The 288,358-nt window shown below is 43.3% G+C and overlaps 2 protein-coding genes across 3 annotated transcripts in view; both read right to left on the bottom strand.

The window, feature by feature from the left end:
* Nucleotides 1–12,086, bottom strand: part of taf9 (TAF9 RNA polymerase II, TATA box binding protein (TBP)-associated factor) — a 14,860-nt gene extending 2,774 nt beyond the window's left edge. The window contains exons 1-6 of the mRNA XM_063060587.1: nt 11,825–12,086; nt 7,619–7,700; nt 6,843–6,979; nt 6,620–6,754; nt 6,450–6,534; nt 3,610–3,723 (exon numbers count right to left, since the gene is read on the bottom strand). Of these exons, the coding sequence (XP_062916657.1) occupies nt 3,610–3,723; nt 6,450–6,534; nt 6,620–6,754; nt 6,843–6,979; nt 7,619–7,700; nt 11,825–11,860 (589 nt within the window). The 5' untranslated portion in view covers nt 11,861–12,086. The remainder of the gene's footprint in view (nt 1–3,609; nt 3,724–6,449; nt 6,535–6,619; nt 6,755–6,842; nt 6,980–7,618; nt 7,701–11,824) is intronic.
* Nucleotides 12,087–92,230: 80,144 nt separating this feature from the next.
* Nucleotides 92,231–254,619, bottom strand: LOC134352937 (fibronectin type-III domain-containing protein 3A-like). 2 transcript variants are annotated; one of them, XM_063060584.1, is made up of 27 exons: nt 254,410–254,619; nt 199,000–199,131; nt 192,749–192,824; nt 182,348–182,424; nt 177,413–177,644; nt 176,049–176,342; nt 163,525–163,583; nt 152,773–152,930; nt 149,575–149,634; nt 147,042–147,180; nt 139,865–139,918; nt 139,622–139,743; nt 138,465–138,639; nt 135,919–136,005; nt 135,156–135,294; nt 117,925–117,990; nt 117,483–117,551; nt 117,259–117,377; nt 114,377–114,482; nt 112,947–113,122; nt 112,311–112,424; nt 108,726–108,875; nt 108,296–108,579; nt 107,976–108,188; nt 105,039–105,205; nt 104,640–104,761; nt 92,231–95,244 (listed from the first exon to the last, which is right to left on the bottom strand). In XM_063060584.1, exons 2-27 carry the CDS (start codon nt 199,102–199,104, stop codon nt 94,930–94,932), a joined length of 3,678 nt encoding a protein of 1,225 aa, XP_062916654.1. In that variant the 5' UTR covers nt 199,105–199,131; nt 254,410–254,619; the 3' UTR covers nt 92,231–94,929. The 2 variants fall into 2 exon arrangements, with proteins under 2 accessions (XP_062916654.1, XP_062916655.1); XM_063060585.1 differs by lacking the exon at nt 117,483–117,551.
* Nucleotides 254,620–288,358: the final 33,739 nt, after the last annotated feature.

Genomic DNA, 288,358 nt, shown 5'->3' with positions numbered 1-288,358 from the left:
TGGTTGCTAACAAAGAATAGATAATTGCTCAAAAAAAAAACTAAATCCAGTTAGACTTGAAGAACAAGATTGCCTATCAACTCCATCCTGACTCTCCTCTGACCTACCTTCACTAGAGATAATCTACAGTAACCAATTACTCTAACAGAAACCAAAGTAGGCGGGGGAAGACGAAATGGTCACAAGGAGAATGTAGAATCTCTATATAAGGATCATCTGATGCCAAGATCAAACACAGATCACTGGAGCTATCTGGCAGTAATTTCTGCATCAGGAAAGACACAGAAAGTCTCCCAGAATTGGAGGAAGAATATGGATCTGGAGTGAACAAGAATTCAAAGATATTAACATGAGTTTTTTTTTTGTTGTAAAAATGACCTCAGTAAGTATATTTTAGACAAGGTTGGATACGTTTTTGCATAGTAGGGGAATTAAGGGTTATGGGGAAAAGGCAGGTAGGTGGAGATGAGTCCATGGCCAGATCAGCCATGATCTTATTGAATAGTGGAGCAGGGTCGACGGGCCACATGGCCGACTCCTGCTCCTATTTCTTATGTTCTTATGATCCAAGCTTTCAAAAGTTTTCAATTGATATCGTGGATGGACTGACTACCGATTTTCAAAATTCCGTAGATTCTATAATGGTTCCGATGTATTCAAAAGTAGCAAATGTAACCATACTATTTTTGAAAGAAGACAGTAAACAAGGAACAAAAGCCTAGTTGCCTGACATGAGTAGGAGTGAAATACAAGTATATGATAGTGATGCATTTATAAAACAATAGGATTAGAAATTCAACATAGATTTATAAAAGGGAAATCCCATTCAACATATTGGTTACAGTTTCTCTAAGGTGGAGTAGATGAATAGGTTCATATGAATGGTTTTGGGGACAGTAACAGGAGTTAGGAGTCAGATTAGGGTTTTGGGAGAGGGATGTGGGTGAATTAAGTCAGGTTGGAATCTAGTCCTCTGTTCCATACTCAAAGACCAGTAATGATGAGGGTTGGTGCATCCCTCATCCTCCAGGTTGATGAGTTATCTTTTAGGTAAATTCTCCAAGCTTTCAAGTTTGACCTTCCCCCTGAATACCAGGAAAATAGCCTTATCAACCACATCATCTGCCTATATTTGCAATCTGGATGCCACAACAATTAACTATATTGTTCAAAGCAAACTGAAATGTTAACAGAATATATGTACAATGGAGAAATACAAATTCTTTTAATGATATGGTGGGCAGAAGTAGGAAAATGTCAGTTATGTTTGGACCAGCCTCTAAATAAGGATTGCCTAAAGGTTAACTTGCATCTGAGTCATGATAAGGAAGGGAAATTCAATGTTAGTGTACACTGAGAAAACTCATATATAAAATCAAGGATGTAATATGGAGCCATTATAAGGCATAGGTCAGACCACACAGAGTGTTGTGAACAGTTTTTGGACCACCATCTGAGAAAAGATGTATGGGCATTGGAAAAGGTCCAGAGGAGGTTCACAAGAATGATCCTGAGAATGATAGGGTTAATGTATGAGGAGCGTTTGATGCCTCTGGGCCTATAACTCATTGGAGTTTATTAGAATGGTGGGGGGGGGGGGAATCTCATTGAAACCTATTGAATACTGAAGGGTCTGGAAGATAACATGGATGTGGAGAGGTTATTTCCTATAGTGGAATGAGTTTGGGGCCAAAAGGCACAGCCTCAGAATACAAGGACATCTCTTTAGAACAGGGATGAGGCGGAATTTCTTTGGCCGTAGGGTGGTGGATCTGTGAAATTCACTATGGAGGACTAAGTCATTGGGTATATTTAAAGTAGATGTTGATAGATTGCTTGATCAGTAAAGACAGAAAGGTTATGGGGAGAAGACAGGAGAATGGGTTTGTGAGAGATAATAAATCAGCTTTGATGGAATGGCACAGCAGACTTGATGGGACAATTCTGCTTAAGACCATAAGACATAGGTGCAGAATTAGGCCATTTGGCCCATCTAGTTTGCTCCACCATTCAAACATGGCTGATCTTTTATTCCCCTCCTCAGCCCCACTCCCCAGCCTTCTCCTTGTAACCTTTGATGCCATGTCCAATCAAGAACATATCAAGCTCTGCCTTAAATACACCCAACAACCTGGCCTCCACAGCTGCCTGTGGTAAGAAATTCCACCAATTCCCCATCCTCTGGCTAAAGAAATTTCTCCACATCTCTGTTGTAAAAGAATGCAACTCTATCCTGAGGCTGTACCCTCTTGACATAGACTTCCCCACCATGGGAAACGTCCTTTCCACATCTACCCTGTCTAGGTCATTCAACATTTGAAAGGTTTCAATAAGATTCCCCCTTATCCTTCTAAATTCCAGCGTGTACAGATCCAGAGCCATCAAACAGTCCTCTTATGATAACCCATTCATTCCTGGAATCATCCTTGTGAACCTCCTTTGAACCCTCTCCAATTCCAGCACATCTTTTCTTAGATGCGGAGCCCAAAACTGTTCATAATACTCATGGTGAGGCCTCACCTATATCTTATAAAGCTTCAGCATCACATCATTGCTCTTGTATTCTAGACCTCTTAAAATGAATGCTAACATTGCATTTACCTTCCTCGCCACTGACTCTACCTGCAAGTTAACCTTAAGGGTGTTCTGCACAAGAACTCCCAAGTCCCTTTGCATCTCAGATTTTTGATTTTTTTCCCCGTTTAGAAAATAGTCTGCATATTTATTTCTACTACCAAAGTGCATGACCATGCATTTTCCAATATTGTGTTTCATTTTCCACTTTCTTGCCTATACTCCTAATCTGTTTAAGGCCTTCTGCTCCTATGTTGTATGGTCTAAATACAAGCAAATAATTCTCCTTACTTGAAACATAGAAAATACAATGCTATGCCGAACATGTACTTAATTTGGAAATTACCTAGGGTTACCCATAGGCCTCTATTCTTCTAAGCTCCATGTACCTATCCAGGAGTCTCTTAAAAGACCCTATCATATCCTCCTCCATCACCGTCGTCAGCAGCCCATTCCACACATTCACCACTCTCTGCATAAAAAAACCTACCCCTGACATCTTCTCTGTACCTGCTTCCAAGCAACTTAAAATTGTGCCCTCTCATGTTAGCCATTTCAGACTTGGGGGGGAAAAGCCTCTGACTATGCACACGATCAATGCCCCTCATTATCCTACATACCTCTATCAGGTCACCTCTCATCTTATTTGATTATACAATGGGAGACCATTCAGCCCATCGAGTCTAAACTGGCCACGTAGTTTCCATCAATCCCGCCCCCCCAACTTATTTGCTTGTAACATTCTCTCAGAGGCCCATCAACTCCAATAATTCTCCTCATAGGTGCCGATTAACCTACCACCATGCTTTCGATATACAAGAGGAAACAAGAGCAAATGGAGGAAATTCAAGTAGGCATAGGGAGAATATGCAAACTCCTTGCAGACAGCAATTGAGATCAGTAATAGGTCACTGGTGCTGTGTAATAGCAGCATGAATGTACCAGATTGATCCATTGTATCTGGTGCTACCGAATCGCACCGCCTGTTATGGATTGCCAATTCCATTCTTCTAATTCACAAGATTTCAACTTTACCTGGTTTAACTGTAGCTTGTGAAGAAGGGATCTGTACTGTAAATCTCTGCCCAGCTAATGACGCAGGAGTTCCAACTTTTGCAGTTACTGCCACTGTTTGTGATGAAGGAGTACCTACAAAATCATATTTAATTAATCCCAAATATGTAGTACATTCAACTTCTCTAAAAGCTGTATGAAAACATTCACATCTTATATCAAGCAGTAGTAAAACAAGGCAATTGGACCTGCTGTGTTGTCTAGAAGCTGTTTCGCCACTCATCCGAGAGGCTTCTTCAGTTCTAATCCAAGGTGGGCAGTTTTGCAGTTTATAAACTCTGAGTAGTTTAAAGGTATAGCTATCACATGAGGGTCGTTAGAGAGTCGTACAGGTAATGTGCAGGTCATTAGTCTTTTCATTGCATGAATACAGATGTGAACTGTCGTGGTGACGCCAGGATAGAGATGTTAGGACTGCACTGTAAGTAGCTGATAAGGCAGTGCCGTACCTTTATGACATTTAACGACCCTCGTGTGATCGCTATACTTTAAGCACACACAGAGTTTATAAGCCAGAAAACTACCCACCATGGATTCAAACTGAAGAAGAAGTAGGTGGTGAAACTTCTTTTAGACAACACATCAAGTACAGTTGCCTTGATTTACTACTGCTTGATATAGTGCCCTAGACATATTCACATCTTATATTCACTGAAACATTCTATTAAGCCAACAATATAATCAAAACGGAATGTAATAATGTAGGTCACATCTGGAATTTTTCTGGGTAGCGGACAACTTTCCCCTACACCGTTCTGATGTAGTTGGAATTCGCATACGAGGCAAGTTACAGCAGTGGTTTGTCATTGCCTTCTGCCGGGTGAGTTTTTTTTTTAAAGAGATCACCAGCTCTTAACCCCGCACGGATGGAAAGCGTGCCAGGGGCAGCCGGCTGGGTTTGAACTTCGGAACCTCCACTCCGCAGTCCAGCGCAGATGCCACTATGCCACCAGCATAGAACCAAAAAAGAAGCCAAAAACTGTTGAAAGGTGAATCTGTGAGACGCCTCTACTTATATTTGAGGTAAACAATTTGTCATCTTGTTTATTTTCCCTCCCATATTTTATGCTGCTGGTTGGTCACTACCTGTTCATCTTACCAAATGAAATATGTAAAAGAGATAAAGCAACATTTAGATAGCATTTAACACATGTTCCAAATTGCATAATAAATTACTTTCTTTGCTACCAATAATCAAGGATACAGTTGATGCTACGTAGATTAATTTCAGGATTTTGACCCGGTGATAATATGTTTCCAAGCAGTTCAGAGAAACTTCAGCAAGGATAAACAAGGTATCTTAAGGAATGATTGGCCGGCTTGACTTGTATTGGTGAATACCTGTCATTCATGCACATCATGTTAAACTTATTAAAATAAATTCTTTTGGAACACTATAATTATACAATTCTGTACACCTCTACACTTGCAATTTTAAGGGATACTAAGATTAATAACTATAGCTGAGAGCTGAAAGGGTGCACCAGTCTCATGAGAAATTAATGGTTAATTATATAACTCAGAAAATAAAGCAAGTATCTACAATATGGGAACTAATACCTGTACTTTCACATTACCAACACCAGAAGAGTTTTGCACCTAAAATGTTAACTATTTCTCTTTCCACAGAAGTTGTTTGACCTGCTGAATTTTTTTCAGTATTTTATGTTTTATTTCTAATTTCTAGTGTCTGTAGTTTTTTCCCCATTATAAATACTAATATTGTTTAAGAACATGTACTAATCAAGTCATTCAACTCCTAAACAAGTGTAGGATTAGAGTATATAATTATTTTCCTGTAGTTTACTTTTTTCTAATGCTTGCTTGTATTTTTATAGAATCACCTATGTGTAATTTTTCCAGTAATCTTAGTAAAGCTGATTCTGTTTTCTGGAAACTTCTCACTTTTTGCAATAGATGTCACACTTGAACCCTGGCTATTTTATAGGTTAATTGTCAATGGAATGTGCTTTATCTCTACTCTCAGTATGAGATGACCATAATTTCTTTCTTTGTCTCTTTTCTTTGTTCTTGTAACACTTAATTAAAAAGCCATAATCACCGTTTTGCCTCATCCTTGCCTCTGAAGATCTTCCGAATCATTATCACCAAATCCAACGCAGGCCATTCAGCCAACTGAGTTCATACCATCCACTGAAAATATTTTTCCCCTCTCATATCCCCATCAATTCCTCCACCCCAATTTCCCTATTCAGAAACACAGGGCGCAATTTGGAGTAGCCATTTAACCAACCAACCAGCATGTATTTGGCACATGGGAGGAAATCAGAATGCCAAAGGGAAATCTGCACGGTCACATGGACTATGTGCATAATGCAGTATAGTCATACAAAATGTTGGAGGAACTCAGCAGGCCAAGCAGCATCTATAGAAAAAGGTACATTCGATGTTTTGGGCCAAAACCCATTTTTCACACAGTTTTTCAGTCCTGCTGAGTTCCTCCAGCATTTTGAGCGTGCTGCTCGGATTTCCAGCATCAGCAGATTTTCCCATTTGCAACATAGTCATGGACTGTTTATACGTATATATTTTTTTCCTTAAAGTAAGGCCAAATGGATTGCACCATTCATGAAATAACCAATTTCAAAAACAGATTAATTTGTGTAGAAGGAACGCCAGAATTAGAACTTGACGCTGACAATCCACAATGCTACTGTGGTACAGGGAATTCCATCTGTCTTGTGCTATATTTTAAATATGGCAATGATTTGTATTTAAGTTCAGATAACAGACAGATACATTTAATAATAAATTGCTTATGTTGCAAGAATGCAACTTACCTAGTGTTGGTGTACTGGGTCGACTGGTGACACAAGCTCCAACACTCAATCTAGGTACAGTTATTCTTCCAGCAGATGATGTTACCTTCAATGTTGGGGAATATAAAATCAGTTCAGATATGCAAAGCTATATCAGTATCAACTCCAAGAGGTACCATACCCATTCATACCTTTTTGTGCAATGACTTAAGTTTGTAGTTTGGAGCTGTTAGACAGTATCTGTCTGGAGGTAGCCTAGGCCCAGCATATGGTTTTATCAATGGTAGTGGGTTTTGATTCTTCTGTCGAGCAATCTCTAGCAGAAACTAAAGAGGCAATGAAAATTTAAAATGTTACTTAAATTTTGTTCTACTTATCACAATACACTAAATCCTTTGACTGATCAATACTTACATCTCGAGGAGGGGGGGATGTAAACGAATGGTCCATTCGACACTGAATAGCCAGCCTTACATCATCTGCATCAACACTTGCCTTTTTCGCATGACTAGAATAAATTTTAGCATCTTCCAATATTGTAGTAACATATCCTGAAAGGTACAAAAATATCAAATGACTTCTTCCCATCTTATGTCATAGCCATCTCACTGCCTCTCTCTACAAATTCCTGGGGTGAGGAGATGTAATTAGAGGAGAAGGTGAGAGGGCAGAGGGATTAAAATAAGGGGAGACAGGGGACTTATGGTTTTAATAAAGATGGTTTGGTAAATTGGTGATCCTTACAAAACCTGGGCGGAACTAAAAATCTTCTAAGACACTTCTGTTTTAACTTAAGATTAAAAGAAAGGTTATAATAAATACAGTTTGAAAGGCTAGATTCCTGCGAAAAGAGCCTCTGCTGTGGAACTAGAAAGCTTACTGTTCCCATATCATTGAAGCATCCTCCAGATGTCTGAATCCTGTAAGCTCTCCAAGTACCATTTAACACCCTGCCACATTCAATTTATTGCGCATGATGTCATTGATCCAGTTAGTCCCTCATGTCAAGTGATATTAAATTACCCGCAACTGTCGCAACCCTATATACCCAATGCAACCTGTTGCCAGGAAGCCTGCTGAAACATTTCAATTCAGTAAGACCTCTAAAAATCCATTCACACTTCTTACGCAAGTTTCCCACCCTTGTGCTTCTTCAGATTCTGAGTTATAAGCCTTGCATATTTACTTACGGTAAGTAAATTCCAGCATTTGATTAATAACTCTTGGTTCATATTCAGTGATACCCATATCCTTTAGAATCTGAGCCATAACCTACAGAAAATGTGAAACAGAAATATCAGAGCTTCCCGTAGATTATAAAAGTAAACTTTGTATGTAATACTTTTTGGTACCCTGAAGTACACCAAATGGAATTGTTAAAGCCTAAATTATTAATAAGCCCAGTGAACACAACACATTGGATTAATAAAACTAATATCCTCAAAAACAATTCTGCTTGGTTTGCTAGCACAAACACCAAAAAATGGATTTGTTATGCAGAAAAACAGTGCCAACATAAGCAATAAATTCTTTCTGGGTGGTTGATATCAGTGCAGACTCAGTGGGCAGCGGGACTCGTTTCCATGCTGAAATTGTTTGATTCCGGATGGTCGCAGCTCTGGCAACCTGGCCTCAATCCTGGCTCCAACATCTTCTGTGTGGAGTTTGCCTGTTCTCGTCATGACAGCACGAGATTCCTTTGAATATTCTGGTTTCATACACATCCCAAAAAATACGCCGGTTTTAGGTTAAACGACAACCCTAAATTGCCCACAGCGTGTAGGTGAGTAGCGGAATCCGAAGAAAATTTATGAGAATATAGACAGAATTACCGGGAAAACAAGTAGGGAATGAGATTGCTCTGCAAATGAATGTCGTTGGGTAAAGTTCCAGGATTTAGACCCAGCAAGTATGAAGGATTGATGCGAAAGATACAAGTTGAGTAGTCTTCAACGAGGAGAGAAATCTAATACTCCCAAACACCAGGACTTCTTGTCCTTCTTGGTGGTGCTGCTATGAGAATAGCACAACTATGTCAGTTGCTTTTAATTAGTTTGGGCAACAACCTTGTCTAGTCAGACACCCCCAGATACTTTGGCAAGGTCAGTTGGGATGGACTGGACTGGGATTTTATGGTTCCAGAATTCAGTATCCATAGGATTTGTCTGCTTTCTGTTGCAATAGAATGGTCATGAAATAGTTATGGTACAACTAAGACTATAAGACCTAGATGCAGAATTATGCCACTCAGCCCATCCATTCAATCATGGCTGATTTTTTTTCCATCTCAACTTCATTCTCCCGTCTTCTCTCCATAACCTTTGACATCTTTACGAATCAAGAAACTATCTACCTCTCCTTTAAATATGCTCAATGACTTGGCCGCCACATCCGCCTGCAGCAATGAATTCCACCAATACACCACCATCAGGCTAAAGATATTCCCCCTCATCTCTGTTCTAAAGGGATGTGCTTCTATTTTGAGGCTGTGCCCTCTGGTCCTAGACTCTTCTGCTACTGCAGGCATTCTCTCCATGTTCAGTCAATCTACACTTATCCATACTTGGAATGTTTCAGTGTGATTTCCACCTACCCCCTATCCTTCTAAACTGCAGTGAGTATGGGCCCAGAGCCATCAAACGCTGCTGATATGTTAACCCTTTCATTCCCCGGAATCATTCTCATAAACCTACTCTGGACCCTCTCTAATGCCAGCACATCATTTCTTAGATATGGGGCCCTAAACTGCTCACAACACTCCAAATGCAGTCTGACCAGTGCCTTATAAAGCCTCAGTGTAACATCCTTGCTGTTATATTCTAGTCCTCTCAAAATGAATGCTAACATTGCATTTGCCTTCCTTACCACCGATTCAACCTGCAATTTAACCTATAGGAATCCTGCACTTGGATGCCCAAGCCCCTTAGCGTCTCTGATTTTTGAATTCGCTCCTCTTTAAAAAATAGTCTATGCCTTTATTCCCGCCACATAAGTGCATGAACATACTCTTCCCTATAGTGTATTCCATCTACCACCTCTTTGACCATTCTCCGAATCTCTCCCAGTCCAACTGCAGACTCCCTGGTTCCACAACACTACCTGCCCTGCCATCTATCTGAGTGACCTGCTAGACTAGTGCAGAAGGCAGTTAAGAGATCAGTATTTTACCTAGATTGAGAGGGAGGAAGAGGAAGGGAGTGGAGAGGGGAACTGGATTCGTAGAAAATTCCCATATTATTATTTTCCCTAATGTCAAGCCACATCACCTGGGTACACGTCAAGAATCATGAGTCAGAAAATAATTTTATGTATATTGAATATTTACATTAATTTTTCAAAAACAATTTTTATCCCATATATCAGATTTTTGGGTAGTAATTTGTGAATTTTGTTAGGGCAATTTTTCCACAACAACAATGGCCATGATTCAGATGTTGCCTATATTGGCTGGATCAAGTGAGGATCACAGATTTTGTCCCTTTGTATACTGGTGGATTTTCTACAGCAATACAATAGTTTCATGGTCTATTATTAATTAGGACTCTTTGCTTAGCAGATGAACAGCACCTCACATTCCAGCTGGTTAGTCTATAACACAACAGCATGAGCAATGAATTATCCAACTTCTGGTAAATATCACTCCCTCTCTTCTTTCCTGATTACCCAAATAATTCTACACTCACCCCAGCCTCCATCATCATCATCCTGTTTCTTTCCCCCCTCCACCCATTCCAGCTGCCCTCCTCACCTTCCTCAATTTGACTCCAAGCCCCGCGTTCCTCTCCATAGATTCTAGCATCTTCGGCCCTTTATTACTTCCACTTATCACCTGCCAGCTTCTGTCACTACTTCAATTCTCTCTTTCTTCATCAACCTATCACCACTCATCACCTGGATCCACCTATAGCTTGGTTCAAACTTTTCCTCACTTTTTGAAAATATTGGTTATCTTCCCTCTATCTTTTAGTCCAGGTGCAAGGTCCTGACCCACAATATTGACTGGCCATTTCCCTCTGCAGATGCAACCTAACCCACTGAGTTCCTCCAGCATCATGTTTTTTTTTAATGCTTCAAATTCTAGCATCTTCAGTCCCGTGGCTTTAAGGCCAGCAACCTCTTGAAGGTAAACCAATGGACACTAATCCAAGACCTGGTTATTTGTTTTTAATTTGATTCATCATCTAATCAATCAAATATGTGGAGGGCTCTCAGAGGTTACAGCGGGACATTTATAGGATGCAAAAATTGGCTGAGAGGTGGCAGATGGAGTTCAACCCAGATAAGTGTGAGTTGGTTCATTTTGGTAGGTCAAATATGATGACAGAATATAGTATTAATGGCAAGACTCTTGGGAGTGTGGAGGATCAGAGAAACCTTGGGGTCCGTGTCCATAGGGCACTCAAAGCTACTGCGCAAGTTGACTCTGTGGTTAAGAAAGCATACGATGCATTGGCCTTCAATTCTGGGATGGAGTTTAGGAGCCAAGAGGTAATGTTGCAGCTATATAGGACCCTGGTCAGACCCCACTTGGAGTAGTCTGCTCATTTCTGGTCGCCTCACTATAGGAAGGATGTGGAAACCATAGAAAGGGTGAAGAGGAGATTTACAAGGATGTTGCCTGGATTGGGGAATATGCCTTATGAGTATAGGTTGAGTAAACTCAGCCTTTTTTCCTTGGAGCGACAGAGGATGAGAGATGACCTGATAGAGGTGTATAAGATGATGAGAGGCATTGACTGTGTGGCTAGTCAGAGCCTTTTCCCCAGGGCTGAAATGGCTAGCACGAGAGGGCAGATTTTTAAGGTGCTTGTAAGTAGGTACAGAGAAGATATCAGGGGTTAAGTGGACAACCATTCCTACTGGCGTGACGAGGGCTCATATTAGTTAAAAAGGGATGCAGCATACTTTGACTCTACCAGGAAGGTCCGCCTTAATTTTATCATCAGTCTATTCAAAGTGAAAAGATAAAGTCTAGTTTATCGCACATAAGTACTCTTATACATAGGGCACTTGTTTGCAGCGGTATCACAGGCACGTAGCATCAGATAAGGCGACATTCACAAGTATAAATCAAACATAAATTGTCTCTCAAGTCTGCAACTTCGGTGGTCTCAGGCCTCAGGTCAAAGTGCTGCCACGATCTGGCAGTAACCAAGCGACTACCGCACTATCAGAGCGTGTGCACCGGGCTTGCAACCACAGAACAGGAGCCCGGCCAGGAACAACGCCGCTACTGGAATCCGTGTTTTGCGCGCGTTTTCGACAAGCACCGATCCTCCCCGCTGCCGAGCAAGGAATACACCTCACCGAGCGGCCCACAGCCTGTTCCGAACCGACAACTCACCGCGGTGAAGGCCTGCGGTGTCGCGACCACTCCGGGGAAATCAAACCCTTACCTGCGCATCCCGCGGAACGCTCTTGGGCGCCGCCATCGTCGTCCGGCAAGCAGCTCACTTCCGCCAGCGCTGCGTGGTGACGTAGTCACGTAGCGGTCAAAGGTCGCCGAGGGGCGGGATCTGTACCTCGACCTACCGACTGTCTTGTGCAAAATACGCACCAAATGCTGGAAATTCAAGCAACACACATCAAAGTTGCTGGTGAACGCAGCAGGCCAGGCAGCATCTCTAGGAAGAGGTACAGTCGACGTTTCAGGCCCAGACCCTTCGTCAGGACTAACTGAAGGAAGAGTGAGTAAGGGATTTGAAAGTTGGAGGGGGAGGGGGAGATCCAAAATGATAGGAGAAGACAGGAGGGGGAGTGATAGAGCCGAGAGCTGGACAGGTGATTGGCAAAGGGGGTATGAGAGGATCATGGGACAGGAGGCCCAGGGAGAAAGACGGGGGGGGGGGGAACCCAGAGGATGGGCAAGGGGTATAGTCAGAGGGACAGAGGGAGAAAAAGGAGAGTGAGAGAAAGAATATGTATATAAAAATAAATAATGGATGGGGTACGAGGGGGAGGTGAGGCCTTAGCGGAAGTTTGAGAAATCAACGTTCATACCATCAGGTTGGAGGCTACCCAGACGGAATATAAGGTGTTGTTCCTCCAACCTGAGTGTGGCTTCATCTTTACAGTAGAGGAGGCCATGGATGCCCTTACACTTCTTCTCTTACCACTATTTAGGGCCCCAGACAGTCCTTCCAGGTGAGTTGACACTTCACCTGTGAGTCGACTGGGGTGATATACTGCGTCCGGTGCTCCCAATGTGGCCTTCAATATATTGGCGAGACCCGACACAGACTGGGAGACCGTTTTGCTGAACACCTACGCTCTGTCCGCCAGAGAAAGCAGGATCTCCCAGTGGCCACACATTTTAATTCCACATCCCACTCCCATTCTGACATGTCTATCCACGGCCTCCTCTACTGTAAAGATGAAGCCACACTCAGGTTGGCTCACACTCTCCTTCTCCCTCTGTCCCCTTGCCCACCCTCTGGGTTCCCCCCCCCCCTGCTTTTCCTTCTCCCTGGGCCTCCTGTCCCATGATCCTCTCATATCCCCTTTGCTAATCACCTGTCCAGCTCTTGGCTCCATCCCTCCCTCTCCTGTCTTCTCCTATCATTTTGGATCTTCCCCCTCCCACTTTCAAATCTCTTACTAACTGTTCCTTCAGTTAGTCCTGACGAAGGGTCTCAGCCTGAAACGTCGACTGTACCTCTTCCTAGAGATGCTGCCTGGCCTGCTGCGTTCACCAGCAACTTTGATGTGTGTTGCTTGAATTTCCAGCATCTGCAGAATTCCTCTTGTTTGCACTGGAGGGAATTCAGCAAGCCAGGGGCGTCTATGGAGAAGAATAAACAGTCAATGATTCAGGCCGAGGCCCTTCTCCAAGAGGGCAGAAGCCAGAATAAGGAGGAGGAGGGAGGGAAAAGGAGTACAAATCTGCAGATGGGGGGGAGGGGATCAAGTGATCAAGTAAGAAGCTGGGAGGTGAGATGAAGGGTTAAAAAAAAGAAATCTGATAGGAGGGGACAGTGGACCAATGGACAGAGATAAACAGCTGAGGAAAAGAGAGGTAACCAGTGTAGGGAATGGGGAAAAAGTGAGGAGGATGGAGAGGGAAGAAGTTATCAGAAGTTTGAGAAATCACTGTTCATACCAACAGGGAATATGAAGTGTTGCTTCTCTACCCTAGTTTGGCCTCATCTTGACAGTAGCAAGGTCTGTGGGGACTTCTAGTTTAAGATGGCCTACCGAAGACAGCAACAGCTTACTTGTGATTCGAAAGCAAAGTAATTTGATTAAAATCATTTTTGAAGTGAATTGTGGTAAACTATCATCACAAACAACAAGGAGATGAGGACAAAGGGAACTCGAGAGATGTGCCCTGCAGCTGAGCTGCAAAATCAAGGCACTTGCAATTGGAGCCATGCTGTTTGGAGGGGAGAAGACAGGACGGGGGAGTTCCAATGCCCATCTAACTTACCTGGGTGCAAAGGTAGATCGCTCTAAGCACTGAGCCGATTTGGTGAGGTCAAGAACAGCTTCTCTGGCAGTGAGATCTAGGGCTGGGGCAATTTGCCACAGCGGGGCCTGGTTCCTAGTGCAAGATTCTGACTATTTAGCAGCCAACCCAGATTATATAGAGGCTCCTCTCTCCGCATTGCTAAGGCTGTGAGACTGCCCTTAGCTGCTGTACTTCATGTCTGCGAACTATGCGGATATTTGTCCCGCTAATATGATGAACTGAATACTGAGACTTTGGGTTGGGGGATTTAGATCTGGGGACTCAATATGGTTCGGAATGCTGTTGTTGCTTACTTCTCTTGTTTGCTGTACCTCTGCGCTATACAGTAGCCTCGATATCAATGTGATCCTTGAGTTTGATAGTTTTTAGCAAGAGTTGAAATATCTGGTTCATGTTGTGACAGCAAAAGCCTTAAGTCCCCACATTTAACAATGTCCAAGCGGTTTCTGTTTTTTGTAAGATTGTGGTTCATTGCACTGAAGCCTGTTTCAACAAGATAGGAGGATGGAATACAATGAAGAAACAGTTTGGCTCTTCTCCAAAGACCAGGAAACTTCATATGACAGCATAGCCATGTACTACAAAAGCCAACATTTTTGAAAAACTTTTTGTTTCTTCATCATTCTGAGTTTCAATAATTTCTTTTTGCAAGCTCTCTTCTTGTTCTTCCACCTTGCAAAGAAATGGATTAATTATCCACTCCAGAATTTCCAGATCATTCAAATCCTTGAATCGATTCTGAAAATCCTTCTTTAGTGACTGCAGGTGTAAGCGGTACTCTTGCAAATCACCATCTGTGAAAGAGAGTGCTGTACTTCCATGCAGGAAAACAGTGAGAACATTCTTCTCCCAATGTTCTGCTTATATATTTCCATTTTTCCAATAAAAGTGGACACTGCACTTTTTGCCTGGATTAAATTGAAATTCTCACCCTGCAGTTTCACATTTAGAATGTTTATTTTGTCATACAGATCAGCTAGGTATGCCTCGTCTCCACGTAGAGGTTCAATCTTGTTTCCCAAGTTATTATCGATTTTGAGCAAAAATTCAACCACAGTGTCAAAAAGATCAAATAAACGTTTTAAGCAACAGCCTTTCAATAGCCAATGCACTTAAGTGTGAATAAGCAAGCATTCAAACTCTTCATCATTATCTTGGCATAACTGGCAAAATATTCTGCTATTTAAGGGATGAGCTTTAATTTTATAGATAGCAGATGTTACAAGAGTCATGCTTGAAAAATGGCACTGGCTGAGGTTTTGGGCTGTGAGATGTTGATGATGAATTACACAATGGATTACAAACAGAGTTGGAACCTCTTTTTTTCATAAATACCACTAAACCAACGTGACGACCTGTCATATATGGTGCGCCATCTGTTGCACAAGAAATCACGTTCCTAATTGGAATTCTCTTACCCTCAATATACATTTTGAACTCATCGTAGATTAATTCTCTGTTGATATTTGTTTTTAACTTTTTCCAAAAGAGAATCTCTTCATAAACTTTTCCATTTTTGATAAACCGTGCATATGCCATTAGCAATGCCTCGTTGTCTCGCACAGTTGACTCATCCAGTTGTATCCTAAATTCTGTTTTTTGTAGCTCTGCATAGTTGGTACTCAATGTCTTCACTCAGTTCTTCAATACAATGAGCTACAGTTATTACTGGGAGGAATTAATTTTAAAATACTGGTTCATCCAGAGGTGTGTTGACACACTCATGGATATGTCGTGACACCAGGGCAATGGTAGAGTAATCCTCCAAATCTTGGTTGGCTGGTTTAAGGCGATCGACCAAAATACATTCTGGTTTACCTCTTATCTACAAACGTATGATAAAAGTCGTATCTCCCCTTTCCAAAACACCGAATGGGCCATCATAAGGGGGCGTAAGGGGATGTTGGTGTGCATCATGGCGGATGAAAACAAACGGGCAGAATGTAGGTCAATAGAAATCCAAGAGTGCATTATGCATGATGGGAGGTAGGTTAGCTGAAAAGGAATTGAATTTACTGAGTATGTTGGAATGCTGTTGGGAGGCCGACCAGGTGGTCATGGCATCAGGAATGAAATCACCCGGCACTCGTAAGGCTGTCTGTATTCCTACTCAACCACAAATGACTGCAGGTCCTCTTTTGGAACTGTTCTGAGCCCCAGCAGGGCCCATGGGAAATGATCATGCCAACACTCAGCGGTCAGGGAAGCCCTGAGAGCAGCCTTTAAGGTGAAAACACTTGTATAGATGCATAAGCCATTGGACTGCGGGTGATACGCCATGGTTCTAGGCCATTGCAGCCCAGAGATCTGATATGAATTGGGGACAATGCTCAGTGGAAATATAAGATTGGGTGCCAAACTGAGCAACCCAGGTGCTGGTGAACACCCGAGCCACATCTGCAGCTGTCATGGATGCTGGGGGGGGGGGGCGTGGGGGGTGACCTCTGGGAAATGCGTGAAATTGTGTGAAGGAGGAAGAGGACCAACAAGTCCACATTGACATGAGCAACCTGTCGCGCAGGGACCTCGGAAGGAGCCATTGGCACTCCACACAGGCTGTGCTCCAATCATGCCTGTCCCTTCTATGGCCAAGCCACACAAACCTTAGTGCAATCAGTTCCTGTGAGTCCTTCTAGCCTGGATGCATGAGGCCGTGTGTGGAGTCAGCTCCAGTTTGCGGGCACCATTGGGCAAGTGCAACCAGTTGAGACATCACACAGGAGAGAAACCCCAGCTTCCCCAAACCTAATGTCAGCCAATCACAGGCCCGTGCCTGCTGTTTGGTAATCCTGGACCTCTGGGTTGGCTGCCATGCTGGCATAGTCAACCTTTATGTGTATGGACTCAATGGCAGGTCATGTGAGCCAATCAGCCAGGACATTATTTTTCCCCTTGATATGTTGTATATCAGTTATGAACGCAGATATGTCAGCCAGGTGGTGTTGCTGCCGTGCAGACCAAGTGTCAGATATTTTTGGCCATGGCATGCACGAGGGGTTTGTGGTCAACAAATGGTGACCCTCTAGAAGAGAACAAAATTGGTGGACAACCAGGTAGAGACTGAGAAGCTCACAGTCAAGTATGCTGTACTTCCTTTCGGGGGGACAGAGCTGCCAGTTGAAGAAGGAGAGTGGCTGCCACATGCCTCCGACCAACTGTTTGTGCACAGCACCCACAGCATAGTGTGAGGCATCAGTAGTAATGGCTGTAGGTCCACTGGGGAGTGGGTGAACCACTAGGGTCATGTTGGAAAGAGCTCGTTTTGTTAAAATCATTAAATGCCCTGGTCATGTCTGCTGACCGGTCAGGCACTTGATGAGGCTATTGCCTTTTGCCTTTAAGCGCACTATACAGGGGCAACATCAGGTCAGCAGCTTGTGAAATGAAGCAGTGATAGAGATTAACCATTCCTAAAAACTCCTGTGGTTCCTTAGTGGTGCAGGGTGGTGGAAAATTCATAATGGCAGCTCCATCTGATGGAGATGGGTTAAGTATCAGATTTGCATGTACTGGCAACAAGTACATCAGCCAGGTAAACAAAAAGAAAATCTAAATCCTTTGATACAGAGTCCATCAGGCTTTGGAAAGTCTGTGCTGCGTTTTTCAGCCCAAACAGCATACGCAGAAACTCAAAGAGGCCAAATAGGGTTATCACAGCCATTTTGGAAATGTCCTCTGAGCACACAGTTACCCAATGGTTGTCCCTAACTAATTCAACTTTGGAAAAAAAAATTAATTTTCTGGCTAAATGCGCGAAAAATTCTTGGATGTGTGGGACCGAGTAATGATCGGGGTTGGTGACCTCGTTACAGTTTTTGTAATCGCCACATGGATGGCAACCACCATCGGACTTAGGGCAAAACCCAGGGGCTATTGAGTCAGCATACAATGCCAGCTTTTTCCATGTTGGCAAACTCAGCCTTCCAGGTTGCCAGCTTTTCTGAGTTCAGTCTATGCATGTGGGCAAGGACTAGAGGGCTAGCTGTGGAAATGTGGTGCTCGAACCCATGTTTTCTGACTGTAGTGGAGAATGTGGGCTTGGTGAGGTTTAGGAATTCGCCCAGCAGTTGGGTAAACTGGTGCATGTGCTTGACAGAGTTGTTGTGGGGAACTTACTGGGGGAACAGGGTAAAGACCCGAAGTCCTTGACCTCCACAAGCCGACAGTTCTTGAGATCGACTAACAGTTCTTGGGCACACAGGAAATCTGCACTGAGCAGAGGTATAGCATCAAGGTCACTAATGTAGGTTTTCACAAGTTAAATGACATGAGGTTGTTATGTTTAATAAAAACCATAACACACCAAAACCTGAACACAAAGCACGCTGAAAATCCTTTATGTAATTACGTCATCACATCAGACCAGCCTCTTAAGGTGAAACCCCAGCTCAATGTCAGTAGTTGTGAATTATGTATTCACAAAGGACCCAAGTCCCTTTGCACCTCAGTTTTTTGTATTTTCTTTTCATTTAGAAAATAGTCAACCCTTTCATTTCTTTTACCAATGTGCATGATCATACACTTCCCAACTCTGTATTCCATCTGCCATTTCTTTGCCCATTCTCCTAATTTGTCTAAGTCCTTCTGTAGCCTCTCTACTTTCTCAAAACTACCTGTCCCTCCACCTATCTTCATATCATCTGTAAACTTTGCAACGTCATCCCAATCATTGCCACATAACATAAAAATAAACGGTCCCAACACAGACCCCTGTGGGATACCACTAGTCACTGGCAGCCAGTCAGAAAAGGCTCCCTTTATTCCCACTCTTCACCTCCTGCCAATCAGCATTTACTGTATACATCCCTCTAATCTTTCTTGTAATACCACGGGCTCATAGCTTGTTAGCAGCCTCATGTGTGGCACCTTGTCAAAGGCGTTCTGAAAATTCAAGTACACAACATCAACCAATTCCCCGTTGTCTATCCTGCTTGTAACTTCTTCAAAGAATTCCAACAGATTTGTCAGGCAAAGCATTCCCTTGAGGAAACCATGCTAACTACGGCCTATTTTATCATGTGCCTCGAAATATCCTGAGACCTCATCCTTAATAATTGACTCCAACAATATGGTCCTGGTAACTTATCTACCTTTAGTTTCCCAAGAACCTTCTCTCTAGTTGTGGCATCTTCACACACTTCATGACCCCTGACACCTGGAACTTCCACAATATTCAGTTTGTTCGCTATTTCATTGTCCCCCATCACTACCTCTCCAGCATTGTTTTTCAGGGGACTGATATCCACTCTCGCCTTTCTGTTACACTTTATGTATCTTTTGGTATCCTCTTTAATATTATTGGCTAGCTTGTCTATCCCAGCATGTGAAGACAGACTCTGGCGGATTGAGCGGACAAGACCAATGTAAGGTCCAACGGTCAAGGTGGTCTCTGCAAGCGTCGTGGAACGTGTAGAGCACAACAAGACACAGAAGACGTCCTGATCATCCACTGCGCCTAGTCCTATCTCCAGCCGTCTTGACTCTGTCTTGAGACTGGATCCAGATGGGAATTGGGAAGAGAGAGTGAGTCTGACACTGCGCAACTCTCCCTCACTTAAATCCAAATCACGCACTAGTCTCGACACCATCAATGGTGTTGAGGTCTTCATTAACGACGACGATGGACGAACATGGAATGGCTAGCTTTCTTTCCTCCTCCTTTCTGCAACTTAAAACGTGCTTCAATTGTACTCTCACTTTTCCAGTTCTTTGACCAGATTTATTGATCTCTTTTTCTCTTCGCATTAATTTTAAATTCATCTGTTGTCTTGTTGCAGGTTGATACAGATGTACAGCATATAGCTAGCATTATTGGTCCTACCTCGAATGAAGAGAAAAACACAGGAGTAGACCACCCAGCTGTGTAGATTGTGCTGATTTTCTTCCTCAGCAGCACTTTCCCATACTATCTCCACCTACTTTCTTTTCCTTGATATCCAGAAATTTATTAATTCCGAAGGAATACAATGACTGAGCCTCTACAACTCTCAGCAGTAGAGAATTCCCCAGATTCACCACCCGCTGACTGGTGGATTAAACAGCCCAACCTTTTTGCTGGGACAGTGACTCCTGTTTATATCCGCCAGCATGGGAAAATCCTTACTGCCTCACTGCTCCAGCATCCCAGCTCCAATCCTGAACTGCAGCTGTTGTCTAGGTGGAGTTTGTACATGCTCTCTGACTTCAGAGATTTCCTTCTGGAGTTCTGATTTCTCACCCATTTCTCTAAGACTCGCAGGCTGTAGGTTAATTGGCTGCTAAAAGTTGCCTTTAGTGCAGGCATGAAATCTCAACATTTACACAAATTCCTCTCTCTGGTAAGCAGGCTGTCCTGGATTATGATCTTCTCTTGACAAGCCAGGTTGTTCCTCTTGATTACATTCATGAAAACCTGACTTGAATTGCTGCTGCCAAAGCTCCTCCCAGTGCAAGACTGAAGTCCCATTAATTGTTAGCATTGTTTCTTTTACCACCATGGTCTCCTTTCATGTGGTCCATTAACAGTTCAACCCAGCATTGTTCTAATTGCATAAGGTTCATCATTAACACTGTGAGCCACTTGCAATGGCTCCAATCCCTTAGGCACATTCCCCCTTATCAGCCGCTCAATTTCTGAACCAATTTCCAGCAAATTAATATGCTTCAGGTGAGTCCATTGCTGAAGATCTCTCTGATGAGGAATGTTCCCCATGTGAACAGGCATACATTTGTGCATATAGATGTAAGGCAGCTCACAATAGTTTTCACTATCTAACTCAGCCACTTCCAATCCTGAAATGACGTAGCTACTCACAATCTTCTCTTGACCTATGGTGTGTAAGAGAATGCATGTCCTTTTCCTGTCAGGTTGAGCTTGTTCATGAGGCCCATGGTGCAGAACACTGCTGTCCTTCCTTGATCTCAGAAAGCATGAGTAACCGCTGTCTTGTTACTCTTCTTAGACTTCACCTCAACTGGAATTACAGGAAGTTTACAGTCATGGTCTCCAGCCCTTGTAAAGTCATTAGATCCCAGAGCGTTACTCGCTGCTGTGTTTGATTCATTCATGGCTTGTTTCGAATCTGTACCCTTCTTATCAGAGTGAATATGCATGAAAGGCACTTACTGCAGTCCTTGCAGGAGAGTCCCATACACAGACAACCAAATTAGATACCATTTTCATTTAGGATGACAATCTTCTTGTTATGAACCTTTTTTACTAACTTAGAGCCAAGACTCCACAGTATGTTTCCCATTGCAGAACAGGCAAACCTTTTCATTAGCTCCAGGTTGAGTTTTAGATTCACCTTTCTCCATAGCCAAAGGAGTGGCAAAACTTCTTCCTTTACACTTCAAATGAACTTGTGATCCAGTTTTGTTCCTTCCTTTACTTGGTATAGCATTGTATACATTTCCAAACACTGGGTGTATAGCAATCTTTACTCGCCTTTCAATAAAATCAACAATGCCTGTGAAAGTAACCTTACAGTTGTGCCTTTCTTGAAGCTTATAGACCACTGATCTCCATTTTTCCTAAAGTTTGTTGGGCAAGTTACTTATGACACTCCTCATATTAGCAGGCACGTCCATCTCACGCATATCTTGCATGTCTTTAATATTGCAACAATCTCTAACAAAAAGTCTTTGAAGAGCTTTCACGTTTTCTGATTTGATACGTGGCCAAGAAAGAGCCTTTTCCACGTAGGCTGCAGCTATTTTGTGCTCATCACCAAAATGTTCATGCAGTAAAGCTTGGGTCTTTAGAGATCCTTGCTTCAGGATGATGCTGACAAGTTTTGATAAGCTCTCTAGGGTAACCTCCAGCGAACTGTTCAAGAAAATAAAGACAGTCACCTTAATAACCAGTCTTGCCTTCAATGCTGTTCCTGAAAGTTCTTTTAAATGAATGAGTCTGCAGTGGATCGCCATCGAAGATTTGAATCTCTCTTTTAGGCAGAGATGCACTGCTTTGCTGTTGCATCACTAAACTTGTTATTTATTTTTGCATCCTTATAGCCTCCAGTGCAGTACTTAGACCTTTATTATCTGAAACACGAGTGTCACTATACCGTAAATCAATGTCCTGAGAACCACTTTGTGCTATTGCATATGCCAGAGGTTCAGATTGCCTCCTCGGTTTAGGCTGAGAGTGAACATCCTGAACTATCCTTGGGGTTCAATCTCCTTGCTCATAGACATTTGAAGAACAAATATGTCCATATTGACATCAAGTATGTTGGACTTTCTCTGTGCCACATTAATATTGGAACTCTCACTATAGAACTATCCTGTTGAATCACATTTAGCACCTACAGCACTTAGCACTTTAACTCTGCCACATTGGCTGCAATTTCTTCTTGCAAATTAAGCTGCTCCATCTTGAGGAGCAGTGCATGTTTATCCCTAAATATTTGTTTTCTTGTGCATAGCTCAGTTAAATCAGCCTGTGCTTTAATGCATGCCAAGGAGGTATCGGACGCATGGGATGATCTGCTTGCAATAGAAGCTACTGCACACACATTTCAGGGTGTACATCATCTTGAAAGTCATCAGTTTTATATGTAGTCACAGCATGTTCTGTGGCTTTATAAATATTTTAATTTTCTCCAGCATCTTGACTTTCAACCACACGTTTGTTTCAACCATTTTTCAGCCTTTGCTGTGACTGTATTGATAATGTATCATTGTTCACAATGTTTTTGGGCTGTTTATCTTGCTGAGAGATAGACATTAAAGACAATAACAAGCTATGTTGCTTAGCAACATTTTCACGAAGAATTATTAAAACATCCAAATGAGATTGCTCTTGTCAAATATTTTGTTGCTTGTAAAAAAAAAGCTTAATTAATGATACTAAATCTTTATTCCTTTTAAAATTTTATTATAGTCCTTTTGAAAGTTGTTGATTCTAGCCACCAAAGCTTTCCCAGTAAGTTTAATTTTTCTCTTGGTTTTGACTTCAAGATCACTGCTTCCAGATGACTCAAGTTGTTTTCTAAGTTAGCAAAGCAGACAGAACAACCACGATTCATTTTAGCAGTTAACAGTCGAAGTAGTTAACATTTCAACAGAACCAAGCACAATTATACAGCTTACAGTCCCCAATTGGACAGGCAGTGCTGATCATACAAAATTGTGTTTCAATCCCAAACACAGCATGAATTAACCAAAGGTCATCACTTGCCACAAGCTGATCCACACTACAGTGTCTCTAATTTCATGGATCCATCCAAATGCTGATGTTTATTTTGTATAACTGTGAAAAACTTTTGCTGACAGAATGTAGTGGCTAATTCTAACCAAAACAATTGCCACTGCTGGCGACCACACCATTTGCCCTCATGGCATGACGTGCTCTCAGTTCCAATAATGATTGTTCAAAAGTCAAAGATATACAATCCTTTTTTAGCAATTAGCAACATAGAATCTCAAAGTGATGAAACTAAGCAAAATTGAACATAATTGGGCAGTCAGCAAAAAAATACGATGTCCGTCAGTCCCCAGCCCTAAACTGCCACGAGAAAAGCATAAATACGTGACTTATTCCCTTCACTTTTACCACGCTCCCCAGTATTGTGAATAGTTACCACAATAAATGCGCAACACAGAATACAATGCAGAGAGAGAACAGATGTGTTGCTCCTACAAAACCCATAATATAAATTACGTATGATTATGAAAGAAACCAATTATATTGAAATACAATTATCAAGATATAAAAAAGCAAAAGTGATTCTTTATTAACACATTAAATAACAAGACTATGCATTTAAAATATAAGAAAGTTAAAATCATATATTATTTTTTAAAGACATCAGTGTGAAGACTGTTGTTCCTTAGCTTGAATAAGGACATTACACTATGGAATGGTCTTTGACAAAGCAACACACATATCATGTTGGACATCCAATTGATTTCGACTTGTAATTTTAATGGTTACAAGTGTTGAAAATCCTGATTTGCAGAGATATGTTGTTGTTCTGTCAGAGGTACTGAGTAAATGATCCAGCTCGGTCTCCTCCAGAAGTCCCCAGCATCCCAGATGTCAGTATGCTGCCAATCCAATCCACTCCACATGATATCAAGAAATGACTGAAAGCACTGGATACAGCAAAGGTTATGGGCCCAGACAAAATCCTAGAAATAATTCTGAAGACTTGTGCTCAAGAACTTGCTGTGCCACTAGCCAAGCTGTTCCAGTACAGCTGCAACACTGACATCTACCCAACAATGTGCAAAATCAGCTAAATGATGGAAGGGGTCATTAACAGTGCTATCATGCAGCACCTACTCAGCAATAACTTGCTTACGGATGCCCAGTTTGGGTTCCTTCAAGGCCACACAGCTCTTGACCTCATCACTCCTTGGTCCAAACATGGACCAAAGAGCTAAATACCAGAGGTGATGTAAGAGTGATAGCCCTCGACATCAAGGCAGCATTTGAATGAGTATGGCATCAAGGTGCCCTAGTTATAGTGGAGTCAATAGCAATTGGGTGGAAAACCTTCTGCTGGTTGGTATCAAACCTGACACAAAATAAGATGGTTGGTGGTTGGAGGTCAATCATCTCATCGTCATGACATCACCGCAGGAGTTCCTCAGGGAAGTGTCCTCGGACCAACCATCTTCAGCTGCTTCATCAATGACTTTTCTTCCGTCATAAGGTCAGAAGTGGGGATGTTCATAGATGACTGCACAAGTTTCTGCACCATTCGTGACTCCTCAGATAGTGAAGCAGGTCATACCCAAATGCAGCAGGACCTGGAGAATATCCAGGTTTGGTCTGACAAGTGGCAAGTAACATTCGAGCAACGCAAGTCCCAGGCAATGACCATGAGAGAGGAGAGAGTGACCATGAGAGAGAAGAGTGACCATGAGAGAGAGAGAGACAGAGTGACTATGAGAGAGAGAGAGACCATAAGAGAGAGAGAGAGAGTGAGTGTGAGAGAGAGAGAGACCATGAGAGAGAGAGAGAGAGCCCATGAGAGAGAGAGTGACAATGAGAGAGTGAAAGAGAGAGAGTGAGTGACCATGAGTGAGACAGAGAGTGACCATGAGAGAAAGAAAGAGTGACCATGAGAGAGAGAAAGAGAGAGTGACCATGAGAGAGAGAGAGAGTGACCATGAGAGAGAGAGTAACCATGAGAGAGAGAGAGTGACCATGAGAGAGAGTGGGTGACCATGAGAGAGAGAGTAAGAGATCATGAGAGAGAGTGACCATGAGAGAGAGTGAGAGGAAGTGACCATGAGAGAGAGAGAGTGACCATAAGAAGGAGAGAGAGAGAGAGGGAGAGAGAGTGACCATGATAGGGAGAGAGAGAGAGTGACCATGAGAGAGAGAGTGAGAGAGATAGAGAGTGACCATGAGAGAGAGAGAGTGACCATAAGGAGAGAGAGAGAGAGGGAGAGAGAGTGACCATGATAGGGAGAGAGAGAGTGACCATGACAGAGAGAGTGACCATGAGAGAATGAGAGATGTGACCATGAGAGAGAGTAAACATGAGAGAGAGAGAGTGACCATGAGAGTGAGTGAGAGAGAGAGAGTGACCATGAGAGGGAGAGAGAGAGAGAAAGTAACCATGAGAGAGAGAGAGAGTGACCATGAGAGAGAGAGAGGAAGAGTGACCACGAGAGAGAGAGACCGTGAGAGAGAGAGAGAGTGACCATGAGAGACAGAGTGACAGAGAGACAGAGAAAGAGAGTGAGAGAGAGAGAGTAACCATGAGAAAGAGATAGAGAGTGACCATGAGAGAGAGAGAGAATGACCATGAGGGAGATAGAGAGAGAGAGAGAGACCGACCATGAGAGAGACAGAGAGAGAGAGAGGGACAAAGAGAGTGAGAGAGAGAGAGAGAGTGACCATGAGAGAGAGCGTGACTGTGAGACGGAGAGAGAGAGTGACCATGAGAGAGAGAGCCCATGAGAGAGTGAGAGAGAGAGAGAGAGACCATGAGAGAGAGAGAGTGACCATGAGAGTGAGAGAGAGAGAGGAAGAGTGACCATGAGAGAGAGAGAGATGTGACCATGAGAGAGAGAGAGATGTGACCATGAGATAGTGAGAGAGAGTGAGCATGAGAGAGAGAGAGTGACCATGAGAGAGAGAGAGTGACCATGAAAGAGAGACAGAGTGACCATGAGAGAGAGAAAGAGAGTGAGAGAGAGAGAGTGACCGTGAGAGAGAGAGAGAGAGTAACCATGAGAAAGAGAGAAAGAGTGACCATGAGAGAGAGAGTAACCATGAGAGAGAGAGAGTGACCATGAGAGACAGAGTGAGAGAGATAGAGAGTGACCATGAGAGAGAGAGAGAGTGATCATGAGAGAGAGAGAGAATGACCATGAGGGAGATAGAGAGAGTGACCATGAGAGAGTGAGAGAGAGTGACCATGAGAGAGAGAGAGAGGGAGAAAGAGAGTGAGAGAGAGAGAGAGAATGACCATGAGGGAGATAGAGAGAGAGAGTGACCATGAGAGAGCGAGAGAGAGAGAGAGGAAGAGTGACCATGAGAGAGAGAGAGATGTGACCATGAGAGAGTGAGAGAGAGTGAGTATGTGAGAGAGAGTGACCGTGAGAGAGAGAGAGTGACCATGAGAGAGAGAGAGTGACCATGAGAGAGAGACAGAGTGACCATGAGAAAGAGTGACCATGACAGAGAGACAGAGAAAGAGAGTGAGAGAGAGAGAGTGACCATGAGAGAGAGAGAGTAACCATGAGAAAGAGAGAAAGAGTGACCATGAGAGAGAGAGAGTGACCATGAGAGAGAGAGAGAATGACCATGAGGGAGATAGAGAGAGAGAGTGACCATGAGAGAGAGAGAGTGACCATGAGAGAGACAGAGAGAGAGGGAGAAAGAGAGTGAGAGAGAGAGAGAGTGAACATGAGAGAAAGCGTGACTGAGACGGAGAGAGAGAGTGACCATGAGTGAGAGAGAGAGACCATGAGTGAGAGAGAGAGCCCATGAGAGAGTGAGAGAGAGAGAGTGACCATGAGAGGGAGAGAGAGAGAGATGTGACCATGAGAGAGTGAGCATGAGAGAGAGTGACCGTGAGAGAGAGAGTGAGAGAGAGTGACCATGAGAGAGAGTAGAGAGAGTGACCATGAGAGAGAGACAGAGTGACCATGAGAGAGAAAGAGTGACCATGAGAGAGAGACAGAATGACAGAGAGAGAGAGAAAGAGAGTGAGAGAGAGAGAGTGACCGAGAGAGAGAGAGTGTGTGTGAGAGAGAGAGTAACAATGAGAAAGAGTGACCATGAGAGAGTGACAGAGTGACCATGAGAAAGAGTGACCATGAGAGAGAGACAGAGAAAGAGAGTGAGAGAGAGAGTGACCATGAGAGAGTGAGAGAGAGAGAGAGAGTAACCATGAGAAAGAGAGAAAGAGTGACCATGAGAGAGAGAGTGACCATGAGAGACAGAGTGAGAGAGATAGAGAGTGACCATGAGAGAGAGAGAGTGACCATGAGAGAGAGCGTGACTATGAGACGGAGAGAGAGAGTGACCATGAGAGAGAGAGTGTGTGTGAGAGAGAGTGAGAGAGAGAGAGACCATGAGAGAGAGAGAGAGTGACCATGAGAGAGAATCCATGAGAGAAAGAGAGAGAGTGACCATGAGAGAGAGAGAGAGAGTGACCATGAGAGAGAGAGAGAGATGTGACCATGAGAGAGTGAGCGAGAGTGAGCATGAGAGAGAGTGACCATGAGAGAGAGAGAGAGTGACCATGAGAGAGAGACAGAGTGACCATGAGAAAGAGAGAAAGAGTGACCATGAGAGAGAGACAGAGTGACAGAGAGTGAGAGAGAGAGAGTGACCGAGAGAGAGAGTGTGTGAGAGAGAGAGTAACCATGAGAAAGAGAGAAAGAGTGACCATGAGAGAGAGAGTAACCATGAGAGAGAGAGAGTGACCATGAGAGAGAGAGAGATGTGACCATGAGAGAGTGAGCATGAGAGAGAGAGAGCCCATGAGAGAGTGAGAGAGAAAGAGACCATGAGAGAGAGAGAGAGTGAGACCATGAGAGAGAGAGAGAGTGACCATGAGAGAGAGACAGAGTGACCATGAGAAAGAGAGAAAGACTGACCATGAGAGAGAGACAGAGTGACAGAGAGAGAGAGAAAGAGAGAGAGAGAGAGTGACCATGAGAGAGAGAGAGAGAGAGTGTGAGAGAGAGAGAGAGTAACCATGAGAAAGAGAGAAAGAGTGACCATGAGAGAGAGAGTAACCATGAGAGAGAGAGAGAGTGACCATGAGAGAGAGAGAGAGTGATCATGAGAGAGACTGACCATGAGAGAGAGAGAGAATGACCATGAGGGAGATAGAAAGAGAGAGTGACCATGAGAGAGAGAGAGTGAGAGAGAGTGACCATGAGAGAGAGACAGAATGAGAGAGAGAGAGGGAGAAAGAGAGAGAGAGAGAATGACCATGAGAGAGAGTGTGACTAAGAGACGGAGAGAGAGAGAGTGACCATGAGAGAGAGAGAGAATGACCATGAGGGAGATAGAGAGAGAGAGTGCCCATGAGAGAGCGAGAGAGAGAGAGGAAGAGTGACCATGAGAGAGAGAGAGATGTGACCATGAGAGAGTGAGAGAGAGTGAGCATGTGAGAGAGAGAGAGAGAGAGAGTGACCATGAGAGAGAGACAGAGTGACCATGAGAAAGAGTGACCATGAGAGAGAGACAGAGAAAGAGAGTGAGAGAGAGAGAGTGACCATGAGAGAGTGAGAGAGAGAGAGAGTAACCATGAGAAAGAGAGAAAGAGTGACCATGAGAGAGAGAGTGACCATGAGAGACAGAGTGAGAGAGATACAGAGTGACCATGAGAGAGAGAGAGTGACCATGAGAGAGACAGAGAGAGAGAGAGAGAGAGAAAGAAAGTGAGAGAGAGAGAGAGTGAACATGAGGGAAAGCGTGACTATGAGACGGAGAGAGAGAGTGACCATGAGAGAGAGACAGTGACCATGAGAGAGAGAGTGAGTGTGAGAGAGAGAGAGAGACCATGGGTGAGAGAGAGAGAGTGAAAGAGAGAGAGAGAGTGACCATGAGAGAGAAACCATGAGAGAAAGAGAGAGAGTGACCATGAGAGTGAGAGAGAGAGAGAGAGTGACCATGAGAGGGAGAGAGAGAGAAAGTGACCATGAGAGAGAGTAGAGAGAGTGACCATGAGAGAGAGACAGAGTGACCATGAGCAAGAGAGAGTGACCATGAGAGAGACAGAGAGAGAGGGAGAAAGAGAGTGAGAGAGAGAGAGAGTGAACATGAGAGAAAGCGTGACTGAGACGGAGAGAGAGAGTGACCATGAGTGAGAGAGAGAGACCATGAGTGAGAGAGAGAGCCCATGAGAGAGTGAGAGAGAGAGAGTGACCATGAGAGGGAGAGAGAGAGAGATGTGACCATGAGAGAGTGAGCATGAGAGAGAGTGACCGTGAGAGAGAGAGTGAGAGAGAGTGACCATGAGAGAGAGTAGAGAGAGTGACCATGAGAGAGAGACAGAGTGACCATGAGAAAGAGAGAAAGAGTGACCATGAGAGAGAGACAGAATGACAGAGAGAGAGAGAAAGAGAGTGAGAGAGAGAGAGTGACCGAGAGAGAGAGAGTGTGTGTGAGAGAGAGAGTAACAATGAGAAAGAGTGACCATGAGAGAGTGACAGAGTGACCATGAGAAAGAGTGACCATGAGAGAGAGACAGAGAAAGAGAGTGAGAGAGAGTGACCATGAGAGAGTGAGAGAGAGAGAGAGAGTAACCATGAGAAAGAGAGAAAGAGTGACCATGAGAGAGAGAGTGACCATGAGAGACAGAGTGAGAGAGATAGAGAGTGACCATGAGAGAGAGAGAGTGACCATGAGAGAGAGTAGAGAGAGTGACCATGAGAGAGAGACAGAGTGACCATGAGAAAGAGAGAAAGAGTGACCATGAGAGAGAGACAGAATGACAGAGAGAGAGAGAAAGAGAGTGAGAGAGAGAGAGTGACCGAGAGAGAGAGAGTGTGTGTGAGAGAGAGAGTAACAATGAGAAAGAGTGACCATGAGAGAGTGACAGAGTGACCATGAGAAAGAGTGACCATGAGAGAGAGACAGAGAAAGAGAGTGAGAGAGAGAGTGACCATGAGAGAGTGAGAGAGAGAGAGAGAGTAACCATGAGAAAGAGAGAAAGAGTGACCATGAGAGAGAGAGTGACCATGAGAGACAGAGTGAGAGAGATAGAGAGTGACCATGAGAGAGAGAGAGTGACCATGAGAGAGAGCGTGACTATGAGACGGAGAGAGAGAGTGACCATGAGAGAGAGAGTGAGTGTGAGAGAGAGTGAGAGAGAGAGACCATGAGAGAGAGAGAGAGTGACCATGAGAGAGAAACCATGAGAGAAAGAGAGAGAGTGACCATGAGAGAGAGAGAGAGAGAGTGACCATGAGAGAGAGAGAGATGTGACCATGAGAGAGTGAGCGAGAGTGAGCATGAGAGAGAGTGACCATGAGAGAGAGAGAGAGTGACCATGAGAGAGAGACAGAGTGACCATGAGAAAGAGAGAAAGAGTGACCATGAGAGAGAGACAGAGTGACAGAGAGTGAGAGAGAGAGAGTGACCGAGAGAGAGAGTGTGTGAGAGAGAGAGTAACCATGAGAAAGAGAGAAAGAGTGACCATGAGAGAGAGAGTAACCATGAGAGAGAGAGAGTGACCATGAGAGAGAGAGAGATGTGACCATGAGAGAGTGAGCATGAGAGAGAGAGAGCCCATGAGAGAGTGAGAGAGAAAGAGACCATGAGAGAGAGAGAGAGTGAGACCATGAGAGAGAGAGAGTGACCATGAGAGAGAGACAGAGTGACCATGAGAAAGAGAGAAAGACTGACCATGAGAGACAGAGTGACAGAGAGAGAGAGAAAGAGAGAGAGAGAGAGTGACCATGAGAGAGAGAGAGAGAGAGTGTGAGAGAGAGAGAGTAACCATGAGAAAGAGAGAAAGAGTGACCATGAGAGAGAGAGTAACCATGAGAGAGAGAGAGAGTGACCATGAGAGAGAGAGAGAGTGATCATGAGAGAGACTGACCATGAGAGAGAGAGAGAATGACCATGAGTGAGATAGAAAGAGAGAGTGACCATGAGAGACAGAGAGAGAGTGAGAGAGAGTGACCATGAGAGAGAGACAGAATGAGAGAGAGAGAGGGAGAAAGAGAGAGAGAGAGAATGACCATGAGAGAGAGTGTGACTAAGAGACGGAGAGAGAGAGAGTGACCATGAGAGAGAGAGAGAATGACCATGAGGGAGATAGAGAGAGAGAGTGCCCATGAGAGAGCGAGAGAGAGAGAGGAAGAGTGACCATGAGAGAGAGAGAGATGTGACCATGAGAGAGTGAGAGAGAGTGAGCATGTGAGAGAGAGAGAGAGAGAGAGTGACCATGAGAGAGAGACAGAGTGACCATGAGAAAGAGTGACCATGAGAGAGAGACAGAGAAAGAGAGTGAGAGAGAGAGAGTGACCATGAGAGAGTGAGAGAGAGAGAGAGTAACCATGAGAAAGAGAGAAAGAGTGACCATGAGAGAGAGAGTGACCATGAGAGACAGAGTGAGAGAGATACAGAGTGACCATGAGAGAGAGAGAGTGACCATGAGAGAGACAGAGAGAGAGAGAGAGAGAGAAAGAAAGTGAGAGAGAGAGAGAGTGAACATGAGGGAAAGCGTGACTATGAGACGGAGAGAGAGAGTGACCATGAGAGAGAGACAGTGACCATGAGAGAGAGAGTGAGTGTGAGAGAGAGAGAGAGACCATGGGTGAGAGAGAGAGAGTGAAAGAGAGAGAGAGAGTGACCATGAGAGAGAAACCATGAGAGAAAGAGAGAGAGTGACCATGAGAGTGAGAGAGAGAGAGAGAGTGACCATGAGAGGGAGAGAGAGAGAAAGTGACCATGAGAGAGAGTAGAGAGAGTGACCATGAGAGAGAGACAGAGTGACCATGAGCAAGAGAGAGTGACCATGAGAGAGACAGAGAGAGAGGGAGAAAGAGAGTGAGAGAGAGAGAGAGTGAACATGAGAGAAAGCGTGACTGAGACGGAGAGAGAGAGTGACCATGAGTGAGAGAGAGAGACCATGAGTGAGAGAGAGAGCCCATGAGAGAGTGAGAGAGAGAGAGTGACCATGAGAGGGAGAGAGAGAGAGATGTGACCATGAGAGAGTGAGCATGAGAGAGAGTGACCGTGAGAGAGAGAGTGAGAGAGAGTGACCATGAGAGAGAGTAGAGAGAGTGACCATGAGAGAGAGACAGAGTGACCATGAGAAAGAGAGAAAGAGTGACCATGAGAGAGAGACAGAATGACAGAGAGAGAGAGAAAGAGAGTGAGAGAGAGAGAGTGACCGAGAGAGAGAGAGTGTGTGTGAGAGAGAGAGTAACAATGAGAAAGAGTGACCATGAGAGAGTGACAGAGTGACCATGAGAAAGAGTGACCATGAGAGAGAGACAGAGAAAGAGAGTGAGAGAGAGTGACCATGAGAGAGTGAGAGAGAGAGAGAGAGTAACCATGAGAAAGAGAGAAAGAGTGACCATGAGAGAGAGAGTGACCATGAGAGACAGAGTGAGAGAGATAGAGAGTGACCATGAGAGAGAGAGAGTGACCATGAGAGAGAGTAGAGAGAGTGACCATGAGAGAGAGACAGAGTGACCATGAGAAAGAGAGAAAGAGTGACCATGAGAGAGAGACAGAATGACAGAGAGAGAGAGAAAGAGAGTGAGAGAGAGAGAGTGACCGAGAGAGAGAGAGTGTGTGTGAGAGAGAGAGTAACAATGAGAAAGAGTGACCATGAGAGAGTGACAGAGTGACCATGAGAAAGAGTGACCATGAGAGAGAGACAGAGAAAGAGAGTGAGAGAGAGAGTGACCATGAGAGAGTGAGAGAGAGAGAGAGAGTAACCATGAGAAAGAGAGAAAGAGTGACCATGAGAGAGAGAGTGACCATGAGAGACAGAGTGAGAGAGATAGAGAGTGACCATGAGAGAGAGAGAGTGACCATGAGAGAGAGCGTGACTATGAGACGGAGAGAGAGAGTGACCATGAGAGAGAGAGTGAGTGTGAGAGAGAGTGAGAGAGAGAGACCATGAGAGAGAGAGAGAGTGACCATGAGAGAGAAACCATGAGAGAAAGAGAGAGAGTGACCATGAGAGAGAGAGAGAGAGAGTGACCATGAGAGAGAGAGAGATGTGACCATGAGAGAGTGAGCGAGAGTGAGCATGAGAGAGAGTGACCATGAGAGAGAGAGAGAGTGACCATGAGAGAGAGACAGAGTGACCATGAGAAAGAGAGAAAGAGTGACCATGAGAGAGAGACAGAGTGACAGAGAGTGAGAGAGAGAGAGTGACCGAGAGAGAGAGTGTGTGAGAGAGAGAGTAACCATGAGAAAGAGAGAAAGAGTGACCATGAGAGAGAGAGTAACCATGAGAGAGAGAGAGTGACCATGAGAGAGAGAGAGATGTGACCATGAGAGAGTGAGCATGAGAGAGAGAGAGCCCATGAGAGAGTGAGAGAGAAAGAGACCATGAGAGAGAGAGAGAGTGAGACCATGAGAGAGAGAGAGAGAGTGACCATGAGAGAGAGACAGAGTGACCATGAGAAAGAGAGAAAGACTGACCATGAGAGACAGAGTGACAGAGAGAGAGAGAAAGAGAGAGAGAGAGAGTGACCATGAGAGAGAGAGAGAGAGAGTGTGAGAGAGAGAGAGTAACCATGAGAAAGAGAGAAAGAGTGACCATGAGAGAGAGAGTAACCATGAGAGAGAGAGAGAGTGACCATGAGAGAGAGAGAGAGTGATCATGAGAGAGACTGACCATGAGAGAGAGAGAGAATGACCATGAGGGAGATAGAAAGAGAGAGTGACCATGAGAGACAGAGAGAGAGTGAGAGAGAGTGACCATGAGAGAGAGACAGAATGAGAGAGAGAGAGGGAGAAAGAGAGAGAGAGAGAATGACCATGAGAGAGAGTGTGACTAAGAGACGGAGAGAGAGAGAGTGACCATGAGAGAGAGAGAGAATGACCATGAGGGAGATAGAGAGAGAGAGTGCCCATGAGAGAGCGAGAGAGAGAGAGGAAGAGTGACCATGAGAGAGAGAGAGATGTGACCATGAGAGAGTGAGAGAGAGTGAGCATGTGAGAGAGAGAGAGAGAGAGAGTGACCATGAGAGAGAGACAGAGTGACCATGAGAAAGAGTGACCATGAGAGAGAGACAGAGAAAGAGAGTGAGAGAGAGAGAGTGACCATGAGAGAGTGAGAGAGAGAGAGAGTAACCATGAGAAAGAGAGAAAGAGTGACCATGAGAGAGAGAGTGACCATGAGAGACAGAGTGAGAGAGATACAGAGTGACCATGAGAGAGAGAGAGTGACCATGAGAGAGACAGAGAGAGAGAGAGAGAGAGAAAGAAATTGAGAGAGAGAGAGAGTGAACATGAGGGAAAGCGTGACTATGAGACGGAGAGAGAGAGTGACCATGAGAGAGAGACAGTGACCATGAGAGAGAGAGTGAGTGTGAGAGAGAGAGAGAGACCATGGGTGAGAGAGAGAGAGTGAAAGAGAGAGAGAGAGTGACCATGAGAGAGAAACCATGAGAGAAAGAGAGAGAGTGACCATGAGAGTGAGAGAGAGAGAGAGAGTGACCATGAGAGGGAGAGAGAGAGAAAGTGACCATGAGAGAGAGAGAGAGAGAGAGATGTGACCATGAGAGAGTGAGAGAGAGTGAGCATGAGAGAGAGTGACCGTGAGAGAGAGAGAGTGACCATGAGAGAGAGAGAGAGAGTGACCATGAGAGAGAGAGACAGAGTGACCATGAGAAAGAGTGACCATGAGAGAGAGACAGAGTGACAGAGAGAGAGAGAAAGAGAGTGAGAGAGAGTGACCGAGAGAGAGAGTGTCTGAGAGAGCGAGTAACCATGAGAAAGAGAGAAAGAGTGACCATGAGAGAGAGAGTAACCATGAGAGAGAGAGAGTGACCATGAGAGAGAGAGAGAGTGACCATGAGAGACAGAGTGAGAGAGATAGAGAGCGACCATGAGAGAGAGAGAGTGACCATGAGGGAGATAGAGAGAGAGAGTGACCATGAGAGAGAGAGAGTGAGAGAGAGTGACCATCAGAGAGAGACAGAGTGAGAGAGAGAGAGAGGGAGAAATAGAGTGTGAGAGAGAGAGAGTGACCATGAGAGAGAGAGATGTGACCATGAGAGAGTGAGCATGAAAGAGAGAGAGAGGGTGACCATGAGAAAGAGTGACCATGAGAGAGAGAAAGAGAGACAGAGAAAGAGAGTGAGAGAGAGAGAGTGACCATGAGAGAGTGAGAGAAAGAGAGAGTAACCATGAGAAAGAGAGAAAGAGTGACCATGAGAGAGAGAGTAACCATGAGAGAGAGAGTGACCATGAGAGAGAGTGACCATGAGAGACAGAGTGAGAGAGATAGAGAGTGACCATGAGAGAGAGAGAGTGACCATGAGAGAGAGAGAGAATGACCATGAGGGAGATAGAGAGAGAGAGAGTGACCATGAGAGAGAGAGAGTGAGAGAGAGAGTGACCATGAGAGAGACAGAGAGAGAGAGAGGGAGAAAGAGAGTGAGAGAGAGGGAGAGAGTGACCATGAGAGAGAGCGTGACTATGAGACGGAGAGAGAGAGTGACTATGAGAGAGAGAGTGACCATGAGAGAGAGAGTGAGTGTGAGAGAGAGAGAGAGACCATGAGAGAGAGAGAGAGAGACCATGAGAGAGAGAGAGTGAAAGAGAGAGAGAGAGAGAGAGTGACCATGAGAGAGAGAGTGACCATGAGAGTGAGAGAGAGAGAGAATGACCATGAGAGGGAGAGAGAGAGAGAAAGTGACCATGAGAGAGAGAGAGAGAGGAAGAGTGACCATGAGAGAGAGAGATGTGACCATGAGAGAGTGAGAGAGAGTGAGCATGAGAGAGAGTGACCGTGAGAGAGAGAGAGTGAGAGAGAGTGACTGTGAGAGAGAGTAACCATGAGAAAGAGAGAAAGAGTGACCATGAGAGAGAGAGTAACCATGAGAGAGAGAGAGTGACCATGAGAGAGAGAGAGAGAGTGACCATGAGAGAGACTGACCATGAGAGAGAGAGAGAATGACCATGAGGGAGATAGAGAGAGAGAGTGACCATCAGAGAGAGAGAGTGAGAGAGAGTGACCATGAGAGAGAGCGTGACTATGAGACGGAGAGAGAGAGTGATCATGAGAGAGAGAGTGACCATGAGAGAGAGAGAGTGACCATGAGAAAGAGAGTGACCATGAGAGAGAGAGAGTGACCATGAGAGAGAGAGAGAGAATGACCATGAGGGAGATAGAGAGAGAGAGTGACCATGAGAGAGAGAGAGAGGAAGAGTGACCATGAGAGAGAGAGAGATGTGACCATGAGAGAGTGAGAGAGAGTGAGCATGTGAGAGAGACAGAGTGACCATGAGAAAGAGTGACCATGAGAGAGAGAGAGTGACCATGAGAGAGAGAGAGAATGACCATGAGGGAGATAGAGAGAGAGAGTGACCATGAGAGAGCGAGAGAGAGAGAGGAAGAGTGACCATGAGAGAGAGAGAGATGTGACCATGAGAGAGTGAGAGAGAGTGAGCATGTGAGAGAGAGAGTGACCGTGAGAGAGAGAGAGTGACCGTGAGAGAGAGAGAGAGAGAGAGAGTGACCATGAGAGAGAGACAGAGTGACCATGAGAAAGAGTGACCATGAGAGAGAGACAGAGTGACAGAGAGACAGAGAAAGAGAGTGAGAGAGAGAGAGTGACCATGAGAGAGTGAGAGAGAGAGAGAGTAACCATGAGAAAGAGAGAAAGAGTGACCATGAGAGAGAGAGTGACCATGAGAGACAGAGTGAGAGAGATACAGAGTGACCATGAGAGAGAGAGAGTGACCATGAGAGAGAGAGAGAATGTCCATGAGGGAGATAGAGAGAGTGACCATGAGAGAGACAGAGAGAAAGAGAGAGAGAGAGAAAGAAAGTGAGAGAGAGAGAGAGTGAACATGAGGGAAAGCGTGACTATGAGACGGAGAGAGAGAGTGACCATGAGAGAGAGACAGTGACCATGAGAGAGAGAGTGAGTGTTAGAGAGAGAGAGAGACCATGAGTGAGAGAGAGAGCCCATGAGAGAGTGAGAGAGAGAGAGTGAAAGAGAGAGAGAGAGTGACCATGAGTGAGAGAGAGAGTGACCATGAGAGAGAAACCATGAGAGAAAGAGAGAGAGTGACCATGAGAGTGAGAGAGAGAGAGAGAGAGTGACCATGAGAGGGAGAGAGAGAGAAAGTGACCATGAGAGAGAGAGAGAGAGAGATGTGACCATGAGAGAGTGAGAGAGAGTGAGCATGAGAGAGAGTGACCGTGAGAGAGAGAGAGTGAGAGAGAGTGACCGTGAGAGAGAGAGAGAGTGACCATGAGAGAGAGACAGAGTGACCATGAGAAAGAGAGAAAGAGTGACCATGAGAGAGAGACAGAGTGACAGAGAGAGAGAGAAAGAGAGTGAGAGAGAGAGAGTGACCGAGAGAGAGAGTGTGTGAGAGAGAGAGTAACCATGAGAAAGAGAGAAAGAGTGACCATGAGAGACAGAGTAACCATGAGAGAGAGAGAGTGAGCATGAGAGAGAGAGAGAGTGACCATGAGAGAGAGAGAGAGAGTGACCATGAGAGACAGAGTGAGAGAGATAGAGAGCGACCATGAGAGAGAGAGAGAGTGACCATGAGGGAGATAGAGAGAGAGAGTGACCATGAGAGAGAGAGAGTGAGAGAGAGTGACCATCAGAGAGAGACAGAGAGAGAGAGAGGGAGAAATAGAGTGAGAGAGAGAGAGAGTGACCATGAGAGAGAGAGTGACCATGAGAGAGAGCGTGACTATGAGACGGAGAGAGAGAGTGACCATGAGAGAGAGACAGAGTGACAGAGAGAGAGAGAAAGAGAGTGAGAGAGATAGTGACCATGAGAGAGAGAGAGAGTAACCATGAGAAAGAGTGACCATGAGAGAGAGTGACCATGAGAGAGAGAGTAAGAGATCATGAGAGAGAGTGACCATGAGAGAGAGTGAGAGGAAGTGACCATGAGAGAGAGAGAGTGACCATAAGAAGGAGAGAGAGAGAGAGGGAGAGAGAGAGTGACCATGACAGAGAGAGTGACCATGAGAGAATGAGAGATGTGACCATGAGAGAGAGTAAACATGAGAGAGAGAGAGTGACCATGAGAGTGAGTGAGAGAGACAGAGTGACCATGAGAGGGAGCGTGAGAGAGAAAGTGACCATGAGAGAGAGAGTGACCATGAGAGAGAGAGAGAGGAAGAGTGACCATGAGAGAGAGAGATGTGACCATGAGAGAGTGAGCATTAGAGAGAGAGAGAGGGTGACCATGAGAAAGAGTGACCATGAGAGAGAGAAAGAGAGACAGAGAAAGAGAGTGAGAGAGAGAGAGTGACCATGAGAGAGTGAGAGAAAGAGAGAGTAACCATGAGAAAGAGAGAAAGAGTGACCATGAGAGAGAGAGTAACCATGAGAGAGAGAGTGACCATGAGAGAGAGTGACCATGAGAGACAGAGTGAGAGAGATAGAGAGTGACCATGAGAGAGAGAGAGAATGACCATGAGGGAGATAGAGAGAGAGAGAGTGACCATGAGAGAGAGAGAGTGAGAGAGAGTGACCATGAGAGAGAGAGAGAGAGTGAGAGAGAGAGTGACCATGAGAGAGACAGAGAGAGAGAGAGAGAGGGAGAAAGAGAGTGAGAGAGAGAGAGAGTGACCATGAGAGAGAGCGTGACTATGAGACGGAGAGAGAGAGTGACTATGAGAGAGAGAGAGTGACCATGAGAGAGAGAGTGAGTGTGAGAGAGAGAGAGAGAGACCATGAGAGAGAGAGAGCCCATGAGAGAGTGAGAGAGAGAGAGAGTGAAAGAGAGAGAGAGAGAGAGAGAGAGTGACCATGAGAGTGAGAGAGAGAGAGAATGACCATGAGAGGGAGAGAGAGAGAGAAAGTGACCATGAGAGAGAGAGAGAGAGGAAGAGTGACCATGAGAGAGAGAGAGAGATGTGACCATCAGAGAGTGAGAGAGAGTGAGCATGAGAGAGAGAGAGTGACCGTGAGAGAGAGTGAGAGAGAGTGACTGTGAGAGAGAGAGAGAGTAACCATGAGAAAGAGAGAAAGAGTGACCATGAGAGAGAGAGTAACCATGAGAGAGAGAGAGTGACCATGAGAGAGAGAGAGTGACCATGAGAGAGACTGACCATGAGAGAGAGAGAGAATGACCATGAGGGAGATAGAGAGAGAGAGTGACCATGAGAGAGAGAGAGTGAGAGAGAGTGACCATGAGAGAGAGCGTGACTATGAGACGGAGAGAGAGAGTGACCATGAGAGAGTGACCATGAGAGAGAGAGAGTGACCATGAGAGAGAGAGTAAGAGATCATGAGAGAGAGTGACCATGAGAGAGAGTGAGAGGAAGTGACCATGAGAGAGAGAGAGTGACCATAAGAAGGAGAGAGAGAGAGAGGGAGAGAGAGAGTGACCATGACAGAGAGAGTGACCATGAGAGAATGAGAGATGTGACCATGAGAGAGAGTAAACATGAGAGAGAGAGAGTGACCATGAGAGTGAGTGAGAGAGACAGAGTGACCATGAGAGGGAGCGTGAGAGAGAAAGTGACCATGAGAGAGAGAGAGTGACCATGAGAGAGAGAGAGAGGAAGAGTGACCATGAGAGAGAGAGATGTGACCATGAGAGAGTGAGCATGAGAGAGAGAGAGAGGGTGACCATGAGAAAGAGTGACCATGAGAGAGAGAAAGAGAGACAGAGAAAGAGAGTGAGAGAGAGAGAGTGACCATGAGAGAGTGAGAGAAAGAGAGAGTAACCATGAGAAAGAGAGAAAGAGTGACCATGAGAGAGAGAGTAACCATGAGAGAGAGAGTGACCATGAGAGAGAGTGACCATGAGAGACAGAGTGAGAGAGATAGAGAGTGACCATGAGAGAGAGAGAGAATGACCATGAGGGAGATAGAGAGAGAGAGAGTGACCATGAGAGAGAGAGAGTGAGAGAGAGTGACCATGAGAGAGAGAGAGAGAGTGAGAGAGAGAGTGACCATGAGAGAGACAGAGAGAGAGAGAGAGAGGGAGAAAGAGAGAGAGAGAGAGAGAGAGTGACCATGAGAGAGAGCGTGACTATGAGACGGAGAGAGAGAGTGACTATGAGAGAGAGAGAGTGACCATGAGAGAGAGAGTGAGTGTGAGAGAGAGAGAGAGAGACCATGAGAGAGAGCCCATGAGAGAGTGAGAGAGAGAGAGAGAGAGAGACCATGAGAGAGAGAGAGTGAAAGAGAGAGAGAGAGAGAGAGAGAGTGACCATGAGAGTGAGAGAGAGAGAGAATGACCATGAGAGGGAGAGAGAGAGAGAAAGTGACCATGAGAGAGAGAGAGAGAGGAAGAGTGACCATGAGAGAGAGAGAGAGATGTGACCATCAGAGAGTGAGAGAGAGTGAGCATGAGAGAGAGAGAGTGACCGTGAGAGAGAGTGAGAGAGAGTGACTGTGAGAGAGAGAGAGAGTAACCATGAGAAAGAGAGAAAGAGTGACCACGAGAGAGAGAGTAACCATGAGAGAGAGAGAGTGACCATGAGAGAGAGAGAGTGACCATGAGAGAGACTGACCATGAGAGAGAGAGAGAATGACCATGAGGGAGATAGAGAGAGAGAGTGACCATGAGAGAGAGAGAGTGAGAGAGAGTGACCATGAGAGAGAGCGTGACTATGAGACGGAGAGAGAGAGTGACCATGAGAGAGAGAGAGTGACCATGAGAGAGAGAGTGACCATGAGAGAGAGAGAGTGACCATGAGAGAGAGAGAGAATGACCATGAGGGAGATAGAGAGAGAGAGTGACCATGAGAGAGAGAGAGAGGAAGAGTGACCATGAGAGAGAGAGAGATGTGTCCATGAGAGAGTGAGAGAGAGTGAGCATGTGAAAGAGAGAGAGAGTGACCATGAGAGAGAGACAGAGTGACCATGAGAAAGAGTGACCATGAGAGAGAGACAGAGTGACAGAGAGACAAAGAAAGAGAGTGAGAGAGACAGAGTGACCATGAGAGAGTGAGAGAGAGAGAGAGAGAGAAACCATGAGAAAGAGAGAAAGAGTGACCATGAGAGAGAGAGTGACCATGAGAGACAGAGAGTGACCATGAGAGAGAGAGAGAGTGAGAGAGAGTGACCATGAGAGAGACAGAGAGAGAGAGAGAGAGGGAGAAAGAGAGTGAGAGAGAGAGAGAGTGACCATGAGAGAGAGTGTGACTATGAGACGGAGAGAGAGAGTGACCATGAGAGAGAGAGAGTGACCATGAGAGAGAGAGTGAGTGAGAGAGAGAGAGTGAGAGAGAGAGAGAGAACATGAGAGAGAGAGAGAGCCCATGAGAGAGTGAGAGAGAGAGAGAGATAGACCATGAGAGAGAGAGAATGAGAGAGAGAGAGTGACCATGAGTGAGAGAGAGAGTGACCATCAGTGAGAGAGTGACCATGAGAGTGAGAGAGAGAGAGAGTGACCATGAGAGGGAGAGAGAGAGAAAGTGACCATGAGAGAGAGAGAGAGAGGAAGAGTGACCATGAGAGAGAGAGAGATGTGACCATGAGAGAGTGAGCATGAGAGAGAGTGACCGTGAGAGAGAGAGAGTGAGAGTGACCGTGAGAGAGAGAGAGAGTGACCATGAGAGAGAGACAGAGTGACCATGAGAAAGAGAGAAAGAGTGACCATGAGAGAGAGACAGAGTGACAGAGAGAGAGAGAAAGAGAGTGAGAGAGAGAGAGTGACCATGAGAGAGAGAGAGAGTGTGAGAGAGAGAGAGTAACCATGAGAAAGAGAGAAAGAGTGACCATGAGAGAGAGAGTGACCATGAGAGACAGAGAGAGATAGAGAGCGACCATGAGAGAGAGAGAGAGTGACCATGAGGGAGATAGAGAGAGAGAGTGACCATGAGAGAGAGAGAGTGACCATGAGGGAGATAGAGAGAGAGAGTGACCATGAGAGAGAGAGAGTGACCATGAGAGAGAGCGTGACTATGAGACGGAGAGAGAGAGTGACCATGAGAGAGAGAGAGAGAGTGACCATGAGAGAGAGAGTGACCATGAGAGAGAGAGTGAGTGTGAGAGAGAGTGAGAGAGAGAGACCACGAGAGAGAGAGAGCCCTTGAGAGAGTGAGAGAGAGACCATGAGAGAGAGAGTGAGAGAGAGTGACCGTGAGAGAGAGACAGAGTGACCATGAGAAAGAGAGAAAGAGTGACCATGAGAGAGAGAGAGAGAGTAACCATGAGAAAGAGTGACCACGAGAGAGAGTGACCATGAGAGAGAGAGCAACCATGAGAGATAGAGAGTGACCATGAGAGAGAGAGAGAGTGACCATGAGAGAGAGTGACCATGAGAGAGAGAGAGAATGACCATGAGGGAGATAGAGAGAGAGTGACCATGAGAGAGAGAGAGAGTGAGAGAGAGTGACCATGAGAGAGAGCGTGAATATGAGACGGAAAGAGAGAGTGACCATGAGAGAGAGAGTGACCATGAGAGAGAGAGTGACCATGAGAGAGAGAGTGACCATGAGAGAGAGTGACCATGAGAGAGAGAGTGAGTGTGAGAGAGAGTGAGAGAGAGAGTGCCCATGAGAGAGAGAGAGTGACCATGAGATGGAGAGAGAGAGAGTGACCATGAGAGAGAGAGAGAGTGACCAAGAGAGAGAGAGAGTGACCATGAGAGAGTGACCAGGAGAGCGAGAGAGAGAGAGAGAGAGAGTGAGTGAGAGAGAGAGAGAGAGAGAGTGACCATGAGAGAGAGAGATAGAGAGAGTGACACTGAGAGAGAGAGAGAGAGTGACCATGAGAGAGAGAGAGAGAGAGTGACCATGAGAGAGAGAAAGTGAACATAAAAGAGAGAGAGAGAGATGTGACCCTGAGAGAGAGTGACCATGAGAGAGAGAGAGAGTGAAGAGAGTGATGATGAGAGAGAGAGAGTGACCATGAGAGAGGGAGAGAGTGACCATGAAAGATTGAGAGTGTGAGAGAGAGAGTGACTATGTGAGAGAGAGAGAGTGACCATGAGAGAGAGAGGGAGTGACCATGAGAGGGAGAGAGACAGAGACCATGAGAGAGAGAGAGAGTAACCATAAAAAAAGAGACCATGAGAGAGTGACCATGAGAGAGAGAGAGAGTGAGAGAGAAGAGACCATGAGAGAGAGAGTGACTGTGAGAGAGTGAGAGTGACCATGAGAGAGAAAGAGTGACCTTGAGAAGGAGAGAGAGACAGAGTGACCATAAGAGAGAGAGAGTGACCTTGTGAGAGAGAGAGACCATGAGAGAGAGACTGAGAGAATGACCATGAGAGAGAGAGAGTGACCATGAGAGAGAGAGTGAGTGTGAGAGAGTGAGAGAGAGACAGTGACCATGAGAGAGAGAGAGAGACCATGAGAGAGTGAGAGAGAGAGAGAGAGACCATGAGAGAGAGAGTGGCAATGAGAGAGAGAGAGAGAGAGTGAGAGAGAGTGAAAGAGAGAGAGAGTGACCATGAGAGAGAAACCATGAGAGAGTGACCATGAGTGAGTGACCATGAGAGAGAGAGAGAGAGAGTGACTATGAGAGAGAGAGTGACCATGAGAGAGAGAGAGAGAGAGAGAGAGTGACCATGAGAGAGAGAGTAAGAGATACAGAGAGAGAGAGATCATGAGAGAGAGTGAGAGGAAGTGACAATGAGAGAGAGAGAGTGACCATGAGAGAGAGAGGGAGAGAGAGTGACCATGAGAGAGAGAGAGAGAGTGCCTATGAGACGGACAGAGAGAGTGACCATGAGAGAGACAGATAGAGTGACCATGAGAGAGAGAAAGTGACCATGAGATAGCGAGAGAGTGACTATGAGAGAGAAAGAGAGAGCGAGTCACCATGAGAGAGAGTGACCATCAGAGGGAGAGAGAGAGAGTGACCATGAGAGAGGGAGAGTGACTATAAGATGGAGAGAGAGAGAGACCACGACAGAGAGAGAGTGAACATGAGAGAGAGAGAGTGACCATGAGAGAGTGAGAGTGTGAGAGAGAGAGTGACCATGTGAGAGAGAGAGTGACCATGAGAGAGTGAGAGTGTGAGAGAGAGAGTGACCATGAGAGAGAGAGTGACCATGAGAGAGAGTGAGAGTGTAACCATGAGAGAGAGAGAGAGACCATGAGAGAGAGAGAGAGACCATGAGAGAGAGAGAGTGACAGAGAGAGACCATGACAGAGAGAGAGTGAACATGAGAGAGAGAGAGAGAGAGATGTGACCCTGAGAGAGAGTGACCATGAGAGAGAGAGTGAAGAGAGTGACCATGAGAGAGAGAGAGAGTGACCATGAGAGAGTGAGAGTGTGAGAGAGAGAGTGACCATGAGAGAGAGAGTGACCATGAGAGAGAGAGAGAGAGTGACCATGTGAGAGAGAGAGAGAGTGACCATGTGAGAGAGAGAGTGACCATGAAAGAGAGAGTGACCATGAGAGTGAGAGAGTAACCATGAGAGAGAGAGAGAGACCATGAGAGAGAGAGAGAGTAACCATGAGAGAGAGAGAGAGACCATGAGAGAGTGACCATGAGAGAGAGAAAGAGCGAGAGAGAGTGAGAGAGAGTGACCATGAGAGAGAGAGAGAGTGAGAGAAGTGACCATGAGAGAGAGAGAGTGACTGTGAGAGAGAGAGAGTGTCCATGAGAGAGAGAGTGACCATGAAAGAGAAAGAGAGAGAGAGTCACCATGAGAGAGAGTGACCATCAGAGGGAGAGAGAGAGAGTGACCATGAGAGAGAGAGAGAGTGACTATAAGATGGAGAGAGAGTGACCATGAGAGAGAGAGAGAGAGTGAGAGAGAGAGTGACCATAAGAGAGAGAGAGAGTGACCATGAGAGAGTGAGAGTGTGAGAGAGAGAGTGAGCATGTGAGAGAGAGAGTGACCATGAGAGAGAGTGACCATGAGAGGGAGAGAGAGAGAGACCATGAGAGAGAGAGAGAGTAACCATGAGATAGAGAGAGAGACCATGAGAGAGTGACCATGAGAGAGAGAAAGAGTGAGAGAGAGTGACCATGAGAGAGAGAGTGAGAGAGAAGTGACCATGAGAGAGAGAGTGACTGTGAGAGAGAGTGACCATGAGAGAGAGAGTGACCATGAGAGAGAAAGAGAGAGAGAGTCACCATGAGAGAGAGTGACCATCAGAGGGAGAGAGAGAGAGTGACCATGAGAGAGGGAGAGTGACTATAAGATGGAGAGAGAGAGAGACCATGAGAGTGAGACTGAGAGAATGACCATGAGAGAGAGACAGAGTGACCATGAGAAAGAGAGAGAGACAGAGTGACCATGAGAGAAAGAGTGAGAGAGAGAGAGAGAGAGAGTGACAATGAGAGAGACTATGAGAGTGACCATGAGAGAGAGAGAGAAAGTGACCATGAGAGAGAGAGAGTGAGAGAGAGCGAGTGTGATAGAGAGAGAGAGTGTGAGAGAGAGAGAGAGTGACCATGAGAAACAGAGAGAGAGTGACCATGAGAAAGAGAGAGAGACAGACTGACCATGAGAGAGAGAGTGAGTGTGAGAGAGCGTGAGAGAGAGAGAGAGAGTGACCATGAGAGAGAGACAGAGTGACCATGAGAGAGAGAGTGAGTGACCTTGAGAGAGAGAGAGAGACCATGAGAGTGAGACTGAGAGAATGACCATGAGAGAGAGAGAGAGTGACCATGAGAGAGAGACAGAGTGACCATGAGAAAGAGAGAGAGACAGAGTGACCATGAGAGAAAGAGTGAGAGAGAGAGAGAGAGTGACAATGAGAGAGACTGAGAGTGACCATGAGAGAGAGAGTGACCATGAGAGAGAGAGAGTGAGAGAGAGCGAGTGTGATAGAGAGAGAGAGTGAGAGAGAGAGAGTGACCATGAGAAAGAGAGAGTGACCATGAGAGAGAGAGTGACCATGAGAGAGATAGTGAGAGAGAGAGAGAGAGAGAGAGAGAGAGCCTGACCATGAGAGAGAGAGAGAGTGAGAGAGATGTGACCATGAGAGAGAGTGACCACGAGAGAGAGAGTGACCATGAGAGAGAGAGAGTGACCATGAGAGAGTGAGAGAGAGAGACCATGAGAGATAGAGTGACCATGAGAGAGATAGTGAGAGAGAGAGAGAGAGTGACCATGAGAGAGAGAGTAAGAGATACAGAGAGAGAGAGATCATGAGAGAGAGTGAGAGGAAGTGACAATGAGAGAGAGAGAGTGACCATGAGAGAGAGAGGGAGAGAGAGTGACCATGAGAGAGAGAGAGAGAGTGACTATGAGACGGACAGAGAGAGTGACCATGAGAGAGACAGAGAGAGTGACCATGAGAGAGAGAAAGTGACCATGAGATAGCGAGAGAGTGACCATGAGAGAGAGAGAGTGACCATGAGAGAGAAAGAGAGAGAGAGTCACCAAGAGAGAGAGTGACCATCAGAGGGAGAGAGAGAGAGAGAGAAAGTGACCTTGAGAGAGAGAGAGTGTGTGAGAGATGTGACCATGAGAGCAAGAGAGTGACCATGAGAAGGAGAGATGTTATCATGAGAGAGAGAGAGAGTGACCATGAGAGAGAGAATGACAGAGAGAGACCATGACAGAGAGAGAGTGAACATGAGAGAGAGAGAGATGTGACCCTGAGAGAGAGTGACCATGAGAGAGAGAGAGTGAAGAGAGTGACCATGAGAGAGAGAGAGAGTGACCATGAGAGAGTGAGAGTGTGAGAGAGAGAGTGAGAGTGTGAGAGAGAGAGGGACCATGAGAGAGAGAGTGACCATGAGAGAGAGTGAGAGTGACCATGAGAGAGAGAGAGAGAGTAACCATGAGAGAGAGACCATGAGAGAGAGAGAGAGAGAGAGAGTAACCATGAGAGAGAGAGAGAGACCATGAGAGAGTGACCATGAGAGAGAGAAAGAGCGAGAGAGAGTGAGAGAGAGTGACCATGAGAGAGAGAGTGAGAGTGAGAGAGAAGTGACCATGAGAGAGAGAGAGAGTGACTGTGAGAGAGAGAGAGTGACCATGAGAGAGAGAGTGACCATGAGTGAGAAAGAGAGAGAGAGTCACCATGAGAGAGAGTGACCATAAGAGAGAGAGAGAGAGAGAGTGACCATGAGAGAGAGAGAGAGTGACCATGAGAGAGAGAGAGTGACCATGAGAGAGAGAGTGACCATGAGAGAGAGACAGAGTGAGAGAGAGAGAGAGAGAGTGACAATGAGAGAGACTATGAGAGTGACCATGAGAGAGAGAGAGAGTGACCATGAGAGAGAGAAAGAGAGTGAGAGAGAGCGAGTGTGATAGAGAGAGAGAGTGAGAGAGAGAGAGAGTGACCATGAGTAAGCGAGAGAGAGTGACCATGAGAGAGAGAGAGAGTGACCATGAGAGAGAGAGTGACCATGAGAGAGAGAGTGAGTGTGAGAGAGAGTGAGAGAGAGAGAGAGAGAGAGAGAGAGAGTGACCATGAGAGAGAGACAGAGTGACCATGAGAAAGAGAGGGAGACAGAGTGACCATAAGAGAGAGAGAGTGACCTTGTGAGAGAGAGAGAGACCATGAGAGAGAGAGAGAGTGACCATGAGAGAGAAACCATGAGAGAAAGAGAGAGAGTGACCATGAGAGAGAGAGAGAGAGAGTGACCATGAGAGAGAGAGAGAGATGTGACCATGAGAGAGTGAGCGAGAGTGAGCATGAGAGAGAGTGACCATGAGAGACAGAGAGAGTGACCATGAGAGAGAGACAGAGTGACCATGAGAAAGAGAGAAAGAGTGACCATGAGAGAGAGACAGAGTGACAGAGAGTGAGAGAGAGAGAGTGACCGAGAGAGAGAGTGTGTGAGAGAGAGAGTAACCATGAGAAAGAGAGAAAGAGTGACCATGAGAGAGAGAGTAACCATGAGAGAGAGAGAGTGACCATGAGAGAGAGAGAGATGTGACCATGAGAGAGTGAGCATGAGAGAGAGAGAGCCCATGAGAGAGTGAGAGAGAAAGAGACCATGAGAGAGAGAGAGAGTGAGACCATGAGAGAGAGAGAGAGAGTGACCATGAGAGAGAGACAGAGTGACAGAGAGAGAGAGAAAGAGAGAGAGAGAGAGTGACCATGAGAGAGAGAGAGAGAGAGTGTGAGAGAGAGAGAGTAACCATGAGAAAGAGAGAAAGAGTGACCATGAGAGAGAGAGTAACCATGAGAGAGAGAGAGAGTGACCATGAGAGAGTGACAGAGTGACCATGAGAAAGAGTGACCATGAGAGAGAGACAGAGAAAGAGAGTGAGAGAGAGAGTGACCATGAGAGAGTGAGAGAGAGAGAGAGAGTAACCATGAGAAAGAGAGAAAGAGTGACCATGAGAGAGAGAGTGACCATGAGAGACAGAGTGAGAGAGATAGAGAGTGACCATGAGAGAGAGAGAGTGACCATGAGAGAGAGCGTGACTATGAGACGGAGAGAGAGAGTGACCATGAGAGAGAGAGTGAGTGTGAGAGAGAGTGAGAGAGAGAGAGACCATGAGAGAGAGAGAGAGTGACCATGAGAGAGAAACCATGAGAGAAAGAGAGAGAGTGACCATGAGAGAGAGAGAGAGAGAGTGACCATGAGAGAGAGAGAGATGTGACCATGAGAGAGTGAGCGAGAGTGAGCATGAGAGAGAGTGACCATGAGAGAGAGAGAGAGTGACCATGAGAGAGAGACAGAGTGACCATGAGAAAGAGAGAAAGAGTGACCATGAGAGAGAGACAGAGTGACAGAGAGTGAGAGAGAGAGAGTGACCGAGAGAGAGAGTGTGTGAGAGAGAGAGTAACCATGAGAAAGAGAGAAAGAGTGACCATGAGAGAGAGAGTAACCATGAGAGAGAGAGAGTGACCATGAGAGAGAGAGAGATGTGACCATGAGAGAGTGAGCATGAGAGAGAGAGAGCCCATGAGAGAGTGAGAGAGAAAGAGACCATGAGAGAGAGAGAGAGTGAGACCATGAGAGAGAGAGAGAGAGTGACCATGAGAGAGAGACAGAGTGACCATGAGAAAGAGAGAAAGACTGACCATGAGAGACAGAGTGACAGAGAGAGAGAGAAAGAGAGAGAGAGAGAGTGACCATGAGAGAGAGAGAGAGAGAGTGTGAGAGAGAGAGAGTAACCATGAGAAAGAGAGAAAGAGTGACCATGAGAGAGAGAGTAACCATGAGAGAGAGAGAGAGTGACCATGAGAGAGAGAGAGAGTGATCATGAGAGAGACTGACCATGAGAGAGAGAGAGAATGACCATGAGGGAGATAGAAAGAGAGAGTGACCATGAGAGAGAGAGAGAGTGAGAGAGAGTGACCATGAGAGAGAGACAGAATGAGAGAGAGAGAGGGAGAAAGAGAGAGAGAGAGAATGACCATGAGAGAGAGTGTGACTAAGAGACGGAGAGAGAGAGAGTGACCATGAGAGAGAGAGAGAATGACCATGAGGGAGATAGAGAGAGAGAGTGCCCATGAGAGAGCGAGAGAGAGAGAGGAAGAGTGACCATGAGAGAGAGAGAGATGTGACCATGAGAGAGTGAGAGAGAGTGAGCATGTGAGAGAGAGAGAGAGAGAGTGACCATGAGAGAGAGACAGAGTGACCATGAGAAAGAGTGACCATGAGAGAGAGTGACCATGAGAGAGTGAGAGAGAGAGAGTGACCATGAGAGAGTGAGAGAGAGAGAGAGTAACCATGAGAAAGAGAGAAAGAGTGACCATGAGAGAGAGAGTGACCATGAGAGACAGAGTGAGAGAGATACAGAGTGACCATGAGAGAGAGAGAGTGACCATGAGAGAGACAGAGAGAGAGAGAGAGAGAGAGAAAGAAAGTGAGAGAGAGAGAGAGTGAACATGAGGGAAAGCGTGACTATGAGACGGAGAGAGAGAGTGACCATGAGAGAGAGACAGTGACCATGAGAGAGAGAGTGAGTGTGAGAGAGAGAGAGAGACCATGGGTGAGAGAGAGAGAGTGAAAGAGAGAGAGAGAGTGACCATGAGAGAGAAACCATGAGAAAGAGAGAGAGTGACCATGAGAGTGAGAGAGAGAGAGAGAGTGACCATGAGAGGGAGAGAGAGAGAAAGTGACCATGAGAGAGAGAGAGAGAGAGAGATGTGACCATGAGAGAGTGAGAGAGAGTGAGCATGAGAGAGAGTGACCGTGAGAGAGAGAGAGTGACCATGAGAGAGAGAGAGAGAGTGACCATGAGAGAGAGAGACAGAGTGACCATGAGAAAGAGTGACCATGAGAGAGAGACAGAGTGACAGAGAGAGAGAGAAAGAGAGTGAGAGAGAGAGAGTGACCGAGAGAGAGAGTGTCTGAGAGAGCGAGTAACCATGAGAAAGAGAGAAAGAGTGACCATGAGAGAGAGAGTAACCATGAGAGAGAGAGAGTGACCATGAGAGAGAGAGAGAGTGACCATGAGAGACAGAGTGAGTGAGATAGAGAGCGACCATGAGAGAGAGAGAGTGACCATGAGGGAGATAGAGAGAGAGAGTGACCATGAGAGAGAGAGAGTGAGAGAGAGTGACCATCAGAGAGAGACAGAGTGAGAGAGAGAGAGAGGGAGAAATAGAGTGTGAGAGAGAGAGAGTGACCATGAGAGAGAGAGATGTGACCATGAGAGAGTGAGCATGAAAGAGAGAGAGAGGGTGACCATGAGAAAGAGTGACCATGAGAGAGAGAAAGAGAGACAGAGAAAGAGAGTGAGAGAGAGAGAGTGACCATGAGAGAGTGAGAGAAAGAGAGAGTAACCATGAGAAAGAGAGAAAGAGTGACCATGAGAGAGAGAGTAACCATGAGAGAGAGAGTGACCATGAGAGAGAGTGACCATGAGAGACAGAGTGAGAGAGATAGAGAGTGACCATGAGAGAGAGAGAGTGACCATGAGAGAGAGAGAGAATGACCATGAGGGAGATAGAGAGAGAGAGAGTGACCATGAGAGAGAGAGAGTGAGAGAGAGAGTGACCATGAGAGAGACAGAGAGAGAGAGAGGGAGAAAGAGAGTGAGAGAGAGGGAGAGAGTGACCATGAGAGAGAGCGTGACTATGAGACGGAGAGAGAGAGTGACTATGAGAGAGAGAGAGTGACCATGAGAGAGAGAGTGAGTGTGAGAGAGAGAGAGAGACCATGAGAGAGAGAGAGAGAGACCATGAGAGAGAGAGAGTGAAAGAGAGAGAGAGAGAGAGAGTGACCATGAGAGAGAGAGTGACCATGAGAGTGAGAGAGAGAGAGAATGACCATGAGAGGGAGAGAGAGAGAGAAAGTGACCATGAGAGAGAGAGAGAGAGGAAGAGTGACCATGAGAGAGAGAGATGTGACCATGAGAGAGTGAGAGAGAGTGAGCATGAGAGAGAGTGACCGTGAGAGAGAGAGAGTGAGAGAGAGTGACTGTGAGAGAGAGAGAGTAACCATGAGAAAGAGAGAAAGAGTGACCATGAGAGAGAGAGTAACCATGAGAGAGAGAGAGTGACCATGAGAGAGAGAGAGAGAGTGACCATGAGAGAGACTGACCATGAGAGAGAGAGAGAATGACCATGAGGGAGATAGAGAGAGAGAGTGACCATCAGAGAGAGAGAGTGAGAGAGAGTGACCATGAGAGAGAGCGTGACTATGAGACGGAGAGAGAGAGTGACCATGAGAGAGAGAGTGACCATGAGAGAGAGAGAGTGACCATGAGAGAGAGAGAGTGACCATGAGAGAGAGAGAGAATGACCATGAGGGAGATAGAGAGAGAGAGTGACCATGAGAGAGCGAGAGAGAGAGAGGAAGAGTGACCATGAGAGAGAGAGAGATGTGACCATGAGAGAGTGAGAGAGAGTGAGCATGTGAGAGAGAGAGTGACCGTGAGAGAGAGAGAGTGACCGTGAGAGAGAGAGAGAGAGAGAGAGTGACCATGAGAGAGAGACAGAGTGACCATGAGAAAGAGTGACCATGAGAGAGAGACAGAGTGACAGAGAGACAGAGAAAGAGAGTGAGAGAGAGAGAGTGACCATGAGAGAGTGAGAGAGAGAGAGAGTAACCATGAGAAAGAGAGAAAGAGTGACCATGAGAGAGAGAGTGACCATGAGAGACAGAGTGAGAGAGATACAGAGTGACCATGAGAGAGAGAGAGTGACCATGAGAGAGAGAGAGAATGTCCATGAGGGAGATAGAGAGAGTGACCATGAGAGAGACAGAGAGAAAGAGAGAGAGAGAGAAAGAAAGTGAGAGAGAGAGAGAGTGAACATGAGGGAAAGCGTGACTATGAGACGGAGAGAGAGAGTGACCATGAGAGAGAGACAGTGACCATGAGAGAGAGAGTGAGTGTTAGAGAGAGAGAGAGACCATGAGTGAGAGAGAGAGCCCATGAGAGAGTGAGAGAGAGAGAGTGACCATGAGTGAGAGAGAGAGTGACCATGAGAGAGAAACCATGAGAGAAAGAGAGAGAGTGACCATGAGAGTGAGAGAGAGAGAGAGAGAGTGACCATGAGAGGGAGAGAGAGAGAAAGTGACCATGAGAGAGAGAGAGAGAGAGATGTGACCATGAGAGAGTGAGAGAGAGTGAGCATGAGAGAGAGTGACCGTGAGAGAGAGAGAGTGAGAGAGAGTGACCATGAGAGAGAGAGTAACCATGAGAGAGAGAGAGTGACCATGAGTGAGAGAGAGAGTGACCATGAGAGAGAAACCATGAGAGAAAGAGAGAGAGTGACCATGAGAGTGAGAGAGAGAGAGAGAGAGTGACCATGAGAGGGAGAGAGAGAGAAAGTGACCATGAGAGAGAGAGAGAGAGAGATGTGACCATGAGAGAGTGAGAGAGAGTGAGCATGAGAGAGAGTGACCGTGAGAGAGAGAGAGTGAGAGAGAGTGACCGTGAGAGAGAGAGAGAGTGACCATGAGAGAGAGACAGAGTGACCATGAGAAAGAGAGAAAGAGTGACCATGAGAGAGAGACAGAGTGACAGAGAGAGAGAGAAAGAGAGTGAGAGAGAGAGAGTGACCGAGAGAGAGAGTGTGTGAGAGAGAGAGTAACCATGAGAAAGAGAGAAAGAGTGACCATGAGAGAGAGAGTAACCATGAGAGAGAGAGAGTGAGCATGAGAGAGAGAGAGAGTGACCATGAGAGAGAGAGAGAGAGTGACCATGAGAGACAGAGTGAGAGAGATAGAGAGCGACCATGAGAGAGAGAGAGAGTGACCATGAGGGAGATAGAGAGAGAGAGTGACCATGAGAGAGAGAGAGTGAGAGAGAGTGACCATCAGAGAGAGACAGAGAGAGAGAGAGGGAGAAATAGAGTGAGAGAGAGAGAGAGTGACCATGAGAGAGAGCGTGACTATGAGACGGAGAGAGAGAGTGACCATGAGAGAGAGACAGAGTGACAGAGAGAGAGAGAAAGAGAGTGAGAGAGATAGTGACCATGAGAGAGAGAGAGAGTAACCATGAGAAAGAGTGACCATGAGAGAGAGTGACCATGAGAGAGAGAGTAAGAGATCATGAGAGAGAGTGACCATGAGAGAGAGTGAGAGGAAGTGACCATGAGAGAGAGAGAGTGACCATAAGAAGGAGAGAGAGAGAGAGGGAGAGAGAGTGACCATGACAGAGAGAGTGACCATGAGAGAATGAGAGATGTGACCATGAGAGAGAGTAAACATGAGAGAGAGAGAGTGACCATGAGAGTGAGTGAGAGAGACAGAGTGACCATGAGAGGGAGCGTGAGAGAGAAAGTGACCATGAGAGAGAGAGTGACCATGAGAGAGAGAGAGAGGAAGAGTGACCATGAGAGAGAGAGATGTGACCATGAGAGAGTGAGCATGAGAGAGAGAGAGAGGGTGACCATGAGAAAGAGTGACCATGAGAGAGAGAAAGAGAGACAGAGAAAGAGAGTGAGAGAGAGAGAGTGACCATGAGAGAGTGAGAGAAAGAGAGAGTAACCATGAGAAAGAGAGAAAGAGTGACCATGAGAGAGAGAGTAACCATGAGAGAGAGAGTGACCATGAGAGAGAGTGACCATGAGAGACAGAGTGAGAGAGATAGAGAGTGACCATGAGAGAGAGAGAGAATGACCATGAGGGAGATAGAGAGAGAGAGAGTGACCATGAGAGAGAGAGAGTGAGAGAGAGTGACCATGAGAGAGAGAGAGAGAGTGAGAGAGAGAGTGACCATGAGAGAGACAGAGAGAGAGAGAGAGAGGGAGAAAGAGAGTGAGAGAGAGAGAGAGTGACCATGAGAGAGAGCGTGACTATGAGACGGAGAGAGAGAGTGACTATGAGAGAGAGAGAGTGACCATGAGAGAGAGAGTGAGTGTGAGAGAGAGAGAGAGAGACCATGAGAGAGAGAGAGCCCATGAGAGAGTGAGAGAGAGAGAGAGAGAGAGACCATGAGAGAGAGAGAGTGAAAAAGAGAGAGAGAGAGAGAGTGACCATGAGAGTGAGAGAGAGAGAGAATGACCATGAGAGGGAGAGAGAGAGAGAAAGTGACCATGAGAGAGAGAGAGAGAGGAAGAGTGACCATGAGAGAGAGAGAGAGATGTGACCATCAGAGAGTGAGAGAGAGTGAGCATGAGAGAGAGAGAGTGACCGTGAGAGAGAGTGAGAGAGAGTGACTGTGAGAGAGAGAGAGAGTAACCATGAGAAAGAGAGAAAGAGTGACCATGAGAGAGAGAGTAACCATGAGAGAGAGAGAGTGACCATGAGAGAGAGAGAGAGAGTGACCATGAGAGAGACTGACCATGAGAGAGAGAGAGAATGACCATGAGGGAGATAGAGAGAGAGAGTGACCATGAGAGAGAGAGAGTGAGAGAGAGTGACCATGAGAGAGAGCGTGACTATGAGACGGAGAGAGAGAGTGACCATGAGAGAGAGAGAGTGACCATGAGAGAGAGAGTGACCATGAGAGAGAGAGAGTGACCATGAGAGAGAGAGAGAATGACCATGAGGGAGATAGAGAGAGAGAGTGACCATGAGAGAGAGAGAGAGGAAGAGTGACCATGAGAGAGAGAGAGATGTGACCATGAGAGAGTGAGAGAGAGTGAGCATGTGAAAGAGAGAGAGAGTGACCATGAGAGAGAGACAGAGTGACCATGAGAAAGAGTGACCATGAGAGAGAGACAGAGTGACAGAGAGACAAAGAAAGAGAGTGAGAGAGACAGAGTGACCATGAGAGAGTGAGAGAGAGAAAGAGAGAGAAACCATGAGAAAGAGAGAAAGAGTGACCATGAGAGAGAGAGTGACCATGAGAGACAGAGAGTGACCATGAGAGAGAGAGAGAGTGAGAGAGAGTGACCATGAGAGAGACAGAGAGAGAGAGAGAGAGGGAGAAAGAGAGTGAGAGAGAGAGAGAGTGACCATGAGAGAGAGTGTGACTATGAGACGGAGAGAGAGAGTGACCATGAGAGAGAGAGTGAGTGAGAGAGAGAGAGTGAGAGAGAGAGAGAACATGAGAGAGAGAGAGAGCCCATGAGAGAGTGAGAGAGAGAGAGAGATAGACCATGAGAGAGAGAGAATGAGAGAGAGAGAGTGACCATGAGTGAGAGAGAGAGTGACCATCAGTGAGAGAGTGACCATGAGAGAGAAACCATGAGAAAAAGAGAGAGAGTGACCATGAGAGTGAGAGAGAGAGAGAGTGACCATGAGAGGGAGAGAGAGAGAAAGTGACCATGAGAGAGAGAGAGAGAGAGGAAGAGTGACCATGAGAGAGAGAGAGATGTGACCATGAGAGAGTGAGCATGAGAGAGAGTGACCGTGAGAGAGAGAGAGTGAGAGAGAGTGACCGTGAGAGAGAGAGAGAGTGACCATGAGAGAGAGACAGAGTGACCATGAGAAAGAGAGAAAGAGTGACCATGAGAGAGAGACAGAGTGACAGAGAGAGAGAGAAAGAGAGTGAGAGAGAGAGAGTGACCATGAGAGAGAGAGAGAGTGTGAGAGAGAGAGAGTAACCATGAGAAAGAGAGAAAGAGTGACCATGAGAGAGAGAGTGACCATGAGAGACAGAGAGAGATAGAGAGCGACCATGAGAGAGAGAGAGAGTGACCATGAGGGAGATAGAGAGAGAGAGTGACCATGAGAGAGAGAGAGTGACCATGAGGGAGATAGAGAGAGAGAGTGACCATGAGAGAGAGAGAGTGACCATGAGAGAGAGCGTGACTATGAGACGGAGAGAGAGAGTGACCATGAGAGAGAGAGAGAGAGTGACCATGAGAGAGAGAGTGACCATGAGAGAGAGAGTGAGTGTGAGAGAGAGTGAGAGAGAGAGACCACGAGAGAGAGAGAGCCCTTGAGAGAGTGAGAGAGAGACCATGAGAGAGAGAGTGAGAGAGAGTGACCGTGAGAGAGAGAGAGTGACCATGAGAGAGAGACAGAGTGACCATGAGAAAGAGAGAAAGAGTGACCATGAGAGAGAGAGAGAGAGTAACCATGAGAAAGAGTGACCACGAGAGAGAGTGACCATGAGAGAGAGAGCAACCATGAGAGATAGAGAGTGACCATGAGAGAGAGAGAGAGTGACCATGAGAGAGAGTGACCATGAGAGAGAGAGAGAATGACCATGAGGGAGATAGAGAGAGAGTGACCATGAGAGAGAGAGAGAGTGAGAGAGAGTGACCATGAGAGAGAGCGTGAATATGAGACGGAAAGAGAGAGTGACCATGAGAGAGAGAGAGACCATGAGAGAGAGAGAGAGTGACCATGAGAGAGAGAGTGACCATGAGAGAGAGTGACCATGAGAGAGAGAGTGAGTGTGAGAGAGAGTGAGAGAGAGAGTGCCCATGAGAGAGAGAGAGTGACCATGAGATGGAGAGAGAGAGAGTGACCATGAGAGAGAGAGAGAGAGTGACCAAGAGAGAGAGAGAGTGACCATGAGAGAGTGACCAGGAGAGCGAGAGAGAGAGAGATAGAGAGAGTGACCCTGAGAGAGAGAGAGAGAGTGACCATGAGAGAGAGAGAGAGAGTGACCATGAGAGAGAGAAAGTGACCATAAAAGAGAGAGAGAGAGATGTGACCCTGAGAGAGAGTGACCATGAGAGAGAGAGAGAGTGAAGAGAGTGATGATGAGAGAGAGAGAGTGACCATGAGAGAGGGAGAGAGTGACCATGAAAGATTGAGAGTGTGAGAGAGAGAGTGACTATGTGAGAGAGAGAGAGTGACCATGAGAGAGAGAGAGGGAGTGACCATGAGAGGGAGAGAGACAGAGACCATGAGAGAGAGAGAGAGTAACCATAAAAAAGAGACCATGAGAGAGTGACCATGAGAGAGAGAGAGAGTGAGAGAGAAGAGACCATGAGAGAGAGAGTGACTGTGAGAGAGTGAGAGTGACCATGAGAGAGAAAGAGTGACCTTGAGAAGGAGAGAGAGACAGAGTGACCATAAGAGAGAGAGAGTGACCTTGTGAGAGAGAGAGACCATGAGAGAGAGACTGAGAGAATGACCATGAGAGAGAGAGAGTGACCATGAGAGAGAGAGTGAGTGTGAGAGAGTGAGAGAGAGAAAGTGACCATGAGAGAGAGAGAGAGCCCATGAGAGAGTGAGAGAGAGAGAGAGAGACCATGAGAGAGAGAGTGGCAATGAGAGAGAGAGAGAGAGAGTGAGAGAGAGTGAAAGAGAGAGAGAGTGACCATGAGAGAGAAACCATGAGAGAGTGACCATGAGTGAGTGACCATGAGAGAGAGAGAGAGAGTGACTATGAGAGAGAGAGTGACCATGAGAGAGAGAGAGAGAGAGAGAGAGTGACCATGAGAGAGAGAGTAAGAGATACAGAGAGAGAGAGATCATGAGAGAGAGTGAGAGGAAGTGACAATGAGAGAGAGAGAGTGACCATGAGAGAGAGAGGGAGAGAGAGTGACCATGAGAGAGAGAGAGAGAGAGTGCCTATGAGACGGACAGAGAGAGTGACCATGAGAGAGACTGATAGAGTGACCATGAGAGAGAGAAAGTGACCATGAGATAGCGAGAGAGTGACTATGAGAGAGAAAGAGAGAGCGAGTCACCATGAGAGAGAGTGACCATCAGAGGGAGAGAGAGAGACTGACCAAGAGAGAGAGAGAGAGAAAGTGACCTTGAGAGAGAGAGAGTGTGTGAGAGATGTGACCATGAGAGCAAGAGACTGACCATGAGAAGGAGAGATGTTATCATGAGAGAGAGAGAGAGTGACCATGAGAGACAGAGAGAGAGAGACCACGACAGAGAGAGAGTGAACATGAGAGAGAGAGAGTGACCATGAGAGAGTGAGAGTGTGAGAGAGAGAGTGACCATGTGAGAGAGAGAGTGACCATGAGAGAGTGAGAGTGTGAGAGAGAGAGTGACCATGTGAGAGAGAGAGTGACCATGAGAGAGAGAGTGACCATGAGAGAGAGTGAGAGTGTAACCATGAGAGAGAGAGAGAGACCATGAGAGAGAGAGAGAGACCATGAGAGAGAGAGAGTGACAGAGAGAGACCATGACAGAGAGAGAGTGAACATGAGAGAGAGAGAGAGAGAGATGTGACCCTGAGAGAGAGTGACCATGAGAGAGAGAGTGAAGAGAGTGACCATGAGAGAGAGAGAGAGTGACCATGAGAGAGTGAGAGTGTGAGAGAGAGAGTGACCATGAGAGAGAGAGTGACCATGAGAGAGAGAGAGAGAGTGACCATGTGAGAGAGAGAGAGAGTGACCATGTGAGAGAGAGAGTGACCATGAGAGAGAGAGTGACCATGAGAGTGAGAGAGTAACCATGAGAGAGAGAGAGAGACCATGAGAGAGAGAGAGAGTAACCATGAGAGAGAGAGAGAGACCATGAGAGAGTGACCATGAGAGAGAGAAAGAGCGAGAGAGAGTGAGAGAGAGTGACCATGAGAGAGAGAGAGAGTGAGAGAGAAGTGACCATGAGAGAGAGAGAGTGACTGTGAGAGAGAGAGAGTGTCCATGAGAGAGAGAGTGACCATGAAAGAGAAAGAGAGAGAGAGTCACCATGAGAGAGAGTGACCATCAGAGGGAGAGAGAGAGAGTGACCATGAGAGAGAGAGAGAGTGACTATAAGATGGAGAGAGAGTGACCATGAGAGAGAGAGAGAGAGTGAGAGAGAGAGTGACCATAAGAGAGAGAGAGTGACCATGAGAGAGTGAGAGTGTGAGAGAGAGAGTGAGCATGTGAGAGAGAGAGTGACCATGAGAGAGAGTGACCATGAGAGGGAGAGAGAGAGAGACCATGAGAGAGAGAGAGAGTAACCATGAGATAGAGAGAGAGACCATGAGAGAGTGACCATGAGAGAGAGAAAGAGTGAGAGAGAGTGACCATGAGAGAGAGAGTGAGAGAGAAGTGACCATGAGAGAGAGAGAGTGACTGTGAGAGAGAGTGACCATGAGAGAGAGAGTGACCATGAGAGAGAAAGAGAGAGAGAGTCACCATGAGAGAGAGTGACCATCAGAGGGAGAGAGAGAGAGTGACCATGAGAGAGGGAGAGTGACTATAAGATGGAGAGAGAGAGAGACCATGAGAGTGAGACTGAGAGAATGACCATGAGAGAGAGACAGAGTGACCATGAGAAAGAGAGAGAGACAGAGTGACCATGAGAGAAAGAGTGAGAGAGAGAGAGAGAGAGAGTGACAATGAGAGAGACTATGAGAGTGACCATGAGAGAGAGAGAGAAAGTGACCATGAGAGAGAGAGAGTGAGAGAGAGCGAGTGTGATAGAGAGAGAGAGTGTGAGAGAGAGAGAGAGAGTGACCATGAGAAACAGAGAGAGAGTGACCATGAGAAAGAGAGAGAGACAGACTGACCATGAGAGAGAGAGTGAGTGTGAGAGAGCGTGAGAGAGAGAGAGAGAGTGACCATGAGAGAGAGACAGAGTGACCATGAGAGAGAGAGTGAGTGACCTTGAGAGAGAGAGAGAGACCATGAGAGTGAGACTGAGAGAATGACCATGAGAGAGAGAGAGAGTGACCATGAGAGAGAGACAGAGTGACCATGAGAAAGAGAGAGAGACAGAGTGACCATGAGAGAAAGAGTGAGAGAGAGAGAGAGAGTGACAATGAGAGAGACTGAGAGTGACCATGAGAGAGAGAGTGACCATGAGAGAGAGAGAGTGAGAGAGAGCGAGTGTGATAGAGAGAGAGAGTGAGAGAGAGAGAGTGACCATGAGAAAGAGAGAGTGACCATGAGAGAGAGAGTGACCATGAGAGAGATAGTGAGAGAGAGAGAGAGAGAGAGAGAGAGCCTGACCATGAGAGAGAGAGAGAGTGAGAGAGATGTGACCATGAGAGAGAGTGACCACGAGAGAGAGAGTGACCATGAGAGAGAGAGAGTGACCATGAGAGAGTGAGAGAGAGAGACCATGAGAGAAAGAGTGACCATGAGAGAGATAGTGAGAGAGAGAGAGAGAGTGACCATGAGAGAGAGAGTAAGAGATACAGAGAGAGAGAGATCATGAGAGAGAGTGAGAGGAAGTGACAATGAGAGAGAGAGAGTGACCATGAGAGAGAGAGGGAGAGAGAGTGACCATGAGAGAGAGAGAGAGAGAGTGACTATGAGACGGACAGAGAGAGTGACCATGAGAGAGACAGAGAGAGTGACCATGAGAGAGAGAAAGTGACCATGAGATAGCGAGAGAGTGACCATGAGAGAGAGAGAGTGACCATGAGAGAGAAAGAGAGAGAGAGTCACCAAGAGAGAGAGTGACCATCAGAGGGAGAGAGAGAGAGAGAGAAAGTGACCTTGAGAGAGAGAGAGTGTGTGAGAGATGTGACCATGAGAGCAAGAGAGTGACCATGAGAAGGAGAGATGTTATCATGAGAGAGAGAGAGAGTGACCATGAGAGAGAGAATGACAGAGAGAGACCATGACAGAGAGAGAGTGAACATGAGAGAGAGAGAGATGTGACCCTGAGAGAGAGTGACCATGAGAGAGAGAGAGTGAAGAGAGTGACCATGAGAGAGAGAGAGAGTGACCATGAGAGAGTGAGAGTGTGAGAGAGAGAGTGACCATGTGAGAGAGAGAGGGACCATGAGAGAGAGAGTGACCATGAGAGAGAGTGAGAGTGACCATGAGAGAGAGAGAGAGAGTAACCATGAGAGAGAGACCATGAGAGAGAGAGAGAGTAACCATGAGAGAGAGAGAGAGACCATGAGAGAGTGACCATGAGAGAGAGAAAGAGCGAGAGAGAGTGAGAGAGAGTGACCATGAGAGAGAGAGTGAGAGTGAGAGAGAAGTGACCATGAGAGAGAGAGAGAGTGACTGTGAGAGAGAGAGAGTGACCATGAGAGAGAGAGTGACCATGAGTGAGAAAGAGAGAGAGAGTCACCATGAGAGAGAGTGACCATAAGAGAGAGAGAGAGAGTGACCATGAGAGAGAGAGAGAGTGACCATGAGAGAGAGAGAGTGACCATGAGAGAGAGAGTGACCATGAGAGAGAGACAGAGTGAGAGAGAGAGAGAGAGAGTGACAATGAGAGAGACTATGAGAGTGACCATGAGAGAGAGAGAGAGTGACCATGAGAGAGAGAAAGAGAGTGAGAGAGAGCGAGTGTGATAGAGAGAGAGAGTGAGAGAGAGAGAGAGTGACCATGAGTAAGCGAGAGAGAGTGACCATGAGAGAGAGAGAGAGTGACCATGAGAGAGAGAGTGACCATGAGAGAGAGAGTGAGTGTGAGAGAGAGTGAGAGAGAGAGAGAGAGAGAGAGAGTGACCATGAGAGAGAGACAGAGTGACCATGAGAAAGAGAGGGAGACAGAGTGACCATAAGAGAGAGAGAGTGACCTTGTGAGAGAGAGAGAGACCATGAGAGTGAGACTGAGAGAATGACCATGAGAGAGAGAGAGAGTGACCATGAGAGAGAGACAGAGTGACCATGAGAAAGAGAGAGAGACAGAGTGACCATAAGAGAGAGAGAGAGTGACCTTGTGAGAGAGAGAGAGAGACCATGAGAGTGAGACTGAGAGAATGACCATGAGAGAGAGAGAGTGACCATGAGAGAGAGACAGAGTGACCATGAGAAAGAGAGAGAGACAGAGTGACCATGAGAGAAAGAGTGAGAGAGAGAGAGACCATGAGAGAGAGACTGAGAGAATGACCATGAGAGAGACAGAGTGACCATGAGAGAGAGAGTGAGTGTGAGAGAGTGAGAGAGAGAAAGTGACCATGAGAGAGAGAGAGCCCATGAGAGAGTGAGAGAGAGAGAGACCATGAGAGAGAGAGTGACAATGAGAGAGAGAGAGAGAGAGAGCGACCATGAGAGAGAGAGTAAGAGATACAGAGAGAGAGAGATCATGAGAGAGAGTGAGAGGAAGTGACAATGAGAGAGAGAGAGTGACCATGAGAGAGAGAGGGAGAGAGAGTGACCATGAGAGAGAGAGAGAGAGAGAGTGACTATGAGACGGACAGAGAGAGTGACCATGAGAGAGACAGAGAGAGTGACCATGAGAGAGAGAAAGTGACCATGAGATAGCGAGAGAGTGACCATGAGAGAGAGAGAGTGACCATGAGAGAGAAAGAGAGAGAGAGTCACCAAGAGAGAGAGTGACCATCAGAGGGAGAGAAAGAGACTGACCACGAGAGAGAGAGAGAAAGTGACCTTGAGAGAGAGAGTGTGTGAGAGATGTGACAATGAGAGCAAAAGAGTGACCATGAGAAGGAGAGATGTTATCATGAGAGAGAGAGAGAGTGACCATGAGAGAGAGAGAGTGACAGAGAGAGACCATGACAGAGAGAGAGTGACCATGAGAGAGAGAGAGAGAGTGAAGAGAGTGACCGTGAGAGAGAGAGAGAGAGTGAAGAGAGTGACCGTGAGAGAGAGAGAGAGTGACCATGAGAGAGAGAGAGAGACCATGAGCGAGAAAGAGAGAGAGAGTCACCATGAGAGAGAGTGACCATCAGAGGGAGAGAGAGAGAGTGACCATGAGAGAGAGAGAGTGACTATAAGATGGAGAGAAAGAGTGACCATGAGAGAGAGAGAGAGAGAGTGAGAGAGAGAGTGACCATAAGAGAGAGAGAGAGAGTGACCATGAGAGAGAGAGATGTGACCATGAGAGAGTGAGCATGAGAGAGAGAGAGTGACCATGAGAGAGAGAGGGTGACCATGAGAAAGAGTGACCATGAGAGAGAGAAAGAGAGACAGAGAAAGAGAGTGAGAGAGAGAGAGTGACCATGAGAGAGTGAGAGAAAGAGAGAGTAACCATGAGAAAGAGAGAAAGAGTGACCATGAGAGAGAGTGACCATGAGAGACAGAGTGAGAGAGATAGAGAGTGACCATGAGAGAGAGAGAGTGACCATGAGAGAGAGAGAGAATGACCATGAGGGAGATAGAGAGAGAGAGAGTGACCATGAGAGAGAGAGAGTGAGAGAGAGTGACCATGAGAGAGAGTGAGAGAGAGAGTGACCATGAGAGAGACAGAGAGAGAGAGAGAGAGAGAGTGACCATGAGAGAGAGCGTGACTATGAGACGGAGAGAGAGAGTGACTATGAGAGAGAGAGAGTGACCATGAGAGAGAGAGTGAGTGTGAGAGAGAGAGAGAGAGACCATGAGAGAGAGAGAGCCCATGAGAGAGTGAGAGAGAGAGAGAGAGAGAGACCATGAGAGAGAGAGAGTGAAAGAGAGAGAGAGAGAGAGAGTGACCATGAGAGTGAGAGAGAGAGAGAATGACCATGAGAGGGAGAGAGAGAGAGAAAGTGACCATGAGAGAGAGAGAGAGAGGAAGAGTGACCATGAGAGAGAGAGAGATATGTGACCATGAGAGAGTGAGAGAGAGTGAGCATGAGAGAGAGAGAGTGACCGTGAGAGAGAGTGACTGTGAGAGAGAGAGAGAGAGAGTGACCATGAGAGAGAGAGAGAGAGTGACCATGAGAGAGACTGACCATGAGAGAGAGAGAGAATGACCATGAGGGAGATAGAGAGAGAGAGTGACCATGAGAGAGAGAGAGTGAGAGAGAGTGACCATGAGAGAGAGCGTGACTATGAGACGGAGAGAGAGAGTGACCATGAGAGAGAGAGTGACCATGAGAGAGAGAGAGTGACCATGAGAGAGAGAGAGAATGACCATGAGGGAGATAGAGAGAGAGAGTGACCATGAGAGAGAGAGAGAGAGAGATGTGACCATGAGAGAGTGAGAGAGAGTGAGCATGTGAGAGAGAGAGAGAGTGACCATGAGAGAGAGACAGAGTGACCATGAGAAAGAGTGACCATGAGAGAGAGACAGAGTGACAGAGAGACAAAGAAAGAGAGTGAGAGAGACAGAGTGACCATGAGAGAGTGAGAGAGAGAGAGAGAGAGAAACCATGAGAAAGAGAGAAAGAGTGACCATGAGAGAGAGAGTGACCATGAGAGACAGAGAGTGACCATGAGAGAGAGAGAGAGTGAGAGAGAGTGACCATGAGAGAGACAGAGAAAGAGAGAGAGGGAGAAAGAGAGTGAGAGAGAGAGAGAGTGACCATGAGAGAGAGCGTGACTATGAGACGGAGAGAGAGAGTGACCATGAGAGAGAGAGAGTGACCATGAGAGAGAGAGTGAGTGAGAGAGAGAGAGAGAACATGAGAGAGAGAGAGAGCCCATGAGAGAGTGAGAGAGAGAGAGAGATAGAGAGACCATGAGAGAGAGAGAATGAGAGAGAGAGTGACCATGAGTGAGAGAGAGAGTGACCATGAGTGAGAGAGTGACCATGAGAGAGAAACCATGAGAAAAAGAGAGAGAGTGACCATGAGAGTGAGAGAGAGAGAGAGTGACCATGAGAGGGAGAGAGAGAGAAAGTGACCATGAGAGAGAGAGAGAGAGAGGAAGAGTGACCATGAGAGAGAGAGATGTGACCATGAGAGAGTGAGAGAGAGTGAGCATGAGAGAGAGTGACCGTGAGAGAGAGAGAGTGACCATGAGAGAGAGAGAGAGTGACCATGAGAGAGAGAGACAGAGTGACCATGAGAAAGAGTGACCATGAGAGAGAGACAGAGTGACAGAGAGAGAGAGAAAGAGAGTGAGAGAGAGTGACCGAGAGAGAGAGAGAGTGTCTGAGAGAGCGAGTAACCATGAGAAAGAGAGAAAGAGTGACCATGAGAGAGAGTAACCATGAGAGAGAGTGACCATGAGAGAGAGTGACCATGAGAGACAGAGTGAGAGAGATAGAGAGTGACCATGAGAGAGAGAGAGTGACCATGAGAGAGAGAGAGAATGACCATGAGGGAGATAGAGAGAGAGAGAGTGACCATGAGAGAGAGAGAGTGAGAGAGAGTGACCATGAGAGAGAGAGAGAGTGAGAGAGAGAGTGACCATGAGAGAGACAGAGAGAGAGAGAGAGAGAGGGAGAAAGAGAGTGAGAGAGAGAGAGAGTGACCATGAGAGAGAGCGTGACTATGAGACGGAGAGAGAGAGTGACTATGAGAGAGAGAGTGACCATGAGAGAGAGAGTGAGTGTGAGAGAGAGAGAGAGAGACCATGAGAGAGAGAGAGCCCATGAGAGAGTGAGAGAGAGAGAGAGAGAGAGAGACCATGAGAGAGAGAGAGTGAAAGAGAGAGAGAGAGAGTGACCATGAGAGTGAGAGAGAGAGAGAATGACCATGAGAGGGAGAGAGAGAGAGAAAGTGACCATGAGAGAGAGAGAGAGAGAGGAAGAGTGACCATGAGAGAGAGAGAGAGATGTGACCATGAGAGAGTGAGAGAGAGTGAGCATGAGTGAGAGAGAGTGACCGTGAGAGAGAGTGAGAGAGAGTGACTGTGAGAGAGAGAGAGAGAGAGTAACCATGAGAAAGAGAGAAAGAGTGACCATGAGAGAGAGAGTAACCATGAGAGAGAGAGAGTGACCATGAGAGAGAGAGAGAGAGTGACCATGAGAGAGACTGACCATGAGAGAGAGAGAGAATGACCATGAGGGAGATAGAGAGAGAGAGTGACCATGAGAGAGAGAGAGTGAGAGAGAGTGACCATGAGAGAGAGCGTGACTATGAGACGGAGAGAGAGAGTGACCATGAGAGAGAGAGTGACCATGAGAGAGAGAGAGTGACCATGAGAGAGAGAGAGAATGACCATGAGGGAGATAGAGAGAGAGAGTGACCATGAGAGAGAGAGAGAGAGAGAGATGTGACCATGAGAGAGTGAGAGAGAGTGAGCATGTGAAAGAGAGAGAGAGTGACCATGAGAGAGAGACAGAGTGACCATGAGAAAGAGTGACCATGAGAGAGAGACAGAGTGACAGAGAGACAAAGAAAGAGAGTGAGAGAGACAGAGTGACCATGAGAGAGTGAGAGAGAGAGAGAGAGAGAAACCATGAGAAAGAGAGAAAGAGTGACCATGAGAGAGAGAGTGACCATGAGAGACAGAGAGTGACCATGAGAGAGAGAGAGAGTGAGAGAGAGTGACCATGAGAGAGACAGAGAGAGAGAGAGAGGGAGAAAGAGAGTGAGAGAGAGAGAGAGTGACCATGAGAGAGAGCGTGACTATGAGACGGAGAGAGAGAGTGACCATGAGAGAGAGAGAGTGACCATGAGAGAGAGAGTGAGTGAGAGAGAGAGAGAGAACATGAGAGAGAGAGAGAGCCCATGAGAGAGTGAGAGAGAGAGAGAGATAGAGAGACCATGAGAGAGAGAGAATGAGAGAGAGAGTGACCATGAGTGAGAGAGAGAGTGACCATGAGTGAGAGAGTGACCATGAGAGAGAAACCATGAGAAAAAGAGAGAGAGTGACCATGAGAGTGAGAGAGAGAGAGAGTGACCATGAGAGGGAGAGAGAGAGAAAGTGACCATGAGAGAGAGAGAGAGAGAGGAAGAGTGACCATGAGAGAGAGAGAGATGTGACCATGAGAGAGTGAGCATGAGAGAGAGTGACCGTGAGAGAGAGAGAGTGAGAGAGAGTGACCGTGAGAGAGAGAGAGAGTGACCATGAGAGAGAGACAGAGTGACCATGAGAAAGAGAGAAAGAGTGACCATGAGAGAGAGACAGAGTGACAGAGAGAGAGAGAAAGAGAGTGAGAGAGAGAGAGTGACCATGAGAGAGAGAGAGAGTGTGAGAGAGAGAGAGTAACCATGAGAAAGAGAGAAAGAGTGACCATGAGAGAGAGAGTAACCATGAGAGAGAGAGTGACCATGAGAGACAGAGAGAGAAAAGAGAGCGACCATGAGAGAGAGAGAGAGTGACCATGAGGGAGATAGAGAGAGAGAGTGACCATGAGAGAGAGAGAGTGACCATGAGGGAGATAGAGAGAGAGAGTGACCATGAGAGAGAGAGAGTGACCATGAGAGAGAGCGTGACTATGAGACGGAGAGAGAGAGTGACCATGAGAGAGAGAGTGACCATGAGAGAGAGAGTGACCATGAGAGAGAGAGTGAGTGTGAGAGAGAGTGAGAGAGAGAGACCACGAGAGAGAGAGAGCCCTTGAGAGAGAGAGAGAGAGAGAGAGACCATGAGAGAGAGAGTAACCATGAGAGAGAGAGAGTGACCATGAGAGAGAGAGAGAGAGTGACCATGAGAGAGACTGACCATGAGAGAGAGAGAGAATGACCATGAGGGAGATAGAGAGAGAGAGTGACCATGAGAGAGAGAGAGTGAGAGAGAGTGACCATGAGAGAGAGCGTGACTATGAGACGGAGAGAGAGAGTGACCATGAGAGAGAGAGTGACCATGAGAGAGAGAGAGTGACCATGAGAGAGAGAGAGAATGACCATGAGGGAGATAGAGAGAGAGAGTGACCATGAGAGAGAGAGAGAGAGAGAGATGTGACCATGAGAGAGTGAGAGAGAGTGAGCATGTGAAAGAGAGAGAGAGTGACCATGAGAGAGAGACAGAGTGACCATGAGAAAGAGTGACCATGAGAGAGAGACAGAGTGACAGAGAGACAAAGAAAGAGAGTGAGAGAGACAGAGTGACCATGAGAGAGTGAGAGAGAGAGAGAGAGAGAAACCATGAGAAAGAGAGAAAGAGTGACCATGAGAGAGAGAGTGACCATGAGAGACAGAGAGTGACCATGAGAGAGAGAGAGAGTGAGAGAGAGTGACCATGAGAGAGACAGAGAGAGAGAGAGAGGGAGAAAGAGAGTGAGAGAGAGAGAGAGTGACCATGAGAGAGAGCGTGACTATGAGACGGAGAGAGAGAGTGACCATGAGAGAGAGAGAGTGACCATGAGAGAGAGAGTGAGTGAGAGAGAGAGAGAGAACATGAGAGAGAGAGAGAGCCCATGAGAGAGTGAGAGAGAGAGAGAGATAGAGAGACCATGAGAGAGAGAGAATGAGAGAGAGAGTGACCATGAGTGAGAGAGAGAGTGACCATGAGTGAGAGAGTGACCATGAGAGAGAAACCATGAGAAAAAGAGAGAGAGTGACCATGAGAGTGAGAGAGAGAGAGAGTGACCATGAGAGAGAGAGAGAGAGAGAGATGTGACCATGAGAGAGTGAGAGAGAGTGAGCATGTGAAAGAGAGAGAGAGTGACCATGAGAGAGAGACAGAGTGACCATGAGAAAGAGTGACCATGAGAGAGAGACAGAGTGACAGAGAGACAAAGAAAGAGAGTGAGAGAGACAGAGTGACCATGAGAGAGTGAGAGAGAGAGAGAGAGAGAAACCATGAGAAAGAGAGAAAGAGTGACCATGAGAGAGAGAGTGACCATGAGAGACAGAGAGTGACCATGAGAGAGAGAGAGAGTGAGAGAGAGTGACCATGAGAGAGACAGAGAGAGAGAGAGAGGGAGAAAGAGAGTGAGAGAGAGAGAGAGTGACCATGAGAGAGAGCGTGACTATGAGACGGAGAGAGAGAGTGACCATGAGAGAGAGAGATTGACCATGAGAGAGAGAGTGAGTGAGAGAGAGAGAGAGAGAGAACATGAGAGAGAGAGAGAGCCCATGAGAGAGTGAGAGAGAGAGAGAGATAGATAGACCATGAGAGAGAGAGAATGAGAGAGAGAGTGACCATGAGTGAGAGAGAGAGAGTGACCATGAGTGAGAGAGTGACCATGAGAGAGAAACCATGAGAAAAAGAGAGAGAGTGACCATGAGAGTGAGAGAGAGAGAGAGTGACCATGAGAGGGAGAGAGAGAGAAAGTGACCATGAGAGAGAGAGAGAGAGAGGAAGAGTGACCATGAGAGAGAGAGAGATGTGACCATGAGAGAGTGAGCATGAGAGAGAGTGACCGTGAGAGAGAGAGAGTGAGAGAGAGTGACCGTGAGAGAGAGAGAGAGTGACCATGAGAGAGAGACAGAGTGACCATGAGAAAGAGAGAAAGAGTGACCATGAGAGAGAGACAGAGTGACAGAGAGAGAGAGAAAGAGAGTGAGAGAGAGAGAGTGACCATGAGAGAGAGAGAGAGTGTGAGAGAGAGAGAGTAACCATGAGAAAGAGAGAAAGAGTGACCATGAGAGAGAGAGTAACCATGAGAGAGAGAGTGACCATGAGAGACAGAGAGAGAAAAGAGAGCGACCATGAGAGAGAGAGAGAGTGACCATGAGGGAGATAGAGAGAGAGAGTGACCATGAGAGAGAGAGAGTGACCATGAGGGAGATAGAGAGAGAGAGTGACCATGAGAGAGAGAGAGTGACCATGAGAGAGAGCGTGACTATGAGACGGAGAGAGAGAGTGACCATGAGAGAGAGAGTGACCATGAGAGAGAGAGTGACCATGAGAGAGAGAGTGAGTGTGAGAGAGAGTGAGAGAGAGAGACCACGAGAGAGAGAGAGCCCTTGAGAGAGTGAGAGAGAGAGAGAGACCATGAGAGAGAGAGTAACCATGAGAGAGAGAGAGTGACCATGAGAGAGAGAGAGAGAGTGACCATGAGAGAGACTGACCATGAGAGAGAGAGAGAATGACCATGAGGGAGATAGAGAGAGAGAGTGACCATGAGAGAGAGAGAGTGAGAGAGAGTGACCATGAGAGAGAGCGTGACTATGAGACGGAGAGAGAGAGTGACCATGAGAGAGAGAGTGACCATGAGAGAGAGAGAGTGACCATGAGAGAGAGAGAGAATGACCATGAGGGAGATAGAGAGAGAGAGTGACCATGAGAGAGAGAGAGAGAGAGAGATGTGACCATGAGAGAGTGAGAGAGAGTGAGCATGTGAAAGAGAGAGAGAGTGACCATGAGAGAGAGACAGAGTGACCATGAGAAAGAGTGACCATGAGAGAGAGACAGAGTGACAGAGAGACAAAGAAAGAGAGTGAGAGAGACAGAGTGACCATGAGAGAGTGAGAGAGAGAGAGAGAGAGAAACCATGAGAAAGAGAGAAAGAGTGACCATGAGAGAGAGAGTGACCATGAGAGACAGAGAGTGACCATGAGAGAGAGAGAGAGTGAGAGAGAGTGACCATGAGAGAGACAGAGAGAGAGAGAGAGAGGGAGAAAGAGAGTGAGAGAGAGAGAGAGTGACCATGAGAGAGAGCGTGACTATGAGACGGAGAGAGAGAGTGACCATGAGAGAGAGAGAGTGACCATGAGAGAGAGAGTGAGTGAGAGAGAGAGAGAGAACATGAGAGAGAGAGAGAGCCCATGAGAGAGTGAGAGAGAGAGAGAGATAGAGAGACCATGAGAGAGAGAGAATGAGAGAGAGAGTGACCATGAGTGAGAGAGAGAGTGACCATGAGTGAGAGAGTGACCATGAGAGAGAAACCATGAGAAAAAGAGAGAGAGTGACCATGAGAGTGAGAGAGAGAGAGAGTGACCATGAGAGGGAGAGAGAGAGAAAGTGACCATGAGAGAGAGAGAGAGAGAGGAAGAGTGACCATGAGAGAGAGAGAGATGTGACCATGAGAGAGTGAGCATGAGAGAGAGTGACCGTGAGAGAGAGAGAGTGAGAGAGAGTGACCGTGAGAGAGAGAGAGAGTGACCATGAGAGAGAGACAGAGTGACCATGAGAAAGAGAGAAAGAGTGACCATGAGAGAGAGACAGAGTGACAGAGAGAGAGAGAAAGAGAGTGAGAGAGAGAGAGTGACCATGAGAGAGAGAGAGAGTGACCATGAGAGAGTGAGAGTGTGAGAGAGAGAGTGACCATGAGAGAGAGAGTGACCATGAGAGAGAGAGAGAGAGTGACCATGTGAGAGAGAGAGAGAGTGACCATGTGAGAGAGAGAGTGACCATGAGAGAGAGAGTGACCATGAGAGTGAGAGAGTAACCATGAGAGAGAGAGAGACCATGAGAGAGAGAGAGAGTAACCATGAGAGAGAGAGAGAGACCATGAGAGAGTGACCATGAGAGAGAGAAAGAGCGAGAGAGAGTGAGAGAGAGTGACCATGAGAGAGAGAGAGAGTGAGAGAGAAGTGACCATGAGAGAGAGAGTGACTGTGAGAGAGAGAGAGTGTCCATGAGAGAGAGAGTGACCATGAAAGAGAAAGAGAGAGAGAGTCACCATGAGAGAGAGTGACCATCAGAGGGAGAGAGAGAGAGTGACCATGAGAGAGAGAGAGTGACTATAAGATGGAGAGAGAGTGACCATGAGAGAGAGAGAGAGTGAGAGAGAGAGTGACCATAAGAGAGAGAGAGAGTGACCATGAGAGAGTGAGAGTGTGAGAGAGAGAGTGAGCATGTGAGAGAGAGAGTGACCATGAGAGAGAGTGACCATGAGAGGGAGAGAGAGAGAGACCATGAGAGAGAGAGAGAGTAACCATGAGAGAGAGAGAGAGACCATGAGAGAGTGACCATGAGAGAGAGAAAGAGTGAGAGAGAGTGACCATGAGAGAGAGAGAGAGTGAGAGAGAAGTGACCATGAGAGAGAGAGAGTGACTGTGAGAGAGAGTGACCATGAGAGAGAGAGTGACCATGAGAGAGAAAGAGAGAGAGAGTCACCATGAGAGAGAGTGACCATCAGAGGGAGAGAGAGAGAGTGACCATGAGAGAGGGAGAGTGACTATAAGATGGAGAGAGAGAGAGACCATGAGAGTGAGACTGAGAGAATGACCATGAGAGAGAGACAGAGTGACCATGAGAAAGAGAGAGAGAGACAGAGTGACCATGAGAGAAATAGTGAGAGAGAGAGAGAGAGAGAGAGTGACAATGAGAGAGACTATGAGAGTGACCATGAGAGAGAGAGAGAAAGTGACCATGAGAGAGAGAGAGTGAGAGAGAGCGAGTGTGATAGAGAGAGAGAGTGAGAGAGAGAGAGAGAGAGTGACCATGAGAAACAGAGAGAGAGTGACCATGAGAAAGAGAGAGAGACAGACTGACCATGAGAGAGAGAGTGAGTGTGAGAGAGCGTGAGAGAGAGAGAGAGAGTGACCATGAGAGAGAGACAGAGTGACCATGAGAAAGAGAGAGAGACAGACTGACCATGAGAGAGAGAGAGAGTGACCTTGAGAGAGAGAGAGAGAGACCATGAGAGTGAGACTGAGAGAATGACCATGAGTGAGAGAGAGAGTGACCATGAGAGAGAGACAGGGTGACCATGAGAAAGAGAGAGTGACAGAGTGACCATGAGAGAAAGAGTGAGAGAGAGAGAGAGAGTGACAATGAGAGAGACTGAGAGTGACCATGAGAGAGAGAGTGACCATGAGAGAGAGAGAGTGAGAGAGAGCGAGTGTGATAGAGAGAGAGAGTGAGAGAGAGAGAGAGTGACCATGAGAAAGAGAGAGAGAGTGACCATGAGAGAGAGAGTGACCATGAGAGAGATAGTGAGAGAGAGAGAGAGAGAGAGCCTGACCATGAGAGAGAGAGAGAGTGAGAGAGATGTGACCATGAGAGAGAGTGACCACGAGAGAGAGAGTGACCATGAGAGAGAGAGAGTGACCATGAGAGAGTGAGAGAGAGAGACCATGAGAGAAAGAGTGACCATGAGAGAGATAGTGAGAGAGAGAGAGAGAGTGACCATGAGAGAGAGAGTAAGAGATACAGAGAGAGAGAGATCATGAGAGAGAGTGAGAGGAAGTGACAATGAGAGAGAGAGAGTGACCATGAGAGAGAGAGGGAGAGAGAGTGACCATGAGAGAGAGAGAGAGAGTGACTATGAGACGGACAGAGAGAGTGACCATGAGAGAGACAGAGAGAGTGACCATGAGAGAGAGAAAGTGACCATGAGATAGCGAGAGAGTGACCATGAGAGAGAGAGAGTGACCATGAGAGAGAAAGAGAGAGAGAGTCACCAAGAGAGAGAGTGACCATCAGAGGGAGAGAGAGAGAGAGAGAAAGTGACCTTGAGAGAGAGAGAGTGTGTGAGAGATGTGACCATGAGAGCAAGAGAGTGACCATGAGAAGGAGAGATGTTATCATGAGAGAGAGAGAGAGTGACCATGAGAGAGAGAATGACAGAGAGAGACCATGACAGAGAGAGAGTGAACATGAGAGAGAGAGAGAGATGTGACCCTGAGAGAGAGTGACCATGAGAGAGAGAGAGTGAAGAGAGTGACCATGAGAGAGAGAGAGAGTGACCATGAGAGAGTGAGAGTGTGAGAGAGAGAGTGACCATGTGAGAGAGAGAGGGACCATGAGAGAGAGAGTGACCATGAGAGAGAGTGAGAGTGACCATGAGAGAGAGAGAGAGTAACCATGAGAGAGAGACCATGAGAGAGAGAGAGAGAGAGAGAGAGTAACCATGAGAGAGAGAGAGAGAGACCATGAGAGAGTGACCATGAGAGAGAGAAAGAGCGAGAGAGAGTGAGAGAGAGTGACCATGAGAGAGAGAGTGAGAGTGAGAGAGAAGTGACCATGAGAGAGAGAGAGAGTGACTGTGAGAGAGAGAGAGTGACCATGAGAGAGAGAGTGACCACGAGAGAGAGAGTGACCATGAGAGAGAGAGAGTGACCATGTGAGAGTGAGAGAGAGAGACCATGAGAGAAAGAGTGACCATGAGAGAGATAGTGAGAGAGAGAGAGAGAGTGACCATGAGAGAGAGAGTAAGAGATACAGAGAGAGAGAGATCATGAGAGAGAGTGAGAGGAAGTGACAATGAGAGAGAGAGAGTGACCATGAGAGAGAGAGGGAGAGAGAGTGACCATGAGAGAGAGAGAGAGAGTGACTATGAGACGGACAGAGAGAGTGACCATGAGAGAGACAGAGAGAGTGACCATGAGAGAGAGAAAGTGACCATGAGATAGCGAGAGAGTGACCATGAGAGAGAGAGAGTGACCATGAGAGAGAAAGAGAGAGAGAGTCACCAAGAGAGAGAGTGACCATCAGAGGGAGAGAGAGAGAGAGAGAGAAAGTGACCTTGAGAGAGAGAGAGTGTGTGAGAGATGTGACCATGAGAGCAAGAGAGTGACCATGAGAAGGAGAGATGTTATCATGAGAGAGAGAGAGAGTGACCATGAGAGAGAGAATGACAGAGAGAGACCATGACAGAGAGAGAGTGAACATGAGAGAGAGAGAGAGATGTGACCCTGAGAGAGAGTGACCATGAGAGAGAGAGAGTGAAGAGAGTGACCATGAGAGAGAGAGAGAGTGACCATGAGAGAGTGAGAGTGTGAGAGAGAGAGTGACCATGTGAGAGAGAGAGGGACCATGAGAGAGAGAGTGACCATGAGAGAGAGTGAGAGTGACCATGAGAGAGAGAGAGAGTAACCATGAGAGAGAGACCATGAGAGAGAGAGAGAGAGAGAGAGTAACCATGAGAGAGAGAGAGAGAGACCATGAGAGAGTGACCATGAGAGAGAGAAAGAGCGAGAGAGAGTGAGAGAGAGTGACCATGAGAGAGAGAGTGAGAGTGAGAGAGAAGTGACCATGAGAGAGAGAGAGAGTGACTGTGAGAGAGAGAGAGTGACCATGAGAGAGAGAGTGACCATGAGTGAGAAAGAGAGAGAGAGTCACCATGAGAGAGAGTGACCATAAGAGAGAGAGAGAGAGTGACCATGAGAGAGAGAGAGAGTGACCATGAGAGAGAGAGTGACCATGAGAGAGAGACAGAGTGAGAGAGAGAGAGAGAGAGTGACAATGAGAGAGACTATGAGAGTGACCATGAGAGAGAGAGAGAGTGACCATGAGAGAGAGAAAGAGAGTGAGAGAGAGCGAGTGTGATAGAGAGAGAGAGTGAGAGAGAGAGAGAGAGAGAGAGTGACCATGAGTAAGAGAGAGAGAGTGACCATGAGAGAGAGAGAGAGTGACCATGAGAGAGAGAGTGACCATGAGAGAGAGACAGAGTGACCATGAGAAAGAGAGGGAGACAGAGTGACCATAAGAGAGAGAGAGTGACCTTGTGAGAGAGAGAGAGACCATGAGAGTGAGACTGAGAGAATGACCATGAGAGAGAGAGAGAGTGACCATGAGAGAGAGACAGAGTGACCATGAGAAAGAGAGAGAGACAGAGTGACCATAAGAGAGAGAGAGAGTGACCTTGTGAGAGAGAGAGAGAGACCATGAGAGTGAGACTGAGAGAATGACCATGAGAGAGAGAGAGTGACCATGAGAGAGAGACAGAGTGACCATGAGAAAGAGAGAGAGACAGAGTGACCATGAGAGAAAGAGTGAGAGAGAGAGAGACCATGAGAGAGAGACTGAGAGAATGACCATGAGAGAGACAGAGTGACCATGAGAGAGAGAGTGTGAGAGAGTGAGAGAGAGAAAGTGACCATGAGAGAGAGAGAGCCCATGAGAGAGTGAGAGAGAGAGAGACCATGAGAGAGAGAGTGACAATGAGAGAGAGAGAGAGAGAGAGAGAGCGACCATGAGAGAGAGAGTAAGAGATACAGAGAGAGAGAGATCATGAGAGAGAGTGAGAGGAAGTGACAATGAGAGAGAGAGAGTGACCATGAGAGAGAGAGGGAGAGAGAGTGACCATGAGAGAGAGAGAGAGAGAGTGACTATGAGACGGACAGAGAGAGTGACCATGAGAGAGAGAAAGTGACCATGAGATAGCGAGAGAGTGACCATGAGAGAGAGAGAGTGACCATGAGAGAGAAAGAGAGAGAGAGTCACCAAGAGAGAGAGTGACCATCAGAGGGAGAGAGAGAGACTGACCACGAGAGAGAGAGAGAAAGTGACCTTGAGAGAGAGAGTGTGTGAGAGATGTGACCATGAGAGCAAAAGAGTGACCATGAGAAGGAGAGATGTTATCATGAGAGAGAGAGAGAGTGACCATGAGAGAGAGAGAGTGACAGAGAGAGACCATGACAGAGAGAGAGTGACCATGAGAGAGAGAGAGAGAGTGAAGAGAGTGACCGTGAGAGAGAGAGAGAGAGTGAAGAGAGTGACCGTGAGAGAGAGAGAGAGTGACCATGAGAGAGAGAGAGAGAGAGTAACCATGAGAGAGAGAGAGAGACCATGAGCGAGAAAGAGAGAGAGAGTCACCATGAGAGAGAGTGACCATCAGAGGGAGAGAGAGAGAGTGACCATGAGAGAGAGAGAGTGACTATAAGATGGAGAGAAAGAGTGACCATGAGAGAGAGAGAGAGAGTGAGAGAGAGAGTGACCATGAGAGAGAGAGAGAGTGACCATGAGAGAGAGAGAGTGACCATGAGAGAGAGACAGAGTGAGAGAGAGAGAGAGAGTGACCATGAGAGAGAGAAAGAGAGTGAGAGAGAGCGAGTGTGATAGAGAGAGAGAGTGAGAGAGAGAGAGTGACCATGAGAAAGAGAGTGACCATCAGAGAGAGTGACCATGAGAGAGAGACAGAGTGACCATGAGAAAGAGAGAGAGACAGAGTGACCATGAGAGAGAGAGAGAGTGACCTTGAGAGAGAGGGAGAGACCATGAGAGTGAGACTGAGATAATGACCATGAGAGAGAGAGAGAGTGACCATGAGAGAGAGACAGAGTGACCATGAGAAAGAGAGAGAGACAGAGTGACCATGAGAGAAAGAGTGAGAGAGAGAGAGTGACCTTGAGAGAGAGAGAGACCATGAGAGAGAGACTGAGAGAATGACCATGAGAGAGAGAGAGAGTGACCATGAGAGAGAGACAGACTGAGAGAGAGAGAGAGAGAGAGCGAGGGAGAGAGAGAGTGAGAGAGAGAGAGAGAGAGAGTGACCATGAGGGAGAGAGAGTGACCATGCGAGAGAGAGAGAGAGAGAGAGTGACTATGAGATGGAGAGAGAGAGAGAGAATGACCGTGAGAGAGTGTGTGAGAGAGAGAGAGAGAGCGTGTGAGAGAGATGTGACCATGAGAGAGAGAGAGTGACCATGAGAGAGACAAAGAGAGTCAGAGAGAGTGACCATGAGAGAGAGACAGAGTGACCATGAGAAACAGAGAGAGACAGAGTGACCATGAGAGAGAGAGAGAGTGACCTTTAGAGAGAGAGAGAGAGAGAGACCATGAGAGTGAGACTGAGAGAATGACCATGAGACAGAGAGAGTGACCATGAGAGAGAGAGAGACCATGATAGAGAGACTGAGAGAATGACCATGAGAGAGAGAGAGAGTGACCATGAGAGAGAGACAGACTGAGAGAGAGAGAGAGAGCGAGGGAGAAAGAGAGTGAGAGAGAGAGAGAGAGAGTGACCATGAGGGAGAGAGAGTGACCATGAGAGAGAGAGAGAGAGAGAGAGTGACTATGAGACGGAGAGAGAGAGAGAGAATGACCGTGAGAGAGTGAGAGAGAGAGAGAGAGCGTGTGAGAGAGATGTGACCATGAGAGAGAGAGAGTGACCATGAGAGAGACAAAGAGAGTCAGAGAGAGTGACCATGAGAGAGAGACAGAGTGACCATGAGAAACAGAGAGAGAGTGACCTTGAGAGAGAGAGAGAGAGACCATGAGAGTGAGACTGAGAGAATGACCATGAGAGAGAGACAGAGTGAGAGAGAGAGGGAGAAAGAGAGAGAGAGAGAGAGAGAGAGAGTGACCATGAGAGAGAGAGAGAGAGAGTGACAATGAGAGAGACAGAGAGAGTGACCATGAGAGAGAGACTGACCATGAGAGAGAGAGTGACATGAGAGAGAGAGTGACCATGAGAGAGTGAGAGAGAGAGACCATGAGAGAGAGAGTGAGAGAGAGAGAGAGAGAGAGAGAGCATGACCATGAGAGAGAGAGAGAGTGAGAGAGATGTGACCATGAGAGAGAGAGTGACCATGAGAGAGAGAGTGACCATGAGAGAGAGAGAGAGAGTGACCATGAGAGACAGAGTGAGAGAGATAGAGAGTGACCATGAGAGAGAGAGAGAGTGACCATGAGAGACAGAGAGAGAGTGACCATGAGAGAGTGACCAGGAGAGAGAGAGAGAGAGAGTGAGAGTGACCATGAGAGAGAGTGTGAGAGAGAGAGACCATGAGAGAGAGAGAGTGACCATGAGAGAGAGAGAGTGAGAGAGATGTGACCATGAGAGAGAGAGAGTGACCACGAGAGAAAGAGTGACCATGAGAGAGAGAGTGACCATGAGAGACAGAGTGAGAGAGATAGAGAGTGACCATGAGAGAGACCATGAGAGAGAGAGTGACCATGAGAGAGATAGAGAGAGTGTGAGAGAGAGAGAGAGAGAGTGACCATGAGAGAGAGAGAGAGAGTGACCATGAGAGACTGACCAAGAGAGAGAGAGAGAGAGAGTGAGAGTGACCATGAGAGAGTGACCATGAGAGAGAGAGACCATGAGAGAGAGAGGGTGACCATGAGAGAGAGAGAGTGAGAGAGATGTGACCATGAGAGAGAGAGAGTGACCACGAGAGAGTGACCATGAGAGAGAGAGTGACCATGAGAGACAGAGTGAGAGAGATAGAGAGTGACCATGAGAGAGACCATGAGAGAGAGAGTGACCATGAGAGAGATAGAGAGAGTGAGAGAGAGAGAGAAAGAGTGTGACCATGAGAGAGAGAGAGAGTGACCATGAGAGAGAGAGAGTGACCATGAGAGACTGACCAGGAGAGAGAGAGAGAGAGAGAGAGTGAGAGTGACCATGAGAGAGTGACCAGGAGAGAGCGAGGGAGAGTGAGAGAGAGAGAGAGAGAGAGAGAAATTGATCATGAGAGAGAGAGAGACCGTGAGAGAGTGACCAGGAGAGAGAGAGAGAGAGAAAGAGTGAGAGTGACCATGAGAGAGTGACCATGAGAGAGAGAGAGAGAGAGAGTGAGAGAGAGAGTGACCATGAGAGAGAGAGTAAGATAGAGAGAGAGAGAGACCATGAGAGAGAGAGATAGAGAGAGTGACCCTGAGAGAGAGAGAAAGTGATCATGAGAGAGAGAGAGTGACCATGAGAGAGAGCGAAAGTGACCATGAGAGAGAGAGAGAGTGACCATGAGAGAGAGACAGGGAGAGAGTGACCATGAGAGAGAGAGAGAGAGTGACCACGAGAGAGTGACCATGAGAGAGAGAGTGACCATGAGAGACAGAGTGAGAGAGATAGAGAGTGACCATGAGAGAGACCATGAGAGAGAGAGTGACCATGAGAGAGATAGAGAGAGTGAGAGAGAGAGAAAGAGTGTGACCATGAGAGAGAGAGAGAGTGACCATGAGAGAGAGAGAGTGACCATGAGAGACTGACCAGGAGAGAGAGAGAGAGAGAGAGAGTGAGAGTGACCATGAGAGAGTGACCAGGAGAGAGCGAGGGAGAGTGAGAGAGAGAGAGAGAGAGAGAGAGAGAAATGATCATGAGAGAGAGAGAGACCGTGAGAGAGTGACCAGGAGAGAGAGAGAGAGAGAAAGAGTGAGAGTGACCATGAGAGAGTGACCATGAGAGAGAGAGAGAGAGAGAGTGAGAGAGAGAGTGACCATGAGAGAGAGAGTAAGATAGAGAGAGAGAGAGACCATGAGAGAGAGAGATAGAGAGAGTGACCCTGAGAGAGAGAGAAAGTGATCATGAGAGAGAGAGAGAGTGACCATGAGAGAGAGCGAAAGTGACCATGAGAGAGAGAGAGAGAGTGACCATGAGAGAGAGACAGGGAGAGAGTGACCATGAGAGAGAGAGAGAGAGTGACCATGAGAGAGAGAGAGAGAGAGAGAGAGAGAGAGAGAGAGAGTGACCATGAGAGAGGGAGTTCCAAAAAAAGTCAGAGTTGCAGAGTGCTCCAAAAAAATAAAATATGAAACCTATGTCACCCCAAACTACACTAAATTGTACCGCTGCCTAATAGGAGTCAAAAATAATGACAGTGTTGCTCGCTGCGCTTTTTGCAACAGTGACTTTTCTATTGCCCATGGTGGGTTAAGACTTTAAAAGACAAGTTGAGGTGAGTTTAACAGGTGTCATTCGTTCACTAGCATAGTTAAAGTTATTTAAACTAGCTGGCTAGCTGCTAAGGAGCTACTCTGTTGCAGACATCCCACCTCTCCTGGAACTTCCGGGAGTCTCCAGCAAATTCATGGTGCTACCTCCCTGAAATGCGTTATTGCAGGGTGGGATGTCTGCCATTCCTTCATTGTTGCTGGGTCAAAATCATAGAATTCCCTCCCTAAAAGCACTGTCGGTGTACCTACACCTCAGGGACTGCAGCAATTCAAGAAGGCAGCTCATCACCACCTTCTCAAGGGCAACTAGGGATGGACAAGAGACGCTGGCTTTGCTGGTGATGCCCACATCCCGTAAGTGAATAAATACTTTAAAAATGAAATGAAAGCATCCATTGCTCACATTACAAGGCAAGGATAGGCTTCTCTTAAGGAACACCAGAATTCTCCAAGGCTTTGAGTCAAGCTCCAAATGTAGTAAGTTTTTTGTCCAAAGATCAGCAAGTTCATCTTTGGCTGATTCAACATCTTCGACACAGTTTATATCAGAAAGAAAATGGTTGCGGATCCTTAGTTCAACTTTAATGCCATCAAAGTGAAAATAACTTTTGAAAGAGTTCTGAAGTGTTTCCAGGTGTTCGTAGATGTCTTTCTTCAAGGTAAATTGACGGAGAATTTTGTATCTCAAGTCCATCTTGGTAAAGAACTTCCTCCGGCATTTGAAAGTTTACAAAGATGTCAGCATCTGCTCTTTTCTTTCATATCGGGAACCTAGCAAAGAAAGCTTGAAACTTTTCAGTAGCATCCATAATTGTGACTACAGGAGATCAAATTGAAAAAATTATTTCATTCATATGGTTAAAAATATCTGCCACATAAGCCAATGGATACGATCACAAATAAGAGCAAACCTGCGGATGCTGGAAGTCCAAGCAACACACACAAAATGCTGGAGGATCTCAGTAGGCCAGGCAGCATCTATGGAAAAGAGTACAGTCAACGTTTTGGGCTGAGATCCTTCAGCATCCTAGTCTGCTGAGTTCCTCCAGCATTTTGTGTATGTTGCTTGGATCCAATCTTTTTTTTCAAATTGGTTCGAGTGTGTTTTCTTTCCCTTTCAGAAAAAAGTGAAATTTCTGTCCTTAGTTCAAACAAGTGCTTGAAAACTTGTCCTTTTGAAAGCCAGCAAACTTCTGTGTGGTACGAAGCACTTTATATTCTTGACAATATAAAGATTCTTATATATATATATATATATAAAGACAATATAAAGATAAAGATTCTTGACAAAATCTTCTAAAAGTGTGATTATTCAGAGACCTGCTTCTAATAAAGTTGATGATTTTTATGGCTGTTGACAAAACTTCTTTCAGAGTTGTTGGAGGAGTCTTTGTTGCCAGTGCACGTCTGTGTAAAAAACAATGAGTGACAATGACGTGAGGAGCTTCTCTTTTCACTGAGTAGGTGTATTACCAAGCATCGCAGAAGCTCCATCTGTGCAAAGAGTATAATTGCATTTTTTCTTTCCAGCCAAGGTTTTGTTAGGTAAAAAAAATCTTTTTACATTTGAAAAATATCAACGGCATTTGTAGTTTCCAAAAGGGACTCACAAAATAAGAATACTTGTTTGATGGCATCAGCATGTGCATAACAAACAAAAACAAGAAGTTGACTACATTGACAGATGTCTGTAGTTTCATCCAGCTACATACTGAATGGGAATTATGAGGCTGCCAATTCCTCAACGAGCTGCTTCAAAATGTTAAAAGAAATATCAACTATTCACTTTATTTGAACGTATCACATTATTTGATAAGGATTCCACTTTCAGTTATTCCCTCTGTTCCAGTGCACAAACCAGCTCGACCATTTCCAGTGTACATGGCTTTACTAAAATCTCTCCAATAGTCTGGGGCCTACTTCGTTTGGCAATCTGGTAAGCAACTTTATGGGATGCTTCGAGAAAATGATTTTGTGAAATGACAAATCCAAGTTTTGGGAGTGTCCCAACTTTTTTGAAACGAGCTTCCTTCACGTGGAAAAGCCCCCAGATCTTGAGATGCATTTTCAGGATGGACAAAGGTGACGTGCTCTTTCAGTTCTGCTGGCTTCATACTTCCATTCGCAAGAATTTTTCCTCACAAAAAACACTGTGGCTTTTGTGTCCTGTCACATCCACTAATGCAAGTGAAACCGTTGCGGCTAAATCTCAGGGGCAGCAGACAGAATAGATCAGGCCGACTCAGAGAGTTGTTTCAAACAAAAGGATTTTATTTACAAGATATCATGGAGAGCCCAAGCACCTGAAAGCGGGATCTTGGAACTCTGCTTAACAATAGAGTACATTCTTATTTATACCCCAAACGTACGTGACAAGAAGCACTCAAAGCTGTAAGGAGGAACCTAAACTACAATTCTACAGAACAGCGAAGCGGCACAATATGCCCTTGTGTGGTTATACATTTTCTTAAGTGTTAGTTTTCAGGACAGTGTATCAGGCTTCCCCAAGCGCAGACATGTGATGATTCTTAGAACAAGGAAGTACAGACATAGTTATTTTCCCAACCTGTCTACAAAGCACATTTCAGTCACACAGTGTACATTAGTCGCAGATTAGTGATTATAGACTTTGAATTCACATACTAGAAAAAAGGTCATTAACCCCTTAACTTTCGTCACAATTATTATTTTTCTTCCACAGTTCCCTCCTTGTTAATCTTAGATTAACATTTCTTACTGTGGTATTTCCTCCTCTTCCTCATAAGGGGGCTCATATCCATTGGGGAATGGTGTTTCTTTCTCGGGGTACACTTCTTCACCCCACCAGTGCTCCTTGCTAGCTTTATCTTCTACCGTCTGGGATATCATCGGGACACCCTCGGGGCCGGACAAAGTCCTCGTTATCAACTGATAACAGCACAACCTCAGTGCTCCACTTACACAGCACCCTAAAACACATATCATTACCACTATAATTATCCCATGCGTTACCCAGCTTCCCCAGCCAGAAAACCATCCCCATATTCCTTCCCACCGAGATCCTCCACTGTTAAAGTTTTCGAGCTGTTCTCCCACCTTCCCAATCTCCTTAACCTTCTCCATTATGTGCTGGCCTAAGTCAGTCATGTTTTCTGTGGCATCGGGAATATAAGTACAACATTCTTCTTCATCGTAACTATCCTCTTATTTTTCCCCCGTCTCCCGTTTTGTGCGATTGCGCATGGAGTAATACTACCGTCTCCCCCGACTTGACTTTGTACGGGCACAGACCTAGCGAATGCATAGTTGCATGACACAATCAACTACCACCGGCAAGCAGACCAGGGCAATGAGGCCGTGAAAGGGGGGCTGTAGCCAGGAAAATATTCCTTCAATCCTACCCCAATATGATTATTACCACTGCTTCCTTCATGTTAGTCCTCTATTGAGCATATATTTTGTTAATAATCAGTCACTATGTACATAACGTGAGGTGCAGGTTAAAATAGAGTTATGAATTATGTTATTAAGTCTCTCAATAACACTTTGTTCTTGGTTCTCAGCGCCGTTCCTCTCTCTCTCGGGGAAGATGTCACTTGTTCAGTGTTTTATTTCGTCTCATCGTGGTACAGCTTGCACCTGCTGGCATGTATTCAGTCAGATTTCTCCTTCACCTTAACGGCTGTCTGGGTCCTCAGCAGCCTGGGAGAGAAAGAATCTTTATTCATTCTCTCAAATATATTCTATCTGCCGGCTTAAACAGATGCACGTCACCTTCAGTTACAGGAGCCTGGGCTTGCCGGCCCCTCTCATACAATTTCCCTGCCTCCTGACACAATGCTTGTGCGTATTTCAGTGTCTCCTCATCACTTCATATTAGCGCTACCTTTTGGGGGGTCATGGGAGGCTTAGTTCCAGTTGTCATAGGCCGCTCCATCAAAATTTCTTGAGGGTTAGGTCTTGTATTCCTACTCCTCTGATTTCGCAGAGTGTACGTTACTAAGGGCATTGCCTCTGGTCGTCCGAGACCGTTTTGCTGACAAACTTTTGTCAAAGCCGCTTTTATTTCCCCGTTTGCTCTTTCCATCATACCTGAGGACTGAGGCTGGTAGGGGATATGCAATTTCTACTGGAACCCCAAGGCTTCCTTCAGTTCCTGCACTAATTTATTTGTAAAATGGGTTCCCCTGTCGCTATTTATCCCTAGGGGAATTCCAAACCTAGGTATAATTTCTTTCATCAGCATGTTCACCACAGTTCTTACATCATTCCTCCTAGTTGGATAGACCTTCGCCCATCTGTAAAACATGTCTATTATTACCAATATATACTTAAACCTCCTTTCAGCAGGCACATATACAAAGTCAACTTGCAGGTTTTCAAAAGGCATTTCCGGTTGGGATAGGTGATCAAATCCAGCCGGCTCCTTTCCTCTATTGTCTTGCTGGCAAACTAACAAGTTCCTGCTACCTTCTCGATAGTTACTGTTATCCCTGGGGCGTACCATTGTTGAGTGATGACATGCTGTATCCCTCCTTTGCCCATGTGAGCCTAGCCATGTGGCAGGCGAGCTGGGGGCAAAAGTAAACTATGCGGGCACAATACTCAGCCATCTGGGTGATGCCATAGCCCGGCACTCTGGTAACATGCAGATTTGCTCCAGGCACATTTTTCTTGCTGTGAGGCAAGATTTTGGGCTTCCTGCAACTGCTGGATGTCAATACACACAGGGAGCTCCTTCCACCCCCCCCCCCCATTCAACCCGAGGGGTCTGTAGCACAGGTTGTCACTGAAGGGCCACCTGTTTTACTACCATGTCTGCAAACCGATTTCTCTTGGAGACCTCATTCACAGCTGAGATGTGTGCCTCGCACTTAGTTATTACTAATTACAGGTAGAAGGGCTGAAGTGTGTGTACCTCAATGCAAGAAGCATCAGGAACAAAGGTGATGAACTGAGAGCTTGGATACATACGTGGAATTATGATGTAGTGGCCATTACAGAGACCTGGCTGGGACCAGGGCAGGAATGGATTCTCAATATTCCTGGATTTCAGTGCTTTAAAAGGGATGGAGAGGGTGGAAAAAGGGGAGGAGGGGTGGCATTACTGGTCAGGGATACTATTACAGATACAGAAAGGGTGGGTAATGTAGCAGGATCCTCTTTTGAGTCAATATGGGTGGAGGTCAGGAACAGGAAGGGAGCAGTTACTCTATTGGGGGTATTCTATAGGCCCCCTGGTAGCAGCAGCGATACAGAGGAGCAGATTGGGAGGCAGATTTTGGAAAGGTGCAAAAATAACAGGGTTGTTATCATGGGTGACTTTAACTTCCCTAATATTGACTGGGACCTGATTAGTTCCAGAGGTTTAGATGGGGCAGAGTTTGTTAAGTGTGTCCAGGACGGATTCCTGTCACAGTATGTTGACAGGCCGACTAGGGGGAATGCCATACTAGATCTAGTACTAGGTAATGAACTGGGTCAGGTCACAGATCTCTCAGTGGGTGAGCATCTGGGGAACAGTGACCACCGCTCCCTGGCCTTAGAATCAGAGAGGACAGGAAAATTTTTAATTGGGGAAGGGTAAATTAAGAGGCTATAAGGCTAGAACTTCCGGGTATGAATTGGGATGATGTTTTTTCAGGGAAATGTACTATGGACATGCGGTCGATGTTTGGAGATCTTTTGCAAGATGTTAGGGATAAATTTGTTCCGGTGAGGAAGATAAAGAATGGTAGGGTGAAGGAACCATGGGTGACAAGTGAGGTGGAAAATCTAGTCAGGTGGAAGAAGGCAGCATACATGAGGTTTAGGAAGCAAGGATCAGATGGGTGTATTGAGGAATACAGAGAAGCAAGAAAGGAGCTTAAGAAGGGGCTGAGAAGAGCAAGAAGGGGGCATGAGAAGGCCTTGGCAAGTAGGGTAAAGGAAAACCCCAAGGCATTCTTCAATTATGTGAAGAAAGGAAGGATGACAGGAGTGAAGATAGGGCAGATTAGAGATAAAGGTGGGAAGATGTGCCTGGAGACTATGGAAGTGAGCGAGGTCCTCAATGAATACTTCTCTTTGGTATTCACCAATGAGAGGGAACTTGATGATGTTCAGGACAATATGAGTGAGGTTGATGTTCTGGAGCATGTTGCTATTAAGGGAGAGGAGGTGCTGGAGTTGTTAAAATACATTAGGACGGATAAGTCCCCGGGGCCTGACGGAATATTCCCCAGGCTGCTCCACGAGGTGAGGGAAGAGATTGCTGAGCATATGGCTAGGATCTTTATGTCCTCGTTGTCCGCGGGAATGGTACCTAGAGAATTGGAGGGAGGCAAATGTTGTCCCCTTGTTCAAAAAAGGTAGTAGGGATAGTCTGGGTAATTATAGACCAGTGAGCCTTACATCTGTGGTGGGAAAGCTGTTGGAAAAGATTCTTAGAGATAGAATTTATGGGCATTTAGAGAATCATGGTCTGATCAGGGACAGTCAGCATGGCTTTGTGAAGGGCAGATCATGTCTAACAAGCCTGATAGAGTTCTTTGAGGAGGTGACCAGGCATATAGATGAGGGTAGTGCAGTGGATGTGATCTTTATGGATTTTAGTAAGGCATTTGACAAGGATCCACACGGTAGGTTTTATTCAGAAAGTCAGAAGGCATGGGATCCAGGGAAGTTTGGCCAGGTGGATTCAGAATTCGCTTGCCTGCAGAAGGCAGAGGGTGGTGGTGGAGGGAGTTCATTCAGATTGGAGGATTGTGACTAGTGGTGTCCCACAAGGATCTGTTTTGGGACCTCTACTTTTCGTGATTTTTATTAATGACCTGGATGTTGGGGTAGAAGGGTGGGTTGGCAAGTTTGCAGATGACACAAAGGTTGGTGGTGTTGTAGATAGTGTAGAGGATTGTCAAAGATTGCAGAGAGACATTGATAGGATGCAGAAGTGGGCTGAGAAGTGGCAGATGGATTTCAACCCAGAGAAGTGTGAGGTGGTACACTTTGGAAGGACAAGCTCCAAGGCAGAGTACAAAGTAAATGGCAGGATACTTGGTAGCGTGGAGGAGCAGAGGGATCTGGGGGTACATGTCCACAGATGCCTGAAAGTTGCCTCACAGGTGGATAGGGTAGTTAAGAAAGCTTATGGGGTGTTAGCTTTCATAAATCGAGGGATAGAGTTTAAGAGTCGCGATGTAATGATGCAGCTCTATAAAACTCTGGTTAGGCCACACTTGGAGTACTGTGTCCAGTTCTGGTCGCCTCACTATAGGAAGGATGTGGAAGCATTGGAAAGGGTACAGAGGCATTTTACCAGGATGCTGCCTGGTTTAGAGAGTATTCATTATGATCAGAGATTAAGGGAGCTAGGGCTTTACTCTTTGGAGAGGAGGAGGATGAGAGGAGACATGTTAGAGGTGTACAAGATAATAAGAGGAATAGATAGAGTGGATAGCCAGCGCCTCTTCCCGAGGGCACCACTGCTCAATACAAGAGGACATAGCTTTAAGGTAAGGGGTGGGAAGTTCAAGGGGGATATTAGAGGAAGGTTTTTTACTCAGAGAATGGTTGGTGCGTGGAATGCACTGCCTGAGTCAGTGGTGGAGGCAGATACACTCGTGAAGTTTAAGAGACTACTGGACCGGTATATGGAGGAATTTAACTTGGGGGGGTTATATGGGAGGCAGGGTTTAAGGGTCGGCACAGTACAGGCCGAAGGGCCTGTACTGTGCTGTACTATTCTATGTTCTATGTTTTATGTTCTTAAAGTCTGTGGCAACTGTATAGCTTCTGAAAGGTTCAGTACGAAGGAGGCGTGTTTAATCGCTTTCCCCGAGGAGGTGATAAATTCTCTATTTTCCCGCAATTGCCCAAAGTCATGTGCTATCCCAAACGCATAACATGAGTCGGAATAAACATTGGCAGCTTTTCCTTTGGCTAAAATGCAAGCAAGCTCGGGTGACGGCATAGAGTTCAGCCGTCTGCGCTGATGTTCCTATTGTAAAGGCATAAGCTTCTACTATCTTGTGGGGAGTTACTATAGCATACCCTGCCAGCAACAGATCATCTCTTGGGCGGTGCAAAGAGCCATCTGTGAAAATTATTAAATCAGGGTTATCAATAGGTTCGCTTCTCAGATCTGGTGGGGGTAGTAGTGGCTTCCACTGCGAGCAGGGAGTCATGGTCATCCCCATCCTGCTGTGCAGATGATAACGAAACAAAGGTAGCTGGATTAATAGCCGGAGATCTTTTGTACGTACAGTTGGATCGAGAGAGAAGAATCACCTCATAACCTGTACTTCTAGCCGTGGTAAAATGCTAAGTAGCAGCTGAATTCAACGGTAGCATTACGGCATGGCGTACTATCACAGCACACGGGTGATCCAATACAATAGGAGTAGATTTTTCACACCATTGCATTTAGGTCATGGAGGGCTTTCTCCATTTCGGGAGTCCGTTCCACGATGAGAGGCTCCGTTTTCGATGAGGCAGAACTCATTACTGCATCCCTCTCCCGGTATTCAGGAATCTACTGTTGACAGTACCCTGCCATGCCCAGGAAAGAAAGAATGTCATATTTTGTTTTGGGGACTGGGATCTTCTTTATTGCTTTTACTCGATCCCTCCCCAAACTTCACCAACCTTTACTGATTTGGAATCCAAGGTACTGGACAGTCTCTTGGCAAAACTGCATTTTCTCCGCAGGCACCCTGTGCCCTCTTCTCGCCAAAAGTTCAAGGAGTGTTAAAGAATCTGTCAGACATTGTGGCCCTGTAGCAGAAGCTATCAGGATGTTGTCTGCATACCGAATCAGCGTGGAATATTCGGACAAATCATTTTTAACTGCTGCAGCATAAACTGCGGGGCTTTCGGTATATCCCTGGGGCAGACGTGTCCACGTATATTGCTCATTCTTATAAGTAAAGTCTTTATCTTTTAGGTAAACTTCAGTGTTCGGTGGCTGAACGTCTACTAGTTGCAGGGCCTGCTGATTGGCTGGCTATGCCGCATGAGTATCTGCAGGCAGGAAGACCGTGATCACGTTCAATCTAGCGGCAGGTCTAATGACTCCCGTAATTTTTAAGTAGTGATGAGGGTGCTGTAAACAGTATTTTGACATTTATTTAACAATCGTAATGTGATATTAAAATATCTGTGGTTTCTACTGGTGACAGTCACAGGTACTGTTAATACTACTGTATTTTTTTTTGCCGACGTTCATAATTGAAGGAAATGCTAAATTTCGGTTAGAGGTTAGTGAAAATAAGGATGTAATTTTTTTTCCCATCCAAGTATCCCCCGGTATTTATCCACAGACCTCAGGTTAAGAACCCTGCACTAATGTGCATGTGAGTGGTAGAATCTTGCAGTAGTGTGTTAGGACTAAGGATGAATGTTATTTTTCACCTATCTGACCATACATTAATGTTGTGTAGGTCTTGCTACATGCTACAGGCTTGGTTGGTTGAGAACTTGCAAATGGCATTCAACATTTGGGAATTATCTATCAACATCCCTTATGATAAAAGAAAGATCATCGCTTAAGTAGCTGAGAATGAAGATTCATAGCAGGTATAGGTAGGTACGAACAAATGAGGTACTTATGGAGTAAAAGAAATACAAGAGAACGCTCAAGAAAGAAATGAAGAGGGCTAAAAGAAGGCATGAGGTTGTCCTAGCAGACAAGGTGAAGGAAAATCCTAGGGGATTCTACAGATATGTTAAGTGCAAAAGGATTGCAAGGGACAAAATTGGTCCCTGGAAGATCAGAATGATAACATGTGTGTGGAGCTAAAAGATATATGGGAGATCTTATATGGATTTTTTGCATCTGTATATATTCAGGAGATGGACACAGAGTCTATAGAAGTTAGTTAAAGCAGCCCTGAGGTCATGGACTCTATACAGATTACAGATGAGGTGTTGTTTGCTGTCTTGAGGCAGATTAGAGTGGATAAATTCCCAGGGCCTGATAAGGTGTTCCCTTTGCCCCTGTGGGAGGCAAGTGCAGAAATTGCAAGGGCCCTAGCAGATATCGCTAAATCATCCTTAGTGACAGGTGAAGTACCAGAGGATAGCTAATGTTGATCAGCTGTTCAAAAAAGTCTCTAAAAATAAACCACAAAATTATAGGCCAGTAAGCCTGACATCAGTAATGGGAAAGTTATTGGAAGGTACTGGATATATGAGTATTTGGATAGACATTGACTGATTAGGGATAGTCAACGTGGCTTTGTATGTGGTACATCATGTCTAACCAATTCTATATAGTTTTTTGAGGAAGTTACCAGGAAACTGGATGAAGGCAAGGCAGTGAATATTGTCTACCTGTACTTCAGCAATGCATTTGACAAGGCTCTGCATGGGAGGCTGGTCAAGATGGTTCAGTCGCTGAGGTAATATATTGGATTAAACCTTGGCTTTGTGGGAAAAGTCAGAGAGAGGTAGTAGATGGTCACCTCTCTGACTGGAAGCCTGTGACTAGTGGAGTGCCGCAGGGTTCGGTGCTGGGTCTGTTGTCACCTGTGTCAATGAGCTGGATGATAATATGGTTAACTGGATAAGGAAATTTGTGGACGACTCCAAGGTGGGGCTGCAGTGGACAGTGAGGAAGACAATCAGGACTTGCAGCGAATCTGAACCAACTGGAAACATGGGCTGAAAAATACCAGACGAAATTCAATGCAGAGTAGGGTGAGATATTGCACTTCCGTAGGACCAACCAGGGTAGATCCTAGACAGTGAACATTAGGGCACCGAGGAGCATGGTATAACAAGATATGGGAATGCAGGTCCATAATTCATCGAAAGTGGCGTTACAAATAGATAGGGTCTGAAGAACGAGCTGCCAGTGCAAGTGGTGCACGCAAGCTCAATTCCAATGTTTAAGAGCAGTTTAGATAGGTACACGGACAGCTATGGTCCAGCGCAAGTCAAAGGGACTAGGCAGTTTAAATGATTCAGCATAGACTAGATGGGCCAAAGGGCCTGTTTCTCTGTTGTACATTTTGACTATGCAGCCAGTGGACAGTTTGTTTTTGTTTCTTTTTGACTTCAAACCAAGTCAAATGACAGTAAACATGGCTTTGGAACACAGCTCTTCTGACAATATTTTCAGTAGGTGTCTTGGTGTGACCCAAACTAAACCAGGTGGAGCAGATTAATGGTAAGTGTACATTGGAAAGGCTGTTAATGACCCTTTCAGTCATCTTGATGTTTTCAGCATGGGTTGCTTGGATGAGTCTTAGTTAGATTTGATCTGTTTTACTTCCTTGGAGAGGTCACCCCTGGGAAACTTTCTGCATTTATGTGTGGAAATGTATGTTGTAACTACACTAGAACAGCGCTGTATACCTTGACACTCTTGAACTCTCCTGTCCCATCTGCGGAAGGGGCAGCAGTGTCCTCAGAACCCACAATAGAAGTATGCTTCCTGGTTCTGAGGGGTCTGCTTAAACAGAAGAGGACAGCTCATTCTGACGTGCAGGGCTTCAGCACTATAAGCTGTGAACTGTCCAGTCCCACAGCCCTTGCTATATTTAGTGCTATCAGATAGAATGAATGAAAACTGTCTCAGGTGAAAATGAAGAATTTGCATACTGGGGAAACTTCAATCATTTACCTGCAATAGGTTGCAGATAACGTTTATATCTGCAGGTTCACACAAGGTTGATTAAGAAGCTACAGTAGACGTCAAGTAGCAGACATTGATAGTGTACTGTGGAAGTTAAAAAAAACAATGACTGCAGCCTCATCCTCACGGATCACCTCCAATATCCAGGATTTATTTCCACTTGGAAGGCAAGGACTGATTAGGGGTGCTCAGCATAGCTTTATTCATTGCATTTTACTTAGAAACAAAGCATATAAAATTCTAATACATGTTCAGCAATCTGAAACAAAAACAACTTAATCTCATCTGAAAACAAATAATTTTCAAGGTTTCCATTTCCATTTAGGGATTCAAAATCCCAACAGGAAATAATAAACTCTGCTCCAATATTCTATTTGTTTGGTTTTCCTTTAAAAAATATATAGGAACTCAGACTTCTGCCAGATGCACGAATTGTGGTTATTTATCCTACCCCAAAGAATAGCCAACTTCCTTCCAAAGAGCCAAATTATTTAAGTACCATAGTTTATAAATACCTGTGGTTTCCTGCTAGTAAACTATCCTACACATTACAGATAAACACTGTATGCAAAACATGAATGTTTTTCGTATAACTAATTATATCAAGGATATTTTTGAATATACTATATATAATTATTTTTCATTTCGTTAAGTAAATTAGATCAGTTTCATTCTAAGCTATATTTAAGGTCAATTTCTTAAAAGGGCTTTGATGAATTATAAAAAATAAATAGTTCTACTCTTATTGAAAGCCCAATTTGTTCTCGTGTACTTTTGCAAGAGAATATTTTCAGAATGTACACAATCAACACCTATAGTTAAACACTTGCCTGTACCTGAAATGAAATATACATGTACAAACTTCTTACATTTTATGGAATTAATTTACATTTTATTAGCAGTTATTAAATATATTATCTATTTGATAGTTACAGTTTAGTTATACATAGGAATGACGACTTTCATATGAACCTGCGAATGATTCCATTCAATACAATACAAAGTTAAAAGCAATATTTAGTATATTAATGCAATCCAAGTTATATTTGGAATGTACATTTCATATTAAAAACTATGCAACAAATTATACTAAACCTGTACAATATATTGTAGTGAGTAAACCTTCTCACTGTTACTTTTAATTATTTATACAACGCCTACTCATTATACTTAATATCCATATTTGGGCACTATATGTTTCATGAAAATACTCCAGTCTACAAAGCCGAAGTCTAGGAAAGACTATAAATCAGCCCATTACTGCCATAGTGATTTAAATTTGTTGAAATAATTTTAAAAAACTTTGGCAAAAATTCAACAAAATATCCTATTGCTGATATTTAGTTTAACTGCATGCTGAAGTTCTTTTAGGGAATTTAAAAAACTGGAACCGAAAATAAAAGTTGATCTTGGAATGCCATGCAAACTGTTCCTTGGGGTAATTAAACATGTCATTTTAACATTATCTTAATAAGAAAATATTTTCATTAACAGGGAAAATGCTCAACTTCCACTATATTAAAAATTCAAGTTAATATGATACATACATTCATACAATGAATTTCCTGGACTTTTAATTACAATAAATAAAATATAAACTGGAAGATATACATATATATTCAGAGAGTAAATTCCAGAATTGCACAATAAATGAAAATCCCTGGGACACTTGACTTTGAGCACAGAATGACTTTTTCATGAAGTACTATGTTCATTGAAAATAAAAATTTAAAAACAGATCTCTTCCAAATGCATAGCATTAAAAACCAAATGGTGCCATCTCTGATGGAAAAGTAATGGAATGTAATTCTGTCATTCTGAAGATAACTAAATACAGTGAATTCCAGTTAATTGGGCCATTGGTTAATTGGGACTGCTGCTTATTTGGGACAACTCTTAAAGGACAAAAACAAAATCAAGAAAATAGCTGGGATTCCCTTTGTTTATTTGGGACACTATGCCATTTAATTGGTACAGGAGACTGCTGCCGAACACTTTCTAACTAGCGCCAGTCACATGCACATCGTGTGGTTGTTAGACACTACATTGTGCTTACAGCAAAGATTTTTGAAAAAAGCTAGAGTGTGTTTGTGTCCAAAAAGTACTGAGTTTTGTTACAGATAGTTGGTGAGTAATAAGCAGTAAGACAATTCAGAATTGCTTTTCTCACTGCAGTTACAAGCATTCAGGCTTAGAGATGCCAGAAATGGCCTGGAGTGAAAATGAAACAATTTCACCACTTCAACAGGTCGGGAACTACAAAGCATTTGAAGGTATTGACAATTATCTTCAATGCAACAGTGAAAATTAGATTTGCAAGATGCAATCGTCTAAAGCATTGTTTGAAAGCAGTCTGCTATCTGCAGTAGGTATCTATGCTGATTGTGTTCATTTTCAGTCAATCAAAAGAACACTACAGCATACATCAGATTCATTCCATTGCTGATAATTATTAGGAATTAATACAGAGTTTTATAGAATTGCAGTAGATTATGTAGTGTTTGAATTTGTTCTGTATTTCATTTAAATACATTAATTGTTACTCAGTTAAATGGTAGTTTGTCTAAACTATTTCCATGAAATTTCAGCTAATTGAGACAGCCATTTAATTGGGCCAAGATGTACTGGTCTGTATGCGTCCCAATTAACTGGAATCCACTCTATATGAAAATGAATAAACAAACACTTTTGAAAATTAAGTTCAGCAAAACAATACTATAATTCCTGGTTAGTTTTGAGATTCACAATACCCAAGGCCATACTTCTCTCCTTGCCTCTCTTAAGGGGGAATCTGCCATTTTCAATTTGCCATATTTATGTATATTTTCTTATGGGGGAATACCACAAAGCAAGACAAATTAAAAGTTCATTCATTCAAACTTTAGGACCAGCAATATTTAAATTACATTGTTACAATCAGAGACTTTTTTAACTTTATGCTTTTCCACAAAGCAAGGCACTTTGCTGGAAACACTGTGGTCCTCAATTACCTTCATGGACTGAGAGAAAAAAAAATATAAATCTGGAGTTTCAATCTGGAGTTCATGCAATTCAAGGAGCCATTTTTTCCCCAAAATTAAATGTAATCAGAAGTTTTTCTCCAAATTTTTGTTTGAATATACATTTTATTTACAACCAGTGGTTATGCTTTATTTCTTTGCAATGAAATCTGCCACTAAACTAGTTTGTGGGGCACCTGAAGTCAAGATTAATACATCTCTGTTCAGACTGTACAAAACATTAATTGTCTTAATACACGTCTGCTATAAGTTTGTAGCTACCACAACAGCCTTCAGAAAGGCCTTTATACAAAACATTTGTCCTTCACTGGCATGATGGAATAAAATGCTAAGAGGAAAACTGTTGCTGAATTCAGAAGCTTCAGAAGGGCCTCCTTATGGGAATTTTGCTTCGTGTGCACTCAAGACTTTGGTTAACACAAACTCAAGATTCTGTCAGCAGCAGTAAAACCTGTTTTTCATCTAAAATCATTCCCATCTATCATTTCAACAATGAACTAAGAAAAAAAAGCTGGAGTCATTGATCTAAAATGAGCCAATCACAGCCATTCGTGTCTTTTTCAATCGCTACTTAATTACAAAATACTGAATGATGAAAGCAAACAAAATGGAAAGTATTGCAAATCCTATAACAATCAGGGCAGCAAAATGTTCATCACTTAGCGTTTTCTTGTGAAGCTTTGTAAGCTCAGTCGTAGTTTCAGATTGATTTGAGGTTGCTTCTTTCTGAAATGAGAATGATACAGTGGGACTGTAAGGCCCACACAGTTCTTGCACTCCAGTGGCATCTTGGTACTGGCGACCAGCACAGACCCTGAACTTGTATTCACAGTTTGTCTGAACATTGGCAAGGCAAAATGAAGTCATGGGACCCTTGTACACCTAAATTTAAATGCAGAAAATAAAATCAATAAAAACCTATATGATCATATCCATACATATACTAGTCTGAATTTTTCAAAGCACTATGACTACTTGAGACAGGCGATGATATGGAGGAAAATTGACTGAATCAAAGTGCTTTCATGAATCAGTCAATAATAACTTTAGCACTGAATTCCACTGAGTGACATCAAACATCAAGTTTGCTAAGGTAACACACACATATCACAGGAACTAACTTAACAGCAAGTGTACTGTTGGGAACACATGAACATCTGTATGTTGCTAGATCTTTTCCCAGGGCTGTCTATAGTAAACGTTTACTTCCTCATTCTTTATTCTCCACTGTCTGCTACTCCATGTACTGATATTTCACTGACTCATCATAGCTTATTGCACAATAACTTCATTCATTTGTTTGTGTTTGTTGCTTCTTCAATTAAATGTGTGATACCCATAATTCCATAGCGATTCCTTGTGCCTGCTCCCCCATTTGAAATCAGAACAGAAACAGACCCTTTTAGCCCGCCATTCTGCTCACTGTGTTGTCCATCTACACTGATTTATTTTGTTGGATTAGGCCTGAATCTCTACATGCCTGCAATTAGTACCCATCCAAATGTTTTTTTCTCCCCTTAAATTTTAACTGTATCTGCCTCTACCACCACCTCTGGCAGCTCATTCCAGATAGTTTCCACCCTCTGAGTGAAAAAATGTTTAACGCTCATATAATTACATTTCTTCACCCCCATATTAAACCGGGATCAAGACAGTTTTTATTCCCAAAGCAAGGCCATCTATCCTATCAATGCCCCTCATAATTTAAAAACTTTCTATATGGCTCTGCCTTTAATACCATCGTTCCAAATAAACTGATTCCTAAGCTCCGGAACCTGGGCCTTAGCACTCAGATCCGCAGCTGGATCTTCAACTTCCTCACAGATAGGACCCAGGCCGTAAAAATAGGGGACAAGCTCTCCTCTACAATCATTCTGAGCACCGGTGCCCCACAAGGCTGTGTACTCAGCCCCCTGCTGTACTCACTGTACACCCATGATTGTGTAGCCAAGTTTCCATCAAACTCAATATATAAGTTTGCTGATGACACAACAAATTGTAGCTCGTATCTCGGGTAATGATGAGTTTGAGTACAGAGAGGAAATTAAGAACCTGGTGGCATGGTGCGAAGACAATAACCTATCCCTCAACGTCAGCAAGATGAAGGAATTGGTTGTTGACTTCAGAAGGAGTAGCGGACCGCACGACCCAATTTACATCGGTGGTGCGCAAGTGGAACAGGTCAAAAGCTTTAAGTTCCTCGAGGTCAATATCACAAATGACCTGACTTGGTCCAACCAAGCAGAGTTCACTGCCAAGAAGGCCCACCAGTGCCTTTACTTCCCGAGAAAACTAAAGAAATTTGGCCTGTCCCCTAAAACCCTCACTAATTTTTATAGATGCACCGTAGAAAGCATTCTTCTAGGGTGCATCACAACCTGGTATGGAAGTTATCCTGTCCAAGACCTAAAGAAGCTGCAGAATATCGTGAACACAGCCCAGCACATCACACAAACCAATCTTCCGTCCGTGAACTCACTTTACACCGCACGCTGTCGGAGCAGTGCTGCCAGGATAATCAAGGACACGAACCACCCAGCGAACACACTTTTCGTCCCTCTTCCCTCCAGGAGAAGGCTCAGGAGCTCGAAGACTCGTACAGCCAGATTTGGGAACAGCTTCTTTCCAACTGTGATAAGACTGCTGAACGGATCCTGACCCGGATCTGGGCCATACCCTCCAAATATCCGGACCTGCCTCTCGGTTTTTTTTGCACTACCTTACTTCCCATTTTTCTATTATGATTTATAATTTAAATTTTTAATATTTACAAATTTTAACTATTTTAAATATCTTTAATATTTAATATTTGTAATCCAGGGAGTGTGAAGCGCAGAAGCAAATATCGCTGTGATGATTGTACATTCTAGTACCAATTGTTTGGCGACAATGAAGTATAAAGTATGGTCACCGCTCAGCCTCTTACGTTTCAGTGAAAATAAATCAAGCCTATCCAATCCAGGTAACTTCTGGTGGATCACTCTGTACTTCACCACTTCCTCCCTGCAACCAGAACTGTAGTCCAAGTTTAATTTAACCAATGTTTTTTTACAACTTCAACAAGATATCCTTACAGCCAATGACACTGCTTATGAAAGCAAGTGTACCAAATGCCACCTTCATTACCCTGTTCACCAGTGTTACCACTTTCAGAGAGCCATGTACTTCCATCCCAGGGTCTCTGTTTGTCAACACACCTAAGGTTCCTGATATTTATTCCACTTGTCTCACCAGAACTAGATCTCCCAAAGTACACTTCTTTTAAATCTTTTTATTAATTATTATTGAAAATCAACAACAGAGAAAAATACATCAAAATACAGGTCTCCCCCGCCATCCAAAGGTAGAGCGTTCCTATGAAACGGTTCATAAGCCGAAATGTCGTAAAGCGAAGAAGCAATTACCATTTATTTATATGGGAAAATTTTGTGAGCGTTCGCAGACCCAAAAATAACCTACCAAATCATGACAATTAATACATAAAACCAGAATAACTGTAACATATAGTAAAAGCAGGAATGATGTGATAAATTCACAGCCTATATAAAGTAGAAATACTTCTCTACAACGATTGCCTGCACAGATCTCTGTAGCGAAAATCTCACGCAAGCGCTCTCGGCAGAAAATCTCATGCAAGCGCTGTTGGCATAAACACGCTCTCCAGTAACTTTTAAACTATGAAACTGCCAAATCTACCAAATAACATGTAAAAATACACAGCCTGTATAAAGTAGAAATAATGTATGTACAGTGTAGTATCACTTACAGGAATTGGGAAGGCATCGAGCACACTGATGATGATGTGTTAGACTGAGTCATCGCAGGCTGGGTGGTGCAGTGGCCCCCACCCTCTGGGCCGCAGACCCACTACATTGCCGTGAAGCACGCAGGGGTAGCCGGGAGGCACCCAGCATATCTTTAAGAAAAAAGACAAAGTAAACATGCTAATTAATTAGGTGCTGCCCGGCACGTAAATGTCGGCGCAGATCAGAGGTAATTGCCGATTGCATCGGCACTGATCTGGGCCGACAATTACGTGCTAGGCGGCACCTAATTAATTAGCATGTTTATTTCGGCTTTTTTCTTAAAGATGCGCTGTGTGCCTCCCGGCTACTGCTGCATTCTCCGTGAATCGATGCAGTATCTGTCCGGGGCACGGGGGTTGGGGTTGTGGGACACGGGGGTGTCATCTCATCGTCGATCAGGGCAGGCAGCTCATCTTCTCCTATGACTGCCTGCCTCGATGTTGAAGGTCAAGGTTTGTCGTCTGCTGTGGCTGATGTGGAAGGCTTGCTTGACTGCTGAGCCCCGAACATTTTTCTATCACATAGTTCTTTGTAAGGACTCAAAACATCCTGCAAATATCCCCTAAACCTACGTATCCTTTCAAAATTAAAGTCGTACTTTATCATTGCAGCGAAAATCTCACGCAGTTGCTTCACTTTCTGCATTCATTTTCGATTGTTATCTTTTCCTCTTCCAATTGCATCAGCTCTTCATCTATCAGTTCTTGGTCATGGGATGCCAAAACCTCTTCAACATCATCTTCGTCAGCTTCCACAAGCCAAACTCACTTTGTCCTTGCTTCGTTCACCACAATCGAAACGCTTAATTATGTCTAGTTTTACGCTAAGTGTAACACCCTTACTCTTTCAGGCTTTTCCGACACCTTAGAACTCATCTTGCTAACGGCTGCTCAATGCAACGTGTTTAAGCAATGCCGTTCCGAATCCAGGGGAGAGCAGCTGCTCGGGGTGCGCGCTGCCTTTCTTCGTAACAGTGAAAACACCTTCTGAAAGCGAAAACAGGGTACTAATGTAGGTCTTTCGTAACAGTGAGGTTTCGTAAAGTGAATGTTCGAAAAGCGGGGGACACCTGTAATCAAGACAACATATCCATATGTAGAATAAGAGTTAAACTATCAACCAAGCTGAACAGTATATCAATAACAATAAAAAAAAGTTAAAGCTTTTTTTATGGAGAAAAGAAAGAAAAGAAGAACCCCTGCTAACTAAAACAGGAAAAAACCCTAATAACAACAAAAAAAAAGGGAAAAAAAACCCATTTGGAGCACAAACCAGGAGCTATACGCCATACAAGCTTCCATTAAAAAAAAGACATCAATCCACCAACCAAATCCACATAGCCAAGCATCAGAAAAGGACCATCTTTATTAAATCAAATCAAATGATAATAACGGGCAAAGGAACCCCACCTTTTCTCGAAGTCAAATTTAGGATCAAAAGCTCGACTTCTAATTTTTTCCAAACTAAGACATAACATCACCTGAGAGAACCATTGTATCAAAGTGGGAGCAGAGGCATCTTTCCATTTTAATAAAATAGCCCTTCTAGCCAATAATGTGACAAGTGCAATTACGTATTGGTCTGATATAGTAATACCGTGAATATATTGAGGAATTATACCAAACAAAACTGTCAATTTATTAGGTTGTAAATTGATTTTTAAAGCTTTAGAAATTGTCGAAAAAATAGATTTCCAAAATTGTTTCACTACAGAACACGACCAAAACATATATGCCAATGTAGCTATCTCAGTTTTGCATCTATCACACTATTTACATTAGGAAATATTTTAGACATCTCTCCTTTGTCAAATAATAGCGATGTACAATTTTAAATTGAATTAGAGAATGACTGGCACAAATCGAAGAAGAGTTAACCAGCTTCAAAATTCGCAACCTTTCCATAAATACACTTCTGCACATATAACCATATAACAATTACAGCACGGAAACAGGCCATCTCGGCCCTTCTAGTCCGTGCCGAAACATGTATGTGGATTAAATTTCATCTGCCACTGCTCCACATAACATTCAAGTTCATATATTCCTTTTTATTGTTAAACAACTTTTAGCTGGAGCTGGTGGTAGACCTGAGGAGAGCTAAGGTACCGGTGACCCCTGTTTCCATCCAGGGGGTCAGTGTGGACATGGCGGAGGATTACAAACACCTGGGGATACGAATTGACAATAAACTGGACTGGTCAAAGAACACTGAGGCTGTCTACAAGAAGGGTCAGAGCCGTCTCTATTTCCTGAGGAGACTGAGGTCCTTCAACATCTGCCAGACGATGCTGAGGATGTTCTACGAGTCTGTGGTGGCCAGTGCTATCATGTTTGCTGTTGTGTGCTGGGGCAGCAAGCTGAGGGTAGCAGACACCAACAGAATCAACAGACTCATTTGTAAGGCCAGTGATGTTGTGGGGATGGAACTGGACTCTCTCACGGTGGTGTCTGAAAAGACGATGTTGTCCAAGTTGCATGCCATCTTGGACAATGTCTCCCATCCACTACATAATGTACTGCGTAGGCACAGGAGTACATTCAGCCAGAGACTCATTCCACTGAGATGCAACACAGAGCGTCATAGGAAGTCATTCCTGCCTGTGGCCATCAAACTTTACAACTCCTCCCTTAGAGGGTCAGACACCCTGAGCCAATAGGCTGGTCCTGGACTTATTTCATAATTTACTGGCATAATTTACATAATACTATTTAATTATTTATGGTTCTATTACCATTATTTATGGAGCAACTGTAACTAAAACCAATTTCCCCTGGGATTAATAAAGTATGACTATGACTATTGCCATCTAGGACTCCACCAACTTTTGTGTCACTTGCAAACTTATTAACTAGACCACAGACATTCTCATCAATGACAAACAATGGTCCCAGCATTGATTTTGTGGCTCACCACTTGGTACACTTCTCTCATCAAAAAAACAAACACTCATCCACCAATGTGGTCCAACTTCTATCAAGCAGCGAATTTGAGATCCAGTTTCACACATAGCTCTTCTGGACAAGTCTATCACGTCAATCTTCATCATGAGCCTTTCTGAAGGCCATGAAAACCCCACTTACTGTTTTTCTTTTATCAATTTTCTAAATTTCTTCCTCAAAAATTTCAGTCACATTTGTGAGACATGATCTCCCCTACACAAAACTGATGACCCCCCCCCCACCCAAACCAGTTCCTCCCTATCCAAGTGAACAGGGATCTTGTCGGTCAAAATACCCCTTTGGTCCATGATATGAATTTCAACTAATCCCATCTGTCATCACGTGGTCTATATCCCTCCATTCCCTGACTGTTAACGTGCCTGTCTAAATGCCTCTCATGCAGTATATTGCTACTCTATATGCTTCCTCCACCAACAATCCCAGAGGAAGTAACAGGTAGGTGAGAAAAGGTAAAAAGTCAGAGTTGGGTGAAATTTGTTTACTGGAAGGAGAAATCGATACTCATGCTATCAAGTTGGAGGCTACCCAAACAGAATACAAGGTGTTGCTCCTCCACCCCGAGGCTGTGGCCTCATCTTGGCACATAAGGAGGCCACGGACTGGCACGTCAGAACGGGAACAGGAATCTAAACTAAAATGTTTGGCCTTCAGGAAGTCCCGCTTGTGGCAGATAGAGTGGGGGCACTTGATGAAGTGGTCCCCCAATTTATGGCAGGCCTCACCAATGTAGAGGAGGCAGCATCAGGAATGCCGGACACAACAGACGACTCCAGCAGGTTTGATGGTGAAGTGTTGCCTCACCTAGAAGGACTGCCTGGGGCCTTGAGGGTGAAGGTGAAGGTGTATGGGCAGGTGTAGCACTTAGGCCACATGTAAGGATTAAGTGCTGGGTGGGAGATAGTGGCATACATGCCTTCATCAGTTGGAACACTGGACCATAGAAGTTGGTAAGTCAAGTTACAGCTACACAATACTTTGGTGACATTGCATCTGGAGTTTTGTGTGCAGTTGTCATCACTGTATAACAGGAAAGATAACATTCACCTTCATTGCAAGAGGTACCGACTGTAAAATTAGGGAGGTTTTAATGCAGCTTTAAAGGTTACTGCTCGGACTATACTCAAGAGTACTAGTACACTTTTGGTCTGCAAATTTAAGGAAGGATATACTTGCACTGGAGATGCAGGAAAGATTCAGCATATTTAAGTCCTGAAATAAAGGGACATACCCATGAAGAAAGGTGAAGCAGATTGGGTGCACACTTTATATTAAGCGTTTGGAAGAATGAGAGGATGGATACTGAGAGAAATGTTTCCCCTAGTGGTTATCTACAAGCATTTGGGGGCATGCATTTCACAGAGACAAGAATTTCTTCTTTCAGAAGGCAGAGTACCTTTGGAATTCCCTGTGTTAGAGAAAAGTACAGTTGGAGTTATTGAATATATTCACGGCAAACCTTGACAGAGATTTAAACTGCAAAGGAGACTGAATAAGAATATTTCCCCCTTCACCAGATCCCAGGATGGTAATATGCACAGTGGTGCTTGATAGTTTGAGAACACAGCAGAACTTACTCTATTTCTGAATAAATATGATCTAAAATGTGATCATATCTTCATGCAACTTCCAAAACTAGATAAAGAGACACAATTAAATAAATAGCACAAAAACATTATACGTGTTCATTTATTTATTGAGGAAAAATAATCCAATATTATATGTATTTGTTAGAAAAAGTATATGAACCTCTGGGGTAATGCCTTCTACAAAAGCCATGTGGAGTCAGGTGTTCCGACCAATGGGATAAGATTGGAGGTGTGGGTTGGAGGTGTACCTATATATATATATAAATAAAAAGACGCATAAAGTCAGGTTACTGATAGAGCCTGCTCTTCTCAAAAAAAATCTGTTTATGTGCACCATGCCTTGACCAAAACAACTTTCATAGGAAACTTAGAAGAAGAATTGTGCAGATGCATGAAGCTAGAAAAGGCTTCAAAAGCATTTCTAAAGACCTGAGTATTCATCAGTCCTCAGTAAGAGAAATTGTCTACAAATGGTGGAAACTCAGTACTGTTGCTACTTTGCCTAGGAGTGGGCACCCTGCAAAGATCACACCAAGAGCACAACGTGCAAAATGCTGAAGGAGGTGTAAAAGAGCCCAAGGGTAACAACAGAAGACCTGCAGAAATCTCTAGATCTTGCTGAAGACCCTTTTCATGTGTCCACTATAAGAAAAACACTGAACAACAATAGTGTTCATGGAAGGACACCATGGAGAAAACCACCGCTCTCTTAAAAAAAACACATTGCTGAATGTCTCAAGTTTGCAAAAGACCACCTGGATTTTCTACAACGCTTTTGGGACGATGCCCTGTGGACAGATGAGATAAAAGTTGAACTTTTTGGCAGAAATGGACATTGCAATGTTTGGAGGAAAACGGGCACTGCACACCAACACCAAACCCTCATCCCAGCTGTAAAGCACGGTGGAAGGAGCATCATGGTCTGGGGCTGCTTTGCTGCCTCAGGGCCTGGACAGCTTCCAATTGTTGAGGAAACAATAAATTCAAAATTGTATCAAGACATTTTACAGGAGAATGTCAGGTTAGCAGTCTGTCACCTGAAGCTTAATAGAAGTCGGATAATGAAACAAGACAATAATCTGAAAGACAAGAGTAAATCAACAACAGTATGGTTTAAAAAGAAGAAACTTCACATTTTGGAATGGCCAAATCAAAGTCCTGACCTTAATCCTATAGAAATGTTGTGGAAGGACCTGAAGCAAGCAGTCCATGAAGGAAGCTCACCAACATCCCAGAGTTGTAGCAGTTTTGTAAGGAGCAATGGCTTAAAATTCCTCCAAGCCAACGCGAAGGACTGAACAACAGTTACCGGAAATGTTTGGTAGAAGGTATTGCTGTACAAGCGGGTCACACCAGTTACTGAAAGCAAAGGTTCACATACTTTTTTCAACAAATACATGTAATACTGGAACATTTTTCTTAATAAGTAAATGAACAAGTATAATGTTTTTTGTGTTACTTATTTAAATAGGTTCTCTGTCTAATTTTAGGTTTTGTGTGAAGATCTGATCACATTTTAGGTCATATTTGTGCAGAAATAAAGAAAATTCTACAGGGTTCACAAACTTTATAGCACCACTGTATTACAGCAGAAATTGTTCATTGCATTTGAAAAGTACTCAATTTTGTGCAAAAACAAAAGTAAACTGCCAGAAGAACTCAGTGAGTTAAGACAGCACCTGCGGAGGCAAAGAGATGATCAATGCTTTAGGCTGAAATCCTGCACCAGGACTCATTTGTATACTTGAAGAAAACAGAACCTGCAAGCTGCCGATGGTACTGGAAAGTGGGATTAGGCTGGGTAGCTCTTTCTGTGGTAAGTTTTTCTTCATTTTAAGTTTCACACATATTAAGGGTTGCACTCACAAAATGTGTTAGTACATCCTTGACATATTATAGATGCAGGAAAGAAATTTAATTACCTGCTCAGTTTGTCTCCCAGTAATAAGCTGAAGTGTGTAAATAATTGCATCCCCTTTTATTGGTTGTAGTGCTTCCCATGTTATTTCACAAGTATGCTCTTCCACTATTTGTACCTTGGGAGCTGAAAAGAACATAAATGGAGCCGTTTATTATGCAAAGTGGTTTGGTAATGAAAGAAAGTGCCCATGAAAATTATCTCTGCTGTAACATGCCATAGTGATAGACTACTCTTTCTCTTACATGCTGATGTTCAAGAAAACCTCAAATAACATAACGAAGTGAGTACAGAAAACTCAGTTTTCAATGAGTGAAGATGCTTTCTCCGATTGTTACTTCACTCAAAGAAACCACAATGGCTTCAAAAACGCAAAACGCATTTTATAAAACAATGGGTCTACCTTTAAGTACAGGAGGAGGACATCTGGTTGTGACAAAAGTGTACACTTCAGAAAATGGTCCTTCTCCACCATCATTAATTGCTTGAATTTTGAAGTTGTAAGCTGATGATTCATTCAATCTTTGGATTTTATATGTATGACAAGGTCCACTATAGATAGAAATGAACCTGAAGGACATGCAAAGGGTAAAATCATTTTCCAAACAATTGTAAAGAGCAGACCAAACATTAATCATAAAGAGTAAATTGTATCATGTCAATACCAAATTAAATAACAAGCTGTACATTCAATACAGCATTCATGTTACACAATGAAATGAAGGTCATAAGTCATTCGTCCCTGTAAATCATAATCACAGTATAAATGAAAACCATAATCAAACTTTCATATTGATAGTTAACAAGGTTTACGCTAGGAAACTCTATAATAAAGATGAGATACAGTCACATACAAATGGTGCTTAAACTTGTTAATGGGATTGTGCAAAGGGAAAGGAACAAAGAGAAATATGATGGATTTTGAGAACCTTGATCAGATGTCTCAAAAGAAAATATTGAACAAAATTGAAGCAATGGTAGTGGCGACTGGGGAAGAGTATGGGGGGGCAGCAGTAAAAACTAGCCCAGTCTGTGAATTGTTTAGTGGAATAAACAGAGTAGAAGTAAATTTGTTTTTGAATCAGGAGCCTGAGACCTGCAAAGTGCCACAGCTGGGGCTCAGCTGTTCACAGTCTAGATCAACGATGTGAATGAGAGTGTCAAGTGTAACTATATACACATTTATTGGTGAGAAAAAGCTAGGTGGGTGTGCGGGCTGTGAGGAGAGTGCCGAGCGGTCTCAGGGGATTTAGAGAGGCTAAATGAATGGGAGAGGACATGGAATACATGTTGTATGGTATGCAGATTTCTAGGCTGACAGACAAAAAAGAAATAGAAAGGCATATTAAATGGTAAGAAAGTGAAAGCTATAAACGTTCAGGGTGACCTCGACTTCCTTAACATCAAACACCAGGAGTCAACATAAATGTTGGGCAATAAATTAACAAGGCAAATAGAATGCTGGCCTTATCTGCGAGAGAACTTGAGTACAAGATGGATGTCTTGCTCCAATTATAATCGAGTGGTGAGACTTGTATTTGAATATAGTGAACAACCTGGTCTCGCTATCTAAAGAACAATATGATGGAGGAAGTCGAGAGAAAGGGTCACTGGATCAATACCTGGGATAAGAGATCAGTTGAATGATGTGGGATACACACAATGGGCACATTTTCTAAAGTTTAAAAGAAAAAGTGATCTGCTTGAAACCTAAAAGAACTTGACAATGTTGATCCTGACTGAATATTTTTACACTAGGGCAACTGGAACTAGAGTCTGAGTCTGAGTCTGAGTCTGAATTAAACCATTCAGGATTGAAATAAGGAGGAATTTCTTCACCTGGGGAAGTGAATCAGTGACATTCTCTACTGAAGAGCGCTCTGGTAATGCAATCATTGAGCATATTTAATACAAAGATTGATAGAGATTTTTAGATATTAAGGGGACCAAGGGAAGTGGAGCTAAGATGAAAGATTCATACTGATCTTTTTCAATTTAGCATGCAGGACCAAATAGACTCTAATGTCTGGTTCCAGTTGTGGCCATGGACCTGCCTCCACTATGTCCTATAGGAGTGACATTAGCTGCAAGCTTCATGGGGTGAACAGGCATCTAAGTTCTGTTGTAAAGCCATTTTGTATTTTGATATCCACTATCATTGTAAAATTTTGTGTTTGTTCCACAGTCCACAAAATAGGCTGATCACCAAACTGTTATGAGGAAGCAGGTTCACGGGTTTTGGTAAGTGAGACGGAAGACACTGATTATGAATAAGTACAATAATCATTTATTTATAGACAAACAGTAACAGTAAAACACTCGACCAAACATCTAAGCCATCCTAAGTTACACAAACTACAATACTAAACATTCAGTAACACTTCAAACTTCATTGAATCAATATTAATCAACAACATCACGGCATGGCTTGGGGCAATGAACACCATCAACCTCAGCACGCTCAACAGAATTATCAGAATAAGTAGCAAAATCATTGGCCAGGAACAAGAATCACTCAATAGCATTCATAAGAGACGGACAATAGAGAAAGCTCAACAAACAGTAGAGGACATTACACATACTACACTCTCATGCTATCTGGACACCACAACAAGTCCCTGCCCATCAGCACCAGAACAGTCTCATCCAGTTTTTGGGGGTTTTCTCCATTTGCCTCCTCAACACCCAATTTTGAATACGTAGTACACATAGTAACTTTGACAGTAGAAACAGATTTATTATGAGTATTTGTATTTTAAATTACATGCATTAATTTTTAGTATTTATTATCTATTGTGAATATTTTATATTATCTTTAACCATATGTGGTGTGATGTTGTGTACCTTGAGTTCTGTGATGTTGGCCTTATCACTGTACAAACTAAGTTCCTCACGGAAAATAATGTGAATTGAATTGAAACTCAACAGGTACTTCATTATGTCTCCCCAAGTTACACTACTACATAACTAAACATCCAACAGATACTTAGATCAATGTGAACAACATGGGCCCTCCTATATCTGCAGAACTTTCCCAATGGTTCTTCAGCACTGGTCGTGACCTCAGCATGAAGATGAGTGCATGGAGACAAAGGAAAGCCCCCGAGGCACCTGAAATCAGACTGGTGCTGTGGCACACATGGCAACCAATGGGAAAGAGATGCTGCATCCTTTTACACGGGCCAATCGATGACCAGCATGGTAAAAGCAGCTTTTGACCGACAAGCAAACTAACCCTTCACACTACACCAATAAATAAGACTGCTTTCTGGCTTTTTCTTCTCCCTCAACTCTTGTTATCAAAAATGAAAATAGACTTTGAGTAGCAAACCCCACTTACCTTCCAAATTTGTCCTCCATTTGCAAGGTGTATTGTGTTGGTTCAGTGGTCAAAGCTTTGTTGAGCCCATCTCCCCACTTTAGTTTAAGGCTCTGGTGGCTGAATACAGTACACTCGAGGCGAGGTGGGTCAGGAGGTAATGGTTTTGTTTTGGTTTTAATGGAATGACTAAAAGGGCCTGCTCCAATACCATTGATAGCCTGCACACGGATCCTGAAAACATTGGGAACACATTATTGACTTTGTGGCGTCATGCAGTTTATGATCAATTTTATTACTTATTCACAGTACATAATGGAAGACAGACTCTAATCAAGTACCTGTATGTTGTATCTGGTTGAAGATCTTCAATAATGGCACTTGTGGTTGTGCTAACAGCTACGAGCTGTTTACCTCCATATTCCAGGTTGTAACCAGTGACTTCCGATCCGTGGCAGCACGGTTCTTCCCACTGAATTGCAAGGCAAGTTGCCGGTGACGGAGGGGCACCTTCGAGCTGGTCTTGATCAATCACTTGCAGTACACTCACTGCAGCCGGCACTGAGGCAGGAGTCATACATATGATGGTATCACTGTAGCACCCAGCACCTGCAGCATTCACAGCCTGGGTGATGGTTGGTTTGGCGGAAGTGTGAAGGGTAGGGAAAGCACAAAACACTTGTTTAGCATCATTATAATAAAATAAAATGTAACTAAAGAAAATTGTTATAATTCTGATATTCAAATGCCAGATAAAGTAATTTTTCATACCTGAACCCTGCAGTAGTATGCTGTGGCAGGTTTAAGACCTTTCACTTCATAACTTTGTGCAGGACCACAGTAAATAACCTGCATGCAGTCTTCCACAGCTCCAAATTCTAATCTGAACTCTGTGACTTCTGAGCCATTGGAGGGAGGGCACTGAGGAGAGAGGAAAATGAACAGTTGCTTAGTTACTCTGCAAGTGAAACCCTGCCTACTCTTTCATCAACAAGTCAGCTTTACATTATGATTAAAACTCTTTAAAACTTGATAATAAATCAGGTCACCAGTTTACTCTTTCTATCTTTAAACAGCCCTAAGAAATTTGTATTTAGATGTCTACAAAAGATAGCAATGTGCCAATCAGAATGCTCGCATAAATGATTAAAAGCAGCAATATTTGTAGAGTGGCCATGGTGTTAAAGAAATAATTATAGCTTTGCGTTTAGCTTGGATAAACACTAAGATTTAGATCTCTCTTTCAGTAAATAAAAAGATGTAGTATTGCAGATGGGGGTATGCATGACAGTAATCAGTCTCTATGCACATTATACTTCACTTTACTGCTCATGGGTAGGTAGGATTGCTGACAGACATATCAACATTATGATAAACTCCTTCACATAATGTCCTACAGTATGAACTGGTGAGATAAGAGCAAAGCTGCAACTTTATATCTAAAATAGATATATATTTAATGAATAATGTAAATGAATTTAATGTTGTTCCTCTCTGTGCCTTTTGGCAGCAACCTTGCTGTTTTTTTAGCATTTGTCTGTGTGTTTTTTTTTAAAAATGAGGCCGAGTTGCTAGCTCGATGTTCAACCCAGCACAGATGGAAAGCGTGCAAGGAGCCTGCCGGATTTGAACCAGGACCACTCGCTTCACAGTCTGGAGTGGATGCCACTACACCATTGGCTGGCGAGAAATTAATTCAATTTTAAAGAAATTGACTGAAGATAAGAATGGCAGGACAGGAGACGTTGGGGGTAATGGAAACCACAGAGCTCCACACGAGCGCATCTGCAGCTCAAGGAATTCTTGTGTTGGTGAGCTGTGATGCATCAGGGACGAGAACATTTCCAGAACACATTGTTCCAACAGCTCATTTTGATGGAGTGATAGGCAACAGTATAATTGAGACTTGGGTACGAATCCTGTAGGTTGTGTAATGTCAGGATTCGAGGAATATCTTCAGGGTTCGAGAGGAACTGGGAGAGTGGAAAGACTAAGGACCAGTGGCTATTATCTTTGTAGAAACCAAAGACATAAAGAGAACTAAAACAAGTTTTCCACTGAAACACTGTCAACAAGGAGGGTTCAAGTTAAAAAGCAGTACTACAAAACTAATACCTAGATTATTGCAGGAGCCATCTGCAAATTACATGGGATTAATTAAAACAGGAAGATGAATGTGAGGAAAAAAAAATAATGGGGATGAAAAGGATTTCAGTTCATGGGGAACTGGTGCCAGAAATAGGGGAGAAGAGCTGTTTCTTTGGAATGAACTTTTCCTGAGCTGGCTGGAACCAGTGTCCCAATTAATCAAACACCTGAAGCTGTAAATAAAGCTTTAACCTAGGCAGTCAGGAATAAAGATTTGACGAAGGAAAATACAGTAAGTTTGAAAAAGGATGAGGCTATTGTGCAGTAAAGTAAGAAATGATAATCAGAGTTAGTAAGGGGCACAGCCTACAAACAAGTAAGCCAATTATATGTCAGAGTAGAGAAAAAGATAAAAACTGAAGGCTCTACCTACTTGCACGCAGCTTTCAAAACAAGTGAAATATCAGTGGGCATGTGGCCAAGTGGACTAGGCATTGGACTAGTGACCTGAAGGTCGTGAGTTTGAGCCCCAGCCAAGGCAGCGTGTTGTGTCCTTGAGCAAGGCACTGAACCACACAGTGCTCTGTGACGACACTGGTGCCAAGCTGTATCGGCCCTTGCCCTTCCCCTGGACAACATGGGTGTTGTGGAGAGGGGAGACTTGCAGCATGGGCAACTGCTGGTCTTCCATACAACCTTGCCCAGGCCTGCGCCCTGGAGAGTGAAGACTAACGGATGCCTTAATTTAAGTGAAATATTGGTGTAATGGTAGTAATCTGTCTCTATGTATAATATACGTACTTCACATATACTTAAAAAAGGAAGGAGACGTGAAAACTCTGGAATTAGGTTAAACATTACAGTTAGCCTAACATCAGCTGTAAAGAAAGTGATAATATCTATTAGCATAGGAGGGCTTTTAAAATTGTAATAGGATTTGACAGACTCCGCATGGACTCAAAATGGGAATTCAGGTTGTCCAATACATTTTAAATGTTGTTACCAGCAAAATAGATAAAAGGAAAATGGAAGATGTTGTGTATTTCATCTTTCAGAAGATTCTAAAATCAGGTGTCACACGTTATTGAACATAATTAGAATTGAATCATTGTTTTTCTGATATTGTATGAGGATTGGTTAACAAAAATAAAACAGAAAGAATTCCAAGGACCTGACAGATGGAATATAGTGTAAAAATAAATCTGAACATGCACACTGATAGGACAAAAAGATGGGCAGAGTGCTTTTTTAAATAGTGAGACAGTGAAAGTTGTTAATGTTCTGAGGAATCTGGGTTTCCTTGAAAAAGGATCGATGAAAGTTAACACGCTAATTCACCAAGGAATTAAAAAGCTGACAGTAATTTTGGCTTTTATTAGAAGAGGGCATGATTGCAAGAATAACGTTGTCCCATTGTTTGAGAAGAGTAGCGAGAGGCATAGATCATATGGACAGTAACAGTCTTTGCTCTGTGGTTAAGGAAGTCCAAGACTATGAAGCGTGGATTTAGGGTAAGAGGAGAAAGGTTCTAGAATAAACTGAGGGAACTTTTCCAGGTGAATATTTGGAGTAGACGGCCAGAGGAAGCACTTGGATGGGTACACGGAGGGGAGGGGCCGAAAGGGATATAGAGCAAACATGGAGTTATTGGACGAGGGGTCTGCCTCCATGCTCAATTATATAGAACCCTATTGAGCCTGTACCTGGAAAACTATCTGCCTAGGTAAGGATGCATTTGTGATAAACAGGGTGCAACAGAGTTTACCAATTGATTCCCAAAACGTACCATGAGGTGAAATTAAGCAGATTCTTTAGTGTTTATGAGAGACTACCTAACCAAAATCCGTGAAATGTTGTTTCCTTTGAGCAAGAGGGTCATGGTTTCAAAATAAATTGCTGACCATTCAGAATGAGGCGAGAAGGAACTTCTTCACCACAGTGAACCATGTTTGTGCAGGTGGTAATAAACTCGACTCCATTTGCTTTTTTTTAATTCTTTACCCAAGGTGGCTGTGAGGACTCCAGTCACTGAGTTTCAAAATACAGATTCATTTTCTCAGGATGTTAATGGGAGGATGAGATAATGCAGTTCGTATAAGAAAGTAGAGCTGAGGTAGAAGGTGAGCCTTCACAGCGAATGGCTGAGTGGCAGTGGCAGTATGAGGGGCTGAATGGCCCTACTCCTGCTTCACAGCGAATGGCTGAGTGGCAGTGGCAGTATGAGGGGCTGAATGGCCCTACTCCAGCTTCTACTTCTTACTTTCTTACCTCCCAATTCACCTGCACACAGGTGGCTGTTTTACACGTGGCCATAGGTATGCTGCATTGATCGGGCGGGGCTGTTGCTGTGGAGATATCAGTCCTCTCTGAGTATGGACCATACTATAGAAGGAAATAGATCAGATCCAGTTTACTTTAAAATTAATTAATTATCCTCAACAGCAATTGTCTTAATCTGAAGTCCTTTAATTAGTCCTCAAATAGATTTTTTTCCCATTTTTTGACACTGTACAATGCATATTTCCCATAATATTCTATGTCTTAATTACAAATAGACTACACAAACTTGACAATTATAAAATCAAAATAGCGGACAAAGAACTATTCACACGTGTGTGCATTAGCTATCTCGCTCCTTTTGTTAAATTTCATAATTACAGTTTACAGCAGAGTACGAATTAGCATTTAATTCTGTAATATTTATTCCAAGTCACCTTGAGATGAGTTTTAATGAGGTGACTCGAGTAGAATTTACAAGAACATTATACTGCATTACGATTTTCAACTTCACTATTTTCTTCTTTTGCCAATCACATAATTGATGTTGCTTTCCATTGTTACCACACTCAGAATAATATAATTCAACGTAATATAATTCAACGTTATACATTCCTATCACCTTACCCCAACTTTGTTTGCAGCCTTCACCCAAAAACTGTACATTTTTCCTGGCAGAAGACCACCTACTGTACACTCCAGTTCTGCGCCTTGGTAGACAGATCTCTGATCATTTGATCCCAGCTCTCCAATCTCTACAGTATATTCTGTGACTGCAGAGCCACCAGTAACAGAAGGTGGCACTACAAAAAAAAACGAGATTAAGATGCAAGTGGTGAACTGAACACACAACATTGAACAGTATAGTTCCTTCAGCCCACAATGTTACGTAATAAATAAACGGTCAATCCAACCCTTCTCTCCTACACAGCCCAAAACCCTAATTTTTCTTACATCCACGGGTCTAAGAGTCTTTTAAATGCCCCTATTAAATGCCTCAATGGACTCGGGCCTCAAGCTGCAGGGTCGCTTGCTTTTCAACCGCCGGAAGTGAGGCGACCGAGCAATTGCGCTCTACCAGGGGCGGCATAGCGCAGTTGTGGTGACTGAAGTTTAAGAAGGACTGATGGGTCTGGACTATACACATATATGTGTGTGTGTGTATATATATATATAAAAAATTGTTTCTTTACTAATGTTCTATATGAGTTTGTATATGAGAGGACTGGTCCTCAAAGCCACGGTGTTGCCTAGGAGCTGCCGGGGGCCAGTCGACAGATGATATCAGTGGGATGGGGGTATATATAAATGTGTACATTCTGCATCGCTGTATTTTTACTGATATTCTATATGGGTTCGCTGGCTTGTATGTATCTAGCCGTGTTGTCATGGCGGAAGGTGGGGGTGGGGGTGGAGATTATATGATTGTGACCTTGTGTGTGACTGTTGGTAATGTGGCTTTGCACCTTGACCCAGTAGTAACACTGTCTCATTTGTTCAGAAGTATTCATTTATGGTTTAATGACAATTAAACTTGAATTGATTTGAATTATTGTTCAGCCTCTACCATCATCCCTGGCAGTGTGTCCCAGGCGTCTCTGTGTAAATAAAAACCTACCTCAGACATCTCCCCTCCACTCACCTTAAACAAATGCCCTCTGGTACTGGCCATTGCCACCTTGGGAAACATCTGCTATCTATGCCCCGCAATCTTTTATACCTCCATCAAGTTGCCTCTCATTCTTTGGTGCTCCAAAGAGAAAAGCCCTAGCTCGCTCAACCTTTCCTCATAAGGTATGTTCTCTAATCCAGGCAGGATCCTGGTCAATGCCCTATGCAAAGACTTAAAAGCTTCCACATCCTTCCTAAAATGAGGCAGCCAGAAGTGAACAGAGTGTGGTCTATCCAGAGTTATATAGAGCTGCAACATTACCTCACAGCTCGCGAACCCTTCCCCCTGACTAATGAAGGCTAACGTACCATGCACCCTCTTAACTACCCTATCAACTTGCACAGCAACTTATCAGAAAGCAATATACATCCAGGAAGGTTCTTACCCCATCGTATAGATACTTCTTTTGCTTTAGATTTACCAGACTGCTGAACACTGCTACAGGGTCCAGGAGGAACTGCAGCAGATTGCACAGTTAATATTTCGGATGCCTGTAATTTAGGGAAAGAGGGATACATTTCAAAGGTTATGAACCATGAATTATTCAATCTGGTTAGCTTTGTTAGTGTGCAACTTTATTAAAACATATTTCTAATACTGCAATTTGATGGTGCACTTCTCATGGATATTTGGGAATTTTCCGCTATACATAATGTTCTCTGTATCATTTATAAGATTTATAGGAAGGTTGGCTTAGGACGCAAGACAAACATTAATGGGGAGCACAAGATATCAGTGATCTGCAGGCACCATTGAATCACACCTGGGCATTCTTCAGCTTCAAGGATCTTCAGAAAAATACACAATTCCTCAGAAAATTTACACAAGGGGGAAAGCTCATGAGAAATGCTCGAGTTTTTTTTGTTTTTAAAAATAATTTTGACAAAGAAGTCTGACTCTCTTTAAAACAAAGCCGTGCCAATTTTGTTAATACAAGCCTGCTTAATCAGCTACACTGAGGCACTAATGAGAATCACTCAATGGCTTTCACAGCTCATTTGAAAATGGGGGCATAGCTTTTGATGGGCATGAAAGGCAATCCAGGGACTCCATTGTTTCTAAGTAACTCCAGGAAGCAAATGTCTTCAAACAAATTGGCAGAAAAGCAGGGTCAATGTTGTATGCCTTCCTGTAGTTAGGGAATTTGGGGAAAAGTCAAACTTGGGGAGAAGCCAATGCATAGAAGGCTGTCTTGTAAGCATTGCAGAGAGAAAAATGAATGCTGGAAATACTCAAACAGGTCAGGTAGTCTTGATGGGGGATATTTTAGAAAGCTTTCCAAATTAAGGCCAGTGGATAGAGCTTCGAAATAAAAAAAATGATCACTTTGCTGAGATTATATTACAGGCTAAAACACACAAAATGCTGGAGGAACTCAGCAGGCCAAGCAGCATCTTTGGAAAAGAGTAAACAGTTGATGTTTCAGGCCAAGACCCTTCAACGGGACTCAGTCCTGATCGGGTTGAAGGAGCAGGAAATTCCCTCAGTGTGTAAAGATTAGACAAGCTGAGTTTTTTTTTTGAAAAAGAACTTCTTACGCTATTACATTCTGTAGGTAAGTCTACCAGGAATGGGGCAGTGCAAAGTCCAGCTCTAGGGATGAAATCAGGGAACCTTTAGAGTTGCAATCTCAGAATAACTCCTTGTGTCACCTGTTAGTGAGGCAAGAAGTAGGAAAAGAATACATTTCAATACATGGCTAAGAAGCTGATGTAGGGGGAAGAATATCAGCTATGGATCATTAGGTTCTCTTTCAGGGCAGGTGGGAGTGAACAAGGTGAACTGGAGTTGGACCAATACCCTCATAGGGAAGTTTGCCAGTGTTCATTGGGAGGGTTTAAGTTGGTATTGCAAGTGGATGGGAACTAGAACAGTAGGTCTGCTAGTGGAGGAATTGAGGGGATGGTAGAGTTTGGCCAAGTATCTCCGAATAGAAGGACAAGAAAGGCCAAGTTAATGAACACAGTGAGTCTGTGGGCTGGTGTATTTATTACAATGCAATGAGTATTATGAACTTAGAACCTGGATTAGTGTATGAAATTATGATGTTGTAGCCACATTAGATACTTGGTTGAAATAAGGACAAAACTGGATGCTCAGCGTTCCAGGATTCGGACGTTTCAGACACGATAGAGGTGGATGGGGGTGGGGGAGTTGCACTGTCAGGGAGAATATCACAGCAGTATTTAAAGGGTGGAGCTCATGAATAAGAAAGGTGTAATAGGTATGGTGCGGTTAGGCAAGAGGTCTCCAAATAGAGGAAAGATGTGCTGACTGGCACTCCCTTTGTGTTGAAAGATTAGATGGGGTAAAATTTGCAGGTGCACCCAGGAAGGTTTCTTCACACAACACATAGCTATACTGGAACTTGTATCGGGAAATGAGCCTAGCCAGATGATTGGTGTACCAGTGGAAGAGTGTTTTGTTAACAGCGATCAGAACTCTACGTTTTCAGAGAGTTATTAGATAAGACTGGACCACAGGAGGAGTGCTAAACTATAGAAGACTGAAGGCAGGAACTCTGAGACTAAATTGGAAATGGCTATAATTGAGTAAGTCAACATCTGGAACTGGGAGTCATTTAAAGGAAAGTTGATTGGAATTCAGTACCAAGAAGCACCTGTGAGGAAGACAAAGATGGAAAGGTTCAGAAACCTTGGATGTTGAGATGTTGTAAATTTAGTCAAAACATCAAAGAAAGGGAAGTTAAGCCTGAAGCCAGAAAAAGTGGTTGTGGGTACTATACAAGTATTTTTTTTTTGATATTCACCAAGGAGAAGGATGTAGAAGACAGTGAGATCAGCATTCCTACAACATGCTGATATTGTAGGGACTGTTACTCTCAAGGAGGCATTGGGGCTGTTGAAGAACATTAAGGTGGATAACTCCCTATGGCCTGATGAATGTATCCCAGGTTTTCGAGGTTGTTGTCTTGTATCCTCTTTAGCCCTAAGGGAGAACTCAGAGGACCGGACAGAAGCCAATATTGTTCCTCTGTTTAAGGAGGGCAGCAGGGACAAACCAGGAAATTATAGGCCTTACATCAGTAGTTGAGAAATTACTGGAGGAGATTTTAAGAGACAGGATCTACTCACACTTAGAAAAGCATTATCCAGGGAGGTCATCTCTTAAGTTTTTTTTAAGAAAAGAGGTGACAAAGATGATAGATGAGGGCTGGGCAGTGGCTGTTAAAAACAATACATGGGCTTTCTGCTTTTGAGAAAGTTTTAAGGCTGACCCAGAAGATTGACTTTATAATTGATTTACCTGGCTTTGTCCTCCCGCATTAATGCAGTAAACCCTTACTTTGTATTGTACCCCTGGATTTAGATGGTCACACACATGCTCTCTGATTGTTCCACTGTATACAATATCCCATTCATTTTCTGAAAACACAAATAAATACCATCAGTACATATATGGATAACATTTTTAAACAGCTAGCTATTTTCAATTTTGTAAAATATTATTAAATGAAGGCTGTGGCTCACTGTTCCTTTGATCAAAGATGGTACATGCTGTGAAAAGTTGCAAAAACTGTAGTGACACAGCACTTTCCTCTGGGAATAGGAATTACACAATATGCAGTACAGTCTATTTTTCACCCTGAGCAGAAGCATTTCCATCCTCAATGTTGAAAAGACCAGTTGTTTCATTCACATTTTCAAATTTCAAATTCGTACAAGACACATCAAGTCTGTCCAAAGCAAAATGTGCTTTGCATCATGTGTATAAATCTGCAACTCAAAACTTCTGATTTTACTTTTCTCGTTTGGGGAAGCCACACAAGAAAATGGTGCTGGAGTATTTTAACTCTGCAGTAAACAATAGATAATCCTAAAAGTGAAAATTAAAAAAAATAACACCACAAATTTTAGTCAAAAGTTGAAAATGCTGGAAATGTGACTTGACGAACAAATTAATTCAACATACCATTCAGTCCAGAGAGCTCCAGTACATACTTAGTGATTTCTGACCCTCCGTTATCTTTTGGTGGGTCTGCAATAGAAAAATAAAAGTTGGTAACAAATATTGCTAATACTTCAGTTCTTTCACAGAAATAGAACATCACAAAAGATATATTGAATTCGATTCTTTTACTGCATTGCTCAAAAAAAGAGCTAGCAGTCCAAGATTTTACATGGACTGCTTATTTTTTTAAACTATGTAATCTCTTCTTGGATCCTTTAAATCATCAGTTTAAATCATAAATATCATAAATGAAAAAATAAACTTCTTAGGAAATCAAGACAAATGTCAAAACAATTTATATGTACCCATGTACATCACATGAAAATAATACTAATTCTGCCATATTTTATTCTATTTTAGTTCAGACTAGCTCTGACATAACAGCAGTGGAACTGCCTGGTACTACTGGGGCCCCAGGAGAGGTTGGGGTGGGGGTGGGGGTCGTGGACTGCCCGTACTTTCAGAGAGGAGGACAGTGTAGCGGAATGGGCCGAATTGCAAGTTGAGTCTCCTGTAGCTGGGGCAGAGACTCCAAAGACAGGGTTCTCTTGTTTCTGCTTAGCGAGGGGAAGGAGTGGTCTGATTTGGAATGTCTAATGAGTCCCCATCCGCCAGTGAAGAGTGAGAATTCTGAGTTAGTATCTGTCCTTACCGCTCTGGTGAATAAATGGAAAAATGCCCAGGCTCAAAGTCCCAGCTATCGTAGGCTCTGGCTATTCTCAGGAACGAAGCCCACCCCCAAGGGGGAAAAGGAGTATGAGACTTGGGCGGAGCAGACCTCTCAGTTGTTAGATGAGTGGCAGTGCTCTGATGTCGTAAAACGACAGCAACTGGATTAAAGTTTTGAGTGGGCGGGCTGCTCAGGTACTGAGAGCTGTAATGGCACAGAACCCCCTTGCCACTTCTGCGGCCTACGTGCAGGCACTAGAGAAGGTGTTTGGAGTGACGGGAGGCCCAGTGGAGCTCATGACGGGGTTTCCGAACATGTGTCAGGAGAAGGCGGAGAAGGTTTCTACCTACATCTTTCTGTTAGAGAGGCAGCTAAGTTGCTTGTGGCACAGAGGGGCCATTCAGACGGCTGAGGTGGATCAATTAAAGATGCACCAAATAGCAAAAGGAGCCCAGTCCCAGGACCTGATCGCTTGGGGTCTCTGACTGTCTTGCAAGATGCACCCCTCTCATTTGTTGACCTGATCAGAGGAGCAGAATGTGTCGGAGGCACAGGAGGCCTCTGTCAGCAGGGTACAGTCCTCAGTAGCGGCCCCCGTGGTGAAGTGACCAGGGATAGCTTGCCCCGGGGAGTGGTAGAGGGAATTGTGGCAGAGTTGAGAACTGAGAACTGAGATGTCCCGGTCGTTATCAGTGGATGTAACCCCCCCCCCCCCATATGATGGAGCTGATACGGGAGGTGGATCCTTTAAGGGGACAGAGTACGCGGAGGGCTACTAGCAGCCGGTATCACGCAAGAAGGGGAGCGGCCGATATTGTCTGTTATAACTGTGGTGAAGAGGAACACTTCAGGCAGGAGTGTGAACGACAGGAAACCCCTCGGAGAGCAAACCCCTGGGTACCAAAGCAGAGAGTCATTGGGAAATTTAAAAGAGACCCAGTGAGGGGATGACCTGGCATATTGGGTGGGGGCGGGGGAGGGGACACATTCCCAACAGTATATCAAGGAACACCCGAAAGCTAAAAGCCATATTCCTGAAGGCTTAGTGGGCCCAGTCTCCAGTGTATCGCTACAAACAGAGGGTATTTATGCTTGAGCCATACACGACACAGGGTTGCAGGTCACTTTGCTGTACCATTCATTTTACAACCAATATTTAATGCATTTACCATTGACGCCATTCAGTGCACTAGAGATCTGGGGTCTTAGTGTGGATGATTATCCAAACAATGGTTACTTATCAGTGAAGCTGGAGTTTTCGAAGGCGGATGCGGAAGTGGCTGAGGCCCTTGATACATTAGTTTGTCCGGACCCCATTGTGAAGGGTGGCATTTCAATTCTTGTGGGGACCATCACTCCTATTGAGAGGAGGCTCATGGCAGCCTGCAAGGAGAAAGCTGGAAAGAGCTTCCTGAGAACACTGTCCATTCACCCGGTGTTTCGAGCTGCTTTTGAGGAAGTGCGTGGCTGCACTGGGCCGGATAATGAGCTTAGACGAGCGTTACAGACCCCGTAATGGGTTAAAAGAACCAGCAGAATGGAACACACCTGGAGCCTGTTTTTGCTGTTTATTAACACTATTTTTATTAGTAACTATGCAGTACTCTTATATAAAACTAGATAAATTGAACAAGTTAGCAGAGTTTATGCATATATAGGTGTGGAAATATAAAACTCAAACTTCTTCAAACTTAGGTCGTAATTGATACAGTCTTACGGTGGTATGTAAACGAAATCAGTTCACTTCGTGATATTGAGTTAAGTAGAATTGAGGGGAGACAGAGACAGAGAGACAGTTTGTTGTACACGTAAACTGATGCTGTTGATTCTTCCCGTTGTCCTCCGAAACTTCCAAGTTAGCCAAATTTGACCAGCTTAAGAGTGCCATCTTCAAGTGATAATCTACCAACCCAGGTAAGGGTTGGACACACTGGTAGACTCCACAGGGTTGCTCTTTCATGCACTAATTAATCACAGATCATTTCCTCTTAATTGATCCTCAGTCCACACTTGTGGGCACCTGAAAGGCTAGTGGTAATTTCACCACACCTTAGTGCATCTACGTGTCTCTTCTGTGTGTCCTGTGAAACAAGCAACTATGCTGGTTTAAATGCTTTTGTGCTGAACACCAGCTGTCCATCATGTAGCTCCTCCCTTCAAAGCCAATGTGTTATGGCCCGGGGAAGTAGCAAGAGTAATGGGAAACCCCAAATTTCCTGGAATGCCCGAGGGCAAGGCCCTCTTGGTGGATTCCCCTCGAAGACCACAAAGAGGGGTCGGGCGTGCCTGCTCAGGTACCGGTGAGGTCCGAACTGCAGAAGCCCTCGGCTGTACAGGCTAAAAGGATGGCAGTGATTGTCAGGAAAACTACAAAGAGGGAGGTCACCTTCAAGCGTGGGATGCCCCTGGCACATCTCTTCCTGGTGATGGTAATGTCCAGTGTCCCTGTGAGACAAGCCGGGGAGAAACTATCTGGAAAAAGAGGGAAAACTGACCAAGTTATTCAGTTTTGGGGACTCCCCAGTACTTGCAGATTGGAAGAGGAGGTTGGCAGAGAAATGTTGAAACTGGGGTCTTTTCCACTGACGAGTTTGATGTGGGTTGTTCCAAGAGCACTCGTCACACTATTTGGGTGACTGAGGAACCCTGTTCCGAGAGAGGTCGCGGCGACTGGCCCCGGCAGAGGTAGAAGAATTTGTGGAAGTTGAAGGAAGCTGGGATCCAGAAGCCCCTATGCGTCCCCAAATGATCAGGTGCTGTGTCTTACCGTGGCCAATGTGAGGAGAACCCTGTGCAGGGTCAACCCACGGAAGGCTGCTGGACCAGATAATATTCCTGGCAGAGTGCTTAGAGGATGTGCAGACCAGCTAGCAGATATTCTCACTGACATCTTCAACATCTCCCTGAGCAGCGCCGTCGTTCCTACGTGTTTCAAGGCCGTCACCATCGTCCCTGTGTCAAAGAAGTCTTCAGTGTCCTGCCTCAACGACTACCGTCCCATTGCACTCACACATCATCATGAAGTGTTTCGAGAAGCTCGTCATGAGGCACATCAAGACCCTGCTGCCCCCCTCACTGGACCCCCTGCAGTTTGCGTACCGCCCAACCGTTCAACAGACAACGCCATTGCCATCACCCTCCACCTGGCCCTAACCCACCTGGACAAAAAAGACACGTACGTTCGAATGCTGTTCATAGACTTCAGTTCAGCATTCAACACAATCATTCCTCAGAAACTGATTGGAAAGCTGAGCCTACTGGGCCTGAACACCTCCCTCTGCAACTGGATCCTAGACTTCCTGATTGGGAGACCTCAGTCAGTCCGGATTGGAAGCAGCATCTCCAACACTATCACACTGAGCATGGGAGCCCCCCAGGGCTGTGTGCTCAGTCCTCTGCCATTCACTCTGCTGACCCACGACTGTGCTACAACACACAGCTCGACCCACATCATCAACCTTGCCGATGACACGACCGTGGTGGGTCTCATCAGCAAGAACGATGAGTCAGCATAAAGAGAGGCGGTGCAGCGGCTGACGGACTGGTGCAGAGCCAACGACCTGACTCTGAATCTGAAAACAAAAGAGATGGTTGTTGACTTCAGGAGGTCATGGAAGGACCACTCTCCACTGAACATCAGCGACTCCTCCATAGAGATCATTAAGAGCACCAAATTTCTTGGTGTTCACCTGGCGGAGAATCTCACCTGGTCCCTCAACACCAGCTCCATAGCAAAGAAAGCCCAGAAAGCGTCTCTACTTTCTGCGAAGGCTGAGAAAAGTCCATCTCCCACCCCCCATCCTCACCACATTCTACAGAGGTTGTATTGAGAGCATCCTGAGCAGCTGCATCACTGCCTGGTTCAGAAATTGCACTATCTCGGATCACAAGTCCCTGCAGCGGACAGTGAGGTCAGCTGAGAAGATCATCGGGGTCTCTCTTCCCGCCATTACAGACATTTACAGCACACACTGCATCCGCTAAACAAACAGCATTATGAAGGACCCCACGACCCCAAGCACCCCTCATACAAACTCTTCTCCCTCCTGCCATCTGGTAAAAGGCACCGAAGCATTTGGGCTCTCATGACCAGACTATGTAACAGTTTCTTCCCCTAAGCCATCAGACTCCTCAATAGCCAGAGCCTGGACTGACACCAACCTACTGTCTTCTACTGTGCCTATTGTCTTGTTTATTATTTATTGTAATGCCTGCACTGTTTTGTGCACTTTATGCAGTCCTGGATAGATCTGTAGTCTAGTGTAGTTTTTGTATTGTTTCATGTAGCACCGTGGTCCTGAAAAACATTGTCTCGTTTTTACTGTGTACTGTACCAGCAGTTATGGTCAAAATGACAATAAAAAGTGACATGACTTGAATAGTAGTGGCCAGGAAGGAGAATGAGAAAGTACGGATGTGTGTGGCTTGTTCTGGAGCTGCTCCGGCCACACTTAGATCCCCTCCAGTTCGCCTACCAGCCCCGACTAGGAGTTGAGGATGCCATCGTCTATCTGCTGAACCGTGTCTACGCCCACCTGGACAGGCCAGCGAGCAGTGTGAGGATCATGTTTTTTGACTTCTCCAGTGCGTTCAACACCATCCACCCTGTTCTGCTGGGGGAGAAGCTGACAGCGATGCAGATGGATGCCTCCCTGGTGTCATGGATTCTTGATTACCTGACTGGCAGACCACAGTACGTGTGCTTGCAACACTGTGTGTCCGACAGAGTGATCAGCAGCACTGGGGCTCCACAGGGGACTGTCTTGTCTCCCTTTCTCTTCACCATTTACACCTTGGACTTCAACGACTGCACAGAGTCGTGTCGTCTTCAGAAGTTTTCTGATGACTCTGCCATTGTTGGATGCATCAGCAAGGGAGATGAGGCTGAGTACAGGGCTACGGTAGGAAACTTTGTCACATGGTGAGCAGAATTATCTGCAGCTTAATGTGAAAAAGACTAAGGAGCTGGTGGTAGACCTGAGTTGAGCTAAGGTACCAGTGACCCGTTTCCATCCAGGGGGTCAGTGTGGACATGGTGGAGGATTACAAATACCTGGGGAAACGAATTGATAATAAACTGTTCTAGTCAAAGAACACTGAGGCTGTCTACAAGAAGGGTCAGAACCGTCTCTATTTCCTGAGGAGATTGAGGTCCTTTAACATCTGCCGGACGATGCTGAGGATGTTCTACAAGTCTGTGGTGGCCAGTGCTATCGCGTTTGCTGTTGAGTGCTGGGGCAGCAGGCTGAGGGTAGCAGACACCAACAGAATCAACAAACTCATTCGTAAGGCCAGTGATGTTGTGGGGATGGAACTGGACTCTCTCACGGTGGTGTCTGAAAAGAGGATGCTGTCTAAGTTGCATACCATCTTGGACAATGTCTCCCATCCACTACATAATGTACTGGTTGGGCACAGGAGTACATTCAGCCAGAAACTCATTCCACCGAGATGCAACACAGAGCGTCATAGGAAGTGATTCCTGCCTGTGGCCATCAAACTTTACAACTCCTCCCTTGGAGGGTCAGATACCCTGAACCAATAGGCTGGTCCTGGGCTTATTTCCTGGCACAATTTACATATTTGCATATTACTATTTAACTATTTATGGTTTTATTACTATTTATTATTTATGGTACAACTGTAATGAAAACCAATTTTCCCCGGGATCAATAAAGTACGACTATGACTATTACAGGACTCTGAACAGGTGTACTGTCCCTGACCAGTATACCGTCCCAAGGATCGAACACTTGCTGGCCTGTCTGAGTGGTGCGAAGTGGTTCCATGTGCTGCACTTGAGGAGTGGATATTACCAGATCCCCGCGAGTGAGGCCGACAAAGAGAAGATGACATTTATCGGTCCACTGGGATTCTTCCAGTTCAAAAGGATGCCCAGGGCATCTTGGGGGCTCCTGCGACCTTCCAGTGTATCATGGAGAAAACAGTGGGGGATATAAATTTGCTTGAGGTATTGGTATATCTGAACGAGATGACCTGGGTCTTTTGTTTGGCAGAAGATGAAGAGAGAAGATGTCTGAAAGGAGGGGTCGTAGACAGCAGGACGGAGTGGACTTGGAGTGGGGACGGGCGTCAACGACGCCCGGGGAGATTCGATGGAGGACTAATGCAGGGGAAGCAGTGAGCTCCAGCATGTGCAGATTAGACTGTTACATTAAAATGGGCTCTTTTCTTTTTGTTTTACTTTACTAACCCTTTAATCAAATGAAGAATTATAAAGCTAAATTGTTTAGTTGCGTATGGTGTGCTGTCTGTTATTTCATGGCACTGATTTGTAACAGGTGAACAGATCACGCAGCGTCCACACAAACAGGAGGTTTTGCACCTCAGGTTCCACACGTTTGGCGGAGCCGGAGACTGTCTTCCCTAGACTAACGCCACCGGCTGAACTGGAGGGTTACACTTCTATCGTTGAAAAGCTGAATCAAACCTAACATTGTTTTGTCTGTCTTGTGCACTCAGAAGACAAAATTATTTCAGCTGGAAGCAGCGACCTTGAAGCTGAGAGAGCAAATACACAGAAATACCATATGGAAGGTCAGTTCCCTGGCGACGATGAAAACATTTATGAAGTGAAAGGACACACCGTGACAACTGATAAAGGTGATGGGTTACAAGACGGCATACATGTTGAAGACACTGTGCCTAACGGAGCATGTTCTGTTGCTAGCAGCAAGACAATCTCACATTGGTACACAATAAAATGGAGGCTGAAATAACAGTTATACTCAGGATAACAGATATTGAGGGATACGCACGCCTTGGAGGAAAAGACGGAACAGCTTCGGAGAGACCAAAAACAACTAATGGAGCAGCTTCGGAGAGATCAAGAAGATTAGGCAGAGCAACTTCGAAGACAGATGGAAGAGCTCAAGTTGCGGGAAGAAATTGCAGCCAAGATAGCCGGAATTAAAGTGCTACAAGTGCTGTGGTTGCTAAGTGTGCTCTGGCAGAGCAGTTCTCCAGTGAGGGTTCCTGTGTTGGCATGGGACTGAGAAAATCCAGCATACTCAGTGTCAAGGTGGATACATCTGATAATCAAAGGTCTATGTACCACGGGTTTGAAAGCTTTGGTGATGAGCAGATAATTGCTGAGGCCTACATGGGAAAAGCCTCTTCAATAAACAGAACAAACTTCAGAATTAATCTACATATTAGAGGTTAGAATAATAAGAGACTTAAAACTAAAGGCTCTGTATCTGAATGCACTTAGATAAATGAACAGCGAGCATGCATATAAATACATAGGTAAGACCAGGTTTCATTACTGACTGCTGACTGCAAAATGACCTGAATGTTTAAAGATACTTTATGCATTGCAAGGACAGGCAACTAACAGTAGTTGGAAGAGCAAAAGAGAGACCCAACTAAGTTTAGGAAGCCAGTATGCAGGAGTGTGGTTGGCCATTTTAGTAAAGTGTAAATTGTAGCAGTGGTGCACAGGGTCTCTAAATACAAGCATAAAATCAGACAGAGTATAGTAGTACAGCTGGCCAGCTGTTCAATCACAGCTCAACAACCTGGGATCAATCATGACCTTCAATACTTTTTGTGGAGTTCTAAGTTCTCTCTGTAACTACCCAGCTTTGAGTAAATAACTCCAATGCCTGGTGGGCAGCCTCGGGAGAAACTACAGCTATGGGAGGTAAATCCAGACAGAAAATCTGGAGTGGAGCCCCTAAGGCAGCTGGACATCACTGAACATCCTTCTGGCAACTCCTGCAGCCAAGCTGGTGTCAAATGTATTGGTTCACTTTCCTTTAAACTACACCAGTGAGGCAGAGAGGGGGATCGTGATAACTGGGCATCCCAAGATCTCCATACCTTCCGCCCAGGCTTGTGCCCTGGAGAGGTCACTCCAGTGCCACTATTCTTCGAGACAAATGAATGCCATCATCTGTAACTACACAGAATTACTCCAAATACTTGGGGTTCCTCCCACATCGAGGATATGTGAGCTGGCTGGCTAATTTGTCTCTGTAAATTATTCCAGGTGTGCAGATGAACGGCAGACACTTGGGGGGAGCTCAGGGAAATAGAGCAGAATAAATTGGAATTGGTACAGAGTTGGTGTAAAGTGATTTCTTGGTGGTTGACATGGATGCACTGGATTGAAGGGAATATTGTGATATAATAAGAGCTTGTCAGAAAGGTAAAAGGATCAACATGTAAGCTGTAAAAAAAGAAAAAAAAAGCACAACAGGTTGGGAAACCCACCCTGAGATGACTGAAGGAGGTGAGAATGGGAGACAAGACTAGGATTTTAACAGAAATGAGGGCAATTATGAGGGTATGAAAACACAGCTAGGTAAAGTGAAATTGGTTAATCGACATGTAATGGTTGATATTTAAAGGTATCTTTCAGAAGACACACAATAAATGCATCACAAGAAAGGAAAATTCCAGAAAAGTAGCCCTGTGTTCCACATTTTATTAAAAAGTTAAATATGAAAGATAAAGCTGCATATAATTACACAGAGATTTGTGGCAGCTTAGAAGAGAGAGAATATGAAAAGTAAAGAAAATGAAATATTAACAAAAAACAGTACAAAATAAAGCTAGCCAGCAATGCTCGAATAAATATTAAGTTTCACTCTATAAAGAAGTGAATACAGTCGGCCCTCCATATCCGCAGGGTATCAGTTCCGGGACCCCCTGTGGATATCAAAATTCGCGGATTCTCAAGTCCCTTATATAAAATGGTGTAGTATTTGCATATAACCTACGCACATCCTCCCGTATACTTTAACTCATCTCTAGATTACTCAGAATACCTAATACAATGTAAATGCTATGTAAATAGTTGTTACGCTGCATTGTTTAGGGAATAATGACAAGAAAAGAAGTCTGTACCTGTTCAGTACAGATGCAACCATCGTAGCTCTTCTGGGAATGCTGATGTTGCCTCAGCGAAAATAGCATTGTGTTTGTTTTGCAGCGAGCCGTTATAGAGGCAGCGCTCACGCCATAGCGTGAGATTTTCGCTACGATTGACAGTGCTGCAATGATTGCAGAAAAGTATGACTTTAATTTTGAAAGGGCACATAGGATTAGGGCAGGTTTGCGGGATGTTTTGAGTGTTTACAAAGAACTCTATGATAGAAAAATGTGTGAACCTTCCAGTGTGCTTGCTGTCTTCCCGATTCTGGTAAGTGAAACTACACTGTACTGTACATACATTATTTCTACTTTATATAGGCTGGTATTTATCATATCATTCCTGCTTTTACTATATGTTAATGTTATTTTAAGTTTTATGTGTTATTTGGTATGATTTGGTAGGTTAATTTTTGGGTCTGAGAACGCTCAAAACTTTTTTCCGTATAAATTAATGGTAATTGCTTCTTTGCTTTATGCCATTTCTGCTCTACTTTCAGATAGCGGGGGAAACCTGTACAGTATTTTCGATCCGTGGTTGGTTGAATCTGCATATACGGAGGGCCGACTGTATTGCGACTACAGAAGGCAAGTCAGAGTTAACAAGGGAAAAGGAATGGCAGATAAATAGGTATTTTGCATCATTATATACTATAGAAAATGCAAATAACATCCTAGAAATAGATAGATACTGTATTGATCCCAGAGGAAATCATAGTGTCACAGCAGCATTACAAGTGCATAGATATACAATAAGTAAGAAACAATAAAAAAATAGGTAACCTCAAACAGTCTACCAGGAGGGGGTCGGTCATCACTCCCCTGGCTATAGGTTGACTCATTATAGAGCCTAATGGCCGAGGGTAAGAATGACCACATAGTGCTCTTTGGAGCAGCACAGTTGTCTTACTCTATTACTAAAAGTGCTCCTCTGTTCAGCCAAGGTGTCATGCAGAGGGTGGGAAACAATGTCCAGAATTGCCAGGATTTTCTGTTGGGTCCTTTGTTCCACTACAACCTCCAGTATGTCCAGTTTGACTCCTGTTACAGAGCCAGCCTTTCAAAACAGTTTATTGAGCCTGCTGGCATCACCTGGGCTGATACCATTACCTCAGCACACCACCGCATAGAAGATTGTACCGGTGACAACAGACTGGCAGAACGTGAAGGAAAGGCCTGTGTACTCCAAAGGGCCTCAGTCTCCTCAGGAAGTAGAAGTGACCCTGGCCATTCTTGTACACAGCCTCTGTGTCCATGCTCCACTCAAGTCTGTCATCCAGTTGTATCCCAGGTATTTGTAGGTTCTCACCACATCCACATCCTCACCATCAATAGTCACAGGGAGCAGTGTAGGCTTAGTCTTCCTAAAGTCCACCACCATCTCCTTTGCCTCAATGATGTTGAGCTGCATAGCTAAATAGCTTCATTGCTAAAAAGCTAAATAGTTTTAAAATCATAAATTGGGAGGAAGGGAGAACCTTACAATCAGCAGTAAAATGGTACTGAGGAAATGGTTGGACCCTGAGCTGACAATTCCTTGGGTCTCAAGCAGCTAGTGAGATAGCTAATGCATTGGTTTTAATACTCCAAAATTTTCCATATTCAGGAAAAGGTCCACCAGATTGGAAAATAGCAAATTTTACTCCTATATTCCTAAGTACATGAAACTGAAGGCCAGTTGGCTTGACATTCATCATAGCAAACTTATTATAAGGTAATATTAAAGATACCGGAGCAAGGTACTTAGAAACATTCATGGCATTTCAACAAAGTCAATAGGAGCTTGTGAAAATAAACCATGTTTGACTAATTTATTGGGATTCTTTGAAAAAGCAATGTGTCATGTATAAAAGGGAGTAATTTCTGATACTTGTATATACATAATCTGGATGAAAGTGTAGGTTCATAATAAGCAAGGCTACCCATGGCACGATTTATGGTACAGTTGTGGATAGTCTGGAGCAACCCGATAGGAGTTTATAAATTTATGAGAGGCACAGATAGGGTAAATAGACAACGCAACTCACACAAAATGCTGGAGGAACTCAGAAGGCCAGGCAGCATCTATGAAAAAGAGCAAACAGTTGACGTTTAAGGCCAAAACCCTTCACCAGGACTGGTAAACAGACAATAGTCGCAAAAGACCAGATGGAAAGTTTGGCAGCGAAATGGCAGATGAGGTTTACTCCAGACAAATGTGAGGTGTTGCATTTTGAAGGTCAAATGTAAGAGGAAAACACAAATTGGTAGGTAACTTAGGAGCAAGGATGTACAGAGGGATTTTGGGCTGAACGTTCATAGTTCCCTGAGAGTTGGCAACACAAGCAGATCGAATGGTAAAGAATTGTATGGCATGCTTGCTTTCAATGGTCAGGATACGAGTATGAAAGTTGGAAAGTAATGTTGCAGTTAATACAACTTTTGTTAAGTCACATTTGGAGTACGATACACACTACTGGTTACACCATTACAGGCAGGATAAGGATACTTCGGAAAGGATGCAGAGGAATTTCAAAGTTCAAAGTACAAAGTAAATCTATTATCAAAGTACATACGTGTCACCATAGACAGCTCTGAGATTTATTTTCTTACGGGTATTCACAGTAAATGCAAGAAATACAATAGAATCAATGAAAGACCACGCCCATCAGGGTAGACAGTAATCAATGTTTAAAAAAAAGTTTGTAAATACAAACAAAAGTGAAAAGGAAATAATAATAATAATAATAAATAAGCAATAAGTATTGAGAACATGGAGATGAAGAATCCTTGAAAGGAAGTCTGCTTCATTTGGAACAGTTCAGTGATGGGATGGGGTGAGTAAAGATATCCCCTATGGTTCAAGAGCTTATAGATAAGGGATAGTAAATGTTTCTGAACCTGATGGTGTATGTCCTGAGGCTTCTGTACCTTCTTCCTGACTGAAACAGTAAGAGAGCCTGGCCTGAAAGGTGGGAGTCCCTGATGATGGATGCTGCTTTCCTGCGACAGCACTCTGTGTAGATGTGTACAATGATTGGGAGGGCTTTACCAGTGATGGACTGAGCTATATCCAACCAACACACATCAAAGTTGCTGGTGAACGCAGCAGGCCAGGCAGCATCTGTAGGAAGAGGTGCAGTCGACGTTTCAGGCCGAGACCCTTCGTCAGGACTAACTGAAGGAAGACTGAGTAAGGGATTTGAAAGTTGGAGGGGGAGGGGGAGATCCAAAATGATAGGAGAAGACAGGAGGGGGAGGGATAGAGCCAAGAGCTGGACAGGTGATAGGCAAAAGGGGATACGAGAGGATCATGGGACAGGAGGTCCGGGAAGAAAGATAAGGCTGGGGGGGGGGGGGGACCCAGAGGATGGGCAAGAGGTATATTCAGAGGGACATAGGGAGAAAAAGGAGAGTGAGAGAAAGAATGTGTGCATAAAAATAAGTAACAGATGGGGAACGAGGGGGAGGTGGGGCCTTAGCGGAAGTTAGAGAAGTCGATGTTCATGCCATCAGGTTGGAGGCTACCCAGACGGAATATAAGGTGTTGTTCCTCCAACCTGAGTGTGGCTTCATCTTTACAGTAGAGGAGGCCGTGGATAGACATGTCAGAATGGGAATGGGATGTGGAATTAAAATGTGTGGCCACTGGGAGATCCTGCTTTCTCTGGCGGACAGAGCGTAAATGTTCAGCAAAGCGATCTCCCAGTCTGCGTCGGGTCTCGCCAATATATAAGAGGGCACATCGGGAGCACCGGACGCAGTATATCACCCCAGTCGACTCACAGGTGAAGTATTGCCTCACCTGGAAGGACTGTTTGGGGCCCTGAATGGTGGTAAGGGAGGAAGTGTAAGGGCATGTGTAGCACTTGTTCCGCTTACACGGATAAGTGGTAAGGGAGGAAGTGTAAGGGTATGTGTAGGGTAAGGGAGGAAGTGTAAGGGCATGTGTAGTATATATCCATTACCTTTTGTAGGCTTTTCCCTACAAAGGCATTGGTGTTTCCCTACCATACTCTGATGCAACCAGCCAGTGTACTCTCCACTACACATCTATAGAAGTTTGTCACAGTTTTAGATGACATGCTGAATCTTTCGCAAACTTCTAAGAAATTAGAGGTGCTGCCATGTATTCTTCATGATGGCACTTATGTACTGGACCCAGGAAAGATCTTCTGAAATGATGACGCAAAGGAATTTATAGCTGCTGACACTCTCTATCCCCCGATCCCCCAATCAGGACTGGCTCATGGACCACCGGTTTCTTCCTCCTAAAGTCAATAATCATCTCCTTGGGCTTGCTGGCATTAACTGGAGTTGCTGGAGGTTGTTGTTGTGGCACCACTCAGCCAGATTTTCAATCTCCCTCCTATATGCCGATTTGTCACTGCCCTTGATTCAGCCAATGACAGTGGTGTCCTTGGCTAAATTGGATATGGTACTGGAGCTGTGAATCACAGGTGTAAACGCGAATAGGAGACAGGGTGGGAAGAGGATTGTCAAGATAGCTGTGGGAAATCAGTAGGTTTATAAGAGATGTTGTATTAGAGGGTATTAGTTATATGGAAAGGTTGAACAACGCAGGAGGATGATAAAAGTATAAAATTGATAAAAGTATTGAAATTTAACTAGAGGCATAGATAGGGCCAGTAGTCAGAGTGTTTCTCCCAGACTGCAAATGTCAAATACTATAGGGCATATCTTTAAGAATGATTTAAAAGGAAATTTAAAAGGCAAGTTTTGTTTTCATACAAAACTGGTAGTTGCCTGGAACATGCTGCCAGGAAACTGATGGAAGCAGATACGACAACAACATTCAAGGAGATAATTGAACAGGGAGGGATTGAGAGATATAGACCACATGCAGGCAGATACATTTGTTAGATAGGCATCATGGTTGATGCAGACACTTTGGGCTAAAGAGTCTATTCTTACAAAGTACACTGTTCCATGAATGCAGTACATTTATATTTTCATTTGTATCTGATTGAAGGTTATTACAGAAAACAACTCCTTACAGCATAGGTGGTAATATTTTGGCATGGATAAGAGATTGGCTGCCTAACTGGAGACATTGAATTGACAGACAATTCATATAAATTGCAAAAGGTACAGGACACAGAACTGATACGTCAACCTTTTACAATTTATATAAATGATCTGGATAAAAGTACCAGATGTATAATTGGTAATCTATAAATTAGTACAAAAGTAAATCACAAAGATGATTTAAGGAGGCTACATGGAGATAGAGTGGCTAAATGAATGGTTAAAAAAAAAATCAGCCAAATGGAGTTGTTGTGCAGGAAGAACTACAGTCTACAAATCAGTGAATTTGAATGAATCAAGGTCAGTGGAAGTAGGCAAATAGGTAGTCTTTGTTCTTGTCGTGAGGTCACAGGAACGGGGGGGGAGCTGCCATTTTGTGAAGTTGCTCTGCATCATCCATTTTGTGAACTGGTTTTGCTCAGCTGAATCAGTGTTTTAAAACGATAGGCATTGATGTTCTGGAAATCTGCTGGACTAAGATTATTCCTAGATAAATTATTTGTGAGGTGTTCTTTGGTATGATATAACATGCTGGTTTGTGAATGGCGTAGGCTTGTGCCTGGCCAGAGTGATTTGAGCTGTTTACTGGTTTGGTAACTAATTTAGAATGAAGTGCTATAAATTACCAGTTGTCACTTGCTGGAAGAGGCCAATAAGTGGGTGCCAACTTGCACCAGAGCCAATAATAAGGTGACATAGGTTAATCAGATGACACACAGCCAATGAGACTGAAATGTGACATTTGAACTGGTAAGGAATATAAAAGCCAAGGCTTCAGCTGCAAAGCAACAACAACTCCCCAGAGACCAAGCATTGCGGATGTGGTGTACCACAAGGACACGCGGAGATTAGATCAGTACCACAAGGAACACATGGCCAGCGCAGACAATTTTTCCAGGCATTACCTTTTCCATTCTTTTGACTGTTCATGGAGGTTCTGGAAAACTATGGAGGTGTGCACCCAGGTATTCAGTTACATAAATCCATGTGCTTGTGAACTGAGCCCATAAAGGTACTTGTCAGTAAGTACAGATTCTCTGTAACCCTCTGATCATTATTACTAAGGGGAATATCCTTGTAACAGAGCATGATTTGGGAGAATGCGAAATTATTCATTTTGATAAGAACATCATGAGAGAATTCAGTGTTCTACAGGTGCAGAGGTGTGATTCTGCATTTTTACTCCCACAGAGCTGCAACCAAACTGATTTTGCTACTTGATATTCTGAGTTAAGATTCTAACTCCAGGGACTCATGTTTGTCTAAAACTTCGAAATTAGGTATATATTTCCTAACATAATCTCGAATTTGTAAATATCTAAAAAAGCGAGATGCAGGGATATTGTAAACTGCTTGTAACTGCGCAAATGAGGCAAAGTTTCCATCAATACATAGGTCTATAAATTTGATCCTGTTACTCCAAGTGCGGTATCCTATTTTTATCAGATCCTACATAACGGAGCTCAGGTGAATACTGCAGGTTTTAAACAGGCATGGGTGGGTGAATTGGGTATAGAACTGACAGAGGAGGTCTGGGATGAGTGTTTAAAGAGTATACATGATTGTTTGGTCAACATCAGACACAGACTTATACAGTTTAAAACAATACACAGACTCCATTATCCCAAAGAAAAGTTGCACAGTTTCTACCCTGATGTTTCACCAGTTTGTAATAGATATAAATCTATGAACAGTAACTTGTCACATTCACTCTGGTGATGTTGTAAGCTTTATGCATACTGGAAAAGTATTTTTCACAGTTTCTCTGAGGCTTTTGGGAAGCGGTGGGAACCAGACCCACTCATAGCCATCCTTGGAGCAACAAGCTCTCTATCTTCAGCCAATAAGTATGAAAAAATGGCTGTATTGTTTGCAATGGTGATTGCTAAGAAGTTAATCCTGTAAATGTGGAAAATGGACTCTGTGCCTACGTATGATCTGTGGCTGAGAGAACTGGCAAATACTTTACATTTGGACAGACTGAGACTATGTAATGAGGACAGAGGGGACATCTCTGAAAGGATATGGGGCCCTGTATTGGACTTTCTCATGGGGTGAGGACTGAGGTTTTTTGATGTGGTGCACCTCTGCTGTGTATGTTTACTTTTGCCTTTATATTTTTCTCCCTTTTGCTGCTCAATATTTAATTTGATTTTGTTACGGTTGTGGTTTTTGTGGATGTGCTGTATTTTTTTGTTTGTAATAAATAAAAATAAAAAATAATTTAAAAAAGATTCTAACTCCATAGCTTTTACTCTTTAAAGTCAAAGCTAACTTAACTCCTTTTTCATTTTGCCCTCAACTTCTAAAGGTTAGATTAGAATGCCTTTGATCACATTGTAACCACTTTATTTATACCTTCTCATTTGTCCAAACTGCTTCAGTCATAGGTCCCTTATTCTATATCAAGGAATTTCTGTCAGATAACAGTTTATTCTTTTGCTTTGAAACATTTGGCAAAATGGACATTCACTTTCTAGCTACTACCAATTCAGATTGTCTGCAAGTAGACTATTTAGAAAAAATACAATTGCATCAGATCATTGTTTGAAATTTCTTTAACAATGAACGTCCTAAGGTATCAAGTGTGACTTACCCCATACAACCTTGAAACTGTGTGCATGAACTTTCCCCTTTACACTTGGTTTACTGGGTGGTCCAGGTTTATTGGGGCACGTGCAATATTTGACAGCTTCACTTGGGTTACTTTTGCCTTCGCTATTACAGGCAAAGATCTAAATATTAACAAAAATCCAGACTGAAAACACGAAAGACATTCAAGAATATAAAATTAAACTTCAGCTCACTTGTTGTATATTGTGAATTCTCACAAGTGGGTCCCACCACCTATATATCCATGAACCATATTTAAAGTATATAACCCATGTACCATATTTATATATACCCCATCTATGTACCCATCCAAATCTTTTTTATGCATTGCAATTACACCCACCTCAACAGCTTCGTTAGCTTGTTCCATATACCCATCACCCAGTGTGTGAAAACATTGCCCCTCATAGGTCCTATTTAAAATCAGACCAGGAACAGAATCTAACAGCAATTGCTTAATACAATGCCAAGGAATCCCATTAAGACTGGGCTTTAACACTGGATTTTGTTGGTGGCTATCATTACATTTCAACTTCAACTGCAGGAAGCATAACTTCTAGGCATGATTTAGTACTAACTCAAAGCTTACCGTTCAATGGGATAGTACTAATTAGGAGTCCAAGTTGATTTTTTTTAAAAACTTCCTCACTTGGGAATTACAGTTTCTTATGATTTGGAATTGATAAATTAATTTGGAGAACTGGTGAGAAAAGTAATGAGATGGACATGCAAACATACTTACTTACCCTGCAATTGTAAGAGGTATTCCGTGTAAGATATTTTAAAGTGCAAGCAAGCTCCTCTCCATTGTATTTTACCATATATCCATAGCCCTGTAATATTAAAAAAAATTGAAGTTATAGACAGGCTTACAGATTCAGCTTATAGTTCTCAGCAGTAACATGCAAAAATGATTTTTTTTTGGCAGAAAACTCTCAATTTGTTCTCTTCTACCAATTTGGCTTGCAACAAATGTTCAGAATAACCAGCCAAAAATAATGATGATTTAACAAATTTAAAATGATCAGTTTCTCCACTGGAGGGGACTTCTGCTTAGGATTAAATTTACAAAGAAAATCTTTCTTCCTGAAAAATTACAGCTATTAAATTAAGCTAACTCTTGCAGCTGGACAAAAAAAAATTATCAGTTGTGAAAGAAGAAACTGATAATATGTTATAGAAATCTGAAGAAACATAAGAAATGAAGAATTTAATCTCAAATCTTTTAGTTCACCTCACTTCCGTAAAATTTTATCTTTATTCTAAACAAAAAAAAAATCAATTGACCAAGGAGGCAAGGCATTTGTCTTATGTGGGAGAGGTAGGCAGAGGGCAAGTAGCTAACAATTTACGACTTCCATTACCCTTTGTGTGCTGGAAGGGTTTTCTTTTAATTATGCAAACAAACTGATTATATTTTAAATTTAAGTCCCATTATTTTTGCTTCCTCGCCAGTGGAGGGTCCTGCTAAAAGGTCTTGCCCCGAAACGTCGACTGTACTCATTTCCATAGATGGTGCCTGGCCTGCTGAGTTCCTCCAGCATTTTGTGTGCATTCACCGGAACTATGATGTACCAGGTTCCCAATGTTTCTTTTCTACATACTATTATCTATGCCAGTGTCTAGTATCTAGAAGTCGAAAGATTCACCATCCTCTGCATAAAGTAAGGATACCGTATACAGCACTGTTATATGGCAATAGTTCATCAACTTTCAGCTCCGGATGATCACTGATCAGGGTTCAATTCCTACCACTGCCTGTCAGAAGACGGTATGCACTCCCTGTGACTGCATCAGTTTCCTCTGGGTACTCTGCTTTTCTCCTACGTTCCAAAGACACATGGATAGGGCTAGCGAGGTGTGGACATGCTATGTTGTCGCCAGAAGCGTGGTGACATTTGCAGGCTGCCTAGCACAATCCTTGCCAATTCAACTTGATACAAAATGATGCATTTCATTGTATGCTTTGATGTACATGTGACAAATAAAGCTAATCTTTTTCTTCTTATTTCAATCCCAAATGGCCCGCAGTTTAGTCCGAGACTAGGACCATTATTTGTACAATCCTCAATCAGGAAAAACATCCCCACACATCTGTGCTGTTGTGTCCTCCAAGAATTTTGAATATTTTAATGAAGGCACCCTTTATTCTTCTAAAAGGAGAAAACAGAGGCCCAGGTGATCATTCTCTCCTCACCTGCCCACCCAGAAATCAAGCAAGTATATTCTTTTTTATGGTAAGGAGATCAAAACTACATACAGTACTTCAGATGTAGTTTCATGAAAACCCTATGTAATTATAGTGCCAACTAAAGCCATCTCATCCAGCACCATTAAGACTGGATTGATGCCAGATCACAGAAATTGCCTCTGATCGTCTTCCTTTGAATACAGACACTCACTGCATCCGAACTGTGGGTAACCCAGAGCTTCTGTAATTCAGAAACAATCAGCTGTGATTAGGTTGAAATAACAATTAAGATTTAAAAGATACACTTGGGGCAGAGAGATTAGTTTTAGCAGATTAAAAAACAGTAAACTCTGGATTAAGCCAGTCTGTGAGAGTGGCTAATTTTACTTCATCAAAACTGCCCAACATATCACCAGCAACAGCCTACCTGCCATCAAAGGAGCTTCTTCCACCAGGCCATCAGACTGATTAATTCACACTGATACAATTGTATTTCTATGCTATACTGACTGTCCTGTTGTACATACTATTTATTTCAATTTACTGTGAATTGCACATTCAGAGACTGAAAGATTTTTACTCATGTATGTGAAGGATGTAATAAATAAAATCAATTCAATATACAGAAAAAATGTTGGAAAACGGCCAGTAACATCATGAAGGATCCCACCAACCCTGCTCACGGACATCAGGGAGGAGACTAGTAAGCCGCAAGGCTGATCAACACCTCCATGAACCCATCCCTCCACTACCCCCACCAACAATACTTTATCATTTCCGTCAGAATCACTTTATGTACAGACATTCCTGTGCCCAGTGCCACTTTAAAGACATACAATCTAAATGTACAAGCCATCTAATGAATTTATATTTATTGTGCTTTTTAATTATGTTATTTATCTTATTTTTTACTGTTTTTCTGTGCTGCATCAGATCCGGATTAACAATTATTTCATTCTCCTTTACACTTGTGTATTGGAAATGATATTAAACAATCTTGAACCTGGTTGAATTCAGGCCAAACTGGACAAGAAACATATATGAGAACCATGTTCACATTTAACAGGTACACACAGACAAAACATTGAAAATGCTTCTTACCGAACTTTCATCTTCCATCTCCAGGATATATGTAATGGATTCATCATCTGAAACACCACTAGGTCGACTCCATTCCAGTGCCATCCAAGTAACACCTGCGTGAATAAGCCGAGGAGAAGCTGGGACAGTGGGAACACTTCCCACTGTGTAATAGCAAACTGTTTCACTGAATTCACTGGTGAAAGAAAGAACGAACAACTTAAATGTAATCCAAAAAATGATTCATTACTGCATTTACCAAGGTAGTTGAAACAGTCAGAAAAGGTTTGACCATTGCATTAAAAAGGTTCTGAGAATGACAATTGCTGCATGTTGAATTTTTCATAATATTGATACTGAATTCTCCAACTTAAGGTACCTTGCTCTTTCTTTCAGTTTCTATTTTTAAAAAAAGGGTCATTTCTGCAGGTACCATTTCACTCCCTATCAGTATTGTTTCGTCTGCTTGGCATGTCGCACAGCCTTTCAATCATCTTATCTATTTACTGCAAATTGAGATACTTTCAGATGTAGAGTTAATAATTTCCAGGGAATTTCTACTGCCATTCACTCTAAGTAATTCCTACAGGTCTGGAAAAAAAATACTTCCACAATAATATAGATCCACTTATCAATAATTCTGATTGAAAGCAATACAAGAAGAATAATTTCCAAGGTATGGAAGGTAGGCTTGTTGAAGTGAACGGGCACTTTGTCAAAAAGGTGCGTTTTAATAAGTTTAGAGGATTTAATAATAGAGAGGAAGAAGAGAAAAAAGACTAAAGACATTTAGTCTCACAATTATCTCAAACCCAAGCATCACAGGCAAGAGGACGACTGGGTTGATCCGATGCATAAACTTGTTGTTTCTTTCCTTACCATTTAATCCTTTACTGTTTCTATTGCACTTTCTCTACTTCTTCTAATTGTCACCTGTTTTTTCAGCTAAAACGAAGAGTTCATATTCTGTTACACGAACACACAAGGGGTAACAGTAAAGGAGTATGGCACCAGTGGTACAGGCCACCTTGCACTATTAGAGAATTCAGCTCTTTCTTTCCAGTACTTGACTTTCAAACAACAGCTAACTGGAAAGTCTTCACAACTACAATGGATTAGACTTTCTTTATCCAAATAAATTGAATCCATTTACATATATTAACATTGATATTACCTACCTTAATCCAATATCATTTTTCGCAGCAAGCCTGAAGGTATATCCCACAGATGGTGACAATTTAGTCAGCTTGTACAGCTTCTGAGGTCCTTGGTAGCATTCCTTAAAAAAGTTATGCATTCCCTACATCGACAAAGTTAATCGGTTAATTCTATTTGGCTACTAAAGAAATTTACTCTTATTTACATTATTATACTCTTGACAGTTTTATAAGGAGAACTTTTAAAAGAATGCAAAATCTTACCTCATCCCATTCCAATAAGTAATTGGAGATTTTAGAACCTCCATCATTGGGCGCCTGAAACAAAAAAAAATAGACATTGTTAGATTTGGAACAAGTGAATTCATTACCATATTAATAAATATGGTCAAATGGCCAATATTGGCCTCTTGTTTGTGACATCTCTATCACATAGTTCTGACTATCTACCCCTATGCATACTCTCATAATCTTATATCAAATCACACCTGATTCTTGCAATTCAGTGAAAAGAGCTTATCCAAATCTCTCCACTTAACTGAAGTCTTCCAATCCAACGATAAGTATGTTTATTTTGTTATGCATATCTGTTCACAAGAGAAAGGCTGAAATACATTTTTGAAATGCAGCTTTTACTGTAATACAGTCTACACAAGAACACAAAATAGGAGCAGCAGCTGCTCAAGCCTGCGTTTCGTTCAGTATGATCGTGGCTGATCTTTTCCTTGGCTTCAATTCCTTTTGGAGTCATGGATTCATACAACACAGCAATAAGTCCCAAGGCCCCCCCATCTAGCTGATCTTTTAGCTCCTCCATACTAATCCATCTGTCCACATTAGATCCACATGCTTCTATACATTGCCCATTTAATTGTCTAACTACATATCTCATTACAGATTGTATTTGACACCACCAGCTTCTCTGGCAGTGAGTTCTAAGTATCAACCACTTACTTTTCAAAAATAATACTTCTGCTCAAATCCTCTTTAAAACCCTTTTGTCTCTCTTTAAACCTCTTGCTTGTGACATCGCTATCAAGGGAAAATAGTTCTGACCATCTACCCCGAGGCACGCCTCTCAATCTTGTATCAGGTAACACCTCATATTCCCACAGTTCAGGGAAAAGAGCTTATCTAATCTCTCCACTTAACTAAAGTCTTCCAATCCAACAATATCCTGGTGAATCTCCTCAGTACTCTCTGCACAGCCATTGCATCGTTCCGAACATTGCAGCGACCAGAACAGCACACATTACTCCAAGTGCAGTCTAATCAGTTTTATAAATTTGCAACATACATCAAAGTTGCTGGTGAACGCAGCAGGCCAAGCAGCATCTGTAGGAAGAGGTGCAGTCGACGTTTCAGGCCGAGACCCTTGAGTCCTGACGAAGGGTCTCGGCCTGAAACGTTGACTGCGCCTCTTCCTATAGATGCTGCTTGGCCTGCTGCATTCACCAGCAACTTTGATGTATGTTGCTTGAATTTCCAGCATCTGCAGAATTCCTGTTGTTTGAGTTTATAAATTTGCAAAGTAACATTCCAATTTTTATATTCTATCCCCCAACGTATGGGGGTCAGTAAGCTACTGTATGTGCCTATTTGACTGTCATATCTAGCTGTAATGCTACTTTCAGGAAACAATGTTTGTGAACCCCAAGATCTCTTTTGTTCATTAATATTCCTGAGTGCCCTGCCATTTATTGTAATGTCCTGTTGTGGCGACCCACTTTCTGGCACACACGAACCGGCTCACAACAGCGCGCGCAGGGGCAGAGGGCCGGCCCCAAAAAGGGCGCCAGGCCATCTTCACCAGCAGGGGGAAAATCCCGCGCGCAGAAAGGGTCTGGGAATATGCATTCCTCACAGTAGTCCCGCCCAGGGAGGACGGGAACGGGAAGGCTTTAAAGTGGGCCGCGAAGTTTGAATAAATCTCTTTCATCGCAACTGTAACTCACCGACTCCGTGTGGTTATTCTAGCGCTGTGTGTAGCACATCGCTACAATTGGTGACCCCGACTGCCCAAACGATATTTGGACCAGAGATGACCGACGCTGCATCTGTTCACGCAGTTTCGTTAAAACTGCCAAGCTTCTGGACGCTGCGACCCCATTTATGGTTCAAACAAGCAGAAGCACAATTCCACATTCGGCAGATAACCTCGGAGTCCACTCACTACTACTACGTGCTGAGCTCCCTCGACCAGGAGACTGCTGCACAAGTTGAGGAGTTTATACAGTCACCCCCGGAGGACGGCAAATACACAGCATTCAAAGCCCTGCTCATAAGGACTTTCGGACTCTCACGGCGCGAACGAGCACGCCGCTTAATGCACCTGGATGGTTTGGGAGACAGGCCGCCGTCAGCATTAATGAACGAGATGCTGGCCCTGGCTGAAGGACACAAACCCTGCCTCATGTTTGAGCAGGCGTTCCTAGAGCAACTGCCCGAGGACATATGCCTGCTGCTGTCCGACGCAGATTTCAGCAACCCCCGGGAGGTGGCGGCCCGAGCAGATGTGCTGTGGAATGCCAGGAAAGAGAGAGGGGCATCCGTCGCACAGATCACTAAGCCACGTGCCCAACGACAGACCAGACCAGGCCCGGCAGCAGAGTCTACAAAACCCGGCGACGGGAGTGAGGAGCCCAACGAACAATGGTGTTTCTACCACCAGCGGTGGGGCACGGAGGCCCGCCACTGCAGACCGCCCTGCAAATTCCCGGGAAACTCCAGGGCCAGCCGCCGCTGATGGCTACGGCGGCTGGCCATCAGGACAGCCTCCTGTATGTCTGGGGCAAGCAGTGGGGACGCCGCTTTTTGGTCGACACCGGAGCGGAGATCAGCGTCTTACCTCCAACGAGTTACGACACCCGCAACAGAGAACCGGGACCCACCCTGAGGGCCGCTAATGGCAGCACAATACGAACCTACGGCACCCGCACGGTGCGGCTACAGTTCAGCTCCAGCCGGTTCACGTGGGACTTCACACTGGCCGCCGTGGCCCAACCACTGCTGGGGGCAGATTTTCTACGAGCCCACAGCCTGCTGGTCGACTTGCAAGGGAAGCGATTAGTCCACGCCAAGACTTTTCAAATGTTCTCCCTGGGTGAAGCACAGTTGCCAGCCCCACACCTGGACTCCATCACGCTGTCCGACGATGAATTCACCAGGGTCCTGGCGGATTTCCCATCAGTACTGACACCGCAGTTCACGGCAGCCCTGCCCAGACACGGAGTACAGCACCACATCCCGACCCAGGGACCACCCCTCCACGCCCGTGCTCGAAGGCTTCCCCTGGACAAGCTCCGACTGGCGAAGGAGGAGTTCAAGAAGATGGAAGAATTAGGGATCATACGACGGTCCGACAGCCCATGGGCCTCCCCCCTTCACATGGTGCCCAAGGCAACGGGGGGCTGGAGACCATGCGGTGACTACCGCAGACTGAACGAGGCTACAACGCCAGACCGCTACCCTGTGCCGCACATTCAAGACTTCGCAGCAAACCTACACGGCGCAAGGATCTTTTCCAAGGTAGACCTCGTCCGGGGATACCATCAAATCCCTGTACATCCGGACGACATCCCCAAAACAGCACTTATCACCCCGTTCGGACTTTTCGAATTCCTCCGAATGCCGTTTGGTCTAAAGAATGCCGCACAGACTTTCCAGCGGCTAATGGACGCGGTGGGACGCGACCTGGACTTTGCATTCATCTATCTGGACGACATCCTCATAGCCAGCAGTAGTCGGCAGGAGCATCTGTCCCACCTCCGCCAGCTCTACTCCCGCCTGAGTGAATTCGGCCTTACAATCAATCCAGCCAAATGCCAGTTCGGACTCGACACCATCGACTTCCTGGGCCACAGGATTACTAAAGACGGGGCAACCCCGCTGCCCGCCAAGGTAGACGCGGTCCACCACTTCCCCCGACCCAACACAATCAAAGGCTTGCAGGAATTCGTGGGTATGGTGAATTTCTACCACCGTTTCCTCCCCTCAGCAGCCCGAACCATGCGCCCCTTGTTCACTCTAATGTCGGGTAAGGGCAAGGACATTACCTGGAACGAAGAGGCCGCAACCGCTTTCGTTAAAACCAAAGAAGCCTTGGCAAACGCCGCGATGCTAGTGCACCCCAGAACGGACGTTCCTACTGCCCTCACGGTGGACGCATCCAACACAGCAGTCGGTGGAGTGCTGGATCAACTCATCGAGGGTCGCTGGCAACCCCTAGCGTTCTTCAGCAAACACCTACGACCACCCGAACTCAAATACAGTGCTTTCGACCGGGAGCTATTGGCACTATACCTGGCAATCCGGCATTTCAGGTACTTCTTAGAAGGTAGGCCCTTCACCGCGTTCACAGGCCACAAACCACTTACCTTTGCGTTCACTAAGGTGTCCGACCCCTGGTCGTCCCGCAGCAGCGACATCTGTCCTACATCTCCGAGTACACGACGGACATCCGGCATGTCTCTGGAAAGAACAATGTCGTGGCAGACGCACTTTCCAGACCTACCATACAGGCCCTGTCCCAGGGGGTGGACTATGCAGCGCTGGCAGAGGCACAGCAGGTAGACGCTGAGATCCCCAGTTACAGGACTGCAGTCTCCGGTTTGCAGCTCCAAGACCTCCCCGTAGGCCCAGGTGAGAGGACCCTACTATGTGACGTAGCTACCGGCCAACCCTGCCCTGTCGTCCCAGCAGCCTGGCGCCGGCGGGCTTTCGAGTCCATTCACAACTTAGCGCACCCCTCCATCAGGACAACTGTCTGGCTGGTCTCCAACAGGTTCGTGTGGCATGGACTTCGTAAACAGGCCAGTGAATGGGCCAAAACGTGTATGCAGTGCCAAACGGCCAAGGTGCAGCGGTACACCAAGGCTCCACTGCAGCGGTTCGAACCCACCCGCCGGAGGTTCGACCACATCCATGTGGATATCGTGGGGCCGCTGCCAGTGTCACGAGGAGCGCGGTACCTCCTAACTATGATAGACCGGTTCACCAGATGGCCAGAGGCAGTCCCGACAGCGACACCGCCTCCGAATCCTGCGCCCGAGCACTGATCGCAACCTGGGTAGCACGCTTTGGGGTACCGGCCCACATTACCTCCGACAGGGGCGCCCAGTTCACCTCCAGCCTGTGGTCGGCTATGGCCAGACTTTTAGGAACACAGCTACACCACACAACTGCCTACCACCCAAAGTCGAACGGACTAGTGGAGCGCTTCCACCGTCACCTGAAATCGGCTCTCATGGCCCGCCTGGAGGGGCCTAACTGGGTGGACGAACTTCCCTGGGTCCTGCTCGGAATCCGCACGGCGCCCAAAGAGGATCTACACACCTCGTCGGCCGAGTTGGTGTACGGCGCGCCCCTGGTCGTCCCAGGAGAGTTCATACCAGCCCCAAGGGGGCAAGAGGAAGAACCCACAGCAGTCCTGGACAGACTACGGGAGAGGCTCGGTAACCTGGCCCCCATACCCACTTCACAGCACGGACAGAGCCCGACCTGCGTACCCAAAGACCTGCAGAACTGTAAGTTTCTTTTCGTACGACGGGGCGGACACCGGGCACCGCTACAGCGGCCCTACGAGGGGCCGTTTAAGGTGATCAGGAACAACGGGTCCACGTTCGTGCTGGACATTGGGGGGAGAGAGGAGGTTTTCACGGTGGACCGACTCAAACCGGCCCATGTGGACTTGGCGCAACCGGTCCAGGCTCAGGCACCGCGGCGCAGGGGCAGACCTCCCAAACAGAGGCCGATCCAGACTGTGGACATTGGGGGAGGTATCGCCGGTTCTGGGGGGGGGGGGGTTATGTGGCGACCCACTTTCTGGCACACATGAACCGGCTCACAACAGCGCGCGCAGGCAGAGAGCTGGCCCCAAAAAGGGCGCCAGGCCATCTTCACCAGCAGGGGGAAAATCCCGCGCGCAGAAAGGGTCTGGGAATATGCATTCCCCACAGTGGTCCTGCCCAGGGAGGGCGGGAACGGGAAGGCTTTAAAGCGGGCCGCGAAGTTTGAATAAATCTTTTTCATCGCAACTCTAACTCACCGACTCCGTGTGGTTATTCTAGCGCTGTGTGTAGCACATCGCTACACTGTCTCCATCTGTAACAATGCATCGCCTTGCACTTGTTGAGATTAAATTTCTTCTGCCAATGCTCCACCTAACTTTCCATCTGACTGATATCCTGCTGCAGGCTTGGATAACCCCCTTAACCACAATACCACTAACTTTCAAGAGATTAACTTTGTTGCATGTACATCTAAGCATCAAAACACAAATGAAATGCATCATTTGCATCAACAACCAACACTGTCTGAGAATGTGCTCGGGGCAGCCCATAAGTCTTACCATCGTTCCAACACCAACACAGCATGCTCACAACTTACTAACTCCAACTTTAGAATGTGTATGTCTTTAGGATGTGGAAGGATAGCAGAGAACCTGGAGGAAACTCACGGGAACACGAGGAGAACAAACTCACAGATAGCAACGGTAATCGAAGCCAGTCGCTGGCACAGTAAAGCATTACGTTAAACTCTATATTACTGTGTCACACTTAGCTTTCATTTCACCCACAAACGTACTAATCATAACTCTCCTCCAAAGCAGATGAAACCTGTACAAAAATGACAGGTTAAACCTAAATGGGAAGGTCAACAATATCCTTGCAGGAAAATTTGCTAGTGCAACTCCCATTTCTACACACAGCCCATTATCCTTTTGTGACACTGTCCCCTTGTCTTATAAGCCTCAGTTTTAAATGACTGTCCCCTTACCTTGTAATCCTTAAGATCTTAATTGTATTCCAAAGAATACAGATCAAACTTCTTTAGCCACTTGTGATAAGAGCAACCATCCCAGCTATTAGTTAAGTGAATTTCTTTCGGACAGACACCAACACCAGCAAATCCTTTATTAGTTAAAGGAACTACAACCTAGTACTTTACTCCAGATCTAGTATCACAAAGCATCCTGCAAAATTGTAACAATACTTCTCTATTTCTAAACTGTCACACTCTTGCAATAAACGCCACTATGACATCTGCTTTCTTAAGACCTTGCTGCTGACTTTGAGATTCATGCACAAGAACACCTAGATCCCGCTATTTTCTACCTATTTGCAGTCTCTCTCCATTTAGTTAACAATCTAACTTTTCACTCCTCCAACTTAAGGAAATGACCTCTACATTAAACTGTCAAGTATTTACTCACTCAATTAACCAAGCTATATTACTGTTACAGAACTCAAATATCATAGGTTGCTGTCAAAGTCATTCACAAACTTGGATACTTTAGTTCACCCCTTCCAGCTCATTTATAATGTATATAATTCATTGCTGAAAATTGATCCTTTGGGAACTCCACCCACTACACCTCCAGCATGAAATAAAACTTAGTGTTCAAGTCTCTTTGCTAACAGAAAATAATGAAAATTCCTACCTTCCATTGCAAGCTCAGACTGGTTTTGGTTCTACTAGTTAGTTTTGGTGGAGCTGGACAATCAGGTTCAATGATTGCTGTGGTAAAGCTTGTCGGCTCTGAAGCAAATCCTTTTACTGAGTTACACATTGCTGAAACTCTGTATCAGAGGGAAAAAAAGCCATTTTGTGAACAGTTCTACAACAGCATATGTGACAGAGAATTTACTTCTATGTTTCTAGAATTAATTTGTCAGAAATACAATAAACCTTTACAACCACTGAACTATACCAAACAGTATGACAGCTGATACAACCTTTGATGCTATGCTAGCAATAAACATGCAAATTTATAAATAGAATTTCACACACTTAGTTACGGTTCTGTCCACCAGCCTGGGGTAGTTGAAAAATGGGAAACTATTCTTCACCTTTTTTTTTATGGTCATGCTTGTGACAGTTGAACTGGTAGCCTAACCTCTTTCTGATCAAAGCGACCAAAAAAAAAACAAGAAAACCTGCAGATGCTGGAAATCAAAGACAGAGACACACACAGGCACAGACAGACAGACAGACACACACACTCTCTCTCTCTCTCTCTCTCGACTATTTACTCTTTTCCATCGATGCTGCCTGGCCTGCCAAGTTCCTCCAACATTTTGTGTGTGTTGTCCTGATCAAAGTGAAACTGCTTCAGGCACAGGTGAATGCACTGTGTCCTAAAATGATACCCATATTATATCGGGGCGGAGATACATCTCTACTAAAAGTGGTGTAAGGCACTCTTTCCTTTGGCTAGCCTGCAGGTCACCTTTGGGCAAGCTGTAGCACCTGCTTAGCACAATCCCCCACCGGATCAGGGTCACTTGAAGCCATCGAAGCAGGCGATAGATGACTGCCTTGTAAAGACAGTAGCCAGTTGAACGCAATGGCAAACCACTAATGTAGAAAAAATTGGCAAGAACAATCATGGACAATAGGCCATGATCACTCACATCATATGATGAGGCAGAAAATGATGATGACGACGATGACTTATATGTCTGATTGTCAGAAGTTGCTTTGTCATGACTGGTTAGTTTAGAAACTGCAGCTGCTTTTCCCATTGGTTAGCTGCCTGGTGTCCAGTTTCAAATATCCTGGGTATATGGAGAGCACGTGTGAGAGGTTCTTTCTCTTTCTCCCCTTGTTTAAGGCAAGGGGTGCACATGACTATTGGGAAGGTATGCTCTGCGTGTGATTTTAGCTAAGTATGTTTGTTGAATATTCAACTTTATAGTTTCTGTAACTTGGGAAACACGAATGTTTGGTCAAACTTTTACCGTTTGTAAATAAATCATTAATATACATTTTCACAGTCAGTGTTTTCTGTATCACCTGCCAGATCCACAAACCTGATTCAACATTATACCATCGTATAGCTCTGCACCTTGCTTACCCATAACAAGATCAAGTACAGGAAGGAGTCATTGCTATTAGTGATAAAATATAACTGAGTGCTGCTTAAGAATTGGAAGTGTGTCAAGTTTAACTGACGTAGAGAGTAAGGAAACAGCCTTTTCAATTTCTTTTAATATACTATATACGCTGGGTAATAAAGTGATTGAATATAAATGGGTAAAACTGCACTGGAATCAGATGTACACCTGAAAATTTGAATAACTCACAAAACTTAATTCTTTTAAGATTTAAATGCTCTTTGTATACCAAATCTTATGAATATGGGCCACATTTAATTCCACAAATAAGCCTGCTTGAACACCAGTCAGCTAGGTGAAACACCAGCTCTATTTTGCCCTCCACTAACACGGCCTGAGCAGTTCAGTATTTCAAGCATTTTCTTTTTATTTCAGATTTCCAACATCTGCAGGCTTTTGCTTTTAGCTATCAGATTGTAATAAAGAACAGTTGATGCACAAGAAAATTCAATTGCAGAACAAACTAAAAATGTCTAAATATGGCCATTGTTCAGTGGATTAATGATTAATCTGGTGCTAAAGAAAGAATACTTCAGATTTAGTACTTCACCCATGCTGAAGTTCTGATGCTAGCACAGCAATAGGACTGCTGCAATTAGTCTCAGTTCAAAATACAAAGCAACCAACATTCTCATTGCAAGATGAAGTTCACTGAATACACTTGAATGGTGGGCGATGACAAAGCTGGGATAATCTCTTAGGATGACTAAAACATTTGAGAAACAGTTTGTACCTGGAATAATTGAACACATTAGCGGGAAAAATGTGAAGAAAATGCAAGAGGAATGTTTGTAATAAATGACATTGTACAAATGGTTTTAAGATCAATCTAGGAGTCAATCTCATAAAGGTTGAATATCACAACCACCAAACATAGGTCACGTTTTTATTTGGTGATCACAAACTGGCCTAGCTGCTGAAATCATTACATATATCATTCCTTCCTCCCACTTCTTTAAGCAAGTTTCTAAATTAAACACTCTCTACTATCAATACAAATCAATCTAAATGTCATTATTTAAATGAGCCATGTGTAAAAGAGGGCACATAAATTATACACACAAAATAAGTTTGTACCTAACATGATATTCTGTGGCAGGTCGCAGTTCGGATATTGTGACTGTTGTTTCTTCGCCACTGAAAATTAAAGAAAAGACTTTAACTGAAAAAAGTAATTTTTATCTGTCATATAACACTTATTACAGCAGCATATGTCTCTTCATGTCTATTATTATACCGAAGACCAAGTCATTTAAAATGATAAAAAAGTGGTGGTCTTGGTTTGAACATCCTGGGAATCTTCACTGTACCCTTCCTTCCAGCAATTCCATCCAACTTTGTTTCCTGTGACTAAATCAGTTTTCTATCAAGTGGCTACATACAGCCTTCTTTATTTCATGACTTTCAATCTTGATGATGAACTGTAAAACTCCAATAATCCACTATTCAACTATAGGATATCCTAAAGATTCAGCATCTGGGCCAGCCTTTCCACCCACTACATCACCTTCCCATGCATTCTCTTCTAGCTCGCAGTAGGGTCCCAGTTCTTTCATTCTCTTTAAACTGACCAGAACCTATTTCCCATGTTTCCACCTTAGCGGATTCCAGAAAAAATGAATTAAAAGTGTTTTGTGGTACTACAAGAAAAATCTATTTGTTCAAAGAATCCACCACAGAAGTCCTGATTATGTCAGATTATTGGAGTCTTACATATAACAGTACTTGTATACTTTCCTCATTAACCCTGAATATTTTTGAGTTAGACAAAAACTGCCTTCAATTAATCTATGCTGCCTTTCTCTAATCAATGTATGCTAATTTAGTTTTTGATTTATTGTTTCTCAATCTTTTCCCCACCACTGAGATTAAACTAAAACTAACTGAAAAAGGATCTAGAGCTTTCCCAGCGTATATGATGAATAAACACTTCTCAGACTTCCAGCTTGGTACAAGTATTGATTACAACCAACATTTCGATAACAAACTCTCCCATCTTCCCTGATCATCCCTGATGAAAATGGCAGAGCTTGTGATGAAAATGTTGGCTATAACCGATACCTCTATGCGCCTGGAAGCCCGAGAAGAGTTTATTCCTTAAAACTAACTGGTCTGCAGGCACAGGTTATATAATCACATTCATTATTGAACAAGTGCATAGCATTTGCAGTTTTCCACTCCTCCAGTATCATCCACACCCTGTTAATATATGCATGATTATGGCCAGAGCCCCTGTAAATTCCTCTCTTATTGATTCCCCTGTCCACCCAAGATACATGCTGTCTACACCAGTTTATTCATTCACTTTGCCCACACCAGGCTTTTTCCATACATCCTCGTATTAGCCCGTCCAGAATCTCAACCACATTTTCTTCACCAGGCTGTAGAAGCACCGCCTTCCTTGGTAAAAGCTGACGTAATTTCAGTCATAGCTCCATGAAGAAAGCAATACAGGCAAAGAGCAACCAAAGAGCTCAAGACAAACATTGAGTTGTACACACCAGTGAGAAGAAGGTTTTACTACAAAAGAATCAAAGTGAAAATAGAAACTAAAATAAAAAAGGTAAAGGTTAGCTGCCAGCATAAATGGGAATCCAGAACTGTTATATAACACACACATTATGGAGACTCATAGTTATACAGCAGGGAAACTGGCCTGTTAGCCCAATTCTTCCACGGTGTGCCAAAATGCCTACCTGAACTAGTCCCACTTACCTACATTTGGCCCACATCCCTCTACACCTTTCTTATCCATGAACCTATCCAAATAGCTTTTAAATATTGTAATTGTTCCACCTATACTACTTCTTCTGGCAACTCATTCCATATACCCACCACCTGTGTGTGGGAAAAGATGTCTTTCAGATTCCCTTTCAAATCTTTCCCCTCCCACTTTAAATCTGTTTCCTCTAGTTTTAGACTCACTTATTCTGGGAGAAGACTGCGACTCTCTACTCTACCTATGCCCCTTGTAATCTTGTACGCCTATCCAATCACACCTCAATCTCCCTTGCTTCAGGAAAAACAGTCCCACCCTATCCAATCCTTCCTTTAACTCAAGTTCTCCAATCCAATACATCGTAAAAGGGTAGTACATGGAGAAAAGGGCCGTTCAGGGTCAATGATGCAACCTTGCACTTGGTTATTCAAGATTCAATGGAGTACTTTACATCTCTCTTTACCTGGGAAGGTGCTTCCAAAGTAACAGTCAAGGTAGAGATAGATGAGACACCGGATCAGCTAAAAACTAAGGGTACTATTGCCTGAACTTTGAATAGGTTAGTATTTGCAATCAGATGCATGCACTCTCTAATTTTGATAGAGGTACAAAGGAAATTGCAGTGGTATGGTAGATCTTGATAGATAGTTGCTATTAGTGTTAAGGGTGAAAACTGGAGAAAGTCTGCATTGGAGCCTTCATGATACAACTAGAAAAATATATGATAAGGAAGAATTTAGGAGATGAAAAAGAAGGAGCTAAGGTGAAGAGATAGTGAATTGCTCTGGTGGAGATCTGGCAGATATGACGGGCCAAATAGTCTTCTTTGCTGCAACCTTCCACAATTCCATGAATAAATTCCCATCTCAAGTCCCTAGTAACCTCTCCCATCACACACCCTTTTCCTGCTACAACCCTGTAGAATATTTTCACTTTCTTCTTCACATGAACCAACTCACCAAGGCTTAGCTGTCAATCAATATTTTATAGTTTCTCGTTGCTTAATAAGCACTGTTTTCTATTCTTTCCAACAAAGTAACTTGACAGTCATCTCTCATTATACTCTGCTACCTCCTGCTCTCTCATTTAAACTACGAAGATCTTTACAGACACTGCTTCTTCTTCACAATTCACCTGTCATTAACTTTCTAAATGAAATCAGACACAAAAATTGTTTTACAAACAGAGCGAGCGGTTTTCTCCAGCATGCATATGGTGGGCTGAGCAGCTGTGTTCTAGGCATTAACTTTTGGTGATTCACATTAGATATCATTATCATAATGTTATACAGCTTAGAAACAGGCTTTTTGGCTCAACTGGGGTGAATCCAACGGTAAAACAAGTTCAGCTAATGGCTGTATATTGCACGTTCCCATGACTAACTATAGGGATCAAATGTTGAGGCTACAGAGAAACCGATCTTATGAATAACATGCTGCGATTAAAATGGAAGTTCAATCTGCGACAGTACTGAATGCCCCAAAGGCAGCCCTACATGCTAAAAGTAGAACCTTAAACAGGTCATGATAAAATTAAAATCAAACCAGTACACTTACATATAAATCACTTTGAATTTCTCACTTGTGCCAGTGTTTGATATTGAAACTTCATATGTGCAATCTACTTGTAACTGATCAACATTATCATCCAAATCCACTGAACTTGAGGGTGGAGTCCAAGACAAGACAACTGATTTTCCTTTAATTTCAGATACCTAAAATCAGGATTGTAATGAAACACAGACACATAATGTTAACAGGATGGTAAAGACTGAACCTTCAAATGTGGAAAAGTGTTCCAAGACAAACATCAAACAAATAGATGCACAATCAAAAGATACTGTTAATCAGGTGACTGAAAGTTCCATCAACGGAAAGGAGTTTCTGAGAGACGTTTAGGAAGGAAATTCTGGATAGAGAACATTTTCAATATGGTTAAAAAAGATCCATTTTCCCAAGACCTAAATTAAGTTATATAGCAACAAGAGAATTAATCACAGGATATGAAATTTAAATGAGGCTTTGGAATTGCCATATGGTATCTGAAGTCAAGTTTAGAAACTTGATGGAAAGCATATAGGGTGTTAGTCTGTAGAACTGGATATCAAATTTGAAAATAGGTGGGGTGGGAGGAGGGAGAGCACCTGACAGTGTTGGTGGTGGTGTAGAATCCATGTCAGTTTGTGATGGGATAAACATCACAGGTTTGGTCCCAACAACCATGAAAGAGGATCACAGAAAACCCGTGAAGGAGAAGGTCACCGGCCCATTGAGTCAGTGTTGGTCAACTCACCTTACAGGACCTGACCTACAGCCCTACAAGTGGGTAATGGCCCTTCAAACAGACATCCTAATATATGCTGAACTCTGACGTCCAAACTCTACTAACATCAGACTAATCGCTACATTATGAGTGTGTGTTTAATATATCACACACACATATATATAAAAAATGATACAAAACACTACAATACAGGAGTAGATCCTTTGGCTTATAGTGTCAATGTAGATCATGATGCCAAATTAAACCAAACCTACCCTGCAGAACATGGTCTATATCCCTCCCTGTTCATGTGCTTGTCTAAATGGCTTTTAAACATCATTAGATTATCTGCTTCCCCACACTCATCTACTAAACAAAACTTGTCTTTCACAACAACTTTAACCTATTCCCCTCTCACCTTAAGGATCTGCCATCTATTATCGGACAGAGAAAAATATCATTGACTGTCCACCCTATTGATACTTCTCACTGATTTTATAAACACCCATTAGGTCTCCCCTTGGCCTCCCCTCGTGGTCCAGAGAACGCAATCCAAGTTTGTGCAGCTCTCCTTACAACTTTCCATAGCTTTATACTTATTAGTTGAGGTTCAGATGGGTCTATTGAGGAATATAGGGAAACAAGAAAGGAGCTTAAGAAGGGGCTGAGGAGAGCAAGAAGGGGGCATGAGAAGGCCTTGGCGAGTAGGGTAAAGGAAAACCCCAAGGCATTCTTCAATTATGTGAAGAAAAAAAAAGGATGACAGTAGTGAAGGTAGGACCGATTACAGATAAAGGCGGGAAGATGTGCCTGAAGGCTGTGGAAGTGAGCGAGGTCCTCAATGAATACTTCTCTTCGGTATTCACCAATGAGAGGGAACTTGATGACAGTGAAGACAATATGAGGGAGGTTGATTTTCTGGAGCATGTTGATATTAAGGGAGAGGAGGTGTTGCAGTTGTTAAAATACATTAGGACGGATATGTCCCCGGGGCCTGACGGAATATTCCCCAGGCTGCTCCACGAGGCGAGGGAAGAGATTGCTGAGCCTCTGGCTAGGACCTTTATGTCCTCGTTGTCTACGAGAATGGTACCAGAGGATTGGAGGGAGGCGAATGTTGTCCCCTTGTTCAATAAAGGTAGTAGGGATAGTCCGGGTAATTACAGACCAGTGAGCCTTAAGTCTGTGGTGGGAAAGCTGTTGGAAAAGATTCTTAGAGATAGGATCTATGGGCATTTAGACAATCATGGTCTGATCAGGTTCGGGGACCTCTACTTTTCGTGAATTTTATTAACAACCTGGATGTGGGGGTAGAAGGGTGGGTTGGCAAGTTTGCAGATGACACAAAGGTTGGTGGTGTTGTAGATAGTGTAGAGGATTGTCGAAGATTGCAGAAAGACATTGATAGGATGCAGAAGTGGACTGAGAAGTGGCAGATGGAGTTCAACCCGGAGAAGTGTGAGATGGTACACTTTGGAAGGACAAACTCCAAGGCAGAGTACAAAATAAATGGCAGGATACTTGGTAGTGTGGAGGAGCAGAGGGATCTGGGGGTACATGTCCACAGATCCCTGAAAGTTGTCTCACAGGTAGATAGGGTAGTTAAGAAAGCTTATGGGGTGTTAGCTTTCATAAGTCGAGGGATAGAGTTTAAGAGTCGCGGGGTAATGATGCAGCTCTATAAAACTCTGGTTAGGCCATACTTGGAGTACTGTGTCCAGTTCTGGTAGCCTCACTATAGGAAGGATGTAGAAGTATTGGAAAGGGTACAGAGGAGATTTACCAGAATGCTGCCTGGTTTAGAGAGTATGCATTATGATCAGAGATTAAGTTAACCCTCTCATTCCCAGAATCATTCCAGTGAATCTTCTCCGTACCCTCTCCAACGTCAGCACATCCTTTCTTAAGTAAGGAGACCAAAGCTGCCACAGTACTCCAAGTGAGGTCTCACCAGCACCTTTTAGAGCCTCAACATCACATCCCTGCTCCTATACTCTATTCCTCTAGAAATGAATGCCAACATTGCATTCGCCTTCTTCACTACTGACTCAACCTGGAGGTTAACTTTAAGGGAATCCTGTACGAGGACTCCCAAGTCACGTTGCATCTCAAAACTTCGAACTCTCTCCCCATTTAAATGATAGTCTGCCCGTTTATTACTTCTGCCAAAGTGCATAACCATACACTTTCCAACATTGTATTTCATTTGCCACTTCTTTGCCCATTCTTCCAATCTATCCAAGTCTCTCTGCAGACTCTGTTTCCTCAGCACTACTGGCCCCTCCACCTATCTTCGTATCGTCAGCAAACTTAGCCACAAAGCCATCTATTCCATAATCCAAATCGTTGACATACAATGTAAAAAGAAGCGGCCCCAACACAGACCCCTGTGGAACACCACTGGTAACCGGCAACCAACCAGAATAGGATCCCTTTATTCCCACTCTCTGTTTCCTGCCAATCAGCCAACGTTCTATCCACGTATGTAACTTTCCCGTAATTCCATGGGCTCTTATCTTGTTAAGTAGCCTCATGTGTGGCACCTTGTCAAAGGCCTTCTGAAAATCCAAATATACAACATCAACTGCATTTCCCTTGTCTAGCCTACTGGTAATTTCCTCAAAAAATTGTAATAGGTTTATCAGGCAGGATTTTCCTTCAAGGAATCCATGCTGAGTTCTGCCCATCTTGTCAGATGCCTCCAGGTACTCTGTAACCTCATCCTTGACAATCGACTCCAACAACTTCCCAACCATTGATGTCAAGCTAACAGATCTATAATATCCTTTTTGCTTCCTTGCTCCCTTCTTAAATAGCGGAGTGACATTTGCAATCTTCCAGTCCTCCGGAACCATGCCAGAATCTATCGACTTTTGAAAGAACAAGGACTGTTAGGTTGAAATCAGCTTCTTCCCCAAGGCTATGAGAGTTCTGAACACTCAGCTACCACACAGTACACATTACTTATGACAGCATCAGTAGAAGTAATACTGTTGTATATTTAACCATTTTTAGTGGGCACTTTATTTCAACTTCTTCAACTGCAGAACACCAATTCAAAAGGTTCAAAAGTTCATTTATTATCAAAGTATTCAACTTTGAAATTCTATTTCGCCAGATAGCCACGGAACCAGAAAAGACAAGAATGGCAGCAAGGTCACCAAACCCCAAATATCCCCAACCCCACACAAAAACAGTGAACAAAACAGAACAGGCACATCAACCCCAAATCCCCTCTCCAGCACACAATAAAACAAGAAAGATCGAGCGGGAAACGCAGAATACAAAAACTGTAAGACTGAAAAAAGCCCATAATATCATTGTGTTAATATTTTGTGCTGTATATAATGTACAGTATATGATTTCTGGGTTGGCTGCCAGTGTCTGGTGGTGTTCCAGAGGAGTTCGTATCAGTTCCATGATGTTTCACATATGTTAATAATCTGAATGGTGAAATTGATGGCGTTGTGGCCAAATTTCCTGATAATACAAAGATAGGTTGAATAGCAGGTAGTGTTCATGAAGCAGAAAATCTGCAGAAGGACTTGGACAAATTAGGAGAATGGGCACAGAAGTGGTACATTGAATACAGCGTAGGAAAGTGCATGGTCATGCAGTTTGATAGAAGGAATAAAGGCATAGACTATTTTCTAAATGGGGAGCAAATTCAGAAATCAGAGATGCAAAGGGACTTGGTAGTTCCAATGCAGGAATCCTTAAAGATTAGGTTGCAAGTTGAGTCAGTAGTAAGGAAAGCAAATGCAATGTTAGCATTCATTGGAAGAGGTCTAGAATATAAATGCAAGAATTTAAATCTGAGGCGATATAAGGCACTGGTCAGACCACACTTGGATCTCTATGAGTGGCTTTGGGCCCCACATCTAAGAAAGTGTGGGCTGGCATTGGAGAGGATCCAAGGGAGGTTTACGATAATGATCCTTAGAATGAGAGTTAACCTATGAGGACCGTTTCATGGCTCTGGAGTACTTGCTGGAGTTTAGCAGTATGAGGGTTTCTCATTTAAACCTACCAAATATTGAAAGGTGTAGATAGAATGGATGTGGAAAAGATGTTTCCAGTAGCAGAGGACATAGCCTCAGAAAAGGACGTCGATTTAGAAGAGGGATGAAGAGGAATTTCTTCAGAGGATGGTGAATCTGTGGAACCCATCGCCACAGATGGCTGTAGCAGCACAGTCATTAGGTATACTTCAAGCAAATGTTGATAGGTTCTTACTTAGCAGGAGTGTCAACAGTTATCGGGAGCAGTTAGGAGAACAGGGTTGAGGGGGAAAATACATCAGCCATGATCAAATGGCAAAGGAGACTCAATGGGCTGAAAAGCACAATTCAGCTCCCATGTGTTATGGTCTTCTATTCTATTTATTGGCATGTTTCATCTATGGAGGGGAACAGTCGACATTTTGGACCAAATCCTTCACGGGTCCTGATGAAGGTTCTCGGCCCAATATGTCACAAGTTTATTCACATCACATAGATGCTGCCTGAATTACTGAGCTCCTCCTGCAAGTTTGCTCAAGATTTCCGTCATCTGCAGTATCTCTTGTATTTATTACCAGCATGCTTGCCTTCACTATCAGGGCATTGAGTACAGGAGTTGAGAGGCCATATTACAACTGTTCAAAATGTTAGTAAGACCACATTTGGAGTGCTGTGTTGAGTTCTGATTGCTCTGCTATAGGAAGGGTGTCATTAAACAGGAAAAGCGTAAAAAGGATTTAACTAGGGCTGGCGGGGAGGGGGGGGGTAGTTCACTTAAAGGGGGATGTTGGATAGGCCAAGGCATTCTTGCTTAGAGGTTTATAAAATCATGTGGGCTATCAACGCACAGTCCCCAAGGCATGGAATTCAAAACTAGTGGTTTAAAGTGAGAGGGGAAAGATTTAAAAGAGACCATATGGCGGCGAATATGTAGAATGAGCTGCCAAAACAAGTGGTAGACAAGTACAATTATAACATTTATTTCACATCTGGACAGGTACATGGATATAAAGGGTTTGGTCAAATGCAGGCAATTCGGACTAGCTCAGTCAGATAATTTGATCAGTATGGACAATGGCTTGTTTCCATGTTCTCTAATCTCTCTTAACATCACATTCACAGCACCTGGGTTCCCCTGGACTTCTTAATATCATCCCATTTCATCCTTATCAAACACACAATGAACCTTTGTATCACCTTCAAACTTCTTTCTCATGCTCCCAGCAGTTAAAAATTCAAGTTATTAATATGCCAATTACCTGCACCAGAACAGTTTCGATTTAAAGCAACTGACCTGAAACACCAACTCTGTTTCTCTCTCCAAAGATGCAGCCTTCATCTGCAGAGCATCTCAGCATTTTTGGTTTTTAAATTAATCTATACACATACACTGAGTAGCTCATTAACACAAATATCTCACCAGTCAATCCTGTGGCAGCAATTCAATGCATAAAGCATGCAGACACGGTCAAGAGGTTCAGTTGTTGTTCACACTAAACATCAGAATTGGGAAGAAATGTACCGTAAGTGACTTTGTCTGTGGAATGATTGCTGGTGACAGACAGGATGGTTTGAATATCACAGAAACTGCAAAGCACCCGGGAATTTCACGAACAACAGTCTTTAGAGTTTACAGAGAATGGTGTGAGAAACAAAAAGACATCAGTGAGCGGCAGCTCTGCTGGCAAAAACATCTTGTTAATGAGAGAAGTCAGAGAAGAAAGGCTGTTCCGGTTCAAGCTGACAGAAAGGCCACAGTAACTGAAATAAACATGTTACAACAGTGTTGCGCAGATGAACATCTCTGAACGTACAATACGTTGAACTTTGAAGTGGATGGGCTACAGCAGTAGAAGACCATGCCGGGAACCATCCCCGTACTCAATAAAGTGGCCACTGAGTGTACTGTGTCTTATCCAAAAATGGATGCAGAACTAGCAGTCTCACAGCAACAAGGATTAAAACATTAAGAGGCAGAACCAGGTGTTGTAAATGAACATTTAGGAAGTATTTCAAAAGATCTTCAAATACTTTGCCAGAAAAATCACATTAATGAGGAAAAGGGAGAGGTAAAGAATAGTTTTTGAAGGAGACAAAAGTTCAAGCAGTATGGATAGGATGAGAAATTATTGTTACAGATGTGCTATTATTAATTTGGTACGCAGGAAATAAGTGATGGATAATTACACTGAGGTGAACAAACAGGCTAATGTTATTTCCCTCTTCAAGGGTGGCAGATGGTTCTGGACAGTATTCTACATCACACATACAAAGGATGCAATTCTGATTCAGAGTCTTTCAGTCCTGTGATCATAACAGGAAACTGAGTATTTTAATAGTTGTGATGGGGGTGTGTAGATATTCCCAACATGTTCAATTATACAAGTTCAAGGATGAGGTGGGGATTATATGAGAACAGAGAGACCAACTGTTTTTGAGGACCAGTGTAAAAACGAGTGCTTGGTGGGTCAGTGGAGATTAACTTGATTAAAGGACCTGTTATTCTGCTCACATTTCTTTGACTGAAAGTATCTGCATGTTTTCTGTTTTAAAAAGGAGAGCAAGGGACAGTGGTTGAATATTGAAAGCTAAACAAATGACCCAATTCTTTCAAATGACACTGTCATGTGGTGGCATTGTTATGTCCTTTCTTGGAAAGAAGGGTTTAATTTGCTTTTTTGGTAGTCTGGGTTGGTTCCCAATAACTGGAAAACAGATTGGATACCAAGTAACTCTTAACATGTAATTGATAAGCAGAGGATTATTTCTTCTTGCATTCTACCATTCAATCAGCAGTTAGTGCAATGCTTTACAGTACCAGTGATCATGGCTGGGGTTCAATTCCTGTTGCTGTCTACAAGGAGCTTGTACGTCAACAACAGAATAAGAATCAAACTTACTATCACCGGCATACATCGTGAAATTTGTCGACTTTGTGGCACCACTACAATGCAATATATAACAATAGAGAAAAATGTGAATTCCAGCACTTATAGATATATAGTTAAATTTAGTAAATAGTGCAAAAATAGAAATAAAAAAGTAGAGAGGAGGTGTTCATGGGTTCCATTAACATTAATTGGATGGCAAAAAGGAAGAATCTTTTCCTGAATCGTTGAGTGTGCACCTTCAGGATTCTGTACCTCCTTTTTGAGAAGAAGGCATGTCCTGGATGATGGGGGTCCTTAATGATGGACGATGTCTTTTTGAGGCATTACTCCTTGAAGATGTCCTAGATACTACAGAGGCTAGTGCCCATGATAGAACTAACCAAGTTTACAACTCTCTGCAGCTTACTTTGATCCTGTGCAGTGACCACCCCCCTCATACCCGATGGTGATGCAGCCTGATAGAATGCTCTCCATTGTACGTCTGCAGAAATTTGAGTGCTTTTAGAGGCATACCAAATCCACTCAAACACCTAATGAAATATAGCCGCTAGCTTGCCTTCTTTGTAGCTGCTTCGAGGTGTTGGGTCCAGGTTAAATCTTCAGAGATCTTGACACCCAGGAATTTGAAATTGCTCTCTCCACTTCTGATCCCTCTGTGAGGATTGGTGTGCATTCGCTCATCTTACCCTTTCTCAAATCCACAATCAGTTCTTTGGTCTTACTAACATTGTGCAAGGTTGTTGCTACAACACCACTCAACTAGCAGACATATCTCACTCCTGTATGCCCTCTTGTCACCATCCGAAATTCTGCTAATAATGGCAGGATCATCAGCAAGTTAATTAATTGGCATTTGAGCTGTGCCTAGCCACACAGTCATTGGTGTAGAGAGTAGAGGAGTGGGCTAAGCACACATTCCTTAGGTGTGCCAGTGTTGATCGTCAGCAAGGTAGAGATGTTATTTCCGATTCGCTCAGATTGAGGTCTAGTTAGGAAGGAGGGGGTCCAGTTGCAGAGGGAGGTACAGAGGACCAGGTTTTGGAGCTTTTCAATAAGAACTGTAGGAATGATGGTGTTAAATGCTGAACTGTAGTCAATACACAGTATCCTTACATAGGTATTTATATTGTCCAGGTGATTCAAGGCAGTGTGAAGAGCCAATGAGATCATGTCCACTGCAGACCTATTGTGGCAATAGGTAAATTGAAGTGGGTCCAGGTCCTTGCTTAGGTGGGAGTTATTTCTAGCCATAACCAACTTCTCAGAAGTACTTCATCACGGTAGATGTAAGTGCTACTGGACAATAGTCATTAAGCAGCTCATCGTTTCGAAGTGAGCATAAGACCCATTGAGCTCGTCTGGTAGTGAAGCGTCATTGCCATTCATGATGTTGGATTTTGCTTTGTAAGTAGTAATGGCCTGCAAACCCTGCCAGAGTTGTCATGCATCTGATTTCGCCTCCAACCTCATTCGGAATTGTTCCTTAGCTTTCAAAATAGCCCTCCACAAAGCGCAGCTGGTTTTCTTGTACAGACCTGGGTCACCAGACTTGAATGCCACCAGTGGTGCAGTGCTAGCTGGAGCAGACCGGAGCGCGTCCGGCACATCTTTAAGAAAAAAGCCCAAATAAACAAGCTAATTAATTAGTTGCCGCCCAGGGTGATTTGAGCATCTCAGAAACTGCTGATCTCCTGGGATTTTTATGCACAACAGACCGGAGTTTACAAAGAATGGTACCAAAAACAAAAAAAATCCAGCGAGTGGCTGTTCTATGAGCGAAAACATCTTGTTAAATCCACTCACTGGATGTTTTTTTTTTTTGTTTTTGGCACCATTCTTTGTAAACTCCGGTCTGTTGTGCATAAAAATCCCAGGAGATCAGCAGTTTCTGAGATACTCAAATCACCCTGGGTGGCACCTAATAATTAGCTTATTAATTTCAGCTTTTTTCTTAAAGAAGTGCCGGACGTGCTCCGGCTAGCAGTGCACCACTGAACGCCATAGGTCTAGCCCTCAGCTGGCTATGAACCTCCTGGCTCATCCACAGCTTTTGATTTGGGTATGTACAGCAAGTTCTTGTAGGTACACACTCATCCATACAGGATGAATATGTGCCCATGTGGTCATGTTCTCCCCATTACCATGTGATTTTCCTCTGGGTGCTCCGGTCTCCTCCCACATTATAGTCATACAGTCATAGAAAAATACAGCACAGAAACAGGCCCTTCAGCCCATCTAGCACATGCCAAATCATTTAAACTGCCTACTCCCATCAACCTGCACCTGGAACATAGCTCTTCATAGCCCTACCATCCTTGTATATACCTAAAAACTTCTTTTAAGCATTGAAATTGAGCTTGCATGCACCACTTGCGCTGGCAGCTTGTACCACACACTCATGACCCTCTGAGTGAAGATGTTTCCCCTCATGTTTCCCTTACACTCCATCTTTCACCCTTAACTGATGATCTCCAGCTATAATCCCACCCAACCTCAACGGAAAGATTAGAAAGAATATAAAAGTTAGGGTTAGTAAGCTATGGGCATGCTATGTTGTGGCTACAAACATGGCAACTCTTGCATCCTTGTACTGTGGTGTTCGTTGACGCAAACAACATATTTCATTGTAAATTTCAACGTTTTGATGCACAAATGAGAAATAAAGCTAATTGTTAACTTTTGAAAGACATTGCGAAAATCATTATTATCTTCATGAAGCAAGAATCAGATCAAAACCAAAACAGTTATTTATTCTGGCACTATGTGGTTTGCATGCCTCCACATTCTTCTTCCAGAAGAGTACTAGGGAATAGAGGGCCAGACTATTCATCTGGAGACCTGAGATCAGATTCCAGCATGGGTGCTGGAGAACTTGAACTAATCTAAATAAATGAACTTGGAGGAAAATTCTAACACCAGTAATGCAAACCATGAAATGTACCAGTCTGTTGTAAAATAAATAATTTTGCACCAAGGAAATCTACCATCCTTTCCCTGATTTTTCTGTATGTGACTTTAGAGTGAGAAGAATATGATTGACTCCGCACTGCACTGTGAAAGCACCTGGGATAGTCAAGGACAAACCTCAATACGCACATTCTGCGAATGACAAAAAAAAAATTCACAAGGCTTACTGTGATCGAAGGTTACTTACCACAGGACTAGCAATATTGGAAAGAAGATCGTGTATAAACTTTGATTCCAAATCCAAATCTGAGAATTAAAAAAAAAGTTTCAAAATAAAGTCAAATGTTGTGAAAAATGATATTATGAAAAGAATAGCTTTACTGATTATCATGAATCTCAACTATATTTTTAAGGGCTTTGTAAGTGCCATTGTTTTATTAATACTATTCCACTACAATATGTTTTGGAAACTTTGCAGAATATGTTTAACATGTTTACTCTTTAAAAAGATACTTTAGTTCAGTTTAGACTGCACCTCTTCCTATAGATGCTGCTTGGCCTGCTGCGTTCACCAGCAACTTTGATGTATGTTGCTTGAATTTCCAGCATCTGCAGAATTCCTGTTGTTTTAGTTCAGTTTGATATTTTTGATATGAATATCAAGCAGTATAATATTTTTTAAAAACGCAAACAACAGGAAGTCTGCAGATGCTGGAAATTCAAGCAACACACATCAAAGTTGCTGGTGAACGCAGCAGGCCAGGCAGCATCTCTAGGAAGAGGTACAGTCGACGTTTCAGGCCGAGACCCTTCGTCAGGACTAACTGAAGGAAGAGTTAGTAAGAGATTTAAAAGTGGGAGGGGGAGGGGAGATCCAAAATGATAGGAGAAGACAGGAGGGGGAGGGATGGAGCCAAGAGCTGGACAGGTGATTGGCAAAGGGGATATGAGAGGATCATGGGGCCTGATGGCACGAACATCGACTTCTCTAACTTCCGCTAATGCCCCACCTCCCCCTCGTACCCCATCCATTATTTATTTTTATACACACATTCTTTCTCTCTGTCTCCTTTTTCTCCCTCTGTCCCCTTGCCCATCCTCTGGTTGCCCCTCCCACTTTTCCTTCTCCCTGGGCCTCCTGTCCCATGATCCTCTCATATCCCCTTTGCCAATCACCTGTCCGGCTCTTGGCTCCATCCCTCCCCCTCCTGTCTTCTCCTATCATTTTGGATCTCCCCCTCCCCCACTCAAATCTCTTACTAACTCTTCCTTCAGTTAGTCCTGACGAAGGGTCTCGGCCCAAAACGTTGACTGTACCTCTTCCTAGAGATACTGCCTGGCCTGCTGCGTTCACCAGCAACTTTGATGTGTGTTGCCAATATAATATTTGTTTTGTTGAGGAAAGTTTAGTTAGATCAGGTTTCTATCCAGGGCCTATGAAGATAAGACCATAAGGCATAGGAGCAGAATTAGGCTGTCTGGCCCATCAAGTCTGCTCCACCATTCAATCAAGGCTGATTCTTTTTTCCTCCTCCTCAACCCCAGTTGCCAGCCTCCTCCCCGTAACCTTTGATGCAATGTCCAATCAAGTCCTTTATCTTGGACCACTGACCACGTGGTAAATGGTCAGATTCCATGGCATAAAAATGGTTGGGAATCCCTGTTTTTGTGAATATGGATGGCTTCACACAAGAATTATATATTCAACCCCTATGGGGATCCATTCTTTCCCTGGCTACCTTGTTACTCCCGATGTAGAATGTCTTGAGATTCTGGGTTGCCAAGGATATTTCACGACTTATTTTTGCCCTAATTTTTTCTTCTTCTCTCCAAAACTTTCCATATTCCTCAAGAGATTCCTCAATTTCCAATTATCGATACCTGCCTTACAATCCTTCTTTTTTTCTTGGTCATATTTTCAATATCCTTTGTCATCCATGACTCTGTAATCTTGCTATTTTTGCCTTTCACCCTTACCAGGACATGCTAGCACTGAACCCTCATCAACTCTTAAAAGATTTACATCTGTCAGCCATCACTTTAACCATAAACATCTGCTCCCAATTTGCTCTCTTACACTATTGAAATGAGCCTTCCCCAATCCCCCAATTTAGGACTCGTCTTATCCCTTTCCTCTGCTCTTCTGTTCATCCACCATTTGATGGCTCTGGGCCTCTATTTAGTGGAACTCAGAAGAATGGGGGGAGATCTCATTAAAACCTATCGAATGTTGAAAGGGCCTCAATAGGAGGGAACAGTGGAGAAAATGTTTCCTATGGTGGGAGAGTCCAAGACCAGAGGACACAGCCTCAGAATGGAAGAAGAATTTCTTTAATCAGAGGGTGGTGAATCTTTGGAATTCATTAGCATAGGCAGCCCTGGAGGCCAAGTCACTGAACATATTTGAGGCAGAGGTTGATAGATTCTTGATTAGTCAGAGCATGAAGGGACATGGGAAAAAGACAGAAGATTGGGGCTGAGAGGCAAAATAGATCAGCCATGATGAAATGGCAGGGCAGACTGGATGGGCCAAATGGCCTAATTCTACTCCTGTATCTTACGACCTGACCACAACTACCTGAAACTTAAAAGATTTGTGTTTCTTTCCACTTTTCCAATGCCTACCCAGTTTCATTTCCTAAGACAAAGTCAAGTACTGCCTTATTACCCTAGTATTGACTTAAACAGTTACATTATTCTTGGCTGTGATGTTGAATGAAGCTGACTATCAACGAATGGAAGTAGATCTGGAATCATTTGAAGAATGCAGAGCAAGTGCATTCAGGTGGTCAAATCTCTGCTACCTTGGACCAGAAACTAGTTTACAGCTTCTTTTTACAGATGCTCTCCAGCTTATGATCGCTCAACTTAACAAAGCCCGTATTTACGGGGAGCATTGGGCAGACTAGCTGGATGGATTTGATGACTGCTGCAGGGCTTCAGGTATCTTCCGAGTGGAAAGTCAGTTTGTAACTGCAATTCCAACATCCAAACAGTTCACAGGTAGAGAAGCCTGCCATAATCTAGGGAACAGCTGCATGTTCTTAGGAAATGTGAAATAATAAATTAATATTTCATACTTATGTACAACAGAGGAGGACATTTGGCCCATCTATATGAGGTTTTCCCTAAATAACTGCCACAATTTTGAAAATTAATCTAAACGGTTAAATAACCGAACAAGCGGCATGCTTCCACTATACCAAGTTGAAAAGTTGAAAATAGTTTTAAATGTTTCATGTAGTGTATTTCTATTAATTAAGACTAACTGATTCTACTTGGTTTTCCGGATTCACATAATTACAATTTCAATTACCAAATGTTATTGCATTTATGCACAGATGACTTCAGAAATTCACAGGTACCAACTTTAGATAAACAAAGCTGTCTTTTCAGTGACAAAAAGACCTCTGTGCTATTCCACAAATATACTTTTGAAAGATATTGTTATTTTTTAAATGGGAAATTTATTGAATATGTGAACATTATTTTCAGGTTGGCATTTAACGCCATCACCTCCTCAAAACTAAATCAGTAAACTCTAAGACCTGGGGCTTCAATACTCCCTTGTGCAATTGGATCCTAGATTTCCTCACTTGTAGACACAAGTCAGATTAGACTGACAAAAACATCTCCTCCACAATCTCCAGCAGCGCAACCGACGGTACTCCTGTGATGTGTACTTTAGCCCCCTGCTCTGCTCACTTTACACTTGTGACTGTGTGGCTAAGTGCAGCTCCAACACGATATACAAGCTTGCTGATGACACCACTGTTTTGGCCCGTATCAAAAGGGATGATGAGTCAGCATACAGGAGGGAGATTGAAAATCTGGCTGAGCGGTGTAATAACAACAACCTCTCACTCCATGTCAATAAGACCAAGGAACTGATTGGTGACTTCAGAGGGACATCAGAGGTCCATGAGCCAGTAACCATTGGACGGTCAGAGGTGGAGAGGGTCAGTAACTTCAAATTCCTGGGTGTCACTATTTCCAGAGGACACGTTCTGGACCCACTAGATAAATATTATTGTGAACAAAGCATTACAGTGCCAATGCTTCCTCAGGAGCTGCAGAGGTTCGGCACGTCATCATAAACCTTTGCAAACTTCTACAGATGCATGGTGGAAAGTGTGTTGACTGGCTGCATTCCAGCCTAGCATGGGAACATCAATGCTTTTGAGAAGAAAATCCTACAAAAAGGTAGTGGATTCTGCCCACTACATCACAGGTAAAACCTTCCCATCCATTCAGCACAACTACATGAAACATTGCTGTAGAAAAGCAAGCAGCATCCATTAAAGGTCTTCACCACCCAGACCATGCTCTTTTCTCACTGCTGCCATCAGGTAGAAGGTACAGATGCCTCAGGACTTGCACCACCAGGTTCAAGAACAGTTACTACCCCTCAACCATCAGGCCCTTGAACAAAAGGGGATAACTACACTCATTTAAGGACTCTGTTATATTGAAATTTCATGCTTACTATTTATTTATATTAGCATTTGCACAGTTTATTTACAGGGAACAGTTCCTGATGTTTACAGTTACTGTTCTATCGATTTGCCAAGTATGCCCACAGAAAAAGAATTTCTGGGTTGATTATGGTGACATGTATGTACTCTGATAATAAATTTTCTTTTGAGCTATTTAAAAGTATAATGCATATTGCTACAGTGCTTAAAATGGCAATCATGAAAAAATAAGCATACTCCAAAAACTTTTTCTCTTAACTAATGAAAAGCTGAGTGGAAGAGATTTTAATATACACCCTATCCTCGTTATATACGTCTTCAGACAATGTGGATTCAGTTATACAAGAAACCCATTTCTACCAACATCTCCTTATATGCGTCCAAAACTCAGTTATGCGAGGAGCACTGCTTTCCCGCCAATACAAGTCACGTGCGCACACCTCACAGTCTCACTGTTAGTAAGAGAAGCACCGCTTTCCCACCAATACAAGTCACGTGTGCACGCCGCACAATCTCACATCCGCCACTCTCGCATTGGCTTTGGCAAGGATGCGCGATCTTAAACTTTTGTTGGTTTTACCTAAGGTGCAGTGATTTTGTGCTTGAAATACTTGACTTTGCCTCCTAAGCGTCTGATGTTATGTCCTGGGCCATCAGGCGAGCGGCAGAGAACCGTTTTAACACTTGAAAAAAAGTTGGAAATTATAAACAGCGCGGCATCAGCTGAAGGTAACAGAGCTCTGGGATGCTAATACCAGAAACAGAATCTTGCCTTTAAAAGTTCTTTCGTTGCTTGACTATGCGCCAGCCCATCCTAAACATTTGGACAGCATTCATCCTAACATAACAGTGCTTTTCTTGCCACATAACAAAACATCACTGATTCAATCACTCAACCAAGGTATAATCCACATTCAAGGCATACGTATTATTTTTTTTTATTTTATTTATTTTTTTTTTTAAACGGCGAACTCTCTCTCAGATGCTGCAAGCAACAGACGATTTTGAAAATCCCGGGAGTTACCAATGGTGAGGGAATGGTGAAAGTCAGAACACTCGACACAAATGGTGATGGACATGGACCCAAGCTTAGAACGGAGTCAGCATCTCAGTTGTTCCCTGCCGTCAACCCTTCTTCCCCACAAGCAAATTTATGCTGAAAAACAAAATGCTGCCAAGCAAACAACCCTCACCACTTTCTTCAAATCGGTGTCATCTTCTGCTGCCGGCAGTTCTAAGAGTTCTGTGAGTCTTCCTTCACCCCTTGCTGTGCTTGAAATGATCCTGACGACCACAACCATCCACCTTATCCATGTAAAGCTGCCCGACAGCACAACAACCACTCATCTCCCGGAGTGAACACACCTGACACAGTTGGTGAATATTGTACACCCTAGGATGTTAACTTTCTATGATTTATTACTTTGAATATTACCTTAAATTGATGAAATATAATACAAATGTTGTTTTGTGGTACTGCTTTTGTGTCGTATTGGTATGAAAATGTGAATAAATTACAGATAAAACATATTTAGGAAGCCCTCTGGAATGCAGCCCTATTTTCTCAATTTAAATAATTATTCACATTATGCGTCAACTTCGAGGGACGTGACCCCCGCATATAACGAGGATAGGGTGTACTGGAGACATTTCCTCAGAGTATATTTATACACAACTATTGAAATAACTACTGTTCCCAACAGATCCATCCCCTAACAGCATCAGATTAAGGAAAGCCCCCACCTCCTTAACAATCTACTGATGAAACTTTTAAAGGATGTACCAAATTGTCTTTCTGCAAATAGCAATTAACAAACACCCAACAATGGGAATAAACACAGAGAAATCACCAGGGCCTGTTAGTCTGCAGCCAGTGCTCTAAAAGATATGGCTGCAAAGAAAGGAGTTGCAGTAGTGATGGTCTTTCAAAATTCGCTAACTTTTGGAACACACCTAATAGATTAGAAGGTAGCGAATTTAACACCACCATTGAGGGAGAGAATGAAGTAGAGAGCAATAGGCTGTTAGCAAAATGCTACAATGTATTCTTAACATCGCAGTAAAAGGACATCAGAAAAATTAAAAATGAGAAAAAAATCATGTTCATCAAATCCAAAAAGTCTTCCTGAGAATAAAACAAGCAAGGTAGATAAATGGAAGTAGCTCTAGATTTTAAAAGGACAGTGAGATTCTAATTAAAGGGGCTCATGTTGCAAGAGTTAGCATTAAAAAAGGAATGGATAAAATACAGAATTTAGATTAGATAGAATAGGTTATTTTTTAATTTTTAAGGCAGATAAAATTGTGGCATCACAAATCGGCATCAAGCACTTAGCTATTTATAAATTAAATTCATGAAAAGATGTAACATATTTAGTTTACTTATGATAGAAAATTAATTATGAAACTTTGTCATGAGAAGAACAGGCTCAACAAATGATAAGAAAGTGTTAAGACAGCATTGTGGTAAAATTTGAGGTTGTTTACTCCGACATACAGCTGGCAAACACACAATGTAGCTGGCTTATGAGATGCAAAAATATCAAGCAGTTATGAAGATAAATAGTTTGTTGGCATTCATTGCATGGAAGCTGGAATATAAAAGTAACAAAGTTTTGCTAATGATGTACAGTGCTTTGGTACAGTCACATGGAATACTACAAAAAGTTTTGATCGCTGTACCAAAGGATCATGTTTTAGGATTGATTCATTACTTAATAGATTCTCCTTTGAGCAGAAATTGGGTGACTGGCTGATGCCCAAGGTTTTGAAATATACAGGATTCAGAGAACGGTTGGTAAATTAGATAAGAGAGGCCGTTCATGCAAGATGAGAACCAAGGAGTGAAGAATGGAGAAATGTATTAAGCAGGAAGGTGGAAATTTTTGCAACTTCCTTTAGAATGTCATTGAAGGCAGTGAAAGCTTAGTCAATCCAGTATGGTTACAGCAAAGAAAGGTAAGATTATTGCACAGACAGAAAACAGAAATCATACAAGAAAGTGGACAAGGCACCCAACAACCACGGCGCTGGTGAAGGGGCAAGCAGACACAGGTTAAAAAGTTTACTTTTGCTTCTATTTATATTCAAACCTCAAGGAACTGCGATAAATATTTAACCACCAATGGTTTTGTCTTGTAACTGCATTACTTGTCCCACAGTGGTTCTCTCACTAATGCTTGAACTGTCACAAAAGTACTGCCTTACAGAGCCATATATTCCTGAAAATGAATTTGATAAGCCTGCAATTTTAACAGGTTTAAAATTGTATACTTCTTGTTTTACCTTCTTCTTCAAAACAGAATTGTTTATCGTGCACAGTTAAATATATATGCAATCAACATACACTTTTTGCAAAGCAATAATATATTAAACTTTGCTCGAGTGTAAATCGACCATCTGCTGCTTGGTTTTATTTCCACAAAACGGATTTCCTCCACACTCACAAAAATGCCACAGAAGCATCAACTATTAGCTTAAACATTTCACTGTGCAGGTTGCAGAAGCTACAGGGAGCCCTCTAAGTAAATTCTTCCCTAAATTGTGCAGCTATGATTTAAACTTTCTGAATTTTGCATCTGAAATTTTGAACTTCATTATAGATGCTCACATTGTCCAAATGTTTGCATTCATCATTATTAGGAATAGCCTATTGAATTCTAGTTGTCTAGATACTTTAAAAGTATTTGTACATTAGTGTTTTAAATGAGTAGAAATGTACAGCGAGAGGAGAAAATATTTAAATACCCACATCATGAAACAACTTCTTACTAAGGGGCAAAAATGCCAATCCTTATGAAAAAGATGTTCATTATGAGGAAGTACATTTGAACAAAGCATTGGAAAGATAAGTTATTGAAATTAGGTGTATTGGACAAATGACATTATCTCAGTATGTATGGTTTCCAGTTTTTCTGGAGGGGAATTTGCATTTCTTTAATTTTCACAGGACTTGCCATTCTAAAAGGGCACAAATTGTACTGCCAAGTCCCTGATCTCCTCCAAATATGCTGAGCTGAGCAAACATTGTATTCCTTCATTAACCCTTACATTGCACTATCACAGGAACACAGGTCAGAATGATTACATATAATACTAATTGGGAACGGGGAGGCCATGTGGTCCCTCACACCTGATCCGCCATTCCCAGATAAGGTCTGACTGAAAACTAAGAAGAACAGCCTTGATACAACTAGCCATAGTCTGTAGTAGTGCTAAGGAATGACAGAGTTGATCATCTCCCACATTAATAGCATGCTTTCCAACATTGCATCTACCTATTAACACCAGTTTCCCAGCTTCTATCTGTTGCTCACTCTAGTTAGTTCCAACTATTCTCTAGATCCCTGGTTATGCAGCCTGCTGGAACACTGCTCCCAGCTCAGACTGTTGTAGACATTCCATTTCTCTTTCTCACCCCAGTACGAGTACCAATGCCCACAGACCAGAATCCACTTCTAAACCAGCTTTTCAACTCTATATTTGTATCTGTAATCTTATTTTCTCTGTGTCTATTTGCATGTGATTTCTACAATAATCCACGAATTAAGGGTCAATTTGTTAATTTGGTGCCTTGCTCCTCATACTGACTATGCAGAACCTCCTTGTCTTGCCTATGTCATTGTAGACTATGTATATCATGATGACTCCTCGCACTGTTGCATTTTTCTTCGGCCCTGAGCAGATGTCTTGAACCCTGACACTAGCCAGCCTTCTGGACTTTTCTTCTTTGACGCAGAGAACAATATCAATCCCCCTACTATTCATGTTTGCTTCCCCTACTTCAGTGGCTTCTTGTATTTTGGTGTCCATCAATCTTGCAGCCCCATTTTATACAAACACACTGAAAGAACTTCAAACTCATTTAGCAGTTGCAAGGGCTGAGGTTCCTGCATCGGTTCCCTGTTCCACACGAAATTCTAAGAGGCATGACCAGACTCCTGGAGACTGCCCCCCCGGCACTTTGATTATACCCAAGTGACTGCAACTTTGCCTCCACTAAGCAGAAGCTCCTCCAGCTACAAGTACTTATTGCAGACATTTCTGCTGGATCAAACTGGTGTCCATGAGCACTCACCTGCCACAGCCATAACACATGTACTGTGCTGCTAGAAAGTCTGTGAACCCTGTAGAATTTTCTCTATTTCTGTAAAAATATGACCTAAAATGTGATCAAATCGTCACACGTTCTAAAACTGGATAAAGAGAAACTAATTAAATAAATAACAAAAAACATCACACTTGTTCATTTAGTTATTGAGAAAATGATCAATATTACTTGTATTTGTTAGAAAAAGTATGTGAACCTCTGAGGTAATGCCTTTTACAAAAGCTTTTTGGAGTCAGGTGTTCCAATCAATGAGATGAGATTGGAGGTGTGGGTTGTCGAGGTGCCCTGCCCTATAAAAAAGACACACAAAGTCAGGTTAGACGGAGAGCCTGCTCTTCTCAAGAAAGATCTATTTATGTAAACTATGCCTCAATCAAAGCAACTTTCAGGGGACCTTAGAATTGTAGCGATGCCTGACGCTGGAAAAGGCTTCAAAAACATTTCTAAAGATCTGAGTGTTCATCTGTCCTCAGGAAGAGAAATTGTCTAGAAATGGAGGAAACTCAGTACTGACGCTGCTCACCCGAGGCAAAGATCACACAAAGAGCACAAATGTGCAATGCTGAAGAAGGTGAAAATGAACTCAATGGTAACAGCAAAGGAACTGCAGAAATCTCTAGAACTTGCTAAAGTCCCTGTTTATGTGTCCACTATAATAAGCAAAACATTGAACAAGAATAGTGTTTTTGGAAGTACACCATGGAGGAAACCACTGCTCTCCAAATGAACAAATAAGTAGCTGCTGCAGGTCTCAAGTGTGCAAGAGACCACCTGGACGTTCTACAATGCTTCTGGGACAATGCTCTGTGGATAGTTGAACTTTCTGGCAGAAATACACATAGCTATGTTTGGAGGAAAAGGGCAGTGCATACCAACTCCAAAAATCTCAGACCAACTCTGAAGCATGGTGGAAGGAGTATCATGGTTTGGGACTGCTTTGCTGCCTCAGGGCCTGGACAGCTTGCAATCATTGAGGGAACAATGAATTCAAAGTTGTATCAAGATATTTTACAGGAGAATGTCAGGGTAGTAGTCCATCACCTGAAGTTTAATAGAGGTTGGATAATGCAACAAGACAATGATCTGAAAGACAAGGGTAAATTAACAACAGAATGGCTAAAAAGAAGAAAACTCATGTTTTGAAATGGCTGAATCAAAGTCCTGACATTAATCCTATAGAAATGTTGTGGAAGGACCCGAAGCAAGCAGTTCATGCAAGGAAGCCCACCAACATCTCAGAGTTGTAGCAGTTTTGTAAGTAGGAATGGCCTAAAATTCCTCCAAGCTGAGGTGCAGGATGGATCAACAGTTACCGGAAACGTTCGGATGAAGTTACCGCTGTGCAAGGGGTCACATCAGTTACTGAAGGCAAAGATTCACATACATTTGCAACAAATACATGTAAAATTGAATCATCTTCTCAATAAATAAATGAACAAGTATGTTTTTGTGTTATTTATTTAATTGGGTTCTCTATCTAATTTTAGGACTTGTGAAGATCTGATCATATTTTAGTCATATTTATGCAGAAATAGAGAAAATTCTACAAGGTTCACAAACTTTCTAGCACCATCATATTAATTAATTAGATTATGAGGACACGCAGACCCCTTTTATTGTCATTTAGTAATGCATGCATTAAGAAATGATGCAATATTCCTCCAGTGTGATATCACAGAAACACAGTACGGACCAAGACTGAAAAACTGACAAAAACCACATAATTATAACATACAGTTACAACAGTGCAAGCAATACTGTAACTTGATGAATGTATTAATTAACCAGTTACATTTTGTACAAATATCTATTAATTTCCCTTTTCCATATAGCATTATTACTTTGGAAGTACAGCAAACATACCTCCTTCCATTATGCAGGAGATATAAAAGTCTGGAAATATACACTACCAGTCTCAAGGACAGCTTCTATCTGCTGATACATAACTACTGAACAGGTTTCTTATACAATAATTATGAACACTTGACCTTAACAATGTACCTTGCTATGTCCTTTCTATCTTATCCTCTGCCTGCACTGCACTCTCTCTGTAACTGTAACATTATATTCTGCAACACACATCAAAGTTGCTGGTGAATGCAGCAGGCCAGGCAGCATCTCTAGGAAGAGGTACAGTCGACGTTTCAGGCCAAGACCCTTCGTCAGGACTGCATGTTTTTCTGCAATTGGTTTTCCCTTGTACATTCTCAACGTACTTACGGTTAGAAATTGGCTGAATGGATGGCATGCAAAACAACGTTTTTCACTACATCTCGGTACATGTGATAATAATAAAACAATTACCTTACCAACAACTCTGCAATATTTTAATCCCTAGGGCAAGTGGAGATGAGCCATGTAGCAGATATTTACGAAAACAGAGCTTCTTTCCCTGACTCCGATGAAAGTCGAACCCACCCCGTTATCTACTCAGAGCAATTGGAAATAGACAATACATCTATATTCCATGAACAAATAAATATTGAACATTTTAAAGTTCGAGATATTTTAAGTAATTATGTGATACAGGACCAAGAGGTATGCTCTGTGAGGTGCATAAGCCCAAAAGTTCAAATTAATCTCCATCAACATTGTAAAGAAACATGACATGGTCAGATGTCCCAGTTTGATAGTGAATCACATAATATTATAACTGATTTAACTTTATAACTTTAAAGACAGGGTAACTACTAGGCAGAATAGTGAAAGTAGAAGCATTTGTTTTTTTTTGTTAGGAGGCTATCTGGTGTCAAAAGTTTACTCATTAAGTTGTTCAAATTTATTAGACTGGGCATGTCCAAATTTGATCTTGCAACAGGCCTTAACTGTTTTTTTTTCCATATTTAAGAATAGGTTGAGAAAATAAATCACGGCTGTGATTTATTAAATTAGCCTCTAAGGCTCATTAAAACTTTATGCTGGTTACAAAGCACAGCATGACCCAAAAAACTGTGTAAGTAAAAAAAAAAGAATTACAAACTCATTTGAGTCAGATAGCTCCCCCCTTGAGTGGGAAAGAAGTTGCACAAACAGCAACGAAAAATACAGAATATAAAACACAAAAACAAAAGGCATATTTCAGTTTAGCTCAGTGTTCATTATTCAGGTAGATTTTTTAAGAAGTTAAAATTTTGTAATTGCTTTCATATTTCCCGAGTAACCATGGAACTGATTACAAATCCTTACCTCCAGCTTCTACACTGACTTGTGGGCCGTTTCCTGCTGTTTCAGGATTTGTTTTAAGAGGCTCTGTTGCAATGACTCTGACACCACATGTAGATTGTCCCTTTCCATGTCCGTTTTGTGCATCTGTGGATGAATTTGGATGATTTTTATGTGGAGATGATGGGGGGCTGATAGATTTGTCTTTCTGTCCCCCTATTTGTCTTTCCTTAAGTCTTTTTTGCAAACGTTCATGTGCTTTAGCAGTCCTTTCATCTCTCTGGTTGAAGTTTGACCTTCCAAGTGGTGTGCAGGATTCTACAATATGGTAGAAAAATCAATAAGGTGAAACAAATTAATACTTAGTGATACTTCTTTGTATTATGTGCTTGAGTTGTAACCTCATTACCACTTCTATTATGCTTAATTTCATTTTCATCCCCATCTTTTCAAACCCTATTTGTCTTTGATCAAGAACATTTAAAGTGCTAAATACTGCTGAAGAACCTTGCATGCCAATCTCACTCATATGACATTAGATTTCATTTAAAAAGCTGGCCGAGAACTGATACAAAACTTTATTCTGGATCTATCATTGTGCAGCATTCAATGAAAAACATATACTTATGTTATATGCCATCATGTCTTTGCTAGGCACTCGCTATCAGAGTCCGATTTATCACATGTACATGGAAACATAGTGAAATGTGCTGTTTGCTTTAATAACCAATGCACCCAAGGAAGTGCCAAGGGCAGCCGCACTAACTGCACTGTTAGTGAACCTATACCCTGCTACTTTCCTTGGCATCCTTCCTCATTATCCAAAACTCCAATAACTTTTCTGTCGTCTGCATGAGACTATTTAGATTACTTTCATTTTTGAGCCAAGTTATTTGTATGCATTTCAAGTAACAAAGGTCCCAGCACAGATTCTTGTGGAATACCACTGGTCACAGACTTCCAGCCAGAAAAGCAGCCTTCCAGCACTAGCCTCCATCTTCAAAGACCAAGCCAACTTTGCAGCCAAGTGAACAATTCACTGTGGATCTCATATGACTTAATCTTTTCAACCAGCCTATAAGGGACCTTTTCAAATGATTTACTGAAGTCCATGTGGACACCTTAAGTCTTAATCTAATTTAAGAAGACCATATGATATAGGCACAGAACTAGGCCATCTGGCTCACTGAGTCTGTTCCACCTTTCAAGCATGGGTAATTATTTTTATTCTGAACCTCATTCTCCCACCCTCTCCCATAACCCTTAAAACTGTCCCTCCCCACCCATTATCACTTTGTTTCTGTTTAACAAAGTTATTTGGTTTGTGTTTTAATAGAAGAACCTTAACAGGAAATGTACAACTGAAACACCTTAGTGTGTGCACCTACCTTGATCTGCAAAAACATGGGATGGTGGACTTTGCTGTGGAATGAACTGCGGAATATCCCCCATTCCCGTTACTCCTGCATAAACTTGAGGATGGGGTATCAAAGCAGGGTGATGGTGCATGTACTGCGGCATATGAGATGGAGAGGTATGCATACTAGGATGGTTACTGGGATGGAATTCTGCTGAATGCGGCAACACAACAACCCTTCGAACACCATTTTCTTCTATGACCTGGAAAACAAATTGTGTTTTTTTTTCATTTTTGAACCAGAACTACTATCCACTTTGGTTATTTGGGATTTTTTTTTTTATAAAGTTAACATTAACAAAAAATCTTGTGGTTTAAGGCAACTTAAATAAGATTCTCCAAGTTGTCTTGTTCCAACTCAGCAATTTGGAGAATTTTATTTCATACCATAACACAATTTAATATTTTTAAGATAGTTATTGATAGAGATTAAACTGGTCCTCAGTTGAAAATGAAAAATTAGGATTTGGCTCATTGGGAGCAGCTGCTTGAGGGTAAAACAACATCTGGGAGTCTTCTTAAGATCAGCTGGTCAAAGGTCAAGACCAGCATGTTCTTATGAGGATGAAGGATATAGACAGCCATATTTGGAAACTCTGGATGACAGGAGATACTATTGAAGGTCCTGAAGAAAGGTCTCGACCAGAAACGTAGGCTATCTATTCATTTTCATAGTCATAGACTGACCTGCTGAGATCCAAGACAAGAAAAGCTGTAGATGCTGGAAATGCAACCCACACACATAAAATGCTGGAGGAACTCAGCAGGTCAGGCAATATCTATGAAAATGAATATTGTGTGCATGGCTGAGATCCTCCAGCATTTAGTGTGTACTGCTCAGGAGATACCACACGTTTAGTCAAAGAGTAAAATAAAGCACAAATAAGTTTTAGGGAGCAGAAATCAGACAAAGTCCTTGAAGAATATAAAGGAAGCAAAGAAATTTAGAGGGCTAAAAAAAAAAGGGGGTCAAGTAGTGTCTTTGGCAAGTAGAATTAAGGAGAACCCAAAGGCAATTTTAATATACCGTACATTAGGAGCAGAAGGATAATTAGGGTCCACTCCAGTATGAGTGTACGACAATGGATACTGTATAAATGGACTTTAGTAAAGCATTTGAAAAGGTCCCTTATGCTAGACTGGTGCAGAAGATTAAATTACATGGGATCCCCAGAGAGCGGGTAAATTGGATAAAAAGGTGACTTAGTCATTGAAGACAGATGATTGCGACTGAAGGTTGCATTTCTAACCAGAGGGGCTGCAACCAGTGGTATTCCACAAGGGTCAATGCTGGGATCTTTGTTATATCTACAAACAACTTTGGAGAAAAATTGTAAGTAGTCTAACTAATTAGTTTACATAAGGCTCAAAAATCAGAGGAGTTGTGGATAATAAGCAATGTTGTCAGAGGAAGCAGCAGGATATAGATCAATCAGGCATCGAGTATATAAAAGTTGTTAGGGCGTATAGCAGCAGAATAAAATTTGGGTTTGGAGTATTGTGCGTAATTCTGGTCATCACACGACAGGAAGAATGGGAAGATTTTGGAGAGGGTGCAGAAGGAGCTTATTACACTGTTACCTGGATTGAAGTTTATTAGCGGGGGGGTGGGGTGGGGAAAGAAAGAGTGAGGTTGGATAACCTTGTACTATTTTCTCTGGAGCATCAGAGGCCAGGGTGCTGGGGGAATGACTCTTCATCCCAGGGTGGAAATATCAAATACTATGGGGCAGAGAGTAAGGAACTTTAAAAGGTCATGTGTGAGGCTAAACTCTTCTTTGAAAAAAACATGGAAAGTGGTAATTGTCTGAAACACACTGCCGGGCGGATGGTAGAAGCAGAGACAGCAGCAATGCTTAACATACATTTTCAGGCAGGGAATTCAGGGATATGGACTATCTGTAACCATAGTTGAGGTACTGGAATACTTGACCGCAGATAATGTTGTTCCCATATTCACAGAAGGCAGTGGGGCGAAGCATGGAATTATGATGGTAGTCAGAAAACTTCTGTTTTAAAAAAAAATCATAGGGACGGACTTTATGATCTTCAAAAGACAGGGACTGATTGGTTTTGTGCCCTACAAGTCTGATTAAGATTTTTCAGGTGGTTACAAATGGTCCTCTCTTCATGACGAAAAATTAAGTGGCTGCAGCATTCACTTTACTGGTAGAATGTATGGAGGGGAATAAAAAGTCAACCATTGGGACATGACCCTTCATCAGGGCTGGAAAGCAAGGGGTCAGATGCCAGAATGAGAAGGTGAGGGGTGGGGAGGAAGAGTACAAGATGGCAAAAAGGTGAAGCCAGGTGAGGGGGAAGGTCAGTGGGTGGAGAGGAGGGATGACGTAAAAACCCAGGAGGAGATGTGAACGAGGTAAAGGGCGAAAAGGAGGAGGAATTTGATAGAACAGTTGACCATGACAGAAAAGAAAGGTGGTGGGCAGATAAGAACAAGAGGAGTTAGATGAGAACCAGAATGGGGAATGGAAAAAGAGAGAAAGAAAGGGGGAGAAATTACTGGATGATAGAGGAACTAATGTTCATAACATCAGGTTGGATGTTACCCAAAATGAATACGAGGTGTTACTTCTCCAACCCATAAGTGGCCCTATTGTGGCAATAGAGGCGGCCATGGAATGGGAATGGACGGCCACTGGGAAATGGCATATGTTGTGGTGGATGGAGCAAAGGAGCTTAACAAAAAGGTCCTTCAATCTTTTTGGGGGGCATTGATACAGAGAAGGCCACACCACGAGTGCCGGATACAATAGACAATCCTGGCAGACCTGCATTTGAAATGCTGCTTCACCAGGAAGGACTGCTTGGAGCTGTGAATGGTGGTGAGGGAGGTGATCTAGGGGTAAGTGTAGCACTTGTCACACTTGCAGAGCTTGGGAAATCAATGGGGAGAGATGTTTGGACAAAAGAGTCACAGAGAGTGATCCATAAGAGAGTTGGGCGGGGAGAGAACGATGTGCTTAGTAGTAGGATCCCGTTGTAGATAGCGGAAGTTATAGAGCATGATGTGCTGGAGAGGGAGGTTTGTGGGGCAGTAGACAAAGACAAGGAGACCCTATCCCTGCTATGACATCAAGAGGATGGGGTGGGAAGAGATATAGTCAAGATAACCGAGGGTCAGTAGGTTTGTAAAAGCTATCAGTAGACAGTCTGACTTCAGCAATGCAGACAGAGTTTGAGAAAGGGGAGTAAGATATCAGAGATGGATCAAGTAAATTTAAGGGCAAGGTGGAAGCTGGGAGCAAAATTGATAAAATTGATGAGCTCAGCCAGTGAGCAGGAAGCAGCACTAATGCAGTCATCAATGTAGCATAATAAAAAAAAAGAGTTGGGGAGTGTAGCCAGTGTAGGTTTGGAACATAGACTGCTCTACGTAATCAACAAAAAGGCAGGCATAGCTGGGGCCTACAGCTACACCTTAGGTGGGAGAGCCAAAAGGTAAATTGAGGCAAAAGCAAAATTGTTCAGGGTGAGAACCAGTTATGCCAGACAGAGAAGGGTTGTGGTGGAGCATCATCTTCACAGAGAGGGTGGTGCATATATGAAATGAGGTGCCAGAGGTAGTGGTTGAGGCAGACACTATAACGACATTTAATAATCACTTGGTCAGGTACATGAATAGGAAAGGTTTAAAAGGGATATGGGGCCAAACTTGGTCAGCAGGGATGACTGTTTCTATGCAATGAAAAGCTTGGACAGAGTAGATAGAAAGAGGAAAGGTCAATGTTCAGACGACACAGAAATTGATTGACAAATTAAACAAAAATAGATTTAAAATTGTTTATGCAGGTTAAGAAGTGGAATGTATTCACAATAGCAACGATATGGAAAGATTTAACCATGGTTTTCAAAAGGCAATTTTACAAGTACTCGAAGAGTGAAAAAAAAACTTAGGCTATGGGAAGAGGGCAAGGGTTTGCTACCAGTTGAATAATTGGATTTCTCTTGCTTGGCCTGATAGTTTCATTCTGTGCGGAATGCTTTGTGACTTTGTGACTGTACATCAAGTTTAATGTTACTGTTTTTCCTGCACTGCATTATTCCAGAGTTGTTCAGTTGACTAATTTAACCTTCATCAGGGTCTTGGCCCAAAATATCGATTGTTTATTCCCCTCCATAGATGCTGCTTGACCTGCTAAAATTGTCCAGCATTTTGTGTGTGTTGTACAGGCAGAAGATTTGTTTTCACACAAGGACCCATACCATCACGTAAACCATCAGCAACAAGTGTACACTTGCCCAATCTGTAACTTTGTGGACCTGTACATCCTTAACCTCTGCCATTTGTATTTGGCCACAGGATCAATCCTAGTTTAATGAGTCCAGAAAGGCATGATAAGACCAATTAAGGATGGGCATTACATGTTGGTTTTCCCAGCAACAACCACCCAGTTCCAAAACATGAACATTAAAATGCAGCACTGATTTCATTTATTTATTCTGCCATAGATTACAAACTATTACTCAGAAACCCATAAACAAGTTCAGCAATGCTTTCTACTCTTTCATTCCACTCAAACAGTTTTCGATTTGTTTACTGATCTGCCAAGCCAAGATCATTTCTGATTAATTTCATCTTTTACTAACTGAAACAAGTTAAAGTTTAACTTCCTAAATGAAAATATTTATGTCAATTGTTCTCTTCATAGGGTTTGAATTTTATAATTTTGATACCAGCATAATTATGTTCCTCAGAGCCAAGCCTGTTTATTAAGTGATAAGCATTTTCAAGCACTTGCATAAAAGGACTGAACCTCGCCAAGCTAGTAAAAAAAAAGATTATGCATTCATTTTCAATACCCAATTTAAGTTTGGGGCAAAAAGAGAAAGGGCTCAAGTTGGTAGTTGCCACTGTTAATCTTGCAGTGTTAGAAATGCACAGTACCTGTGAAACATAACCAGGAGGCACATAAATTGGAGGCATGGAGCCATTTGGTGACATCATGGGAACATGAGCAGGACCTAAAAAAAATAAATAGTACATTTTTGAAAACAAACCAACGGATAGCAAATCAACCCCCTCTGTGTACTGTACTTAATAGAAGTGTTTTTTCTGATTACTTTCTGGTACTTCGTGTCTCTGAATAGTTCATTAATCACATTAGCTTAGACAATAACACAATTACTATATGTCACCAGGGACAGTTTCACCAGTTCCCTGTCTGGGTACAGAGTTGAGTGGTTAATTACTCAAGATATCACACAATATTACACACTGTAGAAACAGCAAATAGAAATGATTAAATTAAAAGCACGCCAAACACTAACATATTTTTAATTGTTTAGTCTTCTTGATTGCCCTTTCTCATCTTCTTTCATCTGCATGTCCCTAAATTAGCAGTAATAGTGATTATTCTTCTGAATTCCTTAGATGCAAAAAAAACAATCCTGCAATCACATTGGATGCTGATGGTACTCCCCTCCAGGGTCTAAACAATTTTTAGGTAATGATTTACCTCCAGTTGCTACACAGAAATAATGAACAATCACTTTGAAGCAAACAACAGAAGATGAAAAATAATAGTTGAACTAGTGGGATAAACAATACCAGTTTTATGCCTTCCTGTTCTCCCCTACTGAAACAATACAAACCGAGTTATGTCTCAACAGAATTTAAAATCTTCACCAGATTCAAGTACAGCTTCTACCCCACAGCTTGTATCCAATTCTTTTTTTTTAAAAATATAATTTTTATTAAGTTTTCAAAATGAATACATGGAAAGATAAAATCTACCCTCCCCCCTCCCCTTAACCCTCCCCCCCATACATAGTCCTACCTAAAAAAGAAAAGAAAGAAAAAAAAGAAGAGCCGCCTGGGTATTGGAAGGTTTCCACATGCTCCATGGGATTCAAAATAAATTTAGTATACTTATTCGTTAGTTTCCCCAAGGGACCAAGATTTTTATTAGAGCAACTAAATATGCCATCCTATCTTTTGTAAATAAGGGCGCCAAATATTCAAAAATGTTTCATATTTATCTCTTAAATTATATGTAATTTTTTCGAGTGGAATAGAACTAGCCATTTCATTATTCCAACAATTCATACTTAAATACGAATCAGATTTCCAAGTAACTGCTATAGTCTTCTTAGCTACCGCCAGTGCAATTTTTATAAATTCTTTCTGATATTTATTCAATTTAAGTTTCAGTTTTATCCCTTCAATATCACCTAATAGAAATAATACAGGGTTATGTGGAAGTTGAGTTCCAGTAATTTGTTCCAATAAGACTCTTAAAGTTATCCAAAAGGGTTGAATTTTAAAACAAGACCAAGTAGAATGTAAGAAAGTACCAATTTCTTGATTACACCGAAAGCATTTATCGGATAGATTTGAATTTAATCTATTTATTTTTTGTGGTGTAATATATAATTGGTGTAAAAAATTATATTGTACTAAGTCGAACATTTATTGTATTTGTCATACTGTCAAGACAGTCTTGACCAATTTGTTTCATCAATATTAATATTCAGATCCGTTTCCCATTTTTGTTTTGACTTATGGATTCCTTGTTTAATTGTCTGTTTTTGAATCAAATTATATATACAAGAAATAAATTTTTTAATTTTCCCTTTTTGAATTAAAATTTCAATTTCATTAGGTTTTGGCAAAAACATTGTTTGACCCAGCTTGCCTTTTAAGTAAGCCTTTAATTGAAGGTAACAAAAGAAAGTGTTATTTGATATTTTATATCTATCCTTTAGTTGTTCAAATGACATCAATATACCTCGTTCATAACAGTCTCCTATAAATCTAATCCCTTTTTGGTACCAATTATATAAAAGTTGATTGTCCATTGTAAAAGGAATAAGTCTGTTTTGGAACAAAGGTCTCCTTGCTAATAAAGATTTATGTATTTCATTATCAGCATCTATCTTATTCCATAGATCAATCAAATGTTTTAATATAGGAGATTCTTTCTTTTCCCGTATCCATTTAGATTCCCATTTATATATAAAATCTTCAGGTCTATTTTCTCCTATCTTGTCTAATTCTATTTTAATCCATGCTGGTTTTCGATCATCGAAGAAAGATGCAATAAATCTAAGTTGATTTGCTTTATAATAATTCTTAAAGTTTGGAAGTTGTAACCCTAACTCAAATTTACATGTCAATTTTTCCAATGATATTCTTGACATCTTACCTTTCCAAAGAAATTTTCTCACACATTTATTTAACTCTTGAAAAAACTTCTGTGGCAATTGTATTGGTAATGTTTGAAACAAATACTGTAATCTAGGAAATATATTCATTTTTACAACATTGACTCTACCTACTAATGTTATTGGTAGTATCATCCATTTGTCAAGATCTTCTTGAATTTTTTTCAATAGTGGTAAATAATTAAATTTATATAAATTCTTTACATCATTATCAAGTCTTATACCTGAATACTTTATACCATTTACCAGCCATCTAAATTGGGTTGCTAATCGACATTGGCTATAGTCTCCTTTAGTAAGAGGTAAAATTTCACTTTTATCCCAATTTATTTTATAACCTGATACCTTCCCATATTCATCCAATCTAGAAGATAATTTATGTAACGAATGTTGTGGGTTTGTTAAGTAAATCAAAACATCATCAGCAAAAAGATTAATTTTATATTCCTCCTGATTAACTCTAAAACCCATAATATCTGGATCAATTCTGATTAGTTCTGCTAATGGCTCTATCACCAGTACAAATAAAGCAGGTGATAATGGACAACCTTGTCTAGTTGACCTTTTTAACTGAAATGGTGTTGAAATTTGAGAATTTGTCACTACTTTAGCATTAGGGTTAGTATTTAAAGTTTTAATCCAATTTATAAAAGATATTCCTATCCCATATTTTTCTAATACTTTAAATAAAAAATCCCATTCCAATCTATCAAATGCTTTTTCTGCATCCAAGGCTACTACTATACTCTTCTCCTCCCTTTTTTGTGCCAAATGAATTATACTGAGTAGCCGAGTTACATTATCTGCCAATTGTCTATTTTTAATAAATCCTGTTTGATCCACATGTATTAATTTTGGTAAATATTTAGATAATCTATTCGATAAAATTTTTGCTATTATTTTATAATCTGTATTCAATAAAGAAATAGGCCTGTATGATGTTGGTTTTATAGGATCTCTGTCTTTTTTTGGCAATACTATTACAATCGCTGTTGAGAAAGATTCTGGGAGTTTATGTATTTTTTCTGCTTGACGTATTAGCTCCATAAAGGGAGGAAATTTTTTTTTACCCTGGTAGAAATTTTTTCTACCCTGACATAAGTTATGAACTTTTGAAGAGAAGGAAGAAATTTAATCCAGTGAAAAAAATCCTATGGGATCACGGTTATCAATTTATATTGCGTTATCCTGCAACCTTGAAGATTTTTTTGGCTGGTGCAGAAAAAAGATTTTTTGATGATTACCGGAAAGCGGAGCAGTTTGTGCGAGATTCTCTGAATATTCACCAGATACAGGAACAAACCCAGGGCAGCGAGATGGATTGAAGATGAAGACTGGGTCAAAGAATGGACTTGTTGGATTTTTAAAGGCGGATGAATATATGAGGGAGGGGAAGAAAGGTTAAAATTTGAGGAATACTAGTTGGGAATAGTAACATTAATTAATATATATATATATATATATAAAAATTTTTTTGTTACGGGGGAGCTGGAAGAAGCACTGACCAATTGCTACGCTAATCATGTGTGCAAGCGTGGCTTTAGCCACGACCCGCAAAATGGAGGGGGGGGTAGTGTCGTGTATCCTTTCATTCACAACATTAGTGGGGGGGTATTTTGTTTTTTCTTTTTTTGTATCTTATCTATCCTTTATTTTTTTCTTTTTGCCTGGATGATTGGGAGGGAAACACATAGCAACATGGTGAAGTTCAAAGAGATTCCCCAAGGAACTATGAGAGTTGAGAAGATAAGTAATGTTTCAGATTGGAGTAACTTTGTTAAGAATAATGACTAATTTATTGAATTTTTTGAGTTTTAGTGTTAATGGGCTTAATGGACCAGTGAAAAGAAAAAGAATCTTAACACATATTAAGGAAATGAAGATAGATTTAGCCTTCTTACAGGAAACGCATTTAACAGAAACAGAACATCAGCAATTAAAGAGAGATTGGGTGGGTAGTGTTGTTGCAGCTTCATTTAATTCAAAAGCGAGGGGAGTAGCAATTTTGATCAATAAAACGTTACCAATTAGAATACAAAATGTAATAACCGATTCTGCGGGGAGATATGTGATTATACATTGTCAACTTTTTTCTGAATTATGGACTTTTATGAATATTTATGCACCAAATGAAAATGTTGTAAAATTCATACAAGAAGCTTCTTTGAATTTGGCTGATGCACATGAAAAAATATTAATAGGAGGAGATTTTAATTTTTTCCTAGACGCAGTCTTAGATAGATCAACTAAGGCTGTTACAAAATCGAAGGTAGTAAACCTAACTTTATCATTGATGAAAGATTTAAATTTGATTGATATATGGAGAAGAATTAATCCTAAAGAAAGACTATTCGTTCTATTCTCATAGATCATAAAATTTATTCAAGGATAGATTTTTTCCTATTATCAATGCATATTCAACACAGTGAAAAATATGGAATATAAAGCAAGAATATTGTCAGATCAGTCTCCTTTATTAATGACAATAATAATGACTGATAAGGAAGAAGTGGCTTATAGATGGAGATTTAATTCAACATTATTAAAACGTCAAGATTTTCATGATTTTATGAAAAAGCAGATCCAATTTTTTTTTAATACAAATTCTCATTCAGTGGATGATAAATTTATATTATGGAATGCGATGAAAGCATATTTGAGGGGCCAGCATCTAAAATCAAGAAAGAATATATGGCAGAACTAGATCAATTGGAAAAAGAGATTACAAAATTAGAAAAAGAATCTCAAAGATATATGTCAGAAGAAAAACGAAGGCAACTTGTCAATAAGAAGTTACAATGTAATACGCTTCAGACATATAGAATGGAAAAAGCAATCATAAGAACTAAGCAAAGGTATTATGAGTTAGGTGAGAGCACATAAAATTCTTGCTTGGCAGTTGAAAACAGAACAAGCTTCCAAAACAATAAATGCAATTAGAACAAGTGCAAATAAAATAACTTATAAACCTTTAGAAATAAATGAAACCTTTAAAAGTTTCTATTCTGAATTATATCAATCAGAATCACAAAATGATGTTAATGAGATAGAAAGGTTTTTATCACAAGTAACTCTTCCAAAATTGAATTCGGAAGAACAGAAAGGATTAGATATGCCTTTTACATTAAAAGAGGTTGAAGCAGCTTTAGGATCACTCCAAAGTAATAAATCTCCAGGAGAAGATGGTTTTCCACCTGAATTTTATAAAAAGTTTAAAGGTTTATTATTTCCTGTATCCAATTCTTGAATGGACCTCTCATATGCTAAAAGATGTAAACTTTATCTCGCAATTGTCATGTGGAGGCCCTTACATTTTATTAATCTACTAAACTTTTTCAAAAGTATATTCTATATTTTGTTTTTCACTGAATTTCAGCAAATGACAAGTTGACAGGGCAACTGGAATTTATTAATGCTGACTGATTATTGTTGGACACTTAAGTGAAAATCCCCACACACTTAAGTACAAATGAAAATCAACAAGACACTTCTAGCTTAGTTGAACTTGGCACAGCGTCAGCGCTGTTATGCAGGTGAACACATCATATTCAATAAAAGTTCATTTCTCCTTTCTCCAAATTCCTTTGTGATACAAGTACTCTGAAATTATATTTGTATTCAGTTTGAAGTGGTCTATTTAAAACAAAAACAACTCTGAGGAAGCAATATTCTCAAAAAAAATTTGGCTGTTCAGTGTATTTGAGCAATATTTTAAATTTATTGTTTTATTAAGCATTCTTCATTGTTAACATAATGCATTGCAAGATGGAACAAGTCATCACACCACCACATGATAGGCACACACCTCGCTCAAAGTAAAAAATGAAACGTACACAATTTCTCTCTCCTCCGTGCCTTTGCTTTAAGTTAGTTTTTGTGTTTTGGAATTACAAAACAAAACAGTGGTGATGACCAAGTTTTAAAGAACCCTGCAACGACTACCTACCTGTTGAAATGCAGTGAGAAACTGTTGAGTTAAAAAAAAAATCACAGCATGTGCTTCCTCAGTGAAGGACACATTCATGTTTAAAAAACAGAAAATAACAAGTTCATGGGTTCATAAACAGTGACTACCAGATAATAATAATAATAATAATAATAATAATTTTTTAAAAATGGAAACAGAACTGGATGGTTACATCAGAAGGACAGATGCATTCGATTGCACAAGAGCTAACTGGATTTTGAATACTGAATGAATTAAGCAGTATTTTAAAGCAAATGGAATAGCCAAAGAGAAATGAGTGCCAGGTTTGCTCAATGCATTGGGTTTTAAAGCATATAATTTGCTTAGAACATTGACTACTTCAACCAAACCAGCCAAAATAAGCTTTGCTGATATCGTGAAAGTAATGCAGGAAAATTTAGAACCAAAACCATTGTTGACTGCAGAATAATTTCATCAATGGAATCAAACAGAAGGTGAGTCCATTTCATTGTAGGTGGCTGAATTGAAATTGTTGTCCAAGCTTTGTCAGTACAGTGATAAGCTTAATGATGCACTGAGTGATCATTAGTTTGTGGAATCTTTTAAGAAATCATTCAAGAATGGCTCCCACAGAAGCACAACTTACATTTAAAAAGGAGTAGTTGAAAGAGCTGTATCAATGGAAACAGCAAATAGACACAATTGAATTCCAGTGAGTGTGATCAAAATTGTAGCCTCTAAACAGAAATCAGCCTGGAAGAACAAACTGTGTTACTGCTAGGGCAGGGGCTCACATACGCCAGACCAATGCATGTTTAAAGGTGAGACTTGCAGAAAATGCAACAAGGTAGGTCATGCATATACAAAGAGCATGTTGGGCAGACAAAAATAAATGGTCTGCAAGATAAAAGAAAAAAAGTCAAATTGCAGTTTTGAAAAAGAGAACTAATCTGCATGTTATTGATTGAAAAACATCTGATAATAATAATGAGTGACTCAGGACTAGTTAGCCTAGAGATTTACAATGTGAAAACTAACAGACAAGCAATATGGCTTACACCAGAAGTGAATGGCAAATTAATTAAAATAGAATTGGACACAGGCTCAGCTGTTTAGGTCACTTCACAAAAGGAGTTTGAACAAAGATACTGAACTGAAGCCTGCAGATATCTAACTAAGAACTTATACAGGAGAAAAGATAACTCCTGTGGGAATGACATTCATAACAGTGAAATACAACAACAAGCCACATAGGGCATGTTATGTGGTTAAAAACAGGAGGACCCTTATAATGGGGCCATGATTGGCTGAGATAACTACAATTTGATTGGAGACCTATCCACCATTTACACACCACATCCCCTGCAATAGTCAACTGAAAGCGAATTAAGAAAGTTACTGGATGATGCCACAGCAGTGTTCAAGGATGGCACTGGAAAACTCAAACATGTCAAAGGGAAAATAGTGTTAAATGAAAATGCCACACCCAAGTGTTACATATCCCGCCTGTTCCGTATACCATCCATGACAAAGTAGCTAGTAACCTAGATTGCTGGGAGGCTGAAGGAATTCTTTCCAAGGTTGAGTGGAGCCCTTGGGCAACACCAGTGGTTTCCATAGCCAAGAAGAATGGGTCTATCATGATCTGTGTTGATTTTAAGGTCACCATCAATCCAGTACTGAAAGTGGATCAATACCCTCAGCCCAGGATAGAGGATCTCTTTGCAAACCTCTCTGGAGGAAAACACTTCAGTGAAGTGGACTTAGCTGAGGCCTACCTACAGATAGAGATGGAAGAAGAGTCCAAAATGTTTCTGACCATAAGTATTCACAAAAGGCTTTATCGTTATAATAGGCTTATTTCTGGAGTAGCATCTGCCCCTGTACCTACACTCTGGCAGAAAGTTCTGGAGCAGATGTTGCAAGGCTGCCCACGCACTCAATGTTACCTGGACAACATGAATGTTACTAGTAAGGATGACAAGGACCATGTCCAAAATCTCAAGATAGTGTTAAAAAGATTAGAAGATTATGGGCTCAGAGCATAACACAACAAATGTGAATTACTTTAACCAAGCATGACGTACTGTGGTCACACTATTGATGCACAAGAATTTACAAAAGTGTGCTGAGAAAATTCAAGCAGTGGTGGATGCCACAAGACCAAAGCACATGTTACATTTGTGGTTCCTCTGAGAATTTATCAATTACTAGAAAAGGTTCCTGCCAAACCTAGCTACTCTGATCCATTCCTTGAACTCATCACTACAGATCAGGAAGAAATGACAATGGACAAAACAGTGTATGGTGGCTTTCAAAAAGATGAAAGAAATGGTGATATCAGACACTGTACTCACACACTATGTTCCACATCATCCAGTGAAGCTTGCCTGTGACCCCTCACCTTATGGCATAGGTGAAGTCATGTCACATGCTATGATAGATGGAAGTGAACGCCCCAAAGTCTTTGCATCATGTTCCCTTATCGCTGCAGAGAAATATTATGCACAGATTGACAGAAAGACCTTGAGTCTGGTTTGGGTGTAAAACGTTTCAACCTATACTTGTATGGGAGAAGGTTTACCCTTGTTACTAATTATCAACCACTGGTGTCCATTTTCAATCCACAGAAGGGTGCTATATACTGACAGCAGCTGCACAAATTCAGAGATGGGCTCTGTTTCCTGGAGGACACAATTACAAGATTGAATTCAAGATGACAAGTTATCGTTGAAATGTTGATGGATTGCCCCCTTTACCTTGGAAAAGGAAACACCTGAAAATTTACAAAAGAGGACACTCCTCTTGAATGTATTCTCTCAACACAAATCGAAATTACTGGAAGTGCCAGCAAAACAATACAACCAAAGGTATTCAGACAGTTCATGAAACTACCTCTTTTACTTCTTTCAAATATGATTCTACTACTAAGTTAAGTGTGATTGGAACCTGCGATTTACATTTTGATGACATGCTCTTGTGCCAACTGAGGATCTGGCACTTTGTTATCTCCGAGGGCGTTGGGTGAGCGATGGAGTGGAGTGTGCGGCCTGGGAGGCCAAGAAATCTGGTAACCGGGTGAGAGCCCGTGATCAACTCCATTTCTCGCCGATTAAGCCATCAAACAAGATTGAAATCATGACAACGAGAGTGGAAGGTGAGCGGGTGTTCAGCGCTGTCTGCCTGTGTGTGATTGGTCTCTTCCTCTTCCCCCTCTGTCTGCTGCTGCCAGAGCAAGGTGCCTGAGTTTGACCGGTCTCTCTCTGCCTCTTGCTTGCTGTTGCCGGAGGATGGTGCTGCAGTCTTCAGCGAGGTTTATCTGACACTGCTTGTGGATTGGACTCTGTAGCTCATGTTATATTTGTTTCTGGTTACTCCCCTTTTTATTGCTATTTTATGGGACGGTCTGCAGCCTGCAGTCGACAAACAACACAGCACTAAACTGAACAGAACATTCCTAGACAGTTTCAAGAACTCTGTAAAAATTTCTTTGTTTTTTGCTTGTATTTTGCCCGTTGCGTGATCTGTTCTTTTTTTAATTTGTTGGATGTTAGACGTTTTCTTTGAACCGGTTCCATGGTCTTTCTTTGTTTTGTGGCTGCCTGCGGGAAGATGAACTTCAGGGTTCTATATTGTATAGATACTTTGATACTAAGTGTACTTTGACTTTGAAAATCTTCCTATTATGGTAGAGATAACCCACAGGGAAACAAAAACAGAACCCACACTGTCTCAGGTCGACATGGCCACTCAAGATGGCTGTATGTGCAGCATGAACTCCAGTTGGCTCATTTTGACCAACGCTGGGATGAACTTGTCCTTGATGGGCATTGCCTTATGTGGGGATTGACAGTCACTGCACTGTCCAAGCTGAAAGCTGAAGTGTTGGAGGAGCTACATGCCGGTAATCTTGGTGTGGTCAAAATGAGAGCGTCGGCTCAAAGCCTTGTCAGGTGATCTGGAATAGATCAGCAGATCGAGCAACTTGCTATGCACTATCCCGATGCCAAGAGGTCCGGAAGATGCTATGGGCAGCTCCATCATGTAATACACCGTGCCATTGCATCCCTTGTCCAAAAGCAATTTTTATTTGGAAAAAAAGATAACTCGCCATCATATTTATCATTCTTGTATAAAGATATTTATATACCAAACAATACTTATTTGCTTTTAAAAAAATCATTGTCTCTTTACCTGGAATACACTGAATGTGACCGTCATCTGTTCTGATTGTGAATGCCTCGCCCGGGTTAACCTGGACCAATATTACCTGAAAATGTAGGTTGGATCAGGGCAGAGAATTAGTGTAATATTATAAATATATAAATGATTGCTAAATCTCATCTTCGAACTTTTACAGCACACACAATTATCATTGGTAACACAAATATACTGCAAGTGTCAAAGTTTTATTCAATTGCAAAACTAAAGTCACTGTTCAGGATAATATTTTCATTACTATTACGTTTGTTCAGTGCACCAGCACAAAAGTCCTGTCTACTGGGAAGCTGTAATCTCTGCCCTCCCACAGGTTTTTGAGAACTGGACTAGCTTCAGCAGGCATCAAGGCACTGGAAAAATATGCCGAACAAAATTTCAGAAAAGCAGGACCTCAGGCGGGAGGTGCAGGAGTCTCAGGTCCCAAGCCACCAGGCTCGGGAACAATTGTTGTCCTGCGGCCATTAGGCTTCTGGACGGGCCTCACTCACCTTGGCACTGAATGGGCTCACTTTTGGGGACTCTGCAGTTCATGTTCCACGTGTTTTTTGTTTACATTTTTACTCTTTGTGTGACTTGTCCTCTTTTGCACATTGGATGTGTGATGGTCTTTATTGTGTGAGGCTTTTCGTGGATTCTACTGTGGTTCTTTGTTTTGCGGGTGCCTGCACGAAGGTGAGTGTCAAGGTCGTCTATGGTATACATATTTTGATAATAAATTTGAACTCTCAAATGCTAGTCACCTCTCGATTACGCCCAGTACCACACACTTGTAAGAGTAGAATGGAAAGACAGAACAGATGAATGTATGGCTGAGGAACTGATGCAGTGTACAGGGTTCAGCATCTTGGTTTACTGAAACCTCTTCAAAGGAAAAGGCATCCTGTACATGAGGGAGAAGTTGCATATTAACTGGAGGTGAACTAATGTGGTCAGCAGGTTCGCTAGTGCTGCTTCGGGGGATTTAAATTAGTTAGACTGAGGGACCACCAGAATACTTTGTCAGAAAGTGGAGGGGTTAAGAGGAAAGCAGATGTTGTGACCAGTAAGAACAGGCAGGAGCTAGGTAATAGACACAATGGTGTGTATGTATTTTACTGCTGGGATTATTACAGGTATGGGGAGTGTGGATCAGTATAGGGAACTATGATGTTGTGGTCATAATTGAGACTTGGTCAACAGAGGGACAAGAATAGATGCTTAATCGTTGCAGGGTTTCGATGTTTTAGAAAAGACAGAAATGGAGGTAAATGAGGACTGGGAATAAGGCTATTTTTCAGGGAGAATATCATAGCTGCACTGAGAGGGGGCTTTAATGATGGGTTCATCCATTGAATCTATATGGAAAGAAATGAAAAGCATGCTAAGTGCAATCACTCTGATGCTATACAGTACTACAGACTACTCCCCCCCCACCCCCCCAGCGCAATAGCCACTCAGACATTGACAACAGATATGCAGACAGATTAGGGAAAGAAGCAAAAACAAAAGGTTGATGTGGATGATTTCACCATCCCTAATATAGGCCAGGACCTCCTGAGTACAACGGGTTTAGATGGGGCAGAATTTGTTCAGTGCATCCAAGAGGGCTTCTTAAACATTGACAAACCAGAGGAGGGGCCAAACTGGACCTAGTTTTGGGTAATAAGCCCTTACAGCTGACTGAACTTTCAGCGGGATAACAGTTAGGGAACAGTGATTACAACTCCTTAAGTTTTCAGATAGTTATGAATCAGGTCAAATATGAACCTTGCAAGAGAGTATTAAACTCAAGCAGGGCAAACTACAACAGGGACAGTTGACAGAGATCAACTGTTTTTGGGCAAGTCCACGTTTGACATGTGGGGCGTGTTCAAAGGCCAACAGCAGAGTGTACAACACAGATATATGGTCCTGTCAGAAGAAAGGACAAGGATGGCAAGATCAGGGAAACTTAAATGTCAGAGGTGGTGAATTTAGTCAAGAAGAAAATGTGTATAAAGTTTAGGAAACTAAAATCAGTCTTTAAGGATTATAAAGAAGGCAGAGTAAAAAGAGGTTAGCAAGGCTAGGGGAGGCCATGAAAAGTACTTGTCAAGCGGGATTAGTGAAAATTCCAAGGTATACTATACATAAATCGCGCAAAAGGATAACCAAAGAGCAGGGAGGTTCACTCACGGATAAAAGGATCAGCATGTGCTTGGAGGTTGAGGAATTATTTTGGATATTCAAGTGAGAAGCCTCAGACACAGAGTACAAACGAAAAATCAACCAAACATCTTTAGCTTAGTTGAACACCGTCAGCACCATGATGCAACTAAACACATGATATTCAATAAAAGTTAATTTCTCATTTCTCCAAACTCCTACGTGATACAAGTAGTCTGAAATTATGTGTGTTCAGCTTCAAGTGGTCTATCGTAACCACAGAACATTTCTGAGGAAGCAACAGTTTCGGAAAAAATTTGTTGTCCAGTGTAATTAGGATGATATAGCATCCGAGATCCGTCCCTGAATTATCATCATGTGGTTTGGAGAATCCTGCTGCTTTTCTGGTCAGTATCCAGTGGCCTTTGTTTTCATTACTATTCTCAGCTTTGCATGGGCCATTTGCATCCAGCAGGCCCATTTTCCCAAGAATCTTCAGTCTGGGAGTTCTGTATGCTCAGCATTCCTTGCGTTTTTCATGGAAGCATTTTGCTTCCAACAGAAGCCAAATGCCTCAAGCAAATGTCAAACAAAAAATGCTAAAAATATTGGGGAGACTTCAGATATTGGAATCCCAAGTAATAACTCGCTGGAAGAACTTGACTGGCACCGTAATAGGGACGAATTTGCCAAGTGTGTCCAGGAAAAATATCTCACGCCAATATGTAAATACTCTACTAGAGAAAGGGCAGAGTTTGACCACCTACTGGGAACAATGACAGAGCAAGTCACGAAAGTTTTAGTAGGGGAAGCATTTTGAAACTAGTGACCATAATGCTGATAATTTAAAAATAGCCATGGAAAAGGATAGGACTGGTCCACAAGTTCAAGTCTTGAACTGAGGCAAGGCTACTTTTAATGGTAATAGACCAGAACTTTCATTCGTTGATTGGGGGAGGCTGTTAGCAAGTAAAGGGGCACCTGGCAAGTGGGGGGCTTTTCAAAGCGAAATTGTGAGAGTTCAGAATCAGCTGGTTCCTGTTAAAAGTGAAGGGCAAGTCCGGCAAGATACCCTATGTACAGGCAGCTGGGATCAAGTGAAACCCTTGAGAGTCATGGGGGTACATGAAAAAGAAATCAAGAGGAGTAAAAAAAAAAAGATTATGGGATAGCTTTGGCAGATAAGGTAGAGAATCCAAAGTGAACCTACAAGTATACAAGAGATCTTAAAGGTTAACAAAGTAAGTTATGTACAAAGCCACCGGAGATGGGCGAAGTCCTACAGATATTTCTTATCTGTATTTACCAAGGAGAAAGATGTTAGCAAACTCTGGGAACTTAAAAGGTGATAACCTTTACAAGAAATCAAGATACAACTCACATTAAGCCATCAGAGATTTCAAGAGACAATACCAGTCCAAAATCAAGTCCCAGACCTGTTGTGGCAAAACTTGTAAGTTTATAATGGGCTACAGAACCAAGTCAGACAGCATCACTCCCAATAGCACATACCTTCTCAATGAGCTTATTGCATTGTGAATAGAAGGGGACTGGTATGTTACCACTTAGCCCAAAAGCATCCACTGTACCCAATCTCACAATCAACACTGAAGACAGAAAATCAGTCTTCCAGAGAGTGAACACACAGAAAGCATCTGGTTCAGGCCATGGCCCAAGTTCCTGAGCAAATTAGCTGGTGGGGATATTTGCAGGCATTTTTTGACCTCTCCCTGCTTCAATACCAGGATCCCACCTATTTTAAGACTACTGTTATCCTGCTACCTAAAAGAAATAAAATAATGTGTCTTAATAACTACTGCCCAGTGACTCTCACATCTACCATCATGAAGTGTTACAAGAGGCTGGTAATGGCATATATTAACTCTGGCATTCCAAACAACCTCCACCCACTACAACTCACTTCCCACCAAAACAGGTCTACAGTAGATTCAATTTCCCTGGCTCTACATTCATCTCTGGAACACCCAGAGAGTAAAGAGACCCATGCTAGACTTTTGTTCATTGACTACAGCTCCACCTTCAATACTATAATTTCAAGCAAACTCGTCACCAAACCCCCAGACCTGGAGTCAACACCTTCCTCTGCAATTGAATCCTCAAATTCTTGACCAACTAACTACAATCTGTAAGGATAGGCAACAATACCGCTGACACAATTATTCTCTACAGTAATGCTCTGCACGGTTATGTCATTAGCCCCCCCTGCTCTTCTTGTACACGCACAACTGTGTCTTGTCAAATTCTGTTCTAACTCCGTCTACAAGTTTTCAGTCCCTAATGTGTAGAACAGTATAGGAACAGGGCCTTCAGCCCACTAAAACTGCGCCACCATGGTGCTAATCTAATTGAACCCATCTGCCTCTACATGGTCCATATCACTCAATTCCCTGCCTGCTTATGTGCCCAACTAAACGCCTTTAAAACATTGCTACTGTATCTACTTCTACAGAATTACAATGTCAAGTAAAGCATCATTTAATTGAGATTCAAGATCCAAAATCCAAATAGAGAATATCCCTTCATGGTAAACACAAGAAAGTCTGCTGGAACTCCAAAGCAACCTACACAAAACCAGGAGGAACCCAGCAGATCTGACAGCTTCTATGAAAAAGAGTAAACAGTTGATGTTTCGGGCCAAGAGCCTTCCTCACGAAGTGAGAAGGGGGAGGATGCCAGAATTTAAAAAAAATCAGTGGGGTGGGGTAGGGGAAGGAGGCTAGCTGAAAGGTGATATGTGAAGCCAGGTGGGTGGGAAAGGTCAAGGGCTGGAGAAGGAATCTGATAGGAGAGGAGAAAGGGCCATAGGAGAAAGGGAAGAAGGAGTGAATCCAGGGAAAAGTAATAGGCAGGTGAGAAAAAAAAAGTTGAAAAGTCACGGAGTGGGGAATAGAGGAAGGGAGAAACGTTACATGCTCAAGGAGATCTGTTTTTTTTTGTGAGAATGCTGTAATGGTCTTTTGGAGGTCACCTGATGTGATTTTCCCGCCGATGTGAGGTCACGTGACGACATGTGCCCCCCCCCCCCCGTGTCTATATAAGGGTCGACTCAGGTGACGCAGTGGGATTTTTGAGTTTGTAGATTTCCAGATAGAACGTGTTGTATCTCCGTTTCTGTTACGTGTTTGTTTTTGTGACGCAGTTTCATTTTTAAAATGATTGTACGTTCTGTTGAAAGATTCCATATTACTTGGACTGGAAATTTGTGGCTGGAAGTGCCATTTTACTCAATTCCGACAGTTTTGAAGGGAGAGTGAAGAATTCGTCGAAGTGAAGGATCGAGAGAAGTTGGCATCGGTTGGCAGTTTAATAAAGGATCGACCTTATCGTTGAAGAGAAGCTGCATTGAAATAACTCTTGCAATAGCGCAATGAGTTCATGCACAAAGGCTCTCTCTCTCTCTAAACAATTTAAGGTCAGTTGATTTAAACTGTTTATTTTCGGCATTGGGAATCCTGTGGACAGAACCAGCAGTAAAGGTGCGTCAGTGAAGAAATCGTTTTCCAGAGAAGTCTCTCCCAATTGAATGCGTAAAACTGTTGGACTTTTGAAGTTATCGCTTTAAGAACTATATCTGACTGTATCGCTTTAAGAACTGTTTTCGCAGTTCACGCTTTAAGAACCAGAGCCGAGTGGAGCTGATGAACGGCTGTTTAACCTCCGGTCAAAGTTTTCCTTTGTTTTTTTCTCCTTATCGTTTATACGTGTTTAATAAATGTTCGGTTTTTATAAAACCTGTCTCGATTAATATTCATTGTTGCCGGTTACGTAACAGAGGAGGTGGAAATTTGCTTACTGGAAGGAGAAATTGATATTTATGCCATCAGGCTGGAGGCTACCCAGACAAAATATAGAGTTGCTCCTCCACCCTGAGGGTGGTCACAAGAAGAGGCCGTGGATCAACATGTTGGAACATGTTGTAATGAATAAATTAATGTTGTAACTGCACAAAAAAAGCCAAGTTGATGTATTCTGGAATAAACATTGATGCAATTTCCCTTATGTTTAGATGAAATTAGGCTTTCAAATTTGAAAATGAAGGAATCGAACGCCATATGCATTACTTTTAGTTTGGCACTTACCTGTTGTCCACTATCCCCGTTGACCATATGAGGCAGAAATGGGACTTCATTTATTACTGCTGTTTCGAGTGGAGGGTGCTCTGCCATGGTCACCGGAATGTTCATTCACTGACCACAATATCTTTGCTCTCCCTGTCAACAAGATAGGCTATTAATACTTGTCACCCACACATATGTGAAGCCAGTAATAAAGTTTTCTATTCAGTACATCTCCAAATCAGCAATGGGTGCCACTGTTTTATTAACACATGATACAAAATTTATAATTGCATAAACTACAAATAGACAACAGATTTTTAACAACACACACAAAATGCTGGTGGCACTCAACAGGTCAGGCAGCATTTATGGAGAGGAATAAACAGCTAATGTTTTGCTCCGAGGTGTTTTGGGAGGTAAAGTGATAGGCTGGGAGGAGACAGGTGGAAGGGGTCAAGGGCTGAAGAATGAATCAGATAGGAGAGTACAACTGACCATGGGAGAAAGAGGAGGAGATGAATCAGAGCAATATAATGGGTAGGTGAGGAAAAGGGAAGGGATAAGAGGGAAATCAGAATGGGGAATGGAAAAAGAGAGGAGGAGGGGGGATAAATAAAGAGAAGATAGAAAAATCAGTGTCCATACCATCAGGGTGGAGCCTCACAGACTGAATATGTGATGTTGCTCCTCCAACCTGAGAATGGCTTCATTGAGACCGTAGAGGCGGCCATAGACTGACATGTCAGAATGGGAATAGAAAGTCTATCGAAATGGAAACCGCAGCGGACGCACTGGATACAATTGATGATCCCGAGAAACTTGCCAGTGAAATGTTGCCCCATCTGGAAGGACTGTTTGGGGCCTTGAATGGTGGCGAGGGATGAGGTAAATGGGCAATTGTAGTACTTGTCCCATTTACAGGGACTCGCATTCAAGGACTCTTCACATCATGTTCTCAATATTTATTGTTTATTTATTGATTATTATTATTCCTTTTGCATTTGCGGTTTGTTGTCTTTTGCACATCCTGATGGGTGCAATCTTTCATTGATTCCATCATGATTCTTGCACTTACTGAGTGTGACCGTAACAAAACGTATCTCTGAATTGTATATGGTGACATATATGTACTTTGATAATAAATTTACTTTGAACTTTGTAGGGATAAGTGCCAGGAGGAAGATCAATGGGGAGAGATGAATGGACCAGGTAGTCAGGTAGAGAGCAAACCCTGCGTAAAGTGGGGAATGGAGTGAGGGAACAATGTGTCTACAGGCAGGATCCTGTTGAAGATGGTGGAGGTTATGGAGAATGATACATTGCATACACAGGCTTGTGGGGTGGTAAGGAGAAGGGGAACCCTTTCTCTGTTATGGCAGCAGGGGAATAGGGCGAGGGCGGATGTGCAGGAAATGGACGAGATGTGGTGAGGGCAGCATGAATGGTGGCAGATTAGAAACCCCATTCTTTGAGGGAGGACATCCCAGATATTCTTGAATGGAAAGCCTCATCCTGAGAACACATGCGGCAGAGATGGAGGAACCAAGAAAAAAAGAACAGCATTTTTACAAGTGAAAGGGTGGGAAGAGGTATAGTCAAGATAGTTGTGAGAGTCAGTAGGTTTATAAAATATATCAGTAGAAAGTCCATCTCCAGCGATGGAGACACTGGAGATCAAGAAATGGGAGAGAGGGGTCAGAGATGGGCCATGCAAATTTGACGGCAGGGTGGAAGTTTGATGCAAAGTTGATGAAATTGATGAGTTCAGCATAGGTTTAGGATTTCCTGGTTGTCACCCATTTTAAAAATCGACTTCTCATCTCCATTCCAGCATGTTGGTCCATGGCCTCCCATACAGTCACAATGATGTCATTTGCAGCAACACCTCATATTCCATCTGGGTAGCCTCCAACATGATGGCAGGAGCATCAATTTCTCTCACTTCTGGCAACTTTTGTTCCCTCCTCATCCCTTTTCTCTTTTTCCATTCCTCATTCTGGCTCCCTTTTTACCCCTTCTCTTCTCAAGTGCCCATCACCTCCCTTTGGGTTCCCTCCTCCTTTTTTTCTCCCATGCTCAACTGTCCTTTCCTAACAGATTGCTTCTTTTTCTACCCATTACCTCTTCCACCCATCAGCTCCCAGCTTCTCACTTCATCACCCCTCCCCCACCCACACACCTTCCCGTCACCTGCTAGCTTGTACTCCTTCCCCTTCAAACTTCTTATTCTGGTTCCTTCCCCATTCCTTTCCAAGTCCTGTTGATGGACCTTATTCCGAAACACTGACTATTTATTCCCCTCCATAGATGCTGCCTAACCTGCTGAGTTTCTCCAGCATTTTGTGTATGTGTTGCTCTGGATTTCAAGCATCTGCAGAATCCTTGTGTTTTAGGATTTTCACTGACGCTAGTTTTCAAGATTGATGATGAAGTAAGTTTTTCCAAACTTCTTAAATTCATTCAGACTCAATGGCCAAACATCCTTATTTTCATAACAGTAATACCATCAGGACTACCCTAAATATCCACCCTTTATTGATTATTCAATACCAATTACTTTCCTGACATTGGTCCTAAAATACTACTACGAAGCCACATCTCATCTTACTCTTGAGGTTTAATATGCATGGTTGTTAGATTTACTTTTGCAGATCACTAGGCCATTAGGTTTTATTTACTCTTCAGTCTCATTTCCTAGCAGCTACAGACCAACCCAGTGGTATTTTTATGATTCACCCTCAGGGTTGAAATGTATCAGAAATCAGACCACTGTTTGGGACCATATTATTTAGCATACAACAAACAAACAAAAAAAAACCAGCCGTAGTTCACTAAGAGCAACTCAGACCTCCACATTAGTGATACCAGCCAAAGAGAAGAAATTAGTTCCCTTGTTCTTCCAGTGGATTTGGAAGATCTTGTAGCAGTTTTACAGATGATTGTCTGCCAGATCGCAGAAGTAAATAGAAGCATATATTACTGTCGGCTGCTAGAAGGTTCTATGTCAGATCCAAAGTCTTCATCTTCAAATATTACTTTTTCCTCAGTTGATAAGACTATGCTCAAGCATCAAAGGCTGTGGTAAATTTCAGAATCAGGTTTAATATCACAAGCATTCATCATCAAATTTGTTGTTTTATGGCAGAATATATTATATACACACACAAGATTAGATTAAAAAAGTATTTCAGAAACAAAAGAAATAGTGAGGTAGTGCACATGGTTTCACTGTCCATTCAGAAATCTGATGGTGGTGGGGAAGAAGCTGTTTCTAAAACACTATCTTCAGACCTCTGAACCACCTCCTTGATGGTAGCATTGAGACAAGGGTATTTCCAGGGTGATGTAGGACCTTAATGATGGATTCCATCTCTTTTGAGGCATCATCTTTTGTAGATGTTCTCTATGCTGGAGATGGCCAAGTTTGCAACTTCCTGCAGCTTTTTCCAATCCTGTGCAATCACCCTCCATACCAGATGGTGATGCAAATAGTCAGAATGTTCTCCACGGCACATATGTGGAAATTTGCATGTCTTTGGTAATGTACCAATTCTCCTCAAACTCCTAATGAAATATAGCTGCTGTCATGCCTTCTTTGTAATTGTATCAATAAGTTGGGCCCAGAATAGATCTTCAGGAGCTGTTGACACCCAGGAACTTGAAACTGGTCACCTTTTCCACTGCCGATCCCTCGATGGGGACTGGTATGTGTTCACTCAACTTCCCACTCCTGAAGTCTGCAATCAATTCCTTGATCGTCCTAATGTTGAGTGCAGATTGTTGCCACGACACCAGTTAATCACCTGATCTATCTCACTCCTGTACACCTCCTCGTCACTATCTGAAATTCTGCCAACAACAGTGCGCCTTCGACAAATTTATACATGTCATCTGAACTGTGTCTAGCCAAATGGGTGTACAGAGTCGAGTAGTAAGCCAAGCATGCATCCTTGAGATGTGGTAGTGTTGATTTTCAGCAAGGGGGACAATGTTATTTCCGAACAGCAGTGACGGTCGTCTCCCAATGAGGAAGTCACGGATCCAGTTGCAGATGGAGGTAGAGGCCCAAGTTTTGGAGCTTCTCAATTAATACTGAGGGTATGATGTTGCATGCTGAGATATAACTAATATCCAGCAGCCTGACATAGGTATTGTTATTGTCCAAGTTATCTTAGTAGCACTTACATCCAATGTGATGAAGTGTTTTGAGAGATGGTGATGAACCATATCAAGTCCTTCCTGAGAAGGGATCTGGATCCACTCTAATTTGACTACTGGAACAATAGATCCACAGCAGATGCCATCTCATTGGCTCTTCACAAACTTAGAACATCTGGACAGCAAAGATGCATAGGATCAGGATGTTCTTTAACAACTACAGCTCTGCATTTAACACCATCATCCCCTCTAAGCTAATCAGTAAGCCTCAAGGCCTTTGCCTCAATACCTCCTTGTGGGAAATCCTTGATTTCCATACTTGCAGACCCCAGTCAGTTTGGATTGGCAACATCTCCTCCACAATCTCCATCAGCACAGGTGCACCACAAGACTGTGTGCTTAGCCCTCTGCTCTACATTTACGACTGTGTGAATGTGGTAAACCATATATATGTGTTGTAACTGGGTTAACTGTCTGGACACGCCACTCTGCTGACTGCCCCTGTGGCTCCTCCCACAGAGTCCTGTATAAAGGTGTTTCGCCTTGCCGCTCCCCCTCAGTCCAGGGGCAGACACTCACCGTGGAGGTCGTATTGTACAGCGAATAAAATTGAAGCACCTTCAATAACTCCAAAAGACTGAGGTTTGGTAGTGGAAGCTATTAGGCACCATCTTGCCGGCAAAAGGTTCACCCTGTTGACTGACCAGCGCTCAGTCGCATTCATGTTTAATAACCAGCAGCGGAGCAAAATCAAAAATGATAAAATTCTGAGGTGGAGAATCGAACTCTCCACCTACAACTATGACATCATGTACAGGCCTGGGAAGCTCAACGAGCCCTCCGATGCCCTATCCCGGGGAACATGTGCCAGCACGCAGATTGTCCAGCTATACGCCCTACATGTAGACCTTTGCCACCCGGGAGTCACCCGGCTTTTCCACTTCGTGAAAGCCCGGAACCTGCCTTACTCCCTTGAGGAGATCAGGATGATGACCAGAGACTGCCAAGTCTGTGCAGAGTGCAAACCACACTTCTACCGACCCGAAAAGGCACAACTAATCATGACCACCCGCCCCTTTGAGCCACTGAGTGTTGACTTTAAGGGTCCCCTTCCCTCCACCGACCGCAATGTGTACTTTCTTAACGTTATCGACGAGTACTCGCGGTTCCCCTTCACCATCCCCTGCCCCGACACCACTACCACTTCAGTTATAAAAGCCCTGCGCAAGCTCTTCACTCTGTTCAGATACCCATGCAATATCCACAGTGACAGAGGGTCCTCGTTTATGAGTGACGAGCTGCACCAATATCTACTGGCTAGGGGAATTGCAACTAGTTGGACCACGAGCTAAATCCCCGGGGGAATGGACAGGTGGAGAAGGAGAATGGCACAGTGTGGAAAGCCACACTCTTAGCCCTCAGGTCAAAGGGACTGCCGGTCTCCCGCTGGCAGGAGGTCTTTCCCAAGGCACTCCACTCCATCCGCTCCCTGTTATGCACAGCCACCAATGCCACCCCTCATGAGCGGCTCTTTTCTTTTCCCAGAAAATCGACCACTGGAACCACCCTGCCATCTTGGCTTACATCCCCAGGGCCAGTGCTGCTCCAGAAACATGCGAGGAGCAATAAATACTGCCTGATGGTCGAGAGGGTTCACTTACTTCATGCAAACCCCCAGTATGCCTACATGGTTTTACCTGATGGGCGTGAGGACACGGTCTCCATCCGCGACCTGGCGTCCGCAGGAGCACCGGGCCCCTACCCTGAACACTCCGTGGTGACTATTAACCCTGTATCCACCAATATATATACTCACGAGACACCGCGTACTCCAAACCCTACCCAGACACCACACGACACTCCCATACCGGGCGTGACGCACACGCACAAGGGATTACCGACGCCTAACGTGCTGGCACCTGAAGTCAGGCCGGAGCCAGCACAACCGCCATTGCCGACGCAATCACCGCCGGTGCTACGTAGGTCACAGCGACGGACTCGACCGCCTGATAGACTTAACCTGTAAATATACTGGTTGTAAATATTGTCAGTCACTTCACCCCGCGGGACTCTTTTTAAAAAAGGAGGGGTGAATGTGGTAAACCATGTATATATGTGGTAACTCGGTTGCCTGTCTGGACACACCCCTCTGCTGACTGCCCCTGTGGCTCCTCCCACGGAGTCCTGTATAAAGGTGTTTCGCCTTGCCCCTCCCCCCTCAGTCCGGGGGCAGACACTCACTGTGGAGGTCGTATTGTACAACGAATAAAAGCCTTTCAGTATTTTACCAAACCTCAGTCTTTTGGAGTAATTGAAGGTGCTTCAGTGACTAAGCACAACTCCAATGCCACATTTAAGTTTGCTGATGATACCACAGTTGTTGGCCAAAACAAAGGTGGTGCTGATGCCACATATAGGAAGGAAATTGAAAATCTGGCTGAGTAGTGCCACCACAACAACAGCCTCTCATGCAATGTCAGCAAGACCACGGAGCTGATTATTGATTTCGCTAGAAGGTAACCAGAGGTTCATGAGCCAGTTCTCAGAGGATCAGAGGTGGAGAAGGTCAACAACTGTAAATTCCTCAGTGTTATCATTTTGGAAGACCTGTCCTAGGCCCAGCACTTCAGTTCAATTACGAGCGCCTCTCCTTCCTTAGGAGTTTGTGAAGATTTGGCATGACAGCTAAAACTTTGACAAGCTTCTATAGATGTGTGGTGGAGAGTGGCTGCATCACAGCCTGGTATGGAAAGACCAATTTCCATGAATGGAAAATCCTACAAAAAGTATACAAGTGCTGGGTAAGAGGTATCAAACTGATTGACAACAGGAATAAATAATCTGTTTCTATGGTTTAGTAACAGTTTGCTGGACAGGGTAGCTGGATCAGAGCACCAAATTAATTTAACAGCCAGAAGCAGACAGCTCAGTGGTACAGCACAGAAACATTCCCTTAAGCTTAGCTCTTCCTCGCCAGTTGAAATATACAACCACGTTACCCTCAGTTTCTATATCCCTCCATTCTTCTCCAACATATATACCTCTCCAAATGCTTTAAATGTTGTGACTGCACTTGTCTCTACCACTTCCTCTGGCAGATTGTTCCATACACCTACCCATCCTGGGAGAAATATTCTGAGATCTTGAAATATTTCCCCTCTCAACTTAAAACCGTTTTAGACTTCTCTACCCTTTGAAAAAGATCATTTACCCATTCTACAGCCCTCAGTTTTATAAACTTCTACAAGGCAACTTTAAGCCTCCTGTGTTCCAGTGAGAGCAATTCCCCTGTCCAATCTCTCCTTGTATCCCTCCCCCTCCTGTCTTCTCCTATCATTTTGGATCTCCCCCTCTCCCTCCAACTTTCAAATCTCTTACTCACTCTTCCTTCAGTTAGTCCTGACGAAGGGTCTCGCCCTGAAACGTTGACTGCACCTCTTCCTACAGATGCTGCCTGGCCTGCTGCGTTCACCAGCAACTTTGATGTGTGTTGCTTGAATTTCCAGCATCTGCAGAATTCCTGTTGTTTGCGTTTAAATTCACTACTGCGAAGCCTCTTCCGGTGATGCCTACACCAAAGAAGTTTAGATCCTCTCTTCGTCGGGAGTTCAGTGAAACCATCCCTCACTGCTCCCCATCTGTAATTTCTTCAGCTCTTCAACTTTTCGACCACACTTTGACTCAAACTCGCTATCACAGCCATATATCCTTTCTTGGAACGTGCCTCCATCGCCAACTTACTCCAGCTGGCTTTAGGATTCGTTTCCAGGCCTCTCAATTTGGCCCTTCTGAGGATCCCAGGTACTCACATTTTATTGACTCTGCCTCTCGCCGCTTCTCCCGTCAAGCTCTGAAGGCGAATCTCTCTGCCATGAGGAGGTACTTGGTGTCCCTATCCCAGACCCTTCCACACCTTCGGGACACTTTCTTCGCCGTCTGTAATGGTCCTACCCATTATTTCATCCTCCCTCGGATTCACGCCTGCAATCGCCGTTTTTGTAACTTTGTCATGTTAGGCAAAGATAGCAAGATCCTACATCTACGGACTCCAGAGACTGCTGGCCCTGAAACTAGCAGGCATGAACTTCAGATTGCAGCCCCTGCCATTGATCTCGCCGGCTCCTACACCTCAGGGCATATTCAAAACCCGGACTCCAGCAACAACCATGGACGCCTTCACAGCAATTGCGCAACCACCAACTGCGACGCCAGCCTTGAACTCCAGGCCGGGTCTTTATGTGCTGCTGTTGTGACTCCCGCCTCCCCTTCCCCCACCACCACTCCGCAGCCCCGTCTTCCTCAGATCCCGTCAACTCCTGGGCCCTCAGAGGCTCCATCTTCCTCTCACCCCAACCCTCCCCTCTCCATTGACACCCCCAGCCTCCCCCCTCCCCCCCGATCACAGCTCTCATCCGTGCCGGGTCTTTACCATCCCCTCCGACCTTCAACTGTCGGAGGCAGAACGCTCTGTCCTCAGTAAGGGCCTCACCTTTGTCCCCCTTCGCCCACACCTCAGCGAGTTCCGTGTTCGCCACGATGCGGAACTTTTCTTCCGCCGTCTCCGTCTCCGAGCCTACTTCTTCGGCAAGGACTCTTCCACCCCCACCGATGACCCCTTCTCCCATCTTCAACCCTCCTCTTCTTCATGGACACCCCGCTCTGGTCTTCTGCCTGCTCTGGATCTCTTTATCGCTAACTGCCGACAGGACATCAACCGTCTCGACTTCACCGCACCTTGTCCCCATTCCAACCTCACTCCTTCGGAACGCTCTGCTCTCCACTCCCTCCGCACTAATCATAACCTTATTATTAAACCCACCGATAAGGGGGGTGCTGTTGTAGTCTGGCGTACTGACCTCTACCTTGCCGAGGCACAGCGACAACTCGCGGATACCTCCTCTTATTTACCCCTCAATCGTGACCCCACTAAGGAGCACCAGGCCATTGTCTCCCACACCATCACCGACTTTATCCGCTCAGGGGATCTCCCATCCACTGCTACCAACCTTATAGTTCCCACACCCCGCACTTCCCGTTTCTACCTCCTCCCCAAGATCCACAAACCTGCCTGTCCTGGCCGAACTATTGTCTCAGCTTGCTCCTGCCCCACCGAACTCGTTTCTGCATACCTCGACACGGTTTTATCACCCCTTGTTCAATCCCTTCCGACCTATGTTCGTGACACTTCTCACGCTCTTAAACTTTTCGATAATTTTAAGTTCCCTGGCCCCCACCGCTTTATTTTTACCATGGATGTCTAGTCCTTATATACTTCCATCCCCCATCAGGAAGGTCTCAAAGTTCTACGCTTCTTTTTGGATTCCAGACCTAATCAGTTCCCCTCTACCACCACTCTGCTCCATCTAGCAGAATTAGTCCTTACTCTTAATAATTTCTCCTTTGGCCCCTCCCACCTCCTCCAAGCTAAAGGTGTAACTATGGGCACCCATATCGGTCCTAGCTATGCCTGCCTTTTTGTTGGGTTTGTGGAACAATCTATGTTCCGTGCCTATTCTGGTATCTGTCCCCCACTTTTCCTTCGCTACATCGACGACTGCATTGGTGTTGCTTCCTGCACGCATGCAGAACTCGTTGACTTTATTAACTTTGCCTCCAACTTTCACCCTGCCCTCAAGTTTACCTGGTCCATTTCCGACACCTCCCTCCCCTTTCTAGATCTTTCTGTCTCTGTCTCTGGAGACAGCTTATCCACTGATGTCTACTATAAGCCTACTGACTCTCACAGCTATCTGGACTATTCCTCTTCTCACCCTGTCTCTTGCAAAAACGCCATCCCCTTCTCGCAATTCCTCCGTCTCCGCCGCATCTGCTCTCAGGATGAGGCTTTTCATTCTAGGACGAGGGACATGTCTTCCTTTTTTAAAGAAAGGGGCTTCCCTTCCTCCACGATCAACTCTGCTCTTAAACGCATCTCCCCCATTTCACGTACATCTGCTCTCACTCCATCCTCCCACCACCCCACTAGGAATAGGGTTCCCCTGGTCCTCACCTACCACCCCACCAGCCTCCGGGTCCAACATATTATTCTCTGTAACTTCTGCCACCTCCAACGGGATCCCACCACTAAGCACATCTTTCCCTCCCCCCGTCTCTCTGCATTCCGCAGGGATCGCTCCCTACGCAACTCCCTTGTCCATTCATCCCTCCCATCCCTCCCCACTGATCTCCCTCCTGACACTTATCCATGTAAGCGGAACAAGTGCTACACATGCCCTTACACTTCCTCCCTTACCACCATTCAGGGCCCCAAACAGTCCTTCCAGGTGAGGCAACACTTCACCTGTGAGTCGACTGGGGTGATATACTGCGTCCGGTGCTCCTGATGTGCCCTTTTATATATTGGCGAGACCCGACGCAGACTGGGAGATCGCTTTGCTGAACATCTACGCTCTGTCCGCCAGAGAAAGCAGGATCTCCCAGTGGCCACACATTTTAATTCCACATCCCATTCCCATTCTGACATGTCTATCCAAAGCCTCCTCTACTGTAAAGATGAAGCCACACTCAGGTTGGAGGAACAACACCTTATATTCCGTCTGGGTAGCCTCCAACCTGATGGCATGAACATCGACTTCTCTAACTTCTGCTAAGGCCCCACCTCCCCCTCGTACCCCATCTGTTACTCATTTTTATACACACATTCTTTCTCTCACTCTCCTTTTTCTCCCTCTGTCCCTCTGAATATACCTCTTGCCCATCCTCTGGGTCCCCCCCCCCCCCCAGCCTTATCTTTCTTCCCGGACCTCCTGTCCCATGATCCTCTCGTATCCCCTTTTGCCTATCACCTGTCCAGCTCTCGGCTCTATCCCTCCCCCTCCTGTCTTCTCCTATCATTTTGCATCTCCCCCTCCCCCTCCAACTTTCAAATTCCTTACTCACTCTTCCTTCAGTTAGTCCTGACGAAGGGTCTCGGCCTGAAACATCGACTGCACCTCTTCCTACAGATGCTACCTGGCCTGCTGCGTTCACTAGCAACTTTGATGTGTGTTGCTTGAATTTTCAGCATCTGCAGAATTCCTGTTGTTCTCCTTGTAGATAAAGCCTTCCATCCCAGGCAACACTTTGCTCCCTATCCAACTTTACCATATCCTTTCTGTACTGCTGTACCAGAATTGCACATGATATTCCAAGTGTGGTCTAACTAGCATCTTGTCCGGCTATTCAGAGTCTTTATCATATGCATCAACCCTACAACCTTAACTGTGTGCCCTTCTCCTTGAGTCTCCTCCCAATAAAGTAACAGTTCACTTTTATATGGTGCTATACATTGCTGTATCTGAATGATGCCCACTTTCAGCCGGAAACATCAACTGTTCATTTCCCCTTAATAGATGTTTCCTGACCCAATGAGTTCCTTCAGCATTTTGTGCTCTGCTCTAAGTACTGAATGATTTTCATACAGCATTATAAATACCAATCTCAGACTAGAAAACAAGATTTTCAGTGTAATTTACAATGGAACTATTGTGTCAATAGCTTTAGTTCACTTCAGTTCATGTAATTTCCCATAATTTCAATGAAGGGATTACATGGAGAAGAGTTAGTTGAGTCACTAGCAGTTCAGCTGATTTCCTCTGTTAAACCATTTACGTCTGGAAATCCTAATTTTGTTGCCATTTTCAAGGTGTAACAATGTAGCAATAACTATCCCTGATAGCTTTGCCATTCAGAAGTGTGGTTCCCTTCTGATAACTTCATAAATGAACCTATTGAAATAGATGGCATCTACGAACCCCTAGGAGCCAAAAATCATGAGCCAGTAGAATTCAAAGGTCAACTGAAGGGGTAGTCAATCAGGACAGAGGCAAGCAAATGGTGGGTGGGGGGGGGGGGGGGGCTGCAGCGGCGGCTATACAAATGCGAGCACTCCCAAAAGAGAAACACCAACAACTGGTGAAACATCTGCAAGTTAATTGCCAAGCTCATAAAACAATGCAAAAGATTTTCCATGATCAAGTTATTGCAATTTCTACTGCAACGTCCGTCTTTGTTTTGTATTTTTCAAACTGGATTTTGGTTTTGCAATTATGGATATTAAAGAAAATTTAATTATTACTACCGCAAAATCCAGACCAAATAATAAGCATGTAAGTTTGACCACCCCATTCAAAACAATTGAACGTGGAAGATTTTCTACAGAACAAATGAATTTCCACACTCATGGGATTTTTTAAAAAATTTTCCAACGCAAGGTAAGAGGAGGCCAGTTCAAAGGAGAATGGGACGCCAAATTTATTTCAAACATGCATCACACACAGAGTGCTGCCGGGGAGGTAGTTGAAGCATATAATCGTATGTTTAAGAGACAATTAAACACACATATGGACACAAAAGGATTAGAGGGATATGGACTGTGTGCAAGTAGCTGGCATTGTTTAATTAGGCATCACGGTTGATGCAGACACGATGGCCCAGAGGATCTATCTATTCCTGCACTGTACTGTTCTCGGCTCCAAAGCACACAATAAAAAAAGAGTGCAGAGGGTTGTACACACAGCCAGCTTCATTATGGACGCTAACCTCCTCACCATCAAGGACATCTTCAAAAGGTGGCGTCCATCATTATCAACCCTCACCATCAAGGACATGTCATCTTCTCACCACCACCATCAGGGAAGAGTTACAGGAGTCTGAGGACATACACCCTCAACATTTTAGGAACAGTTTCTTTCCCTCCAGGGTTAGATTTCTGAATGGGACATGTACACTACTTTACTTTGAAATATTTAGTTCTGTAACTTAGTATTCTTATAGTCATACTTTATTGATCCCAGCGGGAAATTGGTTTTCGTTACAGTTGCCCCATAAATAATAAATAGTAATAGAACCATAAATAGTTAAATAGTAATATGTAAATTATGCCAGTAAATTATGAAATAAGTCCAGGACCAGCCTATTGGCTCAGGGTGTCTGACCCTCCAAGGGAGGAGTTGTAAAGTTTGATGGCCACAGGCAGGAATGACTTCCTATGACTCTCTGTGCTGCATCTTGGAGGAATGAGTCTCTGGCTGAATGTACTCCTGTGCCCACCCAGTACATTATGTAGTGGATGGGAGACATTGATCAAGATGGCATGCAACTTAGACAGCATCCTCTTTTCAGACACCACCACCAGAGAGTCCAGTTCCATCCCCACAACATCACTGGCCTTACGAATAAGTTTGTTGATTCTGTTGGTGTCTGCTACCCTCAGCCTGCTGCCCCAGCACACAACAGCAAACATGATAGCACTGGCCACCACAGACTCGTAGAACATCCTCAGCATCGTCTGGCAGATGTTAAAGGACCTCAGTCTCCTCAGGAAATAGAGACAGCTCTGACCCTTCTTGTAGACAGCCTCAGTGTTCTTTGACCAGTCCAGTTTATTGTCAATTCGTATCCCCAGGTATTGGTAATGCTCCACCATGTCCACACTGACCCTCTGGATGGAAACAGGGCTCACTGGTGCCTTAGCTCTCCTCAGGTCTACCACCAGCTCCTTAATCTTTTTCACGTTAAGCTGCAGATAATTCTGCTCACACCATGTGACAAAGTTTCCTACAGTAGCCCTGTACTCGACCTCATCTCCCTTGCTGATGCATCCAACTCTGGCAGAGACATCCGAAAACTTCTGAAGATGACAAGACTCTGTGCAATAGTTGAAGTCAGAGGTGTAAATGGTGAAGAGAAAGGGAGACAAGACAGTCCCCTATGGAGCCCCAGTGCTGCTGATCACTCTGTTGGACACACAGTGTTGCAAGCACACGTACTGTGGTCTGCCAGTCAGGTAATCAAGAATCCATGACACCAGGAAAGCATCCACCTGCATCGCTGTCAGCTTCTCCCCCAGCAGAGCAGGGCAGATGGTGTTGAACACACTGGAGAAGTCTTATACTGTACTGCAAAACAAATTTCATAACACGCCAGTGATAATGAACCTGGCTCTGAGCTTACGCTCTACAAACAATAGGTTGCTGATTATTAGTTGGACGAATCCAAACGTGAATTCAGCAATCCCAATTCAGAGATGAGGCTGATATCCATTACATGAGATTATATCCTCCAAACCCAGAGATTTTTTTTTTTAGCCTGTATTTTGATATTACAGCTGCCTTTTAGAACTCAGTATTGCAGACTTTTCAACATATTAGTCCAATTATGTGTATCCTAATTCCAGAAAAATCAAAAAAAATTCTAATCCATCATTTGGGTCAAAACAATTGGTAATCAATGAAAACATAAGGAAATCTGCAGATGCTGGAATTTCAAGCAGCACACATAAAAATTGCTGGTGAATGCAGCAGGCCAGGCAGTACCTCTTCCTATAGATGCTGCCTGGCCTGCTGCGTTCACCAGCAATTTTTATGTGTGTTGGTTGGTAATCAATGAATGCTGATTGCCAAGATACAAAGACTAAGTGCTAGAAATACCCATTATACCACATACCATGCAGAGTCTCAAATTTGGAAGTCATTTTAGTAGCCCTAGTTGTTGAGGTTGACTTGCTTCGACTCTGGACAAGTAACTGCTGAAATCAAATCTTCAATAATTTGCAGTTAAATAAAGATTAAACTCAATAGAGTTATCAAAACCCTTGTCATGTATTTAGTGCAAGTCTGAAAAGGAAATCTACAAAGATGAAAATACAATGATATTCAACGACTGGAGTCAGAGTCCTATTGCCTCAAATTAAAAATGCATATTGTAATTATAGCCCTGAATATTTTTGCATACATTCTGATGAGAATCATTCTGCTTACCACAGGACCTCATATGGTGGTATAACAGAATCACTTCAAGCTAACTGTAACAGATTTAAAACTAATGGCAGGTGCATTACTAAATCAAGAATAAGTTAATAATTTGCATATTGAAATTTGCCCAGCCACATCTGATTCAATAGCAAACGCTTATCCAAGTAATGCGCACAAAATCAACCATCTATAATTTAAATATGAACTAGCCATTAGGAAACTGAAAATTTTCTCGTGTGCCATTAAATGCTTCAATACCACTCCAGTGTCAGAAAACCAAAGAACAATTTCTGGATAGACAAGCTGCCATATGAAAAAAATTTATATAGCACCTTTCATACATTAAAATGCAGGCTGAATGTTCTCTACATAGATTGTAAAGATAGACTGATATAGTCATAAGAGTACAATACAACATTAAAAATAGGACAATTATATAGAATAAAACATAATCAAATATATATTACACAAATGTAATCAACATCCACAGGCATTAAGTAATCCTACGAATTGGCCAAATTAAAAAAACTAGATTTTTAGAAGTTTTGAAACGTTCCACAGTACTAACCTGGTGTATCTCAGTCAGTAGAATATTCCAGATTTTTGGTGTACAAGAGCAAAATGCCGTAGCACCAGTTCTAATACGCTTGGTTCTCGGAACACTGAGCAAACCAGTATTCGCAGATCCAAGATTACAATTAAGGATGTAAGGGGATAGACACTCCCCAAAAAAATAAATAAATAAAGGAGCTTCCCACTGGCCAAACGTTTTAATTCCCGTTCTGACATGGTGGTCCATAATGAAGCCACCCTTAGGGGGAGAAGCAACACCTTACATTCTATCTGTGTAGCCTCCAATGTGATAGGATGAATATTGATTTCTCATTCCAGTCAAAAAAAAACAAACACAAAAATTATCTTCCTCCTCCCCTCTTCTATTCCCCACCCTGGCCTCTTACCTCTTCTCACCTGCCTATCACCTCCCCTAACCCCCACCCCCTCCCACTTCCCTTTCTCCAATGGTCCTCTCTCCTATCAGATTCCTTCTCCCGCCCTTTACTTTTTCCATCCACCTGACTTCACCCATCACCTGCTAGCTAGTCCTCCTCTCCCTCCCCCCACCTTTTTATTACAGTGTCTCCCCCTCCCACTTCCCTTCCGGTCCTGAAGAAAGATCTTAGCCCGAAACATAACCTGTTTATTCATTTCTATAGATGCTGCCTGACATGCTGAGTTCCTTCAGCATTTTGTGTGTGTTGCTTTGCATTTCCAGCATCTGCAGAATTTCTCATGTGTAGATTATTCAGAGCCTTGTATACAATTAAGGGCATTTGAAAATTGATCCTAAAGGACACAGGCAGCCAGTGTAATGAAGTGTGCTCAGATTTTCTTTTTTCCTTGGTTAAGATTCTTGCTGCTGCATTTTGATCAAGCTGCAGCCAATTTATACCTTTCTTCAGCTGTCCTGAAAAGGGTGCATTACAATAGCCTAATCAGCTAAAGACTGCTTTTCAGCGTCTTGAGATGTTACAAGAAATCAAACATGCAACGTTCCTATAATGAAAGAATAGTCTTAATAAGGTTAACTTGATTTTTGAAATTTAGCACGGAGACAATAATACCACCTGAATTCTTTACTTCTGGCTTGATTTGCAACCCCAAATGATCAAGTTTTTTTCCCTAAGATTCTAAGATTATTGCTACCAATAAGCAACATTTGAAACCTAAAAAATGCTGCACTACAAACCCTGCTAATCAAGCTTTTCAACATGTGGGTTTGTTTCTTTACAAATTAACTTGTTTACAAAGAAATCATGATTTTAATTGATGGGGATATGAAACATGCTGCCAGAGGTGGTGGTAGTGGTAGGTAGAATATGGTTTAAAAAGCATTCAGATAAGTACATGGATAGGAAATAAGTAGTGGAATAATGAGTGAAATGGTCTGTTTCAATGCTGTATGACTATGTTGTTCAGTAAAATTCTACCATTTGTATTATCTATGCTTTTTTAAAAAATCATTTTAAAAATCCATTGTAACAACCTGCCAAGATCATTTAGGGCCAGATATGTCATTAAGATCAAAAACATTAAGAACAGAAAATGTTAGAAACATTAATCGTAAAAGATGCTGTCTGACCAGCTGAAAGACACTAACAGACAGAACTGTCTTCACTCTGAAACCTCAAATCCATTGCCTTTTCCCCACAGATGACATTGATTTAAAAATGAACATTTCAAGCATGTACTGTTTTTATTTCAGATTTCTAAACTTCAAAAGGCTGCAAATGCTGCTTTTAAATTTGTTGTTTTAAAAAGGTGTAGATATCAGCATAACCCCAGCATTTATTGCCCATTGCTAGGTGCCCTTGAGCTGAGCACAAGAGATTCTGCAAATGCTAGAAATGCTGGAAACACAGGTACTTATTGGTCTTGGTCAACTCCCTTCCAATGCTTCAATGGTTTACCTTAAATTTGCGCCCACTGTTAGGGTTAGGGTTGCTGACGTCTGTGTTACAAAAACAGTACGGAATAACCTATCTTGGTCACTCAAATATAATCTCATTATGTCACTGCTCAGTCGCTTGTACCAAAAAAAGCAATTTCAGCCTTGCAATCTCTTGGCAGCATCAGATAATCACTTCTGGACTCTTGTTTTATTGGGTTCTTCCTGCTATATTTTAAACCTGAACTTTACACAGTTCTCTAGGTGTAACCTAACTAATGTTGTAACCAGTATTTATTTCAATCATCACCATCAGGTGCCGTGCCCAGTTTGAGCTTTGATTGCCATGGCACACACATTCCTGTATCGGGTCAAGTGGATCATCAATTCACTGGTATTCGTTTCCAGTTCTCTGGCTGCTATCTCCATCATCATTTGTCTGAGTCTTCCTCTTGCTTTCTGTCCTTCAATCTTTCCCATAATTACCGTGCATTCTAACTCTTCTTTAATAATCACATGTCCAAAGTTACATTGCTTTTTCATGATCTCATACATTTCTCTTTCTGTGTTTGCTCTGTTCATGAGATCCTCGTTAGATATTCGTTTCGTCCATGATATTCTTTGCATCCACCTCAAAAACCACATCTCTGCTGCTTCAATTCGTTTCCTCATGTTACTAGATATTGTCCAACATTCTGAGCCATATAACATAACTGGATAAACGTAACATTTCAGGGCTCTGAGGCAGGTTGTCATGCATAGTTTAGTATTGGTCAGTATACTCTTCATTCTCGTAAAAGTGTCTTTTGCCATCCATGTTCTTCTTTTGATGTCCAAGTTGCACCTGCCATCTGATGTCACCCAGCTTCCTAAGTAGCAAAAGTTCTGTACTTGTTTTATGTCTTCCCCGTTTATTCTCAGCCTGTAGATAGGATTCTCCTTCTTTTTGGATATCATCATACATTCTGTCTTTTTGCATTTGATAGATAGACCCATTTTTGCACTTTCTTCAGCAACTATGTCAACGTTTGTAGTTCTTCCTCCGTACTTGGAATTAACGGTGTCATCTGCAGATCTGAAATTATTGATGTTTTCACCGCCAACTTTGATTCCCAAGGTGTCTCTTATTTTTTGTAATATTGTTTCACTGTACACATTAAATAAATCAGGGGCGAAAACACACCCTTGTCTAATGCCTCTCTTGATTCTCCATCTATTCTCATAGCGGCAGTTTGTTCCCAGTACAGATTTCTGATTTTGCAGCGGTCTTTCAGATCTAGATCTAGAGTTTCTCGTAATATTTCAAATAACTTATTTTGCTTCACTTTATCAAATGCTTTTGTGTAGTTGATAAAACAAACAAATCTTTTTGCACTTGAATAGCTCATTCTGATAGTATTCCTAACATCAAAATTGCATTTCTTGTACCTTTGTCTTTCACAAAACCACATTGTTCTTTACCTATTTCAGCTTACATCTTACTTTTAGCTCTTGTCATCAAAATTCTTAAAAGTATCTTGGTAATATGACTCATTAAACTTATGGTCCTCTGTAATTCACATTCTATTGCTCCAGGCATCTTAGGAAGAGTAATAAATACTGATTTTTTCATCTCTTCAGGTATTATTCCAGTCTCATAAATGTCATTGATGAAATCAAGCGACACACACAAAATGCTGGTGGAACGCAGCAGGCCAGGCAGCATCTATAGGAAGAAGTACAGTCGACGTTTCGGGTTGAGACCCTTTGTCAGGACTAACGGAAAAAAAAGATAGTTAGAGATCTGAAAGTGGGAGGGGGAGGGGAAGACCCGAAATGATAGGAGAAGACAGGAGGGGGACAGATGAAGTCAAGAGCTAGGAAGTTATTGGCAAAAGGGATACAAGGCTGGAGAAGGGGGAGTATCATGGGACGGAAGGCCTTGGAAGAAAGAAAGGGGAAGGGGAGCATCAGAGGAAGATGGAGAACAGGCAAGGAGTTATTGTGAGAGGGAAAGGGAGAAAATAAATAAATTAGGGATGTGGTGAGAAGAGGAGGAGGGGCATTAACAGAAGTTTGAGAAATCAATGTTCATGCCATCAGGCTGGAGGCCATCTAGACAGAATACAAGGTGTTGTTCCTCCAACCTGAGTGTGGCTTCATATCGACAGTAGAGGAGGCCAAGGATTGACATATCGGAATGGGAATGGGACGTGGAATTAAAATGTGTGGCCACTGGGAGATCCTGCTTCCTCTGCTGGACAGAGTGTAGCCTCCAACCTGATGGCATGAACATTGATTTCTCTTAACTTCTGTTAATGCCCCTCCTCCCCTCCTTACTACATCCCTAATTTATTACTTGTTTATTTACTTTCTCTTTCCCTCTCACAATAACTCCTTCAGCACCTTGCCCTACTTTAGCATTTAGATCTCCCACGACAATAACAGTATCTTGAGATTTGCATCCATCCTTTGCTTGTTCAAGCTCTTCACAGAATTTATCTATATCGTCATTTGTTCCATTTGTTGTTGGTGCATATACCTGTATAATTGCTAAATCAAATGGTTGTCCTCTGAATCTAACAAGGAGCATTCTTTCTAATATTGTCCAATGTTCTAAAACACTTTTTTACCATGTTTTCATCCATAAGAATTCCTACTCCATTAGTATGGAATGTTCCACAAGAATAAATTAGTGTTTTATTTCTATTCTGACATGTTCCAGTACCTATCCAATGAAGTTCGCTAATTCCCATGATGTTAATCTTTAGTCTTTCCATTTCATTTATCACATTGTCCAATTCTCCTGTTTGATATAGGGTTCTTACATTCCAAGTGGCAATAGTTTTTTTTGTGTTACTTGAATTTTATGAGCAGTAGCTTGATGACGGTCAGGGATCCCCTGCTGCCCAGAATCAACCCTACCGAGCGAAGCATCTTCAGAATTATCTTGAAGATCCTCTTGACGCTGTTGTTGTGTGATACATTTTGTGAGTTTGACCATGGTTTTCTTAGCAAATAGATTCTAGGAAACCTAGTATCTAGCAACGGTGGTTTGCTATTGCCTTCAGTTGGGCGAACTAAAGAAATCTCCATCTCTCTTCCCAAATGTTCATCTGCCTGTACTATAGCCGTTGACATTTGAGGTCATAGCTCATCCACCTTCTCAGTCATAAGTTCAGTTACTGAACCTGCCAGGTTTGCCGTTGGCCTTCGCCCGTATCCTGAGCAGGAATCCTTGCAGGTGCTACCGTTCCGGGTCAGAGCGGCCCTCGGAGCAATGAATGACTAAGGGGTAACTCCGCTTTCCCCAAAGCTCTGAAAGTCCCCAATCAGAGCCTCATCACCGGTTGCAGTTTAAAGTCATACCCAGGACTGATTTAATACTGTACTCAGTTCTGGTCGCCTCACTACAGGAAGGATGTGGAAGGCATAGAAAGGGTGCAGAGGAGATTTACAAGGACGTTGCCTGGATTGGGGAGCATGCCTTATGAGAATCGCTTGAGTGAACTCGGCCTTTTCTCCTTGGAGTGATGGAGGATGAGAGGTGACCTGATAGAGGTGTATAAGATGATGAGAAGCATTGATTGTATGGATAGTCAGAGGCTTTGTCCCAGGGCTGAAAAGGTTGCCACAAGAGGACACAGGTTTAAGGTGCTGGGGTGTAGGTACAGAGGAGATGAAGAGACCAGGTTTTTACTCAGAGATTGGTGGCTGCGTGCAATGGGCTGCCGCCAAAGGTGGTGGAGGCGGATACGATAGGGTCTCTTAATAGACTTTTGGATAGGTACATGGAGCTTAGTAAAATAGAGGACTATAGGTAAGCCTAGTAATTTCTGAGGCAGGGACATGTTTGGCACAACTTTGTGGGCTGAAGGTCCTGTATTGTGCTGTAGGTTTTCTATGTTTCTATGTAATTCAATGCCTTGGCTATTACAAAAAAAAAAGCAGGTAGGATATTTGTTTTATAAGTGCAGATAGAGTCACAGAGAAATACATTGTAGAAAGAGGCCCTTTGGCCCATCAGACCTGTGCCAGCCATCAAACTACCATACAAGGGAGCTGTAGCAAACATTCACCACATTGATTTGACCTCATCTGGATTATTGTCCAACTAGCAAAGATCCAATTATCTCTACTTAATAATCCTGCAAAACAGTGGAAAATATCCCAATTAGAAGCAGTATATGGACCACATGGAAACAGATGGGTTTAGTATGATTTGGCAATATGGTCATTACAGACATGGTGGGTCTGACAGCCTGCTCCTTTGCAGAATTGCTGTATAATCTAAAAGCCAAATCAAAAACTGCAATGCATCCAATCTCAAAGCAAACTCTATAATTTCCGCACTGTTATTCTCAACCTGGAATGTCTGCACACTACTTATTTTCCTCCAAGTATACTGTGAAAAACATTGGAACTACAACTGCTGCAAGATTTTGTTATATTTACATACTACGGGAAAAAAAACAAAAATGATATGAAAAATATGTAATGAAAGCTGACATGCAAGTCCCCAACTATTTATACAGTCGAACATAGGCTCATGGCAGAAACTGCAGTACCTGTACTTCAAAGAAGAGATTTTTAGGACAAAATTGCCCGAGGAACTGTGACAGAATTGTGCTGAATGCTTTAAGGACAAAGGCGTCAATGGTGTATCACAGACTGACACTGAAAGCAGGTGCAACGCCATTTTTGGCCTCTTTTTTCAACTCAGGCAGTTTCAGGCTACCCAATGATAAACAGCCTGTTTGATACTTTATTTCTATACTCAACGTTCAGCTATCTTTCTTGCTCAAAGGAGCAACACAGCCAGCCATGCATCGCATTGCATTACTGAATTTTCCAATGTACAAGGATGATTCTGATAGCCAATATCCACTCTGTGCCTTTCTGGTAAAACCATTTACCCTGTATAGCACACCAGTGTAAAGCCAAGATAACTGACTACATTTCGTGTTTAGAAAATTTTATGCACACTGATGCAGAACATGGTTCAGTTCTGAGCACTTATCTTTGTTCATGCAATCGTATTAAGTTAGAAAAATGTCAAAAATATCTGACCCCAAGATGCACTTTCGAACAGGGCTCACATTATAAAATTTATGACCATCTTGTACATACATACGGAGGCAAAGAAACAGCTCTAGAACTGGTGCCAATTATTTAACTAAAGGAAATCAAACTAGATTTACAACAAGGATGCATTTAAAATAAACTAACATCGGAATTGACCAGGTGACTTTAAAACCTACTGTTAAAAACCCATGCACTCTAGTACTTGACATTTCTATCCCGATTATGCCTCTCATAATTTTAAAGTTCTGTCAGGTTGGCTCTCAACCTCTGACACTCCAGAAAAAGCAATCCAATCTGAGTTTGTCCAACCTCTCCTTGTAATGAATACTCTAATCCGGGCAACATCCTGATCAATCTCTTCTGCACCCACTCCAAAGCCTGCATATCCTTCAGGAAATGCAATAACCAAAGCTGCACATGTAGTACCCCTGAAAAAGGGATATGGCAAATGAAACATAGATAATGCCATGTTCATGCATCAGTCACTTCATGGAATGAGTACAGCATGTCCTGCCCTTCCCCAGGCATTCAGGCAGGCATGAGCATTCAATCGCATGAAGATTGAATACAAGCCCTTACAAGTCAAAGGCAGATTCAGGGCTCAATACCACAAAAGAATACCTTGCACACACATTCTCAGAATTTTCAACTAAACATATTTGCATGTTTTTCAAGGAATCTCTTTTCTTTTCTCAACATGAAATGATATTCACAAAATAAATTTCAACTCTTTAAAAATTTGAACAATTATTTACAACTAAATTGAACAGATTTCAACCCTGTCACACACACAATACTTAAAATGTGGCCAAAACCAAAGTTTTATAAAGCTACAACATGACTTGTCTTTTTGCTCAATGCACTGATCCATAGTGGGAGGCATGCTGTACATCTTAACCAAACAAACTACCTGTGTTGCCATTTGCAGGGAGCTATACACCCCAAGAACCATTGTATCGTAAGGAACTCAAAAGGTCAGGAGCTTTGTCCCCTTCGCCATTAGAATTCGTGTTCCATAAACACGACTTTGTATTGCTTTCTCTTTGCATTATTTTGTAATTTAGTGTTTTTTATAAATGTTTTTGCACTGTATTGCTGCTACACAAGAACAAATTCCACAGATACAAGTCAGTATTAATAAACTTGATCCTGACTAAACTCAATCAGCTGCTATTTCCCTATCATTATCTCCAGCTGATCTATATCCTACCATATCCATTAACAACCTTCATGACCCATACCAGGTGTAGTTAGCTGGGATACAAGAGAATGACTTTAGTGTAAAGGATGAAGGAGCACGCTTTTGAAAAGGCAAGGATTAATTAGTGATAGTTAACATGGCTTTGCGCAAGGGAAGAAGTCTCACAAATATGACTGTTTCTTTGAAGAGGTGACCAAGAGAATTGGCAAGGGCAGATTGGTAGACATTGTCCAAGTAGACTTTAGCAAGGCCTTTGAAAAGGTCTGCATGATAGGCTGAAGGCAAGATCAGATGGAGTCCAAGGTGAGCTAGCTAATTAGATTCATATTGGTTTGGTGGCAGGAATCTGGGGTTCATAGTCAAGGACTGTTCATTAGTTTGGAGACCACTGCTGTGCCACTGAGAACCATGCTAGTTCCCCTCTTGTTCATCATCTGTATCAATATTTTGAATGAGGAAGTAGGTGGCTTGGTTTATGATAATAACATTGCATCATTTCTTAATGCATGTATGCATTTCTAAATGACAATAAAAGAGGACTGAGTGTTCTCATAATCTAATCTAAAAATTAGTGATAATAGTGGCTTGTGAAGAAGGTTATTCAAGTTTGAAACAAGATCCAGAGCAACTGGGAAGGTTGGCCAAGGAACGACAGGCAGTGTTTAACATGAACAAGTGTGAAGTGTTGCATTTTGGGAAGTTAAGACAAAACAGGTGAGGACTTTGGACTAGGTGAGGCAAGAGGGGCATCTTGACAACTGGGCATCTCAGGATCTCCATATCTTCTGTGATGATAATCACCCATAGTCCTTCGACAGACGGATGCCAAGCACCACTGGGTGGTAGCAGGGTGATCTCTCAGTCTGCGGGAAAGAAGCTGTTACCCAGCCTCACAGTCCTTGTTCCTATACTGTGGTACCTTCTGAATGACAGAAGGAGGTCAAAGATATCGTGGGACTGTTGGGAGGGATTTTTAACAATGCTCAGGGCTCTGTGAACGTAATGCTTCTGGTGTATATCCTGGATGGGGAGGAGAGAGACCACAATAATTTTCTCAGCCATCCTAACAGTCCATCGCAAGGTCTTTTAGGCAGATACCTTGCAAGTCCTATACCAGGCAATGACGCAGCCGGCCAGGATACTCTCGAGTAGAAAGTGGTTGGAATGGGGGCAGGGAGCCTCATTCACCTCAAACTCCTCAGGAAGTGGAGGCGCTGCTGTGCTTTCTTGACTGAGGAGGTGCCATGGAGGACCAGGTGAGATCAACTGTTACGTGAACTCCAAGAAATTTGGTAGCCCTGTCTCTCTCTACAGAGGAGCCATTGATGTGCAGTGAGAACTGGTCAGCCTCCAGCTTCCTGAAGTCCACAATCAGCTCTTTAGTAGTCTTGTCCACGTTGAAACTACAACTTCATAGACCACTACCTCCCCTCTGGATGGCAACTCATCATTGTTGCTGATGAAGCCAACCACTGTTGTGTCAGAGAACCTTATGTGGTTAGAGCTCGATTTAACAGTACTGTGTGAGGAGCAGAGGGCTGAGCATGGAGCCGAGGTGGGGGGGTGGGGGTGGGCACCGGAGCTAGACATGCTGCTGCTGCTAACATGGACTGACTGAGGTCTTTCCATCAAGAAGTCCATGATCCAGATACACAGCGAGATGCCAAGACCCAATAAGGACATCTTACCCACCAGCTTCTATGGAATAATCATATTGAGTGCTGAACTGAAGTTGATCAACACCATTCTGATGTTGGAGACACCGTTCTCCAGGTGGGAAAGGACTGAGTAGAGGATGAAGGGTATTGCATCATTGCATTGGTTCATCACACAACACCCAGTCCAGAATAGCTAATCCCCTGGTAGGCTCAGCCACGAGCTGCTCCAAAAAGCCATCTTGTAGGCACTCTAAAAATTCACCCTTCTGGAATCCAGCACCAACCTGATTTTCCCCAATCTACCTGCATATTGAAGTCCCCCATAACTATTGTAACATTGCCCTTTTGGCAGTATTTTGTATCTCCCGTTGTAATTTGCAAGCCACATTCTTACTACTGTTTGGGGGGGGGGGGTCCTGTATACAGTTCCTATCAGGGTCTTTTTACCCTTGCGGTTCCTTAGCTCTATCTACAATGATGCAACACCTTCCAACCCTTCGTCACCTCTTTCCAATCATTTGATTTCATTTTTTTTTAAACCAACAGAACACACCACCCCCTCTGCCTTCCTGCCTATCTTTTCGATGAAATGTATATCCTTGGACATTAAGCTGCCAGCCTTAAACTTTCAACCATGACTCCATGATACCTACAACATCATACCTGCCAATTGCAACTGTGCTGCAAGTTCTTCTACCTTATTCTGTACACTGTGCACCTGTAGCAGATTCCACATATTCTGCTAGTTACAGGCTTCACAGGAGAGATAGGAGGCTACAGATACAGTACTGGAAATTCAGAGCAACAGATAAAGCCCTGGAGGATCTCAGTGGGTCATGCAGCATTTGTAGAAGGGAATGGACTGTCAGCATTTCAGGTCAAGATCCTTCATCTGTACTGAAAAGAAAGTGGGAAGATAGTGTTCATGAAAAAGGTAGAGGGACATGGCGGAGCAGGTGAAAGGAAGACCCAGATGGTGATGGCAAGGCAATAGGCAGATGGGGTTTGGGGGGGGGGGGTGGTTTAAAGGAAGGTGTTGAGAGCGTGGGAATGATGTTGAGAATTTGACGTTCATGACGTTAGGTAGGAAACTGTCAAGGCAGAGGAACATTATATTCTTCCTGATTCAAATGACAGATTCTATCATTTTGCCTACCACTCCTCTGAACTGTAATTCTCCATGAACTCTCTCCCTCTATTTTTTGCCTCAAGCAAGGGTTGCTTCTCAAAAAGGTATAATATGTATCTAAAAACCAAAGACAATCATCAAAATACAAGATTGTTATTTTATTTAACATTTTAAAGTACCCCAAATAGTAGAGGGACTTGAAATCTTTTTTCTGGGTTATTAAACAATGGGTCTGAATTAGAATTCTGGCAACTTATCCATTGCAATAACAGTTTTTGGTTTAAGAGAGAGGATGGGCAACCAGAAGAGAGGTTCAGCTGGAGTGCAAAGGTGTAACCAAAAAGAGCAAAAGTCACAAACAGAACTGTAAAATCGTTAAACTCTAGATGCTGGAAATCATTTGCTCCTGCCTTAATATTATTCCTCGATGAGATGAACATTAGCAACCTCCCTACAAAATAAGTAAAGGTTTCTGCTGCATGTCATTCAAATTTATAGAATTTACAACATTTCTACATTAAATTTATCCCATCTCTCAGCACTTGGTCCATATACCAAAATGACTCAAATGCTCATCTAGACACTTAAACACCATCAGTAAGCTAGTTTCAAACACTCTCTCAGGCAGTGCATTCCAGGTATTCACCAATCTGTGGGTGAAGCTCGTTTCCTCTCTACACATCTTCCTCCTTACCTTAGAACAATGTCCTATAGTTTTCTCTTGCTGAAATTAGGAAAACTTTCCTACAGTCTACCCCTCAAATTTTATGTACCTCAATCGTGACCCCTCTTAACTTTTTCCACTCTCTGTATCCCTGGCTACATCCCGGCACATCTTCGCTGTACCCTCTCTAGTGCTGTTACACGATTCTATAGCATGGTGACAAGGAATGTTTGCAGCACACTGGCTGAGGTCTGACCAACTTTTACAACATGCCTCCCTACATCTGTGTGCAATGCCTCAAGTAATGATGGCTATCCTCCTATACAACTCCCTAAATATGTTATCTACCCATGATGTCATCTGCAAGGATGTAGGGATTTATAATTCAAGGTTCCCCAATAGACCAAGACCCTACTACTCATGGTGCATGTCCAAGTCTCATTAGTATTCCCAAAATGCACCTCTCCATAACCCAAGATTACCTTCTATACTACCAACAACTCCACTCATTTTGCTGTCAGCAAACTTGCTAACTGTGCCTTCTACATCCACTTCATCAATATTGCAAAAAGCAAGGGTCTCAGTACAAATCCTTGGGGGACACCACTAGTCAGAGGCATCCAATCACGAAAACAAACCTCCGCCATCACCCAGTCTCCTATTGCCAAGCCAACACTGGATCCAGTTTGTCAAACTGCCCTGAACAATGGTCCCAGTTTAAAAGCTGGAAGGTCCACACACATTGGCTGACCTTTACTACTTTGTTGGGCTGAAGCTCAGGACTCCCAAAATCATAAGTAAAACATAGAAACATAGAAAACCTATAGTACAATACAGGCTTTTCAGCCCACAAAGTTGTGCCAAACAGGCACCTATCTTAGAAATTACTAGGTTTACCCATAGCGCTCTATTTTTCTAAGCTCCATGTACCTATCCAAAAGTCTCTTAAAAGACCCTATCATATCCGCCTCCACCACTGCCACCAGCAGCCCATTCCACGCACTCACCACTCTCTGTGTAAAAAAAAAACTTACCCCTGACACCTCCTCTGTACCTACACCCCAGCACCTTAAACCTGTGTCCTCTTGTGGTAACCATTCCAGCCCTGGGAAAAAGCCTCTGATCATCCACACAATCAATGCCCATCATCTTACACACCTCTATCAGGTCACCTCTCATCCTCTGTCGCTCCACAGAGAAAAGGCAGAGCTCACTCAACCTATTCTCATAAGGCATGCTCTCCAATCCAGGCAACATCCTTGTAAATCTCCTCTGCACCCTTTCTATGGTTTCCACATCCTTCCTGTAGTGAGGCAACCAGAACTGAGTACAGTACTCCAAGTGAGGTCTGACCAGGGTCCTATATAGCTGCAACATTACCTTTCGGCTCCTTAATTCAGTTCCACGATTGATGGAGGCCAATATACCATATGCCTTCTTAAACCACAGAGTCAATCTGCGCAGCTGCTTTGAGCGTCCTACGGACTTAGACCCCAAGATCCCTCTGATCTTCCACACTGCCAAGAGTCTTACTGTTAATGCTACATTCTGCCATCATATTTGACCTACCAAAATAAACCACTTCACACTTATCTGGGTTGAACTCCATCTGCCACTTCTCAACCCAGTTTTGCATCCTATCAATGTCCTGTTGTAACCACTGACAGCCCCCCACACTATCCACAACTCCTCCAACCTTTGCGTCATCAGCAAATTTACTATCCCTCCACTTCCTCATCCAGATCATTTATAAAAATCACGAAGAGTAAGGGTCCCAGAACAGATCCCTGAGTCACACCACTGGTCACCGACCTCCATGCAGAATATGACCCATCTACAACCACTCTTTGCCTTCTGTAGGCAAGCCAGTTCTGGATCCACAAAGCAATGTCCCCTTGGATCCCATGCCTCCTTACTTTCTCAATAAGCCTTGCATGGGGTACCTTATCAAATGCCTTGCTGAAAACCATATACACTACATCTACTGCTCTTCCTTCATCAATGTGTTTAGTCCAGCTTTCCACTCTTATTGTACTGTTGCTCTCACATTGGCAGAGCTCAGACCTCCACACGATCTGCAACACTCAGTCTGGAAAATTCCCCTCCCAAGGCTGTCCCTAGTTAAACAGGTCCATTCAAGGGACCCACTGGTTTCAAAAGGAAACAGCTGTTGTGAAAACACAATAACTAATTAACAGTTCTATTCAACTTAATTTGAATTTAATGTTTTTATTGACTGCAAGGGGTTTAATTATAATTTAAAATATTTATTAATAGTTTTAAGACGCTCAGTGTTTTTGGATGCTTTTGAAAGAAATTCTTAAACATTGAAGTTACAACATAATAATTTGGGATGAGTCATCATTATCTACCAGGGTAATCCAGGGCCAATAGTCTCAAAGTATCCACCACTTAGCTACAAGCAAGCTTCCCAGCTAAAATCTCTGCTCAAGGAATCAGGAGGAAACAACACTATGAGCTTAGACAACTGCCAAGTTTATACAACTTCTCAGTCAGCAAAAGATCTTCCTTCCTCACCACCCCAGATTTCAGTTAAATTTCAACTACCATTAATGGTGCCTATTTACATGAGGATTTATGTTGTCCCTGTGAATTAATTCCAAACTGCTGTCTCGTACCGACAGTCCCTCTAACCTCCAGCACTATTCCTACAGTTAGGCATGACTGACAAAACAAACTACAGGAGGAACTCAGCAGGTCAAACGGTATCTGTAGGAAGGGGAGGAACTGTCAACATTTTGGTTTTCAAACCCTGCATCGGAATGCTGCAGAAAGAGAAGATAACCAGTAATTGGGGGGATGGGGGGGCGGGGGCAAGGAAAGAGAGGAGTAGTGAGACAGGGACCAGTTGCCGATTAGTGGTTTGGTTAGGGTGCAAGTTTTTGTAAATAAAACAGTATGAGGTATTTTGTGTTTAAGAAAAACCAAAACAACTCATTTATTATAATCCAAACACTGAACACAGAGCATGATAAAAGTATCTTACATAAGTACCTCATCACATCACAGCCTTTTAAAGTGAAGCCTAACCCAATGTCAGTGGTTGTGAATTCTATACTCCACCACCAACTACATTACCCTACACAGGCCCCCACCCCAGATTTCACTAAAACTGGCACTGAGAGTCTGCCTGGAGCTCGCATGAGCCACCTTGCTCGGGTTCTGTGCTCCATGGGTGGAGGAACAGCAGGGGCCTCTGGCTCATCCAGAGGTGTGTTTACATGCTCATGGTCATGTCCTGACGGCAGGGGCATGGGAGTGGAGTCCTCTGAATCTTGGTGGGCCGGTTTAAGGTGATTGACTGAAATACATTCGGGTTTACCCCTCTTATCTATGGTAAGTCTTTACTCTCCTTTCCAAAACGCAGAACGGGCCACCGTAAGGGGGCCCCAAGGGGATATTGGTATGCATTATGGCGGATAAAAACAAAACAGGCAGAATGCAGGTGAAAAGGAACCCAACAGTGCGGAATGCCATGATGGGAGACAGGAATAGGTGCAACGGAATTGAAATTACTGAGGGTGGAATGCTGTTGTGAGGCTGACCAGACAGTCAGGAATAAAATCACCTGGCACTCGTAATGACTACCCATATACCAACTCGGCTGCGGATGACTGCAGGTCCTCTTTTGCAGGTGTTCTGAGCCTCAGCAGGACCCACAGGAGATGATCATGCCAACACTCATCCATCAGGGAAACCCTTTAAGGAGCAGTGGAACCGCTCACATAGGCTATTGGACTGCAGGTGATGTGCCATGGTGCGATGTAGCCTAATGCTGAGGTTCTGGGCCATTGAAGCCCAGAGGTCTGATATGAATTGGCGACTACAGTCATTGGAAATACCAGATGGAGTGCCAAACCAAGCAACCCAGGTGCTGATGAACGCTCAAGCCACATCTGCGGCCGTCGCTGATGCTAGAGGGACAACCTCTGGTCACCTGGAGGTACAGTCCACCATGGTAAGAAGGTGTGTGAAACCGTGTTGGGGGGGGGAGGGGGGGGAGGAAAGAAAATAGGACCAACGAAGTCCACATTGATATGGTGAAACCACTGCTCAGTGACCTCAAAAAGATGCCAATGGTGCCTGAACATGATGGTTAATTTTTGCCCACACAAGCTGCACTCCAATCACTCACATCCTCTCTAAGGCTGCGCCACACAAACTTTAGTGCAACCAGTTTCTGTGAGGCCTTCCGGCCCAGATGCAAGAGTCCATGGATGGAGCCAATAACAGTTTGCCTCCAGTTTGCAGGCACTATGGGAAGACGGCTCGAGACATCACACAGGAGAGAAACCCCAGCTTCCCCGAGCTCAATGTCAGCAAACTACAGGCCTGTGACTGCTGGGTCAGGAGCTTGGTCAGCTGCTATGCTGGCATAGTCAACCCCTATGAGTACAGCCTCAACAGCTGGCCGTGACAGGCAAACAGCCACGGCATTACTTTTCCACTTGCTATGTTCTACATTGGTTGTAAACTCTGATATGTAGGCCAGATGGCATTGCTGCTGTGCATACCAAGGGTCTGATATTTTAGCCTGCAGTTTTTAGTTGTCTGGGCGGTGGGAAATCCATAGAGGTAGAGACTTTTGATGGAGGGGTTTTGCAGCTTCTGTAGAGATGCAATGGCTGAGAAAGTCAAAGGCTGACAATCCAAACTGGCACTCAGCCGGATTAATAATCAACCCGCATTGGCTTAAGCACTCAAAAAGTGTGTGGAGACGAGATACGCCTTCGGATTTAGATGCACTGGTGACAAGTATGTCATCCAGGTAAACAAAAAGAAAATCTGAGTCTTTTAATACAGAGTCCATCAGCCATTGGAAACTCTGTGCTGCATTTTTCAGCCCAAACAGCATGCGCAGAAACTTTAAAACACACCAGCCACAGTAAGCAAACTGTCCTTGTTGACAAGGACGATAAGGGCTGTGGTTAATGTGCTAGTAACCTCTTGGCCCAGTGCATACACTGCTGGGCTACTGTGAGCAGATCACTAACCAACCAGAAGACTTCAAGGAAGTCAACAAATACTGGACATTATGAAGTTTATTTTAACATTATTTGTTGTTATACTTTTGCCAATTTTCCCTACTCAATGTGCCAGTTGAGATGACTCATAATGTATACTTGTATTATTGACAATTAGAAACATTACAATTCAACAAAGGTCCTGTCAGGTAACAAGAAATGGTCTAAGTTCATGGAACAATAACGAAATGGAGTCTGTACATCCCTTCCACGTAATTGGTTAGGGTATGTTTCTAGTTATATGAGATATACACACACCTTACCTTTACCTCCAGAGTCTTGAAGCAAACAAGACATTTCAGAAGGAGATCGTCTTACATCAATTTTGTTCCCATTTTATGGCGTTGCAAGGAGCACAAGAGAAATTTAAGATGTCGCTGCAGCCTTAGAAACAGTAAGCCATGAGACTGCTGAAATCTTGCAAAAAGTTACAGCAGAAAAGGGTTGCCATGCACAAGATGGTTCTTCAAAACCAAACGGCATTAGATATACTCTTAGCAGTTAAGGAGCAAACACAGTTATAGGCAAGGAGTGTTGTACTTACATACCTGACAAGCCTGAATGCACAACTAATTTGGTTGATCATATTTGTAAAGCAGCAGCTATAATGCATCAATCAAAGAAATGGCATTTCTTTGATTGGATTCATTCCGGTCTCAGAAGTTGGGGTTACTCAATATTACAAGTCATATTATTCAGACTAATACGCCTTACAAGTTACATCCTTTGTACTTACTTAAAGCCAATATTAATAGAATAATTCAAACTTATGTGAACCCACTAATCTGCCTAACTGTGACATAATCTTACAAATGCTTTGAATATACCATGATATTCCACAACCCAAGTAGTTTTTTGATTATTTATATATAACATAAATAGCACAAGTTTTTCTACCATTGAATTATCAGAAGTAATGATTCTAAACGTATGATTTAGAATCAAAAACAGGATTATTAGATCTGACTGTTTAATTTTAATTATCAATTTCTTTGCAATGTAACAATTAATTATTTGCTTGTATCTTAAGTAGCCCTTACATACACATAACAGTTTAATATGCCTCCAGTGGCAATACAAAGTATAATTCTGGCACTTCTTTGTACTTCATTTATGTGAATAAGTATTTTCTCATTGGTTAACTTTTACAGCAGTATTGACCAAGTGCTTTCCAACATGATGGATCTGAATGGAACTTTTCTTATCTTTGGGTATGAAAGTAGCTGTTTTATGCTAGGCGCCATCTTTCGTTTATCTCTTCAAGGAGCAGTGACACCTGTCACGATTCTGTTCCTATTCTTTGTCCTATCAACTCTTAATAAAACGACTGTGAAGCAACACAATTTATGCCTTGTTCCTGACTTATAATAACATTGAATTTAAAACACCAGAATATAAATGAGTAAATATGAAACCAGCAAAATCTATAAATAAAGTACAAACAAAAAATAAGTAATGTTTAATAATGTCCAGTCCTTGTATACTTCCATCCCCCATCAGGAAGGTCTCAAAGCTCTACGCTTCTTTTTGGATTCCAGACCTAATCAGTTCCCCTCTACCACCACTCTGCTCCGTCTAGCGGAATTAGTCCTTACTCTTAATAATTTCTCCTTTGGCTCCTCCCATTTCCTCCAAACTAAAGGTGTAGCTATGGGCACCCGTATGGGTCCTAGCTATGGCTGCTTTTTTGTTGGGTTTGTGGAACAATCTATGTTCCGTGCCTATTCTGGTATCTGTCCCCCACTTTTCCTTCGCTACATCGACGACTGCATCGGCGCTGCTTCCTGCACGCATGCAGAACTCGTTGACTTTATTAACTTTGCCTCCAACTTTCACCCTGCCCTCAAGTTTACCTGGTCCATTTCCGACACCTCCCTCCCCTTTCTAGATCTTTCTGTCTCTGTCTCTGGAGACAGCTTATCCACTGATGTCTACTATAAGCCTACTGACTCTCACAGCTATCTGGACTATTCCTCTTCTCACCCTGTCTCTTGCAAAAATGCCATCCCCTTCTCACAATTCCTCCGTCTCCGCTGCATCTGCTCTCAGGATGAGGCTTTTCATTCTAGGACGAGGGAGATGTCTTCCTTTTTTAAAGAAAGGGGCTTCCCTTCCTCCACTATCAACTCTGCTCTTAAACGCATCTCCCCCATTTCACGTACATCTGCTCTCACTCCATCCTCCCACCACCCCACTAGGAATAGGGTTCCCCTGGTCCTCACCTACCACCCCACCAGCCTCCAGGTCCAACATATTATTCTCCGTAACTTCCGCCACCTCCAACGGGATCCCACCACTAAGCACATCTTTCCCTCCCCCCGTCTCTCTGCATTCCGCAGGGATCGCTCCCTACACAACTCCCTTGTCCATTCGTCCCCCCCCATCCCTCCCCACTGATCTCCCTCCTGGCACTTATCCGTGTAAGCGGAACAAGTGCTACACATGCCCTTACACTTCCTCCCTTACCACCATTCAGGGCCCCAAACAGTCCTTCCAGGTGAGGCATCACTTCACCTGTGAGTCGACTGGGGTGATATACTGCGTCCGGTGCTCCCGATGTGGCCTTCTACATATTGGCGAGACCCGACACAGACTGGGAGACCGCTTTGCTGGACACCTACACTTTGTCTGCCAGAGAAAGCAGGATCTCCCAGTGGCCACACATTTTAATTCCACATCCCATTCCCATTCTGACATGTCTGTACACGGCCTCCTCTACTGTGGAGATGAAGCCACACTCAGGTTGGAGGAACAACACCTTATATTCCGTCTGGGTAGCCTCCAACCTGATGGCATGAACATCGGCTTCTCTAACTTCCGCTAAGGCCCCACCTCCCCCTCGTACCCCATATGTTACTCATTTTTATGCACACATTCTTTCTCTCACTCTCCTTTTTCTCCCTCTGTCCCTCTGAATATACCTCTTGCCCATCCTCTGGGTCACCCCCCCCCCCGTCTTTCTTCCCGGACCTCCTGTCCCATGATCCTCTCGTATCCCCTTTTGCCTATCACCTGTCCAGCTCTCGGCTCTATCCCTCCCCCTCCTGTCTTCTCCTATCATTTTGGATCTCCCCCTCCCCCTCCAACTTTCAAATCCCTTACTCACTCTTCCTTCGGTTAGTCCTGACGAAGGGTCTCGGCCTGAAACGTCGACTGCACCTCTTCCTACAGATGCTGCCTGGCCTGCTGTGTTCACCAGCAACTTTGATGTATGTTGCTTGAATTTCCAGCATCTGCAGAATTCCTGTTGTTTAATAAGTAATGTTTGCCTGTTTTTTTTTTAAATCATCTTGCTCCACAGCCCATCTTTGATATTCATTTAATAATGAAAAAATAAGAGTGTATATGCCTTTGGTTTAAGTTGACACAAGAAAGAGGAATAGCAGTAAGCCATCCAGTCCTTCAAACCCACTTTGCTATTCTGTAAGATCACTGGCTGCATGACCCTTGATTCCCTCAACGCCAAGATATCACTTGTGATACGTAGTGAAACCTCACTGTGTTCTCTATAGCAGTTACATCCTCTCTCAGATAAGGTGACCAAAACTATATGCAATACTCTAGATACAGTCTTACCAAGGCCCTTTACAATATGTGCATATTCATGGGTTATAATAAACTACCTGCTCTCATCTTAGTGCTCTTCCTAGCTTGTTGCACCTGTATTTTGGACCTCTGTGACTTAAGTGCAAGGACATCCAGGTCCCTTTGAACATAAACAATATGCAATCCTTCACTATTAAAAAGCTCTACTTTTCAGTCACGTACAAAATGCATAACCTCACACTTTTCCATATTGTATTCCATCAGCCACGTTCTTGTTCCTTATTCGACTTGTTTATATCTCCTTAAGCCTCATTACATTCTCCTCCGAACTCATAATCCCAAGTAATTTTACACATGACCAACAAACTTGGAAATAAGACAGTTGATCCCCTCAGCCAAATCGTTGAAATAGATTGAGTGTAGCTGTGCACTCATTTACTGATCGTAGTGGTCGTTCACTACTCACCTGCCAACCTAAAAATTCTTTTCTCTCCCCCACACTTTTTGCTTTCCATCCAATAACTAATTTTCAAACCATCAGTATATTAACGAGCCAGTTTATGATGGCACTGGCGATGTCCAGCAACTACTTAATGGAAGCAAAAACAAAACAAACTACTAAGCACCTTATTAACAACACTTTATTAATAACAATCAATGCTAACAAATGGAGAAGCAAGCAGTGGCGTTGATGGAGACGCAGGTGAGAAACGAGTGAGAAAAGCTCAGGCAAGCGTTGGTGGAGGAGGAGGGAAGGCTTGGTTGAGGTAAAGGCAGAGGTGGGGTTGAAGCAGAGTCAAGGAAGAGATGGGGTATTGCCAGGAGTGAGAACAGTCCTGATGTTTGATAGATTTAAGTGCCAGGTCGTATTGGAAAGGTTGGGTACAGACCGAGTCATGGTGGCAGGGTTTAGGTCCCAGAGCAGTCCAAGAAGCCACCTGATGTTTGGACAATTTCTTAAATTCTTAGAGTTAATAATACCTTTAGTTCTTTATCAGCCACAGAAAAACATATTTCCCATTTGGTTTTTATGCCTTAAAATTAAATGTTTCAGGCAACTTATACATTTCTCCAAATGCTATCATTGTCTGCCCTACATCTGTAATGTCTTCTCCTGCTTCATCAGCACCATTAACTCTGGAACCTGTAGAAGATTTATACTGGTCTCATTTGTCATCTACATGCTTGCCCTTAATTTTGTCTTCTGAAAAGACAGCACTGGTTTGGAAATGCCATTCTGAAATTAATTCACCATTATTTCCCTTAACTCTACTAATTCCTTAATTGACATCCTACATGGAATGAACAAAATGTTCCCAATATCAATGTAATCACTAGTTCAACCGTGAAAATTACTCAACTGTCCTAGTTTCGCTTATTTGTCCATTCCTTTGCTACTTCTAGCATTGATAAATGCACTTGGCTATCTTTCTTGTTCTATACATTTCAATATACATTATCCTAATAAATGGCAATTATATACTGTACAACAAAATCAAAATCACCAATACTAATGTTTATTTCAGACAGCTGCTGAAAAACGTTATTTCTAGGAATAAGCTCGATTCTGATTCAACTTTTAGACAAGAATCTTAAATATGCATGTTCAAATCAGCAGAATGTAATAGAGCTTTGACCACTAACCAATCCAGACATTGGAAGTTTGAGAGAAGGAGATTTCATCCAAGTCCACTGACCAAGTAGAAAAGGGAGCAGTGGGTCTCGGCAGTGTAATAGAGCTTTGACCAGCAACCAATTCGCATTTGAGATCAATTAACAAAAGCAAATTAAAGGAAGTCAGGGCAAGTGCAGCAGACAGGGTCAGAGTGGTGATCTTGAGGCTTCAGTCAGAGAAAGTAAAAATAAAAGAAAAATTCTAGGTTAAAATTTCTTCCCTTCCCTTCTTTATATCTGCTGTGTTAGGACAGCAGAGATGCCAGGCTGGATAGTGGAAAACTCCTCTTGCAGGATGTGGGAAGGTCCAGTGTCCCTGATGACTACAACTACAAGAAGTTCATCCAGCTGCTGCAGTTTCTAACAATCCACGTTAAGGAGTTGGAGCTAGAGCTGGTTGAACCCTGGACCATTCGGGAGGCTGAACGGGTGATAGATAGGACACATAGAGAGATAGTTACACCCAAGGTGCAGAACACGAGAAGTTGGGTGACAGTCAGGAGGGGAAAAGGGATCAAGGAGCCAGTGCTAAGTACCCCTGTAGCCATCCCCCTCATCAAATGGTATATCACTTTGGATACCGTTGGGTGGGTTTTTTTTGGGGGGGTGGGGTTTGACTTAGCAGAGGAAAGTCACAGTGGTCGGGTCTCTGGCATCAAGTCTGGCTCTGTGACTCAGAAGGGAAGGGGGTTAAAAGAGGCATGCTGTGGTGAGGGGATTCGTTAGTTAGGGAATGGACAGCAGGTTCTGTGGTCAGAACGAGATTCCTAGATGGTATGTTGTCCCAGGCCCTGGCACCCGAGAGGCATCTTGGATCGAGTCCTCAGCATTCTTAAGTGGGAGGGTGAACATCCAGAGGCTGTGGTCCATGTAGGTACCAGTTACATGGGTAGGACAAGTGACGAAGTTCTGCATAGGCAGTGTAGGGAGTTTGGTGCTAAGTTAAAGGGTTGTGATCTCAGGATTGCTACCCATGCCACATGATAGTGAGGCCAGAACTAGGAACATTATTCAATTTAATGCATTGTTAAGGAGCTGGTGTAGGAGAAATGGTATAATATTTTTGGATCATTGGGCTCTCTTCCAAGGAAGGTGGGACCTGTACAGAAGGAAAGGTTTGCACCTGAACTGGACTAATATCCTAGCCAGAAGATTTGCTAACGCTGCATGGTGGGGTTTAAACTAGAATTGCAGGGGGATGGGAACTGGAGTGCCGGAACAGTTAGTGGAGAGGATGTGGAGGCAAATGTTGGTAAGACAAAGTTAGGAATCAAAAGGTCGAGCATGGTGCGATTAGTGTCCTGAACTGCATAGATTTCAATGCAAGAAGTATCGTAGGAAAGGTAGATGAGCTCAGGGCACGGATCAACACCTAGAATTATGATGTCGTAGCCATTAGTGAAACTTGGCTGCAGGAGGAACAGAACTGGTCACTCAGTATTCCGGGGTTCCGTTGTTTGAGATGTGACAGAGCAGGAGGGATTAAAGGAGGACGGGTGGCGTTACTAGTCAGAGAAAATGTCACAGCGGTGCTCCATCAGGACAGACTAGAGAACTCGACTAGTGAGGCGTAATGGGTGGAACGGAGAAATAAGAGAAGCGTGATCATGTTAATGGGTCTATATTACAGACCACCCAACAGTCCTAGGGATTTAGAGAACAAATTTGTAAAGAGATTACAAACTGTTGCAAGAAAGACAAGGTTGTTATTGTAGGTGATTTTAACTGTCCACATATTGACTGGGATTCCCATACTATAAAAGGACTAGATGGGAAAGAGTTTGGCAAATAGGTTCAGGAAAGTTTCCTTCATCAGTAGAAATCCCGATGAGAGAGCATGAGATGCTGGATCTGCTATTAGGGAATGAGATAGGGCAGGTGACAATTTGTGTAGGGGAACACTTTGCATCTCGTAATCACAATGCAATTAGCTTCAAAGTAAATATGCAAAGAGATGGTTCTGGCCTGTGGGTTGAGATTCTCAATTGAGGAAGGCCAATTTTGATGATATCAGAAATGATTTGACAAGTGTGGTTTGGGACAGACTGTTTTCTGGCAAAGGTGTACTTGGAAAGTGTGAGGCCCTCAAGAACAAAATTTTGAGAGTACAAAGCTTAAGTGCCTGTCAGAATAAAAAGGTAAAGATAAGTGTAGGATTTTCAAGAGATATTGAGACCCTGGTTAAGAGAAAAAAGTAATTGTTAGCAGGAACAAATGAAGTGCTTATGGAGTACAAGAAATGCAAGAGAACACTACTGAAATTAATCAAGAAGGCATGAAGTTGCTCTAGCAGACAAGGTTAAGGAGAATCTTGAGGGATTCTATAGATATGTTAAGAGCAAAAGGATTGCAAGTGACAAAACTGGTATTCTGGAAGACCAGAATGGTAATCCATGTGTGGAGCCTAAACAAAAGGGGGAGATCAGAACTGTATTCTTTACATCTATATTTACCCAGGAGACAGATACAGAGTCTACAGAAGTAAGGCAAAGCGGTATCAACTTCATGGACCCTGTATAGACTACAGAGGAGGTGGTATTTGTTATCCTGGGAGAAATCAGGGTGAATAAATCACCAGGGCCTGACATAGTGCCCCCTCTGATCCTATGGGAGGCGTGCAGAAATTGCTGGGGCCCTAGCAGAGATACTTAAATCATCCTTAGCAAAGGAGAGATACCAGAGGATTGGAGGATAGCCAGTGTTGTTCTCTGTTTAAAAAAGGCCCCAAACATTTACCAGGAAGTTTATAACCTGGTGAATCTGACATCAGTCGTGGGAAAGTTATTGGACGGTATTCTAAGGGACCAGATACATAAGTATTTGGATAGACATGGACTGATTAAGGATAGCCAGCATGGCTTCCTGCGTGCTAGGTCACGTATAACCAATCTTATAGAGTTTTAAGGAAGTTACCAGGAAAGTGGATGAAGGCAGGGCAGTGGATGTTATCTACATGGACTTTAATAGGGTATTTGGCAAAGTCCCACATGGGAGTCTGCTCAAGAAGGTTCAGTTGCTCGGCATTCAGGATGAGGTAGTAAATTGGATTAGACATTGACTTTGTGGGAGAAGCCAGAGACTGGTCATAGAGGGTTGCCTCTCTGACTAGAGGCCTGTGACCAATGGAATGCCACAGGGATCGGAGCAGCGTGCTTTGTTGTTTGTCATCTATATCAATGATCTGAATGATAATGTGGTTAACTGGATCAGAAAATTTGTGGATAACACCAAGATTGGGGGGTGTAATGGACAATGAGGATGGCTATCATGGCTTGCAGAGGCATCTGCATCAGCTGGAAAGATGGGCTGAAAAATGGCAGATAGGACTTAATGCAGACATGTGCAAGGTTTTGCAGTTTGGTAGGACCAAGCAGGGTAGGTCTTATACCATCTGCAATAGAACACTGAGGATTGTGGCAGATCAAAGGGATCCGGAAATATAGGTACATAATTCGTTGATAGTGGCATCACAGAAAGCTCTTAGTACATTGGCCAACAGAAAACAAAGTATTGAGTACAGAAGATGAGATGTTTTGTTGAAGTTGTATAAGATGGTGGTGAAGCCTAATTTGGAGTATTATGTGCAGTTTAGGTCACCTACCCACAGGAAAGATGTAAATAAGCTTGAAGCAGTGCAGAGAAAATTTACAAGGATGTTGCCAGATCTGGAGAACCCGAGTTAAAGGAAGATTGAATAGGTTAGGACTGAATTCTTTAGAACATAGAAGATTGAGAGGAGATTTGATAGAAGTATACAATATTATAAATGCGTATAGATAGGGTAAATGCAAGCAGGCTTTTTCACTGAGGTATGGTGGGACTACAACCAGGGGTCATGGCTCAAGGGTGAAAGGTGAGAAGTTTAAAGGGAACATGAGGGGAAATTTTCTCAGAGGGTCATGAGAGTGTGGAATGAGCTGGCAGTGCAAGTAGTCCATGCGAGTTTGATTTCAAAATTTAAGAGAAGTTTGGATAGTTACATGGATAGTAGGGTTATGGACGGCTATGGTCCCAGTACAGGTTGTTGGGAGTAGGCAGTTTAAAATGTTTTTTGGCATGGACTAGATGGGCCAAAGGCCTGTTTCTGTGCTGTACTTCTCTAGGAGTCCATGTAGTGCTCTAGTTGTGTGTGGATATTGACGACTGGAATAAAAGTAAGGAATAGTGTATCATTGATCTGACTGGGTCAGTAGAGATGTTTGCTAAAACGGTCTGCTATTCTGAGCATGTGAAGTCATTGACCAGATTACGCCCTTACAAATCATTGGAACTTTTGGATTTGATAGTTCAGAGAAAAGTTAGCGATCCGACAGATGTGATCAACACTCAACTCATGGCATCTATATGTAGACCAACTATATTCATCTCCCAAGTTCACCTGCATTACTAGTTATCTGTTTTGCATTAAAGTAAATGCCTGTCAGACCTCTCTTCCCACCTCTGCCTGGACCACCTACTAGACTTGCTATACTTGGTCACTATCCGGAAAATTATCCGGATACAATACTAGCTGTATTTACCAGCCTTAAAGATAAATGAACTGTAATAAGCATAAACCAAAAAAAGTTAAATCCAATCACAAACAAGAGAAAATCTGCAGTTGCTGGAAATCCGCAGGGTTTCAACCCGAAATGTTGACTGTACTCTTTTCCATAGATGCTGCCTGGCCTGCTGAGTTCCTGCAGCATTTTGTGCGTGTTGCTCAAAAAGTTAAAATCATTTTCCTTGAACAATTAATGGTGAATGAAAACAAGTAAACATCAGAGGAAATAACTAAAATTTTAGGAAATTCAGTTTAGCTAAGTCTTACTGTTTTTGTTCCAATTTAACTATATTAAAATATTAAAATCAACAAAGCCTCTCTAATTACCTATAGTATATTAATGAGGTATGATTTCACAAAGAGGACTTAAGAAAATATATCCTTGTCCAACAGCTACGATATTGCAAGATCTAAATAAAAAGATAATAATCCCAATAAAACAGCTAGCAAGGAAACATTTACAGAATCAAGTCTTCTGCACAAAAAATATGCAGGTAAGGAAACAATTTGACGACAGCCGTTATTTCAGTTATAAAAATACAATCTCACCAGAATCGGAAAAACCAAAATAGGACGTATTACAAACCATTATACCTTGGGTGCCATGGTAGCGGAGTGGTTAGTGTGACGTTATTACACCTCGGGGTGTTCCAGGGTTCAGAGTTCAGAGTTCAATTCCAGTGCCATTCCGTTCTCTGTACATCATTCCCATAGAAAATGTGGGCTTTTTTCTGGGACCTCCAGTTTTCTCCTACAGTCCAAAGACCTACCAGGTAGGTTAATTGGACGTAGTAAATTAGCCCCAACCTAATCAAGGAACAATCAGGGTTGTTGGGTGTTGCTGGATGGTGAGGTTCGAAGGGCCAGAAAGGTCTGTTGAGTTCTGTATCTCCAACTTATTAACCACAAGGCCATCCCCTTAACAAGTTTATGCAAAAATGTTTTTTTTATCGTTGCCTGATGTATTTGGCAGAAAATGTACATAGAAACTCAGCTTGCAAACTTAAAACACTTAATCCAAATACAATTTTGGAAGAAATTCTTTTGCTAGAGAAATAACAGCATCAGACCAGTTCTACACACACACACACACACACACACCAGGTCTGCGTTACCCAGAACTAACTAATGCATAGCAGAGTCAAGAGAGCTATAGTGATAAAAGACTCAGTAGTTAGAGGAAAGACAAGATTATTTGGCAACAAATGAAACTCAGGAGGATATATTGCCTCCCTGCTGCCCAGGTCAAAGTAGTCTCAGCACTTTCAGAATATTCTCAAGGGGAAGGGTGGACAACACAACGTTATTGTGAACTTTGGTATGAATGAGATAGGTAGAAAGAGTGATGAGGTCCTACAGAGCGAATACAAGGAGTTAAGCAAAAAATTTAAGAAGTCGGACCTTAAGGGTTATAATCTTTGGATTACTCCCTGCACAATGTGCTAGAGGGATGGGTTGCACCCCAGCTAGAAGGTAGTTAATTATCCTAGTGGGGAGATTTGCTACAGCTAATAGGAAAGCTCGAATCTAGTCCAACTGGAGGATGGGATCCAATGCAATTACGACAAAATAAAATCAAATATGGGAGGTAAAATGGAGCAAGCCTAGTAGGTGGACCAGGCAGAGGTGGGAAGAAAGGTCTGATAGGCTAAACTGCATTTATTTTAATGCAAGATATATAACAGTAATTCAGGTGAACTTAGGGGATGAATAGGCACAAGGGATTAGATAGACAGACAGACATACTTTATTGATCCCGAGGGAAATTGGGTAAATTGTGATACAGTCATTACAGAAACAGAGTTTAAGAATCACGTCCTTTGGTCCCGATGCCTATGCTGACCATGCCAATCCAAATTACATACCTGCCTGCATGTGGTCTATGTCCTTCAATTCCTTGCCTGTTCTTGTGCCTCTTAAATGTTGCTCTTTTATCTGCTGTCACAATTCCTATCGTTCTGGGTACGAACCTACCATGTACATCTCCTTTAAACTTCCCATCATCTCACACTAGTACTGGATAGAATTTTAAAAATGAGGTGTGGTCACATTTATAGAATTATACAATAGCACCTCAAATCATTAGCAAAAGTTAGAGGTACAATGTTGCAAATCACAATTGGGTGTAGGAATATTAGAACTGTAATAACAGATCTCTAACTTCCTCAATATTGACTAGAACTGTCATAGTGCTACAGGATTAGATGGGACAGAATTTAAATTAGTTCATGAAAGTTTTCTAAAGCAATCTGTAGATGTACCTACTAGACAAAGGACTACTCTTAACCCACACTTCGGAGATGAAGCTTGAAGGCTGATGTGTCAGTGGGGGACTACCAGAGGACAGATGACCATAATTCTATTAAAGTAGCTGTGGAGAAAGGTTGATGTGGTTAATGGGGCAAGGCAAAGTTTAAAGGCATTAGATAGGTAAGGTTAATTGGGAGTGGCAGTTTACAGGTAAAGGGATGTTTGGCAAGTGATACAGAGAGTGTCCAGGGCCAGTACGCCACTATTGGAGTGAAGGACAAAGCTGGTGGGATTAGGGAACCCTGGATGACAAGGGATATTGAGGCACTGGTCGGCCATGAGGTGCATGTCAGGTACAGATCTCAATTGTATCCACCCCAACCAGTTCCTCTGGCAGCTCATTTCAAGTACTCCCCACCCTTTGTAAAGAAGTTACCTCTCAGGTCTCTTAAATCTCTCCCCTGTACAGCCTCTCTACCTTCCAGCTTTGGACAACCACAGCATCATCTTACCTGCTAGTCACAGTTGCCTATAACCTTCCAAACTTCCGTGCTCCCCACCCCCGTGTACCCACCCAAATGCCTCCTAAATGTTACAGTTGTACCGGCCTCAACCACATCCTCTGGCACCTTATTCGAGATGAGATCTTGAAGAGATCAAGATAATCCAAGAACCTAAATCCCTGTCTGTGCCCTGCACCAGCAGGGAGAAAAAAAAACTATGGCTGTACACCCTATCTATACCCCTCATCATTTTATAAACTTCTGAGGAAACCTCTCATTCTCCTACGCTCCAAGGAATAAAAATCCTCTCCCTATAAACTCAGGCCATCGAGTCCAGGTAAATCCTTGTGGATCTCACCTGTACTCCCTCCAGCTTGATAATATCTTTCCTATAACAGGGTGACCAAACCAGTACACTATGTTCCAAGTGCAGGCGCACCAATGACTTGCAGAACTGCAACACAATGTCCTTTCTTTTAAAAGGTACGCCACGGTAGCGACATGGCTGCCACAACTCTATCACAGCTCAGGGCATTGGAGTTCACCCTCGGCATCCTCTGTAAGGAGTTTGTAAGTTTGTTAGAGGAATGTGTGGGTTTTCTCCTAGTGCTCCAGTTTCCTCTCGTAGTCCAATGACCTACCATTTAGTAGGTCAATTGGCTATTATAAATTGTATCCTGATGTGATTAGGGTTAAAACCAGGTTACTGGGGGTTGCTGGGCAGCACGGCTCAAAGAGCTGATAGAGCCAAGAGTAAGAGGAAGCCATACACTCTCCCCAGGTACAATACACTTGATGCTACAAATCACACAGGTACAGCGAGGGCAGACATTCTGCAGAATGAATACAAGGACAAAGGCAAGAAATAAAAATGCAAGACCTCAGGGTGGTGTCTTCAGATTACACTCAGTGCCGTGTGGTAGCAAGTCCAGAAATAGAAAGATAGGCCGGATGCATGTGTGGCTGAGGAGCTGGTGCAGGGCACAGGGATTTAGGTTCTTGGATTATCTAGATCTCTTCTAGGTCTCATCTTGAATAAGATGCCAGAGGATGTGGTTGAGGCCGGTACAACTGTAACATTTAGGAGGCATTGGGGGCACGAAAGTTTGGAAGGTTATAGGCAACTGTGACTAGCAGGTAGGATGATGCTGTGGTTGGTATGGGCCAGTTTGTCCAAAGGGGCCTGTTTCTGCCTTGTATTACAACTGTGCTAATATTTCTTATAATAACTTTGTCATCCTTGGTTAGACCAGAAGAGGTTTATATTTGAAATCTTCCAATGGTTTTGTGCATACTTGTTCTTGACAACAATGTGAATAATAAAAAGTGGAACCTAATGTTAATACCCAATTGTACCCAAGTATTAATTTAATGTTACAAACCCAATCACTCTTCATATCCAACCCTCCAATTCTAAAATGGCATATATTCAACTGCCTAATTCCCATGCTTCATTAATCCATCTGCCTCTTCTTTATACGGTTCAGAAATACAGATCTTGACAAACCCTTTGATTACCATTACTTGGCTGAATACCTTAGAACACTGTTACCATTTTCAAAATCATTGCAGGTTTTCATTGTGTGAGGTTTGTGGCTGATACAAATTCAGATTCTTTCAGGAACTTATTTACATTATATAGAGCAAGTCACGTTTATTTCATGCTGAAACAAAGTCCAACCCTAATTTAGGAACTGATTGGAGCTGACAAGATGGAGCTGACAATATAAAACATCTGTACATGTTCATAAACACATCAGACAGAAATGGTTTCCTGCTTCCTGATATGCAAAATAACTCATAGTAAATCTCAATATAAATTCAAGATGAAAAGCTCAGACAAACATGATGGCATATAATTTTATAAATTTGCTTAAGTTGTAGAATGACAACATTTCAGAAAACCCCACAGCTTCAAATACATTTAAATTAGTACATCAGTAACACCAAGGATAAGGCTCTACTTCAATGCCCTTTCACCACAGCTTAGAAAGGATCTTCCACTGCAATATAATCCATTAGATACAACTGTCACAGTGTAGCCTTTCAAGTACAAATAATTTTGTCAGTGATCTCTGCAGATTCTCTACATACAAAACTGAAATGTGGTCACACAAGTACATGAAATGAGAATTTATAACCAAAATTATTAGATTAGATAATGCAAAATTTTGTCAAGTAGTTAATGGTTTTTAATACTGTAAGTCGGCCAATTTAGTTGCTGTTCTACAGTCATTTGCAGGCCTAGTAAAATATATGCTAGAAGTAAACATTATTGATTCAGGTCAACTAAATCTGGTCCAGACCACACTGAGCATGCATTTTTGTTTAACAAAAAAAGTTACTGAATATTAATTGAGAGTAGAAATACCGATCAACTCTCTGCAAAGGTAAAATAAGGTAAAATGTACACTTATAAAATCATTCAGACTAGAAATCAATTTCTGTTTTCTCCATCTTCAGGTCTACAAGCAACACCTTTGTAGTGGGCCAGTTCTTAAATAAAAGACAGAGAGAGCCCAACAGCATGTCTTCAAGACCACCTCGCCCCAAACAGACAAGACATTTTAGAGATGCTGGAAATTTTCTGAACAGAAACAAAATGCTGAAGGAACTCAAAGTCAGCAACATCTACGATGGAGGAATAAGCAGTAACTGTTTCAGGCCAAGACCCCCAATGTCAGCAAAATATTGGAGTTGGCCATCAACTTCAGGAAGCAAGACCAAGAACCCTGCCTGTATCAATGATGCAAAGGTGGAGATATTGAGAACTTCAAATTCTTGTGTGTAAATGTCATCATCTATTTGTCCTGGTTCAGCCACATTGGTCTGTTCTCTTGGCTGCAGCATCAATGTCTCTTCTTCCTCAGAAAGCTATGAGATTCAGCACATCTCGAATGACTCTTAACTAATTTTACAGATGCATTATACAAAGCATCCTCTCCAGATGCATCATAGCTTGATATGGCGACTGTCCAAGACTGCAAGAAATTACACAGAGCTTCAAGTTGTATCACACGAACCAGCCTTCCCTCCACTGACTCAGTGTACACTTCCTGCTGCCTTGGGAAAGCAGTGAACATAATTAAGGAGCCCTCCCACCCAGATCATTGCTCTTCTCTCATTGGGTAGGTACTTGAGTCTGGTGGGACATGCTTTCAAGAACAGCTTCCATCCCACAGATATCAGGCTCCTGAACAGATCTCTCACATGCTAAAGAGAAATTCTAATTTCTTAATCTACCTTACTGTGGCCCCTGTTTTTATTTGATTACCTGTACTGCACTTTAATTGCCACATAATATTCTGCATTATGTTCTTACCTTTTACTATCTCAGTATACCTATACATGGTAGCATGGAGAAAGATTCTCCACTGCATCTTGGTGTCAATAATAAACCCATTCTAAATTACAGACTGAAGTTGCAGTTCTTGGTAGAGACAGATTCCTATTCATTTGAAAAAGTCAAATCAAGGTTATTGATTGTGCTACTTAAATCTTTAAATGCGTCATATTTTACTATATCTGTGGCTGGTCAGCTTCTCCAATGAATTAAGATGCATAACGCAAATTAACATCACATGTAAATGAGATTGGCTTTCTTCACATTCACACATTTTCTTAAGGACTTAACTAGTAGCAAATATTTTGCCAAGTTAGGTTCCTTTAACATCAGAGAATGTAGATAGTACACAACTGGAATTCATACTCTTCACAGACATCTACAAAACAAGAAACCCCAATTGAATGAATGGTAGAACATCCAAGCTCCAAAGTCCCTCCCCCACCACAAGCAAAATCCTTAAGAAAACATGGAACTCTCATTGGGAATATCATATGATATTCTGGAACAAAGTTATTCATCCTCAGAATTATATAAAATCTTATTACATGCAGTATTTGATCATCTCATTCTGTAACAGCCATTAAACATTCCATTTTACTAATTGTTTAGTAATTATTATCAGATCCATCATCTCCTCACATGTGGGCACGTGGTCAAGTGGTTAAGGCATTGGACTAGCGACCTGAAGGTCGTGAATTCAAGCCCGAGCCAAGCGAACGTGTTGTGTCCTTGAGCAAGGCACTTAATCACACATTGCTCTGCGACGACACCAGTGCCAAGCTGTATGGGTCCTAATGTCATACCCTCGGACAACATTGGTATCGTGGAGAGGGGAGACTTGCAGCATGGGCAATTGCTGGTCTTCCATACAATCTTGCCCAGGCCTGCGCCCTGGAGAGTGAAGACTTTCCAGGCGCAGATCCATGGTCACTTATTTGCATTGCTCAAGTTGCGAAAGAATTACAGCTTTAATTTTTAAATTTGAAGCTGCAAATTTGTCACTCAGATTAAGAAAAAAATTAGCTTTATTAATATCAAGAACCAGAATGAGGATATATCCATTATGACATCCAATTTTGTGCTGAGTTATTACATTCTAGGAGAAGTGGAAACACTTCTACTACAACCACTAAACACTATTTCAAAGAAACTCAACAGGACTTCAGATCAATACTAGCCCAACAGGCTGTGTAGTCATAGATGAGTAAAAGATATCAAACTTCCTTATCATCCACATAGTTTGATGTTAAAGATCTCCAGTAATGTTTTTCTTTATTCTCTACTCCTAATGTATACAAAAAGAGCTACAGTATGTGAATCTTTCCTCAGTTTGGTAGTTCTATCTCCTTGACATTTATCTCTGAGCACATTAAAATTGACATCATTGAAAGCAGGATACCTAAACATGAGAAAAAACCTTCTAAATTTGGGATCTCCAGCAAAGCCACCACACACTTCAAATCACACGCACCACTTTGACTTAATAGCACCACTCCTGTTTCATTATTGAGTCAATATTATATGATACCCAAGTAACAGCACAGTTGGAATAACCTCACTATATAGATTGGTTCAGTTCAATGCTGTAACTGCTAATGGTTAGTATTTAAATGATATGTCATTCACCAAGAACAGGTGAAGGACCAACAGGTGAAGTGATCCGGCCATGGGTGACTGGAGAATTTAAAAGGTAGCATTAAAATCAAATGAAGAACCTATACTGTTGCCAGGGATAAAAGCAAGCTTGAGGATTACAAGCCTTTTAGAATTCAGCAAAGGAGAACCAATTAGTGAAAGATGGAAGATGGAATACAGTGAAAGACTGGCAAGAGCAAATGTGATTCCCTTACAGCCAATGGCAGGATACTTGCAATGGCAAAGTGGGGAATAAGCTAATAGAAGATAATTCACAAAAAAACTGCATGGATTTTTACAAAAGAGAATCAGCCAAAAATGAGAGCTATTGAAAACAAAAGAAATTAAGGATTATAAACACCATGGATCCAAAAGTACGTAGTTCTAAGTCTTGAAAGAGATGGCTGTGTATGGTTGTAATCTCTAGATAATCAAGAGATCTGCAATGATTCCTGCAGAAAAGTAAGTGTGACTTTATTAATTAAGAAAGGAAATAAAGATCAGTCACCCGATCAATAGTAGGGAAAATGTTGGAATCTACGATAGAATGATGCAATAATAGAAAACCTCAAAAAGACAAACAGGATTGAGCAATGTTTGACTAATCTTTTGGAATTCCCAAGGAAATGACTAGCAGAATATACAAAGGTAGACTAAAGGATGTGGTGAATTTGGATTTTTCATCAGCCTCCTCATACAACAAAGAGATGGACACATTTCTAGATCATAAGGAAATCAAGGAATACGAGATAGCATCGGAAAATAGAGCTAAGGTAGATGCTAGCTGCTAATCGATGAATAGCAGGTCAGGTTCTGAAGACCAACTAATCGACTTTCCCTCCTAATTCTTAAGACTAATTGCCCACTGACCTACCATATCTATGCTGGCTTTTTTGTTCACCCACAGCAAATCTATTTGCCTGGATTTGGACTATATATTGCCATGCTTTCCCTACTTAAATGCCAGTCTAAATTTCTCCTAAATACATAATTATTTCCTATTCTACCACCTCCTCTAATAGTGAATTCCCAATATCAAACATGTTATTAAAAAAGATCTTTTAAAATTCCTTCCTTTCGCCTTAAATCTATGAGTATGAGTTTTTGAGATCCAACAGTGAGAGGGAAAAAATGATTTTGACCATCTACTCCTCTCATAATCTTAAATAATTTTATCAGGTCACTTCTCAACCTCGTTTGCTTCACAAAAAAAGAAAAATCCTTCAGTCCAGGCAGCATCCTGATGAATCTCTTCTGTACTTAATAGATCCTAGGATTTTTATCAACTTTTAATGTATTCAAATCTCTAGTCCTTAAGATGTGCCATAGACTTTGATGTCTGGCACATTACCCCCTAAAGAATTTCCGTCAGTAATCAGCGATAAAAATCACAATTATTTCCTTACTCACCCTTTAATTGTACATTATACTCCTGACCCAATATGGATTAATACATTTTTATTCATAATAAAGTTATCTATTCCATAAAACTCATCTCTTTGCAGGATTTCTATCCCACATGATAAAGCTCTTTATCCATTTTCTTGTTTCTACACTACAGTACTTTAAATATTAGCCATTAGACAATCAGTCTACCTGTACCTTAGTTAATTTTTAAAAAATTAATTTTATGAGTTTTAATCTTATGTTTTCACGGGCAGAACTTTTTCACAAATCTTCCACAATGTTGGAACTAAATTCCAGCTTTTCATTACTTTAGTCAAAGTCTTCAGCAAAGGCCAACAGAACATCCATAGTCTTTGTTTTGTAGCACACCTGTTCATTTGGGGAAACTCATGGTATGCAAACTATGTTTTCAGTTGAAATCACCATTCAAAAATGTCTATTTTTTCTACGCTTGTCCAAATGCCTCTGAAATGTGTAAGATTTTACACTGTCTATCCTTCACAAAGTATAGATTTCATAGAGTTTCTTAGACATGTCCCAATAAAGTTTTTGCTACAGTTTTTTTTAAAAAAGTTGCATTAAGAGATCCAAATGCAGCTCATCTGACACAGGACTCTCATTTCAAAAGTTTCAAAGTATAGTTATTATCAAAGTATGCATGTAATATACAACCCTGAGATTAGTCTTTCCACCGACTGCCTCAAAACAAAAAAACATGGAACCAATTCAAAGGCAGACATCAACCCTCCCCCCACCTCCAAGTGCAAAAATCAAAGCAGGCAAATGGCAACAGAAAAGTGAGAAACACAAGAATATAAAACACAGAGAGAGAGAGAGAGAGAGAGAGAGAGAGAGAGAGAGAGAGAGAGAGAGAGAGAGAGAGAGAAAAAAGAGGTGCCAGACCCAGCATAAAACACTTCGTCTACTAGGCAGCAGCAATCCCTGTCTTTGCAATGCTCATGAGATCCAGACCAACTACTATAGACATCTCGAGGCACTGGAAAATGTTACCTCTGCATACAATGCAAACCCTCCATTTTCACTGGAAGAATAAGCAAATTGATGATATTGTCCTCTCATAAGCCAATACCCCTAGCACTGAGATCCTGAATATCTTTAGCATTGTACTGATCACATCAGGCATCCAAAGCACACACTCTATTGTAACTCAGTTATTAACAAGACAGGGAAGGGAAAAAAAATCAAGAACCTTCAAAACTGACTGACACCTGGCCATAATTATTCAAAGAGAAGAAGCATTCAGGATGGTATGGAATATCTCAAGCCCCTGCACTATGAACATACAGAAGACCTACAATCCCACTGAAGCTTGGGAATCTCTGGCCTTAGTTATTCAAAATTAGCACAGAGAAAGTTTTTGTCCTTTGGGATCAAGATAACTGTCTTAGAAAGTATATTGCTTATTCGAATCAGAATTGGTTTAGATATATACGCTTGTGATAGAAGTGGTCGGAGTTTAAGTGAAATTGGTTAAGGAACCTCGTCACAATTGGAGTTCCACTTTGATACCCCAGTGCTTCAAGGTTGCTGTCAAAATAGACACAGCATTTTGTAATAAATGTGCCTTGATACCTAATGCTATAATTGTGTTAGTGCAGTCAAGTTAAGTTTTAAATTTTTACCTCAAGAACAAGCCTGGGTGAAAGAAATGAAATTCTCACTTAAATCCACAAATATTTGAGCTGTGTCAAAATTCCCAATTTGAGTCCCATTTATTTTCTGAAACAATAGTGATTGAGCAGCTATATTTAGTCACTGATTGACACAGCGTGGAAACAGCATTATTTGGCCCATGTCAAACACCCATTTTACACTAATCCCATTTCTCCCCACTAAGTTTCTTATCAGCTACCTCCCCAACCAACCCAATTCTCCCACGACCCTATACTAGAAATCTGAACATCAGCCCATGGAATCCAAGTCAGCTCTCAAGAGCCTCATTCTGTTTCCTTCCGTCCCTGTAACCATCCAGCTTATTTCACATCCTTGGTGCAGAGACTGGGAAAAAAAGGTCATCAGGGTTGTAGATCTTTGATACTGTACCAAGTTCCTGTTGAAAGCACATATTAAGATACAGTAAAAGGGAGAATGGAGCTTCTCTGATAAATTCCTTGCAGTCAAAATGAAGTGCTGAAAGATGGTCATCGTATACAAAAAAAGGATCAAATCATGAAGTCAGTTATTTTTGATTAAAGAGGCAGGAACAAAACTGTCAAAGTGAAATAAAAAGCTTGAGAATCCTATGTGAAATGTTTATACACCGATTTATGACTGACAGATGCCTAATGTGATCCCTGTCTGAGCTGTCAGGTCACATTTAGTTAACTGGACACTGTTCTTCAACTTCAAGCATGTTCTATAAAGCTCTACCTCCACACCTTTAAATTGTGTTCAATACTTAAAAGTTCTGTCACTGAACAAGTTTCTAATTACCACCTCTCCATTGCTTCTTTCTCAGTTCAAGATATGTGATGAAAACTACCTTGGAATCAGTAATCATGTTACTTCATTATTATATTAGCATGCAAAGATTTTAGATTTTAACAGCTCATCCCAAAAGTAAACTATCAGGCAGCTACTTAAAAAAAAGTAAAAATCCATTTGCAGATAAAAGTAAGAAAATGTTTTTGTCAGACGTATCTTTTTAAATACCATAATTGAATTCTGTTGTTCTTTCAAGAACTACAGTGATTGTTCTGTTAATTTCAAGACAAATGTGGCCCATTATGACTGTGAGAAATATGTGGTACCATCATCAATATAAATTGAACAAGAATGAAAATATGGTAATTTATTAAAACAGACAGCAAGTTATCATTGCTTTTAAATACACAAAAAGATCACTGCTGTCTAAACTAAAATACCAATGACTGATAATGGTGGGACAGTGGATGTTGTAATAAGGACTGGCAAGAAGTTTCCACATGATAGGCTGATTCAGAAGATTGATGAACACAGGATGTATAGAGACATTCTAGATTAGATAGAAAATTGGCTGACCACAGAAGACGTGTTGGAGTATTACTCTGACTGGAAGTTTGTGACTAATGCTCTGCAAGGAAAAATGAAAACTGAGAAGCAACCTGATAGGACTGAGAGTCTTTTTCACCAGTATGGAAATACCAAACATAAAAAGGGCATACCTTTAAGGTGAAAGGGGAATACAAGATATTTTACCCCACACAGTCATAGAGACAGCACAGAAACAAGCCCTTTGGCCTATCCAGTTTGTGCCAGACTGCTTTTCTTAGTAGTCCCATCAACCTGCTCCTGGACCATAACCCACCATACCCCTCCCAGTATTGTATTTATCCAAGCTTCTCTTAAGTGTTATAATCAAACCAGTATCCACCACTTCATCTGATAGCTCATTCCACACCACGCGTCCTCAGCTTTCCTTAACTATTTCACCTTTCACCTCTAACCTACAACCTCTAGCTTCAACCAACCGCTGCAGAAAAAGCCTGCTTTCATTAATCCTATCTATACTCCTCATAATTTTGTATACCTCTATCAAATCTCCCTCAATCTCCTACACTCCGGGGAATTAAGTCCTAACCTACTCAACCATTCCCTATAACTCAGATCCTCAAGTCCTGGCAACGTCCGTGTAAATGTTCTCTGCACTCTTTCAATCTTAGTGATACATTTCCTGACAGAATGAGCAATAAGTGCCTGGAACATGCTGCCAGGGGAAGTGGTGGAAGTAGAACCCACTGCAATATTCACAAGGCATTCAGACAGGCAGGGGGGGTGGAGAGCCATACGATAGACCAGGAGTATGCTTATGGGCTCATTTTAATCTGGTATCAAGATCAGTACAAATATCAGGGCTCAAAGGGCCTGTTCTGTTCCATATTAAATAGGAATCCAGACGTGGTAATTACTGCAAGAACAGGAGCAATCCATAGGAAAATTTGAAACATACTATCTGTGTCCATATAACATATGGTTTTATTTGCTGTATCAAATTTAAGAGGCTTAAACATCTGAAGTATCAACAAACTAATCAGAGAATAAAAATTGTTATCTCAGTGCATTAAACAGACATTCTAAATCATAGTTACAATCTTCACAATATCTGAACACGAGTATTTTATTTCTTTCAAAACGATATTAATTACCTTCAGAGACAAGCGACAGAGTTAGAGTACAGGGCTCAAACTATCACCGTTTGATTTTTTGTGCATTCACACGGTCCACAACCACAAGGTTTCTTTTAAAGGCTTTTTCAAAGACTTTAACTACATGCAAATCCGGAGTGGAAAGAATAACAGCAAAGGCTCCTTTACCAAGCTGGGGTAGGGGTAACTTTGAAGAAAAAGTCATGCCAAAAATAAAACTAACAAGCTACTGGACTGCCGAGAAGTTTCTCGATATAACTTACCTCGCCGATGGGGACGCAAGATACAGCTGCGATTTTAGAGGAAGAATGACGTGAATAACATTAATAAACGCCTCCACGGTACTGTGATCACTTTCACGGTATCCACGACTGCAGACTGCTTACCAATTCCGTGCAACGGGTGCATTAAACCGCCCGTGAGGCACTGGGACATATAAACCAGTTTAAGTATACGTGGCATTTGCAGCCGGATTCGACGAAGTCCAATCACATGAATGAAGGCCGAGAGCTGGGGACGGACTGGGGGAGAGGTGGGGGCGGGAATGTGGCAGTGACGGGGCGGCGAAAGGATGAGGAAGATAGTGACAGGGAGGTGGGAGACGGGGGCGGGGAGAGGGGGAAGCGCCGGCCAGAGTGGGAGAGAAGGGGCGAGATGGGAAGGAGGAAACGGAAGATGGGGCGAAGGGTAGGGAAGGCGAGGGGGAGAGGGAAAGGTGTGGGGAGGCGGGGGAGATGAAAAGGAGCAGTTTAGAGAGCGAGGTAGGGGATGTTAGGGAGGAGAGAGATAGGGCAGGAGAAGGGGTGCGTGGAGAAGGGGAGCAGGGAGGTGGGGAGTGGGGGCAAGATGGAGGTAGCAAATGCGGATAGGGAGGTGGGGTAGTGATGGGGAGGAGGGAAAGAAAAGATGGGAAACAATGCGGTAGGGGAGAAGGGAGGGAGCGGTGGGGAGAGAAAGAGGTGCGGATGAACGGAGGAGAAGATGGTGGGGGAAGATGTGAGAAGGAGACTGGGGAGAGGGATTGGTGGGGATGAGCTCTACGAGGGATGTGGAGAGATTGGGATTGAGAAGGGAGGGTAAGAGGTGGAGGAGGATGAGGGGATGGAAGGAGGGGCAGGTGTTGGTGGGAAGCATGTAAGAAGGGGATTGGGGAGAGAGGTTGATGGGGATGAGCTCTATGACAGTGTGGAGAGATTGAGAAGGAGGGCAAGAGGAAGGGGTACATGTTGGAGGGGAGGACATAGGAAGTGGATTAGGGAGAGGAATTGATGAGGTCTACAAGGGAGGGGAGATGGAACAAGAGTGTGGGGGGAAAAGAGACGGAGATCAGGGATATAATGGAATGGAACAAAAGATGGGGCAAGGGGGATGGGGACTGCAGAAGACTGGGCAAGGGGCTATTGCAGAGGGATGATTGAGCAATGATGGGAAGGGAGAGATTGGGGCAGGGAGAGGGTGGAGATAGATTGGGGCAGGGAGAGGGTGGAGACAGAGATTGGAGCAGGGAGAGGGTGGAGACAGAGATTGGGGCAGGGAGAGGGTGGAGACAGATTGGGGCAGGGAGCGGGTGGAGACAGAGATTGAGGCCAGGGTGGGGGAAGATTGGGAGAGGGGTTAAAGAGGTGGAGGGAGAAGATGGGGCAGAGAGATGGTTGCAGATGGGTGAGTGAGAAGGAAGGATGGTGGGGATATAGGGGTGGAGAAAGGGTCAGGAGGTGGAAATGAGGGAACAGGTGGAGTGGGAGAAAGGGAGCAGGGAGAAGATGGAGTGAGGAGGAGATAGGTGAGATGGAGGGAGGGGAGGAGCAAGGAGAGGAAGATAGGGACAGGGAGAGATAATGATGGGGAGAAGGAGGCAGGGATGGAGGCATGGTGTAAAGGGAGATGAAGACAGTAATGCAAGGAGGGTATAGATGGAATGGCGAAATGATAGGGGAGAGGAGAAATGGGAGCTGTGATGAGGTGGGGAGAGAGAAATGGGGCAGACAGGGATAGAGTGGGAAGATGGGAAAGTTTGAAGTAATACAGTATATTCACCACATACAAACCTAAGATTCATTTTCATTTTCCCATGGACATACTCACTAAACCCACTAACCATAGTAGAATCAATGAAAGACCACACCAATAGGGTGAACAGTGTGCAAAAGACAACAGTGCAAATAGAAAAAGAAGTGAATAAAAGAAATAATAAATATAATGAATATTGAGATCATGAGATGAAGAGTCCTTGAAAGTGAGTCCCTAGGTCATGGGAACAGTTCAGTGATGGGGCAAGAGAAGTTGAGCGAAGTTATCCCATTTGGTTCAAGAGCCTGATGGTTGAGGGGTGGTAACTTCTTGAACCTGGTGGTGTGAGTCCTGAGGCTCCTGTACCTTCTTCCTGAAGGCAGCAGCGAGAGTGGTGTGGACTCTGATGATGGATGGTGCTTTCCTGCGACAGCGCTCCATATATGCTCAATAATGGGGAGGGCTTTACCCATGATGGACAGAGCTGTGTCCACTACTTTTATAGGATTTTCTGTTCAAGGGCATTGGTGTTTCCATACCAGACCGTGATGCAGCCAGTCAATATACTTTCCACCACACATCAATAGAAGTTTGTCAAAGTTTTAGATGTCATACCAAATCTTCACAAATTCCGAAGGGAGTAGAGACACTGCTGGGCTTTCTTTGGAATTGCACTTACATGCTGAGCCCAGGACAGGTCCACTGAAATGATAACTCTGAGGAATTTAAAGTTGATGACCCTCTCCACCTTTGATACCTTGATGAGGACTGGCTCATGGAACTCTGGTTTCCTACTTCTGAAGTCAATAATCAGCTCCTTGGTCTTGCTGACATTCAGTAAGAGGTTGATTTTGTGGCAGTACTCAGCCAAAATTTCAATCTCCTTCCTATATGCTGACTTGTCACCACCTTTGATTTGGCCTACAGCAGTGGTGTTATTAGCAAACAAAAATATGGCATTGAACCTGTGCTTAGCCATACAGTCATAAGTGTAAAGTGAGTAATGCAGGGGGCTAAGCATACAGCTTTGTGGTGCACCTGTGCTGATGGAAATTGGGGAGGAGATGTTGCCAATCTGAACTAACTGAGGTCTGCAAGTGAGGAAATCGAGGATCCATTTACACAAGAAGATATTGAGGACAAGGTCTGGAAGATTATTGATTAATTTTGTGGGGATGATAAGTTCAAAGTTCGAAGGACATTTATTATCAATGTCTGTATACATTATACAACCTTGAGATTCGTCTCCTAACAGCCACGAAACAAATAAACCCAAAAGAACCCATAGAGAAACGAACATTGAATGCCCCATTTGCAGAGAAATAAAAACAAATCATGCCAACAATAACCACAAGCAAATAGCATTCTGAACTGAAGTCCACGGACCTTTAGTTCAGCGCAGAGCCAAGCAGCAAGCTGAATTAGCTATCCTTCATCTTGGGGCTTCAATACCCTGATCTTTCCAATCTGGCCTGATGTCTAAATCATCATTCAAACATTGGGTTCAGTTGCTTCGATATGCTCCGAGGGCTGGACTCCACCAACTCAATTTGGTCTGTACCTAACCTTTCCGATTCAGCCTGGCGTTTAAATCATCATTCAGTCATCGGGTTCTGCCGCTTCGGTATGCTCTGGGGACTGGACCCTGCAGCCCCAATTTGCCCTGTACCAAACCATTCCAATTCGGCTTGTCGCCCACTTTGATAGAATCTCAGGTCTTTCTTCCCCTCGGCATCATGCCCGTTGCCTCACCTTGCATCAGTTCTGCCACACCGAATTGCCTCCAAGTCCAAAGGGAAGTTATAGGCTATCATTTGCAATGAATGTTTACCAGAAAAAGTAATTAAGGAAGTATTTAGTTTTTTTCCTTGTTTCATTAGCCACCAGCCAGAAGTTGCTGAGATTCACCAGGCCATCGTAAATCAAGTTGAATGTTGAGCTGCCCTGATGTTTGCATTTTCGCTGTTCAGATGTTCCAGGTCTGAGTGAAGAGCCAATGAAATGGCATCTACTGTGGACCTGTCACTTCGCCTGTGAGATGGCTTTCTAGAGATTGTACCAGGACCTCTTGGATGCCACTGATTTAGCCCTCAGCTGTTTGTGGATGACACGGTTCATCCGGGGGTTTCTGGTTGGGAAACACTCCGGATGATATTGTGGGGACACACTTGTCCATGACTGTTTTTATAAAATCCATAACAACCAGTGCATATTCATTCAGATCCACAGATCAGTCCTCGAACATGGCCTAGTTCAACAACCTGAAGAAATCCCACAACCACTCCTCAGACTTCTGCCATCGCCTCTTTGTTGTCCGAGTCTCTGAGGCCTTATGCTTTAGCCTCTGCCTGTATCTAGGGAGGAGAAGGACAGCCAAGTGATCAGATTTCCTGAAATGCATTCTGGGCATGAAACAGTAGGCATTCCTTATGTTAGTATAACAGTAATCTAGCGTGTTGGGACCTCTGGCACTACAAGTTATATGCTGATGGTGATTAGGTAGAGATTTCTTTAAACAAGCCTGATTGAAACCCCCGACTATAATATGAATTGCGGTGGCTGGACTGTTTCTTGCATGGTGACCGGCATCAAACAGTACCTCAGGCTTATGATTACAGTCGGCCGCTGATGGTATTTAAGATGGGGATGTGATGGGATGGGAGGCTGCAGATTGGAGTATGGAGATAGAAGTAGAGGGGAGATGGATATGGGACAGGAGCAATAGGGAAGGGAAAAGGGATGAAAAGTGGAGAGGGACATTGGAGAGATGGGCAGATACAGATGGGGAGAGGAAAGATGATAGCAGGGAGAGGTAATTGATTGGAGAGCGAGAAGTGGCAGTGGGAGGGTGTGGAGATGGGTTTGTCAGACGAGGCAAGGAAGGTAGTGATGAGGTGGAGAAATGGGTGAGGGGAGAAGATGGGATGGGAGGAGGGGGATGGGGTCAGTGAAATGGGGAAGGGGAGATGGAAGCAGGGTGATGGAAGTGTAGAGATAGGGAAGGGCAGGAAACTGGGTGAGGGGCAGGAGGTGGGGAGGTAGGTGAGTGATGGTGGAAAAGGGATATTGGGCAGGGAGATAGGGAAGTGGTGAATGAGGGAAATGAGGAGGGGTTGAAGGAAAGGATGGCAGATGTTCTCGGGGAGATAGGAGTAGGGAGGTGGTGGAGAAGGGGTCAAGGAGGTGGTAGCAGGGTAGTGAGATGGGGAAGGGAAAGATACTTCCAGGAAGATGACTTCTACAGGGTCAATCAAAGGTGTTATTATCTTTTTTTAACAGTTTTTTTTACCTTCGCAGGACCCAGCTGGAACTTAAAGTACCCCAGATCTGCCCCATCAGCAAGTTGCTCATTGGTGGAGAAACTGAAGGAGCTGGACTTGGAGTGGATCATGATGCTACACAGCAGAGAGGCGTTGGTGCAGAAAGGAGGTGCACAGTCTAACAGCAAGTGATCGTCCTGTGATCTCAACACGCTGTTGGATGTTGGTAGTGTGGAATGCTGCAAATCCAGTTCATTGGTGTACTGGCAGTTGGTGTGGGTGCTGCCTGGCCTCCGTCGTAGCAAGGACTAAGCCTCAAGCTATAGTTCCGCCCGCTTGCAGCCGTCACAGTTGTGCGTTCTACCAGAGTGCCGGAGGCAGTGAGGCATGGCATTCGTGCTGGAGTCGGTACTGCATCCCAAGCTCGCTTGGCAGCAGGCAAGCTGGATTATGTTCTACTGCAGACGACTGCACCATTCATGGACCCAGGAACTTGGGCTATATTTTGTGTGGCTGTGTTTTACTGCTGCCTTATATGTGCCTTGTGCTGTGCATGATGGTTGGTATTGTGTTTAGCCTTTTGACCTTGAGCACCGCTATTTTGTTTGGCTGTAATCATAGGTATTCATGTATGGTTGAATGACAATTAAACTTGAATTGGTGGAGGTGTAGAGGAGGACCGTGAGAGGACCATGTGGTGAGATGGGGGTGTGGAGATGGTGGGTGGGAGAAAGGAGATGGGAAATGTAGAGAGAAATAAAGTGGAGATGGTAATGGAGGAGGGTGAAGATGAAGAAAGATGGAGGGTCAGATAGGGATGGGAAATGGGTAATAAGAGTTTGGGAAGGGAGGGGCCAAGGGCAGTTGTGTTGGGGAGATGGGGGTAGGAAGATAGGAGAATGGGCACATGAAATAGATGGATTTGGAGTGGGGAGATGAAGCTGGGATAGCTGGATGTCAAGAGATGGGGTAAGGGGCAGCTAAAGGTGGGGAGAGGTAGCAATGGGTGGAAAGATGGACAGGAGGAGGAGAAGTGGAAATGGAATTTGGAAGAGGGGAGATGGCAGGGGTATAGGATGGTGTGAAGGGAGGGGGAATGGTGGAAATGAAAGCAGAGGAGATGAGGTGGGGAGATGGGAGTGTAAAGCTAAGGGGTGAGATGGGTCATAAGGGAAGATAAGGATATTGGGAAGAATGGGTGAGGGGAAGATGGGATGGAGAGTTGTGTTGGGGAAAACAGGAACACATTTGATAAGAGAGGGCAGATGGGGGCAGGGAAATGCAGGTTGTGTGGGGAAGGTGTTGGGGAGTGAGGCAGAGAAGGGGTGTTGATAAGGCGGGAAATGAGATGGGAGAGAAGAGAGAGATGTTGGAGTATAATACTGGAAGGGGAGAGATGTGGATGTGGCATGGGGAGGGGAAATATGGAGCAGAGAGGGAAGAGGAAAGGTGGTCTGAAATGGGGTGCAGAGGAGGAGTGAGAAGATAAAGCGGAGAGATGTGAAGGGAGAAGCTGGGGTAAATGGGAAGGGATTAATGAGGCGGGGAAGATGGGGTATCAAGTAAAGGAATGGGAGGTGGGGAGGGTTAGTGGGTAGGGAGGGGAGAAGGGCAAGCAGGAAAGAAAGGGAAGAAAGTAAAGAACAGGGAGGAGCAAAGTGGGGGCAGAAAGATGCGGAGAGGTGAGGGAAATGTGGGCGAGAAGATTGGGGAGGTCAAGAAATGACGTTGAGTGGAGGAGGGAGAAGATTGGAACAGACAGATGGAGGAGGTGGAGAGCAGGTGAGGGTGGGGAGATGTGGCAGGGGGAGTATGGGAGAGGTGGTCGAATGGAGAAGAAAGTTATAGGAAAGGGACAAAGGAGGTTTGAGGTTTTGGAGATGGGGTGGAGTGAAATGGAGGATGGGGTAAGGATATGGATGTAAATGGGTGGGGAGATGAGGCTGGAGGAGATGGGAGCTGGTCTAGGGAGGGGTAATGGTGAGATAGAGAGATGGGGAAAGGGAAAGGAGGATGGAAGATGGAGGAGGGAGGGGAAGATGAGGCAAAAGTGGTGGAGAGAGGGAAAGATGAGGGGGTATACGGAGGTGAGATGAGAGAGGGTTAGAAAGAGGGGGAGATGAGGCAAGGAGATGGTGGAAGGAGGAAATCGGTCATAAGGGGGGTAGACTGGAAGATGGGGTTACGAAGACTGGGTGAATGAGTAAATGGTTGAGAAGGGTGATGGGGAGGGAGAAGGGAGAGAGGTGGAGGACATGGGGGAAATTGTGGTAGTTGATGGATGGGCAGAGAGTAGATAGGCAGGGTTGGTGTGGGAAGGGAATGTGGGTGGGAATGGGAAGAAGGGTGATCAATAATAGAAAGAGGAGACACAGTGACAGAAATACAAGGAAAGGAGAGGAACAAGTGGCGATGTGGAGAAGGGATTGGGCTTATTGAAGAGGGTGGAGTAGGAACATTAGGCATGGGGGTGAGGTGATGGATGGGGAGATGGGGTAATTGAAGGGATGATGGAGTTGGGGTATGGTCAGGAATGGGTTAATAAGGGGGCACAGAGATGAAGATGATTGGGGAAGTGAGAGGGGAGATGGGGTAGAAAGGAAAGGGTGAAGAGAGGTGATGGGGCTGGTAGATGGGTTGAGAATATAGATGGATATAGGGTGGGGAAGGAGACGGCAGGGAAATGTGGGGATGGGGCAAAGAGGATGGGGATAGGAACAGGAAGGGAGGGAATGGGGTGGAGAGATGAGGAGGGATGAACATGGCATTGGGGAGATGGGGGAAAGGGGCAGGGAGGGGAAGAGGTGATAGTGAATAGGGTGGTGAAATGGGAGTAGGGGGAAAATGGGTCCAGCAGAAACGGAACAGGTGAAATGGAGATGAGAAGGGTGGAAATCTGGGCGAGGGACAGGGGCACTGAGAAGGGGGAGTGATGATGTGAGGGAGTAGATGTATGAGGAGTGTGGGGAAAGAGATTTGGGTAGGTAAAGTAGAGATGTGTGCAGGTAGAAGATGGGTGTGGGGATGTGGGACAGATGGGGGAAAGTGAGTGAGGGAGAGAGGGAACAATGGGGTGGGAAGGGTGGAGGAGGATTGGAAGATGGATAGAAGGCATGATGGGAATGCTGAAGAGGATGGGGAGATGGTATGAAAATAACAATGCCCAAAAATGGAAAAACCTTCAAAATATGGTAGATACAGCCTGGTTTATCACAGGCAAAGCCCTCTCCACCATTGAGCACATCTACAAGGAGAGCTGGCACAAAAAAGCAGCATCCATCATCAACGACCCCAATCATCCAGGTTATGCTCTTTTCTTGCTGCTACCATTGGGAAGGACATACAGAAGCCTTAGGTTCCATTAGGTTCATCACTAGGTTCAGGAACAGCTATTACCCTTCAACCATCAAACACCTGAACCAGCATGGATAACTTCACTCATCACAAAACACAAAACTGATTCCACAACCTATGGACTCATTTTCAAGGACTCACGGTATTGTTTATATACTTATTTATTTATTGTTATTATTTGTTTCTATTTTTGTATTTGCACAGTTTGTCTCTTGTTGAACATTGCATGTTTGTCAGTCTTTGTGTCAAGTTTTTCCATTGATTCTATTGTATTTCTTTGTTCTACTGTGAATGCCTGCAAAAATGAATCTCTGGGTAGTATGTGGTAACATACACTTACTTTGATAATAAATTTACTTTAAACTTTGAACTTTCAGAGTTTAATGATACACGAAGAGGGCAAGATAAGAAAGAGGAAGGGAAGATGCTTGTGGGGAGTAGGCAAGGAGCAGATAGGGATATGAAGATGTGGGTTGTGGAGGACGAAAAAGGTAAGGATATAGATGGAGAGGAGGGAAGGGAGGGGTAGTGATGGGGTGGAGATATCGGGTAGGGTGAGGATAGTGGGAAGAGGGGTAAAGGATGGAGGAAAGGAGTCAAAAAGAGTAGGAAGATGATGGGGCAATGAGGATGGTGAGATGGGAGTAGGGAGAGGGAGGAGGGGAGTAGCAGAGAAGGGAGCGGGAGGTAGGAGGCAAAAGATTGAGCAAGGTGCTCATGGCCTCCCTCATTGGGGTCTCCCTCCCCCCATTTGCAAAATTTACCAGAAGCAGTGCAGACAAAGAGCCCAAAGCACTGTTGAGGATCCCTGCCACCCATCCCACAATCTCTTTAATCCACTACTGTCAGGAAGGAGGTACACACCATCGGGACTAGGACTGCCAGACTGGTTAACAGCTTCTTCCTTCAGGCCGTGAGGCTAATGAATACCCTGCCACCACTGAGGACTTATCATGAGGACAGCGAGCTGTTTACTGTTTACCTGTGCTGAGCTTTACTGCATTGTAAATTATATTTTATTAACTTATAGTATAATATTTTTGTCTATGTGATATGTGTGGTATATGTTGTGTGGATGCACGATGATCTGGAGGAGCATTGTATGGTTGTATATATTTGTACAGTCAGATAACAAACCTGAACATAAACTATACCATAAGGAAATTACTGTGGTAGCCTAGTGGTTAACATGATTCTATTAAAGCTCAGGATGTCGGAGTTCCTGGTTCAACTTTGATACCGTCTGTAAGAAGTTTGTACGTCCTTCCCGTGAATGCAAGAGTTTTCTCTGGGTACTCTGGTTCCCTCCCACATTCCAAAGACACACCAGTTAGCAGGTTAGTTGAGCATTGTAAATTGTCTCATGATTGGGCTAGGGTTGCTGCGTGGTGTGGCTCGAATGGGCCAGAATGTCCTGTTTCGCACTGTATTGCTAAGTAAATAAATAAATAAAAACACAAACTGTTGGAGAAACTCAACAGGCTGAGAAGCACCTGTAACGTGCATCACCATCCTTTCCCTCCTGAGAAGCTGCTCACCCGCTCAGCTCCTCATGCAACTTGGTTTTTGCTCCAGGTTGCAGCATCCCTTCAATGTGGAAGATCCTCCACAACTGCTTCTGCTGTCTTTTAATTCTCTTCCACCAATCCACTCCTCCCCACCTCTGCCCCCCCCCCAAAGCTTTCAGGCCAGAACCTTTACGCTCAGCGGTGAGAGTGCAAACTGATGCTGTGCTGAAATGTGCTGGCAATCACTTGTGCACATGCATCAGGGGCTGCGCTCAGTGCACAAGCGCGGTTCAGTGGCTGCTTCGTCTGTCTGCAGTCATGTTGCTTGGGGGGTAATTATTACTCGGCCTTTCAGTAAGTTCTTTTTCCTAATTTCTCTAACCTGATGTCATGTCTCCACCTGTAAACGCGACAAGTCATTTTCCTCACACAGATACTGTTTCACCCACTGAGTTCCTCCCAGATTCCAACATTTGCCATCTCTAGTGTCTCCAGAAAACAAAGGGATGAGTGTTTTGATGGAATATGAGGTGAGCCAAGTCAGAGCCAGATAATGTTATTGGAGGGCGATGCAGAAGCTGTTAATATTCCGTGGATTGTGCGCTTCCCAAATTTAGTAGGTTTATCTGGTGTGGGATTTCTGGCCATCAGTCTGGTAAATTGATAGGGAATGGGTGCAGGGTGTTTGCTAAATGCATGTTATGCTGAAGCTGGGCATTACCAGTATATGTGCATAGACTGGCAATGTTTTCAGATTACATTGAGCAAGTGAAATGTGAGAATGAGAACGAGAATGCAACTATGAGTAGATTCTTGCACCACGTAAGGGAATGGCACAGGTACAGGAAGATGACCCATTGCTTTTGATTCTCTAACTACAGGGAGGGAGGAGGGAACGTTGACTCAGACCATGAGAGGCCTGCGTTGGGCATTTTCATACCTTACAAGGCGCAGATTGGAAGTCTGTGTGGGCGCCACTCCTCACACAGACCAGAGCAATGTGTGGTTAAGTGCCTTGCTCAAGGGCACAAACACGCAGCCACAGCTGAGGCTCAAACTAGCGACCTTGAGGTAACTAGACCTTAACCACTTGGCCATGTGCCCAACACAACTACAACTAACTATTAATGAAACCAGAAATGTGATCTTACCCAGCTAGGTAAAGTAAAGAGCTTTTGAGAGAGGATGATGTGACTAATTATCAAGATGGACTAGGAGGGATAGATTATTTTTATCAAATTATATAGGGCATGATTATTGTCGTTGCTTTCCACGCCTTGTGGCACATTGGACGGCAACCTTGCCATTTCCTAGCATTTGTCTGTTTGTTACGAGGCTACTGGCTCAACAGCATGGATGGAAAGAGTGCAAGGAGCCGGCCAGGTTCGAGCCCAGGACCACTCACCTCGAGGTCCGGTGCAGATACCACTACACCACCAGCTGGCTATTATAGGGTGTGATTAGTGGCTTTGAAATGAGCTGTTTCAACACTGTAATTGTGATGAAAACCCAATTGGAGGGTTCTAAAATATGACTTCTGGGTAAGAAGGGGATGAACTTTTGATGCTACAACACATTCAACAAAACTGAGGGAAAGTCTTAATTGGGTCTTGCCCCAAAATGTTGATAGTTCCTTTCCCCCTACAGATGTTGCCTAACATGCTAATTTCTTTCAGCAGTTTGTTACTTGCTTCAGATTCCAGTATTTGCAGTCTATTTTGTCTCTAAGAATTTACAACCTTCTTCACTCCAAGAAAAATAAACATAGATTATTCAATATTTCTCCACAGGGAAAGCTTTCCATTCCAAGCAACACTCTGATGGATCTCCTCTTCACCTTTCCTAGCACACCCTTCCTATTGTATGACATCAAGAATTGTACAGAGTACCTCAAGTGCAGCCCAGTAGCATAAAGTAGCAACATGGCATCCTAACTTATAGTCTATGCCCTTATCCATGAAAACAAACATTCCGTAGGCTTTCTTCATAACTCTATCGATTGGTCTTGCCAGTTTCAGAGAACTATGGAGTTTGAACTCCAAGGACCCTCAGCTTATCAATATTCCTTATTGTCCTAATGTTGGCCATGGAGGAATTAAAATATGGAAGAAAAATTGAACTCGAATGACTCAAAGACATAGAAGTAGACAAACCAATGGTCTTTGTTCTTGCCAAGTGGTTGAAGGAATGCAGGCTGCCATTTTGTGAATTTCCTCTGTAACCTCCATTTTGTTCTGCTCAGGAACAGCTGTATCAGTGCTTTAAAGACGATACGATGATGCTTCTGATAACCTGCTGAACTAGAGATAATTTCCGAATATGACGTTATTTGTGAGGTGTTCCTTGGTAAGGTAAAACATGCAAGTTTATGAATAGGGGAACGCGAGGAAATCTGCAGATGCTGGAGGTGGGGCATTAACAGAAGTTAGAGAAGTCAGTGTTCGTGCCATCAGGTTGGAGGCTACCCAGACGGAATATGAGGTGTTGTTCCTCCAACCTGAGTGTGGCTTCATCTTGACAGTAGAGGAGGCCGTGGATAGACATATCAGAATGGGAATGGGACATGGAATTAAAATGTGTGGCCGCTGGGAGATCCTGCTTACTCTAGCAGACAGAGCATAGGTATTCAGCAAAACGGTCTCCCAGCCTGCGTCGGGTCTCGCCAATATATAGAAGGCCGCATCAGGAGCACCGGATGCAGTATATCACCCCGGCCGACCCACAGGTGAAGTGTCGCCTCACCTGGAAGGACTGTCTGGGGCTCTGAATGGTGGTAAGGGAGGAAGTGTAAGGGCATATGTAACACTTGTTCCGCTTACAAGGATAAGTGCCGGGAGGGAGATCGGTGGGAAGGGATGGATGGGGGGGGGTCGAATGGACAAGGGAGTCATGTAGAGAGCAGTCCCTGCAGAAAGCAGGGAGGGGGGAGGGAAAGATGTGCTTAGTGTTGGGATACCGTTGGAGGTGGCGGAAGTTCCGGAGAATTATATGTTGGACCCGGAGGCTGGTGGGGTGGTAGGTGAAGACAAGGGGAACCCTCTTCCTAGTGGGGTGGTGGAAGGATGGGGTGAGAGCAGATGTGCGTGAAATGGGAGAGATGTGTTTGAGAGCAGAGTTGATGGTGGAGGAAGGGAAGCCCCCTTTCTTTAAAAAAGGAGGACCTCTCCTTCGTCCTGGAATGAAAAGCTTCATCCTGAGAGCAGATGCGGCGGAGACGGAGGAATTGCGAGAAGGGGATGGCATTTTTGCAAGAGACAGGGTGAGAAGACAAATAGTCCAGGTTGCTGTGAGAGTCCATAAGCTTATAGTAGACATCAGTAGATAAGCTGTCTCCAGAGATAGAGACACAAAGATCAAGAAAGGGGAGGGAGGTGTTGGAAATGGACCAGGTAAACTTGAGGGCAGGGTGAAAGTTGGAGGCAAAGTTAATGAAGTCAAAGAGCTCACCATGTGTGCAGGAAGCAGCGCCAATGCAGTCATGAAGGAAAAGTGGGGGAGAGATACCAGTACAGGCTCCATTAATGCCCCACCTCCCCTTTGTACCCCATCCGTTATTTATTTATTTATTATTACTATTATTAATTTTTTTCCTTCTCTCTCCTTTTCCTCCCTTTGTCCCTCTCACTATACTCCTTGCCCATCCCCTGGGCTTTCCCCCTCCCTCTTTCTTTCTCCCTAGGCCTCTCGTCCCATGATCCTCTCGTATCCCTTTTGCCAATCAACTTTGCAGCTCTTAACTCCATCCCTCCCCCTCCTGTCTTATCCTATCATTTCGGATCTCCATTCCCCCTCCCCCTCCCACTTTCAAATCTCTTAATATCTCTTCTTTCACGAAGGGTCTCAGCCCGAAACATCGACTGTACCTCTTCCTATGGATTCTGCCTGGCCTGCTGCATTCACCAGCAACTTTTATATGAATAGGGGAGTCTGTGTCTGACCTGAGTAACTCAAGCCTCACAATTGGCAGGTCTGCTCAGATTTGGAACAAAGTGACGTCAATTACAAGTCGTTACTTGTGAGAAGGGCCATAAAATGATGCTGGCTCGGACCAGAGTCAATGGGAAGCTGACACATGTTAGCCGGATAGGCCAGAGCCAATGAGCTAGAAACACAACATTTGAACTGATAAGGATAGAATGTAAGATTGAGGAGCTTAGCATACAAAGCAGTGAGAAACTCTGAAGACTAACTATTGCAAGGAAGCCCCTCCCCCCAATGCTGGGGGTTGGGGGAAGAAGGATCAAACATTTGGTCAACAGGAGATCCTCATTTCAGTGTTATAAATTGGAGATATAGTCTGAATGAGTATTGGCATGGAGGGAGCAATAGAATTCATGGTTTAAGTTGTTAGCCCAGAGTCAACATGGTTACGTTGGTATTTGTACAGGGACAATAAAGTGCAAACTTTGATTAATTAAGAGTTGCGTAGTGAATTGCCTAACCTTGATCAGTTGATGATAGTCAACACTACTGTTTACTGTATGTGTCTTCCCCTATTTAACTTCCCAAATTCCATCCCCCATCACTGCCCAGCTTTCCAGCTGAGTTAGATGTACTGTAGCCTTAGATAAACTTCCTCTCTATCTGTAACATCAGCAGTATTCATACCACGGTCATACTTACTAATCATACCCCCTATGTTTATCAAAATGTTTTTTATATATATTACAAACAACAAAGGTCCCAGCACTGATCCCAGTGAGACACTTTTCATCCCAGACTTTCAATCACAAAAACATCCTAACTTCACTATCCTCTGCCTCCGTTCACGAAGCCAATTGTGTATCCAGTTAGCCTACATGCCTTAGATGTGGCTTAACTTTTTGAACCAGCCAACCACACAAGACCTTGTCAAGGGCATAATTCAAGTCCATATAGAGAACATCTGCAATGCTGCCTTCATCAGTTTCCTTTGTACCTTCTGAGAAAAGAAACAAATTAATGAGACAGTATTTCCGAGTCACAAACCGATGCTAAGCATCTCTAATCATCCTCTGCCAACAAAAGCTTCTCCTTAGAATTGTCTCCAATAGCCTCCTTACCCCTGATTAAGGCTCGCAATGTTGTACTGACTTTCCTGGCTTAATTCTGTTGCTCTTATTAAATAAAGAAACAACATTACCTATTCTTCTATCTTCTGGCATCTTGCCTGTAGTTAATTATGATGCAAAAATCTGCATCATAGCCCCACAAGTCATCTCCCTTGCTTCCCATTTTTATTTTACTGAGATACAGCGCAGAATTAGCCCTTCTGGCCCTTCAAGCTACACCCCCAATTTAATTCTAGCCTAATCATGGGACAATTTACAATGACTAATTAACCTACCAACTGGTACATCTTTGGACTGTGGGAGAACACTGGAGAAAACCAATGCGGTCATGAGGAGAACGTGGTACAAACTCCATACAAGCAGCAGGCTGGAAATGAACCTGAGTCAATGCAACCGTGAAGCATTGTGCTCGCCACTATGCTACTCTGCCTGTCTCTAGAAACCTTGCAGTGATCTCATCTGTTCCTGGGGATGTATCCACTCTTTTCTCTGCAACTTGTGTTTCTCATTTCTGCTGCTGTAATGTTTCTCTATTTTAATGTTCTTTGTGTCTCCTTGAGAAAGATTTCATAGTTTTCTAAATGGTTCCTTCTGGTCAATACTTCAGAAGCTGCTGATAGTGATACTGGATTAGAAACCCAGAATTATGAAGCCTGTATCTCCTTCAAAAATCAAATTCCCAGCTTTTACTTCATCCCTCCCCGCCCCCCCAGTTTCACCTATCACCTTGTACTTCTTTTTCCCCTTCCCCCCCCCCACCTTCTTTGACTCCTCATCTTTTTTTCTTCAGTCCTGATGAAGGGCCTCGACTTGAAACGTCAACTGTACTCTCTTCCATAGGTGCTGCCCGGCCTGCTGAGTTCCTCCAGCATTTCGTGTGTGTTGCTTGGATTTCCAGCATCTGCAGATTTTCTTTTGTTGGTTATTAAGCATGTTTGACAAATTCATATTCTGACTGTATAAAGAATAATTTGATAAACAAGAGAAATTCTGTAGCTGGTGGAAATCCAAAGCAACACATACAAGATGCTGGAGGAACTCAGCAGATCAGGCAGCATCTACGGAAAAGAGTAAACAGTCGATGTGGCAGGCTGAGACCTTCTTCAGGACTTATTTCAGGAAAAAATTTGATAAGTTACTTAGTAAAAAAATACTCACCTACAGAGCCTGCAGACTCACTTTATGTGTGGATGTATTCCTTTATTATCCAAAGCATGGAGGTTTTACTGGAATTGAATCCAACAATAGCCGAGTTGTAGCTGGAAGATTGTGTATGGTACTGGTCACTATATTACAGGAAAGACTTGAAGTGGAGGAAATTTATGAAGTCTTTGGAAAATTGTGACTTTGAAGAAAGGTTGGATAAGTTAGGTTTGTTTCCTCTAATTCAGAGATGAAATATAAGTGTGTAAAATGATGAGGGGCCTAGATAAAGTAAAAAAGATCTGTTTATCATAGCTGAAGAGTCAAGAAGATGCATGGATTGGTAGAAAGATTACAGGAAAAACAAGGCATTGTAATTCATTGTTTGAAAGCAGGATGGAAGCAGAAACCACATTTAAGAAAAAATGCCTGGTTGTGTACACGGAGGCATGACTGCAATACTATACATTAGACGCTGAAAGATGGAACTAGGTTGGGGGGCTCTTCTTTAACTGGGATAAAAACAACGTGTTGAATGAACTCCTTCTCTTTTGTGAAAGTACAGTGACTCTTTGATACCAGGAGATGCGCTTCCACTTCTACTAGTACATTTCCACTACATTGATTATGTGGTTACCCATTCAAATAAACAAAAATTGTATGCCAAGAGGAAGTATTTAATATAAACATTAATGAAGTATAAAAATAGGCTTGTAATGGTTGATGCTACTCTTTTTATTTCCCTTCGAGTCAACAACTGACAAGTTTGTGTCCCTCAGGATTTGTGCTGGAACGCTTGATGCCTGTAATAGATGTGAAAGGCACGATCAGTAAGTTTATGAGTGACACAAAGATGAGCAGCACACGCAAAATGCTGGAGAGACTCAGCAGGCCAGGTTGCAGCTATGGAAAAGAGTACAGTCAATGTTTCGGGCTGAGACCCTGCCGAAGGGTCTCGGCCTGAAACGTCGACTGAACTCTTTTCCATAAATGCTCCCTGGCCTGCTGAATTCCTCCAGCATTTTGTGTGTTGCTTGGATTTCCAGCATCTGCAGATTTTCTCTTGTTTGTGCAAAGATTAGCAGAGTTATTTATAGTGTGGAAGGTTGACTTTTGCTCCAGAGACGTATAGACATGCTGAAATGGTATGAAAATCAGCAGATGAAGTTTAATCTAGACAAAGGGGAAGTGATATTGAAGTGAGGACATACACCATGAACTGTATGCTCTTAGGGTATGTTGAAGAACTGGCACACGTCCATATATTTTTGCAGGTGACAACTCAAATATAATATGCTTTGGATGGTATATGAGATGCTGTCCTTCATTGGTCAAGGCACTGAATATATGGTCTGGTCACAATGTGTTGAAGTATTGAAGAGAATGCAGAGGAGATTCAGCAGGATGGAATATTTCAGTTATGAGGAGAGACTGGAGAAGTTCGGTCTGTTTTGGAACAGAGGGGGTTAAATGGGGACATGATTGAAATACAAAAGATAGGTTGTGTAGTATGCAGGAACCCTTTCTCCATATCAGAGAGGACAGACTCAGGGTAAAATGGAGAGATTTGGAGAGGATGTAAAGGGGGATATTATTCACCCAGAAAAACGTTGGTATCTGCAATGCACTGCCTGAGAGAGAGGTTGAAGTTGGGTTGACAAGAACATTTAGCAGACATCTATGTCAGCATCTGAATCAATTGGGTATAAAAGGCTGCAGATCAAGTGCTGGAAGGTGGGATTAAAACAGGAGTGCGCTTACTGGTTGGCATGGACAATTTGGGCTGAGTGATCTGCCTCCACGCTGGATGATTCCATATTGAAATTATTAAGAGCTGTGTAGCACAGAATCATGTTTTTTGGCCCAACTCATTTGTAACACCAAAGATGCCTATCTCGGTTAATCCAAATTGCCTGCATTTGGCCCCATACTTCGCTAAACACTTTCAACCCATGTACCTGTCCAAATGATCTTTAAACATTATATTTGTATATTATGTACCTACATCATCTCCTCTGATAGCTTCTTCATATACCCACCACCATTTCGTGTGGAGACGTTGGTCCCTCAGATCCCCTTTAAATATTTCACTACTCTCCTTAAAGCTAAATCTTCTAATCCTAGAGTTCCCTACCCTTGGAAAAAGACTGTTACTGTCTATCCTACTTGTGACCCTCAACATTTTATAAATCTTTATCAAGTTGCTCTCTGCCTCTTTCAATTCTAAAGAAAGCAGTCCCAGCCTATCCAATCTGTCCTTATTTGAATTGATTTCTCTGGAGCATTGGAGGCTGAGGGGCAAACTGATGAAAAAATATAAAATTATGAGAGGTATAAATAGGGTAAATATTCGAAATCTTTTCCCCTGGATGAAAATGTTAAATAGCAGAGGGCATAGATTAAAACTGAGAGGGTGAAAGTTTGATGGAGATTTGCAAGGCAGTCTTTATACCCGGAGATTAGTGGGTACCTTAGCCAGGGGAGGTGGTAGAGGCAGCAAAGTTTAAGGACATTTAGACTGTACATGATCAGGCAGAGAATGGATGGTTATAGTCCATGGGCAGGCAGATAATCTTTAAATTGTCATTGTGAGCTAGCAGCCTGTTCCTGTGCTCTGTTTTATGCTCCAGTCCAGGCAACATCCTTGTGAATCTTCTCCACACACTCTCGCTGAATCATTTCCTTCCCATAGCATGCCACCCAAAAATGTACACAATTATCAAAGTGTGGTCTAACCAAAGTTTGGTACAACTGTAAGATGAGTTTCCAATTCTTGTTCTGAATGCCAAGACTGATGAGGGCTTCTTCATCATCCCGTCTACCTACATTACCATGGGAACTGTGTATATGTATCCCTAGAATACAACACACCTCAATGCCCTAATTGACTGAGAATTTCCTGGCCCATTTTAACTTTCCAAAATGCATCAATTCATACTTGTCCAGATAAAATTCCATCTGCCTTCCCTTTGCACATCTTCCCGATTGATGTATATCTTGTTGTTGCCTTAGACAACCTGGCACCTGGCACTGATTCCAGTGTTACATCAGTGGTTACAGGCCTTCCATCTGAAAAACTATCTTCTCCTACCATCTTCCATTTCCTACACCAAGTGAATTTTGTATTCAATTGGCCACGTCACCCTGGATCCTATGTGTTTTCACCCTCTGGAATAGCCTAAATTATGTTGAAGTTTTGTTCTATGTTGAACATGTTGAAGTCTAGAGATGCTGCCTGGCCTGCTGCGTTCACCAGCAACTTTGATGTGTGTTGCTTGAAGTTTTGTTGTTCAGTTGTTAAGTCGAGTCCGAATCTTTGTGACCTTGTGGACTCCTGCACACCAAGCCTTCTTGTTGGAAACTGCCTCTCTAAGATCCCCCAAGGATCATACACATTGTCTGAGTAATATAATCTATCCATCGTAGCCTCTGTCGTCCTCTCCTTTTACCTTCTGTTTTACCTAACATGAGAATCTTCTCCAATGAATCCTGTCTTCTCATGATATGGCCAAAATATTTGAGCTTTTATCTCATAATCAAGCCTCATAGTGAGTAGTCTGGCTGTATTTCTTCAAGTATTGACTTGTTGGATCTTCTTGCTGTCCAATGAACTCTTAGCACTTTCCTCCAGCATCCAATTTCAAAGGCGTCAATTCTTTTGTATTCAACCTTACTAATAGTCCAGCTCTCACATCCATACATCACAGCTGGAAATACCATAGACTTGACTGTACGGATCTTCATAGACAATGTTATATCTCTGCTCTTCAGTATTTTATCTAAATTTGCCATTGCTGCCCTCTGCAGAAGTAAGCGCCGTTTAATTCCATGGCTGCAGTCACCATCTATAGAAATCTTTGAACCGAGGAAGACAAAATCTGTTACTGCTTCCACTTCCTTTCCATTTATTACCACATAGTTAATGGGGCTGGTGGACATGATCTTGGTTTTCTTAATATTGAACAACAAGCCAGCTTTTGCACTTTCTTCTTTCACTTTGATTAGAAGCTTCCTCAGATCCTCCTCACTTTCAGCCATTAGAGTAGTATCATACACATATCTGAGGTTGTTAATATTTCGTCTGGCAATTTTGATTCCAACATTTCAGTCCTCTAGGCCAGCACTCCTCATGGTGTGTTTAGCATACAGATTAAATAAGTGGGGTGACAGTGTGCAGCCTTGTCGTACTCCTTTCCCAATCTTGAACCAGCAGGGCCACGCTTTCTTCTCTCTGTTGCCACCATGAAGAAGGTACAGGAGCCTCAGGATCTGCACCACCAGTTTCAGGAACCCCTCAACCATCAGGTTCTTGAAAAAGTGGGGATAACTTCACTTGTCTCATCACTGAACTGGATTCCCTTTCAAGGATTCTTCTTCTCATAGAACATAGAAACACAGAAATTTTACAGCACATTACAGGCCCTTTGGCCCACAATATTGTGCCGGCCATGTAACCTACTCTAGAAACTGCCTAGCATCTCCCTACCGCCGAGCTCTCTATTTGTTTCTAAGCTCCTTCTCAAGTTCTTGGTATTTATTGCTTATTTATTTATTATTATTTCTTTTGTTACTCTTCCTTTTTGTATTTATGCATAGTTTGTTTTTTTTCACATTGATTGTTGTCTGCCCCGTTGGGTGTGGTTTTTCATTGATTCTATTGTGTTTCTTCTATTTACTGTGATTGCCCACAAGAAAGCAAATCTCAGGGTTGTGTATGGTGACATATATGGTTTTGATCATAAACTTCAAACTTAGATGTCAGTTATGGTGCAGGACTCTGCAAGCCATGTAGGCAGAATCAGTCTTCTTGGAAACTGCTTGGAAAAAGTTCATCAGTTTTGACACTATTTCCCATACAGAGGGACACACTGACTATTCTTAATGAGTTTCTGTGTTTTTTTCCCCAAATACAAATAAACCCTGTCTGCCCTTCCAATAAATTTAAGAAGAAGAATGCAAGTGCTGGAAAAAGATATTTAGAAATAGAATCAGCTGTCACGTAGCCAAGACAGAGGAGAATGAGTTTTGTGTGAGATGCCAGATGCCAGTTGGCACTTGTAACATAATAAGCATGCAAGGGTCATTACATAAGAGTACCGAGGGGAAAGGATACAAAAACTGATTGACTAACGTCATGTCATTGAGGTTATTGAGAGGAAATTGCTATCTATGTTCATGTAATCGTAATTAATTCCTAATTTATCAGCGAAGACCATCATTTCATTCTACTTATTGTATCCATACATTTCAGTATCCTGACTGCTCTAAATGTGATAATTCCCTGGATTTATTTTACCAGCTGATAGATCTGTCAGTGACCAACATAATGCTCAAGTACAAACACAGTGAATTTTGGTTAATTGGGGCACATTGGCACCAGTATATTTTGGCCCAAATAAGTGGCTGCCCCAATTAGCTAAAATTTCATGGAAATCATTGAAAGGAAAAAAAATAGACAAACTCCTGTTTAGCTGAGTAACTATTTATGTAATACCTCTACAGTACTATAAAACTGTGTATTAGTTCCTACTAATTTTTGATGGAGGTCATCACCTGCTGTGTTCTTTTGATTGAATGTACAATGCCTATAAAAAGTATTCATCCCCCTTGGAAGTTTTCATGTTTTATTGTCTTACAACATTGAATCACAGTGGATTTAATTCGGCTTTTTTGACGCTGATCAACAGAAAAAGACTCATTCTTGTCAAAGTGAAAACAGATCCCTACAAAGTGATCTAAATTAATTATGAATATAAGACACAAAATAATTGATTGCCTAAGTATTCTCTTCACCCTTTAATATGATGCACCAAATCATCACTGGTACATCCAACACACATCAAAGTTGCTGGTGAACGCAGCAGGCCAGGCAGCATCTCTAGGAAGAGGTACAGTCGACGTTTCGGGCTGAGACCCTTCGTCAGGACATCCAATTGGTTTTAGAAGTCACTCAATTAGTTAAATGGAGATCACCTTGTGCAGTCAAAGTGTTTCAATTGATTGTAGTAAAAATACACCTGTATCTGGAAGGTCCAACTGCTGGTGAGTCAGTATCCTGGCAAAAACTACATCACGAAGACAAAAGATCACTCCAAGCAACTCCGAGAAAAAGTTATTGAAAAGCATAAGTCAGGGGATGGATAGAAGAAAATTCCCAAGTCACTGAATATCCCTTGGAGTACAGTTAAGCCAATTATCAAGAAATGGAAAGAATATGGTACAGTTGTAAGTCTGCCTAGAACAGGCTGTCCTCAAACTGAGTGACTGTGCAAGAAAGGAACTAGCAAGGGAGGCCACTAAGAGACCTATGCCATCTCTGGAGGAGATACAAGCTTCCTTGTCTGAGATGGGAGAGACTGCACATACAACAATTGTTGCTCAGGTGCTTCACCAGCCGTAGCTTCATGGGAGAGTGGCTAAGAGAAAGCAACTGTTGGAAAAAAAACTCACATGAAATCTCAGCTAGAGTTTGCCAGAAAGCACGTGGGAGACTCTGAAGTCTGCTGGAAGACGGTTCTACAGTCTGGATAAATCAAAATTGAGCTTTTTTGCCATCAGACTAAACATTGCATATCACCAATAATGCACCATCCCTACAGCGAAACATGGTGGTGGCTGCATCATGCTGTGGGGATGCTTCACTGCAGCAGGCCCTGGAAGGCATGTGAAGGTGGAGAATGAATGCAGCAAAATACAGGGAAATCCTGGAGGAAAACCTAACGCAGTCTGCAAGAGAACTGCGACTTGGGAGAAGATTTGTTTTCCAGCAAGACAATGACCCCAAGCATAAAGCCAAAGCGACACAGGAATAGTGTAAAAGCAACAAAGTTAATGTCCTGGAGTGGCCAAGTCAGAGTCTAGATCTCAATCCAATTGAGAATCTGTGGCTGGATTTGAAAATGACTGTTCTCTCATGATCCCCATGCAATTTGACAGAGCTTGAGCAGTTTTGTAAAGAAGAATGGGGGAAAAGTTGCAGTGTCCAGATGTGCAAAGCTGATAGAGACCTATCCACACAGACTCAAGGCTGTAATTGTTGCCAAAGATGTATCTAACAAATACTGACTTGAAGGAGGTGAAAACCTAAACAATCAATTATTTTATGTTTCATATTTGTGATTAATTTAAATCACTTTGTAGAAACCTGATTTCACTTTGACACAAAATAATATTTTTCTGCTGATCAGCGTCAAAAAAGCCAAATTAAATCCACTGTGATTCAATATTGTAAAGCAATAAAACATGAAAACTTACTGGGGGGGGGCGGGGGGAGGGTGCTGAATATATTTCATAGGCACTGTAAGTGAAGAAAATCAGTGCAGGCACTGTGCAGATAATAAACAGCCATTATGTAATATTTTAAGCGATTGCATCCTCCAAATCTTCCATGTTATTGTAAAATTCAAGATGATTGGTCGATACCTTTGTAATTCCTAACTTGTTGAAGTAGTGAAATCATTTCACCTTCATTCCCAGCCATCTCTGGCATCTCCAAGCCTGAATGCTTGAAACCATGGTGAGTAAACCTGTTCCAAATTGTCTCGCTGCTTATTTCTTGCCAACTATCACTGACAAAATTCACAGCTTTCTGATTACAAACATATGCAACTAATTTAAAAATTGATCTGTCTAAGCATGGATTCGTTTCACGGACTGTTTGGCAACAGTCTCCAGCACAAATTAAGTACCATAGTGTCCCAAATAAATAAAGCAAATCCCAGCTATTTTCTCGAATTAGTTTTTGTTCTCTCAGGGTTGTTCCAAATAAATGGCTGCCCCAAATAACTGATGGCCCATTTAAATGGAATCCATTGTATTAACAAATGTTTTCAATATTCATTAATTCTGTCCCTGTAAAGTATACTGCACAGCTGGAATCCTTAAATCTGTAAGGATATATTGTACCACATGTTCTGTTTAAAAGAATTAATGTGACAAATATCAGCTACAATTCACAACACACAGAGCACATCTAAATGCCCCCAAAACAGAAAAAAATTAGTCATGAAGAAGAGGCTGTTCCATTTCATTGGAAACCAAGGAGTTGGGACAACAATTCTAAGAAAGTATAAAAAAGAAAGAATGGCCACACATATGGAATGATGTCAATTATGGAGTAAAATTTCAATTCTGTGTTTCCAGGAAGGAGTGGGTTTGTTATTCTGCCAGAAATTAATCTGTATTCAGTATGTCAACATCTGGCCACCAGCTTCTACATGAATTCGTCTTTTTTCCTGTGTCGTCTTGTCATTTGTCATCTATGGAAAAGTGTGATTGAAGATAAACACCTCATATCTGGTACATAGCTTGTAAATCAGAATCAATATGTGAATACTCATTGATGGAATAAGAGAAGTTTTCTATCGATCTAAAAGGAATTTTATTCAGACACCATATAAGAGTTATAAGTGTCCTTCAGTAAACATTTACCAATGCAGTTAAGGAACTAATACAGAAACAATCGCTTGTAGTTAATGTATTGACAAAATAAGACAAATAAGTGCATTGTGTTTATACTTGGACTATTAATTAAACAAAGTCACGCAGTATAATTTTACATGCTTTGAATTCTCCAGCCCTGAAAGTGCTCAATTACATAGAGGTTGCAGGTTGTGACCTTTTGTGATCCAAACTTGTTTCTTAAACTACAGGGGAGAATAAAGACTAACATTAATAAGACCTTGTAGGAGATGTGTTAAAATGAAAACAAAGACCCATTTGTACATTTGCTATAGGTAACATAATGCACACTCTGATATTACTACACAGAAGAGCACAGTGTAAGAGACATGTCTATTGTCAAAACAGAGATTTCATTTCCATCTCTGTAAGACATCGTTCAAAGACATTTCACCAGTTTGAAGATGCTCAATGTCATCATGAAGAACCTGCAGATGTTGGAATGTGGAGTAACATAAAAGACACTGGAGGAACTCAACAAATCAGGCAGCATCTGAGGAGGGAATGGGCAATCGGCATATCAGGTCAAGACCTTTCATGTGAACTTAGTTTAGTCAAGATGAAGGGTCTCGACCCAAAATATTGACTGCTCATTTACCTGCATGGACACTGCCTGAATTCCTCCTGTGTGTGTCATCATCAACGATCCGTTCTAGTTGTCAATAAAGCGTGTTACTGACCGGGCATCGTTTGTCAAAAATCACACAGTGCGATTGATTTAGGAGTAGTTTAAAAGGTTGGCACAGCATTGTGTCTGAAGAACCTGTGCTGTGCTGTACGGTTCAATGTTCAATCTCACAGTCTTTCATAAAAAAACCTTTCCCAATTACACACTCATTTCATTTTTTTCAAACTAACACAAGGTGATTATTCTTTTGTATTTGAAACCATGTTTTGACTTTCAATTCATGTCCATCACTGAAATAGTACCCATACATAAACTGACTTGATGAATAACATGACACCAATATTAAATAGCATTTCTAAAATCAGAGCAGCTCAGAAATATACACCCAGTGGCCACTTTAATAGGTACAGGAGGTACCAAATAAATTGGCCACTGAATTTATTTCTGGATATTCACTGTCTTCTGATGCTGCAGCCCATCCACTTCAAGGTTTGATGTGTTCATTCAACGATGCTCTTCTGCACACCACTGTTGTAATGCTTGGCTTTTTGAGATACTGTCACCTTCCTGTCAGCTGGAACCAGTCTAGCCATTCTCCTCTGACCACTCTCATGAATTTTTGCCCATAGAATGACTGCTCACTTGGTGACTTTTGTTTTTCACACCATTCTCTAAGTTCTGGAGACAAATGTGCATGAAAATCCCAGGAAATCAGCAGTTTCTGAGATGCTCAAACCAGCCTGTCTGGCATCAGCAATCATTCCATAGTCAAAGTCACTTAGATCACATTTCTTCCCCTATGATGCTTGGTCTAAACAACAAATGCATCTGCATTGAGTTGGCCGATTGGCTATTTGCATTAACAAGCAGGTATACGGGTGTGCCTAATAAAGTGGGTGCATTGTCTGTAAAATAATCTGGGATTTCCCAAAGTCATGGAAATCCCTAGATAAATTCAAATCTTCCATCTTTTTTATCTGCAGTTGCTATAACATTCTAATATCAGTGCAATTGAAAAGAACAAAAAAAACATACAATCCACTACTTTCTGCCTAATTTGTCCTGTAATTAGATCTAATTTATATATGTACACATCACAAGTTTAAGCAAAAAACATGACAGTCATAAATAAATTTAAGAGTATAATGATAATATTTATCTTCGCAAAATTTTAGGGAAAATACGCTTAGAAATTCCAGGGCAGTAAATAAGTATAGCGATCTCTTCAAGACTATGAGATGGAGAGAGAGTGGCCTGCTTAAAAGGAGCATAGGATACTACACCTGGGTGAGTAAAAGGTGTGTGCAGACAGGGTCTGACTGATAGAAACAGAGCCCCATTGGATAAGATGGTGAGTGCAGGGAGACTTAGTAATTGAAAGGATGAGTTTTACAGGGAGCAGATACCCACAGCTTACTGCCACAAACTGTACTCGTAGGTACAGAAATCGAACAGCTGGATATGGAAACATTGTGGAGGGGAGGGTTTTGTACTTAGGTTAGATTAGATTAGATTATGAGGACATTCAGTCCTCGTTTATTGTCATTTAGAAATGCACGCATTAAAGATGATACAATGTTCTTCCAGAGTGATACCACAGAAACACAGGACAAACCAAGACTAAAACTGACAAAACTGCATAATTATAACATATAGTTACAACAGTGATTTGATAAAGAGCAGACCAGGGGCAGGGTAAAAAAAAGTCTCACGTCCCGATAGCCCCATCATCTCGCGCATTCGGAAGCACCGCAAACTTACCGATGCATTGGAAGCACCCGACCACAGCCGACTCTGAGTCTGTCTGAAAACTTCGAGCCTGTGACACCGAGCACCATCTCTGCCGAGCGCTTTGACCCCGCCCCGGCTGCAGAGCAACAAGCAAAGCTGAGGACTCGGGGCCTTCCCCTCCGGAGATTCTTGATCACACAGTAGCAGCGACAGTGAAGCAGGCATTTCAGAAGTTTCACCAGATGTTCCTCCGTGCTCTCACGTCTGTCTCCATCAAATCAGGATTGTGCACGACACCCTACTTGACAGATAACAGATATCATTCACCGGAGTGGCCACTGCAAGCTGCGTCACGCCACCATCTTCTCCTCCCAATCAGAGGCTTTGTATCTTGCTGATGCAGATTGCACCTGTATGATTGGGAAGGGTTGGGCCTTAGCAGGGTGGGAGTTCCTTCGTGCTATTGGGGTAGACCCAAAAGCACTAGGAACTCCCAACCCAGTTTGCCAAGAAAATACAAACATTAAAAGGAATTAGGAATGGAGAGAAACAAAGTAGGAGGGGGATATCAAAATGTAATTAAAAGAAGACATTAACAAAGTCAAACAGTAATGGGTTTAAAATACAGAAAAAATATTAAAATAACAATTAAATACACTGTATCACAAAGCTAGCATCTCTGAGTCGTACTCTGAATAAAGCATAGATAAATCGATCAATGAGACAAATAGAAGTGAATAGATAATGTTCCAATTCCCACCATCAAAATGTACTGCAGGGTGTTCAAATCTCAGATTTCAATGTTCCAAGGCACTTGACATTTATGAAGGATATGCAATAAAGAAAAGAGGACAATGCTGTACCGTTAATAAGAGAGGACATCAATGAACAACAGAGAAATGAACTTAGTTCAGCTAGAATCAAATTTGGTCAATCTTAGAAGTAGCAAAATGCAGAAAGTATTAGACACCACCAAATAGCATTAGTAATATTTGGCATGGCATATTTCACCAAATTAGAGATGTGTGTAGCAGGAGTATTATGATAAGCATGACAAATTTTATCATACATACAAATTGGACAGTGTTAGGGAGTATTCTGGAGTTGTGTGAATATAGCACCTATTAATTCAAACAGAAATCAGGCTTCAGCCCTTATTGTAAATATAAATAAATTTGAGAAGCTAGCAATTACCTTCAATTTTTTGTAAATTGCATACAGCAAATTTAAGTCAAAAGCACAGGCTGTTCCTTAGACTAAGAGATTGTATATGAAAGAGCCAAAGGTTAAGACAATGGGTTTGTGTTAATTGGCTTGGATCAAATCAGACAACATGGGCAAGTTATTTGTACCATTGTGACTGAACTCAAGCTGGCTGAGCTGGCTGACCCCTTCTCCCATCTTCAAACCTCCTCTTCTTCATGGACCCCTTCTCCCGTCTTCAATCCTCCTCTTCTTCATGGACCCCTTCTCCCATCTTCAATCCTCCTCTTCTTCATGACTCTTCCACCCCCACCGATGATCCCTTCTCCCGTCTTCAACCCTCCTCTTCTTCATGGACACCCCGCTCTGGTCTTCTGCCTGCTCTGGATCTCTTTATTGCTAACTGCCGACGGGACATCAACCGTCTCGACTTCACCACACCTTGTTCCCATTCCAACCTTACTCCTTCTGAACGCTCTGCTCTCCACTCCCTCCACACTAATCCTAACCTTATTATTAAACCCGCCGATAAGGGGGGTGCTGTTGTAGTCTGGCGTACTGACCTCTACCTTGCCGAGGCACAGCAACAACTCGCGGATACCTCCTCTTATTTACCCCTTGATCGTGACCCCACTAAGGAGCACCAGGCCATTGTCTCCCACACCATCACCGACTTTATCCGCTCAGGGGATCTCCCATCCACTGCTACCAACCTTATAGTTCCCACACCTCACACTTCCTGTTTCTACCTCCTACCCAAGATCCACAAACCTGCCTGTCCTGGCAGACCTATTGTCTCAGCTTGCTCCTGCCCCACCGAACTCGTTTCTGCATACCTTGACACGGTTTTATCCCCCCTTGTTCAATCCCTTCCTACCTACGTTCGTGACACTTCTCACGCTCTTAAACTTTTCGATGATTTTAAGTTCCCTGGCCCCCACCGCTTTATTTTCACCATGGATGTCCAGTCCTTATATACTTCCATCCCCCATCAGGAAGGTCTCAAAGCTCTACGCTTCTTTTTGGATTCCAGACCTAATCAGTTCCCCTCTACCACCACTCTGCTCCGTCTAGCAGAATTAGTCCTTACTCTTAATAATTTCTCCTTCGGCTCCTCCCACTTCCTCCAAACTAAAGGTGTAGCTATGGGCACCAGTATGGGTCCTAGCTATGCCTGCCTTTTTGTTGGCTTTGTGGAACAATCTATGTTCCGTGTCTATTCTGGTATCTGTCCTCCACTTTTCCTTCGCTACATCGACGACTGCATTGGTGCTGTTTCCTGCACGCATGCTGAGCTCACTGACTTTATTAACTTTGCCTCCAACTTTCACCCTGCCCTCAAGTTTACCTGGTCCATTTCCGACACCTCCCTCCCCTTTCTAGATCTTTCTGTCTCTATCTCTGGAGACAGCTTATCCACTGATGTCTACTATAAGCCTACTGACTCTCACAGCTATCTGGACTATTCCTCTTCTCACCCTGTCTCTTGCAAAAATGCCATCCCTTTCTCACAATTCCTCCATCTTCGCCGCATCTGCTCTCAGGATGAGGCTTTTCATTCTAGGACGAGGGAGATGTCTTCCTTTTTTAAAGAAAGGGGCTTCCCTTCCTCCACCATCAACTCTGCTCTCAAACGCATCTCCCCCATTTCACGCACATCTGCTCTCACTCCATCCTCCCGCCACCCCACTAGGAATAGGGTTCCCCTTGTCCTCACCTACCACCCCACCAGCCCCCCACTAGGAATAGGGTTCGCCTTATCCTCACCTACCACCCCACCAGCCTCCGGGTCCAACATATTATTCTCCGTAACTTCCGCCACCTCCAACGGGATCCCACCACTAAGCACATCTTTCCCTCCCCCCCTCTGCTTTTCGCAGGGATCGCTCCCTACATGATTCCCTTGTCCATTCGTCCCCCCCATCCCTCCCCACTGATCTCCCTCCTGGCACTTATCCTTGTAAGCCGAACAAGTGCTACACATGCCCTTACACTTCCTCCCTTACCACCATTCAGGGCCCCAGACAGTCCTTCCAGGTGAGGCGACACTTCACCTGTGAGTCAGTTGGGGTGATATACTGCGTCCGGTGCTCCCGATGTGGCCTTCTATATATTGGCGAGACCCGACGCAGACTGGGAGACCACTTTGCTGGACACCTACACTCTGTCTGCCAGAGAAAGCAGGATCTCCCAGTGGCCACACATTTTAATTCCACATCCCATTCCCATTCTGACATATCTATCCACGGCCTCCTCTACTGTAAAGATGAAGCCACACTCAGGTTGGAGGAACAACACCTTATATTCTGTCTGGGTAGCCTCCAACCTGATAGCATGAACATTGACTTCTCTAACTTCTGCTAATGCCCCACCTCCTCCTCGTACCCCATCCGTTATTTATTTATATACACACATTCTTTCTCTCACTCTCCTTTTTCTCCCTCTGTCCCTCTGACTATACCCCTTGTCCATCCTTTGGGTTCCCCCCACCCCATCTTTCTCCCCGGACCTCCTGTCCCATGATCCTCTCATATCCCCTTTGCCAATCACCTGTCCAGCTCTTGGCTCCATCCCTCCCCCTCCTGTCTCCTCCTATCATTTTGGATCTCCCCCTCCCCCTCCCACTTTCAAATCTCTTACTAACTCTTCCTTCAGTTAGTCCTGACGAAGGGTCTCGGCCCGAAACATCGACTGTACCTCTTCCTAGAGATGCTGCCTGGCCTGCTGCGTTCACCAGCAACTTTGATGTGTGTTGCTTGAATTTCCAGCATCTGCAGAATTCCTGTTGTGAGCAGATGGATGTTGTCTCTTAGCATATCAAACATGGCCACAGGTAAAGGCAAGCAATAATTATTGTGTACTTACGTATTTGTGTACTCAGAGACAGCCTTGACAACATTAGTTTTGTGTGACTGAGATTTCTGCCCCCAGAAGCTTTTGGACTATTTGTGTGAATGACCTTGTGACAAAGGTGATTGAACATCTGGAGGCACCTGTCACTGTTGCTATGTAATTCAATGGAAGCATTATCAACCCTAAGTTCTGAAGTAAAGAATATCATTGTAACTATTGAAATTGTACTGAATCACCTTTGATATTAAAGGTACAAAACTGTTATATAACGTTGAGTTTGTTAGCCACTACCGACGGTGTCTCCAAATTGCTGCTTGCTTGTTGTGCAGAATGAAGACTTCGATATCACCAGCTTCAGTGTCTCTCCAGTGACTTTGATCACAGTCAGAACAAAAGTTGCTGTAATAAGGAAGAAGATGAATTAATTAGACTACACAAGATGCTTTTTAGATCAATATATTGAAAAATGAACTTGCCTTGTGTCATGAGAAAGGGATGGGAAGATGGGGGCGGGTGAGAGTTGGGGTATTAGCAGATTGAGCCGGTTAGCGGAGGGGTATGAGTGGAGTTCAGAGGCAAACAGAAAAAAAGAGGGAGATGGCCATCCCTGGCTCCAGTTGCATGCCATTTTGATTCCCTTTCCCTTTCCTACACTGAGTTGCCCTTCTTAATTGCCAGGGTGAGGCCCAATGCAGATTAGAGGAAAACCAGCTCATATTTTGCCTGAGTAAACCACAGCCTATTGGTACATACCATGTATTTTCCAATTTCAGATAACCAACACCTTGGTGTTTCCCCGCCCCCCCCCCATTCTAATTCAGATTCAGATTTATTTATCACATGTATTGATAAATAAACATATAGTGAAATGCATCATGTGTATTAACAACCAACAAACCCAATGATGTGCAGGGTGCAGTCCACAAGTGTCGCTATTCTGGTGCCAACATAGTGTGCCCTTAGTGTTCAGCAGAGCAACTCAATTAACAGCAACACCAACAACAGAGCAAAACAAGACAACAGCAAACCAAGCCTCTTTATCACCACCTCACACTCAAAGGCAGGCCTCCTCTGGGCCTTCGGTCCCCAGCCCCAGGGTCTCAGACTTGAAGGCACCAGGCTTCAGGCCTCCAGGCCCTGGCCTGGACTCACAGACTTGATCTTTGAGCCTTGACTTTTGACCTTATTGACTGTGGTCTTCAACTTTCAGGCTTCCTACTTCACTGGGGTCTGGACTTCAACCTTTGGCTTTGCCCTTTGGACTTTGCCAAACTATGGGTTTTCATCCCTCTTCGCTCCGGAAGAAAGTTCAGGAGCTTGAAGACTCATACGGCCAGATTTGGGAACAGCTTCTTCAACTGTGATAAGACTGCTGAACGGATCCTGACCCGGATCTGGGCCGTACCCTCCAAATATCCGGACCTGCCTCTCGGTTTTTTTGCACTACCTTACTTCCCATTTTTCTATTTTCTATTTATGATTTATAATTTAAATTTTTAATATTTACTAATTTTAACTGTTTTGAATATCTTTAATATTTAATATTTGTAATCCAAGGAGTGTGAAGCGCAGAATCAAATATCACTGTGATGATTGTATGTTCTAGTACCAATTGTTTGGCGACAATAAAGTATAAAGTAAGTAAAGTAAGTATTGACCCCAGCGCTTGCTGGTCACTGGTTTGACCTTCAGGCCTCACCCCCAGAACTCGACAATCATGGGTTTGATCTCTGGGCCTTGATGTCCAAATTCGTGCATTCCTCCGACCGTAGAGACCTAGGGGATCACTGTACTTCATAACTCCCATCCGTAATAACCTCCACTCAGAATGTCAGCCTGGGGATCTTGACCTCCTGGATCACTGACCTTTGACCTTGGTGGATTTTTGGCATCGACTCTTGGACTTGCACAGTCTCTGGCCCCGGTGACAAGGATGATCACCATCCCTTGTGACTCTTACCCATACAGACCTTCGACCTCTGACCCAGGACTCACTAACCTGGGGATTGCTGCCCTCAACGCCTGTTGACTGTGGAACAGCCAACCTGGACTTCCAACACTGAGTCCTACTCAGACTCTTCATTCTTCCTCATGCCTGCCTCTAACCAAAAAATAAAACATCTACAGTAAGTCTGAACCACAACATCAACAGATACTTCAGCTCAGTACCATCTCGTTTGATCCTGCTTTGGTTCCATTTTTGTCCTTTTTATCATACCCTCCTCCCGAACTATATCAGCTATTTTTATTTCCTTCCCCCTCCTGGTTCCATCAATTTAGTACTGACACACATCACCTCTTGGCTCTTCCCCTCTCCCGCAACTGGGTCATCTTTCACCTGCCGATCAACGTTCCCATCGTCACCTTACTTATTAGATTTCAGCACCATAAGCCTTTGTGTTCCTTCTTTTTCCCTCCCAGCTGTTTAGCTGTCTTCAATATTAAACACCCCACAACCTGGCCTCACTTGCCTCTCTTTTTTATGTCCACCTCCGTCTGTACCGAAAGTTAAATTTACCAGAAGTCGTATTTGACTCCTCCTTAGTATGTGCAAAAGTATGTAAGACAAAATGGTGGTTGTAAGTCAAAATAGTGTCAGTTTGGAATGTAAGAAAGTATTGAGAATGTAAAAGAGTACCAGTGCATGGCTTTGAGAGTAGATAATGATGAAAAACATGCTCTTCTGTGAAAGAAATTGAAGTGCAGGTGCAGGTATAGTTTGATACCATAAATAAATAAAAAATGAAAAAGTATTAAGCTAGAGGTTCTTAAGGATATAAAAAGGGGCTGCTTCGCTGTGCAAGGAAAATCTTGCTTTTGGCTGGAGTCATGGCCAGCCCTGAGGGGAGGAATTGGGAAAACAAATCTTGAAAAATAGATGTATTGCCTAAAAAGTGATCACAAAGCTGCCAGTTCCATTAACACTCAATGATTCCTCTTGGAAATCAGTCAGTTTTACCAGGATGAGCCAACATTTGAGTCCGGTTCCATATACACATTTGACAACCCTT

This window comes from Mobula hypostoma, chromosome 10, assembly GCF_963921235.1.
Source record: "Mobula hypostoma chromosome 10, sMobHyp1.1, whole genome shotgun sequence".
Classification (NCBI taxonomy): Eukaryota; Metazoa; Chordata; class Chondrichthyes; order Myliobatiformes; family Myliobatidae; genus Mobula; species Mobula hypostoma.
Note: the sequence above shows the minus strand (reverse complement) of the source record. Positions and strands in the feature narration are given on the sequence as shown.

Coding starts and splice junctions, on each gene's coding strand:
- LOC134352937 (XM_063060584.1), bottom strand. CDS start 199,104: ATGAACATTCCGGTGACCATGGCAGAGCACCCTCCACTCGAAACAGCA. Junction 182,425..192,748: donor TCACATTCAGTGTATTCCAG/GTAAAGAGACAA, acceptor TATTTTTTTTAG/GTCCTGCTCATGTTCCCATG. Junction 149,635..152,772: donor AAATTCAAAGTGATTTATAT/GTAAGTGTACTG, acceptor TTTAATTTTCAG/TGGCGAAGAAACAACAGTCA.